Below are 253945 nucleotides of genomic sequence, written 5' to 3' on the forward strand. Positions count from 1 at the left end.
TAGAAAACACCTCATCAGTATACATGACACGCATCAATTTGAATGTTGCCTGAGAATGTCTCTAATCTTAAGCTGTTCTTTCTTCCTTACAGCACAAATTTTAACACTTGGCCCTGCATCTCCATGATCATCATCATTAGAGTCATTGTCACTACATATCCATGAAAGATCTGCATGAGTGTAGACTAATTTGCCATCAGAATTTATATGAATGATATTATACCTCGGTGGTGGACAGACACTAAGGTGGCCCCCATGATCCTCACCTCCTGGTGTTCACATCTTTGTGTAATCTCCCTCTCCAGAGCATTGGCACACCCTGTGATTGCTTCTAACCAATGGGATATGACAAAGATGATGGGGTATACATGATTACATGTATATGATTATACGGTTGCATAGCATCACCTTTCTGGAGTCTCTCCCTCTATTGCTGACTTTGAAGAAACAAGATGCCATGAATCCGATGGCTGTTTAGAAATGAATCTACCATCAACCGAAGTAGCATGGAAATAGATCCTTCCGCAGTCAAGCTCCTTGTGGTAAGAACCTAACCTTACCTAACACTGTGATTGCAGTTATTTGAGACCCTAAACAAAGGACCCAGCCAAGCCATGTTCTGACGCTTAGCCCATAGAATCTGTGGGAGATCATAAATGTGCATTGCTTTAAACCATTAAGTTTGTAATAATTTGTTATGTAGTATAGAAAGACAATCTCCAAGAAGTACATTGTTCAAACCAGATAAGGATATACACACAATTATTCAAACAAAATTAAGTAAGTAGAACTATGGGCTTTTTCACTCTCTGTGCAGGGAAGAAGGCATGAAACTTGATATTTTATTACCAATTAGAGAGGTTAGGCAGAGAAATGTTTGTAAGTTCTCAATGTTAAGGAGCCAAATAAGAGGGGTATCATATTGTGACATCCATCCAGGTCATTTAAGTATTAAGAAAGTCCCTACAGCCCTAATTCTCCTCAATCCAAGAACAGAAATTCATCCTTCTTCATTTTTGCCTATGGCTTTAGGTTCTGGGTGTGTTTATATTCCTAAGAAGGAAGACATTTTAAACTATCATCAATCCTTTTCACATACAGGCATACCTCAGTGATATTGTGGGTGTGGTGCCAGACCACAGCAATAAAACAATACTGTAATAAAGTGACTCAAATGAAAGTTTTGGTTTCTCAATGCATATAAAACTATGTTTGAAGGTCCCTACCTGTCTCAGTCAGTGGAGCGTGTAAATCTTGATCTTGGGTTGTGGGGTTGAGCCCCACATTGGGTGTAGACATTACTTTTGGGGGGAGGGGGACAGTCTTTTTTTTTTTAATTTTTTGATGCTTATTTATTTTTGATAAAGATAGAGACAGAGCATGAGCAGGGGAGGGGCAGAGAGCGGGAGACACAGAATCTGAAGCAGGCTCCAGGCTCCGAACTGTCACCACAAAGCCCAACGCGGGGCTCGAACTCACGAACCATGAGATCATGACCTGAGCCGAAGTCGGACACTTAACTGACTGAGCCACTCAGGTGCCCCAAGATTACTCTTAAAAAAGATAAAATCTCTTTTAAAAAATTATGTTTACACTATACTGTAGTCTATTAAGTGTGCAATAATAGCATTATGCATAAAAACATGTACATACCTTAATTAAAAATACAGTACTTTATTCCCCCCAAATGTTAACCATCATCTAAGCTTTCAGTAAATTGTAATCTTTTTGCTGGCAGAGGGTCTTGCCTGAGTGTTGATGGCTGCTAACTGACCAGGGTGGTGGTTGCCAAAGGCTGGGGTGGCTGTGGCAATTTCTTACAATAAGACAACAATGAAGTTGGCTGGATTGATTGACTCTTCCTTTCACAGATGATTTGTCTGCAGCCTGCAATGATGTTTGATAGCATTTTACCCAGAGCAGAATTTCTTTCCAAATTAAAGTCAGTACTCTCAAACCATGCGGCTGCCTTATCAACAAAGTTTATGTAACATTCTAAATGCTTTATTGTCATTTCAACAATCTTCACAGCGTCTTCACCAGGAGTAGATTCCATCTTAAGAAACCACTTTCTTTGCTCATCTATTAGAAGTAACTCCTCATCCACTGAAACCCTATCATGAGATTGTGGCAATTGAGTCATGTCGTCAGGCTGCACTTGTGGTTCTCTACTTCCTCCACTGAAGTACTGAATCCTCAAAGTCATCCAGGAGGATTGAAATCAACTTCCTGAAAATTCTTGTTAATGTTGACATTTTGACCTCTTCCCATGCATCATAAATGTTCTTAATGGCATCTAGAATAGTGAATCCTTTCCAAAAGATTTTTAATCTACTTTGCCCAGATCTACCAGGGTAGCTATTTAGATATGGTAGCTATAGCTTTAGGAAATATATTTCTTAAATAATAAGACTTAAAAGTAAGAATTACTGGGCACCTGGGTGGCTCAGTCAGTTAAGTGTCCGACTTGGGCTCAGGTCATGATCTCACAGCTTGTGGGTTCAAGCCCTGCCTTGGGCTCTGTGCTGACAGCTCAGAGCCTGGATCCTGTTTTGGATTCTGTGTCTCCCTCTCTCTCTGCCCCTCCCCTGCTCATGCTCTGTCTCTCACTCTCTCTCAAAACTAAACATTAAAAAGTAAAAAAAAAAAAAAAAAAAAAAAAAAAGTAAAAATTACTCCTTGATCCATGGGCTGCAGAGTGGATATTGTTAGCAGGTGTGAATGCAACATGAATCTCATTGTACAAGCCCATCAGAGCTCTTGGATGACCAGATACATTATCAATGAGCGGTAATACTCTAAAAGAAATCCTTTTTTTCTGAGCAGTAGGTCTCAACAGTGGGCTTAAAATATTCAGCAAACCATGTTGTAAACAGATGTGCTGTCATTCAGGCTTTGTCGTTCCATTAATAAGCACAGGCAGAGTAGATTAAGCATAATTCTTTAAGGCCCTAGGATGTCTGGAATGGCAAATGAGCAGTAGCTTCAACTTAAAAGTCACCAGCTGCATTACCTCCTAAAAGGGAGTCAGCTTGCCCTCTGAAACTTTGAAGCCAGGTATTGACTTCTTTCCAGCTGTGAAAGTACTAGATAGCATCTTCTTCCAGTAGAGGGCTGTTTCATCCACACTGAAATGTGTATTATTATACTGTCATTTAGTATAGCTTCCTTCATTAATGATCTTAGCTAGTTATTCTGGGTGAATGCTGCAGGCTTCTACATCAGCACTTGCTGCTTCACCTTGTACTCTTACGTCATGGCAATGGTTTTGTTCCTCAAACCTCAGGAACCAATCTGTTAGTTTCCGACTTTTCTTCTACATCTTCTTCACCTCTTCTAGCCTTCATAGAATTGAAGAGAGTTAGGGCCTTACTGTAAAGTAGGCTTTGCCTTACAGAATTATTGTGGTTTCCCTGGTTTGATCTTCTATCCAGACCACTAAAACTTTCTCCATAGCAGCAGTAAGGCTGTTTTCATGGGTTCACTGGAGCAGTGCCTTTCATTTCCTTCAAGAACATTTCCTTTGCACTCACAACTTAGCTGTGTGGTGCAAGAAGCCTAGCTTTTGGCCTATCTCAGTTTTCTATGTGCCCTTCTCACTAAGCTTAATCATTTCTAGATTTTGATTTAAAGTGAGAGACATGTGACTCTTCTTTTTACTTGAACATTCAGAGGCCATTGTAGGGCTATTAATTGGCCTACTTTCAATATTTTGTGTCTCAGGGAATATGGAAGCCTGAGGAGAGATGGGAATGGCCAGTGAGTGGAGTTGCTAAGAACACGCACTTTTACTAAGTTTGCCATTTTATATGGGGGTGGTTTGCAGTGCCCCCGAAACAATTACAATAGCGACATCAAAGATCACTGACCACGGATCTCCCTAGCAAATATAATAATAATGGCAATGTTTGAAATACAGCAAGAATGATCAATATGTGACACAGAGACACAAAGTGAATAACGCTGTTGGAAAACTGATGCCCACAGACTTGCTTGATTGCTTGATGCAGGGAACCACAAACCTTGAATCTGTAAAAACAAATAAACAAACAAACAAAACAAACAAAAAGCACACACACAATATATGCAAAGTGCAATAAATCGAAGCACAGTAAGATGAGGTATGTCTGTATCAAGAATGAAAATTTATGAGTGGAGAGAAGCATGAGAACTCTGTGAGGCCAGTTCTATCCTTTTAAGTCTCTGCCCTTAATCCAGGCAAACTTTCTAAGACCCTCATAAAAGCAACACCCCCAAGGGTGCTCCAGGTTTTCAGACCTGGATATTGAGCCATCCACTTCAACCTCCTCCCTTCCTCATTGTGTACCACTGGTTAATGTCTCTGCCTTCCAGTTGATGTGTTGATTGACTACTTTGTATTTTCCCCACCTCCAAGCACGACTCCACTGTGACTCTTATCTTTCCTTCAATTGATTCTGATACTCCAAGGATGGATTTCTAGATAACACAACCTAGCACTTTCCCTGGCAACAGTGAACCATTCTTCTAGCCAGCATCTCAACTGGGCAAAGTCCATCCCTACAAACAAGATTGAGACAGGCATCTGAAAAGAGAGGGAAAAGGTGTTCAGAAGAAGGAAAGACCATGAAACCAATTTTACCTAACAGAATTTTGCATAATGCTATTAAGTTATCTACATAAGCTGACATTCAAACTTACTTGAATTTGGTCATACTCCTCTCTACTGTCTAGGACTCAGTAGTGGTATCTGTGGAAATTAATGAGCATAGAAAATTCTCTCTTTCTCCTAATTACTTTCAACATTTATTAAATTATTGTATGTAACTTTTATTAATTATTGTATTCAAGTCACTTTGCAAAGTACTGTTAGTAACCCCAAAATGAATATATATTGTCTCTTTTGCTGAGTTGCAAGAGGGGAGAACATAATTTAAATAAGTACAATGCAAGGCAGAAAAATAATGTTATGATAGAGTCAGAAGGAGACAAAAGGGAAAGATTATATAGACTGGAGTAATCAAGAAAGCATGGAGAAAGGAGTTAAAACAGTAGGTCAGTGAGCCATTCCTTTCTCAAATACCATGGGGGTGATTCCAGAAAAAGGAAGTAGGGAGCGACTCAGCTTAATATCCTTGTAAATATGATAACTAGAATTCTTGGGAAATAGAGTAATGATGCAGCATGTCTCTGGCTTCAGAGTGCTTAGGGTAAACAAGTAAACAAGCCTATACAACCTATGGGTTTATGACGCATAGCTCTGCAGAATGTGACATAAGCCATACAACTCTCTGGAGCATGAGGCAGAGATGTTTCCTAACTTAAATGCTCCCCATTGTGTGAGGCAACCTCCAGTCCTCATTAGAGATCTCATCTATTATTCTGAGACAAAGAGCACATGCACACCAAAAGAAAAAAAAAAAAAAAAAGGATGTGGGAAGTCATCTGGGATGTGCCAGCCTTCTCTCTGCACTGCCTGTACCGTTTGAGTGCTTATATTCTTAAAGTTGGTTGGAAAGCTTGATACCAGGTAAGATATCCGATTTATATGTATCTGATTTGACAATCTGATCGTTAGTGTTAGCTCAGTCTTCAGGAAAAGATAGAATTTGAAATGACCTTATAGAGGTGTTTAGGATTTTAAAAGGCAGAAATGAAGCAGCTGATATTTTAAGCTGAGGAAAAAAAAAAAAAAAAAACAGGCACAGAGGTAAGAAAACAAGAAACCACAGGATATATTCGGATCATAATACATGTCCTAGTTTGGCTATAGAGTATACAACATATCTAAGGGAACAATCATGGATGATAAAGCTTAAAAAGTAAGTTGAGGACTTAGAATTGCAGGCTGAGAACTTACACTTAATTCTGTAGGAAATGAGAAGCCACTAAAGGTTTTTTATGAAGAAAATAACAGAATCACAACATAGCTGCATGTAGCTTCCCAGCAGCTTTATGCAGGTTGCTTTGGAGCAGGACGAAATTACCAGATTGAAGCAGGAAAAGGCTTAGTTAAGTGATTCTCAAATGAGGTCCATGAACTCAGGTGGATCTACAGGTTCAAACTGAAGTTTTTTTAAGGATTTTGTTATTGTTGTTATTTGTTTGCTTTTTTTTTCGTTTTTAACATTAAAAAAATGTGTATTCATTTTGATGATAATTTTGAAATGCAATTCAGGATCAGCTAGATGAGCATATTATAATTGAATATTGCCACAAATTTCAGTGCTTATGCCTTCCTTCTGTTTATCATTGTGTTAGCACTAATTATAATTTAAATTGTCATGGACTAATAAGAAAAAAAAATAAAAGGATCTTCAAATTTAAACATATTCATGCCAAGGAAAGGGCAATTTTTTTTTTTTTTTTTTTACTAATTTGAATGTTTAAAAAAAAAAAAAGAAAGAAAGAAATGGGAGAGCTATGTTATCACAAAGTATCTGGCAGTACATACTGAACTTCAAAGACCTTGAATGAATATTTTCCTTTGCCTCTCCAGACTACTCTACCTTTCTCCACTCTGTTCTTTGCCTATAACCTTCATTCCCAGGCTTCTGTGCCCTCTGCCTTCTGGTTGGGGTCAGCAAATGGGAGTTGATAGCAGGAGGTTGAAGACTGGGAAGAGTAAGGTCAGAGTATTTATTTTGATGGCTTCCTCCCTGCTGGGCTCCTACAAATTGATTGTATCCTTCTAACAAAGAGCATAGCTTCTCTAAGTCATTCTGCTGGTGTAACTGTAGCCACACTCCAGGCTCTGATTATTGCTCCTTCATTTGCCTCTACAGTCTCACCTGTGACAATAGTTCTTCACTATTGCTATACTCAACCCTGTCTTTACCTTGTATATTTCCTTTATTAAACCCTCTTCAAATACTCCTGAAATAAATGCCTTTCATTTTCTGCCATGATCTGTCTGATACAATGAATCTCAATGGTCATTACAATGTTTGTATTGCAAACATCAATTTGGTTTCAGCAAAGCAACATTATCTGTTACATTAAAAGAAATGTGTTACTCTGAATCTTACTGGTTTTATAGTTTCACTTGTATTTAATTTATAAATTTGGTTTTGTTTATAGTTGTATCTGAGCTTTAATCATAAGAAGCACACATCTAATTTATGTTTGTATATATTTAAGTAAATGAATAATTATACTAATAATGTCAATCAACATTAAGGAGGTCCTTGAATTCTATTCTCCTTTAAAAAAAAAAGGCCATATATCATTCGAATTTGAGAATCACTAGCCTAGCTTATTGCTTCCAACATAGCTTCCAAAACATCTCTAAAAAGCACATAAAAGTTGTCAGAGTGTGAAATGGACAATTGATAGTGAATGCATACTGAAAGCCAAGAACTTCATAAAGCCCATTATGACTCCAGAAGCCATGGCTGAAAACAATTGCACGTTCTCCCACCCCCAAAGGGCTCTAAGAAGGCCTGCATGAACCACTATGGCTTTTCATGTATGCTAATCTTTAAACTCCATATTGGAAAACTGTGTTCTGAAAGTCTTCTTACTTAAACTAGTAAGTTTATGCCTCAACATACCTCTCTTTGCCAAACATATAGCAAGTATGGAATGATAGAAAAAAAAAAAAACATACTTTTTAAAAAGCAAGCATCTCTGTAAACCAGAATTCATAGTGGTGGGTGAGTGGGGCTGAATCTCCTGGCTATCTGGGCATCACACCCAGACTGGCAACAGGTAGGTCAGCTGCAGAAGCATAAGGTACTCCAGGTGAAGAACCAGAGTCAGCTACCCTACTTGTAGCCAGAGGTTAGGGGAAACTTCTGATGATTACTGCCTGGGGCTAAAGAAGGCCTAGGGCTGAGGGCGCTGGGAATGTAGAGACCAGCCTTATAATAAGAACTGAAACCTGCCTTCTAGCTTGGTGACTCGTCTTCAATACCTCACATTTCAAAATAGGATAGGAACTTTAAACCATCATTTTATAACCTGGTTCTGGAATACAGGCTGGAGTAGGGGACAGAGGCATGTGGTAGATCAGTTAAGGCTAAATTATGTCGCAGTAACAAATAAACCCAAAATATCAGCAGATTTAGAAAATAAAGTTTTATTTCATGTTCACATCACAGTCTGCTGCAGGTCAGATGGCTCTCCTAGGCAGCTGTCTTTCAACAGTGACTAGGCATCTGGGATGATTCTATCTAGTATCTCTGCCAATCCAGTGTTCTTTATACCCACTGATAAGCTACAAGATATGGCTATTCCACATATGCCCTTAACTTTCTTTTGGACTTAGGAGCAATACATGTTTCTACCATTCATAGTTCATTTGCCAGAACTAGTATCATAACCCCAACGTAAATATAAGGAAGGCATACAATGTAGGGGAGAACAGGAATATGTTCTGAGCAGGATCCACGTAGATGAGTCCTCAAATTTTCTAGAGAAGAAGGGAGTCAGTCAAAAGTGAGAGAGAGAATGAACAAGCTCTCATTCAAAGTAAACTTGTAAACACAGGTTTCCAAAGATATGAAGAAATCTACCTAAGAAAGGAACCATAAAACAACAATCAGAACATGAATTTGCTTCATGGGAAATTAATTTTATAGAAAAGAGAGTTGGACTTCATAATAAGTATATTTTGTATGCTCATGGAGATAAGTGGGTTAATAACTTCTATTTAGAAATTAATTATAAAAAGAAGAAATCATTAATATCAAAAACGACCCATTAGAAATATAGCTGTTACAGGGCACCGGGTGGCTCAGTCAGTTGAGTGTCCAACTTCCGCTCAGATCATGATCTCAAAGATTGTGAGTTTGAGCCCCACTTGGGGCTCTGTGCATATGTGCACACACACTTTCTCGGTCTCTCAAAAATAAATGAACATTAAAAAGTTTTTTAATTGAAAAAATATATATAGCTGTCAAAATAAAAAATACAATGGGTAGATGAAACTAAATTAGATATAATTGAAGAAGGAATTAGCAATAGCAGAAAAAGGAGTAAAGAAGCCACTCAGGATTCCAGAGACAATGACATTTTTTAAACAGGAAGAGCAATTTTGAGACTGTAAGACAAATTGAGAAACTCTCACATTCATCTAATAAAAATCCCAGAAGAATAAAATAGAGGTAATGGAAGGGAAGAAACATTTGAAGAGATATTTTCTGGGAATTTTCCAGAATTGAAGAAAAACATGAAATACAGAATGTACTCCAAATTATAAGAAAAAACTCCCACATCAAAACCTGTGGTAAGCTGTAAAGTATCAAAAAATTTTAAAAGACATCTTAATATCTACTATAGAAAAGATTTTACATAAAAAGGAATGAAACTAGACCAGCAAAGAAATCTCATCTATATCAACAGAAACCAGAAAACTATGGACCAATATCTTTAAAAGTTGAGGGGAAAAAAAGATGTCCACTTGGAATTTTACATCTGCTTAAATTATAACTTCAGAATGAGGGCAAAAAAAAGGGAAAGAAATATATTATCAGACCTAGAGTTTGCCACACAGAGATTTTAAGCATAAATATTAAGGGATGAACTTCAGCAAAAAAGAGAAGTGAACCACAAAGAAACATACATGCTACAAAACGTGTGAGGACAAAAATCAGTAACATTTTAGTTCGGAAATATAACACTAGCCATTGAAAAGTAATGATAACTAATAATTTATGTTTAAAAGGCAAAAATAAAACTCTATAATGCCGTAATAAATAGGAGAGAAGGTTCAAGAGGAGTTGAAGGATACTAAAAGCCTTATTATCACCCTCTATTGCTTGGGATTTCAGTATTAGAAAGTATTAGGTGGGTCAAAAAGGCTCAGGAATGATAGACAGATCATGCCTATCTCCAAGTAGGTAGCTATGATTGGCTTTGATAAAATACAATTTTTTTGTACCTTGGTGTATTCCCTTTGTCCCATTTATTTAAAGTGTTGAAAGAGAATAGTGTCTGATCTGGGTCTTCAACATTAGAATCTTTTATGTTTTCTATTAGTCTAAGTGAGTGAGCATATTTTAACTATTCACAGAAGGTATTAATGTTTTTGAGATTGCAGAGAGGTGTCATATTTCTGAATTCCGATAGGGAGGTGCCCAGTTCTCCCCATGAACCACAAGATTACACACACACACACACACACACACACACACACACAGAATTATAATGGACTTTCACTTATGTTACCAGGTTGCTGTAGTTCAAAAGCATTGTAACAAACTGCATGAAGTATTCCAATTGCTTCAGAATGGCATCTTACTTGAAATTAAATTTGCCATCTGCAAGTGGTAAAAATGCAAAGAATCTGATAGGTTTCCCAGTTAGAATTAGCTTGTGAGAAAAAACAACAACAACAATGTTTTGTGTTCAGGAAAAATAGAAGATGCTATGCTATATCCATCATTTTGAGCATTAGACACTATAATTATTTGGGGTCAGTGACAGTCATATCAAACTTTAGATATTTGGGTCTTTTTCTCTGTCTGAAATGGTTTTGGTAATAACAGAGTAAAAATTTTAGGAACGTTGACATGTAATTTGTGTTTGATGGCAGAACAAAGCAATTGTAATAAATTCATCTATAGCTCATTACTGTAAGCAGCAAATAAGTCTGTTGCTTAGTGATAATGATCATAAGACAGAAACAAGCAGAAGAATTTTATTGCAGAGAAGTGTTCATTACATAAAATTTGTTATAACAAGATCATTCTTTCATAGAGAAACTCACTGAATGGAATAGGCTTTGTTATTCAGAAAACCTTTTGTAATGCAATTTGTACAGTAACTATTTTTACTTTTTAAATCATATTTTAAAGCCAAATCATATGAAATAAATGGTCAGTTTCTTATAGCTCTGGGATCTGTGTCACCAGAAAAATGCAAAAAGTAATAAATTATTGAGTACATCAAAAGAACAGAGAACTCACGCAGTGAAAATGTAAAACATATGAGAAGTATGGTTTCAAAGAAGATCATGACTTACAAAAGCTTGGAATTTCTGAACTGACTTCTTTTTTTTTTTAAGTTTATTTATTTTGAGAGAGAGAGGGAAGAGCAGAGAGGGGGAGAGAGAGAATTCCAAGCAGACTCCATACTGTCACCACAGAGCCCAAAGTGGGGCTCGATCCCACAAACCGTGAGATCATGACCTGAGCTGAAATCAAGAGTTGGTCACTTAACCAACTGAGCCACTCAGACACCCCTAAATTGGCTTCTTGAAGTAACAACAACAACAACAACAACAACAACAACAAGAACAACAAACGTATTTCAGCTGATTTCTTTACTAACATAGATTTGAATTGATTTTCAAGAACCTATGTAATTAACTTTGTTTCAGAGCCATAGAGGTGGCTTCTATTAGTTTTCACTATTTAAATTCAATACTTTCTGAGAACCAAAATTCCTTACCATGTAGGAAGTGAGAAAACTTCATTTTATTTACCATGACTCACTTCAAGCCATTTTGACAAAGTTGAGCTACTTCTAGCCGTCTACCAACTAACTCCCAGTAAAAGGAGCATGCGTGAGACCACCAGTGTTTATCCTTAATGAATAAGCGACCAAGTTGTTACTTGTTACTCTAAGGTATGGGGTAAGTAGCAGAAAACAAGTAAGACTGAAACTAAGAGAGAGGCTGTGTCTGAGTACCAGAAGTTGAGCAAAGTTGGAACTCGATATCACAAGTTTACAGGAAGGAAAAGTCAGGCATTCAATGTTGTACCAAGCTCAATATGCAACAAAAATACGCAGAACAACACGAGGGGAGATGGATCCTGTAGTTTAGGGGGATTGTCTTCCATATTCTTTATCTTTCTATTATGGTATAAAGTAATCACAGGGTAGAAATAGAAAAGAAATAACAAAAAGAAAAGCTTTACATACATGAAAAGTTAAGTAGAAAACGACAGTTTGCAGTTAAATGTTAAATGAATGGTAATAACATGTATAACTGAGCCTAAGCAATTTTTTTTTTAATTTTTTTCTCAACGTTTTTATTTATTTTTGGGACAGAGAGAGACAGAGCATGAACGGGGGAGGGGCAGAGAGAGAGGGAGACACAGAATCGGAAACAGGCTCCAGGCTCTGAGCCATCAGCACAGAGCCCGATGCGGGGCTCGAACCCACGGACCGCGAGATCGTGACCTGGCTGAAGTCGGACGCTTAACCGACTGTGCCACCCAGGCGCCCCGGCAATTTTTAAGAAAGGTGGAATGTCTGTTCACTTGTCCCATTTGAAGTTCGTGTAGGCATCACGTTTAGGCCAAAATTACAGTCAACAGACCTTTCAGCTCTCATCTTTCCAGAGTCAGTTTACCATCGCAGCTGCTATAGATTTACCTGGCGTGTAATTTTTTGATATTTTACTGAATGTATTACATCTGATTATATGTTGTTTTTAAAATAGTCTGGTAAAACTGAACATATAATTCTAAATAAAGAGTCATCATTAGCAGCTTTCACTACAGAATGTAAGAACAATGGGAAAGCATGTTGATAATACACAGCAATTTCACCTCTGAGACATGATTTTCTGTCTTTGTGTGATCAAAAGCAAAACAAGCCTACTGATATTAATATAGGCCATTTTTTCTAACTCTGCCTTCAGCTATTTCAACCTTGAGCTTCCCATTTTCAGAGACACTGGGTCTTAAGGGACATGTTGTATTTTAAACTACTATGTCAAATTGATCAATTTAAAAATACACCTATGATGCACATCTCAAGCAAAATCCATTAAAAAAATGGACAGTGTTTGTTGGAAACTAGACAAACAACCCCACTAGAATAACATTTTGGGTTAAATTTAAAAGCATCCCAAAGACTTAAGATTAGGTGAAACTTTTGTAACTTTTTAAAGTTCATAAAAAAGAAATAAAAGAAAATCTCTCTCTTTCTCTCGCTTGTCTACTATGACTAGTATTTCCATTTTTAACTAGGAAAAAATGTTTGTACCATTGTCTTCTGTACCATTGTCTTCTAATTCAAGTAAATATTCAAAATAATATTATCCACATTATTCAGTGTTAGGCAATACCTGGGCATTTTACTAAGGAAACAGAGGATTTCTGCCCTCAGGCCCTTTAATTGCCTGTGAGTTAATAAGTATTCACAAAGAGATTTGAAAAGGAAACCCAAAATTCCTGCTTATTATAATGTGAGTGATGGTGCTAATCCTGGTAAAAAATACAGAAGTAGTTTGCTTTGGAAGTCGCATCTCTCCCTATTGGCCCCAACATTCCAGGGCTCTTCACATCAACCCTCTTCCTCTACACATAGTAGTGACAATTTTAACCCAGGTAGAAGATGTATGCATGCCAAATATGTTAGAGAGAAAAAGGATTGTCAACATGTTTTTAACAGATACTACTTAGGGGTAATCATTCAAAATAAAACGTCTGTGTGGCTGGGTTGGGATGCTTCAGAGAGGATTTCTACAACATCTTGAATTATTGTCCTGACCCTTTCAAAAAGCATTTAATCATTCAGAAAAAAAAAATATTGATGGCACTAACTGTATTTACTAGTTAGACGGCGTCTAGTTTAGTCCTCTGATTCTACACAATGAACCACGCTCGCACAACCATTTCATGATAATTCTCTGCTTTTAAAGGATGTTCGATGCTGAGTGCCAGAACTGGCATCCAAATACCTCACATTCTACGTTCAAAGAAATGCCAGCTGCATCTTCCCTCTAGGGCTTATAGAAAGACACTCTCTCATTAACAAAAAAGACTACTTCCACATCACCACCACCACTATAAGCACTCTGATTAATATAATAAAAAGACCAGATATGGGAATTAAGGCATGGATTTCCTGGGAAGTGTGAGGGTTATGAAGTTGAAAATCAAGGAAGGAAAGAGATGGAGTCATTCTTGCCCAAGTAGAGAGAAGTCTCTAGGAGAATTATTTTCAGTGACTGTCTGAGCAGTCCTGTCCCCTATTGAGTTGGCAACTACTGATAAGATATTTAAAAGTTTCCAGGATACTAGGCTAGCAGAATGTTTGATGCTGAGTGTGGATGAAGGGCCAGAGGAAGATGGTATTTGAGAAAAGTCAGTGAAACAGCCCACATTCCACTATTAGGTATAGGTAATTCATGATTCCCTATATATCCCTGAATAGAATGGCCATGCTTGAGCTGTCTTCCTGGTATCAACCCATCTCCAAGAACACCGACTACTAACTAAGGGGACTCCAGCAGTAACAAGCTGGATGTCTTATGAGAAGGGTTGAGGCTAGAGTGAAAACATTAAAGCTAACCTGGATCTCCCATTCCAGGAGATTATGGAGGGGGCATTCCTGGGACTTTCAGAAGAACCAAAGGTGGATGATGGACAGTCATCATTAAACAGAGACTAGGTTTGTTGAAGGGAAAAATCAGAAAAGAACCCATGTACATTAGAGCAGAATTCCGTTTGGGCTGCTAGTATAGAATACCATGTCCTGGGTAGCTTAAACAACAACAACAACAACAAATTTATTTCTTATAGTTCTGGAGGCTGGGAAATCTGAGTTCAGTGTGCAATCATGGTTGGACTGTTGAGGGGCCCCTTTCCTGATTTAAAGGTGGCCACCGTCTTTCTCCCTGTACCCTGACATGCAGCGAGAGCTAGCTCTCTGGTCTCTTCTTATCTCAACATGAAGACTCTACCCTCACAACCTCATCTAGACCTAATTACCTCTCAAAGGCTCTACCTCCAAATACCATCATAGTGGAGTTATGGGTTTCGACACATGACTTTTGGTGGAACACAGTATGTGCAGTCCACAGCAAGTCATAAATCTAAGGGAAGCTGGAGGGAGGATGGGAAAGTTTTGAGTGGAATGTGAGATTCAGTTGCAAAACACACACAGGACTGACTTTTTTTTTTTTTTTTTAAATTTTTTTTTCAACATTTATTTATTTTTGGGACAGAGAGAGACAGAGTATGAACAGGGGAGGGGCAGAGAGAGAGGGAGACACAGAATCGGAAACAGGCTCCAGGCTCTGAGCCATCAGCCCAGAGCCCGTCGCGGGGCTCGAACTCACGGACCGCGAGATCGTGACCTGGCTGAAGTCGGACGCTTAACCGACTGCGCCACCCAGGCGCCCCCAGGACTGACTTTTTTAAAAAAACTAGAGAAGCACCTGTAACTCAGTTGGTAGAGTATGTGCCTCTTGATCTCAGAATCATGAGTTCGAGCCCCACACTGGGCACAGATTTTACTCAAAATGAATGAATAAACAAATAAAATTTAAAAACTGGAGAGGGGTACCCAGGTGGCTCATTTGGTTAAGCATCTGACTTCAGCTCAGGTCATGATCTCAGAGCTCTTGAGTTCAAGCCCCCCGTCAGGCTCTGTGCTGACAGCTCAGGACCTGGAGCCTGCTTCGGATTCTGTGTCTCCTCTCTCTCTGCCCCTCCCCTGCTCATGCTCTGTCTCTCTGTCTCTCTCAAAAAAAATTAAATTAAAAAAATTAAAGAAATTAAAATAAATAAATAAATAAATAAATAAATAAATAAATAAAAATAATTTAAATCAAATCAAAACTAGAGAGACTGTTCTGATAACTGAAAGACTGGAAAGTCATAGAATTGGAAGTAGTATCTCAGCAAAACCTGGAATGTTCAGCATAGTACAGAGTTATCAGAGAAAGAAATCTAATTCATGTTTAACCCTAACAAGTTGAGTCTCCTCAATAAACTCATCACAGATTTTTAAAAATTTTTATCCTATTAAAATAAATTTTGGAATAAAAACCAATCCCTGAAAATCATACCATACTAACATATTGCTACTATTTCATAAATTCCTTTTTAGTGTTTACCCATATATATATATATATATATATATATATATACATATATATATATGCATATATATATATATACATATATATATATACATATATATATACACCCATATATATATATATACACCCATATATATATATATATATATATATATATCCATATATATATATATACCTATACCCATATATATATATATATATATAGTTACATATTTTACAGGGCTACATCTATAGTATAATTTAAATTTTGTATTTTTTGTTTCCTGTATTACATTCTAGCACATTTTAATCATCCATTATAAAAAAAAATACATTCCATTTCATTGAATTGCTATTTTATAATTTGTAACTATTTGTGCTTTTTAGAATACTTGCTTCTGGGGCTCCTGTGTGGCTCAATTAGTTAAGTACCTTGGTTTTGGCAGGTCGTGATCTCATGGTTCCTGAATTCGAGCCCCTCATCGGGTTCCGTGATGACAGAATCCCTGCTTGGGATTCTCTCTCTTTCCTGCCCCTCCCCCACTTGCTCTGTCTGTCTCTTTCTCACAAATACATAAAGTTTTAATAATAAAATAAAATATTTGCTTCTAATTTTTGCTATTATAGAAAATACAGCCATTACTTTAGTTCATGTACTTTTTATGATTTTATTGAATCATTTCTCAGCCTCACTGGTCACTTATTAAGGCTTTTGATATAATAAAATAATCAAATTTGTCCCCAGAAGTTTTACAATGCAGCCAACAATAAATACATATACTGGCTTCCCCACAATCTCACCAGCATCATGTAATACTTTTAAAGTTTTACTTAGTTTAAAAGATACCAAATGGGCCTGTATTGTTGTTTTAATATTTAATATTTAAATATTTAATATTTAATATTTGTCTTGGATTCCTCATGAAGGTGTACAGTTTTCTTGTTTACTATAAGGTTCATTTTCTCCTGGATAAGCTGCCTCTTTATAACCTTAGCCCATTTATCTATCTGGGGTCTTGATGTCACTCTATGTATTTAAATGAACTCTTGATAGATTGAAAATATCAACTGTTCCATGTTAAACTAGTTAAACTGCTCAAGCTCTAACTCTCCCTTACAATATATGTGCACAAACATGGGCACAAACATCCTCTAACTCTAAAGAAGGTTCTCTTTTATTGAATTGTTCTTGCCTTCTAAATTATTCAAGAACTCATGCCATTTGGGAGGAGAGGTTCATCATTAAGTATATGATTCCCACTCAAGTAATTACATTCTGCTAATTGGGGCTATTCTTGTGGCATTCCTGAGGGATAGGATTCTCTGACACTGAGAGGCTTATTTTTTTGAACAGCTAGCGACAATGCGCTCCATGTGTGGGCAAAAAAAAAAAAATCCTTTTCTAATATTCCTTGTCCTTTGACAATTATTGAAAGAAGATCCATTCATATTTCTTCTCCACATCCTCATACCCTTTTCCCGTCTGAGAACAGAAAGTTTGAAGCCGCTGTATAGTCTAGCAGAAAGAAAGGCCCCACGAAGCCTTAGAAGGAGGCCTGCATGGGAGATAATAGGATGGGGGTCAATGAGTGTCCTAGAGCAAATAATAGTCGAGATAAAGCCTGTTTAGATGTCTCTTGTACAGATATACCTAGAGCCTAGGTTCTGATTCTCCAAGGGCAAGATTTCCTAGCTATGAGTAAAGAGAGGGTTGTGTCCGTTTCTATGAAACCTTAGAATGAGAGTTTCTGCTCGTACGACTGAGGTGTAAGGGTCTCTCAGAGTCCTGCTTGTAAAATAAAGGAAGTTGTTCTGGCATCAGTAGCTATATTCCCTGAGCCTGGCTCCCATGCAGAAACAACACCGCTTCAACAAGAAGTCAATGACTATTTCCCATAAGGCTTCTTCTCCAAGAATGTTAAGGCTTCAAAGAAGGAAACTATAAGAGCAAGCAGGGTTGTGAGCAGTAAATACATGATAAGGCTGTGTGGTTTGTAGGTGAAAGACAAACTGTTTAAAGATTATAAAGACTTACTGGGTGCACATACAACACATATGAACACTTGGGACAATAGTTTCCATTGTTTTACTCATAAATGACATATTTCATCCTCTCTTTCTAGTTTTCTTAAATTTATAAAGGATCAGCTTACATTTATACCTTTCTACCAAATATCTCCCTATATCTTATTAATAAAAGGTTTGCCTTTTATTGAAAGAATGAAATGAAAAAATATTGAAATGAAAAAAATCATAAATCCAAGAAAGGGCTAAAACTTTATTAAAGATTTTCAAAAAATTTGTAATGTTTTATTATGTATTTTTGAAAGAGAGAGAGAGAGACACAGCATGAGTGGGGGAGGGGCAGAGAGAGAGAGGGAGGCACAGAATCTAAAGCAGGGTCCAGGCTCTGAGCTGTCAGGACAGAGCCCGACACGGAGCTCAAACTCACAAACTGTGAGATCATGACCTGAGCGAAGTCAGATGCTTAACCGACTGAGCCACCCAGAAGCCCCAAAAGATTTTAACATCTCTAATTCCTGACTACTATTAAACTGCTTGTATTTCTATGAACAAAGAACCATGGACTAACATGATTCATATAGGTCATTTGCTAAAGAAATCATTGTCCATTGACACACTGTCAAAGCATTAAAGGGAGGACAATTATTACCACTTTTTTTTTTTTACCACTCTTGGAAAATGAAAACAAGGTCCTATACTTAGATAAGTAAGACAACTGCCCACCTCGGTGACTACATAGCTAAAGGTAAGATTCCTCTGTTCAAAAATGTTTTTCTTGGCCACTCTTTCAGCCCTTTCTGAATAAGAGATGGACCTTTGGGCAAGTATCCCATTAAACTTCAAATAGCCTCCAATATAGAAAGACACTGTCAACCATTCACATTTTGGTATGAATTTCCTTACCATACTCTTCTCCTATTTAAGAAAAATGGTTTTGAAAGGAGAAATAAGGAAAACATTGATCCAGAGAACAGAAGATCCTAAGTTCAGGCAGTACAAAGGCAGTAAGTTTTTTATTCTAAGCCACAAATACAGGATGAAAATCCATCAAGAAATCTTCACCTATTAGTTCAATTATTTATGAATACAAGGTCGAAATTAACTCAATCATGAAAAAAAAAAAAAAAAAAAAACAAATTGTTTTCTCATAGAACTACTCTGGTCTGAACTTATTTTTTAGAAAACTGAGATCAGAGATGCCTTGCTCAGATTTTATGTTCTGACAAACTAATTTCCTAAATTCAGCCCCAGGGCAGACATGGCTAATTGCCACCCAATATCCTTTTTCACTTCTGCTTCTCAATAGGACCCTGACTTCTTGGAGATGTAGCAAACTGTCCAGTTAAAAACATTTGCTTTCCCAACTTCTGTGGCATGCTAATCACGTGGCACAGTCTTGCTCTATGAAACGTAAGCAGACATCTGCTGGGATTGATGAGAAAGCTACTGCTTTCCTGGTAGAATCTCCATCCATTCCTGACTCCCTCTTTACTCCTTTATCTTTCCTTCTTGTTTGGTGAAATATTAGCGTAAGACATGGTAGCAAGCATCTTTCTTCTTTCTTTTCTTTTTTCTTTTTCTTTCTCTTCTTTTTTTTTTTTTTTTTTTTTTTTTTTTTTTTTTTTTTTTTTTTTTTTTTAGAGAGAGAGAGGGTGCAAGTGAGCAAGGGGCAGAGAGAGAGAGAGAGAGAGAGGGAGATAGAGAGGGAGAGAGAGAGAGAATGAAGACTCACCTGAATCGGGGGTCAAGCTCACCCAATGCAGGACTTGAACTCATGAACTGTGAGATCATGACCTGAGCCAAATCAGATGCTTAACCAACTGAGCCACCCCGGCGCCCAAGCAAGCATCTTTCTTAGAATCATAAGATGCCAAGCTTGAGGGCAAATGCCTACAAACTACGTCTGGCAGGACAGAAAAATGGAAAAATATGTTCTTTGGTGGCATTATTGAGTTGCCACACCAATCCTGGATTGCTTACTCCCAAACGTCTTGTCCCAGAAGACAAAGCCCCGCCTGCCAGGGCCACTGTGGCATTTTTCTATTATTTGAATGTAAATACATCCCTAACAGACCTCCTTTGACCATGCTCTGACCATACACGGATATCAGATCAGAATAGATAGCAGTATATCCTTTATTAGAACTTGCTTTAAGTAGAGTCCTCTGGATTTCTGAGCAAACACACATAGAGAAATAAACTCCACTGTGATAAAAATATCATCTTCCCAGAACTGTGTTCTGACATGTCATATGCATTGATTTCTTCCCCCTTTCAATAAATATGTATTGAATGCTTACTACATACAGTCTAGTCACTAACAATACAAGAATGAAAAAATATATAAAATCCATCTGTTAATAGAGTTTATATCTAGTTTCCATAAGAAATATCTTGTTTTAGTTTTTAAGAAACATGCTCATTGACCGGAGTGGCACTAACTGAACATTTCATTTTTCAAATGGTTAGCTTGGTATCCTGTAAAATTCAAAACTTCCCTTCCAAATAGTTTTAAGAATATAGTTTTCTAACATGGAAAATGCCACTAAAGTCATACTGAAAATTAAAAGCAGAGGATTCATGAATGAGTGCTACAATATCCAAATTAAAAAAAAAAAAAAAAAAAAAAACCTTGTCTGAACAAAGAACTTTTAGACCTCTAGGGTTTTACTTTTTTCCCTTTCATTTACCTTAATTCTTATATTTGTCTGAGTAATGTAATAGGGGTCAGTGGAAAACAACCTTCTCTGATGCTCAATAAAGTGTGTTTTTTGTGTTAGACACTGTAGGGAGTTTTTGGAGAAGCAGCAAGCTCACAAAAGATTTAACAGGCCAGGCTGCCCAACTTCATGACAGCTTAAATTATCTATCCAAACTCAGTGACATAGTTCTTGAGATCAGCCATTAGACTTTTCATAGGTGGGGTTTCAGGAACATCTGATGTTTAGAGACCAACACTCTTTATGCATTTAGGTAGGGAGTGATTTTTACTTTGTCTTTTCCCCCATGGACACAGCATTCTTGGACTGGTCCTGAGTACTCCCCTGGCTCCATAATGCATGAGCCTCTTATGGAGATAGCTGATTTGGGAAGAGGCACAATGTATAATAACCTTGTGTAAATTATGTGAAACTAGAGTGGAACCCAGTTATACAGTAAGTAATTCATGAGTGCAGCTCCAAATGCTCAAGGCTGGATGCACTATATTTTCTACCAGATCAGCTCCCTGCTATGATTTAGATCAAATAGGATACACATACTGTTTGTTTGTCTTTGTATTGGCAATGTGCTCATAATGAATTGTATGGCTTCCGTGAGCATACTAAGGATTGAGTGAATTAATTTTCCTGTTTGGTGATACCAGCTTGTCCTATTCCAATGCAAAGTGTCAATAATGTCAGAATTGTGCTTGAGCATAAATATGAATATGTGCACTTGTGCTTGAATACAGGTCTACGGATTCTTTTTTATTAGACTATTAAACATGTGTGTGTATACACACACACATTCTTACATATAAACATAAAGCTTGTTCTCAGAGTGGTCCATTCAAATCCTGCATGCTAACATAGTGGATACCTGCCTCCACATTCCCAGAAGAACACATATTGATTCCAAAGGAAATTGATTTAGAGGCAGACTATGTATTCATTCTCTAAAACTTCTTGTCTGAAAGTCTATAAGTGAAAATCCTACCTTGTATGACTTTGTCAGGGAACCACACATGAATTACCATACCTCACCCATGTTCTTGAGGTAGCATGAGTTCATAAACATTCTTTAGACCACACTGTTCTAGTGTTGAAACAATTATGAAAATGTTTCCATTTTTAAAATTTTTTTTTAAGATTTTTATTTATTTTTGGGAGACAGAGAGAGCATGAGTGGGGGAGAAGCAGAGAGAGAAGGAGACACAGAATCCGAAGCAGGCTCCAGGCTCTGAGCTATCAGCCCAGAGCCCTGACGTGGGGCTCGAAACGACCAACTATAAGATCATGACTTGAGCCAAAGGCAGTCACTTAATCAACTGAGCCACCCAGGCACCCCAAAATTTTTCATTTTTGAATTTTGTTGATCATGTGATTGAAACCTAATATGATGCCTTTTAAGGGATTTTTCAGTAAATCTAAAGGTAGAGAGATGATAAGATCACATGCCACCTTTTCCCACCCTTTACAAACACATACCTGGAGATCCACTCTTACTGATGAGTAAGTATCTTTAAAAATTACAGGCATATGAGGATAGGAAAAGAATTTAAGAATAATTTTAAAAGTCAAAAGTAAAACATTTCTGAAGTCAATTCACCTTGTAATAGATGAATTACATGTGTGGTCTTTTATTGGTTTAAAAGAAAAAAACACTAAATTTTTCTTTATGACATTCAAGTGTTTTGTCAAACTATACCTGGCTATACTTATTACCTTCCCTTCCAACACACCCAAACACACACACACACACACACACACACACACACACACACACACACAGAGTCAGAATAAACTTGAAGAAGACAGGTACATGCATTCATAGCATTCTGATGCAAGTTTTATATGCTTTAACATTGGCTACCCAGTCACAAGTGATGTATAAAAATGGGACAGAGCTAAAACTCCTTTGTGTACTTTGAACAGATAAATAGAATCACAATAATTCTCAACTCAGAAGAGGTCAAAGGGTGGGATGCTTCCCTGACCAATAAACTATCAAATCTTAACTGAGGACCAGATAATGCCACCATGTTGGATAGCATGTTCTTTCTCTAGGGAATATACATTTCTACGATATTATCATGCTGTTGTTGAATCTACTTGTATTATTGCAACCATTCCTGTCATCGATTGACACGAAGTTGTTTGGCATGCTACCTCACATATGAATCTATGTTCAGACTAAATAATTATCTAGTGCTGTCAGTGGGGGCTGATATAGTATAAGCAAACTGAATTTCTAAATACACGCTCTTGGTTCTGATAACAAATTAATATGGTGAGCTCTTAAAGTCAGGTCTGGATTCCCTTTGTTTCTCTTAATGTCAATATGTCTGAACAACAGGTCTGATATAACTCAAGTCACATTCAAGGTTACTGTATACAAATAAACATTATTTTTCAAGTCAAATTCCAGAGAGAGACAATAAGAAGACAAAAAATTGCTGATCAGTAAGAAAAATAGTAGCAACAATAGCAGTTTTTTACATTTGATAAATCATTTATAGATTAACAATTTCACGACTGAGTTCTTTAGTTAGAAAATATCTCTAGTCATTATACAAGTTGATTAATTTTTACATGGAAATGTTTTCAAAAGTCAGTCAGAAGGTGGTCAAAACCAAGCCTTTACTATGGTCTTAAAATCTATCATTTATGCATGACCTTTAAACTTCTATAGAATTACTTCCTTCAGTTTTTCTAATATACCTGTTAAAATATCCTCAAAAACATGACTGTATTATTCTGCTGGGAAAGTGGCAACTCAGGCAGCAGCTCTGACATTAAAGCTGTTGTTGGTGTTTTATCTTCTTTGTATCGCTTACCCCAAACAGGCCTGATAGCTACTTGCCTGGAGCGAGGTCAGGGCAGAGGAGCCCCCTGAGCTGGCTCGCTGAGGAGGCCGCATGCCTGATTCGACCTTCCTCTCCAGCAGTAAGTGGGCTTCCTCTGTGCCATTTCCACACTTGTAAATATTTCAGTCAGTAGGCTCCCACCGGAGTAGAAAAAAATCTGACTCTTGCCCCTTCTTTCTTATATCTTTTTCTCCTCAGAGTTGGTGGGGGGGGCGTGGAGGAGGGGAGGATGTGTTTTTAAGCTTTGATGCTGAGAGAGGCTAGTGAGGCTTTAAAAAACTTGGTACTCTTCAATGAACATTCCTTTCAGAAAGTTTATTCTCAACATTATTAGTGATAATGTCAATGCTAATGATAAAAATAAAAACTATTTATTGGTGGGTGCTCTAGGTCAGTGATTTCTAGACTTCCAAATTTTATGAACCTGAAAATTAATCAACAATAAAAAACAATTGGGAAACTGACATAGAGTTGCCAACTTTTCATTTTCCCAGGAAAGGTAATCTGAATAAACAATTACTATCCTTTATTGCCACCCTATCATGAAAAGGCAATTTGATACCAAAGCAGTAGGAAGAATCCCTGAATAAGACGTAGTTTCTTACCAAATAGAATAATTTGGCTTAATAAAATGTTCACTACTTTTTGTTTTTGCCATCCAATAATGTCATTACCGACTGGCACCAACTGATATATATCCAAGCCATAAGCAGCAAAAGCCCAATGAGGCAGACAAATGTCTTTTTAGTTAGTAATGAGTTTTCCATTATTTCTTCCTTTTTTTTTAATTTTTAAAACTTTATTTATTTTAAGTGAGAGAGAGAGAGAGAGAACATACTCTATTGTGTTTGTTTATTTATTTATTTTGAGAGAGAGCATGAGTGGGGTGGGACAGAGAGCATCCCAAGCAGGCTCCATGCTGACAGCCGAAATCAAGAGTGGGACACTTCACCAACTGAGCCACCCAGGCACCTCACCTATTACTGGCATTGTTAACCCAACAAGAGCAATTAATAAGTAATTTCTGAGCCTCTACTTTAAAGATCTGTGCAGATCTTTAAAGGGGCAGAGAGAAAGAGGAGGAAAGAGAGAGAATCCCAAGCAAGCTCTGTATTGTCAGCAAGGAGCCTGATGAGGGGCTCGAACTAAAAAACTGTGAGATCATGATGACCTGAGCCGAGATCAAGAATCTGACACTTAACTGACTGAGCTACCCAGGTGCTCCAAGCTTTTCATTGTTTCTGTATTCAATATTATATCAGTGCTTTGGGGCCTAGAAAGAATTCATTAATATCTTGCTTCTGAGAAATAAAGACCATTATAATTTCCATGACCTTCCAAATCCACTTGCTCAATGCTTTCATAAGAAAATTGAAGACCAGCAGAATCCAATTTCTAAATACCACACAACTCCCCACTCAGTTCAGATATCAGCTTCCAACTGTCTATACCCATATGGACACTTTTCAATTTATTGTCAATATTTGAGTGTCTAACAGGTATCAGATATGTTTACGTTATTTCAGTTATGCTTGTGGTTTTCTTAACCTTTTGCTGTGGAAGTTAGCTGTCCTATTATACAGATAAGGAAAATAAAAATCAATATATAGCTAACCCAAGCTCATACTGCTAGGCAGTGGTAAAGTGGCCATTTAGTGAGATCTTCTCCAAGTTAAATGTTTTTTATGCTTTACCATGCAATTAGCAGGTATTTATCAAGTGGATCCATGGGTCCAGCACTCTGATTAGTGCTAAACCATTTACCAGCCAGGTTGGGGATACTAGGGTTGTCATGAAAAGGAAGAAGAGATCCCTTGAGCTTCACCTGCTGTCTTCTATTAAGAGGAGAGTGAAAGAAATCTTTTTTAGTAAGAGTAACCCAGGGGCACCTGGGTGGCTCCGTCAGTTAGGCATCCGACTTAGAGTCAGGTCATGATCTCACAGCTCATGAGTTTGAGCCCCGTGTTGGGCTCTGTACTGACAGCTCAGAGCCTGGAGCCTGCTTCTGATTCTGTGTCTCCCTCTCTCTCTGCCCCTCCCCACCTTGTGCTCTGTCTCTCTCTGTCTCCCAAAAATGAATAAATGTGGGGGGAAAAAAAGAGTAATCCAGTGTGGTCCGGGTCAAGGAACACTGGGCAAGTCAGATGGATTCCCCCTCCATATCTCAGTATATTGGCTCTGAACCTCCTGATTCCAGAGGCAATAATGATGGCTCCCTCCCCTAATTTTTGCATCCTTTCCTGTCCCTGGTTAATTTTTTTGGTACTACCTCATGGTATCTACTGTACTGTTAGATAAAATTATGCTTTATTTTATGTTACTACTTATGTTTTCACAGGCTTAGATGAAGTGCCTCCCTCTCTCTCCTCACCAGCTCTGTATGTATGTCTCATGTCCCCTTGAGGACAAAGAACCATATTTTGTATAGCACATATCTTTAAAGTAGAAGTTCAGAAATTATTTATTAATTGCTCTTGTTGGGTTAACAGTGCCAGGAATAGGTGAGGTGTCTGGGTGGCTCGGTTGGTGAAGTGTCCCACTCTTGATTTCAGCTGTCAGCATGGAGCCTGCCTGGGATTCTCTCTCTCTCTCTCTCTCTCTCTCTGTCTCTCTCTTCTCTGTCCCTCCCCCACTCACACTGTCTCTCAAAATAAACAAATAAAAAAGCACCATAGTTTCAAAAAAAGTGCCAGGAATAGGCAAATTATACAGTAGACAATGTCTCTAGCTCTATGTCTCATCTCCTTTCAATACTTTTCTCCTCTTTATATTACTCTCTTCCATGCCTACCCACCCAATCCAAAAGGTACTGGCCCCTTAATACTTCCTAGTAGATAAACTTTTGTTGCTCTTCCTAGAAAATTACTTTCCCTGTAATTAAAACTTGTAGTCCTTCTGTGTGGCCCGAGCTCAGCTACATATCACTGGTCACAGAAGTTGAGCTGATCAGCTAATTAGCACTAAAGTATGATAACTAGAAGTAATTCATTAACAGAAGCATCAGGTATAATGCAGATATTTGGAAACATAGGACTTGAACCCATTCACTCTTTCGCAATTAACACTAGTATTTGTGGTTCTCGATGTTTCCACTAAGGTAGTTTCAGAAACTCAAGGGACTCCGTTTTAGAAAGGATCCATCTCTGCTGTTTTTCTGCCAGGCTCCATTTATTCATGATCCATATTTTGCCTCTGAGTAAGTCATAGAAGCTATGTTCCCATTTCAAAGGGGAAGCAAGAAAGTTAATCAATCTCTGAGTTTTGTCCTAGGCCCCAAACACCTAATAACATCCAAGAAGAGCCAGATCCCAAACAGGTTCCAGGACATTAGTTCAAACAAACCTCAATCAGACTCGGGCATCAATACCCCCTACCTCTGGTAATTTACGGAATAACACCTATTGTTCACCTGACACTCGCCTTTGATCAGACCCTGCCCTGGATTCCCAAAGGAACAGTACCCTAGACCCCTTTCTAATATACATCTGTAATCCAAGCAGCAAGACTCATTCTCCTTTCCTTTCTGAGTCTCCAAGACACTCCATCTGCTGTTCTTTACCTGTCACTTATACTATTCAGGAAACTCTGTTTTCATGTTTTCTGACTTGTGTTTGATTTCCATCCCGCATGAAGCCAAGGACCCTCTCGGTTGGTCCTATAGGATCCTCCCCTGGCTTCTCGGGATCAGCCTGTCTGCATCATCACCATTAAGTAAAGCTTTCACAATTCATTACACTCCACGAACCCTGTGTTTTGAAACATTTTGTTTATCAAACAAAATTCATTTTTAGCCAAATTTGGTTTCCCATTTTATTATACGTATACCTCTGTTAATCAAAGCTTCCGGTCATCATGAAGAAACCAGTATATAATCTTACTAAACTGGTAGAAGCCAACAAACAAGAAATTCATCTTTGTCGATGGATTTATCTATCTACATTGCAGCCTTATCATTGTAGATGGATAATTTCCTTTGACAGTTGAGAATAGTGACTGTAAAACACTCGGATTCTCCAATACTATCAACACTTTCCCGGTAGTCCAGAAACTGATTTAGAATTCCTGGTGAAACACTATACACTGAACATGATGCTCAATGCTCAAAATATGAAATTAAATAAGCCAAGGGCCCTTCCTTGATATGCTCAGGGTCTACTTTCTGATATGGATTACCAGCATTTCTACCTCCTCCATGTTTATTTGGTTTATTTCTTGACCACCTAGGGCTATCCTCAGGACGGAGCACTTAAGTGCTGTTATCTTTTGTTATCTTAAGCACTGTGAATAATTCAAGTACTTCTAGCCTAGCTCCGGACCAGCAGCTGCTACCAGGGTGACAGCAAACAAGGCAGCAGAGTGTAAGGTTAAGATGTCACCTGAAGGTGGGCCATCCTCTGGATTTGAATCTCAGCTCTTCCACTTTTGAGTTCAGGGACTAGGGCAAATTTCTAAACCCTTCTATGCCTCACTTTTCTTATCTGAAAAACACAAATAATAAAAGTGTTTACCTCTTAGAGTTTTATGAGGATTAAATGACCTATGTAAAGCATTTGTCAAAATAATGGCACAAAGAACGTGCTTAATATTATTAAATGATATTAATATCATCTATTATTATTATTACTATTATTAAAGGGGAAAATAAGAGTAAAAAAACACTAGGATTCTGAGACTTAACAAGTGAAAAAGGATGCATTCTTTGGATCTTTAGCCAGAGATTTATCAGGTTTGAGGGGATCATTGTTTTGAGATTTAACAGAGGACAGGTGGAAGTAGATGAAAAAGAAGAACAAAGACAAAGAGAGCAAGGAAGGTGAAGCAACAAGACAGAAAATTTCCATTAAGGTCCATAGAAACTCGTGTCTCTCTTTCCTGGGTAATTTTGGATGACTAGGTTTCTAATTTTAAATATCATAATATGATTAAAATGTTGTTTTAGAGAAGAAAAATGGTAAAGGATTATAGAATGTTAAGTGCAAAGATCTGCCTTGTACATAGTTCAAATGAAAATAAACCTAAGGTTTCTTTTAAGTTTATTTATTTATTTTGAGAGAGAGAGTGCGAGCAGGGAGGTCAGGAGAGAGAGGGAGACAGAATCCAAGCAGGCTTGCTGCTGTCAGCGCAGATCCTGACATGGGGCTCAAACCCACCAACCATGAGATCATGACCTGAGCCAAAACCATGAATCCGATGCTTAACCGACAGAGCCACCCAGGTGCACCTGAAAATGAGTTTAATAATGAAGCTAAGTGAGGCCAAGACTTCCAACTTTTTTAAAAAAATTTTTTAATGTTTATTTTTGAGAGAGAGAGACAGAGACAGAGACCAAGCAGGGGAGGGACAGAAAGAGGGAGACAGAATCTGAAGCCAGTCTCCAGGCCCCACACTGTCAGCACAGAGGCGGACGTGGGGCTCCAACCAACGAAACTTGAGATCATGCCCTGAGTGAAGTTGGACACTCAACCAACTGAGCTACCCAGGCACCCCCCCCAACTTAAAAAAAATTTTTAAAAATATTTATTTATTTTTGAGAGAGAGAGAGACAGAATGCGAGTGGGGGAGGGACAGAGAAAGAGGGAGACACAGGAATCGGAAGCAGGCTCCAGGCTCCCAGCCTGATGGCAGGGTGCTCCTTGAACTCCTGAACCTCGAGATCTTGACCTGAGCCAAAGTCAGATGCTTAATCACTGAGCCACTCAGGTGCCCCCGCTTCCAGCTTTGAACTCGTCCCACTTTTAATCCTTCCAACTTTTAACTGTTGGAAGTTATGTCACTAACCTTCAGTGATGAATTAGTAAGGAATCAAAATTCATTCTGTAATCTTAAAAATTTGAAAACCTTATGTTTCCCGTTTCTGCTGTAACAATGACCACAGACTTAGTGACTTCAAACAACACAAATTTATTATTCTACAGTTTTGAAGGTCAGAAGTCCAAAATGGGTCTCACAGGGTTAAAAGCGAGGCATTGGTAGGGCTCAGGGGAAAGTCCATTTTCTTGCCTTTTCCAGCATCTAGAGACAGTGCACATTCCTTGGTTCGTGGTTCACTTCCATCTTCAAAGCCAGTAACAGCCAGGCAGTGTTTCTCACATTATATCTCTAACAGTGACTCCTGTGCCTCCTTCTTCCATTTGAGCATCCTTGTGATTCTACTGGGCCCACCTGGATAATGCAGGCTAACCTTCTCCCAGATCAACATCAGTTGATTAGCAACCATAATTCCATCTGCAACCTTAATCCTCCTTTGCCATGTAACCTAGCATATTCAGGGGCTCCAGGGATTAGGGTGTAGTCATTTTTGAAGGGCCACTCTTCTGTCTACCGCAATAGTGCATTGACTTCATTATGCTTTAGCTCTTCATGCTGACAGAACTCAAACAGAATAGATCCCAATTTTACATTTTCATGTATAGGCAATTAATACTATTAATGGAGATTACTTCTAAAGTCCAGTTAGAAAGCAGTTCTCCTCATTTATAATTGGGAAAATTGATTAACATTCCTGAGCAACAATCCCCTCACTTTAAATCATAATATCTACCTCATATTGTTGTGAGAATTAAATGAATTAATTTATGCAAAAATTTTAGGATGTCACAAAATGAGCAGTCCGTACAATTAGTTATTATTACTGTATTATAATATTATTATGTTATTATTGTTTAGCTTTATAATCTATATTATCTTTTAAATTCATGTATAGTTTTATATATTCATCAGTCATTATCAAACCATTCATTTATCTAGTCCATCCATTGATCCACCATTATTTACTGGACGTCTATTGCAAAATGGACAGCATACTATACACAACGGAATAACAAAAACACCTTAAAATTTGGATAGCACTTTGCAATTTCACCATTTCAGAGTTTATCTTATCTGACTCTACTTAGAAGAAATGGTTCCTGCCCTTAGGAATTCATAGTCTCTTTGAGAAAACAACAGGTTACATACAAATTCAGCCAAATACCATAGACGGGTGTTGAAGGTTTGCAACATTGACAATTCACTAAAGCCCGACATTCATTAAGAGTAAGCCTGTGGAGTAGGGGGATCACTCCCGGAAATGATAGTATCTACCATCTCAGTCGAGGGTGGGCTGGCTCTTCTCTCATAAGCAGTGAAGACTAGACTCAGCAGGTAAAGCAGGCCCTGACGGTTCAAGAGAAAAAGAACAACAACAACAAATGCAGGCAAAGAGGAAAATAATCTATGGCCTGGTAGCTGTAATACCTCCATAAATTCCTCCATTATACAGTTAAATCCACTCTACAAATGCCCAGGTTTATGCTTCTGCCAAATAAGGGAGTGGTGGAAAAACACTTATTTGCACACAATCTCTCACTCAGTTTGTGACCTGAGAAGAGTCTGTCAGGCAAGCAACTGTGCCTCTGTGCCTCTTCCCCCAGAGTTGTATTTGAGTACATCCACTTGCTGTTTGGTAGGTTAATCATTGATTTGATAATCGTGCCACACCTTAGAGGACAGCACAGGGGGAGAAGGGGTAGCACTCTTCAAGAGAAAGAAAAGACCAGTACAAACTAGATGGACTGGGGAACCCAAAAGGAAAATAGTAAGTGAGGACACAAGACAAGAACTTCAGCTGGACTCTTCTATTCCTTCCACTAATCCCTTCCCTAATCTGGTTGCCTACCCGGAGCTTTGCTCCCAGGTGGATTTCTGGGAAGAGAAAGCCACCATTTGCTCCCTTTACCCTGGGGCCACACAGCTGCCAAGTGTCAGCTGAACAGAGGTGCATCAGAGGCCTGCAGTCAAAAGGCAGCAGGATGGCCAATTGCCATGAATTTCTGCAGCGTGTCTGGCATCTTGGCATCTTGCTGCTCTCCCCCTCCCCCAGGTTAACTGCTGAGAATCTCCGCCTCAAAAGCTGCTTATCCTACCAACCTCAGCTGCTGCCCTCCTTTCCCTATGCCGCCCTAATACCTTACCCCCTCGCACCCTGCAAGTGAGATGAAGTCTGTCATATACCTGGCTCTACTTGTGAGACCACCTAAGCTCTAATGTAAATGTTTCTTTCCCCCCTTACGCACCCCCATGGGTAAAGGCAGAATTGCCGCGTCCCCCTTGGACCTGATTGCTAGGCAACACTCAGCCATGTGAATTTGTCACTTCTGTTTGGCGCAAATTTCAATTTCACCTCCAACTGTAACAACACTGCTCGATATATTTTAGATGCCACTGTGGTTGGATGGCATCCCAGGAAAGATGTGAAGTACTACTGCCAGGAATGAATGATTGGCATTGGGTAAAGCAATTCTCTGAACTCAGCCTTGGCAGACCATTAATTGTTAAGTCTGTTCTGCTACCACCAACCTCTTGTCAGAATCATGTCTATTGTAAGCCTTTGAGACAAGAGTCCAAATGGTAGAGCTCTCTCCCTCTGTAAGACTCGAATTATGTCGATAACGAAGCAGTGGATTTCTCGGCTCACAACATATTACTTCTTTCTACTTTCATCTATTGGCTGCACTTCCATGTGCAAAGAAAAATAGTTCTACGTATGAATATTACTGAGCTAAGAGCTACTATGTGCCAATTCAGATTCGGGCCCTGATAAGAGATTCACCTTCCCTTTGGTTTCTTCATCACAATCTGCTTCCGTTCACGGTAACAATTAGATGCTGCTATGAGGAAACAAGTTATTAATGGAGGAAGATAGAAATTAATGCCAAACATACTCTGCTGACAATAAATATATAATATTTGACATGCGAAATTCACATACCGACGTTAAATCAGAAAACACGCAACATGAAAACAATTATAATTTTTGAATAAACACGGACCATCGCTGGCAAGATATAATGCCATAATTCCCAAAGCCTCCATCTAATGTGGTCTGTCCAATGTTTCCATATACATGTTGAATATTATTTGTCCTTAAAGACACGTTCAATTGCCTAGACACCTACGTCGAATATCCTTAAGTACTACAAAATTGCTCAATCGGCTCTAAAGATGCTACAGTGCGCAATGCTTTCATTTCTGTGCCTGTGCTAAATAACGGTGAAAATAGTAAGTCTGTTTTGATTTCCCCTTCAGCCCTCCATCCACCAACTTTTCAGTCAATTGATTATTTTTTTCCTCAAATCAAAACATCCTCAGAAAGCTTGGAAATATTTTCCTGGAATGAGTCTAATTAAATAGAAGGAGTCAGTCAGCTATGAGTGAGAATAGTGTTTCAGACTGCGTGCATTCCCTGATTCATTGGAAACAAAAGGAGTTTCTGTAACAGTGTGAATGAACCATGAAGTGTGCATGTTCTTTTAAGAAAGGCCAAGGGTGCAGTTCTATTTTCTTAGCTCTGCTTTCATATTTATGTGTCTCATTTCCAGCTCATTGCTGATGCCTCAGCTGCGCTATCCATCACCACTTTTATCCTCCTTGTTCCTCAAAAAGAACATAAAATCCTTTTTTATGTGGTGGTAATATTATTGCAAATAAAAGCAAATACCAAAATCTTTATTAGTCTGCCAAAATAATAAACTATTTAATAAAAGCATGCTGTAAAAATAAGGTCATTTGCATCACTCAAGTTACTTGCAGGAAATACAGAGAATTATTGGTCAAAAAAGTACAAACCGACAGCAATTATTTCCGTCGTTCATCTGACGCATTGTGCAATAGGGTTAAAATTCTGTTGATATTTTGCATATTTCCTGAATTTAAATGCCTTTAATAATGCTCAAAACTGGTTTGGAAATTGGAAAATGGGAAGAAAAAAAAAAGCCCAATTCTCACAAAATACTGATTTCTTGTTTGTAAAAAGATCTTTGGTGAGGGAAAAGGACTAAGTAGACTGGCCTCTTTGCTGATACCTTTTTCACAAATGTAGAACTTGACCCACTGATAACCTTGATATGTTAAGATTTATTGCCTAAATATTTACCATTTTAATATCCAATATTAATTTTATTTGCTTTGGATTTGTGACCATGCTTTGGCTGTATAATTTTTCCCCTCTTTGTATTCACCTTTTGTCATTTCTGCATGCACACCAATATAAGACACTTTATTTGAGAAGGTTAGTTTAACAGTGAAAGTTAACAATACATGTATTATTTCTAAATAAATGCCTCACGTTTGATCTTTTAGCCTATTGTGATATAAACCCACTGATCTTTTTCCCTTGTAATTTCCATCCTCAGCTGGCAGACTTGCAAATACGTTATTGATATGTTCGTAACATAACCAAATCAGTAGGGTGGTAAGGACTGAGGTATCATTTGTGCAGTCCTTGCATTGCCAAGAACAATCTGTATACTGTTTTGTCTACATAAAAAGCCCACACAACAATTAAGACTCTTTTCAAGACTATATATAAAGTATTTACATTATTTGTTTCATGATGACATTTAAAGTCATGAGAAGCTCATCAAACTCCAATTATTTCTATTTTTGCTTTATAAAGCCTTTTGTCTATGGTTGTTTTCTTTGGGCCACAAATTAATGACGCCATTTTTAGTGACATCAGGTTAACCTAAGAAAATGAGGTGCAATTTCTACCTAATGTAAGGAACCCGAGGATAATTTACCTAGGAAAATTTGGACATGTGAAATAATACTTTTAGGAGAAAATAAAGGCAATTAAATTCAGATCCTATGCATTATGGCCTAAATTTGTGTCTCCCCCAAAATTCATATGGTGAGGCCCCAGCACCCCAGTATCTCAGAATATGACTGTATTTGGACATAGGGCCTTTAAAAAAGTCATCAGTGTTAAATGAGATCATATGGCCTAATCCAATCTGACTAGTGTCCTTCGAAGAAGAGAAATTTGGACTCATCAAGAGACAGCAGAGGTGCAAACCTAGAGGGACGGCCAAATGAAACAACAGCAATAATGCAGCCATCTGAAAACCACAGAGAGAGGCCTCAGGGGAAACCAACCCTGCCAGCACCTTAAACTTGGACATCCAGCCTCCAGAACTGTGTGAAAATAAATGTGTGTTGTTTAAACCACCCAGTCTGTGGTATTTCCTTACGCAGCTCTAGCAAGTGAATGCACTATGCAATATAAACAGGAATTGTTTAAAACTCTATTTGCGATATCAAATCATATATAGTATTAATTTTGGCCAACTCTACCATTCGAATGTGTTAAAGACAATCCCAACTGACCGTGAGCAACTCAGTGTCATGATAGAACAAAAATCCAACCTGACCCCCTAAATTCTGTGTTATCACACAGTTGCAATCTGAAAATTTTGCAATATATTTGAAATTCTTTGTGCCTCAGGAGTTCTTTTTTCTTAATTTTTTTTAATGGTTTTATTTATTTTTGAGACAGAGAGAGACAGAGCCTGAGCAGGGGAGGGGCAGAGAGAGAGGGAGACACAGAATCTGAAACAGGCTCCAGGTTCCAAGCTGTCAGCACAGAGCCTGATACGGGGCTCGAACTCACGGACGATGAGACCATGACCTGAGATGAAGTTGGATGCTTAACTGACTGAGCCACCCAGGCACCCCTGTGCCTCAGGAGTTCTTAACCTGGATCTATAGACCACAAAAAAGCCTCTTAATATTTATCATATACCACATTTTGTAGGCTTTGCATGTATTCATTGTAATGGGGAGACTGTGTCATCCCCAAAAGTTACAGCTACTTAAATCTTGGGACACTGTTTCTATTTGATCAATCACTAGGCAATAGAGATTATTCCATAATGGAAATAAAATCTAATGCTAAATATCTTTATTAGTAGGTTTAGATAGGCAATCATTTGTCATCAAATGTATGATCTGGCTAGTCCATAGTGAGATGTTTGACTCAGTGAGAAAGTCATAGGACTTGAAAATTTTGTCAGAAGACGAGATACATCTTTTTTTTTTCTTCCTCAAAATGAAATGTTTTCTGAGACAGTTTACTGGCTTGTAGCTTCCAGGCTCATAAGGATCACATAAGTTCTGAAGATTTGCAATATGTTAAATTCTAAGAAAAACATCTGCAAATTTAATGAATTTTATTCTCTGCAGAGAAGACCCTGAGATTAAATTTTTAATCTGGGCTAAGTGCCGTGTCTTCGTCAATGACACTAGGGTAATTCCTAGAAAGTCACAGTTCTTTCTTGACATCATCTACAAGAGATTAAGAAGCTCTCCTACACAAAGCTGACATCCCCCAATAGTTGTTGGATTTGTCTACAATGTGTTTAAATTCTTGCCACCATCCTTCTGGATTCATCAGATTCAGTACTGGGGATTATCCCAGGGAGCAACAATCATGCATGGGAGAATCAAAACTGCTGAAATGCAAAATCTCCACTATGCTGGTTTGTGGCCCAGTTATCTGTTCTGGAGTATGTCTGAAATATAATACAGAAGATGGGGCACCTGGGTGGCTCAGTCAGTTGAGCGAACGACTTCGGCTCAGGTCATGATCTCACGGTTTGTGAGTTTGAGCCCTGTGTGGGGCTCTGTGCTGCCAGCTCAGAGCCTGGAGCCTGCTTCTGATTTTGTGTCTCCCTCTGTCTCTGACCCTCCCCCACTCATGGTCTGTCTCTCTCCGCCTCAGAAATAAATAAACATTAAAAAAAATAAAAAAAAAAAAACAACATAGAAGAAAGGACATCATTCACCTTTATCTGGCCACTCATCTAAAGAATCCATTCTTGGCATCGTTTTTCCTGGAGATTTAGTGTAGATCTTCTCAGAGGGCACCAGAGTAGATTGCAGCCTGTCTCAGAGAAAGAGCAGGACAGCAGAAGAAACACCAGGTTTTCTAGGACCAGTGGATGCCAAAGTCTTTTAAGGGGCCAACAGTTTTGAAGTCCATCTAAAGGCACCATCTGATTTGCTGCTGTGAGTAGGGACTTAAATTCTCAGAAACATTCTCATGGTTTTGTGAGTTCGAGCCTCGTGTCAGGCTCTGTGCTGGCAGTGCAGAGCTTGCTTGGGATTCTCTCTCTCTCTCTCTCTCTAATAAATAAACTTAAAAAAAATTCTCAGAAACATTTGATGAGAGGAACTTCCAGGAAAAGACTGAAATTCCTTCTACTAAAGGCAATGTGGCCTTGGAACATTGTAATATGTTTACAAATATAAATGAGACCATTTTTTACCATACATGGCACTTTAAAAATTCCTTTTTTACACAGGAGGAAACTATAGCCCAAAGATGATAAAGGTCAAAAAGTTCATAATAGACCCAGATTCAAACCTGGGTTTACCTGGCTCCAAAGCCAGTATTGTCCACCACACCACCACTGCTTGATCCATCCACTTCCTGCTTTGTAAAATGTGGCAGGTCTATAGGACTATATTAAAGCAGCCACCTAAAAAGTAGCATCATACCTGAGATAAGCAAGTTGAAGAGTCCATGTTTGAAGTGGTAACTTAAGCATAGAGAGAAAGCCATAAGGACCTCCCACTAAATGCCCATACCTCTGCCTAAATAGTTGAAATAAAACCAGTGTGGGCACCGGGAGAGAGACAAAAGACTGAAGAAATCTTACCGGTTTGTAAAATTCAAGCAAATAGATCCATGTTTCAGCTGTTTAAACTGGATAACCATACTTTTCCATAACCACTTCACTTCATAATACATGCTTAATGAATGCATTTAATTCATTAAACAAAACATGCTATGACATTATATGAGTCTCCTATGCTGGTGTTAAAAACATCACCCCAAGCTTAGTGCCTTAATGCAAGACAAATGTATTCTTTCTTTTTTCTTTCTTTTTTTTTTTTTTTTTTAACTTTAGAGAGAGTGAGCTTGAGCAGGTGAGAAGGGCAGAGGTAGACAGAGAGAGCGTCTTAAGGAAGCTCCATGCTCAACATGGAGCCAGACACAGGGTTCTATCCCACAACCCTGGGATCATGACCTGAGCCAAAATCAAGAGTCGGATGGATGCTCAACCAACTCAGCCACCCACCGCTCCCCCCAACAAAAATTTATTATTTTACAATTCTAGAGGACAGATGTCCGAAATCAGTTTCACGGGGCTAAAATCAAGATGTCAAGCAGGACCACACTCCCTCTGGAGGCTCTAGGAGAAAATCTCTTTCCTGACTTTTCCAGTGTCAAGAATTGCATTCTTTGACTTGTGGCTCCTTCCCTAATCTTTAATGCAATATAATATCATCTTGCTTTAGTCATCACACTGCCTTCTTCCATATGCAAATCTTCCTCTGCCTCTCTCGTATAAGAATCTTTGTGATTAGGGATGCCCTGGTGGCTCAGTAGGTTAGGCATCAGGTCATGATCTCATGGTTTGTGGGTTTGAGCCCTGCATCAGGCTCTGTGCTGACAGCTCAGAGCCTGGAGCCTGATTCGGATTCTGTGTCTCCCTTCCTCTCTGCCCCTCCCCTGCTCACATTCTGTCTCTCTCTCTCTCTCTCAAAAATAAATAAACATTAAAAAAAAAATTTTTAAATCTTTGTGATTACATTTAAATCCCATCTGGATAATTCGGGAAAATCTTACAATCTCAAGATTCTTAACCACATCTGCAAAGGTCCATTTGCCATATAAAGTAACATTAACAGGTTCCAAAGATTAAAACCCACCTGGGTAACTTTGGAGGATATTATTTAGCCTATTTAGCCTAGACAATCATACAAAACCTCTATCATTATGGTATACTGGAGAATTGAAGCACTTATTCAGATTTTTTAACAGCAGTCTATAATTTTTTTAAGGGACTGGTAATAATATTTATTTAGTGCTTATTTTGTACAGGCACAGCTCAAGATATTTTATATATATTATACAAGTTAGAAGCAGCAAAACGTATTATGAGGTAGGTCCTCTGTCATTCCTATTTTAAGGATGGAGAAAACGGAGGCACAAAAAGTAAGATTATCAAACGTGCCCAGGGTCATAACTACTTCATTAAATTATCCAGATTAAAAGCACAGTAGACTCTTGAACAGCACTGGTATGAACTGCATGAGTCCATTCATACACAGATTTTTTTTGTGATAAATACAGTACAGTGTTATAAATGTATTTTCTCTTTCTTATGATTTCCTTTTCTCTACCTTATTTTATTGTAAGAATAGAGTATATAATACATATACAGCGTATGTGTTAATTGTTCATGCTATCAGTAAGGCTTTCAGTCAATAGTAGGATATTTAGTAGTTTTCAGGGAGTCAAAAATTGTACATGGATTTTCAACTGCATGAAGGGCCAGTGTCTCTAACCCCTGTGTTGCTCAAGAGTCAACTGTATTTGCACATATAAACAAACTCCTTAAAATATCATTTCATATTGCCCATGTAGCTATTCTAGTATGTTATGTAGTTTATTGACCGGCAGCTACAATGTGCTCTTTGTATAAAGTTATTTTTTTACGGACAAACTTTAATTCTTACTTGGAATCGTTTCTAAACAATAAACCCACTAAGTCCTTCATTCTGCTACTGGTAATGATAATCCTATTTCCTGAGCACCTTTCTTTCCTCCAAATGTCACAAAGTTCAAGATAGAGTTACATAGTAAAAGAAAGCAATTTCTCTCACCAAAGAAGCATGAGATAGATAGCAGGCCTTGGCAGGCCTTGGCATATGCTCAATTTCTGTTGTTACTCAATTCATTAATTGCTTGTTTTTATTTGAAAGTCTTCTCTGAATGTGTTCCTTATAACTTTTAAAACTTCTTTTTATACTCTTGTTTTCAATGGTCCCTTACAGGCTTACAGATGGAGATCTGTTTCCCTTATCCTCATAGGTCACCCATGTTCTTGTTTTTCTTTGTGGAAGAGGAGGGGAGAGTGAACAAAAACAGCTCTGTTGTTTAAGATCTTTTACACACATTCCTTAATCTTTGGAGCTTTCTTTAAACCTTAGCTATATGGTGGTGTGTTGGGAATTTCTTTCTGGAGTTTTGAAGAATGTACCTTAAATAATGGAAAAGTTGTAGAATTTGAAGACTCAGTGAAAAGTTAAGTTTGATCCCAAACCCACTGGCAAGGGTTATGGGTTTTATTTTGTTTATAGAGGTTTCAAGTTACCCCAAGCATGCGTAGTTTGTTGTGTTATTAGATTACTTCCCTTGTAACATTATCAGAATACATAATTGTCCTGGCCCCTTCAGCTTAACTAAATGGAGTGCCCCCAATGGTAAGAGTTTTATATACCACACCATGTAGAAAGAAGAATGGTTTTCAGCAGAGTCTGGCCTTGTGGCACCTCTTAACACATGATACTATCAGGGCCTTACTACATTTCTCTCTATCCCAAAGAAATAAATATACCATGGTAATATGCATAAAGTAGTGTCTTAATGAGATGGTGACTAATGGCTGTAGTGACTGGTCAAGTCGTGTTCAGATGAAATCTATAGAAAAAGATTGACTGATTGATTTTTTAACTATGAACAATACTGAGAGCAGATGATACTGAAAGAAGGAACTACATGGTCACAGAGTCAAGAAGTTGAGAAGCTAATTAATACAAGGGTAGAAATCCATGAGATAATTAGAGAACTGAGGCAGACATTGATTGTACTTGTAGCTTTATTTTAGCCTGCACGACAGTACATATCTTAAGAGATCTGGAGAATTACAAATGTACACACACAGGAGGGAAAAAAATCTGAAAGCATTGTTCTTATGACTCTAAGTTTAGGGTGATCTGTAAAGCTTTTAATTAAAAAGTTACTGAAGAAGAAACATCTGAAATAGAACAGCGAACAGGTTCCTCAAGCGACTTAGCAGCTTTCAGTAGCATCAACTGTTACAGCAAAAACAAAGATTTCTAATCTTAGAACTTGGCAGGTGAGTGAGTAACAGATTTCTCAATATAATGTTTTGATTTGGGGAAAATAAATGGATTTGTGATTTTTTTATTTTGCCTGTTTCACAGTCACATATTTTATTACCCACTTGGGAGGTTGATTACAAATATTTTTAATTAAAAGAATTCTTGGCTCTCTGTTAACTGAACAATTTCCTAGACCCTTGGCCTCTTTGGGGATATGTAAGGCAGTTCAAGTCTGTAAAAATGAGTATATCCTTGAATATGCTGATTTTAAGATATATGTAGGCCTGTGCATGCGTGTGTTCAAAATGGAAGAGAGGACCTAATTAAGAAGTTGAGGTTTTTAGTGTTAGAGTTTCTTTTTGAATATTATTGGTTTCTGTCACTTTATTAATTTCTCTCAACTTTTTGATTTTACTGATTGCAAATGTTGGGAAGAAGGTGCAGAGTTGTTTGAGGTATTTTTACACCCCACAGCATACCATCTTAGGTTTCTTTAAGTGCAATGAATGTTGTATTAATGAGGGCTGTTGTCAACGCTGTGCCAGTAAAACTGCCAATTAAGACAAGAAAAGGTACTCCTAGATATTTCTTAAGACATAAACTAGCTCTGTAATTGGGTTATACAAAAATACATTTAAACAAATAATTTTCCACTAATAAAATGTTTTTGAGTCACCTGGAGTCTCCCTTAAATTTTGCTCTTCCTCATCACCTTTACATGGGCCTTGCAAATATTCCCTTATTCACTTGCCCACTGTAAGTAATCATGTGGGCCTAGGGGTAATAAAGACTATGAATTTACTGCTCAAGCATATGTCTCCTGAGGTGAGGGCAGGTAGGAAAAATACTAAGTAAGTCAATTTCTGAAAATTATTTGCAAGGCTGCTATAGCCCACATTACAGAATGAAAACAGATGGTCTTCAGGATGTGCATTGTATTGACGATTAAAACCCAGCACACTAAGATATTTTATACTATAGTGGCAAAGGGATACAAGCCAAGATCTGAGAGAATATGGTACCTTTCCCTCACAAAGTAAGTTGTAAAAATGCCAGACTTCTACAATATTACCTGTTGCAGATGAGGTCACCTAACATAGTAAATCCTCTTAGTTGTCTTTCTTCAAAGGGTCAACGTTCCTTGCTTTTTGTACATTGAAATTTAGAACACAGTATGGTTTGTTGTGAAGTATTTTATGCCTAACACTGTAAATATTTTCAAACATCAGCTTAATGGCCCTTGATTATTAACATAAATTTAAAAATCACTGGTAAAAGTTTTTTAATGACACATATGGCTGGAATAATCTTAACTGCTTAGGAATGGTATAAAAATCACCACACCCTTTGGTTATGGTTACTTCATATTAAGCTAATTCAGTATGCATTTGCCTTCATAAATTTGATAATCCTCTGAAACAATTTCCCTTACAATGCTGAAGACTCGGTGGCTTGATTTAAATAAGTTTCTCTATTAGTTTCTCTTTCTCTGGCAGAATAAAAATTCTTTAAAACTTTTTAAATTGCCATTTCTCTTTAGAGATCACTTAATTCTTTTTTTCCTTATGGTCTCAGATGAAACATACAAGGCCTATTCTGCGTCAGTGAAGAATTTTCATATAATTAAAAATATTTTCTCTTTCCTTTCTTTCATAACACTCAAACTAGGTTCATCTGTCCATCCATCTACTTAATCATCCAACATTGACTAAGTGCCTACCATGTTAAACAGAAGGACTAAAAAAATATCAATATATAATCTCTTCCCTTAAGAGATATGTATCATTCAAGATGCTAGCAGGGAAACACCTGGGTGGCTCAGTCAGTTAAGCGTCTGACTCTTGATTTTGGCTCAGGTTCTGATCTCACAGTTTGTAGGATCAAGCCCTGCACTGGACTCTGTACGGACAACATGGAGCCTACTTAGGATTCTCACTCTCTGCCCCTTCCCCGTTCATGCATGCACTCTCCTTCTCTCTCTCTCAAAAGTAAATAAACATTTTTTTAAATTCAATGGAAAGATCATTTATAGAGGTGTGTGCAGAAGTGAAGAATCAGCAAGGGATACTGAGGTGTCCAGACACTGGCAAATATGGGAAGCCTAAAATGTCCCCAGGCCTAAACCTCCCAAGCAAGGAAATGGTGTTACCAGTATTCAGGGAGGGCTAGAGCCAGGGAAGCAGGGCCATAAGGCAGAAAAGTACAGCCAGACACACAGCATGAAGGCAGAAAGCAGGGAAAGAAATATTCTGACTTCTCTTTCATCTTTTATTCTCCTGCTAGAACTCTCATTGGCAAAACCCAACAGAAAGCCAGAGGGCAAGAACCTGACTGATGCAGTCCAACTAAGATCCAAATAAAGGCAGAGAATGAATTGGGGTTATGAGAAGTAGCATCTAAGGTAGCTCCTAATGATCCCCGCCTTCTGGTATTCATTCCCTTGTGTAATAGCCTCCCCTTGAAAGTGGGATGGACATAGTCACAAACTTCTGATGAAAAGAATATGACAAACGTGTTAGAATGTCACTTCCGTGATATGGTTCCATCCTGGCTCCTAGCTTCAGCTTCCATCTTGGATATTCTCTTGCTCTCTCACTTGCTCATTCTATGGGAAGCCAATTGCCAGGGTACAAACTTCCCTATGGAGAGTCCTACATGGCAAGGAAATGAGATAAGCCTCAAGCCTAGCAAGGAGCTGAGGTCTTCAGCCCAACGATGCCCTGAGGAACTGAATCCTGGCAATATTCATGCGAGTGAGCTTGGAAGTGAATCTCTCACTAGTCAAGTCTTTGCATGAGTCTTCAGCCCTCTGAGAGATCCTGAGCCAGAGGACGTAGCTAAGCTATGTCTAGGTTTCTGCCCCACTGAAACTGTGAGATAATAAAGAATTATTGTTTTAAGGTATCAGATGTGGAAGTAATCTGTTATGCAGCAATAGCTAATTGATACACGGGAAGGAAGAAAAGTCAGAAAGCAACCAGCACAGTTTGCCCTTTGCCTCCCAGCATGTATTTCTGCCCTTTTATGAAGCAACTCTTGCTCTCCACACAAAAGTGATACTAAATCCCATCAACTATTCTGTAATCATGGAATAATTTCAGTTCATTCATGCCCTTTTCTAAAACTTAAATTATAATTTACCTCCCATCAGAACTTTTCATATTCAGTAGCAAAGAGGAAAAAGAAAACATAAATTAACATAAGATACAGCCACTATAATACCAGATTCTATAACTGATCATGAGACCTAAGATGATATCCATCACTTGTTTTACCCTGTATTTTTGCTGATTGGGGTTTCTTCCTTGGTAGGGTGACCCAAACCTTTATTCCCATGATTTAAAATCTTTAGTAGTGCTGTCTTTATTGAATTCCAATTTCCATTGACTACTCTTATAGAATAGGAAGAGGTTCTTCAGTGAAACCTGTTAGTTCTGCCATACTCTTCTTGCCCCTACTGTATCACAGTGACCCAATTTCCCCATGGCAACTGGATCCAATTACCTTATTCAGTAGAGTAAGGTCTTCCTGTCGGTTCTTCAGCATGAGAAGCCCCAAATGGCCAAAGGATAGTCTCAGCTTCTAAGGTAATGAAACAGCAACTATGTTTCCTGGCAGAAATTGTCCTACCTTGGGAATTAGGACTTCTAAAACTTCTGAACCTTTAAGTGAAATATATAATAGTGAAAGAGATAGCTCCCACCTCCACCTTTTGGTTCCTCAACCTCTAGATTCTGGCTATGGAAGGATGGCAATATATGTCTCCCGTTAGTTGAAAGCACTCTACAGCAACCCAAAATCACCAGTGTTTCTAAGCTGGTGCCTCAGCTGAGGAAAAAAAAAAAAAACAAAACTATTTTAAAATAGACTCACAAATTGTGCAAATAACCACAGGGGGTCAGCAGACTTATGGAGCCACTTTCAGGCAGAATGGAGTCAGGCCTTTTTATATCCATTGATCTCCATAAGTCCATACTCTGACTACTGGAACATGATGGTGTTTTACATCCTAAGACCTAGCATTATCTCAGAGGCAGTATCTAAAAATCTCCAGAAGACCTGAAAATTTCTCTCCCCCAGAAAAAGTATCCTGGTAAGTGACTTGGTAGCTTTATTTGGAAAACCCATGGCTCCATTTATGGCCATATTGCAGGCCACGTTCTTCCTCAAAAGAACCTGGCCTGCTCCTTAATTAAAAGGGCTTTAAATCTGTGAGTTGGCTTAAGTCTGGAAGATGGGTATGAGACTAAGAATTCTCACTATGACAACCTAAGTCACTTTTTATTTTGTAACAAGTCAAGAAACACCTTAGAAGGTTGCCCATCTATTCAATTCCCAGTGACCTTATGATCACTTAGTTATGGGCACATGTCCATGTGAGTCAAAACACTCTGATTGCAACTCTGGAAACTATATCCTTTTAGGATAATTGTGCCACATTGACTCACAGTTAAGAACGGACACTTGGCCCTACTACTCTGGGATCCCTTTTTTTTTTCTACTCAAATCAGGGTGTCATTTTCATGGCAACATCACCCATGTCCATCATCAGCTGCTAGGGACAGCCACCACAGAGGTTTTCATGGATGTGGCTGTTACTCTCACCAGTGCATTTTAATATGCTTTGAATGAAAGAAGTTTCCTCAGGGTGTTCTGGGGGTACGGAAGGTAAGAGGATGGTAGAGCAAATTGCACGTTTTAAATCTGTTCTCATTTCTCTAAAGCATCAAACTTCATCTTCTACATTTTGTCAGGGTAGACTTGTAATCTTAACCTCATTGACCATGAGCAACGGTTAAGTCCAGGCTTCCATTAACCAGCTAACCATTAGACTCACTCCCAACTTCCTAGCTAAAATACTAAACCTCAAATCCTAGTAGAGGCCACATATATACATTTAGCATATTCCAGTGGTTCTCAAACTTTAACCTGTAGTAGAATCACCTAGAGGATTTGTTAAAACAGATTTCTGGGTCCCATACCTTAGAGTTTCTGATTCAATAGGTCTAGGGTAAGACTGGGGAATTTGCATTTCTAACAGGTTCTCAGGTGACAACTGATGCTGGCTTGGCCCAATGACCACACTTTGAAAACCACTGTCCTAATTCAGTTTTACAGTTCATTCCCCTTAACTGTAATCTCTTTAGAATTCAACCTAATTCATGCCTGCCAGATTCTTGCTTATACAAATTGGTAAAATGATCTCCTCCCAGAGTCAATCTTGCAGTTTTCCCTCAGGGTTACACTAGTATTTAATTCTCTTTAAAGACCTAAAGGTGGTAAGGGGCGTTGAATGAGGGAGGAGTGTCTTGAGGAGAACAGAAGTTACTGAAAAGTTTATTTGCAAGGAAAAACTGGTTTTTCAGACAATGGAAGAGAGCTGCGTTCACTCTTTAAGCAGGTTCAAGACAATCAGAAATTCTAAATTCTCAGCCTCATCTATGCCTTCCTAAATGTTCCATTCCAAATGTCAGTGTTTCATTTCTTCCCAACAAATGCCCCTACATAAGAAATATAACATAAGAAACATGAATTCTAAATGTGTATCCTAGGTTAGAAAATCTTCCTTAAAACTTCTGTAGAAACTTTCTGATATTGCTTTCATGTTCTGGTTTAAGAGTTCAAGCACTAGGCATGACTTTTTCTTTCTTATAAGCTCTACAACAAAGAGATAGCCAACCTATCTCTGAATCTTTTAATTATCATTGTTGCCATGGTGATCAAATGAAACAACCACATAATTTCCTAATGCCTTGCACCAGCTGACATTCCAGCCAGTATCAATACCAGCGATTACTTGAGTAATTGTGTTGTCACTGCATGCCATGAATTACGTCTTATGACTTACCCTCTTTACTTAATTAACTTCTCAATAAACTTGTTCAAATTGAGCCACTTCATTTTTGCATGCCAATATGATCTCTTTCACAATGCTTCCCCAGTTACTTTACTTCTCGGTGTTCTTCATAGGAGTTCAAAATGCGGTTTATAAGTATTTAATACCAATAACTGAAAGGACCTTATGACAACATTCAATGAGAAAACAACCTGTTGAAGTAAAATAATTCCCTAAAAAAATAAGAAATGCAGCTTGCATCTTAGCATTCAGATTACTTTGCCTTTCATTATTCATTCTCTCATTCATCACATATCTTTAAGCACTTCTTATGTACATGGCAAACAAGCAGGAACTGGAAATGTATCAATAAAGAGGTATGTACATTCTTCTGTTTGCCCTCCCAAGTCCCATCCTTCATCCTTCTCTGCTTTGCTCTCTGTCCGTAAGGAGCTGATCTCTGTGAGCTATATCAACAGCCTTCCTCATCCTCTGACCTTCTGTGAGATTCAGTCAGTGGGAGGCTCCTGGTAGGAGATGGAGAAAGAGACCAGGGTATTTCTTCCCCAGAGATTTCCTTTTTTTGGTGTACTATTGTGGAAGTATGATGTATTATTGTGGCTCCTATTGAGTGACTCCACTTCTATTGTTCTACAATAGAACAATTGTTCTATTGTTGTTCTATTGTTCTATTGTTCTAGTCTACAAAAAAATCTAACTGTACCATTTTCTTTCCTTCAGACATACAGATACTATTTTCTTCCTGATATTACTAGTTCCTGGGTGTCTCAACATCCCTGGGTGATTACTTAATCTTGCCAATAACGTGCAAAAAAAGTCCTTTCATTCAATTTCTTTCAAATTCCAGTTTCCTGCCATTAGCCTGACTGGTACAATAGAACAGGACATTCTTTGCCTTCATGAAACAAAGATTGTAGCAGGGAAAATAGACATTTAATATATTATAACTGGAAAGCACAAGGTGCAATGGCACTGCCTGGAGGGATATCTTACCTAGCCTCCCATATCTGGGAAGGAATGCTGTATGAGATGTTAAATATCACATAGCCAAGAGTAAGTATGTGAGAATTTAAGTTTTGGCAAATACAGTCTTCTGTGTCTTTGCATCAAAGAGGTCTGTAAACTAAACCTATTTGAGAATCATGAAAAGTGACTACAAGTAAAAAAAATTGCTAGTTTTGTAAGTGTTAGGATAAGGTAAATTTTGCCTAATTCAATTTCACAGTTAATTCTCTTTGATCTATCACCTTTAGAAACCATTCCTACACATGCTTGCCAGGTTGCTGCTCATGTAAATTGGCAGGATTACATATTCCTTGAGATAACTCAGTGGCCTCCTAATTTCAGTGATCTTTAAAATCTCAGTGGTTTGCAACAAGAAAGGTTTACTTCTCAATGATGGTAAGTGTCCATCCCTAAACAGCTAAAGGCTCTGTTTCAAGACTTAGGCTTATGGAGCAATGACTGATGATGGCCAGTCTCTTGAAACTGTATGCTGGCTCTTAAGGGTTCTTCCCAGAAGTGAATTCTGTCACCCCTGCTCATTTCATTGGCCAGAACAAATCACATGATCACTGAGCAGCAATGGATGGTCTCTCAGCAAGGGACTCCATAGGGAAGGAAACTAGAAAATTTAGTGAACAGTAACAAAAGCTACTACATCTAGTAGATGCAATTTTGCCAATGGATGGAAATCAGGTAGTCTTGAAAAGTCTTGATAAGCCTTAGGAAACAAGAGTCTTTTCTGTAAGATACAAAATTAATAATGAATATTCAATTAGGTCTAACTTATATGGGCAAAATATTCCCATCTATTCACACACATTAGTATTCTGCAATAATAGCATTAGAATATTTCAACTGAATGACAACACTTCATATGCATTTTAAAAGAGAGCAGAATTAAGGACATATAAATTTCCTTTTGCCTGAGAGAGGCAAAGGAGTCAGTGATAAAGAAAAAGAAAGAAAATCCTATAAATAAATCAGGTAGGTTAATTTATGTGTTCTTTATTAATTTATAACTCCATCTTTTTTCTCTCTATTTTTTTTTAATGTTTATTTATTTTTGAGAGAGAGACAGAGCATGAGGAGGGGGAGGGCAGAGAGAGAGGGAGACACAGAATCTGAAGCAGGCTCCAGGCTCTGAGCTGTCTGCATAAGCCTGATGTGGGGTTCGAACTCACGAATTATGAGATCAACCTGAGCTGAAGTCGGATGCTTAACTGACTGAGCCACCCTGATGCCCACTCCATCTTTTATTTTAAAAATATTTGAGATTTTAGAGAAAGATTCTTCCTAAATATTTTTATTATCAATATTTTGAGATATTGAATCAAATTAATACCCACTACAATTTTCCAAAGAACTTCTTACCTGTAAAAAGCATTCATTTTTCCAAGTCAAAATACAAAATTACATGTACTCAAAATAATTATGTTAAAATTATGTGTATGTGCAAACAAAAATTAAATATGGAAAAATTAAAAGAAATGTTTGTAAGGAGATACAGAAGAATATTCTTTTGTTTAATTTCTAGAATTATAATGCCAATTTCATGATAAATTATTTTAAGTATTCACTGTCTATTCATCATCAAACATCGCTTATTATTTTCATTCCATCAATGTTTATATACTAAATTTTGCTTGCTTAAAAATCTCACCTATTTCATTTGTCATGTTTTTTATTGTAGATAAATTAAATCATACCAACTATATATGTTCTCCTTCCTCATACTTAAATAATTTTCAAATATCACTTATCTTGCAGGTATGTGCAGAGTATGTATCCTGTGTGTATGGGCTGAGATGCACAGATGAGAAATGAAAAACAATATTAGAAATATGTAAGCACATAATCCAATGTACACATTGCTAAACACAATAAAATTTTGGTAACCTACTAAAATTTTCTACAAAAAACAACACCAACATGCAGAAATCTTATTGATGAAATAAAAGCTCAAAGGGAAAAGGACCACAAATAAAACGTTGTTCAATCAAATTCTAATGTATTCTACAATTGCAAAGAAAATGCTCCAACTTTAAATTCTCCTTTCATATGCTAGTTTTTCCAGTTCTTCTTGCAAATTGCTCTACTTCAAAGAAATATCAGGTTTTCCATTAAAATAAACTAGTTTATTTAACTATTCCTGCTGCCATTGAGTCACCTTTTAGAATTTAGTTTGTTGGACTTTTGAATTCATCTAATTACTCAGAATTGCACAGCTGAACAGAGAAAGTTATTCATAAGGCTTTACCTGAGCCATGAGATATTGCTCTGAATGATTGTAGGCTATATATGTTCCATGATGAGAAAGAAATGACAGATGGGCATGATGTTTATGATGCTCCAAATATTTTCAAAGCTGTGGTTGGCCACTTTCAAATGATTGATTTAGAGTCTAGGGCATTTATATGTTTGGACAATATTTTAGGGGAATAAAAATAGGTGTAATATTGAATCTGATGTCATCACATTTTAAGTTCATTTCACAGAGAAGTGCTTAATGAAGAAAATCAGTGGTTGAATATGTATTCTCTACATTTCTTGAGAACTGTTCCTTTCCAGTGAGATTCTCTAAGGAAGATTGTTTTCTTTTTTTAACAAATTATTATTACAGCTCTAGAAATTCAGAATGTGTGAGAGTATACACCATTACTTTTTCAAAATTACAGAGTAGACAGTTTTATGATTCTGAAACACATAATCTGGCTTGAAAGTCAGGAAACCTGGGTTCCAGTCCCAGCTTGGTCACTAACACACTGTGTAGCCAAGCACTAATCACCTGATATATCTGTTTTTGTTCTTTCATTAGTAAATTGAAAAGAAAATATTTTCTTCAACCTATTTCAAAGGGATATTATTAGGATATATGAAACAGAACTTGTTAAAGTACTCGGAGCTTGTCAAAAGAAGACCCATAATACCACACTATAATTATAAAACTGTATATCCCACCAGACCGAAATATCTTCCTAAATAAGAATAGCAATAAATAAAATTATAAAGAAAGAATATGGAAATAAACTTTTTGAATAGGGAATATTAAAAACATCAATTTATCACTTAAGAAACCTCTTAAGTCCTGTGATGCAATTTTATAGACAAAACATCTGGCAATGGAGATTGGAACTGGATGCAGATACTAGTCTTAGTTCCAGTGCATTGAATAGGTAACAATGAACTTCAAGAATTTCATCATCCATCGCCAACTTATTGAGACACCTTGAGAGCACAATCTATAAGACTTGGTTACAGACTGGGGAAACATCAGGGAGAAGGGGAAGTTAAGAATTACCTTGAATACTAAGTAGGTGGAGGATGGTGTCCTCAAAAAGTAACAAACTGGTAGAAATGTGAGTTGGAGTGACTCAGTGGGAGTGTAACATGTCAGGATATTGACTTTAGGTTTGAATATGCTGGAGATGCAGGTGTCCCGAGTTCTTTAAATTAGTTACATCCCAATCATATTTTGGAGGAGTCTCACTTAGCCATGTTAGCTAGAATTTGGAGCACTAGTGTTCTTGATGGAGACCTTCCAAAAAACAGACTTTACCATAGTTTAGTTAATACTTTTCTTCCCCCTATACTTTACCATACAGCAGTTAAAAAGAATGAGATAAATACATATGTAGTGATACAGAATAATGTCCTAGATATATTTGGAAGAACAAAGTAGACGACAGTGAATACAGTATGCTCCCCTTGGTGAAAAATAAAAGTGATATATGCTTATATATTCATAAACTCATTCTGGAAAGATACAGAAAAATGGGTAATGTGTTGCCTCACAGGAAGGGATCTGGGGACTGGAGATCTGAGGAAGCAGAGAGACTAATTTTATTCCTTACTCTGAAATCTACATTTTCTCATATATATGTATATAGCTTTTTTTTGACCAGTGTTTGCATAGTATATATCTTTTTTCCATCCTTTTACTTTTCATTTGTCTATGACTTCATATTTAAACAGTGTTTTTTGTAAACAGGGTAGTTGGGTCTTGCTTTCTTGCTGAATCTTTCAACCTGTATTTTAAGTGTTTGGACATTGACATTTAATGTGATTACTGATATTGTTAGATTTAAATCTACCAGCTTATTGTTTTGTTTCATTTTTCTCTTCTCCTTTTACTCTTTTTTTCTTACCTCCTTTTAGACTAAGTGAGCATTTTTATATGAATTTATCTTCATTCCTTCATGGCTTGTTATAAATATTGTTCTATCATTTGTACTGTTTGCTTAAGAGTTTGCATGTGACAGATATTGTGACCAGTGCATTTATTAAAAAAAATTTTTTTTTAATGTTTATTCATTTTTCTGAGAGAGAGAGAGAGAGACAGAGTGCAAGCAGGGGAGGAACAGAGAGAGGAGACATAGAACCAGAAACAGGCTCCAGGCTCTGAGTTGTCAGCACAGAGCCTGACATGGGGCTTGAACTCACAGACCATGAGATCATGACCTGAGCCAAAGTCAGTTGCTCAACCAACTGACCCACCCAGGCGCCCCATGACTAGTGCATTTATATATATTTAATCTTCATTTCATAAGGTAAGCATAGATATCCCTCTTTTACAGATCAAGGAAAAACATCTTGCTGAAATTACAAACCAATATCTCAGAACCAAAATTCAAATTCAGGTAAGCCGACTCCAAAACATATTGTTAGGAAAATACTGGAATACCTTTTCAACCTTTGATATGGTCAGAAGTCCATAAAAAGGACACAGGATAAACAGTGAGTTGGTACTACATTTAAAATGGTTGAATATACACATGAAGACTTGAAAGGGATAAAGGGTCTAAATGTAAATAATTGTCAGAATTTGGCAATAAAATCAACATATACATTACTGTTATCCTTCTCTATGAAATTGAATCCAGTAAAACTCATCAATGAGAAGAAAAACAGAATAGTGAAGAAATTAACTATCTGCAGAAATAAAGTCTTACCCTTCAGGCAAAGTTTTAATGTATGCTGCTGATAATATTAATGTGTAATGCAAATTTTCTTTCATATATTTTTAACTGACTAGTGCCTGACATCAATACAATACTCAAAAATGTAAGTGCCACTAAAGATGATTTAGGAGGCTTTAGCTCCTCTATAATATCTAACACTAGCCTCAAATAAACTCACAACTTAAATAAGAGTATGCTTACTATACAAACACACTTTTAACTACATAGCCACTCCTAAAACATCTTTGATATAGAATTCCAGAACTCCCCATTATTGGGGGAAAAGAATGAAAGAAAAGGATGTCTCCACCAATGGATGTAGACATTCTAGTCTCCTTCAAAGTTTAATTCCTATAGTACATATACTTATTCATATACAGATACGCATTTTGAGAAAGTGAATTAATGGGATATAATTTATCAGATAATAAAAATGAACTCTATCCTTACCAGTAACTTACCAATAATTTAAGGTATTAATTACATATAAAAATTTTAACCAATTTTAACTGTATAGTTTGATGAATTTTGGTAATTGCATAACTACTGTTACTGGCAATATATAGAACAGCACTTTCACACTAAAATGTCTCCTCAAGGCCTTTTGCCCTTAATGACCTCTCCTCACCACTGACATCAGGCAACACTGATTCCCTTTCTGTCACTGGTAGCTTTGCCTTTTCTAGAATTTCATATCAAGGAAATCATACTTAATGCACTGTAGCTTGTTTTTGAAATTCGTTCATGTTGTGTGTATTGCTGAGCGCTATTCCATGGTATAATTTGTTTCTCCACTTACCGCTTGATGGAGATTGGGTTGCTTTCATTTTCTTATTATAAATAATGCTACGAACATTCACATTGTTTTTGTTTTTGTTTTTGTTTTGTTTTTTGTGCATAGACACGTGTGTTTATTTCTCTGGGGTAAATACCTAGGACTGGAATTGCTGGGTCAAAAGGTAAATTATGCTTAACTTTATACGGTACTGACAAACTGTTTTACAAGGAGGCTGTACCATTTTTGTATTCTTACTAACAGTGTATTAAAGTTTTGGTTTATCCATATCCTTGCCAACACTTAGTAACGTTAGTCTTTATAACTTCAGGTATTCTAGTGGGTATGTAGTGGTATCTCATTGTGGTCTTAATTTATCAAGCAATGTTTTGATGAAAGAATATTTCTAATTTGTGTCTTCCTAGTGGCAAAAGAATCAGCTGACTCATATACATTCTGGTTTATTAATGAGTCCTCCATGAAACTACGTAGCTTCCATCAGTTCCCTACCATCTGGTCTACATTGGATAAATAGTAAAGTTGATTTCTAAAATCTATGGAGCTGAAGATCTATGGATCTACTCTTCATACTTTTCTGTAACTTCACCAGAAAATTGGCTCCCTGTGAGACCAACCCTGAAGCAGTCAGGTATCCCATCTCTCTTCCCGCCCTCCTTCCATTCTACCAATCATCTCTTCTTCCAACTATCATTGACTTTATTTACAAACATTTGCATTAATTTTAGAAAACCAAAACAATACAGAAAGGTATATATATGGAATCAAAAATTCAATTCAATTTTACCACCCAAAGACTGCCACCACCAACACGTTGATGATTTTTTTCCAGATCTCTCTTTATGTAAAATAACAATAGACTATGTAATTATGATGGTCCATTTAACTTAATTCTTACAACAACTAGGTGTGGTAGATCATATTTTAATCCCATTTTACAGATAACAAAACTAAAAGAGAGAAAGAAAGAAAGAAAGAAAGAAAGAAAGAAAGAAAGAAAGAAAGAAAGTTAGTTTCAGTTAAGTGACTCAAAGTAACAAGCTTAGTAAGTAGCAGTTCTGACATTCAAATTGAGGGAGTCTGACTCCAGAGTACAAGTATTTAACTGTGATTCTGCACTGTCTCCCATATATATGCCCATGTGTACTTTTTGTATGTTAATGCAATTACACTACATTTCATGCTTATATTTGCATACTAACAAATATATGTATACATCACTCTTTATAATGACACATGATCTTCTACCGTATGGGTATACTGTGGTATATTTATCATGGTACATTTATTTAACCAGCCTCCTAATTATTGATATTCAATTTGTTTTCCATTTTTTAATACTATAAACAGCATCACGAGGAATATTCTGGTATATACACTTCTGTATTACTGTACAATTATCTTCTTAAGATAAATTCCTAGAGATGGGAATGCTTAGAGCACATGCACATTAAAGACTTAATGTGTAGTCCCCAATTGCCCTCTAGAACAATTGTACTTACTTCTCCAGCAACCAAGCATGAGATTGTTCCTTTCCCCGTATTCTTGCCGACATTGGTATCTTCACCAGCTTTTCTTCTTTGAAATCTTTGCTAACCTGACAGTTAAGAAATGAGATTATATGGTTATTTTATTTCATTTATTTATTAATGGGGCTAAATATTTAGCCTTTGAAAATACACAAGTAACACACATATATTCATCTAAGTCAAACAACATAGATGTATATGAATCAAAGAGTAGAAGTCCTATCTCCCATTTTTTCTCATCAGAAGTATCATTGTTAACAGCTTAGGATGTAACTTTGTAAAGCCTTTAATATCTACTTACATATGTATGCATATATATATGCTTAATTTTCCTTCAGTACAAATGGAACATCTGCAACTTGCTTTTTATGCTGAAAATATGTCTTAAAGAATTCTTCATTTTTCTTTAACTGTTACACAGTATTTCACTGTGCAGAGGGACCATAATTTATCCCATTGTGTTGATGAAATTTAAGGTATGTGTATATGTGTGTGATATATATATATATCACACACATATTTAGTTCCTACTCTAATTCCAGGACTGTTCTAGAAGTGAATAATACAAAGTTCCTGCCCTGATGAGATTTCCATTTTGCAAATAATGCTGCATTGGCACATACTTGTATATTTTTGCACATATGAGTATAAGATACTTCTGTAGGAAAGGACATAAAAATTTTAAATTTTGTAAATAAACATAATGGATTATCAATAAATGCTGGTTGAATAAAGGAATAAAAATTACTCTCTAAAGCTACTCTCTAAATTATAAAATTAATAATAAGCAGATATGCCTTATTTGGTGTGAAAAACAATTAAAATTTTAAAAATTAGTTTTCTGGGCATCTGGGTGGCTCAGTTGGTTAAGCATCAGACTTCAGCCCAGGTCATGATCTCATAGTGCGTGAGTTTGAGCCCCGCATCCAGCCCTGTGCTGACAGCTCAGAGTCTGGAGCCTGCTTCCGATTCTGTGTCTCCTTCTCTCTGCCCCGCCCCAACTCATGCTCTATCTCTCTGTGTCTCAAAAATGAATAAATGTTAAAAAAAATTTTTAATTACTTTTCAACATTAAAACAAAAGGAGTTAACTAAAATGAAGATTTCTGTCATTTCTTGGAAAATCAGAAGGTCTGGTCCTTCTGATTGGGTCCACATTTGCACAGGGCAGCTGAAGCCAAGTGAGGAATGAGTAGTGGTTTGCCAAAGTCCTCACTATCCTGTTGTCTTATACCAGGCCACTTTACTCATTTATGTTACCTGCCTGGCTCCTATAGCTTTTGAATTTCATGTTACCCATTATGAAGCAAAGAAAAAACATATGTAAAGGCAACAGAATGACTCTCAGGCCTGGAATGTTTAACAATGACTTCATACAACATATTAATTCATATAATACAACAATTTGTGTCTTTAAGAAAAAGCATTGGTCAGCTTGGGAGCACAGAAAAAGGAAATTCAGGAGGTGAATGATGATGGCATTGTCCTTCCAAACATATCTTGGAAACAGGATATTTTAGCCAGAAAACCAGCTGACCATTTCAGTGGCAGATAGAGTATAGAGGTTAAAAGCATAGACTTTAAAGTTAGACTGACTGGGTTGGAATCCTGGTTCTGACATTTACTAGCTATAGGACTTTGGGCAGTGCAATGGACTAAATGCTGAAGACCTAAAATCCAATGTGAGGGTGTTTAGAGGCGGGGGCCTTTAGGTGGTAATTAGATCGTGACATTGGACCCTCATGAATGGGAATAGTACTTATAAGAAGAGACTCTCTCCACTCTGTAAGGATACAGTAGTCTGCTAACCAGGAAGAGCGTTCTCACTAGAACGTGACCATGGTGGCATCCTGAGCTTGGACTTCCCAGCCTCCAGAATTGTAAGAAATAAATGCCTGCTGTTTAAGTCACTGGGCTATGATATTTTTTTTAAAGCAGCCCAAACTCACTAAGATAGGCAGATTATTTAGCTTCTTTCTACTCAGCTTCCTCATCTGCAAGTGGGAATGACACTGTATCCTACTTCATAGATTTGCCGTGATATTTAATTGAGTTACCATACATAAAATACTTAGAGGAGTGCCCGGCCCATATAAGCTGCCATTACTAATATAGATGGATCAGATACTCATATAATGATGCCCTTGAGTTTATGCTTCAAATAAGTACTTAATTCTTTTTTTCCTAAGATCTTACCAAGAAACCTTCCGATGGCTTCCTGATACGGCACAATGAAATCCTTAAGGCCTCTGAGAATAACTACCTGCAGAGTTTTTGATTTGATTATCTGAGTCTTTATCAATCAGTACATCACTGAGATGTGCTGCCAGGAAAGCAGAATTCAGTGACAGCTTGCAACTTTTTATTACCAGCAACAGTGTTTGGCTATGGAGAGTTTCTTTTAAGTACCCTGGCAAGGGATTGAAATTATTTTGAGTTTGATTTCCTATTCACCTATTTTGTTGGTTCTACAAATGAATCCATAGTCACTCATATGTAAGAGCTTGAGACTGCAGGAAGTGAGCTCACAATGCCTTTAAAATGCGAATCTTGGACAAGTCATTTCAGTATAATAAAAAGTAATTACTTTATACTGATATAAAATTTATTAACTTGTTGACATTGACTAGGCTGCAATAACCTTTACACTATCCATATAGAACGCTATGGACATAGAGGTCTTGCTAGGCCAACTTTTCTTGACGTTTCAACAAATTATTATAGGCAAATGGATATTACTAATTAAAAATAAGTTTTCCCTATTAACTTATGAGTCTTCTTAAAAACACTTTGTCAGCATTCAATGAGTACACTACTAGGTGTAAGATTAATATATTGTTTTTGATTTAAATTAAAGCATTTCTTTAAAATACTGTTTATTATTTAGATTTTTCACAAATTCAGATGGACTCTCCTTCAAATATAATTCTAAGTGTGAACGAACCCTTCATTCTACATTTCTCCAAAGGGACACGGTGTGAAACAAGTAGTGTAAACATTGCTGCCCCTCATTATGTGACTCTGTGAAAGCCATTTTGCCTCAGTGTGGCAGTCATGGAGGTGACCCACTCAGACATCCTTTCAAAAACACCTGCTGCGTGAAGCATGGATGACAGACACCTTTCAACCGCCACACTTTTGGATCCACTATGGAATTGATCGAAGGCCATGCCTTTCCAGGCTGCTCCCAGACTTGGATTGAACACAAAGAGGATACTAACCTGGCCTTTCTTATCTGCAATGACTCTACTAGCAGTGCTCACTCTATAAGCAAAGAATCCCATCCAGCAGAATATTCATAAAAAAAAAAAAAAAAAAAAAAACCCACTTCACAGAGAATGAGGTACAGAAGTGGGCCCATATCCATGAAATCTAATTGTTGTATCACATACTGGACTATTTACACGAAGCTGGCCTTATAGAGTACTGGAAAGGCCTACTGAAGTAACAGCTAAATCAGCAGCTGAAAGACAATACTCTACAGTGAAGGTGCACCATTCCTCAGGATACAGTATAGGCACTAAGTCAGAGATCTCTGTATGGCAGTGTGTTTCCAATAGGAAAGCTATCTGGATCTGGGAACCAAAGGGCGAAAGGAAGAACAGCTTCATTTACAATCACTCCCAATGACCCACTGGGGAACATTGTGTTTCACCTCGCACAACTCTGGGCTGGGCAGAGTTAGCAGTCCTAGTCTTTAAGGTTTTCTCTCTTGCCAGGGGGTACAACACTGATATATTGAACTAGAAGATATTTAGTAGTAGGGCATTTTTAACCCTTTGCACCCAGGGGCAGGCAACCAAGGATACTTGACTCTGATTAGCAGGAAGAGATGGGACTGCTTTCACACAGTAGAGATGAGGAAGAATACAGGTGGAGCACAGGTGGTCAACTTGGGTGCCTCTTGACATTCCCTTGCCCAATGGTAACTGTGAATGGACACATGCAACAACCCCAGAGTAAGAAGGATATGATGACCAAAGTCTACAACCCCTTAGGAATGAATGTTTAGGTCATATCACATCTATTCCTCAATTCCCTTTCTCTTCTTTTCTGCCGAGTACAGGGAAGTCACCTTCTATGAGGGAGTTTTATCCCTTGTTTTCAGGAATAAAGAGGGTCAGAGTGCCCTTCCCATGTCTGCTATTTCTCAATGCCTTTAATTTAAAATAATCAATACATTGAAGCAACATATTTTGGGGTGACATGCTCTAAACTCCTCCTGTTTTGTTGCCTGTTTGTAAGGTCCAACTGTTCTTCCTGCTCTGTTTTGCCCATCTTTGAAATTCAGTCCTCATTGTAGTATTTACCCTGTGGGTTCAATTCATGGGGCCCTTGCTATAGGCATCACATAACTTGTTACTTTCAAAATATGCCATCTTGTATTGCGAATATCTGTTTAATGTATTTGTCTTATCTCCCCAACTAGACAACAAACGCTTTAAATGTTGACTCATTTGTTAAATACCCACCATCTCATAATTTTAAAAATGCATCATTTTAATAATTTATTTTATTATTTTTATTTTGGGGAGAGAGCACACAGATGAGCAGGGGAGAGGGGCAGAGGGATATATATACACACACACGTACATATATATGTGTGTATATATGTATGTATATATACACACATATGTATGTATACACACACACACACACACACACACACACACACACACACACAGAATTCCAAGCAGCCTCCATGCTCAGTGGAGCCAAATGGGGGGCTTGATCCCAGGACCCTGGGATCATGACCTGAGCTGAAATCAAGAGTCGGCTGCTCAACTGACTGAGCCACCCAGGGGTCCAATAAAAATGCATCATTTTAGATGGTGAAACTGGTATGCAGACTGTCATTGCTGTAGTCACTCATCATACCAAGAGTACTGGAGTTAATGAGAACATTATAGTATAATTAAATTGAATGATTATTTTATGCTGGGCATGATTCTAAATTCCTTACATATATTAATTTAATGCATGACATTAGTATCATCCTTCATGGTTTTCCTTCTTTCATAACTCATATCTAACCCATCCAATTCAATGAACTCTACTTTCAAAATAGACCCAGAATTCTCTTACTTCTGCCCAAATTCACTAGCACCATCCTGGTTCCTGGCTCCACCGTGTCTCTCTTCAATTACTGCAATAGCCTCACCATAGGTAGGTGTATTCTTAAAACAGCACAGTGTAATCTTTTAAAAGTTTTAAGTCAGACTTCTGTCCCAAACCCTACAGTGGCCACTGACTTCACGCAAAATAAGACAATGTTCTTTATGGCTTACAAGACCCTATATATGATCTTCCTCCTCCCTCCATCACTGGAACTTCATCTCGCTGTACTCTCTGCCTCACAGTACTCTCAGAGCTGCTCTGCTCCCACCACATGGGCCAGCCTTGTTCCTCTACAGACACCTAATATACCTGGGGCCTTGGTTCTAGCTTTTCCTTCTACCTGGAGCACATCTCCAGTCATACGCAGCTATCGCTTTTGAGTTGGCTCAAATCTCACCTTCCCAGAAGTCCTATCTTGCCTTTTAATTCTGCAACTTGCCCTTCTGCCTCCTTCCTGATTCCTCTCAATCTCTAATTTTTTTTTTCATACCACTTACCACTTTTTAAGATATTACAGGATTTTTTTAACCTGCATGTTGTCTGCTCTCCTCATCCCTATATAAACTTCAGGAAGGTAATGATCCTTGTTTTATTCATGAATGTATCCCAAAGAGCTTAAAACAGTGTCTGGTACATGAAAGACATTCAATACTTAGTGAATGATTCTGCAAGGCCAAGGCTCTTTCGCGAGGAGCCTTAGCCGGCTTCTACGGTGCTGTATTTACGCAAAGGGCCGAACCCCAGGGAGCTTCGAGCTTCACAGGGGTAGTTTCAGGTTTAAATTTGTAATACAAAGGAGATATTAGGTTAAAAAACACTAAAGGGTGCAGTTAGTTTCTTGCAGGTGGCTGAGGAAGTGAGGACACACTTCCTCTCCCTTTGCATGTTCCAAGTGTTTCCATTTGCAGCCTAAGTGATTTTGAACGTTCTTTTGCCAAAACAAATCCACTGCCACCGCATTTGGGCTTGGCGACGCGGACCCTGCCCTTTCCCTGGCAGCTTCAGTGCCCTCACTTAGGTGGTCAGGCCGCGCCTAAACATCATTTTTTCCTGGGCCAGGAGGGCCCTGTCACAGGGACAAGGCGCCGACGTGCCGCCTCCTCCGTGGCCAGGTGTCCCACAAGGCAGCCGCAGAGGTCGCAACGCCCCGCCGCTGACAGGCGGCGAGGCGAACACCCGCGCCAGGCCCCGCGGCGCGTCACGGCCGGCGGCGGCGGCGACTTCCCAGCTCCCCCCCTCCGCGCCCGTCGCACGCACGCGTACTGCGCCCAGCATGAGGGTCGCCGCTCTGATCAGGTAACGCGGCGCGGGTGCCGCCTTCCTCCTCCCCTGCCGGCCTCTCATCCTTTCCTGCTGGTAAACGGCAGCTACCGCCGCCGCCTTCGGCGGCGCGGAAGAGTGTCTGTGCAGGAACCGCGTGTCCGGGGGCCCAGCGGCTCCTCTCGGCCACAGGAAGAGGCGGGGTTTTCGGGCTATTGCCCGGCCCCTCCCGCGGCCCTGGACCGAGGCTCTTCAGTCTGTCAGCCCCTGCCTCTGATTTTCTGGCCCTCATACGTGAATTCACATTGGGTTCACCAGGGGAACTTGAAAACCCACCCTTGTCTGGGTCTCACTGGCAGAGCGCTGGTTTCATTACTCTGACAAGGTTCTGGGTCGGATTCTTAAAAAGTGTAATGGGCAGTGAAGTTTGAGAGCCAACGGCTTCACTTCCACTTACTCAGTGCTCTTCTGCAGTTCCTTGTCTTTCTGCGCCGATTTCGGTCCGCCTTCCTCCGGGGGCTATTACTAGCTCCGCCCCCTCCCGCTTAAGGCCACTTCTCCCTCGCCTGCAGTCCCACCTGCGACTGGTTTGCTTTTGACCAAGGTGTATTTTACCTTGGGGCTCAAGTACAGAGAAAGGGTCTCTTCCCTCGGGATGAAGATGGAATTGTATCAGTTTTATCCTAAATCCAGTTGCTTTTGATATAGACACCTGCTTTTAGGTTGACGTATGGTAACATACTCTATTACAAAAGAAGTTTGAAATTTATAGTAGCGCAACTTATTTACGTGTCTAAAAAAGTGAGTCCTGTGATAACCAAAGACAGACTAGTCTATACTTTTTATTATTTATTTTTCTTTCTTTTTTTATTTTTTAAAATTTACATCCTAATTAGCATATAGTGCAACAATGATTTCAGGAGTAGATTCCTTAGTGCCCCTTACCCATTTAGCCCATCCCCCCCCCCACAACCCCTCCAGTAACCCTCAGTTCTCCATATTTATGAGTCTCTTCTGTTTTGTCCCCCTCCCTGTTTTATATAAGGGAAGGGAAAGACAGACTAGTTTAAATGTTTCTGTGTGCAATATGTAAACTGAAGCAAAGATAAACATAGTAACATTAAAAAGGGAATTTAGACTACAGTACATGTATATTTGATGAGATTAGGACCTGTATAGAGTGTCTGAGATACAGCACAACCAACTTTTCTTTTGTAAGCCCATTGAAGATTTGATAAACGTTTTTGTTCAATGCCCTAGTTAATTAATACTGCTTACCAATAGTGACCTATTAAGAATGCTTAATGTTACATTCTAATCCTTTCTGCAGTGACTGGAATATTCCAATGCCATTTTTATGACTCTATAACGTCGAAATAATTATTGATATTCAGTAAAGTTTTTCTTTTTTTTTTTTTAATTTTTTGATGTTTATTTTATATTTTTAAGAGAGACAGAGCACAGATGGGGGAGGGGCAGAGAAAGCAGGACACAGAATCCACTAAGCAGGCTCCAGGGTCTGAGTTGTCAGCACAGAGCCCGATTCAGGGCTTGAACCGACAAACCATGAGATCAATGACCTGAGCCAAAGTCGGCCGCCCAACCGACTGAGCCACCCAGGCGCCCTAGTAAATTTTTTCTGTTAAGTGAATGATTAATATCTGACCACTGTGATCTTCATGATCAGATAGATAAGAATAAAAAGTAGTCCAGGAAATGACTAATTTACATCATATGCAATTTGCCAAAAGTTTAACCATTGAAGTAAGACACACCAACTGAAGATTCAGATCCTGGCGACATTGATAAAAGATTACTATAATCCATTACAGTAAATATTCAGTAATGTGTATATATTACTTTTATGGTAAAAAAGCAAATTACTAAAAAACGTCAATGTTGGAAAATTCTTGCTAAATGTAAGATCTGTATAAATGTTAGGAGACATGCTATAAGTATGAATATATAACAATTTATATATAAGAATATGAATGCATACATAAATATACATTTATATGAATATACATTTGAATATATATGAATTTAAACTTAAATACGGTGAATCTATTTGTAATGTATCGTGTGTGTGTGTGTGTACTAAAATGAGAGATGGGATATATTCGTGTGCTTTAAGGGATAAGTGAAACCAAGATTCTCACATATCTTTAGAGCATAAAGAACATTATTCTTCTTATACACAAAAGATTGACTTCTTCAATTTTACAGTTGAATGACACCTTGAGGATTAGCTAAACCATTCTCTGGTTTTATAATGAAGTATGTAAACCCAAGCACATTGAGTAATTTCACTTAGTATACCAGAGGTGGGAATTAAAATTCTAATCTATAGGACTTTTCACCTAACATATGCTTAGGTACTTTGTAATGTTCTAAGAGGCAAGTAAGTTGCTCAGCATTTTCAAAACCTTTTGTTCTTACAGTATTTTTTGGACACTAACATTCCATAGAACACAGTTTAGGAAATGCTATTTTAAAGCCATATTTGAAATTTTAACGTATTTACAAATGAATTATAAAGCTAAGTTCTGATTATAGGTGTAAACTCTTTATTATTTTTTTTAAGTTTATTTATTTTGAGACAGAGAGTGGGAGCAGGGGAGAGGCAGAGAAGCAGAGAGGGAGAATCTCAAGCAGGCTCTACATTGTCATCGTACAGCCCAATGTGGGGCTCTAACCCACAAAACTGTGAGATCATGGCCTGAGGTGAAATTAAGAGTCAGAGCTCAACCCCCTGAACCACCCAGGTGCCCAGGTGTATACTCTTTAATCTTTAATAATCTAAAGAATTAGAATTGTGGTTTTATGCACATAAATCTTTAATATTCTAAATATTCTAAAGAATTGGTGAAATCTTTTTGTCCTGAGAAAATAGAGCAGTGAAGTTCAATAGGGGAAGTTGTGGAAGATTTAGGGGAATATCAGAGTCTGAGGAAAGGGAGCATGATGTATAACTTCACCATGCCCCTTGTGGTCTCACCTTGAGAAGTTCTGGAATGACCGTTGTTATTGATTAGAAGAATGCGGTAGAGGCAGATAAATGTTGGCAACTAAAATACAAGGCAGAAGGTCCAGTTTCTAGGAACAAGCAGTCTCTTTTTAAAAGTTTCTTGGTCTATGAACAGGTCTCAAGTGCCTGGAGGGGCACCTGAAGATCTTAAGCAAAGATTGGACAGAATGGAACAGTAGGGAAAAAAGGGAGGTAATGATAAAGTAAAGGAAGAAACATGTACAATGAAAGGCAGTAGAGTTTTATTTTTTTAATTTTATTTGTTTAATTTAAATCCAAATTAGTTAGCATATAGTGCAACAATGATTTCAGGAGTAGATTCCTTAATGCCCCTTACCCATTTAGCCCATCCCCCCTCTGACAACCCCTCCAGCAACCCTGTTTGTTTTCTGTATTTATATTATTGTAAATAGTATAATTATTTATCCCTGTTTTTATATTATTTTTGCTTCCCTTCCCTCATGTTCATCTGTTTTGTCTCTTAAAGTCCTTATATGAGTGAAGTCATATGATTTTTGTCTTTCTCTGCCTAATTTCACTTAGCATAATACCCTCCAGTTCCATCCACGTAGTTGCAAATGGCAAGATTTCATTCTTTTTGATTGCCAAGTAATACTCCATTGTATATAAATACCACCTCTTCTTTATCCACTCATCCGTTGATGGACATTTGGGCTCTTTCCATACTTTGGCTATTGTCGATAGTGCTGCTATAAACATTGGGGTGCATGTGTCCCTTTGAAACAGGATACCTGTATCCCTTGGATAAATACCAAAGTAGCTGCACCAACTTGCATTCCCACCAGCAATGCAAAAGAGATATTCTTTCTCTGCATCCTCACCAACATCTGTTGTTGCCTGAGTTGTTAATGTTAGCCATTCTGACAGGTGTAAGGTCATATCTCATTGTGGTTTTGATTTGTATTTCCCTGATGATGAGTGATGTTGAGCATTTTTTCATGTGTCATTTGGCCATCTGGATATCTTCTGTGGAGAAGTGTCTATTCATATCTTTCGGAGAGGCAGTAGAGTTTTAAACCAAAATAAAAGTTGCCATTCAACCTTGTTATAGATGAACTTGGCATAGAGGTTGCCATTGGCATAAAGGTTGCCATTCAGCCTTGTTATAAATAAACCACTTGTCTTGACTAAGTGATTTGCCCTTGCCTTAGGTAGATTTGGTATGAGAATTTAGAAGTTCCTTTCAATCTGTTTATTAGATCTAAGGCTCAAGCCTTGTCCTGCCATGATCCATATAGTGATAGCTAAAGTACTTGATGGTATTGATGTTTAACTTCATCAGTGTAATTCAGCATTTTGTTTTCTAGCTCTATAGAATGTGAACCCACCATGGCCATCAAACTGTCCTTAGATTGGGTCTCAGATCTTTAATTTGAGCCTTTAATTGGTGATGGTGGTCAGTTTTTAGATTTCTTATAGTAAAACAGAATAGACTGTTTTCTACTTTTCCATAGAAAATTTCATCTAAGGAATATATGTAATAGCTGTTTAGCTAGAATTTACAATTAAATCATATTTTTAATTTTCAAAGCACTTTGTATATAAAGGAGAGCCACTGTTATAAACCAAAGAGACCAAAGAGTTATCATATTTTGTTTAGAATGGTCTTTGTTATCCTGGCACATAATTTCACAAGCTCTTGGCAGTAGCAACCTTAGGCATTCAGATGCATTTGTTTAGTTTGCTTCTGCTATGGAAATTACATGTGGTCTTTTGTGTTTTAATTCTAAAGCAGTTCCTGAAGTATTCCGAAAAGTCGAATAAGTATATTTTGATATCTAATGATTCTATCTTCAATAATGGTCATTAACCTGATATTTATCTCTTTATTTCTTTTTCAGTGGTGGGAAGGACAGCTGTTATAATATGATGCAGTGCATTGCTGCTGGGCATCAGATCGTTGCTTTAGCAAATCTAAGACCAGCTGAAAACCAAGGTAAGTGTATGATACCCTTACTGGGAAGTTCTCTAAATGACTGAAACTCCCAACTTCATAATTGCATTCTATTGTATGCAGTATGCAAAGACAAAAATGGAACTAATATATATTTAGCACCTAATTAGATGCTAGGTTCTATGCTAAGTGTCTTTAATTGCATATCCTTTATTTCTCTTAAGAACTCCTAGACAGTTTTATTAGACAGAGATACTGAAACTCATAGTTTTATAAATTTCTCCAAGGTACATAACTTGAATAAACTTGCAGACCTGAGGCTTGAACCCTTGAACCTCCTTACTTCAGAGTGTACTGCTCTTCCACCACAGCACATTCCAAGTATTGTAAGCAATGTACAGGTGAATAAGATACACCTTCTAGGAGAGTGGAGAGTAAGACATATAATGATAAATGATCCATCTTACATGTACGCTAAACATGTAAGACTTGAGAGAAGCATAAAGCAGTACATTTCCACTTTTTATTTGCCTGTCATAACAAGGGCATCCACAAATAAGCCACAGACCTCATGTAAGCTGTTTTGTTTTTTTTTCAGTTTTCTTCCCAATGAAATTTCCCTAATTAGAAATATTCCCCCCTGTGACCTTGTCTGTGTCCCAGTTTCCCCTTTTGATAAGGACACAAGTCATATTTGGATTAAGAGACCACCCTAATGATCTTATTTTAACTAATTACATCTGCAGTGGCCCTACTTGCAAATAAAACCACATTTTGAGCTATGGATATTAGGATTTCAGGGAGAGAATTTGAGAGGGACACAATTCAACCTTCGATAATTTCTTTTATTTTTACTGAGATATAACTGCCATATAATATTGTATTAGCTGTAGGTGTACAATGTAATGATTTGGTATATGTATATATTAAGACATGATTACCACAATAAGATTAGTTAACATCTATCACCATGCATAGTTGTACTTTTTGTTGCGATTAGAACTTAAAAAAAAAGGAAAATATTCACCAATTTGCCTTTTATACTCTTCTATTATACCCATATAATTATAGATATTAACTGCTAAGGTATAATAGGGAACGATTTACACTTGTCTGACTTTATTTAATACTACTTCTCCACATGGCTCTTCTAGTAAGAGCTTTTTATCATCCCCTTTACTCAGCTTTTTTTGAAGACCATGCTTTGGCTCTATTGTTATTTTAGAATGAATTAAATGAGTAGTATATGTAAAAACACTAATTAGAGTTCCTGGCATGAAGTAAGCATCCAGTAAATTTAGTTGAATCTGAATCTAGTGCTAAATATGTCCCTTTTTTTCCCTCCCTACCTCCCTCCCTCCTTTCCTTCTTTCCTTCCTTCTCTCCTTCCCTCCCTCCCTCCCTCCCTCCCTCCCTCCCTCCCTCCCTCCCTCCTCAAGGCTACCAGTCTGTTGAATTTTTGTTTTTATATCATTTTACAGTTATTTTCTATTTATTTGGTCTTTGATTTTTATCCCCAAATAGACTGCTTATTCTTGAGAGGAGAGATTATGTCTTCTATGTTTCTTTAGTTGCGCCTTAGTACTTGGGACCGCTCTATGCCTCTATAGTAGGCATTTGCTCAATTATTGGTGGACAGATGAATAATGAACTAACTAGAATTAGGCCTGGAATATCAAGCAGTTATTTCAGTCAGATATCTGAATTTTCTTTATTTCACACTTAAGACCCAAGTAATGCTGGAAGTGAAGTGGGAAGGTAGAGATTTGAAATATTTTATAGGAAGAAATAGAAAACAGGTCTTATAAAGGATCAAGGGTAAACACACAGTCTAGGATTTTGCACTAGGGTTTCAATGATGAATAATATAACAGCATTTAAGGATGTTTGGAAATGACCTCCTTTTTCTGACTTTAAATAATACAGAGAAAACTCTTTGACTAAGCTTGAATGGAAACTGTATTGTAACTTCTATATTATAAAAGAAGAAGCAGACTTTTGTTGCAGCCTTATGTTCTGTTACTAAAGGAAAAAAAACTTCCCTTATTCCTTCTGGCTAAGCAGGCGAGTGGGTTTTTTAAGCTTTCTATCTGAGAGGTCTTGGTATTTAAAAAACAGAAATTTATATAATATATATAATGATACAATTTTTCTACCCGGAGTTTCTATCTTGTTTTAAACTTCTCTACGTGAATTAGTATAGTTCCTTTTTACTGAATCGTTGATGTATAATCTTCCATGTGTTCATGGTTCACTGGCAGGGTGGATAAAATGATAAAGTGTATCTCTAAATTATACTTCAGAATGGTATGGAGACATTTACTTAGAATATTGCTAGAAAAATTCAACAGTAAATGGAATTAAAATATTATGAAGTAAAAGCTGGGGAAAAAAATCAGCTGAAACTGTAGGGGAAGAGAGTAGATGGCTGTGGGTTGGTAAATGGAGAGGATTTAGCTAATCTTGATTTAAAGTCAGCAGGAAATTGGTGATTATTGAATGATTCATTGATTGACTTATTTTTTCCCCAAACATGTTGTAAAAGGAACTGTAATGAGGAAAGACTGGTAGAGATGACTCCAGTATGAAATTGGTTAGAGTGAATTCATGGCACTGGGTTTTCACTGCGTAGTCTGGAAAGGAATTTATTTCCATCAATGGGGATAATGTGAACTTGTCATAAAATTCACAAAACCATCTCTTTAAATTTGTAGTAGGAACTTTGTGGCATGTTAATTGAGGTGCTTCAGGCAACAGTGGAGTCTTTTGGTTTTATTTGATCTCATACCATTGTTGCAATATAGGTTCCATTAATACAAGTTACATTGTGGTTAGGACTAAATGGAGCCTTAAAGGAAAATTGTCTTCTAGGTTTTTTGAAGTCAGTAAAATGTTTTAATTATTGTGCCAACATCAGGAAGTTTCTTGCTGAGAAGCTCAAAGTTCTTTAAATATATTAATTCAATTGTATCAGTGTTCTTTAAAACTAATATATTTAAAGATCCAGGGTAAGTGTGAGATGAGGATAGGCTGAAAGGTTTTTTGGTGACTTTGGCTATATCTCTACTTCCTACTGTTGACTAGGAGTAGACAGGTATGTAGTAATAATGTGAGTACATGCAAGCCAGTGTGGTGTATGGGTTGGGTTCATATCTGGTGGGCCAAAATGTGATGGCATATGGTGATGGTTTTGATTAATGAAGGGGCCCTTAAAATATCATTTTTTCATCCCTTTTATAGGATACTCTTCATACTTAGGTTAATTGGACATTCTTGGCATATATGCATACATACACACATACATACATATATGTCAAATAGTGTTGTAACCTTTTTTTTAAAACTTACTAACACATTGTGAACATATTCCATGTTATTATTATTCCATCACAATATTTCCTAGATATATTCTTTGAATCACAAATACCTGATAAAATGTAAGTCTTTTAAGGGTACATAAATTTGAGATATAGTTCATAATCTCTCCCCTTATTGGAACACGTTGAAGCACATTAGCCTAGGAAGAATTACAGCAAAGACACCTGTTTAACATGGTTATCCCGTTTTTAATAAATTATTTAACCATGGAATCCTTTCTGCATCCAGTATTTATTATCATCACATGGGATTCCTATTCTGCAGAACATACTTTAGAAAACTAAAAGGCAACCGATGGAATGGGAGTAGATATTTGCAAATGACATATTGGAGAAAGGGTTTGTATCCAAAATCTATAAAGAACTTACCAAACTCAACACCCAAAAAACAAATAATCCAGTGAAGAAACGGCAGAAGAAGGGGTGCCTGGGTGGCTCAGTTGGTTAAGTGTCCAACTTCAGCACAGGTCGTGATCTCACGGTTCATGAGTTCGAGCCCCGCATTAGGCTCTTTGCTGATAGCTCAGAGCCTGGAGTCTGCTTCGGATTCTGTGTCTCCTTCTGTCTGTGCCCCTCCCTGACTCACACTCTCTTTCTCTCAAAAATAAATAAACATTAAAACAATTTAAGAAAGAAAGAAGGAAAGAAAGAAAGAAAGAAAGAGAGAAAGAAAGAAAGAAAGGGGCAGAAGACATGAATAGACACTTTTCCAAAGAAGACATCCAGATGGCCAACAGACACATGAAAGGATGCTCAGTATCACTCATCATCAGGGGAATACAAGTCAAAACCACATTGAGATACCACCTCACACTGGTCAGAGTGGCTAAAATTAACAACTCAGGAAACAACAGTTGTTAGTGAGGATGTGGAGATAGAGGATCTCTTTTGTACTGTTGGTGGGAATGCAAACTGGTGCAGCTGCTCTGGAAAATAGTGTGTCGATTCCTCAAAAAATTAAAAATAGAATTACCCTATGATTCAGCAAGTGCACTGCTAGGAATTTATATGGAGAGTACAGGAGTGCTGATTCATAGGGGCACATGTATCCCAATGTTTATAGCAGCGCCGTCAACAATAGCCAAATTATGGAAAGAGTCAAAATGTCCATCAACTGATGGATGAATAAAGATGTGGATTATATATACAATGGAATACTACTTGACAATGAAAAAGAATGAAATCTTGCAATTTGCAACAACGAGGATGGAACTGGAGGGTATTATGCTGAGTGAAAAAAGTCAGTAAGAGAATGACCGATATCATATGTTTTCACTCATATGTGGAATTTGAGAAACTTAACAGAAGACCATGGGGGAAGGGGAGGGCAGAAAATAGTTTCAGAGAGGGAGGCAAACCATAAGAGACTCTTAAATACAGAGAACTAACCGAGGGTTGATGGGGGGAGGGATAAGGAGAGGGAAAAATAGGTGATGGGCATTGAGGAGGACACTTGTTAGGATGAGCACTGGGTGTTGTATATTAGCCATGAATCGCAGGAATCTACTCCTGAAACCAAGAGCACACTGTATACACTGTATGTTAGCTAACTCGACAATAAATTATATTTTAAAAATAAAAATTAAAATTAAAAAATAGAAAAAATAAAAAGAAAATGCTCCTTCTTCATTTGCAACAACATGGATGGGCCTAGAGGGCATTATACTAAGTGAAATAAGTCAGACAGGGAGAGACAAATATTATACGATTTTACTTACATGTGGAATCTAAACCAAACTAATGAACAAACAAAACAGTAGACTCTTAAATACAGAAAACAACTAGTGATTGCTAGAAGGAAAGTGGGTAGGGGAATGGGCGAAAGTGGGTTAAGAGATACAGACTTCTGTTTATAAAATGGGCATGTAGAGTAGCATAGGAAATATAGTCAATAATATTGTAATAATGTTGCATGGTAGCAGATGGTGACTATATTTATTGTGGGAAGCACTGAGCAGTCTATAGAATTGTCACATCAATATGTTGCACACTAATATAACATTGAAACTAATATAACATTGTATGTCAATTATACTTCAACAATAAAGTAAAAAATAGAAAATGCTTTTCCTCAAAATTATATTAATGGTTGCAAAGTATTTCATTATATGAATATACTATAATTTTTAATATAAATAATGCTATGATGAATATCTGCAAATAATATTTTGTACCTTCATGATTCTTTTTTCTCAAAAGTAAATATGACATTAAAAAGCATGATCCAATATATTTGTAAGTTCGTTTGTATCATCAAAATAGTCTGGTGTGACTCATCTATTTTGAATATTTTACCTGTATTGATATTTGTGCAATCTTGTGACAACCAGTGATTGTGTTACTGACTAGCTTAAGCTATGTTTCTGTACACATTTGTAACTGCTCTAACAATATTGAATTTCTTTTTCTTTTTTAGATAAACAGTTTTATTAAAAGTATATTACAAAGCTCATGGGTCCACCTGAGACATGGTTTATTTATTATTTTTTATTAACATAAAATTGGTATATAACATATTAGTTTCAGGTATATAACATAATAATTCAATGTTTGTTTAAACTCCAAAGTGACCACCATGATATATCTCCTTACCATTCATCGCCGTACGATTGACCACCCTCACCCATTTCACACATGCTCCTTCAACCCCCTTTCCCTCTGAAAACCACAAATCTGTTCTCTGTATCTGTAAGTATGATTTTGTTTTTGTCTTTTTTTGTTTGTTCATTTGTTTTGTTTTTTAGATTTCACATGTAAGTGAAATCATTTGATACTTGTCTCTTTCTGATTTATTCCACTTAGTATGATGCCTTTGTATGTGGCAGTATATATGCCACATCCTCTATATTCATCTATCCATTGATGGACACATATTGTTTCCATATCTTGGCTATTGTAAATAATACTGCAGTGAACGTGGGGATGCATATATCTTTTTTGAATTAGCATTTTTGTTTTCTTTGGATGAATCCCCAGAGGCAGAATTGCTGGATCATACGGTAGTTCTAGTTTTAATTTTTTCAGTAACCTCCATACTGTTTCCCATATTGGAAATTTCTTATTAATTTACATTCCCACCAAAAGTGTATGAGAATTCCCTTGTCTCCACATCGTCTACAACACTTGTTGTTTTTTATCTTTTTAATAATTGCCATTCTGACCAGTATGAGATGTCACATTGTGATTTTGATTACATTTCTCTGATAATTAGTAATATTTGACATCTTTCCATGTGCTTGTTGGTGATCTGTGTGTCTTCTTTAGAAAACTGTGTATTTAGATTCTCTGACCATTTTTATTTGGATTGTTTGGGTTTTTTTGTTCTCGAGTTTTTTATTTATATTGGCTATTAATCCCTTATTGGATATATGATTTACAAATATTTTCTTCCATTCAGTAGGTTGCTTTTTTGTTTTGTTGATAGTTTCCTTTGCTGTGTAGAAGCTTTCTAGATTGATCTAGTCCCATTTGTTTATTTTTGGTTTTGGAGTCTGATCCAAAAGCTCAGTGCCAAGACCAATGTCAAAGAGCTTACCACCTATGTTTTCTTCTAGAATTATTATGGTTTCAGGTCTTTCATCTATTTTGAGTTCTAATTTGTTTTAAGTTTTTAACCTATTTTGAGTTCATTTTTGTGTATGGTATAAAATGGTGATGTAGTTTCAGTCTTTGGCCTGTAGCTATCCCATTTCTGAACACCATTTATTGAAAGAGACTATTCTTTCCCCAATGTATATTCTTAGCTCCTTTGTAATAAAGTAATTGACGATATATGTGTGGGTTTATTTGTGAGCTCACTATTCTTTTCCACTGATCTATTTGTCTGTTTTTATGTAAATACCATACTGTTTTGATTACTATAGCTTTATAGGACAGTTTGAAATCAAGGAGTGTGAAACCTCCAACTTTGTTCTTCTTTCTCAAAATTGGTTTGTCCATTCAGGGTTGTTTGTGGCTCTATACAAGTTTTAGAATTATTTGGTCTAGTTCTGTGCAAAGTTCCATTGGAATTCTGATAGAGATTGCATTGAATCTATAGATTGCTTTGGGTAATATGGACATTTTAACAATTAATTTTTTCCAATCAATGAGCATGGAATATCTTCCCATTTATTTGTGTCTTCTTCGATTTCTTTCACCAATATCTTACAGTTTTCCGTGTGCAGGCCTTTAGCCTTCTTGATTAGACTTATACCTAGGTATTTTATTCTGTTTGATGCGATTGTAAATGGAATTGTTTTCTTAATTTCTCTTTCTGGTGGTTTGTTATCAGTGTATAAAAATGTGACGGACTTCTGTATACTGATTTTGTATCCTGCAGCCTTTTTGGATTTATTAGTTCTAATAGTTTTTTGGTGGAGTCTGTAGGGTTACTATATAAAGTATCATGTTATCTGCAAATAGTGGCAGTTTTACTTCTTCCTAATGTGGATGCTTTTTTTTTCTTGCTTCATTGCTGTGACTAGAGCTTCTAGTACTATGTTGAATAAAAGTGACGAGAGTGAATGTCATTGTCTTATTCTGATCTTAGAGGAAAAGCTTTGAACTTCTCACTATGGAATATGATGTTAGCTGTGGGCTTGTCATATATTGCCTTTATTGTGTTGAGGTACTTCCCTTTATGCTCACTTTGTTGAGAATTTTTATTATAAATGGATGCCAAATTTTTCTAATGCTTTTTCTGCATGTATTGAGGTGATCATATGATTTTTATCCTTCATTTGTTAATATGGTGCATCATGTTAATTGATTTGCAGATGTGAACCATCTTATTACCCTGGAGTAAATCCCACTTGATTTGTTCGTTGGAAGGTTTTTGATTACTGATTCAATCTCCTTACTAGTAATCAGTCTATTTAGATTTTCTATTTCTTAATTTTTTTTTTCAACGTTTATTTATTTTTGGGACAGAGAGAGACAGGGCATGAACGGGGGAGGGGCAGAGAGAGAGGGAGACACAGAATCGGAAACAGGCTCCAGGCTCTGAGCCATCAGCCCAGAGCCCGACGCGGGGCTCGAACTCACGGACCGCGAGATCGTGACCTGGCTGAAGTCGGACGCTTAACCGACTGCACCACCCAGGCGCCCCTAGATTTTCTATTTCTTAAGGAGTTAGTCTTGGAAGATTGTATGTTTCTAAAAATGTATGCATTTCTTCTACATTGCCAAATTTGTTGTCATATAATTGCTTTTAGTAACTCTTATGATCCTTTGTGTTTCTGTGGTGTCAGTTGTAGCATGTCCTCTTTCATTTCTGATTTTATTTATTTGAAGTCCTCTTAATTTTTTGCTGGATCTAGTCAAAATCTTTGTCAATTTTGTTTATCATTTCCAAGAACCAGCTCTTAATTTCATTGATCTTCTCTTTTGTCTTTTGAGTCTCTATTTTATTTCTGCTCTACTCTGTTGTTTCCTTATTTCTGCTAATTTTTGGCTTTGTTTATTCTTTCTCTTGTTCTTGAGGTGTTAAAGTAGATTGAGATTTTTCTTGTTTCTTGAGGTAAACCTGCATTGCTTTGAACTACCCTTTAAAACTGCTTTTACTGTATTCCATAGGTGTTGGATTGTTGTATTCCCATTTCCATTTGTCTCAAGGTATTATTTTTTACTTTGCCTTTGATTTCTTTATTGACCCATTAGTTCAATAGCATGCTGTTTAATCTCCACATACTGCTGAATTTTCCAGTTTTCTTCTTGTATTTGATTTCTAGTTTTCATAACATTGTGGTTGGAGAAAATGATTGCTATTATTTCAGTCTTCTTAAATTTATTATTTTTTTGTGGCCTAATATGTGATCTATCCTGGAGAATGGTCACAAACACTTGAGAAGAATGTGTATTCTGCTTTTGGATGGGATATTCTGTATAAATCTACCAAGTCCATCTGGTCTGATGTGTCATTTAAGGCTGATGTTTCTTTGTTGATTTTTCTGTCTGGGTGATCTATTTATTGATGTAAATGGTTCTTACTTACATGATGATTAAGGTTCTCTTCTATTGTATTGCTGTTAATTTCTTCTTTTAGGTCTGGTAATATTTGATCTGGCAATATTTATATATTTAGGTGCTGCTATGTTGGGTACATAAATATTTACAAATTTTATGTCATCTTTTTTGATTGACGCTTTTATCATTATATAATGCCCTTTGTCTTTTGTTATAGTCTTTGTTTTAAAGTTTAACAGTACCACTTTTCTTTTTCCATTTGCATGGAGTATCTTTTCTATTCCTTCACTTTTATTCTGTGTGTGTCCTTGGAGCTAAAGTGAATCTCTTTTAGGCAACATATAGTTGAGTCTTGTGTTTGTTTGTTTGTTTAATCCATTTAGCCACTCTTTGTCTTTTGTTTGGAGAATTTGGTCCATTTACACTGAAATTAATTATTGACAGGTATATTACTTATTGCCATTTGTTAAGTTTCCTATCTTTCTTGTAATTTCTTTCTGTTCCTTTCTTCTTTTCTTGCTGTCTTCCCTTGTGGTTTAATGCCTTTTTTTTTTTTTTTGATGTTGGATTTAGATTCCTTTCTCATTATCTTTTGCGTATCTATTATAGGTTTTTGGTTGTTGGTTGCTGTGAGGTTTATATATACATAACATTTCATATATAGCAGTCTGTTTTAAATAGATAGCAACTTTAATTTGAATGCATTTTAAAAGCTACATTCCCTCCCCCACACTGTATGTGTTAAAAGTTTTTTCTTTTTTTGTTTTTAAGAGAGAGAGGGGGAGAGGGGGAGAGAGAGAGTGAGTGTGAATGGAGGAGGGGCAGAGAGTGAGAATCCCAGACAGGCTTTACATTGTCAGCATGGAGTCAGGGCTCGAACCTATGAACAGAGAGATCATGACCTGAGCCAAAACCAAGTCAGGTTTCAGCTTAAGTTTCAGCTTAATCGACTGAGCCACTAGGCACCTCATTATGTTTTTAATATTATATTATACATTTTTAATTTTGTATATCCCTTAATTATAATTATAGTAAATTTTTCTACTTTTGTCCTTTAACATATAAACTGATTTTATAAGTGGTTAATTCACTACCTTTACTATATATTTCCTTTAACCCATTAGGTTTTTACTTTCATATGTTTTCTAGTTATTAGATATATGCTTTTTTTTTTTTTTTTTTTTTTACAGCCTAGAGAAATCCCTTTGAAATTTCTTGTAAGGCCAGTTTAGTGGTGATAAACTCCCTAAGCTTTTCTTTTCTGAAAAATATTTTATTTCTTTTTCAATTCTGAATGATAATTTTGCTGGGTAGATTTTTCTTGGCTGGAAGTTTTTTTCTTTTCAGCACTTTGAGTATATTATGATACTCCCTCTGGCCCTCAAAGTTTCTGCTGAAAAATCAGCTGATAGTCTTATGGGGCGGGGGGGTTCCCTTGTATGTAACTATTAGTTTTTTTCTTGCTGCTTTTAATATTCTCTATCTTTAGCTTTTGGTATTTTAATTATAATGGGTCTTGCTGTGGATCTCTCTGGATTCATCTTATTTGTAATTCTCTTTGCTTTCTGGACCTGTATGTCTGTTTCCTCAGGTTAGGGACGTTTTTAGCTATTGTTTCGTCAGTAAGTTTTCTACCTCTTTTTCTCTTTCTCTTCTCCTTCCAAGACCCCAATAATGTGAATGCTGTTATTCTTGATCTTGTCTCCTAGGTCACTTTAGCTATCTTCACTTAATTTTTGTTTCTTTTTTGATCTGATCTTTCTGGGTGAGTTCCATTGCTTTGTCTGCCAGCTCACTAATCCTTTTTCTGCTTCATTTAGTCTGCTATTGAATCCTGCAGTGACTTTTTCAATTCAGTTATTGTATTTTTCAGCTGTGTGACTTCTGTTTGTTACTTTCTTATATTTTCTGCCTCATTGTTGAAGTTCTCACTGTGCTCATCCATTCTTCTCTTGAATTCAGTGAACATCTTTGTGAATACTACTTTGAACTCTTTATCAGTTAAATTATTTAACTCTATTTCAGTAAGGTGTTTTCTAAGGTTTTGTCTTATTCTTTCATTTGGAACATATTCCTCTGTTTCCTCATTTTGCTTTACTCTCTGTGTTTGTTTCTAAATATTAAATGAAACAGCTGTCTCTTCCAGTCTTGATGGGAATGGCCTTCTGTAGATGAACCTTGTTGTTCAACCTTGCTTTAGCTCCTGGTTGTCTCTTGAACTTTTGTGATTGCCTAAGTAGACTGATTTATTCTTGTTAGGTCCCCAGTGTCGAAGGTGTTCCAAGACATATCAGTGTTACAAAGGGAGTGATCTCAGTTAAGAACTAGTTTCAGGTGGATTGAAAGCCAGATCCTCAGGCAGCAGTTTTTAAAGAATGCAAATATATACATTTCGGTGGGACCACAAGTGTAAACTCCGCTGTTAGACTTTGAGATTTGATGAAATCAATGTAACTCTGGGCATGAGTTACAAAAACCTGGGCTTCTTTCTGAGAGGTATCAGTGAGCTGTAACCAGGCCAAGGGAGGGCTCAAAGATGTAACTTCTTGCCTGTGGTTCCTGAGGGCACCTCTGTAATCTTTAGGTATGTGACTAACATGAAGCCTGTCCCTCAGGTTGAAGCTCCAGGACAAGCATATGGGCCTTTTGCAAAGCAGATGGGAGGAGTTTCAGTCTGCTGTCTGTTCAGTGCTATAGGTGTGGTAGCCTCCATAGAGCTAGTCCTGTGGGGCTTAGAAACAGAAGCCGCTCTGGCTACTAGGTTCAAGTGATCGAGGAGTGTCTGTTGTGTGGACTGTGCTTGGTGGCCAACTTGAGTGAGGCTGCAGGAGAGCACTGAGGGTGATGTCCATGGTTTTAGTGATGCAGGGGAAGAGTGCTGGGTGCAGAATATACCCATGGCTTTAGCAAGGTATGGGAGGAGCACTGGGGTGGGACATGCCCACAGATTTAGCAATGCAGGAAAAGAGTGCTAGAGGTGGGGCTCACCTGTGGATTTAGCAAGGAAAGAGTGCTGAGGGTAGGGCATGCCTATAACTTTTGCCACGTGGGGGAAAAGTATTGGAGGTGAGGCACCTGCACTTGTCACCAGCGCTAGCAATGTGGAAAGAAGGAGAGGGAAAATGTTGCTTACCAGCACTTCCATCTCCAAAGAAAGTCCCAACTTGCCCCTGCCCCTTCAGCAGACAGTTATATATTAGCAAATAAATCTTCACGTATGACCCAGTCATCTCTCAAACTGCTGTCTTTGTGCTGGGTCCTGGGAGGAGTGAGTCTATGCACAAGCTCCTGAAAAGGAATATCTCAAACCTCCACAGTCCCTTAGACCCCCTGGGTGTGTGCCCCATTGGTTTTCAAAGCCAGATGTTTTAGGGTCCTTGTCTTTCAAGTGCACGTTTTACAGTTTTGGGGTGTCCGGTGTGGGGCACAAACCCCTCCCTCCTCAGGGAGAGGTTTCAGTATTGTGAGATCCCTTTCTGTTGTGGGTCACTGCTGGGGTTTTGGGCAAGATTGAGTCTCTGCTTTTGTCACACATTTTGATGTGGCCCTTTTATTCCTTGTTGTGGAGGGAGCTATTCAGCTAGAATTCAGTGGGAATTTATTGTATGTAGTTTTAAAAATTTATATGTATCTGTAATTAGTAGTAGAGATGACTAGAGCTGATGTGAACTGGATGCAACTGTGGACAAATGTGCCACTCTTCCACTTTATTTCACTTCGTTAATGCAGAGAGATATACTGTAGTAAGTCTCCAAGCAGTAACCCAGATGGACTTTCAAATCCACTTTCTTTTTCACTCTGTTTTACTGATTATTTCCACTTTCAATGTTGCAGTGGGGTCAGATGAACTGGATAGCTACATGTATCAGACAGTGGGTCATCATGCCGTCGATCTGTATGCAGAAGCGATGGCTCTTCCCCTCTACCGCCGTACCATAAGAGGAAGGAGTGTGGATACGGGACGAGTGTATACCGAATGTGAAGGTGATGAGGTTGAAGATCTCTATGAGCTTTTGAAACTTGTTAAGGTATGCACAGGAACCAATTACATTAACTGAATAATGTAGTAATAATTAACAACTGTTAGTAACCCAGCTATTCTTTGACAAGATAGTCTTTTTGGGTAGAAAAGAAAACTTACTATGCCTTTATTTTAAATACTATTTAAAAATAAAACTTTTGGTATAGTTTGGCATTCATGGTTGTCAAGTGTCTTTAATTAAGTTTTTCCTTAGGATTTTGGAGCTGATGACCTTTTAATCTTTTTTTTTTTCTTTTTTTTTTTTTTTTTTTAACAAATACTTATTGAATGCTACTATGTGCACGGTATATAGTTCTAGGCACTGGGGATAGTGCAATGAAGAGATCAGACAAAGCCCTGTTCTGTTGGAGCTTACTCTGCAGTGGGACCAGACAGATAATAAACAAACAAGCAAATCATATGCTTGGTGCTGAAGAGTACTATGAAGACGAAGGAAACAGAGTGGTAAGGAGTGATGAGGGGGTGCTCAAGCAAGACCTTTCTAGTATGGTGAAATTTAAATAGACCTAAAAGACTGAACCTTGCTTAAATCTAGTAAGAGAGATACAAATTAAATTCTTAAGTCCCTGTATATAAGAGTTTGGCAGCCATTTTGCATTCACTGTTAATTTTTCTAAATAGGAAATTTAGGAGAGAAAACGTGGGCCTTATAAATGTAGTAGAAACTTATTCAGTAAGTGTTAATTAATGGAGATTATTTTATACTAAGCCATTATCTTTTCATTCACATTGATAGTTAACTATTTGAATACATTCTGTATTCTTAATATGAATTTTTTTAATCAGCTGTAGTCCATTCATACAAGGCATATCTAATGAAATAGAGTGTAAGCTGATATTTCCTGCTTGTCTTAGCGTATTGTCACAAAAGGAAGGAAGATTTCTGTCCCTTCTATCAAGAAACATGGCATTTCATTTTCTCATTTTTCACAGAACGTTCAGCTTCTGAGAAGTTATATTATGAACCAGTATCATGAAAATTTGCTGCTTCAGTGTTATATTTTAAATTTGATGCTGATCAAAGCTTAATATCAATTAAGGGTTTTGATTCAGAAAAAATACATGAAGCACTTAAATTCTTTTAAAGTTTGCTTGAATTAAGTATTTCTTATTTTGTATGTCAGATATTTTCGTTTGTATTTACCTTTAGAAAAGAAACTGATAAGGAAAACACTTGGAATAATGCCGTAATTTATTGTTTAGTTACGGATAGCGTAAGAAGTAGATATTTTTCAAAGGAAATTACAAGGACCTCATTTCTTTCCTCTGGGAAGATAAATACTAATAACAACTATTTTGATTATCAAACAAGGGGGAAAGACATAAAAGTTCCACTTTTAATTGTCTTTCTGTACAAATAAGATCTTGAAACTGCTCACTTTCAAGTGTGAAATATTGAGTGCAAATTCTGCATTTTTAAAATTTCTTTTTTAAGGTACAGAGAAATTGGGTATTAAGTTTTTAGCATAAACAAGTTTTACAGAATGGTGGGACTCACACCAGAAGTAATTGGATTGCCTAAAAATCACTAATAACTGATAACTTTGGGGAAGCTGTGTGATAATAACAGCCTTCCAAGAAAGGGAAAGATAATAAATTACTGATCAATTTAATTAAAAATGGGCAGATTAGTAGTAATTAAGAAGAAATTTCCCTTTTGATCCATGCTGTCTTTGGAGAAATGGATGCTTTGCCATTATCTTTATAGTAACCGTCAGTTATGACATAAATTAATGCTAATGTTAAATCTTGACAACTGCTTTGGAAGTTCGTACATGATAATTATAACTATAGTTGAAAGAGATGTTATCAAGTTGTCGGGGACGAAATAGTTCCTTCTCTTTCTGTATAGAAATATTAATTTTACTATAGGATATTTTAAGGACATAAATATTAGAAATATATTGCTTTTATGGAAGAGATTGTATAGCTAGGCTTTTATAGTTAAATCCATTTGTGAAACACTGGTGTAAAAATTCCAATAGAGGTCTTACATATTCTAATGAATAATTGAGTAATTATGGGAAAAAAACGGATCTAGAAGAGCTATAATTCTTCAGGTTAGTGTTCACTCATTCTAAGAAAAAGATGGAATTGCATTTCTTAATCCTTTGAATATTAATGGAGCATTGGAAGCATTTAGATTCATTTTCATTTTAAGCATTTATTTATAACAGGTTGCAGTTTTGTGACTTTCCCATGTAAGTCAATCTTTTGTTTTGTAGCTCTTTTTTTACCTCAAAATATTAGAGCTAATTTTTGAGTAGGAGTTGTTTCTTTTTGCAAAGTGCTTAACTAATTGCTGAAAAGAAGTAGCAACGACTTGGGAGAAATGACAGAGTAAGTTTCCTACTTTGTAGAAGTTATGAAAACCAATTTAAATGTAATAAGCTTTTATATCTCATAGATTACTGGGTGATTATGACAGGTAGATACATATGTATATCTCAAGCTGTTTACAAGATAACCTGATTTTCACATAACTAGCCTTTTTTTTATTCTTTAGAATTTCGTTAGTATTAAAACGTCACCTTGGTTTTCACCTGGATTAATTTGGTATATATATTTTTTGGTATATATATATTTTTGGTATATATATTAATTTGGTATATAGATAACCTATATTATTTCCTGGAAATATAGTGATTTTTAAATTTTGTGGGTTTTCTTTGTAAGTCACGTAAGAAATGTAATAGGGGCGCCTAGGTGGCTCAGCCGGTTGAGCGTCCGACTTCGGCTCAGGTCATGATCTCACACTCCATGAGTTTGAGCCCACGGCCAGCTCTGTGCCAACCGCTCAGAGCCTGGAGCCTGTTTTGGATTCTGTGTCTCCCTTTCTCTCTCTGACCCTCCCCTGTTCATGCTCTGTCTCTGTCTCAAAAAAATAAATAAACGTTAACAAAATTAAAAAAAAAAAGAAATGTAATAGTTACTGAAGGATATGTGTAAACACCATATCCCTATAAAGAGTATATTTAAGGATTAACTTATTCTTTCTCTCTCTAGTGGTTTGGAGCCACTTCTTACTGTTTCTGATGTCTTCCTTTGTCTTGGCTATTCCTTCTTTTTAGTCCATCTTTAAGAAACTTCCATAAGGGAGGTACTTTCAAATCCATACATTTTGAAAATGTTCCTATTCTGTCCTCACATTTGATGGATACATTGGATGAATTTAAAATTTTAGACTGAAAAGTAATTTTTCCTCAAACCATTCAAGGCATTGCTCCATGGTTCACTAGCATTTTGCTGATGAAAAATTTGATGCTGATGTGATTTTTGTTCTTTTTAGCTGACTTATTTTTCCTCTCTGTTAACTTTTATGATTGTGTCTTTATAGTTGGTGTACTGAAATGTCACAACAATGCATTGGATATTGAAGGTTGCTTTTCCTGCATCCGTTCTGCAGCTTCCTATTGAGTAGCAGCATATCTCTGTCCTCTTTCTCTTAATGATGGTTCAGGGATGGTATTAATCCAGGTGAAAGCCAGTCACAACATGGCATTCTCCTGACTATAGTGATTGCATCAGGGATGGTTTTGTTAACTTATGTGTACCCAATAGAATGAATGAAGCCTAGGATGATGGATGGTTGGCAGGAGATAAACACTTTCTCCAGTAGAGAAGGGTGTGTGGATGTAAGACCTAGAGTTGCTATGGCTTTTTGTTTTGTATGGAAAAAACATACAAATGTCAGATCTGACACACACACAAAAATAGCAGAGCCAACGGAAGTGTAGCTTGAGGATGGCTCTGAGAAATCCTCTTCCTTTGTTTGATAATTGGCTCCCTTGGTTTTCTCTATTCCCTTTTTGTGGTATTCTCGCTGATCGGACGTTAGACCTCCTAGTTTGAATCTTCGTATCTCTTGTCTTTTCTCACATTACTTTGTATCTTTCTATCTTTTTGTTGTACGTGATGTGAGATTTCCTTTTTAAATGCCCTCCTTTCTTAACAGTTGTATTTTTGGTGATCAATAACTTCACTTGTTGGTTGTTTCTTTTTTATAACAATTTATTTCTCCTTCTATAGATGTAACATTCTTATATCCCTCTTAAAATACAAACTAGTGATTTTAAGCATTGTTTCCTAAAATATTAATGTTTCCTTTAAGGTCTTTTTTCTATTTCCTTCTCTTTCATGTTGTAGTCTTTTCTTAAATGTCTTGGTTGCTTATTCATATCTGAGAATTAGGCAGGAGCAAAGCTGACTGTGAACATTTTTGACTTTAGAGTTTTTCCAGCCCCATATCTCATACTTGTTATACCTGGAGTTCAGGATAATGTAGCCTAATTTGTTCTCTTCCTTGGTTTTCTTCTCTGCTACGCAAATAGTAGGTTACAGCTTCTGCTGCTGACGTATCAGCCGTTGTTCCATCTTCATCTGTTGACTCAGGAAATGTACTGAAATCCTTTGATGTCTACCCCTGCCTGCCCCACATTTTGTTTTCTAGATGTTATATCTTTGTTGTCATTTTAATGGACTCTCTTTAGCCAGAAATCTGTGTTAATTTTTTTTCTAATGGGATTCATTTAATATTCTTCCTTAAGCTGCATATTCAGTCTTCCTCTTCTAATCCTTGCTACTTTTCTTCTCTCATATTTGTTTTCTCAGTTTATCGTGGTGTTGATGACCTTAAGTTCCTTAATGGAAACTTGTATTATAATTTGAATATAATAATAAATGAATAACTTCCATTTGTTTTTTAAACCAAATATTTACTGTTGATAAAGGTTTGTAAATAAGTGGCTGATTTTTTAAACTAGATTTTAACTTTATATTTTTAGAAACATCAATTGCCACTTTACTCTTTGTGTTGGTTAGATTTATTTTGATTATAAGTCATATTCAAACTGTTTTAAAGAAAAAGAATTTTGGGTTTTTTTTACGTATTATATATTCTTGGGGCGCCTGGGTGGCGCAGTCGGTTAAGTGTCCAACTTCAGCCAGGTCACAATCTCGCGGTCCGGGAGTTCGAGCCCCGCGTCGGGCTCTGGGCTGATGGCTCGGAGCCTGGAGCCTGTTTCCGATTCTGTGTCTCCCTCTCTCTCTGCCCCTCTCCCATTCATGCTCTGTCTCTCTCTGTCCCAAAAATAAATAAACATTGAAAAAAAAAATTTATATATTCTTTTCCTTGTTAATTTTTAAAAATTTTTATTTCAGTATAGTTAACTTATAGTGTTGTATTAGTTTTAGGTGTACAGTATAGTGATTCAACAATTCTATACATTGCTCAGTGCTCACCACAATGTGTACTTTTAATTCTCTTCTGTTTTACCCATCCCTCCCCCCCCCCCCCCACTTCCCCTCTGGTAATCACGTTTGTTTTCTGTAGTTGAGAAAACTACAGAAGTTTTATTGTTTTATTGTTTGTCTCTTTTGTGCTTTGCTCATTTGTTTTGGTTTCTTAAATTCCAGATATGAGTGAAACCGTATGGTATTTGTCTTTCTCTGACTTATTTCACTTAGCATTATCCTCTCTAGATCCACCATGTTATTGCAAGTGGCAAGATTTCATTCTTTTTTATGGCTGAATAATATTCCATTATTTATATATAACCTATAGTATATACATATAATTATTAATATATAATAATATATATAAACTATAATCACATTTATATGTGTGTGTGTATATATATATATGTATATATATATATATATATATCACATCTTCTTTATCCATTCATCTATTGATGGACAGTTGAGCTGCTTCCCTAATTTGACTATTGTAAATAATGCTACAATAAACATAGGGGTGCAATACATCTTTTTGAATTAGTGTTTTTGTATTCTCTGTGTAAATACCCTCTAGTGGGATTACTTGATCATATGGTAGTTCTATTTTTAACTTTTTGAGGGACGCCCATACTGTGTTCCACAGTGGCTGTACCAGTGTGCACTTCCACCAACAATGCATGAGAGTTCCTTTAAGAAAAAGAGAATTTATTGACAATAACCTAAAGATAAGTTTGGCTTCAAGTAGACTAAGTACAAGACACAAATTATGTAATCAATATCTTTTCCCCCCTGTTTCCATCTCTTGCCTCTATTTTCTATTGATTCCATTCTTTGACTAGACTCTTATATTCAGAAAATGGCTCCTGGTTACATTTTTTCTGGTTCAAATCTAGTAGGAAAAGCTTCAGTCTTTTTAAATAACTCAAAGGAAAATGTAGGTATCCAGTTATATTTCATTGCCACTCAGTGGCCTGACTTGTATCATCTATGAACCAGTCATTGTTGATGATTTTATTTGACTGGATAGGTCTAGATCATATGCCACTCCTAGAGCAACAGATAGAGTCATGATTACTAGAACCACATTTTACTATGGTTCTGTGGGAAGAACAGAACCCATTGGGGGGAAAAGTGGATCTCCAAATACAAAGCAAGCTGTTGCTGGTAGAAGTGTGAACTGTGTCAGGGAGGTAAAAAGCAGCAGGTTTCCTGAAAATAAATAGGTTTCAATTGCTTACAAACTTAGGAACCATCCTAAATGGCTCTTCTTTCAGTATGTCCCTCCCTCCTCTCCTCCATCTCTTCTTCCCTCCCTCCTTCTGTCTTATCCTTTTTCAAACCTAGTTGACCATTGGAACCACAACAGTGAGTCTATACTCTGGGACTTGCATTCAATTCTCATGATATCTCCACTTGAATATTCTATAGGCACGATAAATTCAACAAGTTCAAAATTTTATTCATTCTCTTCCTGCACAAACTTGCTCCATTTCCTATATTTCTCTCTTAGTTAAAATCATCATCATCTACCCCCATCACCTAAGTCTAACCTGGGACCCACAACTAGATTTCCATTTTCTTTCAGTTCGCTCCCACGCCAACCACCACTATTAGATCTCTCGGAACCTGCTATTACTTCTGTGACTTCTGATATCTGACCCTGTGATTTCATTCTCACTATTACTGAGTTTTCACCTGTACTCTGTGAGAGTCTCCTAACTCGTCAGCTTGTCTTCAATATCACCTTGTGTACCATTCAACCCTTCTACTCTATTGTCCTTGGCTGTTCTGCATAAATACTTAAATAACCCACTACTAAGGCAAACTACAAGCACATTACCTTGTCAGAAAAGACTCTTTTAAGAAGAGATCCTTGCCTTCCCTTCCATTCCTACCTGTCTGATCCTGTCATTTCCATACAAGTTTCTGGGTTCAAGTTATAATGAACTAATAGGTTTTAGGAGATTGCTTTTTATATCTGAATCTTTGCCTGTACTTTTCCATATCCTTATCTCTGTTCTAAAGAACTTCTCACTTCATACACTTCTATGAAATGGGCTCTAATTTATCTGCTTCCTGTATTTTCCTTCTCTGTTTGTCTATACCTCTACTGTTTTCCTCAGGACATTAGTAGGATTATTTATGTGACTGTCTCTTGCTAGATTGTGAGACCCTCAAAGACATACTTGGTACTCTTCATTTTTACATATCTAGTGTACAGCAGTATTTCTGGCATATGGATGCCTTTTAAAGGATGACTGAACAAATTAGTCCAAAGCTTAACAAATTATATTTTGTATCACAATGTATCTAATTCAGGGGAGCCACAACATTGTTATAAAATAGGATGTAATGCCATTGGTAAATTCATTTTGTTTTTGTTTTTCCACTTAGAAGCTTAAATGGAATAGGCATAATTGTGAAACTTTTCAAAATAAGATATCCTATCAGATTTGGCACTATAACCCACTAAGTATACCAAGAATAATTTCCAGCTGCAGAGTACTTTATAAAAATGCTGAGCAGACACTTTTTCAAATTATTTTTGGTGTCTGCATGTTAGAAAACATGCTTATGGTGGAAAATTGTTCTGTGGATCTTTTTTCACTCTGAATATTAGGGAAAAAAAACCCTTGGTGGTTGGGTGGCTTAAGGCAAATCCAAAAGGTTTGTAGTGGGAGGAACATATAAGAGGCCCTTAAGATTTGCAGGGAGGACCCAGACATAATGCTAATTAAACAGGCACATAGCCCTGTACAGATTGCTCCTGGCTCTTCAGCATTGCACAGCTTGCCTCAAGCCCTGTCAGTTCCCAAGATTTTGGACATTAAACCTGGTCCCTTGGCACAAGAAATGCTTTGCTAGTATTGATTCTGGACCCTAAACAGAAGAGTTGGAATCAGCACAGACAAGTGTCATTTTGACTCCCAGGTGCGACTTCATTGAGGCTGTGTTATTGCTGGCCCTTCAGACAGTAAAGTCAAGCATGCATGAGAAAGCACATGATGGAAGATCTGTCTGGAAGTAAAATGTTGGATTATACTTGTCAATTATTACAGTTTGTAAACTTATCGCAGGTCTAGAGTCTTCATCTGTAGATTCCCCCTAAAGCTTAGAAAATGTGACTCCCTCATTTTAGCAAAATGATTATTCTGTCTCCTAACCTTGAACTTTCTCCTCTTGGTATCACTGATTGTGTGTGTATATTAAACATGCACATATATACTCTTTCAATTTATTTTTTACCTGGTTCAGTGCCTCTCTATAAATTTATTAATTGACTTTCCTTATGTTCCTTTCTTCTGCAAAATATAGATTTCTATCTTAACTCTATGTATTTTAAAGTGTGTTGGGTATGTCTGACTTATCTTTCAAGTCTCTGGTGTCTGGGTCCTATTGAATTTTTCGTCTTTTTTCCTGTCTATGCTACCATTTATTTTTTAAGAAACCTTTTGTAGACATCTGCTTAGGAATTGTGTTGTCTAAGACACTAGATGTATGTTTCTGTCCTACAGTCCTTTACTTCAATTCTAGACCTGTATTTTACCTTGTCTTTGTTATATTCTCTATTAAATGACTAAGAACATATTACTAAAATTTACAAGTATAAATTACTTTATTCATTTATTGTTATCCTTCCATTTTTTCGTAGCACAGGACTTTATTGGTAGTGACACATGTTATGATAGATCTTAAACTGATCTTTTTACACTGACTTTCCCTTTTAAATTGGGAACTTGTTCATCCAGATAATTTGTGGTGCTTATATCATAAAATAGCCATAAAAAGCAAAGATGATGTCAATAAATAGAGTTTTTAAATTATTAGTATTGGTAAGAGATGATTCAGTAGAGACTTGTTCTGTGACATGCTGATGTGAGAAAAAAATTGAGTGAATAAAAAGGATGAATTAATCAACCTTGACTTTTCCTGTTATCTTTAACCTGATACTACTGCAGTTTATAGACTCCTCTATGTTTTTCTTTCTGCAAACATTAATTGGATGCTTATAATATACCAGTAGTGTAAAGAGATGTTCAAGACAGTCTCAGCCTTCAGAGAACCTGGAGAGACAAGGTACAGTTGCCATTGGAGTATGCAATTAAAGTGCTATGGGAATTGAGAGGAGAAAAAAAATCTCATGTAGGAGCATCAAGAGGGTCTTATGGGGGAAATTACATTTGATATCCTTGTACGTTGTTTGGGTTTTGACAAAGGCAGGCATGAGCAAATGTCTAAGAGAAAGTTGCAAATTAGGGGCAGAGCTTATCCAAACTCACAGAAGCAGGAAATCATGAGATACATGAGGGAAGTAGCAAGAAGTTCAATTTGGCTAGAGCTCGGAGTTTAAGGAGTAGTGGAAAATAAGTCTACAAAGGTTGATTGAAATAAAAAAGGAGTGTCTTAAATTTTAGGCAGGATTGTGTAGGCAGCCCCTAAGTTGGTATTTTCCAACTGAGTTTAATGTGTCGCAACCTTTTTTTCTTTAAATGAAAGAGACTAGAATAAAATAGAAAATATCAAAATGCATTGTACATAGTAAGGTTAATTATATTTTGTGAAATGTGCATTCACATATGTGAATATAAATGAGTGTTATGTGAGTATAAATGTATGTTATGTATATTCTACACTGTTAAACAAATTGTTGTGGTTAAACAAATTTGAAAGCCACTACCCTGAAGGATTTTGCAAATGGAATGACATAGAATTGTACAGTTGAAGGGAACTTCAAGGACATTAAGTTGAACCACTATAATGATGCGAGAAATGGATTAGAGAAGTGGAATTCTGGAGATGAGGAGCTCAAACTGAAAACTGAGATACTGGGCTAGATGAAAGTTTCTGAGGACCTGAACTGGGGGAATGGCAGTGTGAAAGGGGAAGAACGGACACTGTAGGTGGATTGATAGGGCTTGACGGTGGCTTAAATAAAAACATGTTTAAATAAAAAGTGACAAGGAGTCTACATGAAGTACTTCATAAACTAACAGTTCCGTGTCTAATTAATTCAGCTTTCACTGGGCAGTGTTTCTAAGCAAAGTGAATTACAATAGCTATGTATTACAAATATTGTGACACTAAATTTTACAGCACCCTGTCTTTGTCATCTGTTTAATCTGGTGTAGGATGGTATAGGAGATGCTTCATTCAAGCTGGCTTCATTTAATCAAGATTAACTTTTTTTTTTTTTTTTTTTTATAAATCGAGATTAACTCTTAATAAATCTTAGTCTTACTACAGGTGTTGGTGAGGATGTGGAGAAAAAGGAACTCTCTTGCACTGTTCTTAGGAACAGCCAAGAACACTCTGGAAAGCAGTGTGAAGGTTCCTGAAAAAGTTAAAATAGAAATACCATATGATCCAGCAATTGCACTACTGGGTATTTACCCAAAGAATACAAATACACAAACTCAAAAGGATACATGCATCACTGTGTTTATAGCAACATTATTTACAATAGCCAAGTTGTGGAAGCAACCCAGTTATCTGCTGATTGATGAATGGATAAAGAAGAGGTGGTATATACAATGGCATGTTATTCAGCCATAAAAAAGAATGAAATCTTGCCATTTGCAACAACATGAGTGGACCTAGAAAGTTTAATGCTAAGTGAAATAAGCCAGTCAGAGAAAGACAAATACCGTATGATTTCACTAATATGTGAAATTTAAGAAACAAAACAAATGAGCAAAGAGAAAAAGAGAGAGAGAGAGGGACAAACCAAGAGACTCTTAACCATAGAGAACAAACTGATGGTTACCAGAGGGGATGTGGGGGATGGGTAAAATAGGTGATGGAGATTGAGGAGTGCACTTGTGATGAGCACTGACTGATTAAAATAAAAACTTAAATAAATAAATACATAAATGTTAGTCTCAATGGTGCTTTTAACTGAATGTTTAACATTTTTTTCATATTGTTATATGTGGTACATACCAACTAAAAAATTTGTTTCCCTATTTCTTAACTCTAAATAAAATCACCTAGTGTGAATTCCCAGAAGGAAGCAAAAAGTACTATACTAATGAGCTTAACATAATAATCTGTGTAAGTGGGATTTAATTTTATAGTAATTGAATTAAAAACTTATTGGGGCGCCTGGGTGGCACAGTCGGTTAAGCGTCCGACTTCAGCCAGGTCACGATCTCGCGGTCCGGGAGTTCGAGCCCCGCATCAGGCTCTGGGCTGATGGCTCAGAGCCTGGAGCCTGTTTCCGATTCTGTGTCTCCCTCTCTCTCTGCCCCTCCCCCGTTCATGCTCTGTCTCTCTCTGTCCCAAAAATAAATAAACGTTGAAAAAAAAAATTAAAAAAAAAAACTTATTTACTGGTGATCATGTAAAATATTGTCTTTTCTTCAGCTTTATTCATATAGTTGACATAACATTGTATAAGTTTGAGGTGTACAATGTTTTCGTGTGATACATTTATATATTGCAAAATGATATCACCCTAGCATTAGCTAACACATCCATTCCATCACTTATTTACCGTATTTTGTTTTTTTTTTTTGCAGTGAGAATATTTAAGATCTATTTTTTTAGCAACTTTCAAGTGTAATACAGTATTATTAACTATAATCGCTATGCTGTACCTTAGACCCCCAGAATTTATTCATCTTATAACTGGAAATTTGTACCCTTTGGTCAACATCTTCCCATAGCCCACCCCAGCCCTTGGTGACCACAATTCTACTCCCCATTTCTCTGGGTCTGGAGGTTTTTAGATTCCACATGTGTCTGTCTCTGGCTTATTTCGCTTAGTATATAATGAGATATATGTGTACTACATGTCTTCATCCATTTATCTGTTGATGGGTTGGATTGTTTCCATATCTTGGCTGTTGTGAATAATGCAGCAGTGGACACTGGGGGTGCAGGTTATCTCTTTGAGATCCTGTTTTCATTTCCTTTGAATATATACTCAGAAGTGGGATTGCTGGGTCATAAGGTAGTTCTATTTTCTTTTTCTTTTTCTTTTTTTTTTTTTTTTGAAGAACCTCCATACTGTTTTCCATAGCAGCGGTATCAATTTACATTCCTACCAACAGTGCCCAAGTATTCCCTTTTCTCCACACCCTCACCAGCACTTGTTATCTGTTACCTTTTTGATAACAGCCTTTTTAACAGATGTGAGTGGTATCTCATTGTGGGTTTTGATTTGCATTGCTCTGATGGTTAATGATGTTGTGCACCTTTTCTTGTACTGTTGGCCATTTGGATGTCTTCTTTGGAAAGATACCTATTCAGTTCCACTGCAGATTTTTAAATTGGATTATTTGTGGGGCTTTTGTTATTGTTGCTGTTTTTTGTTTGTTTGTTTGTTTGTTTGCTGTTGAATTGTAGAAATTCTTTATGTATTTTGAGTATTAACCTTTTATCAGATACATGATTTTGCAAATATCTTATTCTGTAGGTTGTCTTTTCCTTTTGTTGATTGTTCCTCTAACTATGCAGAAGCTTTTTAGCTTGATTTAGTCCCACTTACTTACAAAATACAAAGTCTTAATAGATTCTGTAGGCTTTTCGGCATCATGTTAGATTGAACCTGGCTTCAGACCTGTAAATTAATTGACACCTTAGATATTTCACTTATGGTTTTCCTCCAGTCTCTCCTTTTATAATTTATCCTACAAACTCCTGCCGGGTTAGTCTTTCTAAAGTGTAGATCCAATCACATTCCTCTCTTCATCAAAAATACTTGTTGCTCACCATTGATCTGTCAGGTGCTCTGCAATATGGCTTAAGCTTATCTTTCATCATTTCCCAGTATTCCCCCACATGGAACCTATGTTCCATCTAAACTAGTCTATGTCAGAACTCATTTTAACCCACATAGGCCATGTCTTTCGTGTACAGTGCTGTGCTATAGTCATAAATAATCCTTCCTCTCCAGTTGCTTCTTTCACATGGCATCTCCTTTTGATATCTTCCTTCAAATGCTCTCACTGAATATAATATCTTTCTCTCTGGAACCTGCACATAATATTGTATTTCTCTTATAGTACTTTATCTTGATATTCAGAGCTACTAGGTTTTGTTTTGTTTTGTTTTGTTTTGTTTTTTATCTTGTGGGTTTTTGTTTAAAGATGCTAAGTACCTTGAGGAGCCGGGCATTGTATTCCTTTTTTTTTTTTTTTTTTTTTTTTTAATATGGGATTTTTATACAACTCTTGAACTATATAGACATTGTGTTCAACTGTACTCCTCTGGAATTCATTTATTGCATCTGTAAACTACGAATATATCTTTCTGTTTCTGTTTTTTTATTTATCTGTTTTGAGAATAAAGGTGAAATATACGAGAGCCTCTTTAGGTTTCTGGGAAGAAAGATGCTGTATAAATTAGTCTTCTTTTGTTTTTTTGTTGTTGTTTTTCTTAGCCTGCCGACTTCATGTTAGTGCCAGGTTTTCTTTCTACTTTATTCCTTTGCTTCCAAAATAATCCAGTAAAGCTAAATAAAGTCAGTTTTTTTTTTCATTGCAAAGTTCCATTAGTATATTAATATTAAGCAGTAGCTATAAGTTGGCATTGAGATGAGTGTAATTCCTCTTGACTTTATTAGTAAGTTAATACAGAGAAGAAAAAGAATGGTAATTGTTCAAATTGTGAAAGAGGTTTTAATATGGGGAAATTTGTATTTTATATTAGATTGAATTTATCTTTCTACATTGTTGCCTATAATTTTTGGCCCTCCTGAGACTTTTTTATAGACTTTTTCATTCAGATAATTGAACCTATTCTAAGGGACATGTGGAATTAATGTTTTCTAGCTAGTTACCTACATGAATAAACTGATGCATGGGTCATTCAAAAGAAGATAAAGAAGTGAACCTGAATATGACAAAACTTGTTATCTACAGATGCTTTCTTTCCATCAAAACTTATTTTGGCATGTTCTTTTCAGATTTAACTCTATGGTTATCTTTAAAATCTAAGCAGTGTTTTCTCTACTAACTCATTTGTAAAAAGCCTCAAGCAAGGACTTCCATTTGAAAGTTACATGAGCTGACTTTAGAGAATTTAGATTTTTGAAAGAGCATATGAAAAAATAAGATATTTTTAAAAATGGCTCTTAAATGTCCAGTGGCAATAGAAAAGGGCTATTATATACACTCCTGTTTGTGAAAGCTGTTACCTCTCAATGCCAATGGAATTACATCACAGTTACTCATAACATCTCCAGTGCTGGATCATGTGATTATTTTGTGTACTTGCACACATTGAGTGCTCAATGAGCAGTTGTTAAATTAAACTTAGTGAACAAAGTTAAGCGCATCTAACCCTGATAAAGTTCATTGCTCCTTGTAGATTTTTATGAAAATACGTTGACAAATAGGGGTGCCTGTGTGGCTTAGTCGGTTAAGCATCCGCTCTTGATCTCTGCTCAGGTCATGATCTCTCGGTTTGTGGCTCTGCATCAGGCTCTGCACTAACAGCGTGGAACCTGCTTATGATTTTCTCTCTCCTTCTCTCTCTGCCCCTCCCCTGCTCACTCTCTCTCTCTCTCAAAATAAATAAAAAAAATTTTTTTTAATACATTGACAGATCAGAAAAGGCAGAAATTATTTACCAGACATTTGTTTCCCTTCCTTTACAGAATTCTTTTTTACCTACTATATGATTGGTTTCAGAGCCATTGAAATGGCTCAAGGTCTATTTTAAGACCAGTTCCCTTATGGGTTCTTTCCTACATAGTAATTTTGCTGGCAAGTGGGGAAGGCAGAGAGAATCATTATTTAGTAAATAATCCATGGTCTCCCTTTTGAGCTTTTCACAATTTAGCTCCGTTAATAATTTTTACTTGTCTCATAGTCATTTTTGTGGCTTACTTAACCCTCACCGAAGTTCTACTGATTTTGAGTGGTCATATAACCTGAACTTGGTCATAGAAAACTAATAAAAATCAATCCAGTGGAATTCAGTGCAGGTAATGTGATACTGTAAGACAAGATTTCTTAAACCAAGGGGGGAGAGGTGTTTTTGAACTCTGAAATTCTGTGCAAATTTTTTGTATATGTAAATTTTTCTGGGGAGAGATTTTTATCATAGTCTCACATTGGTCTCTTCAGAAGTTTAATAACTACTGCTTTTTAACAAATTTTTAATGTTTATTTATTTTTGAGAGACAGAGAGAGACAGAGAGTGAGCAGGGAAAGGCAGAGAGAGAGGGAGACACAGAATCCAAAGCAGGCTTCAGGCAGCACAGAACGTGCTAGAACTCACAAACTGTAAGATCATGACCTGAGCTGAAGTTGGATGCTTAACTGACTGAGCCACCCAGGTGCCCATGGTAAGTACTGTTTTCATCCTCAGTTTCAGAAAGCCTTATATCCTGGGGGGTATTTATGACTACTCAACTTGGAATCAGTTGTCTTTTGACTGTGTAGCACATACTGTGCTCAGTACTTGGAGGTCAGCGGGGCTCCCTGGGTCTTATGAAGAGTGAAGAGGGAGCACCTGCGAGCAGATGAGGATGACACGTATCTCTCGAGAACGACATTAAAATCTCAAAGAGAACAGAGTGCAAAGTGGCATCTTCAAATTTCAGGCAGGGAGTAATGGGGACCAGATGGGGCAGCAGACTTGTAGACCTATACGTGGTCTGGCTGGCTCATAATAGGCCCTTGGGTTTGATGTTGAAGGAGAGAAGGATAAGGATGTAAAAGATGATTTCCTCAAGTGTAGTTTTTATTTGTTGAATTTTTGTTGTGTTTAGTTTCTTTTGAGGGAAGTTATTATGTTATGCCTTGTTTTACATAATTATTTTCATATACAGTATATCTTGCTTATTAGTTTATACCTCGTGAAGGCAAGGACTATGTGTTTTTCAATTTTGGATACTCTGCAGTGCTCACCATGAGGCCTTGTCCAAGTGAGACGCTCAAAATTTTTGTTGTATATTTGCTCTAAGGATGCTGTTGAGGATTTTTACCATATCACACGTTTAACTTTATGGCACTCCAAGGGTAAAATATTTCTCCAGATTTGGTCTTTGTAATAGTCTTGCCTTAACTGTAACTGTTGGACAGTTTTTATTGTATGAACACTGTAAATCATGCAACTCATTCTAGTTTTCTTTTTATATTGATTATTAGAAAGCCTACACCCATGTGATTTTTTTTCAGTTATTTCTGCATTATAATTTAATTGATGTTGTTTATGTAGCACAATCTGCCAGACACTGTTACACGTTGTATACATTATATTCTAATTTATCTTTATCAACCCTGGTCTATTTTCTTTATTTTGCAGATAAGTAAACTGAGATACAGAGATTTTAAGTAACTTGTCCAAGGTGACACAGGTAGAAAGTAGTAGAATATGTACTTTTAATCGCTGTATTCTTCTGCCTCCCACCATTACATTGTGTTATCAAGAAGATACTACCATATAACAGTACATATATAGTGCATATATAAACAAATAAGGCATGTGTGAATTAACTGTGAGACAGAGGGGTGGGCATGTGGTTTGATAAGGTGAAGTGGGGTTATTGAGTCAAGGATCAAAGTGATCTCTCTGTGTTTGATCTCATTTCAGAGCTCTCAGAATTATTTTAAATCTTTGCTACTCAAAGTGTAGTCTAGGGGCTGGTGCTGTCCATGAAGTGATTGTTATTGGTTCAAGGTCAGCTATTTATAGAAATGGAAAATAAGCATTTGGAAACTTTTATACTTATTTGAGAGTATTTTTATATCTGTTGAATCTAATAACAAAAAAAAATTGGCTTCATATTTTATATGTTTGTAAAATTTCTCTTTTTTTATATTTTATTTTAATTGTGTTTTATAGATGTTTCTGTCTCCAAAGTTTTAGAAATTAAGAGAAAAATACCCTTGTCTTTAACACAGTTTGAGAAACACTGTTCTAGATAATACCTTTAAGCTATGGTTTGTTTGAAAAGGAAAAGACATGATCTATAGCTTGAAATTACATTCTAATCTAAGTCTGTTTCTGAAGATGAAGTAGGAATCAGTATATTTGGCTACTTTGTCAGTTCCTTGGTCCTGTGAGAAAAGGCCCTAAATGAATTGACTTGGAAGAGAGGGCATTTTTCATTTTTTTCTTATCCTTAGTACTTTTCTCAAGAATGACAACATTTTAATTTTTTTTAATGTTTATTTATTTTTGAGAGAGACAGAGACAGAATGCGAGTGGGTTAGGGGCAGAGAGAGAGGGAGACACAGAATCCAAAGCAGGCCCAGGCTCTGAGCTGTCAGCACAGAGCCCGACGTGGGGCTCGAACTCACGAGCTGTGAGATCATGACCTGAACTGAAGTCGGATGCTCAACCAAGTGAGCCATCCAGGCGCCCCAAGAATAACATTTTAATTAAGTCCTTGATCCAAGGTAATAATAGCATGAGGAACTTGTCTATCATCTGTAGTTACAGTTACCTTCCATGATTTATCAAAGTTGCTAATAAGGCAATTCATATTTTTTGTGTGTGTTCAAACTGTTCCCTGGAATAACAGAAAAATAAAAACAAATAAAAACAAGCAAACAAAAAAACAGAACATTGCTGTTAATTCCAGATTAATAGATTAGTATGATTTTTTCATTTATAGAAAATAAAAATCGCTTCAATGAGACAATATTTATACTAGTTCAGCTTTTAATTCTTTTTATTCTTTTTGGGCAGGATAGGAATCCTCCTATAATATAATATGTTGTAAAGGAGTCTCATATAAAGTTACCAACCTTAATTGAGTCTTTGAATGTGTATATAATTACAATATACCTTCAAAATAATCTCTTTTCCGTGATCCTCCAAGGTTGCATTTGAGAAGACTCTCTCACTGTTTTTTTTTTTGTTTTTTTTTTTTTTTTTTTGATGTTTAAAAAGTGGCCTCCAAATAGAGAAATGGGCTAAGGATATGAACAGGCAGTTCATAGAGAAAGAAATCCAAATGACCAAAAAATGTGCAATCTCACTTACTCAAAAATGCTGCTATTATTTTGGCAGGATTAAGAAATGATATTGGTTTTGAAGAAACAAGTGTCTTATGTGCTGCCAGCAGCCCTATAAATTGGTTCAGCCTTTCTGAGGTAATTTGGCAGATCTCATCAGACACAAAAAATAGATTCTCTTTACCAAACATTTCTACCTTGGGAAATTTATTCTGAAGAAATACAGATGTATTCAAAAATTAAGAAATGACTGGCAAACTGAATTATGGTATATATATATATATATATATATATATATATATATATATATATATAATGGAATATATGGCATCAAAAATGAAGTTGCAGAAATACATCTGTACATGTTATTAAGAGAAGCAAATAGATTACCAAATACCCTGTAAGGTATAATTACAGTTTTGTAAAACATATTTGTGAAATGTATGTATAGAAAAATAATTGAAAGATGTATTTAGATCTGCATGTAGCAAGTATTAAGAATGTGTAATTTTTGCACATTTGAACTTTTAAATTTTTTCCCTCTAATGACTACATTGTATTTGAAGCTTCTTTGTTAATGATTTGACCTCCATTTTAAAATGCACAGAATGGTCTAGGAGGAAAGGAAACCTGATAATCAACAGGATGTCGCCATTCCCTAGGTCCTTTTCTGAAGGTTTACAAGGAGGCTGTTTTTCTTTCAGAACTTGTTCTTGAAAGCTGTGTTTGAGTTTTGTGGTTATTGTTGCTGTTTTTCTCCCTGTGACAAATGCCTATCATTTTCTAAACAAGAAAGCCAATGTCCCAGTTAGGTGTGTGGAGTGTTTCTCATTCACTCTCAGCCATGTTGTGTTAATACTGAATAAGCAGAGACAGCCTGACCAGTGGTGAAAGATAGGACGGCAGCCTCAGGGCTTTTTCTGGTCAGCCCTAAACCTCTGATTGCCACGTTTTCCTAATTTCCCATTTCCAGGGCATCGCTAGAGTGACCTTGCCTGCTGAATATGATGCTCTGAATCTCCAAGATTTTCACATGAATTTGGAAGTGGGCAGTCAGGCGATTGTTTACAGGACTCCAAATGAACTGTGCACTCACAGCAAGTTTGATAAACACACATTTCCTCCTTTTATCAGTGAGATTGCAGAATGTGAAGTATGAGTTTCCAGTTTTACTTATTCCCTTCAACCCTTTTCCTGTTTAAAAACTTAGACATACTAATTGGATGCTGATCTGTCCCTGTTTTTTAGTCTGTTTACTGATAGTTGACGGTTTATTCCAATACTTACCTAGGCGAGGTTTGGCAGTTCTTTAAATAATAAACTTCCCATGTATTCAACTTAAAGGAGATTCATCCCAAGGAATGCAATGTGAGCACTAATTAACAGTAATGACTGCTAATCACTTTGCTTTTTATACTCCTTTAGGAGCACTGCTATTACCCAATGTAGTTAAGTAAAATGCTTGTATATGAATCAACAATGCTGCATCCTTTTAGCAGCTATTGCTCACAATCAAGCTTTGCATAAATTAGAGTTAACTAAAATTGATTTTAATATCCTGCATTTCTTTCTGCAATAGTAACTAACATATCCAGTTAAATACACTGGATGTTTAAAAGGCATTCCCTGATTTTTTTTTTTTTTTTTGTAGTCATACTTATGGTAGATGAAAAGCAAGATTGCAAATAAATTTTCTCACAGTTGACGACCTTCCTCTTAGATTTCTACAAAATTGCATGCAGCATACTCTTCATAGGCACACAGGAACACTTGGATTCTGTTGTAAGAATTTTATCACATCAATGAAAATCAATAGGTTTATGTTTAATTTTTCTGAATTTGTGCATTTACTTCCTAGAGGATCTTACAGTTCCTTTAAATTATATAGCCCATTTATATAAACTTGGTTCATAGGATTGTGCATTCAGTGTTCATTAAAAGGGGTTGTTTTATTATGTTTGGTGTATTATTAGACTCTTATAAAAGCTTTCTGTTTATTTACATGCATTCAACATACCTACAAACTGCCTTGCCTCAGGAGGAGATGGAACAAAACTCATAAATTAATAATTTAAGGGAGCAATACCCAAGTAGCATTTTGGTTAACTTAATAAGCTAAAGCCTTAGAGTCAGTGCTGGCCACTTTAACAATGCTTTACTTTTGACTTTTATTGGCTGAAAATAACTTGTTAAACCAAGGCTTTTGTCATAAAGTGAAATCTACATACCATCTGAAGTCCCTTCCCCTCTTTTTTGATTTATGAGTAGGTTGACATATTATTGAAGAATTTTTAACGCTTTCACAGTTCTGCACTTTGATTTCAGAGAAGGTGCTAATCTCTCTGGAAGTTTGAGAGTGACAAAATGAGTTGTATACTGTTTTTCTGGGGAATTTGGGATTCTTTATTAGAGGCCTTAGTTTTATGATGGTACCTATATTAATGTTGATTTATCAAATACGTGATGTGGTGTTGCGATCTGATATGCATTAGCAGAATGTCCTCCTTTCGCATTTTACATGTTATCTGTAGTTGCCTGGTCATGACATTGTAATTCTTATAGCTAATGCTAGTGTTTCTACAGAGGTTTAGCAACTCAAGACATTATTTTTAAGTCACCAAAATAAAATGATTTCCCTTTTATTTTTGTATTGCTTTGTAGTGTCAGAAATCTAAATTTTTGGTGAGTAAACAAGTGGAAAGAATTAAGTGGTAGTGTAATGAAAAGGTTTATATTTTTTATACTAGTCTTATTGTAATACATTGCAAACATATGTATTAAAAAAAAACTTTGGCACTCTACTTAATTGAATTTAGTTTCAAAGAACCGCAAGAGGAACGATGTAGAGAACAGAAAATATATGGAAGCTTAATTGAATGTTATTCATATCTAATTATAATCTTTGTGCGTATTGTTGTAACTTTTAAATTTTGTATCCCAGTACTATTGCACAATAGCATGAAATACGTGTCTGTGAGGAAAAACTTGTTTTTTCTATTTTGCTTTGAGTTTGAGTTCCTGTGTGTAACAAAATTACGTTTAAAACCGGTGAGGATTTCAGTTTTGATCCTTTTTTTGTTTTGTTTTGTTTTGTTTGCAGTGTGTTTACTTTCATGTGAGAGTGATTGATCTGTAGCTGTCATTTTACCCAAAGAGGGGACAAATGGAATTGGCCTTTTACACAAAAGTATGCAAACAGACTGCATTCTTTCTGTTGATAGAATTATGGAAGGATTGCATGAGGTGCCACATTCATTTTCCTATTGATTGTAAAAAGGATTCTGCAATGGGCTGCTGTTTCCATTGGATAAGGAGGTGCTATGATTAGTTACCTTTCTCCTGAAAGCACTACAAAAGGAAATGCAAAATGTGTGCGGTGCAGTGTTCTCAATTTGACAGTTGTTTTTGTTAAGTTTTTTTGCCCTATTGAAGTCCAGTCTATTTTTAAAAAAACATACATTTTGGTTTTGTCCCTTATATTAAGCTTGGTAGATTTCCATGCGTTTGACCCTTTAAAGAAATTATACATTGTAGACAGTTTTTCTAGGCTTCTATTGTAAAGCTTCAAAGCTGATGCAACAGTGCCCTCTGTAGTCTTTCAGTGAACAGTAGATAAATGTAGATGATTTGGAATATTCAGGTAAGAAGCAGGATATTTAAATTTAATTTTTGCTCAGACAAGAGACTCCTTTTTCCTGACTAGACATTCTTGTTTTTCACGAGCGGCTTTACTTTAGACAAAGGGAACAAAGGACCATTCTGAGTTTTCATTTAGAATTATTGGCTACCTCTTGTTGTTACCCAGTGGTAAATCTCAAGTTTTATCAGACATTCATCAGGGTAATTTGAGATAGAAGGAATCTTACAAGCTGTACTGTCTCTTCATGAAATATCTTTTTGAAGTTGAGTTCCAATAGGAGTATTTTTAAAAATAATTTAGTTCCTTTGTGCTCTTTTCTTCTATTTAATTAGAGCCTAAGTGGCTGCCTAGAACTTAACTTTTACTTGTCCCTGAATTGGGTAACACAGGCTTTATACAGGACATTATTTAAATTCAAACCCAGGGAGTTACACAATGTCTGAAGTATTTGTCATTCATTAGCATTGATTTAAATTTTAGATTTCCCTTCCTTTCTTTATTGGTTACCTATTTGATTGTATATATTGATAGCTAAATTTTTCATTGTAAACACAATGAAGTTATTAGATGATAATAAAAGCAGGCATCATATTTAGCTGTGATCAGAAGAGAAAAATTCCATGGGCTAAGTTTGTTTTCCTTCTGAAAGGGTTTTAGTAAAAAGAGCATGGGCCCAATCCAACTTCTCCATGTATTCACTATGTAATATTGAACACATTTCTTAATCTCTGAGCCTGCTTTCTTATCTGCAAAATGGGAGTAAAAAGTGTTTATCTTTTGAGGTTTTTGTGAGGGATTAGAGATAATGTATATTAATTGGCCAAGTTGTTACAAATGCCCAAATGGTTACTTTGTTCTAAAAATCACAGTGTGAAGGTAAATGGCATTGTTTTATACAGGGACATTTCAATAAAAATCTAGAGCACATTTAATGCACTTTAGATTTTTCAAAAATTTCTGTCTCATGACTTGCAATGATTTATGTGAATCTGAAAGCTGACATGGCATCCCTCAGTAATGTGGACTGACACAATGAGATGTGCATTAACTTTCAAGTTTTTACAGACTTCATCGCCAAGCTTCTTAAATAAGCCACGTTTATAAACTCTAATGGACATTTACTAGCAAACCAATGTTTGGCAACTTGTGAAAACTGATAATAAATGAAACTCAAACAAAGAGTCTTTTACTGTTTCAAACCCTGGGGGTATTGGGGGAAAACTTAGGATACTTTTTGTTTACCTGTGTTCTCCGTAGTAGTCTAGAGCCCATATTTTTCTAGGTAAGTGGATTTTGCTTTCTCTACCCAGTTACAGGAAAAGACTGATTTATAAAAATAGATGAAAGTGGAGCTTTTCTGGTTGAAGTGGAGATGGGGGCTCAAGTCTCTTTTTGAAGGAACAAAGTTTAAAAACTATTTTGGTGCTATACCATATATGTATATGTGTGTGTACACATAGATAAATTTTCTCTCTCTGTCTCTCTCTGTCTCTCTCTCTGTCTCTCGTACAAAGGCTTTGTGCTGCTTTGATTTGAATTCAGAGCAGTTAATTCTATACCTGGCACATAAAAGATGCTCAATAGTTAATTCTATACCTGGCACATAAAAGATGCTCAATTAATATGTGCTAAATACAGAATTTTTTGAGTACCAGGCCTCCCATTATTGACACAGAAGATTTGAGATAACATATGTTTTAAAATGCACAGTTTAACGTGGCAACATACTATTACAATAATTGTTTCTATGTGAACCCTTTAAACAAGAACACTTCAAGTGTAATTCACCAGTTTATTTTTTAAAAATCAACTTGTTGTGACCACAAATAGTAATGGGAAGTGAATAAAACTGTTCAGAACTTGTCTTCCAGATGATTAAAAGCTGTTGCATTCCACAGTGATGGATTTAGCAAAAGATTCTGACATTTCAAATGACCTGATGGTAAAAATAATCTTGCACAAAGAACTTGTGAATTAAATTTTCTCAACATTGACTAAAGCATTGTTTTTCTTGTAAAGTTCTTATTTGTGCTTCATATTGATTTTGAGTAATCCTGAATTTAATGTTATAATAAACCACATTTTGTTTTTAGTATATCATTTGGGTTAAAATTGAGAACTATGAAAGTATCTTTAAAAAAAAAAATATAGCGAAGGAACCAGTGTTTGAAACCAATAGAATGAAATGGAAACCAAATATGTTAGGTTTTTTTTTTTTTTTTAATAGTGACCAGTTGCAGTAAGAAACATGTTTAAAATTAAATTCTGGTTCATAAGACTGACAAGATGCTGTCTACAAAAAAAAAAAAAAAAAATGAATAAGGTATTTTTCTTTGCAATGAAAGTACCAAATTAAGAATCTGCTTAATTAAAATAATGATAAATGTAGATTACATTACTGAAGACAGTGAAATACAGCTGCTCTGTCTAGTGAGAGCCTGCATAATTTACCAAGACTGTACAAAGAAGCAATGGAGCAGCCACTGCAGACTGTTAGAGGAAATGTCCTGTTTATTCTACATACATTTCTTTTTTTAATTAAAATGTCAATGATAATTTTATAGCAGTCCTCCAAAGAAATCCCTTAAATTTCTTCAAGGTGGTAGAATATGAAATGAGATCATTGCTGCTGAATGAAACAGATTAAACCCAAGAAAAAAGTAGCATTTTATTATTTTTTTATTAATTCAGCTTTCATTATTAGGAGTTAATACTGAAGTATGTATGTTTTTTGTTTTTTTTTTAATGAGTCTTTCATGAGAGAAATGTGGCAAAATCCTTGAATACGCATTTTATTTCAAAATCTCTTGGAGCCATAAGCAAGATTTGGGTGGAGCCATAAGTAGCATTGCTTACAAATAACAAAATGGGTATGTATACCGTGGAATTCTCTAGGTGAGACAGACACCTCTGGGTGTATCCGGATTGACTGAGTGGTATTTCCTCCTCAGCTCCATCACTGGACTATAATGATGACCAATAATATCTTTATAATTACATATATTTAAGAAAACCAATTTTGTGTATAACAAATGCTTTTTTGTTTTTGGTGTTTTTTTTTGTGTGTGTGTGTTTTTTTTGTTTGTTTGTTTGTTTGTCTGCCTACAAGAGATAAGTGGGATTTCTGGAGTCAGACTTGTCAGTGTTCTAGGCTTTACCACATGCTAGCTATATGACCTTGGTTTAGTTAACTTCTCTACACTGTGGCTTTCACATTTGTAAAGTTGGGGCTGGCGATAGTACCTACATCATAGGATCGTCATGAGCATTTAATGGGATAATCCATGTAAAATAGATCATAAAGGAAGCCTCAGTAAATGTTAACTATCACATTAAGAATAATAATAGTAATAGTAATGTTAACTAATATTAATGTAATGTTAATATTTTTAATAATATACCAACTCACTAGATAAAAAGTTTCTCCTGCACGGGAACAATGGAAGATTGCTCATACTTAACTAGTTTAATAGGATCATTGTTTAATAGGATCAGTTGCTTTGACATTGGTGAATATGTCAAAGCTTGTGCATTTCAATATGTTTGTTTTAGACTTTGCATTAGGTTGATACCGACTGGAATTAATTGAATATTTTCCATGGTTTAGTTTTTCTACAGGGTCTTCCAGGAGTCCATCTGCTAAAAACTTCTTAATGGAAAGGGTTTGTGGGCAGAAAATGGTCACATCACTAAGAATTTGAGACGTTTATATGAGAAAACGGTATGAGGAGAAACTTCTTCAGATGATTTTATTCTATATGCTTTTTTCTTTGAACTTCAATAAAATAAGTGCTAGAAGTGCAAAGATAAGAAGTCACACACTATATAACCATTGTTTGTAATGTTTACACATGCTGTATGAGTTGCAGAAGGTTAATATACATTTACTTTTTTTCTCTTGGTTAGTTGTGGGCTTTTTTCTAGTTGCCAGAAATGTAGATGATTAAGGCACAGTGCCTATCTCAGGGAGGGAGAAAGTTACTGCTATGTATTCATGGAAATTATTTGTAGCGAATTCTTTGCTCTTTTAAAAATATTCCATTTTTCTTGTAGTGTATCTCTTTGTTCCATGACTTGGCATTCATCCTTCATCGTCTAGCCATTGTTGCTGAGTTTCTCCTAAGAATCCTGTGGTCTTTGAGGCTCAGTATTGCTCTATCTGTGCCTGTTTGGGAATTATACTGATGACTTTTGATTTAGCGCATAATTTTGACTAATACCTTGAAATAATTTATCATTTATTCTTAGAGTCTTAGAATCTCCAGGTTTCTTCCCTATCCTGGTCCTCTTCAATAGAGAGCAGGTGACTATACATTAACATAGGTTTTCAGTGCTTCCTCCACAGTACTACTGTAAGATGTTTGCTGAAGTGTGAAGTATGATTTAGCACTGAAATTGAATCAGACTTTCAGTTCAGTGTATCCTGAGGTCATTATTAGACAGTATTTGCTTCCTATTTTAAATTAATTGTTTTTGGAAGGCCAGTAGCTGCCCACCCCCCCATTATTTATAGAAGCATCTTCGCATTTATTTCAGACATTCTTTAGGGCCATCACAGATCAGATTCTGTCAGAGGCTAGGTGATACTATAAACTTTAATTTTAAGTTAATATCAATGGGCCTTGTTTCACATGGAGTTCTTAAACATTTATACTTACATAGAAATTCGGTCTTCATCTTTGAGTAGTTTGTATTGTGCACAGAGTTTCTTCTCAGAATGTTATTTGTGTATATTTTAGACAAAACAATGCTACATGATAGATAAAACTTATCTAGTTTGTGAAGATTTTATATAATTAGAAGCTGCCAAACTTAGGTTGGTGTTTTTTGCTTTATGGTTAATTGATGATTACCAATTCCCTACTGTGTGTAAATCCTTGCATTCACTGAATTCTGTTTTATATAATGGCTTTAGTGTGGCTACTCTTAACCCTATGTTTATGTTGATTTGGAATCAACTGATTAGTCAAGCAATCTGAAATGGAAATGATACAAAGCATTTACAACCAAGAAAAGTTAAGGGAAAATATAGTAAGTTACAACTAACTGTTACTAATAAACTAACTAAAATAATTGTTTCCTAAAAGCCACAGCTTGTGGATTGTACACATTTTTGAGTGTATAATTTTCATTATCTGCACAGTTTAAAGTGTGTTTTAACTATGCTTGTCAAAAGAAAAAAAGTCTTTGTAATTATCAACTTTTAGAAAACAAGATGAAGATCTATAAATTGTGTTTTGATTTATTGGTAACCAGTTTCTTATATTTAACCTAAACGCTGGAATAAGCCTCCTAAAATGGTTATCATTTATTTGCTGCCATTATTTGGTGCTTTTGCGTAGTAAAAATAACACTGGCATTGATGAGATCCCCTTTGCTTTCTTTGTGTAGTTATTAAATTCTAATACATCTGACTTTTCTGCATTCTTTTATTTTACTTTCATTGTTTTTATGCTTAACTATCTGTGTTTGTCCTCTGTCTTCTGCCTCTTAGGTAGTCCAGAAAGCTTCTTTCCTCTGAGACTAGGTTCTTTGTACTCCTCTTGCAGACACACGTACTTTCTCTGTGCAGTGAAAATAGCTTTGTTATAACTTCACAGGGTTCTTACCCTTGTTCTTCACGCCTTAGTTTTTTTTTTTTTAATCTAAATTACTCCTTAATATTCTTTGATACTTAGGATAATTGTTTTCTAAATTAAGGAGAACACATGAAAATAGAAAAAAATGTGAAGATCTTACTCAAAATTCAATCATTTAGATTTAACATTTTGACACATTTCCACGCATACATACTTAACATACTGTCATAGATACACACAGACACACATACATGTATAATCAGTTGTGTGTATAACTTTGTAGACTGCTTTCTTTTAACTTAAAATATCAGGAGCATTTTCCATGCCATTAAAAGCTCCTTATGAACATAATTTAATGGCTACTTAATATTCCATCATGTAGCTGTATAATAATTTCCTTAATGATTCCCTAATTTTGTAAATTAGGCTGAATCTAATTTTTAGTATAAAAAATAGCACTTTGATGTGGGTACATCAATTATTGTCAACATTTAAAAATATTAATTTCTTAGGATAGATTTCTAGATGTATAATTAATGGTTCAAAGTATATGATTATTTCTCAGGCCATTGATACATATTGCCTAGTTGATTTCCATAAATAATATACCTGTTTATGCATGCATTATTTATATTTTGAAATTCTAAGTCTTTGTTTAATGTGTCTGAAACCTCAACTTGGAATTCTATTTTTACAGTTCCTGGCATGTGGTGAATACAAGCTGGGAGTAGCATTCTGCCCATCTTTGACTGCATTTCATTCTTGGAACAAAACCAAAGAGATATGTGTTAGGGCAGCTCAGTCATGTAACGCAAGGCATAGGGTGATGTTTTTCCCCCCATATTGTGAGAAGTCATTTTCCAGTGTTTTAATGGAACTACATTCAATAGATAATCTGCTGCAAAGTGGGCTGAGTTTTAGTATATTGCATACTAATATTGTGCCATGTGGATGAACACAGATGCAGAAATAGATACATATATGTTATTTTTTTTTAAGTTCCAGATGTCATATGAATTAAAACTCATTTTTTTCTGATAAGTTCTATTTTCTGACTAGCCACACTGTAGTCTCTGGATATCAACTGGTTTATTTTCTACTGGCATCATTAAGTTTGGTAGTATTTAGAAATTATTTCCGATTTTCTCATTAAATAAATGCTGATAGACTATTGGATTAATCACAGGAGATTGATCATTTTGGGTATATATATTTAATATCAAGCATAATATTTTAGGTATATTTCACACTGTACAAATTATTACTGTAGGTGTAAGCCATTACTTCATGTTCACTAAATCCCATAGAAAATATCTTATGCTTCCTTTTTTTAAAATGAACTTCTATCATTAATGTTGGCTATTTTTATTATGTTATGAAAAATAAAACAAATAGTGCTACTCTTTTGAATTTAGTGGACTTAGTATAGTAACAATAGTTCTATAATAATGGTCAATTCATTTGTAAGAATAAAACAAGTAATGTTCATTTCATGGTAATTATAACTAAATGGTTATTTAGACCTTGGGAAAAGAGCATTAGATCACCTTTTTGGTATTAGAACTACCTTTTGCTATTGGTCTCTTTGCTTTCCCAGAACTAGTTCTGTGTTTACTTGTATTACACAACTAGTATTAGGGGATGCTGGCTTCTTTGACATACTTACTCTTTTATTTTTTTTTTTTTTTTATTTTATTTTATTTTTTTTTAATGTTTTATTTATTTTTGAGATGGGGAGAGACAGAGCATGAACGGGGGAGGGGCAGAGAGAGAGGGAGACACAGAATCGGAAACAGGCTCCAGGCTCTGAGCCATCAGCCCAGAGCCCGACGCGGGGCTCGAACTCACGGACCGCGAGATCGTGACCTGGCTGAAGTCGGACGCTTAACCGACTGCGCCACCCAGGCGCCCCGACATACTTACTCTTTTAATGCTTATTGCTTGGCAGTTTCTTGTTAGTGATATGAACAGCATTCCAACACACCGGCTTAGGCTGGTATGTGGGAGTGTTGTCCAGAGGGGGTATTGCTGTTTTTTCCCAAGCAGCTGGGTTCTCACTTTACTTCTTCTTCTTTCCAGCTCTACACATATCTGCCTCTACGCACTGTGTACACTTTGTGGTTCCCTTCTCTTCTTTCTCCTGTCACTTTCATTCTGTTTCTCCTGTCTTCCTCTTTCATCTCCCTCATGTATTTGTGCATGCTCATCCGCAACTATACGCAGATTTCAGGTATTAAAAACAAAGATTGCAGGATCTAGATCTAATTTAGTTGCTAAAGTTTTGCGTACATTTTCTCCCTGTTTTCTCTTTCATTATTTAAATTGGGGTCATCTGTAACATTTACACGTTTTTATGAGTACAAGCTCTTCTGTCCTTAAGGCTTTATGTCTCTTAATGATGAATAAACGGTACAACTAGAGAAAAAAAGTTAGACCAGAACTTCCAAAACTTCACTATGTAGACGAGCTATCCGGGAATCTTATTAAACATCCGAGTTCTGATTCAGTTGGTCTGGGTGGAGCCTGAGATTCTAACATGTGCCTCGGTGATGCCAGTTCTGCTGGTCTGAGGCCCCACTTTGCATAGTAAGGTTTTAGACTCTGGTTCCCTGCTGAGAGTGTCATTTATTTAGAACAGGAATATTTGAATTTAAAAGCCAGTTTGTTCATATATTCGCTCTACATATTAGCTATAAGAGTCTAATACCTACAAGGATGAGGGGGTACATTTTCTTTTAAGACATAATTTGCAATGTTTCTACAGTTCTCTAATTTAGGCAGTGGTAAAGCATGGTAATTTAAGTGATCTCTGAGTCTTGGGCATTCTGTGATGGTCCCATGTACAGCTTTCCTGGTTTAGTTGGCTGTTTAGTGTAGACTAATGATGACATGTCTCTAGGTTGATGTGGGTGATTAGATTTTATGGTGTTGAAAAACTTTTCTTGTGGAAGTTTTGGGAATGAGGGTGAGGGGTGGGGAATTGGGACCAGGGATGGAGGCGCTGGTGTAAAGGAGAATTAGATGACAGCAGAAAAATGCTTTGTTCCTTCTCATCCTTATGATGAGCACTAGGAGAAGCATGGACAACTGGATTAAAATGAGTTACCTGTTGAAAGTGAGAAAATCACCCAATACATATGCAGAAGTTATTCCCATTATGCTTTTAAATAAGAGGTGTTTCATGTCTTTTAAATAAAGAGATCCACATAATTTCCTGTATAAAAAATGGACAGCTTCTAGCACTAAGGATGTATCAGAACCTACAACAGATTAGAGATGGGCTGATTTTAGAAAGGAGATGCTGTGACCAGCTTCTGCAGGTTGGCCCATTATTTGCAGTCCATTAGTCAAATGTGACCACCATCAAAACACTTGCATCTTTAAATTGCAAAATATCTTGATCTATAACATTGTTGAGGAAAAATGATCAAATTATCTAACATGGTTGGTTCCTGAAATGACTGAAGCCACGTAGTCTGTTGTAAACTCGAAGAAAGAAATGTGGGAAGCCTTTCCCTTGCCAGTAAGCACCGTGCTTGAAAATAAATTGTATTTTAATTTATGACCCAAAAAATTCATCTAGCTTTTGCTTTTTCAAACCTTTTCAAACATTATTTTAGAACTAGGAACAACATTTTAGTTATATTTCCAATCTTATTTGTCTATGTACTTTCAATGAATATAGATTGCCCTTTTCTTTCGGCAGCCTACATTTAAAAAGCTTATGTTTTGCCATAATACAGTAGAATTATTTGTAGTAATGTTACAAGTCTCTAAACTGCATGAACATTATCCTGCTGTTTTATTGTTTTATAATGTAAAAGTAAATGCAAGCATTAAGAAATGTGCAGTGCTGTCAGGCTCCTTCAGGATTTAAGAAAATTGCCCCAACTATTGAAGAACTGAAAATAATCTTTCAGGTCGCAAAGAGCAGTTGTTATAATATTGCCTAACATTTTGCTTTCTTTTTACTCTAACCATAGTGGTGATTTGAGTCAAATGCTAAAAAAAAAAAAAAAAAAAAAAAAAAGAAAAAAACCCTCAGATTTTATTTAATTTCAGCACTGCTATTTCTTTGTAAGAATTGCGTGTAAAACATCATGGTTAAAAAGTAGGAATAAAATAGAGGACTTATTCTTAACTTTGCATAAACCTAGACCATAAATCTGTTTCTTGTAATAATAGAAATTTTGCAGTCCAACTTCTTGATCCAATCTGTAAACTTGATAAAATAGGCTTAAATAGTATGTGTTAATCACAAAACTGAAATTGTTGCCCTGTGAGCTCTTCATAAAAGTGAAACAAACATACAAACAAAATCTAAAAGCCATACCTTCCAGGAAAGTTCACATGAAGCATTTTGGATTTTTAAAATGTAAGGAAGGAGGTATTCCTTACGGTTTTAGCCTTTTTTCTATCTGTTTTAAAATATTTCCATTTAAATGCAGATTTTGATTTTCCATCTGGGACTAGGTGGAAGCCATTCTATTACACTACTAAAAGAATAATCCACTTTAACACAACATTTCTCCCTAAAGGGATGGTCTTTTCTAGTCATAAGGTATTATTTTTCTCAGAATGATATTAACATTCATGATGTAGCGATTTTATCTTGATTTGAAAGATGTTTTGTTCTGGCAGTAAAAGGGATTAAGAGAATGTCTTTTGTATCCTGTTGCTAATATATATATATATATATATATATATATATATATATATATATATGGCCTTACCTTGCTCAAGATTAGGTATTAGCAATTTTCAAAGAGTTTTGGGTTGGGTTATGAGTTATATTTTTAGAACATTAAAATCTTTAAACCCAGTGAAATGGAAATCACCAGATTCATTTAATCGAATTCTTAAACATTGGGTTGTACAAATATTTTTTTTTAACAGATCAAGTAGCATATTTGAAAATTTCTGAACGAGCTATAACATTTTTTTGGTTTCATTTTCTTTTGCCTTGTAAAGAAGCCTTTTGTGTACATAAGAAAAGTGTTAGAGCAACTAGTTACTGCATTCAGTGTCATAAATGTGTTGATTTTGTCTCACCTTCTAAATTTATTAAAACTTTAAGATAAAGAGGGATTATATTAATTAAATGGAATGTCTCAAAAGAAGAAAAGCTCTATAGGCCTCTCTGCTATTTGTTGGGCAAAGTCTTGGCGTGCAGAATATAGCTATCCAAGGCTTAAAGCACATTGGGACCCTGTGTAGGATGCCAGCGCCATGCCCCTAGGCGCACTGTCATTCAGCCGGCAGATTAATTAACCAGAGGCTGCAGAGGCTCGTGCTTTCAGTCAGCCCATTCTTGAGGCAGATAATGCAAGGTTTTTAAGACTTTGAACATTCAAAAAAGTTCTTTTCTTTACAGAATCATAGTGTATAGTGACACTTTTTCTACGAATCTAGGCATATATATACATATATATATGTATATATATATACACATATATTTTTTATTGTTGTTCTCTTTGCACATGTGATTTTAAAATCCAACCAGAGTATGATATGTATAACCCCTAAAGAGAAAATTTTTCTAGTGTCAGTGTGCACGCTTAAAACTTCCCAATTAATGATTTACTAAATCACACTGAGTAGTGGGCTCTTAATTTTGGTTAAGATTTAGGAGGTTTTAACAGAGTCAACTTAAAAAATACATTTTTGTTTCTGATCATAAACTATGCTCATTCAAATTTTCATTAAGGTCACTTTTTTTATCTTCAGCAAGGACATTTCCATTCATACATACACAAAAATGTTTTGAAATGAATGAAGATTTTTACATTCTAGTGTTTTATTTAAGCAATTTTTAAAAAATAACTTTTAACATACCTATATATTACATTCATCTTTAGAAATGCGTTCATTAAATTTGATTGTTTTTTCTTTTCAATCTGGTGTGTTTTAGAATTATATTAAACATTGTTTAATAGCTTAGGGATAAAATAATAACTGATTATTTTCTAAATATAGTGCAAGGTCTATGTTGATCAGATAGTGTTTTATTTGTGGCTTAAAATTAGGAAAGAACAAGGACATAACTAAATGCAAGAAAAGGCATAATTTCATTTTAATTTTTTTAGCAGTGTCGATACAACTCCCTCCTCCAACCCCCAGCCTTTTTTTCTCTGACACTGTCAATTTGTTAGCGTTCTCACTGGAATTTATTTTGTTGTAGTAAATAAAAGACAAGTCATTATTAAACAGATTTTGCTGTTAATTCAATGTATGATTACCCTTTGCCATAGGTACTTTTAAGGGCTTTTATCCAAAATAAAATTCATTAAAAATGCAATTAAAAAAATCTATTGTTAATGACTGCTTGAGTGACTGGCTCATAATTGGCTCATTACAATAAAAAAGCAACTGTTTAAAAATCCCGACAATGAGATACAGTACAGAGTGAACAATTCATTGTAAGGCCCTATGTGATTACAGGATCCTGAAGGTGAAGCAGAGAAGCGTGCAAATCTGAGACTCCAGCACAACTTTCTCTTTTACACCAGTACAGTGAGTTCAGGTCATGACCTAGCATGGGCTGTCCAAGTAGGAGCCCCTCTTATTTACAGTGTCCCTCACTGAAGAGTAAACTTAGGTAATATATTCCACTTTAATGCTAGCACTCAGACTCCTCTTTGTTTCCCTTCCCCAGAAATCTTTTCAGTTGACTTAGATTACAAAGTTGTAATCAGGAAATCTTTAGTTCTGTTGGGGCTAAACTAACAAAGACAATATTGTCATACAAGCCGTCATTATTACCTGCCCTTTTGTTAATGCAGGGAAGCATGTAAATAGCTCTTTTTCAAGCTCCAGAATTTTTATTTAAGCATTCCTAGAGATTTGTTTTGTTCTAGTATTTTGGTGGTTTGCTAGTTGTATTAAATTATTTTGAATTAATTAATTTTAATTCATTTTATTTTAGGCCATCAATCCTAAGTAAGATAAAAATATAAACTTGGTGATGCAGGAGGAAAAGTAAATTGTGCACGATAAGGTTTTTCTTAACAAATCAAAGTTTTATTTCTCTTTTTGTGTCTTGGATTTGGCATATTATGGTTTTAATAATGAACTTTGCTATGTCAAACATCAGCTGTTCTCTGTAGAGTATAAAATTGTAAAATTCTGACAAGTGTAAGAATGGTCAATAAATTTCTGTTCAGAGTTCCACCTATAAGGCAGAAATCCTAAGTTCCAACAGTAGTTTAAAGGGTGTCTTTAATGAGCCCTGTATTTCCAAAATGCTTTTCCTGTTTAAGGCTAGAAAAACAGTAAAAGTTTAAAGACTGATCACTCCTGCTTTTGTTTAGTCTACAGTGGCAATATTAATGTTGCCTTTGTGTTCTGGTGAGTGACTTAGGTGTAATTTTTCATTATATGTATTAAAAGTTGAATTATTTTGAACTCTGAACTTAGACCAGCCCTTGTGTGAACCTTAGCATATAAGCAACACAGTCACTTTAGGATCAGAATCACTCAATACTATTGACATTATTAAATGCAATAAAAAAATGTTGATGTTAGAATTTAATACAAATTAGGGAAAAAACTGTCAGTGAGATACTCATCAGTTTTTAAAGGAATAAGACATATGTAATGAACTTGATTGTAGCGTAAGTAACAAAACCGCTTGGGTATTTCATCATTACTCTGTGTTACTTTGAATTTCTCTCATCACCTTATTTTGTAATCTTTACTTTTTTTTTCTTAGTAGAATTAAGAGGAAATGCTTGCAGAGGAAATAACTGCTTAAAACATGGTAGAAATCACATTGCTTTCTGGTTGAATTTTTCTTTAAAGATCTACTTTATACACTTTACTTTTATTCGTATAAGCAAAACTTAAGAGCGGTGTGTTTCCCACCCTTGAGGCTCAGTAGACAGCTTCAGTCCACCTCACACTTATATTTAGTTGGGCATGTAAACTGCTGTTTTTGTGATTTATAAATGTAATTTAATAAACCATTTGGTAAATACCATAACTGGGTCATACCAGAGCCCAGATATTTTCTTCATTAAGGAATTAGTGTAGTGGGGAAAACTATTGAGACTTAACACTTCACTGTTTAGTTCATGGGGATGTTTTGTAAAGTTTATAATTTGATGATTGTTCTATGACCAAGTCTTGTGACTTAGAGATAGGCCTAACATTTATGACTTCTGTTTGTTTTAATATATTTTATTATTTACTCAAAGATTGCTTGTGTAGATGGTGGAGTTCTTTGCTCAGTGGCACTTGAAGAAAGAAAGTCTATACTTGTATTAGAATTTAAACAAAAATATCCTCTGCATGTTGCTAAGTTTTTAGGCATTTCATGGGCAAATAATGATTAATTAAGATTATGATGTTTCCTGCGACGTATGAATTTATCTTCCCATGTCCAGGGCACATTGATTTTGAATATTAAAGAAGAGCTACATCTATTCATTCATCATATATGTTCTGAGTGACTGCTCTTGTTCTGGGCACTGAATACAAATATCAATAAGAGAATGTCCCAGTCCTGTAAGAGCTCGTAGTCTAGATTATTAATGACAGTACAATATTATATTGTGATGATAGAGTTATTACTTTTTTTTTAACAAATGTTATGGGGATATAGAAGTAGAAGAGAGATCCTCTTTTATCTGGGAAAGGGGCAGGATGGGCAGCCCCTTTCCCAGGTGATAATACAGGTGAGCAATGATTCATCAAGAGGAGAAGATTAAAAATGACTTCCTAAACCGAGGGAACATTATGCATGGTGCATGGGATGTGACAAAGTATGGCACATACTTCCCAAAGGCTGGTGATTAGAGGATGTATATAAGGAAGGGCAGGAGTAGGAGTAAGAAGGTAATTTGGGGTCAAGGTATGAAGAAACTTGTGTGCTTTACTGAAGAATTTGTAAACCCCATTTTGTAGGTAATGGAGAGCCATTGAAGGTTTATGAGTTAAGAAGAAAAGTAGTTAGAGTTGTACTTTGTGGTAGCGTAGAGGAAGCTTAGGGAGAGGAGCGATTAAGGCTGCGTCTTTCAGATATATTGAGATTAAGGTATCTCAAAATAGAAGGCAGCAAAACTAAATAGAAATCAAGACTAGATAAAGTGATGGTAGCGATCATCAGCATATAATTAATAATCAAAACCATGTGAGTAAATATGGGGATGAAGTATTGCATAGTGGGAAAGAACTTGAACTCATATCTGGTTTCCCAGCTGCCACTTTCTAGCTACATGACTATGGGCAAGTTACTTTACCTCGCTGTGCCGCAGTTTCTTCTTTTATAAAATGGGGATAAAAATTGCCTACCTTATAGAGTTGTTGTGAGGATTGAATGAGTTAACATAGTGTTACTTATTGTTATGCTATTATTTAGGGTTGAGAATAGGCATTTTGTTCTTTCCCCTATGAAGTGTTCTGTTGAGGAGGAAGAAAATGGCTGATCAATAGAGGGCAAGAGTTTTGTAAGATGAGAGAGAATGGGATGTGTTTATAAATTAAGAAAATGCAGCCAATAAAAAAGTTACTGAAGGTACAAGTAGTGGAATAAGTTCCAGGAAGATGCAGAAGTGATTGTGCACAGAGCACAGGTTGGTAGGTCAGTTCTGGACAGAAGGCTATAACTATGTTTAGAAAGGAGAAACAGAATGATAAAGACTGTCCATCCAGCAGCTGCTATTTCGAGGCAAAGCCGTCTCCCTCAAATGGGTGGAGATGATAGAAGTAATTAAGGGATTTGAGGAGAATTTTAAATATTTGGAATGATCTCTAAGGAGAAAGGAAACGGGGTCTGAAGATTGCCTAACTGCCCAGTGCCCATGTGGGGTGGGAAACCAAAAATTTGAAAAGGAGGCAGTCTTTAAAATTTAATGTCAATTAAATTGAAAATAAAACTAAGGATCTTTTATAATAAGATCACTTTTTTTGGATGTTACTTATATTAAAGGCAAGTAATGTATTTTATTATGGAATATATAAATAAAGCATTTCAGAAATTATTATAGAAATAAGTGCTGAGTAAATCTCAATGAGAACAACCCTCTGTACTTCAGAGAGGGGAATGCAGCATTAATATGCATTTAAATGAATACAGCTGCTCAAACACAATATTTTCTGGGCAACAAACAATAGATGATGCAATCATTTTATGATGGTCACTTAATACATCAGTGATGAAAGACCCTCATGCCAGAAAACAATTCACAGAATCAAACGAATAGCCACACCACCCTGGCATTAGTAATGAGATTAAGGAGACCTAGGTGCCTGGACTGCTGACTTAAATGAATTAAAAGCAAAGGGAGGGAGCCAAACCATAAGAGACTCTTAAAAACTGAGAATAAGCTGAGGGTTGATGGGAGTGGGAGGGAGGGGAAAGTGGGTGATGGGCATTGAGGAGGGCACCTGTTGGGATGAGCACTGGGTGTTGTATGGAAACCAATTTGACAATAAATTTCATATTAAAAACAAGCAAACCGAGACATCCACAGATAAGTTAATAGATGTCTGCATAACAACTTGTTGTTGTAGTTTTTCTGTATTATGTAAGTTGCTTCAAGAGTTATTTCAATTAGTTTTTTCAAAAAATCCTTTTTAAATGCTTATCCCATATTTAATAAAAGCGGTTTTCCCATTTTGAGCATGGCGAATAATCTTTAGAATACTTTCACTTCATATACATTAATTTATATTACAAAGGATTATTAAATACACCAATGTTGACTGCTTACAATTTTTTAACTCATGAGAAATTGAGTGTTGATAGTTTGGATTCATAAATAGAAAACAAAACTCTGAATGGGAGATTATTTGTTAATAGACGAACAGTGGTTGGAAATAGGAATGCAGAGATTCTGGTGGTGTTTTGTTTCATTTCCTCTCACTCTGGTAACTACACAAAGTCTCATTTAATGCTTAACTTTTTTTCCTTAACTTTTGATTGACAAAAATTTCAAACATGTATAGAAGTAGAATAGCATTATGAATCCCCACATAGCTGTCTCCAGCTGTAGTAGTTTTCAACATAAAATGCTTCACTTAATGTGTACAGATTCCTATGATGTGTTGGTGCCGATATGATAACTAGTTATATCTTAATTATAAATATAAAAAAGCCCAGAATAGCATCTAAAATTAAACATCAGTTTGCATAAATAGGCTTTGAAGGAGTACGTTTTTCCCTCTGTACCCTAAGGGAGCATTTTAAAGCCATTGTTTTTATTATTTTCCAGTTAGGGCAATTAAAGCATCATAATTCTAGGTTATTTATCAAATGAGAAATTAAAGTCAAGTTAAGAATATCTACTAACTACATGATAAGAATTGAACTTATTTTGGGAATGCTAAACTTAGATAAGTTAAGGTCTGGCTTGAGAGTGTCTTTGAACCACTGAATAGTCCTTCTTACCCTGATTAGGAAAACTCTTGAGAGCTGTTTTAAAATACAGACACCCTTAAAAGTATATGAACAAAATTTAAATAAAAATGACTTTCTACTTTTCCTCCAGAAGATAAATATAAAAATTTGAGTTTTTAAAGTTTTTTAATGAAGGAACAAAAATATGATCAGTATTTTGCTTTGTGGTTAATTTTTCAGGAACACATTTGCTCTATTTACTTGAAAACAAACAGCTGGGTTGACTTTCCAGTACTTAAATCTACTCAGTGGTTCCTAATTGTGTGTGTGTGTGTGTGTGTGTGTGTGTGTGTGTGTGTGTGTGTGTGTGTGTGTAACAGAGACTACACATTTGTTTTTCACCAGGAAGTTGAAGAAAAGTAATGTGCAACTAACTTTTCTATCTTTTTCATCTTATATGTGAAATATGATGAAGGTTCCTAGGAAAAGTTACAGTTGTCAGCAATTGGCCCATGTCAGCAGTTTAGAGAACTAATTGAGGTTTTGACTAATCTAAACATTAATGCTGATAGGAAGGCTCCTTTAGCATTCATGAGCACCACTTTGCTCAAACGTAAAGAAACATGATATTAGTGAGAGGCATAGTTTTCAACAGAAGGTGATGTGAATGTGAGAGGAAGCTCCTAATGTTTTTCCATATCTCAGGTTATTATAACTATTGATAATCATGAAACTAGAAGAAATAATTTTTGAAAAGAGAATGGGCAGTGAGACAGGGATAAAAGAGAAGTACACGGACAACCTACTGAATAGGTAAATTCATACAATGCATACTTAAGCTAAGACCTATTTTGTTTAATATTAAAAGTTAATTATCACAAAAAGGGAGTAAATGTTGCAGTCTGTGTGCTTAGAGTTATTCCTAGTAGAAACAATGCTGGAAGATATCAGGTTTGTGTGGGCATGGTGGCTTGCCCATGTTTGGTACCCCCCTCCCCGCCCTTATTTAAGTGAATAAATAAATGCCAGGGACCAAAGCAGTGGGAGTTTAGCCTTCTAGTGAACAAGCACGTAGTAAAACAATGACTGCTTGCAGGACAATAGGTTGAATTATTATTTAAATCATGACAGGGATCCCCAAGTCAATTTACACTTGTTTGTAAAAATAGCCCTGGCACTCATTCTCCTTGATCACCAGGTTGCATTGCTAGCAGACACAGTTCTGATAAAAGGTAGTGAATATCAAATTAAACTGACTTGGATCATATTGGGCTCCCTGTTAGTATGTTGAAAATATTTGCAAGGTAGAAAATATTGCCATCAATGACCCTTTCAATAGCCATAACATTATGATTCTACTTATGGAAAGTATGAGGTTCAAGACTGAAAATAGGAAGCTTCTGGTCAAGGGAGAGCCCTTCACTGTCTTCCTAGGATAAAATTCATCAGCATCATATGAGGTGATTATGATACTGATTCTGTTGTGATGGACACTGATGTATTCATTATCTTGCAACAATAGCTTACTTACAGGGTAGGACCAACGTGTTTCTCATATTTGTGACAGGAGCGAACCTAGCTTCACCTTTAACTTCTCAACGTCTTGACCTGTTGGCACTATGGAAAGCAAGTCACACCATTGCAGTCTGTGACCTTGCTGACACCCAGAAGACTGAATGGTCCCTTTAGCCAGCTGGTTGTTACGGGCATGTTATTGCCAGGAACCTCGTTTCTGCTTCTGTTGACACTGCTGCAGCTGTTGTCAGGGTACTTACGGAGTTAAATGGGAAGCTCACTGGCATGACACCCCCGCACCTATGACCAACAGGCAAACCTGCCGAACACAATTTCCAGAAAGTAATAAGGCAAGCATCTGCTAGACCCATAAAGCTGTGTTTCCTTTTACTCCTGTAACTGGCATTCCCCTTAATACTTAAATGAGTTCACTTACTGGTACAATAGTGATGTGGCCATGACAACCATGCTATTGATATTAGGGGCTTAGGCTTCTATTCCTATAGCAATAGTCAGGGATCATCTCTCCTAACTCTTCCCTCTTTATCTTCCCTCTCCCAAAACATACCATAGAAAATTCCGATTTCAAACCTAAAACTTTTACCAGATTTTATAGGGGTAGAGTAAGGGACAGAGATATTTCTGTATTCTGTGCCATTAATACAAATTGCACTTGGCCCAAATTTGGTAGATTGGAATAGAGGAAGTATTGACATCAGTCAAATATGCTTTTATAGACAAAAAGATACATTAAATCTCATAATAATCAGAAAAAGAATTGGGCGGGGGGTTGGGTATAGAAGAAAGGAAGGGAGGGGGAAATCCTATCTTTCTATAAGCTCTGAAAGTCCTGCCCTTAGTCTGTTTCATTTGATTCTGGTCATAGCATCTCAAGTGAAACTTTGTCAGGAAAAACGGGAATTGGAAAGGAATATGAGAAGGATGGACAAGTTCATTTATATTTGGTATTCTAGAGCTGGCAAGAGACACATTTAGGAAAATAGAAAAGTATAGAGTGGCTTTCTCAAGGAACAGCATACTACTGGAATTTACTATTCTAAGAGGTATATAACATTGTGGGAATGGCTAAGTAAGTAATCCAATTAAATGGGATATTTTACACAGATTTAAAGTAAGTGCTGAAACCTATATATTAGCACATGAAAGCATATAAAAAGATACCAAATTACACAGTTTCTCAAGCATCTATGTAAAAACAACAATGAATAGAGACTAAAAGGGAATATGACAAAAATGTAATAACTTAGGCTGTGTTAGCAGAGTGGTAAACTGTAATTTGCAAGATTTAGCATTGTGAAAAAAACTATGACATATCAGATCTCTCTGTTTAGAATTCTATAGGAATCATTAAGGATCATATTGTGCCTATCCCACAGAATGACCCATTCTCATCAACAAGGAAGCCATGTACTTCTCACCAGCAGCAGTTTCTTCACTATACATACTTCTTGGGAAGTGGAGAGATGTGGAGGGAGGAAGAGGAATGAGTAGAAGATTCCTGGATAACCTTAATCTTGTGCTTTGATAACGCTGTGACAACCTGTGTAGAAATATGTTTTTTATGATAGTCAAGGAATAAGAGGACTCTCTAATTCTTTCTCTAGAAGTGATTTTATGTTTCAGACTGAGGGTAGGAAGGAGAGGGAGAATGAGGAACAGGAAATAGAGAAACTAGTTCTATCAGTTCAGGACTTTGCTCTTAAAAATGAGGGACCTGAGACTGAGGTTTTAGCATTCTAGGTTTATCTGAGAAAAGCCTTCTGAGAACTTACGATCCAAGAGCATGGTTAGAAAGATATTTGAGATAGTATGAAGGGCATGGGTTTTTGACTTCTGAGTTAAGAGATGTCTCTAAACTCAACAGAGAAAAGGTGCTAACTGTTAAATTTAGTGGTGGTCTTAGCTTTTAGCCCCCTTGCTGGGCTTTATGGTCTTATGTGTGCTCAACCTCTAGAAAGTGAAGAAGATGGTTTACAGAGTGATCAACTAATACCACATACGCTTTCTTCTAGTATTGAAAAAAGAAGATCACAGCTCTCCAGCGGTCAACAATAATACAGCATTTAACCCATGATTCTTTTGGTCTGGAATCTTCAATTCGTGTGGTATTTGGTGTTTGTAGTATTGTTTTTACACTATTGGACAGTGTTATAGAATAGCATGTTTTTTAAATACCTCATACTTTCAATAAATAGTTCTGAAATGATACTAGATAATTTTAACTATGTTTGAATTACTTCAGTTTTGTGATTTGGTTTTATTCCTTTTAACTATGAGTTTGAGTCATCCTTTTCTCTCCATTTTATTGAGGATTGATTGAAATTTTGATATATTGCCAGGGTTAGTAGTTTTTTTCTTTCCTTTCCCGCGTACAATATAGAGACTGATGAAAGTTCTATTCTGTTTTTTCAAGGAATGAATTCACCATGTTATGGAGCTCTTCTTCCTGACTATGTATATGGTTATAAAAATCTTAGGAGTACATTCCTTAGAGCGAGCAAACTTGCTGTATGAAAGAGGAACACATTTTAGAGAACAGAGTCAATTCCAACTTTGTTAGATAGCTTCATATCTTGGTGTCAGTGATGGTTTCTAAAATGTGTGAAGTGTTGGAAATTCACTCTTGAAAACCAGCAAACAAACATTTCACTATAAAGGACAACTCACTAAAACTGTTTCCTGACTACATGATATTATTTTATAGTTTTATTTCATTACATTTATTTTCATTCCTTTACTTAACAAATATTCATGGAATACTTATTGTGTGACAATAAGTGATATATATCACTGCTAGGAGTATAATGGTGCACAGCTGCTTAGAATCTAGTAATTAATGTCTGTGTTAATTACTAATTAATTACATAATCAGTTATTAGGGTTTATAGACATTAATCAAACAAACCATCTAAAACATAAAATTGCATCTATGACAATTGCTACAAAGGAGAGGTGTAAGAGACCATGAGAAGGAATTTAAATTGGTCAAAGCTTTGGAAAGGCTTTCTTGAAGTTAGGCTTGAGTGTTAAGGTTTCTTCAGTTGGACAGTATCTGAGTGAGTGTTGGAAAGGAAGTGCTTCCATCACAGAGGTGGGCATGGCCAAAGGCACCTCTCAGGCCGGAGAGCAGCCTGGTGAGTAGCATTAGGCTGGGAGAGGACAAGTATGGCTACAGTGTGTGCACTGAAAGTTGAGACTTCTGTGTGAAGAGTCTGGAGAGGTAGGTGGATTTGGGTAGCAGTTACCTAGGTTGTTTGTTTATGAGTATCTATCACACTGTCCCCTTTGATACTCTTTTCTATATGTGCATTATACTTCAGTAAAAAAAAAAAAGAATAGTTTACTCAAATATTTTTTTGAACGAACAGTTTAAGGCTCCAAAGTTTTATGCAAAAGAGCATCTTGGAATTCCCTTATATCCACTCCTGGCCATAACTCTCCCTTTACCAGGGGCTTCCATCACCACAAGTTATTTTTGTCTGTTCCTACTGTCACACAGTCAGCATCACAGTGTTTAGGTGTTTACAGCTGGCTCCTTTCGATCCTTTTCTGTCTCTGAGATGCTTCTGTGTTTGCACATAGTGGTAAATGTGCACTTTTATTGTAGCATAATAGTCTGATGTATGGATATACATTATTTTACTTACTTATTTTACTCTTGATGGTCATTTGGGTTATTTCCAGTTTGGGGCACTTACAGAAAGTGCTGCTGTGAATATTTTTGTATATATCTTTCAGTGTGCATACGTATCCATTTCTGTTAGGAATGTGTATAGGAGTCAAATTGCTAAGAAATAGGGTATGCATATGTTCAGCTTTAGTAGGTACTACCATATAGTTTTCCAAAATGGCTGTACCAATTTATACTCCCACCAACAGTGTATAAGAGTTCCAGTTGTTCTACATCCTTGTCAGCTCTTGGTATTGATAGTTTGAAAAATACAAAAGTTAGTCATTCTGGTAGATATAGTATTGGGCGTTATGGCTTTAATTTGCATCTCTCTGCTGATATTAAAAATATTTCATATTTTTTTGCCATTTTGGTATAGTTTGGGGGGTAGTGCCTAGTAAAGTCTGTTGCCCATTTTTCTATTTGATTTTCTCTCTCTCATATTGATTTAGGAGTTCTTTATGTTTTTTTTTTTGATACAAGTCTTTCATCGGGTACATGTACAGTAGTGCCCCCCACCTTATCTGTGGGGAATATATTCCAAGACCCCAGTGGATGCCTGGCACTATGGATAGTACTGAACCCTGTACTTACTGGTTTTTTCCCCATAATACATACCTATGATAATTTTTAATTTATAAATTAGGCACAGTAAGAAATTAATGAAAGTAACTACTAATAAAGTAGAACAATTATAACAATATACTGTAGTGAAAGTTATGTGAACATGGTCTCTCTCTCAAAATATCTTATTTTACTGTATTTACCCTTCTTGTGATGGTGTGAGAAGATGAAATGCTTACGTGATGAGATGAAGTGAGGTGAAGGACGTAGGCATTGCAATGTGGTGTTAGGCTGCTATTGACCTTCTGACGATGTGTCAGGAGGATCATCTGCTTCCACATTGTGGTTGACTGGATGGAACTGAAACTGTGGAAAGCGAAACCCCGATAAAGGGGGACTACCGTACTGCAAAGATCTTTTATTCTGCGGTAGAAAAATATCTTCTTCTTTTTTGATTAAAAAAAATTTAAACTAGCAGCTCTTTTTATTTATGATTAGGTAAGATGGGGGGTTTTGTTTGTTTTTTGTTTTTTTTTAATAAAGTTTATTTAGTTTGGGGCCTTGGAGAGAGAGTGCAAGTGGAAGAGGGGAAAAGAGAGAGAGAGGGAGAGAGAGAGTCTTAGTGTGGAGCCCAACTGTCAGCAAGGAGCCCAAAATGGGGCTCAGTCTCAGGAACTGTGAGGTCATTCCTGAGCTGAACTCAAGAGTCAGATGCTTAACCGACTGAGCCACCCAGGTGCCCCAGATTAGGTAACGTGTTTTTATGCCTTGTTTAAGGAATCTTTCCCCAAACCAAAGTCGTGAAGATATTCTCCTATACTGTCTTTTAGAAGCAATTTTTTACTCACACATTTAGATGTACACTTGAAATTGATTTGTATCTGGTGTGAACTAGGGATAAAGATTCATTTTTTTCCCCCAAATGGGAACTCCTTCGTCCCAGTATTATGTATTGAAAAGACCTCATTATACCACACTGTCATCTTTGTAATAAATCAGGTAACCATATATGTGTCGATCTGTTTCTGAATTCTCTGTTTTCTTCCATGGCTTCATTAGAACACTTTTTAAATTATTGCAGCTTTATAATCAGTCTTGCTATCTGGTAGTGTAATGTCGCCAACTTTGTACTTTAAGAGTGCCATGGCTGTTTTCAGCTATTTTAGAATCAAGTTGCCAGTTTCTACAAAAATAATCTGCTGGATAAGAGACTCTTAAAAACTGAGAACAAACTGAGGGTTGATGGGGGGTGGGAGGGAGGGGAGGGTGGGTGATGGGTATTGAGGAGAGCACCTTTTGGGATGAGCACTGGGTGTTGTATGGAAACCAATTTGACAATAAATTTCATATATTGAAAAAAATAAAAAAAAATAATCTTCTGGGATTCTGATTGGGATTGCACTGAATCTATAGATTAAGTTGAGGAGAATTGGTGTCATGACACTATTGAGTCTTAATACACAAATGCAGTATGTCCCTTGATTTATTTGGATCTTCTTTAATAATAATCTTCCTCTCAATAATATTTTGAAGTTTCTATGTAGAAGTCATGCACATATTTCTTTAGGTTCAGGTCTGGAGCTTTTTTGATGCCACAGCCAATGTTTATTATTTATTAGTTTGCTAGCACTGCTATAACAAAGTACCACAGAGTGGGTGACTTAAACAACAGAAATTTATTTCCTCATCGTTCTGGAAGCTCAAAGTCCAGGATCAAGGTATATGCTGAAGCCTCTCTCCTTGGCTTGTAGATGGGCCTCTTCTCCCTGTATCTTCACATGGTCTTCCTTGTGTCTGTGAGGTTGTCTGTGTTGAAATCTCTTCTTATATGGACACCAGTCATATTGGATTAGGACCTACCCACATGACCTAATTTTATTTAAATAACTCTTTCAAGACCCTGTGTCCAAATACAGTTACATTCTAAGGTACTGAGGGTTAAGGACGTTAACATATGAATTTTGAGGGGTCACGGTTCAGCCCATAATACAATGGTATTGAATTATTTAGTGCTGAAACAGGAAAATACAATTTGGTTTTTTTTTTTTGTTTTTTTTTTTTTCAATATATGAAGTTTATTGTCAAATTGGTTTCCATCCAACACCCAGTGCTCATCCCAAAAGGTGCCCTCTACAATTTGCTTTTGAATATTGGTCTTATATATAGTGATCTAGTTAATTTCACTTAATTCCAAAAGTATTTCTATTAATTATTTTGGATTTTCTACATAAACAATCATATCACCTGTGAATAATGACTTTTATTCCTGACCTCAGAGGAAAAAGCCTTTAGTATTAGACTACTAAGTAAGATACATGCTATGGGAATTTTGTAGATACTTTTCATCTAAGGTAGCTCTCTTTATATTGCTCATTGTTCATTTGTTAGGAGTTTTTTTGTTTGTTTTGTTTTTAATCATGAACTAACTTTGAAGCTCATAGACTATTTAAATGCTCATTGTTGCTATAATGGAGAAAAGTTGATAGGATTTACTAATGGATAATTTTCATATGGAAAATAGGAGAAGATAAATTTTTTGTTCATTGGAAATTGAAGTTTTGGGATGTCTCCTAGTTTCTGTAAAATTTGAAAGGAATTATTTGGAGGAAACTGTGAAAATTAGTTTGAAGTGTGAGTTTCATTGAAAAACTTAAAAACTCAGCTATCTAATATTTCAAAAGCTCTAGATATTTAAAATCAACATTTGAGTATTTTAACATAATTTTTATTTCTTTTGTTTTTGCTACACAGGTATCCAATGTTGTTATATAATTTATTTTCATTTAGTAATGAAAGTAACTGTTCTAGTTTCTTTTATTTTGGAATTTGATGCTCCAAAATAGTGGGAATGTACAAAAGGTTAAACTGTGCATTGTGCAAATTGTTATCATTTGGAGCCATCTGGAAGCCGTCAAAAAGTATGTCACAGACTGTACTTTGGGTCATTAAGATAGATGCATGACAAGGAGTAGTCATAACGGTAGTCATAATAATAGTAGTAAGAGTAGTAATAACCAAAGGTAATATTTTCTGAACAATTAAAAATTGCCTGCTTTTGAGCAGACAGTGTTCGGTGTGATTTACATGAATGAACACAGTCCTTACAATAACTCTCACACTACTATTTTATCTATCTTTTTTACAGATTGAAAGACTGAGGCACAGAAAGATAAGTAATTTACTTAAGGTCACACAGCTAATAAAGGGTAGAGTCATGATTTGACTCCAGAGTGTTGGTTCCAGAGCTTTCTCTAGAAGGCTGCAGTATGTTGTGCTGGGATGGAAATTTTTAGCTTTAGTAGGATCTTAAAATAGATGGATAATAGCACATTTTCATCTCAGACTCAAAAAATCCAGCAGGAGAAAGAAACATGTTATTAAAATTTTCCCACATGATAGGGAATAGTTCTCCACATGAAGACATCATTCTTTGCCCCTGTACATGTGCTGTGTACACCACTTCTCCCTCCTGTCTTTCCGAAACCATCGAGTCTGACCTTCACCCAAACATCTCTTTTCCTACACGAAACCACTTCACATGCTCTCGGTAGCAACAAAGCTGTTCTGCAGTGAAATTAGGTGTAATGAAGAATCTTCCTCAGTGTCCAAATGATAAACCAGAGTGAAATTATTTAATCTCTAAAATTTTAGAATGACTAAATCTAACCTTTCATACTCCTAAAATGCCTGTAATGACCCTTCAGGTATCCCAGAATGTCCCATTCTGTTTCCTCGGCTTTCATTAACAATGCTTTCCTTCAAGCATTACGTGTGTGAGATACAACCTTTTTTGCTGTTGTTTTAAATCCAGTTCTTTTTGTTGCTGCTGTTTCATTACTAAAATTTTAACTATGACTTTCTACTCTTTTTTCATTACACGTATCTATGGGAATGTTATTATTAGGTCAGCAAATTTAGCCTGGGACTCTAACCATTATTTAAATAGGTTTGCAAAACATAATTTTTTGGTGGGTTGAAGTTTGTATACACTCCTTATCCAACACACACACACACACACACACACACACACTTGATATTTGTCACTGTTTCAATCATTTATTTAGAAATAGAGTGAGCCAATTAGCTTTGTTTTGTCTGTGACTCTAGATTAAATTTCTAACCAAAGAGAACTGTCTCAAATATGTTTTATTTTGTTTGCAAATGAGAGACTGTTGGTGGATCAATATGAATCCACTATTCGCAGATAAAGAATTTAAAGTTAGTGTACTTCTTATGATAGGTAATAGAACTATCTTTTTTTTTCTTTTAATGTTAGAGATAGCACTAAAAATCAGATCAAAGTAATTTATATATTTGGATCTATATTTGTAAAGCTCTGTGTAACATTTAGTAAACCAAGATAATGGAATTAATTATTCACTTCTTTCAGTACCTTTGCTCCAGTGTTCTAGTGTAGTGGTTATAAAGCGTGGACTCAGGCCAATTGGCCACCATCCTGGTGTCATATGACCCTAGTTCTTTTTTCTTTTTTTTTTTTTTTAATGTTTATTTATGTTTGAGAGAGACAGAGACAGAGACAGAGTGTGAGCATGGGAGGGACAGAAAGAGAGGGAGACACAGAATCCGAAGCAGATTCCAACACAGAGCCCGATGTGGGCTCAAATCCATGAACAGCGAGATCATGATTTGAGCCAAAGTTGGACACTTAACCAACTGAGCCACCCAGGTGCCTCCATATGGCCCTAGTTCCTGAGCAAGTTACTTAGTCCCTCTGTGCTTCAGTTTTCTTATTTGTAAAATCAAAAATAAAAGAACACACCTTATGAAATTATAGTGAAGATTAAATAAGATAATACATATAAAACTCTTAGCAGAGAGCATGCATTTGATTTAGCAACTCTGATTGTTAGCAGTGCTCTCAAACTTGAAAATCTGTTGGTGGTAGCCAGTGAAAGTATGCTTTGTGAGAGAAAAAATGTTTCTGAATGTTAGAAAGTATTACTCTTGTGTATTGCTATTACTGATAAAGAGGGAGGGAAATTTTATGGATTGCCTTGTAGCACCCGCATGATAAATAATTTTCATTCGTTTGCTGGCGAATATTCTCATGTCTGCATGAAACACTTGAGTAACCTAATAGGTGAATTAATTATCTTCTTTCACTGGCCTCATGTTTGATGTTGCCCATGACAGGTCAGATGATTAATTGACAATGGCCACTGAGGAAGTGATTATAAGAAGGACTTGAAAGAACTAGGTTTAGGACACTAATTTCAGTAACAGTCTACTTTGTAGAAAAATTTTCTGTATCTACAAATCTAGTCATTTCACTTTGAACCAAGTCAGGTAGCCATCTAACCTTAATGGTGCTCTTGTTTACTCTGCGCCAGGAACTGTATGTAGGTGCCTATTAATTTTCTCTTCCCTAGTAGTGTGCAGACTTTTATCTGTCTACATTCTAACATTCTTAAAATATATATGTATATGTGTGTGTGTGTGTGTGTCTTTAAATTCCCAAAGCAAGCTGAAATGGCACAGTGTGTTTAAACAATGTGGATTTCGTCAGACGTCACATTCTTCCAGATATATTTTTCCAAATGGAAAGATGGCTCAACATTTTCTATTATTATTTTAGATGAAATGTTCTGCAATATGTTGTTGACATTGTACTGAAGTAAATACTGTATGCTCAAGTCTCTCAGGGACCCTCATGAAAATGAGATGCATGTCCCAGGAGGCTATCTCAGAAAAGAGAAATTCTAAATAAAATAGCATGAATGAAGTGGCACACAAGAATTTATTATAAGAAAATATTCTTTCGTATAATACCGGACCTAAAGAAGATGAAATGTTGACACAACAGATTGCTGTCCTTATATGGCTCTATGGGGTCACATATACATACTCATTCATATTTTTTTTCCTTTTTCTGTAAAATATATGGAAGGTACTTGTTTTGCAGTGATGGAACATACTTCATTTATTAGCTACATTCCACATTCATTTGATCTACTACACATCTCTCTTTATGACTGGCAATTCGGGCTGTCTTTTTGTTTTTTAGTTTTGTTTCCCGTTAAGAGTACTAAGTGGGGGAGCCACACAAATCTCAGACTTGACTGTTAAGTGAAGTACCTATTAACCCGAGAATTGAGGTGTAATTACAGAGCTGGTGTGTCTGGAATAGATTTAGTCAAAGTAAGGAGATAATTGTTCAGTCTTCTCTTAGCATTGACTGTTTTCTTTAATTTTGGGTGGCCCTTCTGCATGAAGAGTATTCCTTTTGGGCTTATGTATTTGGAACTGTTTTGTCTAGTTGTTTGCCAAAAACAGTTTATATCTTTTTGTACTTTTTAAAAAGTAATCATTATTAGGTTTTTAAATTCAGAAGAATGATTTTTTAAAAATCTTGTAATCCCATAACCCAACTAACCCTTGTGGATGTATTTTAAAAAGATGTATTATTAGACAATAGAAACTGCATGTGAAGGTGTAGGTTTTGTTTTCCATCCTCCCAAAGCAAAACATTTGTTTTTCATATATTGTGCTAGAAAGAAAAATTATTTTCATATTTGATCTTTTAATTTGTAAACAAAAGGATCTTATTCTATGTACACTGTTGAATACCTCAGATTTTTTTCCCCACCCACTTAAAATGTTCCGGAGACCTTTCCAAAGATCTACTCTTGAGTATGTATTTTTGATGACTATTCAGAGAAATTTTTTGATTTATTTGAGAGAGACAGGGCCAGTGCAAATGCGGGAAGGGCAGGGAGAGGGTGAAAAAGAGAGAATCCCAAGCAAGCTCCCTGCTGCCAGTGCAGAGGCTGATGTGGGAATTGAACTCACCAAACCAAGAGTTCGTGACCTGAGCTGAAACCAAGAGTCAGACACTTAACCGAGTATGCCACCCAGGTATCCCAACTATTCAGATAAATTTAAACATGAGAAAGATATAGGCCCTTTCTGCAAGAATTTAGAGAAAAAAATTTGATTGTAATTATGGTTAATATTTATTAATATGCATAATATTTTATGTGTGTAATATATTAGTTGGGTTTCTGGTTACAAGTGACAGAAACCAAGCTAAGCTAAGTTAAGCTAGAAAAAAAAGTGTTTTAAGGACAGAAGGAAATCTCATGAAACTAGGACTGGGGATTGGAGCACTTCAAAAACTTTTATTTCTTATTTCTGTTTCTCTTTGCTTATCCACTTCATTTCCTCTCAGTAGATTGGTTTTCTCAGATCCACAGGTCATGTAGGAGAAAAACATGGCTGCTAATGGTTTCCAAGGTTATAACTCTCTTTTCAAGAGCCCATCTTAGTCTGAGATTGAAATCTCTTAGTTCCAATTTCAAATTTCTGAGAAATCAACTACTGCTGAACTTGGAGTACCCATTATTAAACCAATTAGTTATTGTCATGGGGGCTGAATAATTGTGTAAAAAAATCAGTGTGGTTATCACATAGATGGTAGGTAGGCAGTTTGAAGAAAAGAGATACGGGACAGGCAACTAAGTACATACTTACTACATTCATTGACTGAAATTACAAGTTGCTAAGTGATTTTCTATCTTGCTGTGCACATAGTTGCAGTATCAGTCTTGTATTTTTCGGGAATTTAGTAAAATTCAAATCTCATTTCTGAATTACAGTGCTCAACCAGATTTCTTAATTCCATTTTTTTAATTATATTTTCCTTTCCTCATCATTTTTTTCTTTTTATAGCTCCATAGAACTTTATTTTACGTAATGTGTAATACATTCCTTTTTTTCCCCCCTGATATTTAATTACTTAAGATACCTAGTGATTTGTGGTCTCCTGCTAAACTCCAGAATATCTAGAGAAGGACAGTGGGTACTGGGAAGGCCCCTGGACTAAGAAGCCCAGGAGTCTGGGTGTGAGTTCTGAATTCACCTACTCATCATATCACTATAATCTAAATTTAGCAGTATTATAGCAAACTATCAAATTCATCACAGTCTTATTATGAGAAGGATCAAATAAGATAATATGGATAAAATTACTTCATAAATTCAGAAGTGTTCTACCCAAGCAAGTTATTATTAGACATTTGACTCTGACGCAGAGAGAGCGAAGCATGGGAATAGGAAGTCTTACCTTGCCAACTGATCAGAGACCAATGAAGGTATGTGATCTAATAGAAGAACAAAAGACAGTTGAAAAGAAGAGCTAGGCACGTTACAGTATGTATAAATGTGAAATTAGATTGTGTACTAAATATTGCTTATATCTAAAGATAATCCATGCCGATGTTTTGAGCAGAGGATGAACCATAGAATAAACTTGTCTTTGTAATGACCCGGTCTTGTAATGCAGTTGACAAAGGAGAGTTAAGACTATTTAGCTATTTTGACCTAGTAATTAATGACACATGAATTATATAGTAATGATTTAAACATTAATATGACAACACAAAAAATCTCAGTCCCCTTTACCAAGAATTCCTAATTCTAGGAGCAGCTGAGCGTCTCAGTTGGTTAAGCGTCCAACTCTTGATTTCAGGTAGGGTCATGAACTCACAGTTTGTAAGTTTGAGCCCCACGTCGAACTTTCTTTTTTTTCTCTCTCTGCCTCTCCCCGGCTTGTGCGCACATGCTTTCTCTCTCTCTCAAAAATAAATAAACTTAAAAAAAAAAAAAAAAGAATTCCCTAATTCTACACTTCTGATGTGTTCTCTGTGCCATCCAATCCCCATCCCCCTCTTTACTACCTATGGAACTTTTTGCTTCTACTACTTACTAGCTATGTGACCTTATACAAATTATTTAACCTCTCTGCCTCACTTTTCTCATCTTTAAAGTTGTGATAATAGTAATACCTACTGCAGAGGATTGTTGTGAAAATTAGATTACGTTAATACATGTTAGGTGTTTATAACATTTGTCTGCTATGTGATAAGTGATCAATAAATTTTAAAATAATCGTTTTTTCATTTAATAACATTTTCATTATTTTGCTACTTTGTTGAAACTTTTTAAGTTTTGTTAAACATGAGAAATGCTTCCTTACCTTTAGTTTCAGATAATAGTACTTTCTCTTTGTTTTTGAGCTTTTTGTCGTGGAAAATTTCAAACATATATCAAAGTAGAGTGAATGGTGTAACAAACCCAATTGTCAATCACCTCCTGCGTTTGGCAGCCTCTAAGATGGCCCTCAGTGATCCGTGCTTCCTAGTGTCCCTGGCCTTTGGTAGCCTTCTCCCTTTGCATGTGGGCTGGACCTAGTGACTTCTAACTGAAAAAATACAACAAAAGTGATGGAATGTCACTCCAAGATTAAGTTACAAAAAGGCTTTTTTTTTTTTTTTTTTTTTTTAAATCTTGTGTGTTTTCTTTCCTGTTCTCTTGCTCAATCACTTTAAGGGAGGTCAGCTACCATATTGTGAGCTCCCGCACGAGGCCAGCGTGGCAAGACACTGAGGAAGGTGTCTTGCAATAGTCAGTGAGAAACTGGTACACTTGGTCTAACAGTCCACAAGGAACTGAATTCTGCCAGTAACCACGTAAGTGAGCCTGAAAACAGGTCTTGCCGAAGTTTTGTCTTCATATGAGATCACTGTCTTGGCTGACAGCATGACTGCAACTTCATGAAAGACCTTATATCAGAGATGTCCAGCTAGGCTGCACTCGGATTTCTAAAGCACAAAATTTGCAAAATAATAAATACTTTTTGTTTGAAGCCTATAAGTTTTGAGGTAATTTCTTTTTTTTTTTTTTAACATTTATTTATTATTGAGAGAGAGAGACAGAGCATGAGCATGGGAGGGGCAGAGAGAGGGGGAGACACAGAATCTGAAGAAGCTCCAGGCTCTGAGCTGTCAGCACAGAGCCCGATGTGGGGCTCGAACTCACAAACCGTGAGATCATGACCTGAGCCAAAGTTGGTCGCTTAACCGACTGAGCCACCCAGGCGCCCCATTTTTGGGGCAATTTCTTGTGCAGCAATAGGCAACTAGTACAATAAGCTTTAAAAAAAATTATCAGGATATTACCAAATTTGTTTCATCTCTATCTCCCTACCCCTTATTCCCTGTCGATCATTTGTTTTTATAGCTTTATTGAGGCATAATTTGAAAAATGCTATAAAATTTACCCATCGTGTAATAATTTGAAAAATGCTATAAAATTTACCCATCGTGTAATGTAAAATTACCCATAAGTAAACAGTTTAATGATTTTAGTAAATCTATAGAGTTTGCAGTCAATCTGCTTTTCTGTCTCTATAGATTTGCCTCTTCCAAACATTTCATACAAATGAAGTAGTCTAATATGTAGTCGTCTGTGTCTGGTTTCTTTCATTTAGCATGTTGTTTTTTTAGGTTCATCATGTTGTACAGGTATTATTTCATTCCTTTTTATTATTGAATAGTACCTCTTATATAGATATATGTACACACCTTGCTTATCCATTCAACAATTAATGGAAAATTAATTCTTTCCAGTTTGAAGCTAATATCATATAATGCTGCTGTGAACATTCACATATAAATTTTGTGTACATGTGTTTTCATTTCTCATGCAAAAACACCAGGAATGGAATTGCTGGGTGTAGGGTAAATTTATGCTTCTTTCTAAGAAACTGCCAAATTATTTTCAAACATGGTTGCACCATTTTAAATTCCTACCTGCAATGAATAAGGGTTTCAGTTTCTCCACAATCTGGTCCCTACTTGTTATTGTTTGTCTTTTGGATTGTAGACATTCTAATGGGTATGTACTGGAATCTCATTGTGGTTTTAATTTGCATTTCCCTAATGACTAAAGAGGCTGAGCATCTTTTCATATGCTTATTAGACATTCATATGTCTTCTTTGGTAGAATATTATTGAAATCTCTTGCTCACTTTTTAGATAAGTTGTTTGTATTCTTATCATTCACTTTTAGGAATTCTTTATTCTGTATACAAATCTTTTATCAGATATGTGGTTTGCGAATATTTTCTCTCGGTCTATGGCTTATCTTCTTATCTTTTGAGCATGAAATTTTAAAATATGAGGAAGTCTAATTTGTATTTTTTTTTCTTTTTGAATTTTGCTTTTGACATTGTTTTTGAGCTAAGACCATTCAGATTTCCCGCTGCATTTTCTTCTAAATGTTTTATGGTTTTAGCTCTTACCTTTAAGTTTGCGTATATGTATTTTTTAGTTACTTTTTTGTGTATGGTGAGAGGTAAGGACCCAAATTAATCATTGGGCATATGAATATCCAATGGTCTCAATACCCTTTGTTGAAAAATTATCCTTTTCCCCATTGAATTGCTTGGAAAGTTTGTGAAAAATCAATTGGCCATACGTATAAAGATTTTTTAGATTGTCTTTAAATTCAGGGTTTTTTGTTTTTTGTTTTTTAAGAATACCTCACAAATGGTTTTATGTTCTTCCATCAGGAGATATATAATGTCTAATTATCTCCCTCTTTTTTGTGATGTAAACAGCTGTTGATGAATGTTACTTAGATTTATTTAAAAGGTGATATTAATGATTCTATAATTCCTTCTTTATTTGTTAGTTGGAATATCCTATAAAGAGAGTCTTCCATTTGCTGATTACTTGGTTACCAACAGTTACTCAGTGATAGAGTTCCTATGTGGAAAAATAGGACAAATTCTTAATTCTTTCTTTTTTTTTTTTTTTTTTTAATTTTTTTTTTCAACGTTTATTTATTTTTGGGACAGAGAGAGACAGAGCATGAACAGGGGAGGGTCAGAGAGAGGGAGACACAGAATCGGAAACAGGCTCCAGGCTCCGAGCCATCAGCCCAGAGCCCGACGCGGGGCTCGAACTCACGGACCGCGAGATCGTGACCTGGCCGAAGTCGGACGCCCAACCGACTGCGCCACCCAGGCGCCCCCAAATTCTTAATTCTTAACTTAAAAATATTTTCTTACAGACAATGCCACTCTTAAGTATAAGGTGGCTTAGAGTCTCTTGTTCCATTATTTTAGTGGAATTCTTACGTTAAATATTAGCATGGTATATGTAAAATATGACAGTGCTTGTTTCAGATATTAAACACTTTAAGTGTCAATTAACTACTATAGGTTTTACAGGCATTCTACAAATATAATTGCTATTTATGTAGTTAGTATTAGATAGAAACCTTTAGCCTTTAGATGAAATTGTTGTGGTTATTCATTGGTACCTCATCACTGCAGAATAATTTTAGTTTATTAAATCTCAGGAAGCTTAATATAGGAAGTTTTAATATAAGTCATCATCAGGTCTCTGATGGAGGTCATCCTTACGTAGGATTTCCTGAAAGAATTGTCTATAAGCAAATGTTCTGTGAATCTCTGAGCTTTTATTTTAAAGTGAGAAACAAAATGCCTATATTTGGGACGGCCAATAATGATCTACCTGAGATTAGATTTTTTAAGGTAATGTTGTTATAAGATCTTCTTATTGGCTTGAACCCTCCCTAGGAATGAAATTTGATAATTGCTATAAAATCAGAAAATTATTTAAGATGAACTTTTATTGTTTTCTTCAAAGTTTAATATGATTTACATCAGTTATCACATACCAAAATAAATTTTATCATTAATTTTTTAAAACAGTAACATTTTCACAATTCAGGAAAATACATTGAATACATTATTTTAATAAATGCCATTATTCTCATTTTCCACTCTGTTACTTTTAGAGGATGGACCTAGTATTGTAATTACATAGAGTCTCAACTAAAGCTTTTGGTAATTTTCTTTCAATTAGAATTTTTAATACTTATAAATCATTATGCTTTTTATTTAAACAAGTTGTTAAAACTCTTGCATAGATTTGGGGCATTCAGAGGGACAGTGTGGTGACCATTAATGTGAGACATGCAGAGGTCAAAGGGAGCACACACTAACAAACCCTGTGGTATGGGAAGAGACCAGGGAGCCTTGGGGATTGCTAAGAGCAGATGATTTAAGTCACCTCTTGGCGATCAGTTCAAATTCCATCTTGTGTGTAACCTTAAGGTAATTTTTCAACCACTCTTTGGTGAACTCTGAAATGTGTAGATGTCTTGGAGAAGCATTAACCTGGTTTTAAGCAGTGTTAGTCCTTGCTGGACTCCCATCGTCAAAGTGTTTCCTGAAGGGTGTACATTGCTGCTTGTAACAGTTAGGAAAGCAAAACCACTTCCTCTGCACTTCAGATAATTCTTTTTCTTTTTCTTTTCCATTAAAGTATAGTTGAAATGCAATCTTAGATTAGTTTCAGGTGTACAACATAGTGATTTGACAATTATATACATTACAAAATGCTCACCGCGATAAGTGTAGTTAGCTGCCAATATTGTTGACTATATTCCCTATGCTGTACTTTACATCCCTGTGACTTATTTATTTTTCAATTTTAAGTTTGTACCTCTTAATCCCCTTTCTCTATTTTTCTCCCCTCCTACCTTCTCTCTGGATGAAAGTGATTTCAGAGGGTCTGTGTTAAATGTTTCAATGTATTGAGAATCTAAACTTTTAAGACATAGTGATCTTATATTTTTTTGTGGGTAGTGAGTATGAAATTTTGTGGGATAACTTAAATTCGTATGTGTGTCTGATATTTAGCAGCTTATATTTGTGTAGAATTGGCCCCATTCTCTTGTCATAGGTCTACTTACTGAAAAGCTGCAGTTGATAAAGAAGAATGAGAATCTTGTTGCAGTGGACTACGTTATCTGATTATAGTAGAAGCGAAGAATAAAGATAATGGAGTATTAATTTGAAATTTTCTTTGTTAGAAGGTTTGGGACTACTGCTCTATAAATGGATTTTTCGTAGCTACTGCCCATTGTGTCTTTCAATGATAATTTTCTTTTCTTTTCAGATTTAGTTTCTTTCTTGCAGTTGTTACTGATATATCAGTTTATAAGATAGTGTTCTTCTATAGTTAAAGCAATCTTAATTAGGAATCTGAGAATGCTTTGAAAATCATAATATGCTTTGAAAGTTTAAGGGTTTGCCAGCCTCTCTAATAATTGTAGGAGCTTTTAAATCCTCTTATTAAAATAATCAGGACCTGATAATATGTATTATTTTAATTGGTAATATTGCAAATGACGGTTGGTGCTCGTTGTTACAGGTTAAAAATAATCTGCTTTTTAATTAACTTAGGATCTTGCTATAATTTTAGACTACCTCGGGTTTTTTTTAAAAATGGCAAAATTGCATCATTTAGTCACTAGGTGAGAACTGTGTGGATAAATAATCTTGAATTCACATATGCTAAAAACTATGAAATATTTGGTTTACTTGGTGTAATTTCTGAAGTATCCTAGAAGTAGTATGGGTGTTAAGTTCTTTTTCAGTTCTCCAAGAATCTAGTTTTAAGAATTCCACTTTCCTAATCTGCTGCATAATTTTACTATCTTTATGTGAGTTTATCTGTGTGTGCGTGTGCATGTATGTTTGTGTGTATGAGTAAAGTATTCCTAGCCTTTTCTCTAAACTACATTTTTTCTTTAAAATTTTAGAGGAATTTGAATGTTGAATATAACATTTCTTTCCAGACAGACATTGTTATAGTGGTAAGCAGTTCTGTTTAGTTATAAGCTTATCAGTAACCTTTACACATAATGTGATATTGTCTGAATGTCTTATTTTGTTCAGCTTTCCCTGGCACTGATGAAGCCTAAGGCTGCTGTTTCTTTGAGTTACTGATAATTTTTTATCTGATTAACTGACACATTTAGTTGAAATCAGACACAGCCCTTAGGCTGGGCATGGATTTAATTTAAAAAGTATCAAAGGTTTGCTCTGTGTGCTATTTAATCATCATGTTTATCAGGCAAAGAAAAATTACCGGAAGGACCATAGGGAGAGGGTTATCTTAAGGAGCAGTAGCTTGGGAAATTGATAATAGCTACAAGGTAATTTACTGCTAACTTTTACATTCATTAATATAACATTTCCCGCTAATAATTACAGTGCATGTAATATACTAATTAAATTGAAAGCATTATCACTAATTTTCTTTTTGCTGAACCCTAAGATGGCTAGATAAGAAGTGAGAATGTGAAATTGAAGAAAACCCATGTAAGTCACACTAATTTAAACAATTGGTTGGCCAGTTAAGACATTTTGGAAACAGAAAATGAAACTACTATGAATGTTGAGAAAAACTCATTTTAGACTGTGACAAGGAAATGAAATTTCTAAATGAATGAAATCACTATGTACTGTAGTTTATAAAATATTACAGTGGTCTGACCTGTAAAAGTAATACATCTACCAGGAACCAATACATCACTACTATCCAAGTGTATGATGGCACCACTCTAATGAATGAATATGCTCGGTTGATGAAATACCCTGATGCTATGGGCCTTTGCAGTACCTTTGTTTGTTATATAGCTCTTAACACCTCTTAATATGATTCATTTTTAACTTGGAAAAATATTTTATGCTGTATATCAAAGCACAGTAACTCCATGTTAATATTTAAGAGAAAACCTTCCTCCCCTCCAAAGACCCCTTAACAAAACAACAACAAAAAAAATCTAAAAAAGGATTTATTTAAAATTTTATGTAATTCAGACAATAAATGTTATACTGTGATATATAGTTATTGTATAATTGTACATTTTAATCTAGCAGTAAGCCTCCAGGGTTTTTTCCACTTTCATTAATGATAGGCGTAGGGTATAATAAAAACTAAAATAATATCACTTCAGCTTGTATGAAAAATAAAACCTATAATTAAGAAGTCTTATCTTCGTAGATGTGAGAAAGTATTGTGCCTGCCTCTTAATGTCTTTTGTCATAATCCACAATTGTATTTGTTTTTATTTGGTTTGGTTAGGTTTGGTTTTTGAAAGTCTCATGTTCATTTTTAGAACAGAAAAGCTTAGTGGTTTCCATGGAAAGAAAATATTATAGAAAATAAATTTTATTAACTGGAAATCTGCATAGTCTTTTGCTACCTACATTTCATAGACTATTTTTCTTAACAGTTAGTGTGCTATAATTATTTTATAATGAACGTTCTGAAGGCTAAATCAATACATTGGGATTTCTTCATAATGCACATTATTGCTGGCAAGGGGGATTCAATCTGGTCAGGCTCTATTGTACCTGATTAATCATAGGACATTCTTTTAAAGAAGTTTTACCTCTGAGTAATCCCATAAGATAGATCTTGAAGACTTTGTAATCACAAAGTTTTAGTGTATTTTTTTTTCCTCTGTAAATTGAATGTAAGGTAATGGCAATAAATTAAAATCATCCAATGGAATAAGCAGAATCTTTGTGCTTGTATGTGGACTTTTTAAAAAAAATTAAACAATTTAGATTCTGTTTAAATGAGCATTCTAATCTCAGAATTAAAGATCATTGCTTGCATTTATTTATACTAATTTCTTTGACAATCTTAGGTAGGCTTTAGAAAAAGTGAGCCTGTGTTTCATCGATTTAACACAGCAGGACCGAATCACAGTGTACCTCTTCAGATCATCAGTTACTCCATCATCCTTACTTTGGACATGACTATATTTATCAGTCTCAACAGCTCATATCAGAATAACAGACATGAAAAGAAGTTTAAGCCTCTTATTAACTAGTGAGGGAACCGAGATCCAGAGAAGTTAGGAATTTTGGCCAAAGACCCATAGTTAGTGATTATCAGAAATATACATCCTGTAAGATATCATTTCTGTTATGGGAAGTCAGTCAGGAATATTTCTTGCTTTCACAAATCATCTAATAGTTTTTATAATTGAAAATGGCTTGTGTATTTTAAAGCTTTTTGTTAAAATTAGTAAGCCTTCTCTTGTCCCAAATCTTTCCTTTTTATTTCCTCTGTACTCTTTGTAGCCAATTACAGCAATGTTTCAATGTTTTGCTTTATAAAAATTTATTTTGTTTCTTTTATTTACTATTTTGTATTAATATTATATTTATATAACTTTTTTCTGGAAACAGGTAAACTCTGTGAGGGCAGAGACTGTGACTTATATTGCTATTTAATATTCTTCCCAATTTTTTTCTTTTGGTTTATGTTACTATTGTTATATTTTGCTGTTGTTGTTCTGCCACCCTTACCCCTCTTCTTGACTTTTTTTTTTAAACCAGTCTTTTTTACATTAATTTCAGGTTCCTGTGATGCTTGATGTTCAGAAATTAATGATATTAAAATGTTAATATAATGTAACTTTGGCCGAATACAAAATACTTCAAAGCAACATTAAATTCCCCTCCCCTCCACCCCCGTTTCTTTAGCAACTGTATCAGAGAAGTTTGCTTTTCTGAAATCGACCACAGAATATCAAAGACTTGAGCTAAGAAATACATAATTCAACTTAATCAGTATGTCCCCAATAGCATTGCAGTCCCTTAATTGTAACCGGATGTCGTCTCAGTCAGTGCTTGGTCTGGAAAGACCTTGGCAAGTTTGGAATACTGGCTCCAATTAGGTTCTCCAGTTTTATGATTTTTGAGTGCCTTTGATTGCAGGAAAAGTTTGGAGAAACTAAATGAATATTGATGTCTATAGCTTCTGAAACCATTACTGATCTGGGGTTTATTTCTAGATCTGCCCCACAGCTGGTATGTGACCCTGAACTAGAAAATCACACCAGCCATCTTTTGGATGTATGTGCGGTTTAATACTTGGAAAGAAGACCTATAAGGACCGTCTCCAAGTTTCGTTTAACTCTTGCTCTCCATCCTATCTCTATTCTGTCCAGTGTCTAATGTTTGCCAGCTGGACCCAAGATAACCGTGCATTTAGATTAAATGTACTTTACTGTGTCTGCTTCATATCCAGATGCAGAGGTAAAGCCTGAAGGAGAGATAAAATCAAGAATCATGCTAGCTGTTTAAGCTTTTTTCAGCTCTCCCGATTCTGCTGGTTTGCAGGTAGCATGAGGGGCAGTATTCTCACTACCTCTTTCTGTCCCAAGTTTTGATATCAAAGATCTTCTGAATGAAGACATTTCATGCATTTACTGCTTTTCAGTGCAGTTATAAAGCTGATATTCATTTATTAGATAATGCTGACTAATAATCAACATGAAAAATTCTTTAGTTATTTTAACTTTTTACATTTATATAATATCCCAATGTGGTTTGAGAGAAGCACTATTTGGCTGCTGGTCAGCACTCTTCAGGAATGCTAAGATGAATAAGTAAAAGATGATCCACCAAAAAAATTGGCACATAGATCTGTGTTTATCTTAATTAGCCTAACCCTATACAGGCCATCAGCAGGTTGGCCTTGAAATAATTCTGAAAAGTATAGTCTATGCCTTGAAAGTTTTGATGTTATGGCTGGTGTGTGTGTGTGTGTGTGTGTGTGTGTGTGTGTGTACATGCACGCATCAATGTCTGCGTGTTTGAGTTTATTGAGGGCAAAGAAGAGTTAAGAATGTAACTGGTCCTCAGTATTTGCTTCTCCTTTGTGCAATTCCATATGTTTATGTGACAACATTCTGCTAGACTTTTAAACCTAGTGACTCTATAGTTGTAACAACACTTCAGGCAATAATATGCAGATCAGGGCTAATTAGAATTTTTCCCTTGAATTTTTCTCTCTCTCAGAGAGAGGGGAAAAAATTAACTTGGTTTAGAAATCAGTTTCCTGCCAAATTTGCTAAGGGCAAAGATTTAGAGTAATTTATTGTTGATGTTGCTGTTAATTTTATTTATTTATTTATTGAGGAAGCAGACATTCACCTGGTTCAGAATTCAAAATGTTCCAAATGTTCATGGGCACCTCCAATTTGTAGTCGCGTGCAGAAGTTGTGGATAACCTAAGGACCTACTACTGAGAATTGGCACGTGAAAGGTGGGGGGAGGCAGTCTCAGGGGACTGAGCCATTTCTCTGTGGGATCTCACATTAACTCCAGACAGGTAGTGTCAGACTTGAGTTAAACTGTAGGACACTGGTGTTGCAGAATTGCTTGGTGTGGAGAAAACCCCACACATCTGGTATCAGAAGTGTTGTGGGTGTGGTAGTTGTAGGTGTGAGAGTGAGGGAGAAACACAGGGGCAACTGGGCTTTTTCTTATATAATGGTTATGTTATGTTTAATCTAGGCTTTTATTTTTACTTTTTTAATGAAAGGAACACATAACTCAGTATTAAGCTATTTACCTGATACTGATGCCTCTGATGGATTCGGTGAACTTATGAAAAGCACAGCACTTGCTTCATCTTTCAAGCTGGCACCATGACTTCGTTCTTTTCCAGGATGGTCACTAGCCTTTATGTAAAAATGAGACCACTCCTGTTTGTTTAGCAATCTATGTGGCATTTATTAATTAGCATCTATAAACATAGATACTCTTGCTACCCCTGACTCCTAGCAAAGTATCTCTTAGTCTGAAGCTGAACATCTTAAAGACTGTTCCTCCTTAAATTTCCTTTTTTGGTATAGTCAGTGAAGTTGTTTCTATCATTTTCCAGATTAGCACTTAAGACAATAAGAAGAAAAGAAAATTTCAAAAAGAGGTGGTAACCCTCTATTCTTAACCTTTTCTATGGTGATGCTGGAAACCACCAAATTTTATATTTCTATATCTTATTTAAAAGGTTAGTGTATTCTAGAGGGCCTTTATTAGACAGTAATCTCCTTGAACATACAGGTAATGTCTTCTTGTGTATTAATCTAGAATGCATATAGGAACTCAAATTATTATTGAGTAATTTACTGAGTAAAAACAAAAAATTGTTGGGATTTGTCTGTTGCTGATTTTTAGGCATTTTACTTTGATAAGTACCTTCCCACCACCCTTTCCTTAAGTTTTCGTAAATAATTATATATTGTTAAGGTCATTGTACTTATCCTAGACCTCCTTGCCTGTATCTCTGTTCTTTGCCCCTTCTAGGCACTGCTTGGTACCAAAGGGGCTCATTGGCTTCGATTCTCTTGCTCCTTTTAGCTGGCTTTCCCTTGGATTTGGCCAGTGCAAGCCACTGGGGAGACTGGAGGTCAAAAGGAAGGGAGAAACCCTGACTCCTTCTCTGCCTGGGTGGAATATCTGCTGTGGCTGGCTTGCCTCTTGCTTTAGTTCCTATTGGACACATCCACTGAGGTTCCAGCTTCTGCCAGGCTACTTGGTTGGTTCCTGCACTCTTTATCCTTTGTCCCTTCAACTTAGCAACTGCCTTCTGTTACTGCTGGGCCTGGGTCACTTCACTGTGCTGTCTTTCCCTTCTCAGTCCTGTCATCTGTGTAATCAATTCCCTGTACTTTTCTTTAAACTCTTAGAGTGGTTCCTGTTTTTCTAGTTGAACTTTATTGATACAGTCTTTGAAGTCCTAATCTTGTATAACTCTGATATTGCTAAATAATTAATAAAATAGCCTTCCTTTACATTTATTACTGTAGGATCCCTTAAAAGGACTGAATTTTGCTCAGGCACTTGATGATTGATTATAAGAGTATACTGGGTTTAAATGAGGGAGAGATCACTTCTGATCAGAGGGAACAGGTGTGGCTTCATGGGTTGTGAAGATTGACTAGGATTGCACTTGGTGGTAATTGGGCCAGAGGGTAGAACATTGAAAATGGACAAAGGAAGAACATTGAAAATGGAACAAAGGTTGGGACATAGAAATTATTATATTCAGCCTAAATAGTAGAGATTTGTGTAAAGGATTTATGGAAATAAATGTAGATTAGAGAGAGAAATTTATTTGGCAGATGGGGAATATGAATGGGTTGGGTCAGTTGGAGGGAGAAGAAATTAGTGGAGAAGAGAGCAGTGATGGCTCCATTGATGTTGTTTTAGGGACTGCTGATAGGATCTGAACTGGGAGTACTATAGTGAAATGCCTAATTTGCCCTACCTAGTGACTAGAGATGGGGGACTCTTCGTATCTTATGCTTATCTGGCTCTGAGCAAGCACCCACAGAGAGTGGAGAGTCTAAAGTTACTAGCCTGTTTTGAGCCTGGGTGGTTAGTGACAAAGGTAGAGAAATGGGGCAATAAAGGAGGTTAATTAAGAAACCAGTATTTGTATTGCTTTCTATGAATATTTGAGTACCATCTTGCATGTTACACAAGTTGCCTCACAACCCTATGAACTAGATATTATCATTTGTATTTCATGAAGAAACTATACTTATCAGAGTTAGATTTGTACAAGATTTTATTATTGGCTATGTTGTGAAGTTGAACATTTTAACTCAGGTCTTCCCTTTTCCTGTTTTTCTTTTTTAACTAATTCACTTTATTAGCTTCCTTGGTTACATTTAATGCCACGTGTTCTTTTGACCATAAATTACAATTTCTTCAGTAATTATGGTAAATTGAATTTTGGACATGTTAAAGGAAAGATACAAACTTTTAAAAACCCTTTTCTTCTGAGAGCATAATTTTTGTTTATGACTGAGGTAAAAGGTAAGGGTGTTTCTTTTGTTTTGGTTGCTTTTTGAAGGACACCCATGCTTTAAGAGATTACTAAACTAGATACATATTCTCATGACTGTGTCATTCCTGAACTGGATAATGTTTCTGTATGTTAATGGAAGTGAGGGGGTGCCTGAGTGACTCAGTCATTTGAGGGTCTGACTCTTGATTTCGGCTGAGGTCATGATCCCAGGGTCATGGGAGTGAGCCCCACCTCCAGCTCTGCACTGAGCGTGGGGCCTGCCTAAAATTCTGCCCTCTCTTTTGCTGTCTCTCTCCAAAATAAAAATAAATAAATAAATACGTGGAAGAAAGACTGAACTGGGAAATGGCATACCAGATTCTTTCCATAATGGTGCCACCATCATGTTTCGTAGGCTTTTGGTACTGAACATAATATATTCCCCTCTGATTCTACATCCCTTCTAGCAGTTGTACCCTGTCTTTTTAACAATAGATCTTTTTAGAATATTTATTTTTACTTATTTTCTTTCTCACTGCCATTCTCTTATCCTGCTTCAGTTTGATTTCCATCAGAACCAATTTATTAAAATTTCTCTTGTTAAGGTCGGTAACAACCAAATCAGGTAGACACATTTTATTCTGTTTTTTACCCCTAATCTTTCCTTTCCTTGACCTCTTTGTGGTATTCAGCCCTATGACCTTTCCTTCTTTTTAAAATCTTCTTGACCTTGGCTTCTGTGATCTTCATCCCTCCTAGTTTCCCATCTGTCTCTCTGTCCTTAGTTTTCTTTCAAGATCTTTCTTTCTCTTGTCTACTTGATAAATGGTATGGTTCCTCACAGCTTCATTCTTCATCTTCTTTCAGCCTACACTTCTTGCTGTTTGATTGCATCTCTTCTCATGGCTTCACTTACCACTGATGTACACATTTATACCACCCAATTATACTTATTTTCTTTCCTTTTTTCTTTTATTTCAATTTTTTAAAAATATACATCCAAATTAGTTAGCATATACTGCAACAATGATTTCAGGAGTAGATTCCTTAATGCCCCTTACCCATTTAGCCCATCCCCCCTCCCACGCCCCCTCCAGTAACCCTCTGTTTGTTCTCCATATTTATGAGTCTCTTTTGTTTTGTCCCCCTCCCTGTTTTTATATTATTTTTGTTTCCCTTCCCTTATCTTCATCTGTTTTGTCTCTTAAAGTCCTCATTTGAGTGAAGTCATATGATTTTTGTCTTTCTCTGACTCATTTCACTTAGCATAATACCCTCCAGTTCCATCTACTTGGTTGCAAATGGCAAGATTTCATTCTTTTTGATTGCTGAGTAATACTCCATTGTATATATATACACCACATCTTCTCTATCCATTCATCCATCGATGGACGTTTGGGCTGTTTCCATATTTTGGCTATTGTTGATAGTTTTGCTATAAACGTGGGGGTGCACGTGTCCCTTCGAAACAGCACACCTGTATCCTGTGGATAAATGCCTAGTAGTGCAATTGCTGGATTCTAGGGTAGTTCTGTTTTTAGTTTTTTGAGGAACCTCCATACTGTTTTCCAGAGTGGCTGCACCAGCTTGCATTCTCACAATTATACTTGTTTTCTGAGCTCCATACCCAACTGTCTACTGGACAGCTCTCACTGAATGACTAAACGCACATGCCCAAAATAGTACTTATCATATCCCTTCCCAAAATTTGTGGATTTCTTATGAAATCAAAACCATTGCTCTCCATCAAGTGACCAAGCCAAATATTTGAGATCATTCTAGATTTCTTTCTCAGCCACATGCCAGTAAAATCCATTGGTCTTATGTCACAAATCTGCCATTTCCTTGTTATCGTCATAACCACCCTAGTTTAGGCCTTCATCATATATTTTCTTAGATTTCTTAAGGGTTTCCTAAGTAGATGTTTTGCATCCAACTTTATGCTTTTCTGATAAGCACTCCCACATAATGTTTTAAAAATATAAATCCAATTGTACAATAATGTTAATGTCCTTAACATTCCGTGCTTATCAATTGGAAGAATTACAATTGTTTAAAATGTTCATACTACCCAAAGTGATGTACAGATTCAATGCAATCCTAGCAAAATTCTAATGGCATTTTTCATATATACAGAAAAACAATCCTATAATCTGTATTGAACCACAAAAAGCCTCAAATAGCCACAGCAGTCTTGAGAAACAACTAAGCTGGAGGCATCACTTTTTCTGATTTTAAACTGTATTATAAAAACAGATACGTAGATCAATGAACAAAATAGAGAGCCTCAAAATAAACCCATGCATATAAGATCAGTTAATTTTGACAAAGGAGCCAAGAATAAACAATGAGGAGAAGATAGTGTCTTCTATAAATGGCGTTGGTAAAACTAGTTAGCCATATTCAAAAGAATGAAACTGGACCTCTGTCTCACACCATAAATAAAAATTAACTCAAAATGGGTTAAAGACTTGATGGTAAGATCTGAAACTATAAAACTCTTAGGAGAAAATATAAAGATAAACTTTTTGACATTGTTCTTGTCTTAGCAATGATTTTTTGGATTTGACACAAAAAGCAAAGGCAACAAAAGCAAAAATACACAAATGGGACTATATCAAACTAGAATGTTTCCACACAGCCTCAGAAACCAACAAATGAAAAGGCATCCTGTGAAATGGGAGAGAACTATTTGCAAACCACATTTATGGTTAAGGGATTAATATTCAAAATACATAAGGAATTCATAAAACTCAATAGCTAAAAAACAACCTGATTAAAAAATGGGCAGAGAACCTGAATAGACATTTTTTTAAATAAGACATACAAATGTCCAACAGGTATGTGAAAAGGTGCTTAACATCATTAATTATCAGGGAAATGCAAATCAAAACCATAATAGGATATCACTTAGGATGCCTGTTATCAAAAAGGCAAGAGATAATGAATACCAATAAGGATTTGGAGAAAAGGGAACCTTTGTGCACTATTGGTGGGGATGTAAACTGATACAGCCACTATGGAAAACAGTAGGGAGGTGTCTCAAGAAATTAAAAATAGAAATACCACATGATACAGCAGTCTTGCTTCTGGGTATGTATCCAATGGAAATGAAATTATCTCAAAGAAATACCTCTATTGTCATGTTCATTGCAGTATTATTGGTAGTGGCCAAGGTATGGAAAAAGCCTATGTGTCCGTTGACAGATGAATGAATAAAGAAAATGTGGTATATATGTGTGTGTATACAAACACACATATATACATATACATATGTACAATGGAATATTATTCAGCCTTAAAAGAAAGAGGAAACCTTGCCATTTGCATCAATATTGATGAACTGGGAAGGCATTATACTAGCTGAAAGAAGCCAGACAGAGAAAGATAAATACTGCATGGCATCACTTATATGTGAGACTAAAAAAAAAAAAAAAAAAAAAAAAAAAGAGGTTGAACTCATAGAGTGCAAAGGTGGTTGCCCTTGGAGAGAGGTTGGAGAGGGTATAAACTTACAGATATAAGATGAAGAAGGTCTGAAGATCTAATGTATAACTTGTGACTATTGTTGATAATACTGTATTGTATAATTGAAATTTGCTTTGAGAATAGGATTTAAATGTTCTCACCAAAAGAAAAAAAAGGAAATATGCGAATTGATGGATATGTTCATTAACTTGATAGTGGGAATTTTGAATTCTTTCACAATGTATGTATATATCAAATCACCGCATTGCATGTTTTAAATTGCTAACAATTTTATTTGTCAATTATAACTCAGTAAACCTGGAATAATTTTTAAATCATATAAAAAATAATAATCCTCATTTATATGAGTTGCATTTAAAAAATTATCTCAAACTAATCAAAGGAAGTTTTCTTAGGAGCTTAAAAAATGAGTGCAGAAAGCATCTTCTAAACAGATTAAATGCTTTCTATCAAACTATTTTCTTAGAATTGAAAACTTATTGATTGTTGCTTTATTCTCCCAAAAAGGATTAACAGTTTAATCCTTTGTTTATTTTGTTGTTGTTAAAGAGTTCCACAGAAGTCCTCAAAATATCACCTTATCTTTTTACCAAGAAGAATATTCTTGGGAAACTCAATTGAAAAAGGAACTATAGTTCTAGACTTCTGTTCAGCTTCATTTTTAGGTTGAATTTGGTATCAGATGAATAGCAAACTCTCAGTTTCCACATTAAGATGTAGTAATGGCTAATTTATTCAAAACTGGGATTGTCATACTATGGCAAGTAAAATGGAGACTCAAAAGTAAAATAATACACCAGCTTTAAATAGAAATAAATGACAAATGGTTATGATTTTCTGCAATTTCTGTGTCATTTAATTTTCAGCCTTAACAATTTTTTTCCCTATTAAATTGAGAAAGCTCACAAAGGGAGACAATAATCCCACAAATTAGTGACCTAATACTCTGTCATGAGCTCACTGTTTAATGGAAGAACTCCACATGGTGATCACTTTCCATTTCAGAAATGTTTTATATTGATGATACTAAGAAAAACAAAAGCCTTTCTAACAAGTCAAACAAAACTTTTTGTCAGAATGTATGTCATTTGAAATCACTACCATTTGAAAATTCTCAGTGTCACTTTCAGAATTATTTCATATACAATAGTATTCATTTCTGTGGTTATTTTTATTAACCTGGACTTGTGTAGTTCTACTCAAGTGAAGAATTGGAAGTTTAAGGAAAACTATCTAGTGCTTTCCTGGCCATATAAATTTCTTATTTAGTTATCCAGGCCCTAGAACATCATTGGCATTCACAAATGTTTCTTATTTAATAATGTCATGTTGCCAGAAGTCCAAATATCACCACTCAGAGCTATAATGCAAGTGTGCTTCTTTAATGAATGGTTCATATTAAAAATGTTGGAATGTTTTTCAGATGAAAACCGCTTTAAATTCAGCAGATCATTTTTTTCTCAACAGGCAGGAACTCATTAACAGAATAATACTCGTAACTGGGGCATTTTTCAAAGAAAATAATATCCCCGATAAATGCAAGCTACATATCTTCTTATCTTTAGAATAAGTGGGTCTAGTTTTCATTTGTTAAAAAAAGGACAGCTTGTGTTCAGTTTATCTTGTCGTCTTTGTGAACCAACTTCTTAGTATGGAGACAAGTAAATATTTGTCTGTAATATTGGGTCTAACAAGTAAATCTAATTTGGGTCTGGATTTCTACCTTGAAACCCTCCTTATAAACTTAGAATTATCACTGTTACCATATGGCCAAATGCTTTCACCATCCCAGTGTCTGTATTGGGTGCCTTTCGGCTGTGATATGGTAGAGCTTCACATACAAATGAGAAAAACAGATCAGGTATAAGTCCATTTATCTCCTTGTGTGTCTACGTTCCTGACACTTTAGGGTACTGATATTAAGAGTAGGCGTTAATAACACTTTAGGACTATGGGAAGGTCCATGTTTCTACTTCTTCCAGCGATTAGACTAGGACTAATGGCAGATTAGGCTCTTATTAGTTGGTTGTTTAATACAGAAGGTTCAACCATACAATCAGATACCAAATGGAGATAGGCAATTAGAATTATGTCAGTTTGTTAGCAGATAAGTTATATATAAATTTCTTGTTAGAGTCAGATTTGTTTCTTTGAAGAAAAATATTTAGTGGATTTTTTACATAAATGCTTTATTAAGGAGGATATAGGAAGACAGTAATAGGAGCAGTTATCTGTGTTCTTATAGTCAAGAAGGGCAAAGAATCAATATCTCTGATTGTTCCATACTTGGGGTATAATTTTTTTTAAGTATTTCCTAAAGTCATTCCTCCCCTCCTTCTTTGGGTTCATTATCCTGTATAGGCTTATGTCACATATTTTATTTAAAATTCCCATTCTCCTGCATCCCTCACAGCATTTTAGTTTCTTAAGGTTAGCAACTGTGCTATTTCAAATGTGCTTACCCTCTCCTAATATGGGATTGGCCACACAGTAGGGTTTTATATATTAATGTTTAATAAATACATGAGTAATTTTGCCTGCCAGTTTGTCTACACATGGGATAAGAGATGAATATGTATATATTTTTAATAATAATAATAGATCTATTTTAATAATAGATATATTTTTAATAATATTTCCCCTAATTGAAAAAGTAATACACATGGTATAAAAATATTTGTGGGGTTGGGGCGCCTGGGTGGCGCAGTCGGTTGAGCGTCCGACTTCAACCAGGTCACGATCTCGCGGTCCGTGAGTTCGAGCCCCGCGTCGGGCTCTGGGCTGATGGCTCGGAGCCTGGAGCCTGTTTCCGATTCTGTGTCTCCCTCTCTCTCTGCCCCTCCCCCGTTCATGCTCTGTCTCTCTCTGTCCCAAAAATAAAAATAAAACGTTGAAAAAAAAAATTAAAAAAAAAAAAATATTTGTGGGGTACTTGGGTAGCCCAGTCGATTAAGCATCTGACTTTAGCTTAAGTCATGATCTCAAGGCTTGTTAGTCAAGCCCCATGGCAGGCTCTCTGCTGTCAGCTCAGAGCCCACTTCAGATCCTCTGTCTCCTCTCTCTGTGGCCCTCCCCCAATAGCACATACTCTCTGTCAAAAATTAAATAAACATTAAAAAAGGTATTTGAGAAGGTATAAAGTTGTAAATAAAACAGAAAAATGAAATACTGTTTAGAAATAAGCATTATTGTAATTTGGTCTATTTCTGGTCTTCTTTCCATGCCTTATGGATATTTCAAAAAAAATCCATATATTTTAATACACAATCTGTGGAAATTTTTTTCACTGAATCTTATGTCATAAATATTTCCTCATGTTGGGCATCTTTTGGGATGAGCACTGGGTGTTGTATGGAAACCAATTTGACAATTTCATATATTTAAAAATAATAATAATGTAAAAAAATAAATATTTCCACATGTTATATATCCTTTGAAAATATTTTGTTAATGACTGCTTTGTCTTCTCTCTTCTAAATGTACCATAGATATGCCTGGGTGGCTCAGTCGGTTAAGTATCTGACTCTTGATTTTGGCTTAGGTCATGATCTCACAGTCATGGGATCAAGCCCTGTGTTGGACTCCACCTTGGGCCATGAAGTCTGCTTAAGATATTCTCTCTCCCTGTTCCCCACTTGTTCATAAATGCACGTGTGCATTCTCTCAAAAACAAATTTAAAAAATTAATGTACCATCCTTCTATTATTTGAGATTTTAGGATTTTAAAATTTTTGTTCCAATTACATGAAGAATGTAAATAAGATGAAGATACTTATAAATAAACTTTTGTGTACATTTATAGTTAGTTTTATTGACTACATTTCTGAAAGTAAAATATTAAATTGCTGGGTCTCACTATTGACAATAGCCAAAGTATGGAAAGAGCCCAAAAGTCCATCAATTGATGAGTGGATAAAGATGTGGTATAAATATGCAATGGAATATTACTCCATGATCAAAAAGAATGAAATCTTGCCATTTGCAGCAATGTGGATGGAACTAGAGTGTATTATGCTAAGCGAAATTAGTTCAGTCAGAGAAAGACAAATATCATATGATTTCATTCATGTGGAATTTAAGAAAACAGATGAACATAGGGGAAGGGAAGCAAAAATAAGAAAGAGAGAGAGACAAACCATAAGAGACTCTTAAATACAGAGAACAAACTGAGGGTTAATGGAGGGAGGTGGGTAGGGGGATGGGCTAAATGGGTGATGGGCATTAAGGAGGGCACTTCTTGGGATGAACACTGGATGTCATATCTAAGTAATGAGCCACTAAGTTCTATTCCTGAAATCATTATTACAGTATATGTTAACTAACTTGGACTTAAATTTTTAAAAAATTGTTAAAGAAAAACAAAGAAATTACTGGGTCTAAGAAAATAAACAATAAGGCTTCTTGATACATACCTCAAGGTTGGTTCTCAGAAAGGATGCACTAGCAACAGCTTCATCCATGGTGCACGAGCTTATGCAACTCTCCATATCCTAATCATCTTTAAGTATTAATCAAATTTTAATAAAATTACACACACACACACACACACACATATATATATATATATATATATATATATATATATATATATATATATTTGTTTGACAAAAAGTAATTCTAGTTTTTATTTTCTTTGTTCTTCTGAAGGTTGAAATTAGTCATTGTATTTATTCTCTTAAAAATACCTAGTAATATCTTTTCTCATTTTTACTATTGGGTGTTAATCCGTTCCTTCTATCTTGAAAGACAAAGACATTAACTCTTTCTCATGTATGTTACAAAGTGGTCTTTTTATTTTCATTTATTGACTTAGTTTTGTTTAGGATAATTGCTGAAGTTGTAATTTTATGTAATCATCTTCATTCAATTATAAATATTTATTGAATATTCAATATTGTCCTAGGTGCTTTTCTAGAGCTGAGGATATAGTGAAACAAGACCAAGTACCTGCCCTCATAAAACTAAAGACACATTTTAAAAAATTAAATAAGAGAGAAAAATAAATAAATAAAAATTAAATAAGTAAACATACGATGTAATTTCAGGTAATGCTATGAAGAAAATAAATCCAGGGCAAGGAAGTAGTGACAGGGCTAGGGAGGGGTAGTGAGTGGAGTAGGAGGACTGTTTTAGAAAGAAGGCAGAGAAGGCCTGTCTGAGATATTTGAGGAAGACCCTAAAAAAGTAACCAAATAGATCATGTAAATTTCTACAGGAAGTGTTTCATAGGCATAGGGAAGGAGACCCTAAGATGCAAATGAGCTTAAATGTTTGAGGAACAAGTCCAATGAGGATCATTGGAATAAGCTGACAGGATAGTAGTACATGGTGAGGTCAGAGAAGCTGGAAGGGCCCAGGTCATTTAGAACCTTGTATATTATCCAAAAGGAGATTGTGTATTACTCTTAAGCTTTGTGGGAAGCCATTAGAGGATTTTCAAGCAGGGAGCTGCATGTTCTGGTTTATATTTTGAAAGATCACTGGTTGCTCTGTGGAGATAAACTGTAGTGAGAAAGTGTGGACTTCAGGAGGTGAGTTGGGAAACTATTGCAGTAGTCCAATTGAGAGTGATGGTGGTTAACACTAGTGGTAGTGGTGGAGGAGATGAGAAGTGATTGGCTTCTGGATATTTTTGGAAGATGGAGCTAATAGAACTATTGCTTGGTTGGATGTGGGTCATAAGGGAAAGAAAAATCATGGATGACTCTAAGATTTTTGGCCTGACCAAAAATATATGTGCAATGTCATTTCCTAGGATGAGCAGCCATATATGAAAGCACCTCTAGGTGTGATGAGTGTATGTGCCTGAATCAAGAGTTTTGTTTTGAATCTGTTCAGGTTTGAGATACTTAGTAGACACCCAGATGGGCATTAGAGCAGACATTTGCATCCTGGATCTATAGAAAACATGCAACCAGATGAAATTACCGGGGAATGAATATAGTTAGAGAAGGGAAGAGAGACAAGGACTGAACTCTGGGCACTTTAATTTTTGGAGATAATGAAGAGGGCAAGGAGCCAGTAAGGGAGAGAGAGGAATAGCCATTAAGGTAGGAAGAAGAATTCAAATAAGGTAATGACCGAGAATTGCCCATTGAATTTGGCAAACCTACAGGATAAGAGAAGTTTTAGTATACTGATAGGAACTCAAGGTTGCCTAGTGGGGGTTTAAAAGAGAATGGATGATGAGGAAATGGAGAAAAATATATACGTTCTTTTGAAGTTTTACTTTAATAAGGATAATAATTATCCTTATTAAATAATGATACCTGGAAGAGGACATGAGTTTTTTGGCAGCTATCACAGTATATTATATAATGATGAACATGAACCAGGAGTAAAAATTGATGGTACAAGAAAAAAACAAAAAGCCCTTAAGCCATCTAGATGTATTGGGATACCATGCAAAGGATCACTTAGGAGCAGTTAGGGCTTAGGAGCCCATTTTCATAGGAAGAGGCAGAATCTATAGGTACAGGTGCTGATAGGTTGATAGAGCTGATGATCCTTAGTCAGAAATTTCTGGATTTTATTTTCTTTCTTTTCTAAATGTTTAGAATGGTTCCCAAGAGCAGGAAAAAATCACGTATGTATTCAGGATGATGATGCTTAATTAAAATCAATACAGTTTGCTTCAAAAGGAAAGAGGGTGACTCAGTTAACTGTCTGACTCTTGATTTCGGCTCAGGTCATGATCTCATGGTTGTGAGATCAAGCCCCATGTCAAGCTCTGCACTGAGCGTGGAGCCTGCTTAAGATTCTCTCCTTCCCTCTCCCTCTGCCCTTCCCATGCTTGTTCATGTGTGCACTCTCTCTCTCTCAAAAACTTAAAAAAAAATAATGACAGAGCTAAAAGGGAGGTAGTGAGGGGGTAGGAGAACTATTTGCTGAAGATCAAACCATAATCCTCTGCCTTAAGAGTTCAGTGCAGATTTGTAATATATAATTGCAGAGACGTCTAGGAAGCTCACTAATATTTTCTGACTGAAAAAGACAAGGATTAGACATACACTAACAGGTATTCAGACATATTCTGAAGATGCTGTAATTAAAACAGTGTGGTGCTGACCCAGAAATAGATCAGTGGAACATGTACACAGAAGACCTAAACATGTATAGGAATGTAGCATATGATAAAGTTGACAGTGAAACTGGTGGGGAAAATTCTCTACATAAAAGATGATATTGGGGCGCCTGGGTGGCGCAGTCGGTTAGGCGTCCGACTTCAGCCAGGTCACGATCTCGCGGTCCGTGAGTTCGAGCCCCGCGTCGGGCTCTGGGCTGATGGCTCAGAGCCTGGAGCCTGTTTCTGATTCTGTGTCTCCCTCTCTCTCTGCCCCTCCCCTGTTCATGCTCTGTCTCTCTCTGTCCCAAAAATAAAAATTAAAAACAAACAAACAAACAAAAAAACGTTGAAAAAAAAAAAATAAAAGATGATATTGAACAATTTGCTAACTACTTAGAATGATAGAAATTTCTATCTTTGGTATGTCTTCTACCTTGCTGATTCGTTTTTTGTTGAGGCCTGTCTACCAACCACACCTGTGCTCTTGCTTATCTACATAGTACCACATGCTAGTAATAATGAAGCTGTGTTTGTACCAGTTTGTGAGTATGTTTGCTTCTGCAGATGCCCTCTCTATTGTTATGATTGGCCTTGTTGGTCAGATAGCTGCATGGACTAGCTTCTTAGCAGTCTTACAGGTGTGTCTCACGTTGACAAAGCTTGGGGGAAAGGGCGATCTAAGCAACAAATGACCCCTGTGATGTCTACTTAGCTGATCTGGTCATAGCTGACTTTGTAAATATGTGTTAGCATTTTTTATCTACAAAACAAAGAAGATGATGACAGTCTACCTTGGAGCATTGTTGAGAGTAGTAACTAATACAAATGTTTAATGGTATTCTGCACTGCTGTTTCTCATACTCAGTGATGCCATTGCTGACTATTATTTCCTCAGGAGAACTAACATGTCCATCATTGATAGTGATAATGTTCTAAGCTGAGTAGTGTCCATTTGTGTTTGAGAGCTCCTGTGGCTTAGCAATGTACTCAGCTATTTAGGGTCCAATCTTTGTCTCTAACTTCTCTATCATTGACATTATTATTTTTTATTTTGATTTTCTCTGCCTTTGACAATGTTGATGACAGGAATGTAATTTGATTTGTATTCACTCTCAAAATTCTGTGAACTGTGTTCAATTTAACAATAGATATTCATTGTTTGATTAGTCATTTATTTTACTGAGGCTCTGACATTCATTTTTTGCAGAATTTGGCAATGGTTTTTGTGTCAAGTATTTTGTTCTTGCTTTCATCAAACATGACTGCAACTTTCCCCACAGTAGTCGTAACTAACTAACTTCTTAATTGTAAAATACAGTGGTTCTGTTGAGCTTTCTATAGCATGTGGCACTATGTATATGTATATAAGCAAGAGCACAGGTGTGGTTGGCAGACAGGCCTCAGTGAAAAGGCTGCTTGTTCTACTGACCAGCTGTGTCAACTTGAATGAGATAATCTTATTTTTTCATATATAAAATCAGTTTAATAGTATTCTGGAATGCTATGAGGAATAGCTAAGATAAGATATACACATTACCTAGCACAAGTTTTGGCATATGCTAGGCTCTTGGTAATATTGTTGCTTTATCTTTTTCATCAAAATTCTACTTACGCAACACATTCATTACTCTATCCTTGCTGTGTCTCTTCTTATCATGACCACTCTTTTCCAGTGTCTTCACTGAAGTCTCTTTCTTCTCCTTCTCCTTACATTTAGCTGTACCCTCACTGTCTTACACTGAGGCACCTTCTTGCTCTTTGTCCTGCTCCTTGGGGTTCTTGTTTGCTCCTATGACTTCAAGTTCTTCTATATGCTGATAACACCCACATCTTTCTCTATACTCTTTTGAGCACCAGAGTATTCAATATACCTAATAGTCTTTCTACTTTGGATACCTAACAAACCAACTTAAAAATATACATAAAGCTAAATAAACTCAGTATTTTGTTTTAAGACATGTAGTTCCTTTCTTAGCTAGTGGTCACTTAAAGTGGAATCATTGGTCCCACCTTTTATATGTGCTTCTTGTCTCTGTGCTGATGGTTCCCAAGTTTTATTAATTTTGTCTCTAAGTTGTTTTTGGAATTTAGCTTCTTATCTCCATTCTTCAGTTCTTTCAGACTAAGCTCCTTCTCTCTCTACTCTCTTGTGTACCTTTGACACTGTCAGTCTTATCTTTCTGCTTGTAAATATGATCGTATCTTCTTAAAATCCTTAGCATGACCCAAGAGAAACAAAAACATGTGTTCACACAAAGACATTTAGGAAAATTCATAGCAGCTTTATTCACAAGAATAAACTGGAAACAATGCAAATATCCATCAACAAAAGAATGGATAAACAAATGTGGTATGGCCTGTACAATGGATTAAAATGGAACACAAAGGAATGAGCTATAGATACACACAACATGGATCAATCTCAAAATCATACTGAGTGAAAGAAGCCAGAAACAAAAGGATATGTATTATATGACAAAATACAAAAGGATATGTATCATTCACGTATATGTATATGTGTGTGTATATATATGTATGTATACATGTCCATATATATGTGTATATACACACATATATATAGAAAACATTATAGAAAATGCAAACTAATGTGTAATGACCTAAAGCAGGTTATTAGTTGCCTGAAGCTAGGAGTGAAGGGAGGGTTGGCCTGCAAAGAGACACAAGCTATCTTTTGGGTATAACTAAAATGATTTGTATCTTGATTGTGGTGGCAGTTTCACTGGTATGTACACATTTGTTAAAACTCATTGAATTGTGCACTTTAAATGGATACAGTTTGTTATATGTAAATTGCACCTCAATAGACATAATTAAAAAAAAAATTCCTACGGGGAAGGGCTCTCCATTGCCTTCAGGATGCAAGCCACATTGCTCAACAGTTTGATCCCAGGCTACATTTTGCAGCCTTTTTTCCTTCCACTCCTTGATATGTGCTTTCAACAGCAGCTACTCAATACAGCTGACCATCCCTTCTTATATGTCATGCCCTTATTTTGTTGCTTATACGAACAGTTAAAGAACAATGACAGTTAGCATTATTGTTGGAGAGGGTTAAATGACTGGTTAAGTTTGATAATAGTACTTGGTGAGCAATATGGATATAGCTCTCCAGGATCAGTTTTGACAATGTACCAAGAAGTTATCAGTCTCTCTAGTATAGATTAATATAAACCAAATTCCTTTAAGACTAATGTCTAAGCCAGAATGTCAGTTCATTTATAATGTAGACCATTTGTGTTAAAAGGATGAGAATGCTTGTTTTGATGGATTAGCATAATCTTTCTGGGTTTGAAAGTAACAAGGCAACCTAAATTAGAGTCTAAAGTTTGCTTAGTGGGCACAGAATCAGATCATAGGAAGTTGGTTTGAATGTGGCCAGACTTCAGGGCCCCACATTCTGTGTTAATTATTTTCTGTAGCACATCCATTTTTTATTTCTATTATGGCACAAGGTGATTTATCTGGCTGTATCTTCATGGAGCCTGAGTTCATTTTTGATTCTAGTAGTCATTTTCTTTTTGTTTCTCTGTTGACACTTCCACTGCTATTATTTTGCTGCTATTGTTAATTTATTGACTTTTTCCCCAAATGATACAGGTCATGGGTCAAGGCATGAGCTTATTAGCTTTAAATTTTTTTACAGAGTAAATTGACTCTGTTAGATCTTTATCTTTTAAAGGTCTGTTTTGCCTTCTCCGAAGTTAGTAGTATGTTCTGAATGGTTAAGGATTCAACAGAAGTCTTACTTACCCTTGGATTATTCAGGACTCACTATGTTGAAAGTTTGTTATACCTGGACTGTAGAGTTGAGTGTTAGGGTTATGTATTAGTCATGGCTCTCTAGAGAAACAGGGAACTAGGGATATATAAAGATGTATAGAAAGAGATTTATTATGAGAGATTATCATCTGATTATGGAGGATTATGGAGGGTCTGCCATTTGCAAACTGGAGACCCCAGAGCACTGGTGATATGTTTCCAGTCCAAACCCAAAGGCCTCAGAACCAAGGCAGCCAATGATGTAAATTTCAGTGCAAGTTCTAAGTCTCGAAAACCAGGGGTGGCCATGTCTAAGGACAGGAGAAGATGGATGTCCCTGCTCAAGCAGAATACATTTACTCTTCCTCTGCCTTTTAGTTCTATTCAGGCCCTCATTGGATTGGAGGATGCCCACCTCTTTGGTTAGGGCTGTCTTCTTTACTCAGTTTTAACAATTCAAATTATAATCCCTTTCTGAAGTGTCCTCACAGAAATAACCTTTTATCAGCCCAGTCAAGTTAACAAATAAACTTGACCATCACAGGTTTGTAGGCTTGTGTTGAGGAATGATAATGAGCAAGAAGTTAATGCCCAGGAATGAAGGGTTTTGTCTGTCAAGTTAGGCCTTCATTACATAGTAGTAACAGTAGTAGGTGGTGCTGGTGGTGGCCAGTAGTAGTAATGGAAGTAGTAACAGAAGTAGTTATAGAAGTAGTAGTAATAAGAAAGAAGATTATGATAATGGCACAAAAGATTTACTGAGTGCTTACTGTTATTGATCTGGATTATTTTACTCAGTCTTCACAGTAACCCTAGGAAACAGGAACTATTATTATCCTCACTATGAATAAGGAAACTGAAACACAGAAATTATGTAACTTGTTCAAAATCACCAAGCTAGTAGGTGGTAAGGTTGTATTTTTAATGGGTAGCAATAATCATGATTGTTAAACAAGTCATTAGTTAGGCCTATATTTAGATTATGAACTCCCAGATGGAGAACTTGACTATCCTACCATCAGCTCTGCCTTGCACTCCAGTTGTTAACTTTCTTCAGATCAAAAGTAGGCAGGTACAAATAGTGGGTTCATAGCACTTGATCTCAACTCTTTATTCTGAGTTATTTTGTACGTTTTTCAGCAGCACGGCCAAACTGAGTCTTCAACTTTATCCCTGTTTCCTGCAAGGGAAGAGCCTTTATACAATTGGACATGTTTTTATTTTTCCTCTGTAAGAATTTTAACCCTTGTATTGTTGTTATTATTTCTACAATAATTTGTAAATGTTAATTTTTACTTGCTTTTTTTAAGTTAAAATTTTGTATACGGTATTTATTTGTCAAAATAAAGATTCTCACATAGAAAGACAGTCTCTTCAACAAATGGTGTTGGAAACTGGATATTCACATGCAAAAAAATGAAAATGGACCACTTTTTTACACTGTGTACAAAAACAAACTCAAAATGAATGAAGGACCTAATGCCAGACCTGAAACCATAAAAATCCTACAAGAAAGCACAGGCAGTGATTTCTCTGACATTGGTCACAGCAGCATCTTTCTAGATATGTCCCCTGAGGCAAGGGAAACAAAAGCAGAAATAAACTATTGCAACTACATCAAAATAAAACGCTTCTGGGGTGCCTGACTAGCTCAATCAGTAGAGCATGTGACTCTTGGTCTCAGGGTTGTGTGTTTGAGCCCCATGTTGGGTATAGAGATGACTTAAAAATCAAATCTTAAAAAATAATAATAAATCAAAAGCTTCTGCATAGCAAAGCAGATCACCAATAAAACTAAAAGACAACCTACTGAATGGGAGAAGATATTTGCAAATGACATTATCTGATAAAGCGTTAGTATCCAAAATGCACAAAGAACTTATAAAACTCAACACCAAAAAACAAAAACAAAAACAGTCAAATTAAAAAATGGGCAGAAGGGGCTCCTGGGTGGCTCAGTCGGTTAAGCCTCTGACTTTGGCTCAGGTCATGTTCTCATGGTCCGTGGGTTCAAGATCTACATTGTACTTTGTGCTAGCAGTGCAGAGCCTGCTTGGATTCTTTGTCTCCCTCTCTCTCTGCCCCTCCCCTGCTCATTCTCTCTCCCTCCCTCTCTCTCTCTCTCTCTCTCTAAAATAAACATTTAAAGATTCTATGCTCCTGGATAGGAAGAACAAATATTGTTAAAATGTCGATACTACCCAAAGCAATCTACATATTCAATGCAATCCCTATCAAAATAACACCAGCATTCTTCACAGAGCTAGAACAAATAATCCTAAAATTTGTGTGGAACCAGAAAAGACCCCGAATAGCCAAAGCAATCTTGAAAAAGAAAACCAAAGCAGAAGGCATCATAATCCTGGACTTCAAGCTATACTGCAAAGCTATAATCATCAAGACAGTATGGTACTGGCACAAAAACAGACACTCAGATCAATGGAACAGAATAGAGAACCCAGAAATGGACCCACAAACGTATGGCCAACTAGTCGTTGACAAAGCAGGAAAGCATATCCAATGGAATAAAGACAGTTTCTTCAGCAAGTGGTGCTGGGAAAACTGGACAGCAACATGCAGAAGAATGAACCTGGACCACTTTCTTACACCATACTCAAAAATAAACTCAAAATGGATGAAAGACCTAAATGTAAAACAGGAAGCCATCAAAATCCTCAAGGAGAAAGCAGGCAAAAACCTCTTTGATCTTGGCCTCAGCAACTTCTTACTCAACACGTCTCTGGAGGCAAGGGAAACAAAAGCAAAAATGAACTACTAGAACCTCATCAAAATAAAAAGCTTCTGCACAGCAAAGGAAACAATCCACAGAACTAAAAGGCAACCAACAGAATGGGAGATGACATTTGCAAATGACATATCAACACAAGGGTTAGTATCCAAAATCTATCAAGAACTTATCAAACTCAACAACCAAAAAATAAATAATCCAGTGAAGAAATGGGCAAAAGACATGAATAGACACGTCTCCCCAGAGAAGACATCCAGATGGCCAACCGACACATGAAAAAATACTCAACATCACTCATCATCAGGGAAATATAAATCACAACCACAATGAGATACCACCTTACACCTATCCGAATGGCTAACATTAACAACTCAGGCAACAACAGATGTTGGCGAGGATTCAGAGAAAGAGGATCTCTTTTGCATTGCTGGTGGGAATGCAAGCTGGTGCAGCCACTCTGGAAAACACTATGGAGGTTCCTCAAAAAAGTAAAAATAGAACTACCCCACAACCCAGCAACTGTACTACTAGGTATTTATGCAAGGGATACAGGTATGCTGTTTCGAAGGGGCACAAGCACCCCCATGTTTATAGGAGCACTATCAACAATAGCCAAAGTATGGAAAGAGCCCAAATGTCGGTTGAGGGATGAATGGATAAAGAAGATGTGGTATATATATATATACAATGGAGTATTATTCAGCAATCAAAAAGAATGGAATCTTGCCATTTGCAACTATGTGGATGGAACTAGAGGGTCTTATGCTAAGCAAAATTAGTCAGTCAGAGAAAGACAAATACCATATGACTTCAGTCATGAGGACTTTAAGACACAGAACAGATGAACATAAGGGAAGGGAAGCAAAAATACTATAAAAACAGGGAGGGGGACAAAACATAAGAGACTCATAAATATGGAGAACAAACAGAAGGTGACTGGATGGGTTGTGGGAGGGGGGAGGGGCTAAATGGGTAAGGGGCATTAAGCTATCTACTCCTGAAATTGTTGCACTATATGCTCACTAATTGGTTGTCAATTTAAAAAATAAAAAAATTTAAAAATAAAAATAAACATTTAAAAAATGGGCAGAAGACATGAACAGATGTTTCTCCAGAGAAGATATCCATATGGGCAATGGCCAGACACACAAAAAGATGCTCAACATCACTCATCATCAGGGAAATGTACATCAAAACTATAATGAGATATCACCTCACACCTTGCTTTCTCTCTCTCTCTCTCTCTCTCCCTCTCTCTCAAGATAAATAAACATTAAAAAAATTGTTTTAAATGAGTGATCTATATTTAGGCCTAGTTTGGAAGAATAGTCCAAATTCAGTTTGGTATATGATTCTAGAGCTGATTAATTAGGTATTATCAAATAGAAAATAAAAGAGATGGAAAGAGAAGAGAATTCCAGAAAAAGTATGTAGACTAAGAATGATTAAATAATAATTATTTTAGGGTTATGGTGAACATTAGATGAGAATTATAGAATGATAGCACATTTTAAATGGATAGTCAATGCCAGTTTTTATTTTGACAATGGCGTGACTTAGTTAAAACAGAAAAGTACCAGTACCTCTTATCTTTGTTTCCTTGGTGTATAGAGAAATACACACATGTACATATATAATTTTAGTCCTTTATATTTTCTTATGGCAAAACTTCATGTAAACCACTATATGATATAGGAATAATATAACTGATTTTGATCTTTTGATGACACTGTTTACTACTCTGTGATCTATGACATATTTGCATTTATTTATTTATTTAGTTTAGAAGAGAGACAGAAAGAGAGAGGGAGGGGCGGAGAGAGAGAGAATCCCAAGCAGGCTCTGCACTGCCAGTGCAGAGCCCAGTGCAGGGCTCGATCTCACAAAACTGGAGATCATGACCTGAGTGGAGAGCTGGATGACAGACGTTTAACTGACTGAGCCACACGGGCACCTGCCATGTTTATATTTATTTAGGAACACTATGTCTTGACTTTTTCTAAAGAATACAATGACTTTTATGAAAAGAAAATGGCTAGGAAGTGAAGAGAAAGGTTATAAGCAAATGCTCTAACAATGTTGCTAAACTAGGAAAGTACAGGAAATAGCTTTTGTTCCTATAAACCTTATGTAATAGAATCATATTTGGGGGATGTTTGGGCAGATATTTCTTTCTCATTTTGGAGGAGAAACTCTAAATTGTCTTTATTTCCAAAGACTTGAGAGATTCTTGTTGCGCATTTTGTTTATTTATTATGGCATCCTATTAGGACACACTGGTTATTTCAATATGCCTTGAAGTATTACATATGTTTTTATGTGAAACACTATTGCTTTTCTTTGTAGATTTCCAAGTATGGAAAGAGTATTAGTAATGAAGTCATCTCTCTCAAGTAATTTCCTCTGTACTCCATATACCAGGATGGATTTTCTTTTATGCCTATTCAGAGAATTTCTTTTTAGTTTGTTGTTAGTAATTACCCTCCAGTCACTTTCTTCATATCTGTTTTCTAGATAACAGATTCCTAGTGTATACCTGTATTATGTATTATTCTTCCGTTAGTGTACCATCTTATACTTCTCTACATTAAATCTCATCTTAAACCTGTCCTTCCAAATTCCCAAATTCTCCATATCCATCCATGTACATGTTTGATCTTCGTTTCTTCCTTTTTTTTTTTTATTACCCATCCTTGCTTTGTATCATTTGCAAACTTGATCATATTTGACTTTACATTTCCTCCAACTCATTAATGAGCACACTGGATAGATTATTCCTCTTTCCTGTGAGATTCTGTTAGGTGTAGTGCTGGGTATTCTCAGTTGTAACTCTGCTGATAGCAATCCATTGCTTTCTTCTCATCATAGAATTCTTTATCCACTGTGCTATACCATTATCCAAGTAATGGCTCTATTATCTCTGCTTCCTGGAGATACAGATAAAATCATTGTGTCCCCTTTTCTACTTATGCCATTGCTTACTTTTTTTCAAGTTACTCATTCTGGGGTGCCTGGTTGTCTCAGTCGGTTAAGTGACCGACTTCAGCTCACGTCATGATCTCACGGTTCATGAGTTCGAGCCCCACATCGGGCTCTATGCTGCTGGCACAGAACCTGGAACCTGATTCAGATTCTGTGTCTCCCTCTCTCTCTGCTCCTCCTCTGTTTGTGCTCTGTCTCTGTCTTTCAAAAATAAATAAACATTATAAATAAGTAAATAAAGTTACTCAGTCTGAAAAAATAGAAATTTCTCAAAAAATTTCACTGAACATCATTGAGTCTTTAAAAATGTTTTTAGTGAGGAAACATCTTGAAAGTACCGTCTAAATCTTTGCCTTCTTCACAGAAAATGGTCTCTAGTTATTTGGATTTTAAGGAAAAAGAATAAATACTTTCCACACAGCTGAAAGTATGACTTAAATACATGTATTTATTTTTTCTGAATGTGGATTGCATTTTCGTAAATTATTCTGCTTCAAAATGGCTTTCTAGATGAGACCCAGTTCTTTTATAACTTTCAGAGCATAATGCATAGCCACATGTTTATTTTTAAAGTTATATTTTTTCTTTTATTTTCAGGAAAAAGAAGAAGTAGAGGGGATATCAGTAGGTGCTATACTTTCTGACTATCAGCGTGTTCGAGTAGAAAATGTGTAAGAGAGCATTAATTTCTCCTGTATTTTAAAAATTACATGTATTTTAAGAATGTGAATAAATGAAAATGTAATTGTATCCAAATAATAAATAGAATGTGATATTGTACATATCTCATGGAACTATCTATATTACCTAAGTAACAAAATAAACTACAATAAAAAAATCAAGACAAAGATTTTTAAAATCAAAAGTATTATTTTCAGTGTTTCCTTATTTGAATCAGTATACCTGTTTAATCCCTTTTAACTCATCATCATTTGTAATAAAAATCAGGAGCTAATAAAAGGAATACAGTGATATTTTAAAGAAAAAAAAAGGCTTATTAAGGAATCATTCCTTTTTTGGTCTTTAGAATTCAGTTCTTGGCCAAAAATATTCATGTGATTAAAATACTTATATACAAAGTCATTCAACTTTCAAGGACTTTTTAGATTATTGCTCTCTCCATCTTTCTCACCCTCTAAGGTTGGTAAAATATTGTATCTCCAAATACCAAAACAATCCATTCCATTGATCTCTTCAAAAACCATGAAGTCAAGTGATAATATTGATTATTTAATGTTCACTTGGCAGAAGATCACATGAATTTATTTTTCATTTTTAGTTTCTGGATACATAAAATACTGTATAGAAGAGACTTTACATATAATTAGATTAGCAAAAAGAAAATGTGGACTCCAGTATTAATCTTGCACACAACTTGACCTAGAAATAAGTAATTTTGCCATCCAAAAGGATAAATGCAAATCAGATAAGGACCTTATTTGTGTAATTGTTTCAAATTCTTGACAAAGAAACATTCGTATCAACTATCACATCAAAAACTTGCATATTAATTGACTTGAAAACTTGTTTTATTTTTATTATTGCATTTATTTTGTTTCTAGTTCTACAGTGAATTCAAGGCAGTCAAAAGTCCAAAGTTTTTAGGGTTGCCCAGCTGGCACAGACCGAAGAGCATGTGACTCTTAATCTCAGGGTTGTGAGTTTGAGGCCCGTGTTGGGTGTAGGGGTTACTAAAAAAAAAAAAAAGTAAAGCATTTTTTAAAAATTCAGAAGTTTTAAAGTAAACAGAGGAAATATAGGACAAAGCATAATTAAATGAAGGGGACTATGATGATCTCCTGTTTTGGGGTGTGTATCTCTGGAGAAGGGAGAGTGGAGGTGGAAGTGGAGGAGGTCATATGTGTAATTTGAAAAAGATTTCCTTACATTCTACTTGCCTACATTTGAGAACAACTGATCTACAAATGGAGATGGATTGCATAGCCCTTAAACCATATGTTGGAAATACTATTTTCATCAAGTTTTAGGTCACATTCTCTGAGAATTATTTAGTTTACAAATCTGTGTTTTTTAATAAGTTCAAGCCCACATAGTTTAATGGATAGCCAAACTGTAGATGGGGCTGACATTTATTTATGAAAGTTAAAAGCCAAATGAAAATGTGCTCCTGATTAAGAGGCTGCTTTACATCTATATGGCAGAAAGGTCCATAGCATACCCATAGGTAGAGCAAGATTTTTCTTAAAACAGTCTCAGATATGCTTCAACACATGGTTAAAAACCCAGATTTTATACCATTAGGCATATCTCCAATAATTTTATCCTTAAAAATGTTAAAGCAATGTTACTGGGAATCCGTTGGTTTATAATAAACTCAGTTTTCAATTAGCGTGTCTTACATTTGTAGTTTGTATTGCATCAGTGTATTTTTAATATATAAAGTATTTAATAAGTGTCACAGCTCAACTGCAATAGTGACTTACAGAGGAAGTGTATTTGAGTCATGATATTTTGAACTGTTAAAGAATTTAAATAGGTAAAAACAAAGTTTGACTTAAGTCTAGAAATAATCAAAAGATTATGGTTATCAAAGCAACAATCAAGAATTTTACAATAAAGATAAGGGTGGAATAAGGTTTTTTCAATTAAAAAAAATCTTAGCCTTTTAAAAGAGGTAGAGAGTCCAGTTTCATAGGTAGGCATTAAACACTGGTAAGAGGAAGCTAGAATTATACTTTTGTTACATGGGTAGTTTCAGTTATATTATTTTTGTGTCTATTAACTTCCTCAACCTTTCTATAGATGCTCTGGGATATTTTACAAAGTATGTATAACAGTCTGCAGTAGGACGGTTTTGGTTTCTTTGAAAGGGTATGTATACATGGAAAAACTAGTGATATATATGTTTTTTTAAGTTTATTTATTTTGATAGAGAGAGAGAGGAGGAAGGGCAGAGAGAGAGAGAATCCCAAGCAAGCTCCGCACTGTCAGTGTGGAGACCGACGTGGGGCTTGAACCCACGAACCACAACACCATGACCTGAGCCAAAATCAAGAGTCAGGCGCTCAACCGACTGAGCTACCCTGGCCCTCCTAAAAGCAGTGATATTTTTAAGGCCATGTATGAGTAAATGACCAAACGTGGTATATTTACTAAGTATTGGGATTTTCTGAGAGAAAAAGAGATCATTGTGGCCTAGTCAGCCAGGCAAACTTACAGACACTGGGTTTTAGGGCTATGTTTTTTATTTGAAATCTGATTTCAGCCACTTATGCTGTGACTTGGGCAAGTCACTTGGCTTTGACTACCGTTGTTTGAATATTTATTTTATCTAGGCGTTTGTACTATTTTCTTTATTTATATTACTTTTAATCAATTATAATCCTTCTTGAGGAAGTCACATTTAAACAAAGGCATGAAATAAGTGAAAAAGGTAGGAAGCATGTCTAGTATATTAGACAAGAGTGGGCAGTCCAATGGTGGTAGTTGGAGCGAAGGGAAAGTAGTAGGAGGTGAGGTATGAGAACCAACCAGAGTGAGATCCATGCAGGTCTATTGCAATGACTTTTACAAGGAGTGATGTTGAGATTTGAGCCGAGGAGTCTCTTAATCTGTTTTATGTTTTAAAAGTATGACACTGGCTGCTGCATTGAAAACTGATTTTAAAAGGGTAAGGGTAGAAGCAGGGAAAGAATTTAGGGAGATACTGACCCAAAAGATAATGGTGGCTCAGCCCAGGGTGTTCGCAGTGGTATTGGTGAGGAATGATTCTGTCCTGTATTGGGGTAGATTGGATGACAAATATGAAGGAAAAACAAAACAAAACAAAAGGAATAAAGGATGACTTCAATTTTTAATTTCTTAATCTTCTCAAGAACTTTGAAAGGAAATATTTTTGTTCCTATTTATGAAACAGGAAACTAAAGACCTAGAGTTTCATTGACTTGTCAAAGTCATGTTGCTAGTTAGTGTAGGGATAAGTTTCAAATCCACATTTGTCTTGACTCGAACTTACATTCTTTCTGCTGCACCATAATGTAAAATATGTAACACAATGCCTACAGCATATTTGGTGCTCAATATATTGTACTTTTTGTTCTTTTTTTTCCACTCAGAGTCAAATTCTTTTTAAAAATGTCAAAGTTAGTAGATAAGAATAGTTCATGTAACCATAGGTATTGTAAATTTAATCAATATATGATTATTTTATTAGGATAAGTTGATTTGCCTATTTTGCATATGCTTCACAGTTTTGATACCCAAGGAAGTTCTAAAAACAAGAATAAGCATCCGTTGGCATTTGGAAGCTTTTTAGCATAGATTTCTAAACTTAGAGCCTTACTAAAATTAATATTTCTAATCTGCCTGGAGATTTCATTTTTATCTGTTTATGCATAGCCTGTGGAAATTAAATATGTTTATGTTGTATATATAAACTTCATTATGCAAAACATGTTTTTTTAAAGCATTTTAAATGCTAAAATCCTTGAGAGAAGCATTATGTTTAAAATCAAAGTAATTGCTGTGGATCCAAGTATAGAACATTAAGATATCATCTGATTTTTTTCTTTTTATTTTATAGGTGTAAAAGGCTTAATCTCCAGCCTTTAGCTTACCTTTGGCAGAGAAACCAGGAAGATTTGCTCCGAGAGATGATATCATCTAACATTCAAGCAATCATCATCAAAGTAGCAGCTTTGGGTATGTAGCCAGACTTTCAAGGGAGCTGTCTGTTACCACACAGATAATCTGTATTCACTAATAAGCAGTTACAACAGAAAAGGAGGAATAATTTAAAATGTAAAAGTGTGGAATCACAACTGAAGTAGAGGGAAGTTTAAGATGGGTTTTTGACCATTTACCAAAGTGATTACAAATGAGCCTCATCATATTCTTTTTTAAATGTATAACTGCCTCTAAAATTGTTATAGTATTATGGACCTTTGATTTAAGGTCTTTTTATACTATTGGGAACCCAGGTCACAGGAAACAGGAAAAGTAGGTTTCTTTCTTTCTTTCTTTCTTTCTTTCTTTCTTTCTTTTTCTTTTTAAGCTTCTTAACATCTATATTTGTCACAACATGTGATATTTTTCTTATTTTTTTAAACATATTTTGAATATGCTAAAATAGAATGATTGGCTTTGTAGTGTCCAAAATAAGCAGAGTAGTAGGTTTTTGTTGGGGATGGTAAGAAGATTATAATTGAGAGACTGTCATTTGATCAGTTAGCATAGACACAACGGGCAGGTGGTAATGTGATTCAAATATGGATATTACATACGAACACACTTCATTTGTTGTTTTGAATTTTTATAATAATATTCATTTTCAATGGGTTTAGCTCAATGCATTTATTTCACAAACCTATTACAGTAAATGCCCTGGAGCCTCAGGTTTCTCAAAGACTAAATCATGTACCTCATTTGTGACTTTACATTACTGATCTCTGAAATAACGAGGTCTCAAGCTGTGGAGGATTTTAAAGACAAATTCACATTTTAAACAACATTAAAAGAAAGATCTCATAATATTTCTCCTTGGTAAACACCAATCTACTCTCTCCTTGTTGAAGTTAAAATGTTGTCTTTTATGGAAGGTCCTATAAAGAGAACCTGGAGTTGATCTTCTCAGCTTTTAAAAAGAGAAAGATCAAGGTAGGTGTTCTCATTTTTGAGAAAAGATGGCTCAGCAACCCATGACTGAAATTCTCAGTATAGATATATTTGTCCTTTGAGTTTCTATGTAAATCTATACAGATTATGCTCTCTTGCTTTCTCTTTGTCTCTTGCTCTCTCTTTTGGATTTTCTAATATTGCCTAGTTCTGTAATGAAGTTCATGTGACCACTGGACAGTACATATTCTGTCACTTTGACTGTTGGAGAATAGGATGGATTACAACCCAGAGAGAACCTACCTCATTAGCAAGACAGAGCCATAGGATATAACCTTACTGACACCTCTATTATAGTGTAACTGATATTGTGTGTCTTTTCACTGGTCTGTGTGGATGTGCGTGCGCCTCTAAGTAAGGGTTAGAGATGGTGTTTCACTGTATTAAACTTTTGGATAAAGTGTAACGCTGAGCTAATTTGTCTTTATCATTCCAATGACAAAAGTATAGATCTGATTTTAACATTTACAGCACATAGTTTCTATTGATTACCTAAAGGTGTACAAAGATAAAAGTTATTCTTAAGAACAGTATTAAGAAAGGTTTATTGAGTGGAACATTTTTTCTAAGGACACAAAAATGTGTAAATGATGCGATATAGGTTTCCAAAGTTTTTCCCCACCACCCTGCCCATTTAGTTTTCAGAAAGGGTTTTAATCAAAAAGTGGGACAAAAGGATCTTTATAGGGAGAGGGGTTCAGCAAAGTTTTGTGGCCTATTAGATTATAGAGTGGTCTTAGAAAAGGGTTCTACATAGGTGAATAAAAATGTATTTCTGATAACTGTGTCACATAACCTTGGTGTCTTGTAACCATCAGTGAATTCGTGAAATCTACACATTAACAACTTAGTGTTTTAAGAAGTTTCTGAGTTTTAGACTTACTTGAAGAACGATGTGTACATTGTATTTAAGAAGAATCTTGCCTTTTAGAAATACTTATTTTTAATTATGTGAGTAGTACATGAAAACATTCTAGCCACATAATATTAAATTTTTGTATATAAAGTTTCCATGTGTTTTCTGTTATCTTCTTTCCCTCCAGGCACTCCCTTTCCTGAGGTATATACCAGAGTGATAACTGATCATCTGTCTATGTCACTTCTTTTGTATATGTATTATGTATGAGTCGAAATCCTATGATTGTTTTATGGGGTTCTTAATATATTACATGAACGGTATTATCATCTGGGTATTGGTTGACAACTTGACTTTTTTACTCAACAATGTGTCTTAGGGATTTTTTTCCATGTCAGTAAATATATATCTATGTCAACTACTTGAGGTAAACAGGTATCACCTTAGTAGTCATGAGCCTTAGACTAAGGGCTGCTATGAACCTGATCTAACAAATGACTTAACTCATGCCAAAACAAAATCCTTAACTTTTTTTTTCTTTTTTTTTCTTTTCTTTTTTTCAATTCCAGTACAGTTAACATACAGTGTTATAGTAGTTTCAGGTGGACGATATAGTCAACTATTCTATACATTACTTAGTGCTGATCAAGATAAGTGTATTCTTAATTCCCTTCACCTATTTCACACACACCCCATCTTCCCTCTGGTAACCATTGATTTGTTCTCTATAATTGAGTCTTTTGTTTGTTTGTCTCTTTTTTTGTTGTTTATTTGTTTTATCTCTTGATTTCTACATATGAGTGAGATCATATGGTATTTGTCTTTCTCTGACTTAGTTTGCCTAGAATTATACCCTTTAGGTCCATCCATGTTGTTGCAAATGAAAGATTCCATTCCTTTTTTCTGGCTGAGTTATGTTCCTGTGTGTGTGTGTGTGTAGTTGTGTGTGTGTGTGTGTGTGTGTGTGTGTGTGTATGCCATAACGTCTTTATCCATTCATCTATGGAGGGACACTTGGTTTGCTTCCATGATTTGGCTATTGTAAATAATGCTGCAGTAAGCATAGGGGTGCATATATCTTTTCAGATGAATGTTTTCATATTCTTTGCATAAAGACCCAGCAGTACAGTTACTAGATCAGATGGTAATTCTACAAAATCCTTAACTATTTAAAGGAATACTATAAAATCCAGTACACACTAATTAAAATTCACTGTGCCTTGCATCTAAATTACCCAGCATGCAAAGAAGCAGGAACATTTGATTGATACTGAGCAATCAATCAGAATAGACCCAGATTTGGAATTAGCAGGCAAGGAAGTTAAAACAGCCCTTATAAATATGCTCAGTATGTTCAAAAAAAGTAGAAAAATACAGGATTGTGACAAGGAATATAAAAGATATAAAAAGGCCCAAATACAACTTCAGAAATGCATTATCTGAAATGAACAATGCACAGCAATTAGACATTGCAAAAGAGCTGAATAAACTTGAAGACAAATAGAAAGTGTCAAAAATGAAACAGAGGGCAAAAAAGGGACTGAATATAATTAACACAACATTGGCGAGCTATGAGACTATATCAAGCAGCCTAACTTGAGTGTAGAGTCCCAGAAAAGGGAATGGGAGACTATTTGAAGAAATAATGGCCAAAAGATATTCCTAATTTGATAAAAACTATAAGATTACAGATCCAAAGAGGAAAAACACAACACATTATAATCAAATTGCTGAAAACCAGTGGTAAAGAGAGAATCTTAAATGCAGCCAGTGTGAAAAGATTAATTTTATTCAGAAAACAAAGATAAAAGTGTTAACAGACTTTGCTTCAGAAACTATGCAAACTGGAAGATGATAAAAAGACATCTTTAAAGTATTGAAAATCACTAACAGTCACCAAGAATTTTATACCTAGTAAAATAGATTTCAAAATGAAATTCAGATAAGGACATTTTCAGATAGTACAAAAGTTGAGAGAATTCATCACCTGCAGATCTGCATTACAAGTAATACTTTAAATTGGACAAAAGGAAAAAATTTATGACATTCAGTGTTACAAAAAGATAAAGAGCAGAGTAAATAATTATTTTAGAGTAAATAAATTCTAAATCTATTTTACTTTTTGAATCTCTTTAAAAGATGTATTAGATTATTTAAAGCAAAAATAATAGTATGTTGTGGGGTTGACAGCAAATGAGAAGTAAATATATATACAGTGCCACAAATAACAGAAGGGGGAAATATAGTGAAATGAAAGTACAGTGTGTAAAATTTCTAAATAATACATGATGTATAATATTATTTGAACGTAGACTGTGATAGCTTAAAGATATAAACAATAATGCAACTATTTTTTAAATTGTTTTTAATGTTTATTTATTTTTGAGAAAGACAGAGCGTGAGTGGGGGAGGGGCAGAGAGAGAGGGAGACACAGAATCCAAAGCAGACTCCAAGCTCTGAGCTGTCATCACAGAGCCCCATGCGAAACTCGAACTCAGGAGCCGTGAGATCATGACCTGAGCCAAAGTCGAACACTTAATTGACTGAGCCACCCAAGTATCCCTACAATAATACAACTATTAAAAAAATAAAACAGTATAGGTAATAGTCCAATAATGGAAAGTAAATAAAAAATTATAAGATAATCCAAAAGAAAGCAAGAAAGGGTAAAAAAAAAAAAAAGAAAAAGAACAGATGAGACAAATAGAAAACAAAAATAAGATGGTAGATGCAGACTTTATAATTTTAATAATTACATTAACTATAAATGATCTTTTTTTAAAAATTTTTTTTTCAACGTTTTTATTTATTTTTGGGACAGAGAGAGACAGAGCATGAACAGGGGAGGGGCAGAGAGAGAGGGAGACACAGAATCGGAAACACGCTCCAGGCTCTGAGCCATCAGCCCAGAGCCCGACGCGGGGCTCGAACTCACGGACCGCGAGATCGTGACCTGGCTGAAGTCGGACGCTTAACCGACTGCGCCACCCAGGCGCCCCTAACTATAAATGATCTTAATACCTCAAAACAAAAGGGAGGGATTTTCAGATTTGAAAAAAACAAAAACAAAAAACCAAGGCCCAACTATATGCTCTCTATAAAAAATGTGCTTTAATTATAGAAACATAGGCTAAAACTGAAAGGATGGAAAGAGATGTTGTAACACTAATAAAAGAAAGCTGAAGTGGTTATATTTGCATCAAAGTAGTCCTTAGAACAATGAGTATTATTAGGGATAAAGAGGGACATTTCATCATGATAATGGGGTCAATTTATAAGAAAGCATAACAGTTTAAAGGTTTATATAACAATAACAGGGCTTTAAGATATTACAACACGAAACTGCTGCAAGATGTATTGGACAAATCCACAATTGTACATGGAGCTTTCAATGTCTGTCTTCAGTAATAGCTAAAACAAGTAGACAGAAAATCATTAGGGATGTAGGAAATTTGACAACACTACCAACCAGTTTGACCTAGTTGTCACTTATAAAATACTCCATCCATTAACAGCAAATTACATATTTTTTCCAAATGCACATGGCCATTCACTAAGATAGACCATATTGTGGATCATAAAAGAAATTTCAGTATGTGTAATATACTGAAATCAGGCAAAGTATGTTCTCCGACCACAGAAGAATTAAATTAGAGAAACATATTTACTGCTACAAATGCACAGAAATGGACAAAAAATATTTCATGGACATACTATATTTATTAACAGTCTCAGAGCAGTAGTGTCACTGAAAATGGAATGGGCAATTGATACACTAGCTAATTAAAATGGCTACTTAAAAGAAAGAAAAAAGGGGGCACCTGGGTGGCTCAGTGAGTTGAGCATCCGACTTTTGATGTCTGCTCAGGTCATGATGTCACATTCATGGGACTGAGCCCTGCGTCAGGCTCCATGCTGAGTGTGGAGCCTGCTTAAGATTCTCCCTCTCCCTCTGCCCCTCCCTCTCCCTTGAAAGAGAGAAAGAAAGAAAGAAAGGAAGGAAGGAAGGAAGGAAGGAAGGAAGGAAGGAAGGAAGGAAGGAAGGAAGAAAGAAAGAAAGAAAGAAAGAAAGAAAGAAAGAAAGAAAGAAAGAAAGAAAGAAAGAAAGAAAGAAAGAAAGAAAGAAAGAAAGAAAGAAAGGAAGAAAGAAAGAAAGAAAGAAAAAGGGAAGGAAGGAAGGAAGGAAGGAAGGAAGGAAAGAAAGAAAGAAAGAAAGAAAGAAAGAAAGAAAGAAAGAAAGAAAGAAAGAAAGAAAGAAAAGAAAGAAAGAAAGAAAGAAAGAAAGATTGATTTAAGGGTTAGCTTAACCAGTTAAATGATTTTGTAGCTTAACTAGATAAAAGAAAATAATGCCAAGACTCTACAGGGAAGATTTCTAGAATTGGGAGATAGGAATGAGGTGATAGGACACTATAAGTACACAACTATATATTTTTCCTACTTCACAAAATTTTTCTTTTGTCTTACTTGATCTGGTGGTTCCAGGCCTAAGTTTAAAGTTACCATAGGGAAGGGGCGCCTGGGTGGTGCAGTCGGTTAAGCGTCCGACTTCAGCCAGGTCACGATCTCGCGGTCCGTGAGTTCGAGCCCCGCGTCAGGCTCTGGGCTGATGGCTCAGAGCCTGGAGCCTGTTTCTGATTCTGTGTCTCCCTCTCTCTGCCCCTCCCCCGTTCATGCTCTGTCTCTCTCTGTCCCAAAAATAAATAAACGTTGAAAAAAAAAAATTTAAAGTTACCATAGGGAAGTATTATCAATGCACTAAACAAATATTGATACCACTAAGTTTGACATGCATATTATTTTTATTATTATTTATTTAAATTCAAGCTAGTTAACATACAGTGTAGTATTGGTTTCAGGAGTAGAACCCAGTGATTCATCACTTACACCCAGTACTCATCCCAAGAAGTGCCCTCTTTAATGCCCATCACCCATTTAGACCATTCTTAAAGACTCTTAGGGGTATGTCATAGCTTCATCCATGTAGGCAAGTTAAGGCCTGTCTGTAAACATAGGGCCATGTGTCCTATGATTCTTTATCTTTCAAATTCTATATCAGCCTGGGAGTGAGTCCAAGGAGATGTGTTAACAAAGCTATTGTTTTCAGTGGCCTTGTGGATTTATAATACATCTGCTGAGCCAGAAAGACCAATCACAGGGGATAGGTTATGGGTCAAACAGGTAATAAATGGAAATGAAAGGAATCATAGGAAATAGAAATGTACCTATAAGCAGATTACAATTCTATGGAGGGGTGCAATCATGTGACCTCTGTGCCAGGGCCTCTCAGGTGGAGATTCTTAGGCATCTCTCTCAGATCTGATGCTGACTACTTAACTGTTGTCAAGAGAAAAGTCTGAACCTGTTTTTGCAGGGAAGGGAAATTGCTGATGTATGAGCTCTACCTAAAGATTCCATCTGTATAATTTGGAGCAACTAAATGACACAGTGCTATTTGATGACTCAGTAAAGGGCTAGTTTCTTACAGTTAGCACTCAGTTATTAGTGTAAAGGCAATAGCCTTTACCATTCTGATCATATTTCTGATGACTTGATAATTACTAAAGAATTATATAGGTGTAAGACTCTGAACAGTAGAGCTTTTGCTCTCTTTATGGGCATAAATCAAAACAATATGTTGCTAAGACATATGTATAATGGAAAACAGATTTCTGCTGCCTGCTATAGCTTGGTCTAGTCCTTTGAATACAGAATATGTCAGTGAAAATGGAATTTATTTAAGGAAACACCACCCTCGGGGGAGATAGATTTGGAGGAAATATAATGAATCAATATTACTGATAACTCCTTTGTGAAGTTATGCAAAATACTTTTATGGAATACCCATGATACCCACACAGAGCCATATTTGGGTATAATATACCAATTGACAACGTCATTGGACTTATTTTTGTGTGCAAACCATTTTCCTAAATTGTACAGATATACTAATATACTCTGGTAATAACTTATTTCGTCGTTTGTTGTCTCCTCTGTGCCAGATGTTCTGTAAGGATTTTGGGTACTGGGCTTGGGGAACTACATCAGACCAAAATAATGTTCCTGAAAGCTCATCATGATGAAAAGGACTTGCTAGTCCGAATAGAGACACTAGAGGGAGCTCTCCTCCAGGAGACTGGCTCTATCTAGAAATGGCCCTGGAGGGACAAAGCTTTAAATGACTGGACTAATAGAGTATTTACTTTAATGGAGCATCATTATCAGCTAACAGTGAAGGAAGAGGACTTGTATCCTTACCCAGGAAAGACTATTTAATATTCTAATCATTATGGAAGTTGATGTTTTTAAAGATCAGTGACCAGGAGTAACGGAAGGCAAGCAAAGGATGCCAACTATGGGAATACTATGGTCAACCTAAATTATGATAGGACATTACTGTACAGTGTGACCTTTATGTATGTTTTCTAATGGCCCAGGTACCACAGATTTAAAGGGGTTTTATCTTTCTCATGATACATTGGTTGGGATTGGACAGATAAAGGAACAACACTGTGTTGTCCTGAAAAGAGCATCTTGCATAATGACATCTGGAATCTAATGACTGTTAAAGCCCATACTGTGATATCTGGGATATAGTTATGTTCTCAAACCAGATGGAATCAAGAATTTATTGAATGATAATTCCTGGTCATTACCCCAGTCACTGTGAATGTGTATGAAAAGAGTTGTTTTTGTTGGGGAAGAAATGGAGAATGTTACTATAATTCTAATTGACTTCATATGTTAACCTGGGCCACAGTATATCTACTGTAACAAGCAAGGACCTGGAAAGCTCTTCTCATGGTCCTGGACTGCCTCCTGATTTGCTTTACTTTTTCATTACTTCTATTCTTTAAATGTATCTGCATGGTTAGGGCTTTCTGAGCAAATTTTATAGAAACTTGGGACCTAGGCTAAAAGACAAGCATTAAAATTTAATTTATGACTGAACAGTGAGATTTACTTCTCTGGAAGTATATGTTTATATTTCAAGGGTCGGGGGATGAGACCAGGATCTTGGAGACATCTAGGTTGTAAAACTGAAGACACTAGTTTATTCCCCCCAGAGATTTTTTTTTTTTACACATTCTAAAGTATGAAGACACAAGTCATTCCCTTCACTTTTTCAAGGAAAAACTCTCAGAAGGGGAGAGGGGAACAACTGTCTTCTTTTTCCTAAGTAAACATGCAGATTTGTTTTTGGGGAGATTCCTTACCTTCAAGTTTCAATTACTTGAAAGATTACATCTCATTCTCATCACCTGGCTCCTGTGAGAAGAGCTGGGGCAGAGAAGAGCCAGAATGGTATTATCTACTTATTATATGTAAGTAGTAATAATCATCTGTTCTGCTCCAGGAAACTCATATTAGCATTCAGCATATTAATAAATATAGATATTAAATTTTAGCAATATATGAAACAGTCTGAGAATAACAGTGCTGCTGCTACTACCACCAATATTATCGTTGAGAATCGCAAAAAAGAATTTTTTACATGTTTTTCTGAATTTTTCCTACCAGTTTTTTGAGTTCTCTATTTGGTCCAAGCATAAAGCTATTATATACTGTACACTCTTTTTAACAGTTATTGGAGATACAATTAACATCTGTAATTCACAAATGTAAAGTGTACAGCTCAATGTTTTCTAGTATATTCACATGGTTGTGCAGTCATCACCATAATCAGATTTTAGAACATTTTTGTACCCCCTAAAAGAAACTTGTGTGCATTAGCAATCATTCCCCATTTTCCCCCAACTTTCCCCCTGCATCTCCACTACTAAGCCTCTTGAAGCCACTTTGCATCTTTATGTCTTTATAGATTTGCCTATTCTATGTATTTATACATTTGCATATTTCATATGAATGGAATTTTACAATATGTGATCTTTTGGACTGGCTTCTTTCATTGAAACAATGTTTTCAAGATTCATCTATTTTATATCATAGATTAATATTTATTGCCATATAATATTTTGTGATAAATTTTCTTTTATAGTTATTGCTTCAGTTTGCTATTACTCTGTTTAGGAATTTTGCATGTTCATAAGAGGGACTGATCTATAATTTTTTTTCCTAGTAATTACAGATGTGGGTAATAAAGTTACTGTGGCCTCATAAAGCTTTGTAGTGTTTCTTCTTTTAATATTACCTAAAGGTTTTTCTGTAAGAGTGGTATTAATCTTTTCTTCGGTGTCTTGAAGTACTTATTGTTTAAGCCCTCTGGCCATGGAGATATCTTCAGGGAAAGTTTTCAATTCAAAATTCAATTTCTGTGTTAGAGTGACTGTTTAGATTTTCTACTTCTTATTTCAGTTTGATAAATTGTGTTTTTCCCAGAATTTTTTCTATTTCTTCTATGTTGTGAAAATTATAGGTATAAAGTAATCCCTAATGACTTCTCATTGTCCTGTCATCTGTAGGATCAGTAGTGATGTCATCTTTTACATTTGTCTATTGATGGACTTGGATTGCTTTCATATTTGGCTATAATGAATAATGTGGCAATAAACAGAGAGGTGCATATATCTTTTTGAATTAGTGTTTTCATTTTCTTTGGATAAACACCTAGCAGTGAGATTATGGGATCATACAGTAATTCTATTTTTAATTTTTTGGAGAACCTCTATACTGTTTTCCACAGGGGCCCTACCAATTTGCATTCCCACCAACAGGGCACAAGGGTTTGGTTTGTTTTTTTTTTGTTTTGTTTTTTTTGTTTTGTTTTTTTTTTTTACATCCTCACCAATACTTGTTATTTCTTGTATTTTTAAAATGCCTTATTTTTAATTTAATTGAAATTTAATGCTTGTGTTTTTAATTTTAGCCATTCTTACAGGTCTAAGGTGATATGTCATTGTGGTTTCGATTTGCATTTCCCTGGTGATGAGTGATGTTGAACATCTTTTCATGTGTCTGTTGGCCATCTGTATGTCTATTCAGGTCCTCTGCCCATTTGTTAATTAGACTATTTGGTTTTTTTTCGTGTTGAGCTGTTAGTTTTTTAATATATTTTGTATATAAACCCCTATTGGGGTTGCAAATATCTATCCTATCAACCCCTATCATTTGCAAATATCTTCTCCCATTCAGTAGGTTGGCTTTTTGTTTTGTTGATGGTTTCCTTCACTGTGCAAAAATTTTTTACTGTGGTGTAGTCCCAGTAGTCTGATTTTGTTTTTGTTTCCCTTGACAGAGGAGACATCTAGAAAAATGGTTTTCTATAGCTCATGTCAACAAAATTACTGTCTATGTTTTCTTCTAGAAGTTTTATGATTGCAGATCTCACATTTAGGTCTTTTAATCCACTTTGAGTTTATTTTTATATATGGTGTAAGAAAGTGGTCTAGTTTCATTCTTTTGCATATGACCGTCCAGGTTTCCCAGTACCATTTGTTGAAGCAATTATCTTTTCCCCATTATATATTCTTGCCTCCTTTGTCATAGGTTAATTGACCATAAAAGTGTGGGTTTATTTCTGGACTTTCTATTCTGTGCCGCTGGTCTATGTATCTATTTTTGTGCCAGTATAATATACTGTTTTGATTCCTACAGCTTTGTAGTATATCTGGAAATCTAGAATTGTGATACCTCCAGCTTTGTACTTCTTTTTCAAGATTGCTTGGCAATAATTCAACACTTTTATTGATGTGCCTGTTCCCTCCTTCCCTGAGATACAGGAATGAATGCTTTCCCCTATGATCAGGCCCTTTTTCTCTCTTTCTAGTTGGGCTAATTTCTGGTAGGACTTGTGCATAGTCTGAGAGCTCTGTTATAAATGTGAGTCTGAAAAACCACCCAAGAGAATAGTAAATGATGATAGGAAACTCAACTGCAGCAAACATACCTGGAAGATTGTACCTCTTTCAGGAATATAAATTAGCAATATACCCTTCTATAAGATATTTCCCATTCTTACCCATTTCAAACATGTAGGTTTTTTTCCTTTCTCTTATATTCTTCCAAGTTTCATGTACTGCTTTCCTTGTATTTTGTTCACCCACATGTATAATATTATTATCAGTGGTCCTCAACCATGGCTACACATTAGAATCCTCTGGGGAGATATTGAAAAAAGTACTTCTACATAGGCCCCACTCTAATTTGGTAGTTCTGGGGTGAGGCATAGGTATTGGTATTTGTTAAAAGTTTGCCAAGTGATTGATACGAAGGGGCAGCCAAGATTGAAGATTACTCTCTGCCTATTATGATAATCTATCGTGGGGCGCCTGGGTGGCTCAGTCGGTTGAGCGTCCGACTTTGGCTCAGGTCATGGTCTCGCAATCCGTGAGTTCAAGCCCCACGTCGGGCTCTGTGCTGACAGCTCCCAGCCTGGAGCCTGTTTCAGATTCTGTGTCTCCCTCTCTCTGACCCTCCCCCATTCATGCTCTGTCTCTCTCTGTCTCAAAAATAAATAAACGTTAAAAAAATTTTATAATAATCTATTGTGCCACCTCTTAGGCTTTTCAGTGTATGCCTAATATCAAAATGCTCATCCTCATTATATTTCATTGTTTGGGATATTTATGTCCTTAATTCTCTTAACAAAATTGTTCCAAGAAGGTATGTCATGTTAATATGGGCCGATATAGCCTGTGGCACACTGCTGCCTGTGTACTGGAGTTTAAGGAGCACCTTTTTTATTTTATTATGGTTTAACTTGATCTTTAGGAAAGAGTACTGGACTCAGAATCAAAATATGTCATTTCAATGCCTGATTTTATCATGTGTTAGCCTTGCAATCTAGAGAATTCACTTAGCCCCAGAATCTTCATTTTCACAGCTCCTATTTTCTTATCAGTAAAACAAATATTTTATCATCTGTCCTACTAAACATTTCTAAAGTAGGACTCTATGAAAGTTTTGAACAGCTTAACATGTTACACACATTAGTATTACTTCCAGACTGGTATAGGGATAATTATGAGTGACTTTTGATATGCAATGATGTATTTTAACAAGTACACATAGTGGGTAAGCTTTTCTCATATATTTCATTTGCTCTTTCATTTTTCCACTTGGAAAAAAAAAAGAAGCTTGGGTGTTGTATAACTGTAATGCAACATAAATCCAATACACCACTCTCTCTCTTTGCCCCTATAAAACTCATTGGAAGTTTCCCATGCAAAAGGTGGAATTTAGACAAGAAAATTAAAGCTGGTGGTTTTCAATGGAAATGGAGCTAGGAGATGTATTTTTTTTTTTTTTAACAGGTTCAGAAAAGTCAGTGTCTGAACTAAGATTAAATTTTGGAGCTTTTTGGCTTCTTATGCTGTACTGGTTAATCTCACATTTTTATTTGCTTTTCAAAAGATTTTTAAGATCACTTAAAAGTTATATGTTTTGGGAAAATGGAACAGCATCACAATTTATAAATAACAATGTTTTTAAATGACCCTAAAATGTTTAATTTGAAAGATACAGGAAATGAATTCATAGTTGACATTGATGATGATTTACACTAATTTTTCTAGGAGGAAATGTTTGTATTAAGCAGTTAAAAACATAATTATAATGGTTAATGCACAAAGCCCAGCTTTATAGGGTCTGAAAGAGCAAGTGCTACAAATAGTTTTAGATAGTAATTAGATTGAAAATCACTGATTTTATTTCATTTTATTTTTTATTTTTTGGCTACCAGATAAAGAAGGATCTTATAAGAGTAAATTTCTCACCTGCCTCAGGCAGGAGTAATTAGATGTAAGCAAATTTAATGGAGCCTGTGTGCTCTGGGGCCATTCAGCTGTGCTTCGATAATTGCATTTTTTTTTTTAAGTATGAAGGTTGTTTAACATATCAAGTAGCAAAAAAGTTAAAGTACAGGTTATCTATTTATCTTTTAGGTAAATAACTGTAGTACTTTATAAACCAAGCAGTAATGAATGCATTACCAAATAATAGACTCCAGTGAGGAGAAGCAAATGCAGCCGATAGTATGCAATTATTATATATGTAAGTCCCTAATTCATTAGCAGTAGCATGACTTCAAACTACTTTCATCTTTGTTCCCTTTTTTCTATGTACTTTCACTTAAAAAGTTCAAGGTTTACTTAGACATATATTTGAACAAGTAGATATCATATTTTGATGATTTATTTTTTAATTCAATCTTTACATATTAACGTGGTTAACTTTGTTCTAAGACACAGATCCACATTAACAAATTAATCCCCCCTCTTTTTGCTCACAGACTAGTTTTAGCTCTTATGTCCATAGCCTCCTAGGATCTAGCTCCTATTTAATCGCTGTTTTGATTTTTACCACTCCTAACTCATAAAAACTACACACCAATATACAGTTAAAATAAAACAGCATTACTAAAATATTACTCATATTAGGGATAGATTTTTTTCATTACACAAATCCTTTCAATATTGAATTCTGTTGATATTTAAAATTTGATTTAATTTACTTAGAGTTTTTCAAAGACACCAGATTTTGTATATAGAATGTGTGTATGTAAGTCATGTAAGATAAAACAAATGACTTAATAGTTAATTCATGGGGCGCCTGGGTGGCGCAGTCGGTTAAGCGTCCGACTTCAGCCAGGTCACGATCTCGCGGTCCGTGAGTTCGAGCCCCGTGTCAGGCTCTGGGCTGATGGCTCAGAGCCTGGAGCCTGTTTCCGATTCTGTGTCTCCCTCTCTCTCTGCCCCTCCCCCGTTCATGCTCTGTCTCTCTCTGTCCCAAAAATAAATAAACGTCGAAAAAAAAATTTAAAAAAAATAGTTAATTCATATTTAGTTAAATAAAACTAATACTAAATTTATAGTAAGTCAGTATCACATGTTGGAAGACCTGTATCACTCTTTTTTATCCTACCCTTTTATTCCTTTAAACAGTTATTTGAATGAACCCTTGAATGGCATGCTGATTAAATATATAGATGACACAGAGGTTCTTAGGATCATTAATACTTTGAATGATACATTCAGAATACTGATTCATATTAATTGGCTGGGAGTAGGGACTAAATCTGACCAGGTAAAATGTAGAAAAAGTAAACATAAAGAGTTCTGAATGTTAATTCCTAAAGCCAACTCCACGATACAGGATAGGTAAGATACTCCTTAACACTAGCAGTTGAGAGAAAAATCTTTGAGCTTTTATGACATTACATATGTGTCAGTGGTACCTTGTAGCTACCAAAACAGCTAAACAGATCTGAGGGGTTGCATTAACAGTTAAGGTAGAATATTTTGTCTCATTATGCACCTTAATTTACCAAGATTGCCGCTATAGTAATTTAAGAAAAAGGCAGGATAAGTAATTGGATCTCAAATCTATGCAAAAGGTATTTGTGGGAAAAAAAAAAAAATAAAATGACAGTGGATTAGCAGAAGATATTACTGGAAAGTGTTAACATGAAAAAAAAATTTTTTTTTAACGTTTATTTATTTTTGAGACAGAGAGAGACAGAGCATGAACCGGGGAGGGTCAGAGAGAGGGAGACGCAGAATCTGAAACAGGCTCCAGGCTCTGAGCTGTCAGCCCAGAGCCTGACGTGGGGCTTGAACTCACGGACCGCGAGATCATGACCTGAGCCGAAGTCGGCCGCTTAACCGACTGAGCCACCCAGGCGCCCCTAACATGAAAAATTTTTAATTTTTGCTAATTTTTTTATTTCCTACAATGAGCAGAAATTGGTTTTTTAAGCAGGGGGAAAGATTGCATTAAAACGGGACACAGAAACAGCTATACTGAGTGGAAAGTGACCAGAACAATGAAAGGACACACAATGGTGCCACAGGAGGACTATATAAAGGAGCTATATATTTAGCCTGAAGTGAAGGCAGCAGGTTACTGGGCCAAGGAGAACAGGGATTTTTGTAGCAACTCACAATATTTGAAAGGTTGTGGGTACTTTCTGTGGATTCAGAGGATAATTCTAAGAGCAAGTAGAAGCTATATGGTGAAACATGTCTTGGTTTAGTTATGAGAACATTCTAACATTTGGAGAGCTCTCAAATAATGGCATAGGAGGTTGCCCCAGGCCCTTGTGTGATTTCTTCCAGACTCTATTGCATGGCCCTTGCCTTTTCCCAGATAATATGGCTTCTTTGTACTGTGTGTAACAAAATGGTAATCAGAGGTTATAGAATTGGACTAGCAAAGGTTGCTTTCGGGAGGGAATGCTACCCCTCCCCAATGGCTTCTGGCTGCACTATTGAAGGATGAAGCTTTGCAACCACTGGATGATTTCAGAACAGTATGCCACTGGCTCTGAAGGCAGTTTATCTATAGAGAAAATTTCAGAAATCATTTGAGGATAAATATATAGTACTGTTGGAATAAGCATATAGTGTGCCAAGATGACCACCTTGAAGGTGACAGCCTTCATTTTCATACGTAAAAGTCAGTCTCATTACTCTACTACTTGTTAGTTTTTATTAAAATCTCATTTTGGCACAGAGCACAGTAATGGGAAACTTAAACTCAGTTATGGCTTTCAGATTCCATTGGATAGGTAAAAATTTTGTTACTTGCTTATCTTGCCGTTGTCTTTTGGTCTCTTGTTTCCTTCTTGATTTGGGAGCACATCTTTCTTCCCTACTCTGTTACTGTGTATCTTGTCCATAGTGAAATTATTTTTTTTTCTTTTTTTTTCTTTTTTTTTTTTTTAATTTTTTTTTCAACGTTTATTTATTTTTGGGACAGAGAGAGACAAAGCATGAACGGGGGAGGGGCAGAGAGAGAGGGAGACACAGAATCGGAAACAGGCTCCAGGCTCTGAGCCATCAGCCCAGAGCCTGACGCGGGGCTCGAACTCCCGGACCGTGAGATCATGACCTGGCTGAAGTCGGACGCTTAACCGACTGCGCCACCCAGGCGCCCCTCTTTTTTTAATTTGAATGTGATCTATACTTTTGGAAGAGGTAACTTAGTGTTGGGGAAGAAAAGAGAAATTGTCCCTGAAACTTTGTTTTCAATACTTAGCAAGTTTTACAATTAATGACAGAAGTTTCTCTTGTGGCCTCTCCTCCCAAAGACTGTGCTTATTTATTTTCCCCAATAGTCTCATGTGACCTTGTTAAAGCTTCATGTAATTCCCAAATAAATTACATTTACTGGTTTGCTTCTATCTAGTATTTTATTGACATTTCCAGATAAGTTTAATAGGATGGAGAGAAACAGTGTTCTCTTTATAGACTCAGTAGGTGATTTGACCTTAGCAGGTTAACCTTATCCTGATGTTGAAGGAAGCTATTCTTAATTAGACTCTATCAGTTTCTCCATTATCACCAAGAGAGCCACTGGTCTGTAATTCTATAAATCTTAATTTGATTGTTTTTTTCTTTCCTACAGAAAAGCGACCATATTAGCAAAGTCGCAATATTTGAAAACAGTTGCTGGTTTTCCAGATACATTACATATCCTCATCTGTAGCTCAGCCATTTCACACTTTATTTACTTCAGAAACTCTCAGTTGAATACCATCTGGTCATGGTGATTTATTGCTGTGGAATTTCTCAAGTTGCTCTATTATTTTCTCCTAGGAGATTGCTCTCTGTTACTGCCCCACTGATTTTCTCAGAAAGTGCCCTTGGAATAGTCGTTTCCCTCGTATACTGTACAGACAAGGTCAATGCCAAATAAAACTGAATTAAACTTCTCTGCTGCTTCTTGTCCTCTTACTTGCTGTCTTTGTAGCAAGTCCTCGTCAGTGGAGAGAAAGTCAGCACTTAGTCCAACCATTCATGTTGGCTGTCTAGCCCGCATGTTGCCTTTTGTATTTTTATTTTCTAGATTCTCCCTTTCTTTGACAATATATTTTTGGCATTTAATTCAGAAAAAAAAGTTGCATTAAACAATGTTCTAAATACTTCCAGTGTGTTCGTAAATGTCTGTATGGACTTAGTTCTAGTTTTTTGCTTGTTTGTTTTACCCATCCACAAATTTCTCTTTTGACCTTTCAGATAATGACACGGTACATACACCTCTCATTGCCAGCATCCTTATCTGTCTTCCAAGCAGCCTGGATAGTTTTTAAACTCTTTACTTGCCTCTCTCTTAGAGGGCTGCTCACCTTTTTTTTTTTCTCTTAGATTTTTAACATATACTTCTTATAGTTTACCCCTTTGGGTTAACATTCAGAGATGCCCATACTAATTAGAACACGAGCTTTAATTGTGCAACCCTCCCAATTGCTGAGTTCCACTCCTACGCATACTCACCTGTGGTAATTCCTGTATGTCATATTAATCTATTTCCTCTTTTGTAACTGCCCAAATAAGCCAAGATACGGCATATTAATTATTGCTTCTACGCATTGTGCTTTTCTGTCATTCATTTGGATAATAATGGACATAATTAAAACCATTCATTGCAATAGTCTTCCTAGGAAATAATGGTGAACAGTAAAGGTTAGAAGCAATTTGCATTATTCTTTCATATTCTGTGGTTAACATATCATTTTTTACCTGAACTTTGTTCAAATAATTATTTTGTTTAAAAAGAGTTACTTAATGTGCATTCGAGTGTAGTTTAATTGCTATTAGAAATATATTTCTATCTTTATACAAAATAATTTAGCGCAGAATTTTTAAACTTATAACTTAAGTATTGAAACATCAAAAGTTGAGACTTCTGACATTTCCCAAATGTATTGTAAATCACCTACTATTTTAAATTGAGAGGGAAATAAACGAAGATTTAAATATCAAATTCTGAGTATGTGTGGTAGAATCCTTCCTTAAGACTCAAATACAAATACTGCCAATCCCAAGGTTCATAATCTCTGAATAAAATGCCTTTTGGTCAGTCTCTAAAGGGGAGTAACGGATTATAACAGCAGAGGACATAAATGCTGGTTTTGTTCATTTTATTGCTAACACTTTTTTTTTTTCTGTAGGTGGGGCAGGCTGTTTTAACACTAAGTTACATCCATAACTCTTTGGTGCTGGTATGCATACGTTCTTTGAATTTTTTAATAGATTGAGGTCCTTTCCATCCCAAAGCTACGGTGTGTGTGTTAATATATGTAATATATTGCCTTACAAGAAATATGTACAAGAAATATGTATAATTCCAAAACCGATCTTTCTACCTTCATCTCAACGAGTAGCTCCAATTCCCTCTATTCTACAAAAATCAAAAATACACAGAATGCAATATTTACAAATAAATAAGATCTTACTTAATGCAGTTGTTATAAAAGTGAGCCCTCTAACATTTATATCTGTGTCAGACAGCTTACGCTAAAACAACTTTCATGATAATACGTAACAGTTAACCGAAAACTCCTGGAAAGTAAGTCCACAAATCTTTTTCTTTGTCTATTTAGTCATATGACTATTTAATAATTATATTGTCCAAGCGGATATTTGTGTTTCGTGCCTTAATACCAGTATGATTCTGTATTTGCCATGGTTGGAAAGTGAGATTATCGTACTGTAGCTGAGCGCCCAACATTTATCAATTAAAATTGCGTGGAGCAAGAATATGTTATAAAGGTTGTAGGGCTTGTCCTCTGATGACTTCTCTTTCAGGTAGATACTATTGTATTGGTTGATGTCTCAAATTTGAACAAATGTATATAGGTCACAGTCAGTATAAACTTATATAAGAACCACATGAGGTATCACATCTCAAGATATGGGAGCTGAGGTAACGGCTATTATGATTCTCCGGAGTCCCCTTTACCTATTTTTCTTAACAAGTTATTCTTTCACCAGAGAAGTCTTAGGACATATTTTCTTCTGAATTTGATTCCATCTTCTGTCAAGCAAAATTTAGTTCAAGTTCTGGGTAGTTTCAGTCCTGATGTTTTCTTCCTGATTATTCAGAGATTTTTTTTGTTAGTGGAGTTTGGAATGGAGAAATGTATTAGGAAATGTATTGGTCAGGGTTCTTCAGAGAAACAGAGCCAATAGGATGTAGAAGGTGATGTATTATGAAGAACTGACTTACATGATTATAGAAGCTGAGAAGTCCCACAATCTGCTGCCTGCAAGTTGAAGACCCAAGAAAACTACAGGTATGATTTAATCCAAGTTGGAAGGCCTGAGAACCAAGGGAGCCAGTGATGTAAATCCAAATCCAAAGGCAGAAGATGTGAGATGTCCCAGTTCAAATATTGAGGCAGGAAAAGGGGAGGAGTAGTGTCTTCCTTCCTCTGTGCCTTGTTCTGCCCAGGCCCTTAGTGGTTGGTTGATGCTCACCCACATGGGGGAGGGCAATCTACTTTACTGAGACCACCGTTCAAACACTGACCTCATCCAGAAAACACCCTCACAGATACACCCAGAAACAATGCTTAATCTGGGGACCTCATGACCCAGTCAAGCTGACACATAAAATTAATCATTGCAGGAAAAACATGGAAGAATTAGAAGCTAGTGCTCATCTTGCCCAGAATATGTTTGAAAGATTTTGAAGTGAAGATGACCAGATCAGATTTGGACTTTGGACCACTGACTACAGTGTCAATTAAAGTTTGATATTCCTCAAAGCTCTTTCCTGTGTTTTCTCTTGTCACTTTGCATATTCTCCTTGAGTCATTTCATCTCATAGCATCTATTTCTATATTAGTATTTCTAGCCCAGACCTCTCTGCTAAACTTTAACCCTTTATAATTAATTGCCAATTAGATATCCCTTCTTGGATGATTCACTGGCACCTCAAATACATTTCCAAATTGATTCTACCTTTATTTACCTTCCCAAACATTCTTCTGTTACTGTCCTATATCTGAAGTAAATGGTGCCACCATTTTTAACATTGTCCAGAGTCAGAAACCTGAGAATCATCCTATATAGTTCATTAGCAAGTACTATATATCTTACCTATTTTATGTTGCTCTCAAATCTGTTCTTTTCCTTTTGTACCTACTGCCTTGTCAGTTACATACTCTCTTACTACTGCAGCAGCCCCTTTATGTGCCTTCTTACCTTCAGTCTTATTTCCTTCCAAGGAATTATACTGAAGCTAGAGTGATCTTTCTGAAAGTCAAATTAGATCCTGTCATTCCTCTGCTTATCATTTCTCTGTCTTCTCTGTGACCTTACATTCAGGTGTAAGTTCTTTAAGATGAAACTCGAGGCCCTATAGGATCTGGCTTTTGTCTACTTTTTTAACCTCAACTTTTACTCCTTCAAATACTCCCTACTTATATCAAGCTTTCAGTTTCCAGCACTTACTATGTTAAGTAATACTATGAAAGTTTAGGAAGATATTTCTAAATGAAATATTTCAAATTGCTCCTTTAAAAAAAATCCCTCTGTTTGAAACCCGTATCTTTTACTTTTGATTCATTTTTTACATGCTAAAACTATATAATCTTTTTAAAGGTAAAAAAAAAAAGGACCATTTCAGCTATCACCAGCAAGTATTGATTATCATTAACTGCAGAATTATACTTAATATGATTTATTGGTCATTAATTTTATGGATGTCATGGATCTTAAAAGTGAATCCATAAAGTATCTGAGTTTCCTTTATGTTACTTACACGGAAGTAAAATACCAATTAATAGATTTCAGAAAGAAGTTATGTTGAGATGAGTTCTAATACAACCTCTAAGGTAAGGATTTAGTGGTCTCATAGTAGAAATGGAAAATCTAGAAAGTGAAATAACATCCTTCCCCAAATACTCAACTTTCACAATATGTGAGTTTATCTTTACTTTGAAGATCACATAATTAGTCTTTCTTACCTGTTCATTTTTACACAGGTTTAATCATTTTATTTCTAAAATGCTCAATTATTATGGTGTGCTCAAGTGGAGTCTAGGAATAAAAAAAAAAAAAGAAAAGGAAAAAGTTGCATTTACCAACAAAACTGTAGAGCTTTTTAAATGAGATCTACTTGTTCTGGTGGCTGGTGAATCTGGTAGAAATAAGAAGAGATTATTAAGTGTGTGTGTGTGTTTAGCTTTTGAAGATACATGGGATGCTCCATTCCTGTCTGCACTGAATTTATCAAAAATTATAGGCAGACTAGAAATTGCTTCTCAGAAGGATTATACCTCTTCTAATATCACCTACTGATTTTACAGTAAAAGTCTAGGCTACAAAAGTTGATATGAGAACACAATTCATTTTACTTGACTCTTTTAAAAATAGCATTATCAAACATTTTGTGATGTTTCTTTCATATCGTATATTGGGCTGTCGTGAAGAAATAAACCTCCACTTGCTTTCATGACAGCAGATAATAAATTGACTGATATAATTCAGTTGAGAATTTGAAAAATGCATTGAAAATAATGGGGCATAACAGTGTAGGGTTAACATTTATTCATAGATGATGCAATTAAATAAAACAGGCATTAACTTCAAGGTCAGTCAGTAAAGTAATAAAATTGAATATTTTAATTGAATTGTAATTGCTTCCCATTGATACATGAAAGTAAAGTAAAATAGATGTCAGCTCTGCAAATTACGGTTCTTCCTCCTAATTAATTTCTTAATTCTGCATGGAGTTATCCAGTGCCTAGGTCTTGTTGTGGGTTTATTCATCCACCCAGCTTCCATCAAGGAATGTCTATAAGACATGATTAAATGGTTAGGGGTCAGGATTTTTAGTAAATTTTTTCTGCACTTTGGAGAAAAATGTGTTAGTAACTGTAAGTAACTTACGTATTTGAGTTGAAATTTACTCTAAATATAACAGCATCCTGGGTTCTATGGAATGTAATTATCTTCTTTATTACTATTGATGTTTCTTGATATTGATATATATATTAACATTAATAAATGTAAACATCTCAATCAATAAAAATGTTTTCATATGGTAGATAGATATACTGAGACTTTCATTCTACCACTCACTGATTCAGGAGGTAAATTGAACAGACTATTAAGGTTTGGGGGAAGTGCAGTTTATGTCCATTCATGACCCAGGTTTCACTAGAAAAAACACCTAAATTGAGTGAATCTAAAAAAGAAACATCTTTTTCAAGGACTGGGATAAGTTGAAACTTTTAGATAAAGTTGAATTTCTTTGAAAAAGCCCGTGAGCCATTGTGGCTTTTTCATAGGCTTTTCATAGTCCCTCAAAGAGTTTTAACATGATACAGTTTTATATAAAATAAAATGGGAACAATGACATTACAAAGATTAGGAGAGAGATTTTCAAATTATACTGAAACTGTACTGGGTCTAGATTCTTGGGTTTATTTAAAGAAAGAGAAGATTATGCCTTTTGGACTGGCTGCATATACCAGTTAAATGGCTACTGCTGAAAAATTGAAAATGGAATGAATGCGTGTATAAGATGGCTTTAAAAATTACTGATGTATTGTTATCTATTCTTATGCCTTAAAATGACTTTATGTATGGGGCACCTTGCTAGCTCAATTGGTAGAGCATGTGACTCTAGATCTCAGAGTCATGAATTCAAGCCCCATGTTGGATGTGGAGATTACAAGAAAGAAAGAAAGAAAGGTGGGGGGGAGAGAGAGAGAGAGAGAGAGAGAGAGGGAGAGAGAGGAAGGAAGGAATAGATAAAATGATTCTGTGTAATAGATGTAATATTATATAATACAAATATATTGGTACATTAGCATCTTTAGTTGTACTTAGAAATATGGGTGGATTCTTATTGGTAAAACAAGTAAATTAAACAGAGAAGGTATTAATGTTGTCTAACCTTTGTGTTAAATTTTTACTCAAATATTGACTTCATTATTTAAACTGTTTCTCTCTAAACCATTTAAAGCTTAAAAGTTAAAAAATATGTCCAATGATAAATATATTTTTTGATGCTAATCTGACCCTGACCTTCCATTCTCAATTATGAAGGACTCAATTATGAAAGATATTCAAGAATGTCAGAATTTTCCATGCATATCACCGAGTTAGAAAATACCCAAACCAACAATACACGAGATAAAAGACTGACATCCATGAGCTTCATAATTATAGATACGCTAACAGTTTTTTCATGTTAAAGTGATTTGTTTCTCCAAATCCTTGTTTTAAAATTATTTTAGTAATAATCTTGTTCCATTTAAGAAGAATTAAATATCATAACGACTGTACATACAATGCTACAATGTTTCTAAATGAGGAAACTTGTGAAAAAATATGTGGAAGTGTAAGAAAATTAAATATTCAAACTTTCATTATATTTATAAAAATAAGTTACAACGAGTTTTCATTTGCATGTAGTTTAATATTTATGGAATCATCAGTGTTCTAGGAAGTAAAGATTTCTTGAGAAGAGTTCTATATCTGAATATATTCTGGCATAGGATGAATAATCGTCCTACCACATCCCTGACTAATATCATCCCACGTGCAATAGGCTCAGCTGATTTAGAAGAGATCTCTGAGACCATGGTGGTTCCAGGCCATTAATTTCTTAAAGAGAGTAGCTTGAATTGCTAGTAATCTCTGGATCTTATCCAAGAAAACATTTTATAAAAACAATCTGAAATTTCATATGGGCATGTCATATGAGTAGTGATCATGAGGTCCCCAATGATTTGTCACTTTCTAATGAACAGAAAAATGGAAGCAAAGACAGATTGCACTTGGACAGAGTACCTAGCAAAGCATTAGGAGAAAAGGACTGAAGTAGTCATAATCAAGTACAGTGGAATGGGTTAGCCTGACCCAAATGTGCATGATATACAGTGTTGATTTAAAGTAGTAAGATCCATTCAAGAGAATATGTAGACTATTGTATTGAACCTAGACAAAGAGTTTCATTACAGAATTTAGACATTTTTTGGAAAAGAATGCTAGTCTATTTAAATAACATCGGATCATGAGATAAGAACCTTTAAATCATTGTTCATGCCAAAGAAGCCTACCAAAATCCCCAGACAAAATCTCTGATAAATTTACAATGTGTCTAAGCTATTTATTTCTCAGGTCCTGCCATTCTCTTGCTTTTATATGTCCAGTGAAATCATCTGTTGCTTTGTGTATGTGAAATGTTACTGATTGGTTGTTTTCCCTGTGTGAAATGTCTAAAGCATCAGACCATGAATCATAGAACCTATCATGCTCACTAAACATAACATAAACCCCATTACCATACTATAAAGACTTATACATGCAGCTTATTTCATTATTAACTCTAAGAGAAAAGAAATGTAGCTCTTTTATTTTAGCTATTTTATAGCTTTATAGTAATTTTCTACTGTAGTGAAAAGGTCTATAATGTGCTTCAGGAAAATATTTGAAAATCTTATTTAAGGTTTTAAATTTTGATTTATTTTAATATTTTTAGTGCCATACTCCAGGACTAAATAAATTGAAAATATTTCAATGAATAAGGAAAAACTTTAAATAACTAATTTTTGACAAAATATACTGTGTGATGATCACAGATTCATGTGGAAAAATTATGCCTAGTGTGGCTTATGTTTACAGATTTTACTGACTATTATCTAAAGACAAGCCAAATTACTTTATCCATCATGGAATGCAACAATCTCTGAAATGAGATGTAACAGCTATTTTTATAGGTTAACAGTTTAGAGCTGAGGCCTGGTGATTCTATAATGAATTAAACGACTGGAAGAAAAATGGGAAGATTATCAGTTTGATCTTCCAGTGCCTACCTATGTAAAACCATGTCCTCTTAAATTCCCTTCATGACTTTTAGACAGGCATTTATTTATTCCCAGATCCTTACAGAGAAGCAAAATGTCAATTATTAGATTCAATCATGAGAGACTTTTAAAATGATTTTAATGATGTGTAGCCTAGTGCCCAAGTGCTGAGTGAGATAGGTTATGTTGTAAGACCAATATGTAAGAATCAAGGGTTTGGAAGGAAAGCTAAAAAGTGACTTCCAGTCATCCTGGCCTTGTACATTCATGCTTTAAAATTTCCACATTCCCATTTCAAGCCCACAGTAATAGATAAAGATATGAAGGAAAAGTATGAAAGGCATAGCTGGGCTGGAAAACATAAACATCTCTGTGAAGTAGAAATGAGTACACATACAAAATGGTAAACAAGACTGAACTGTGGGGCTGTAATACAAAAAGTTAGGAAGCAGGCAAAAGCACTTAGGAGATCATAATCTTGGGGGGAAACAGAGACTGAAAGTGCCCTGTATGAAGGAGAACCTCAGAGAGATGAAGAAAAATAAAACATCCATTAAAGAAAAAGCAATCAATTAGAAAAACAAATCACATTGGAATAGCAAGAGACTGATATGAAAAGTAACCAATTACAAATATTGGAGGGGCATCTGGGTGGCTCAGAACCTTCTTGGGATTCTCTCTCTCCCTCTCTCTCTGCCCCTCCCCCATTCATTCTCTCTCTCTCTCTCTCTCTCTCTCTCTCTCTCTCTCTCTCTCTCAAAATAAATAAATAAACATTAAAAAAGAAAAGAAATATTGGAAATGAAGCATACAGTCACTTAAAAAAATCAAAAAAACTGTGTGGATAGAATAAACTCTAGGTGAGTCAAGTCAAAGAGAATGAATGAAGCAGGAAAAATAATTAACCCAAAAGACAACATAGAGGGAGAAAAACAAATTGAAAGAACAATTTAAAAATAGTAAGATAGATTGGGAAAGGGCAATGTTTGTGTAATAGATATTTCAGAAAAAAAATAGACGGCAGAAAAACAGTATTTACAGACATAATGACTGAAAATTTCCTAGACTGGAATAAAAATGTAAATTTTAGAATTGAAAGTGTACATTAGGTGCTATAGGGTATAGATAAAAATAAACTGGGGCACCTAGGTGGCTCAGTCAGTTATGATTCTAACTTCGGCTGAGGTCATAATCTCAGGGCTCCTGAGTTTGAGCACCACATCAGGCTCCACGCTGACAGCCCAGAGCCTGGTTGGGATTCTAACCCTCTCCCCTCCCCCACTTGCACCTTCTCTCTCTCAAAATAAATAAAAATAAACAAACATACATTTACACACATTATGTTAACATTATAGTATATCACAAGTACATTGAAAACTGTACAGTTTAGCACAGAAAAAATAAATATTATATGGGAACCACTATTAAGCTGACAGCATAAATCTTATTAGGAACAACTAATTTCTGAAGAAGGAATATATTATAACTAATCTATTATGTAATGATGAAAGTTAAATAGGATATTATCAGACATCTAAAACCTAAGAGGTTTCACCACTCACAGATCTTCAGTAAAAAAAAAAAAAAAAAATTAGTAATAAAGAATGGATTTCAGTTAGAAATAGATTGAATTCCAGGAGAAGTTAATGAGAAACAATTGTGAACATAGACATGGTAGAATATGTTGGCGGGCTTAATTTTTCTTGTCAGAACTGGTGGAAATAAGAATTAACACAATAATAACAACTGAAATGGTAGGGCTTATTTAGTACCAGTGAAAACATGCTCATTTCTCTTAGTCAAAAGGATGCTAAACAAATTGTTAGATTCATATTCTAAGATTCATACTTCTTAGATAATACATTTATTTTTTTTAATGTTTATTTATTTTTGAGAGAGAGAGATTGGGGTGGGGAGGGGCAGAGAGAGGGAGAGACAGAATCCGAAGAAGGCTCCAGGCTCTGAACTGCCAGCACAGAGCCCAATGCAGGGCTTGAATTCATGAACCATGAGATCATGACCTGAGCCAAAGTCGGACACTTAACCAACTGAGCCACCCAGGTGCGTCCCAGTTTAGATAATACATTTAGACTTTCAAAATATGGTTTTGAATGTTAAAAATTACAAGTATTTACTGAAAGAGTAGAAATTCAGTCTATAGCTTCCTAATCAGTAGAGAAAACAAACAGACAAAAATCCTTTCATTATAGCATGAAGCAGAAAAGAGCAAAGGAACAAATTTGTATAAAGCTTAACAGGAAATCTACAGTAAGATGGTAGAAATCGGTCCAGACATATAACATAAAATGTTAAGAATTTACGATATTTAAACTCCATTCTTTAGAGTTGTATTTATAAGATAGGATAAAATTTTTAAAAATCCAATTATATGTAGCTTATAAATGACATCTAAAACAAAAGCATGTAGAAGATTTGAGAATAAATTATGGAAAAATATATGCCAGTAAAATATTAACAAAATAAAGCTGGTGTCGTAACATTGGTAAATAAGATATAAGATAAAAACCACATATGGAGACATATGGAGATGAATAGGTTGTTACTAATGGATAAAGAAATAATCTTATCAAGAAGTTTTAGAGATTATGAATGTGTATGCACATAACAACATAACTCTCAAATACATAAAGCATAATTTTTTGAGAAACCTCCATAGTGTTCCATAGTAGCTGCACCAATTTGCATTCCCACCAACAGTGCACAAGGGTTTCTTTTCCTCCACATGCTCACAAACACTTATCTCTTATGTTTTTGATTTTAGCCATTCCAACAGGTGTAAATTAATACCTTATTGTGGTTTTGATTTTCATTTCCATGATGACGAGTGATGTTGAGCATCTTTTCATGTGTCTGTTGGCCATCTGTATGTCTTCTTTGAAAAAAATGTCTATTCAGCTAGCCGCTCATTTTAAAAAAATATTTGTTTATTTTGAGAGAGAGTGAACATGTGCAGGCATATGAGCAGGGAAGGGGCAGAGAGAAAGGGATAGAGAGAGAATCCCAAGCAGGCTCTGCAAATTGCAGAGCCTGATGTGGGGCTTGATCTCATGAATCGTAAGATCAGGACCTGAACTGAAATCAAGAGTCAGATGTTAAACCAACTAAGCCACCCAGGCATCCCAGGTTGTCACCTATTTTTAAATCAGATGATTTGGGGAGAGTTTTAATGTTGTGTAAGTTCTTTATATATTTTGTATATTAACCCCTTACTAGTTATATTATTTGCAAGCATCTTTTCCCATTCAGTAGGTTGCCTTTTTGTTTTGTTGATGGTTTCCTTCAGTGTGCAAAAGCTTTTTATTTTGGCATAGTCCCAGTAGTTTGATTTTGCTTTTGTTTTCCTTGCCAGAGGAGACATATCTAGAAATGTGTTTCTATGGCTGATGTCAAAGAAATTACTACCTGTTTTCTTCTAGGAATTTTATGATTTTGGGTCTCACATATAGGTCTTTAATCCATTTTATTTTTAAGAAAATGGTCCGGTTTCATTCTTTTGCATGTAGCTGTCCAGTTTTCCGGGCACCATTTGTTGGACTGTCTTTTCTCCCATTGTATATGCTTGCCCCCTTTGTCATAGATTAATTGACCATGAATGTGTCAGTTTATTTCTGGGCTCTCCATTCTGTTCATTGATCTATGTATCTGTTTTTGTACCAGTACTAAACTCTTTTGATCATTACAGCTTTGTAGTATATCTTAAAATCTGGGATTGTTACACCTCCAGCTTTGTTCTTCTTTCTTGAGACTGCTTTGGCTATTAAGGGGTCTTTTGTGGTTCCATACAAATTTTAGAATTATCTATTCTAGTTCTGTGAAGAATGTTATTGGTATTTTGATAGGGATTGTGTTAAATCTATAAATTGCTTCAGGTAGTGTGTACCTTTTAATAGTATTGTTTCTTCCAATCCATGATCGTGAAATATCTTTCCATTTTTTTTGTCATGTTCAATTTCTTTCATCATTGATTTATATTTTTTTGGAATAGGTCTTTCACTTCCTTTTGTTAGGCTTATTCCCAGATAGTTTATTCCTTTTGGTGCTATTGTAAATGGGATTATTTTTTTAAATTTCTCTTTCTGCTACAGAATTATTAGTATATAGGAATGCAGCAGATTATTTGTGTGTGAATTTTGTATCCTTTACTAAATCCATTTATCAGTTTTAGCAGGTTCTTGGTGGAGTCTGCAGAGTTTTCTATATATATAGCATCATGTCATCTGCAAATAGTGTAAGTTTTACTTCTTCTTTACCAGTCTGGATGTCTTTTATTTCTCTTTCTTACCTGATTGCTGTGTCTAGGACTTCTAGTACTATGTTGAATAAAAGGGAGGAGAGTAAACTTTCTTGTCTTGTCCTAACATTAGAGGAAAAGCTCTGTTTCTTACCATTGAGAATAATGTTAGCTGTGGGGTTTTCATATGTGACTTTTATTTGTTATGTTCCCTCTAAACCTACTTTGTTGAGAGTTTTTATCATAAATGAATCTTATGCTTTGTCAAATGCTTTTTCTGCATCTTTTCAGATGATCATATAGCTGTTACTGTTTCTCTTGTTAATTTGATGTATCGTGTTGATTGATTTGAAAATATTGAACCACCCTTGTATCCTTGGAATAAATCCCACTTGATCATGATGAATGGTTTTCTAATGTATTGTTGGATTCAGTTTGCTAATATTTTGCTGTGGATTTTTGTCTGTGTTCATCGGAGATATTGGCCTGTAGTTTTCTTTTTTTTTTTTTTTTTTTTTTTGGAATAGTTTGAGAAGAGTAGGTTTTAACTCTTCCTTACATATTTGGTAGAATTCACCTGGGAAACCATCTGGTCCTGATATGGTGCTTACTTTTAACAGTAATCAGAAAATGAAAACTAAAATATCTAAAACAATTATGTGTATATTTTATATATTTCAATGTATATTACATATATGTGTATATGTATGTATATGTATGTATATCAGATTAACAAAGATTTAAAATTCTGACACCACTAAATTATTTTCACATTATGTGAAATATGAATTCTATGTCCCTGAAAGTGGAAGTAAAATGGTAATACCTCTTTAGAGAGTAATTTGGCAATATCTAATAGACTTGAAGATTACACACATACACACACACACACACACACACACACACACACACACAAGCATATATACAATAATGTATATAATTATATGTATATATTCTCCTCTGTCATAGTAATTTCACATAAAAGCATATTCACTGCAGCATAAAAAGTACTTGTGGCAAAACAGAAATTAGAAAAAGCCCTTTGCCCAAGTGCCCATCTATCAGAGGTGTATAATTAAATTCTGGTATATCCATATAATGGAATAGAATACAATAGTAAAAATGAATGGACAAGAGCCATAGTAATCAATATAAGTAAATCTCTTTAACAGTGTGAAACAAAAAAATCAAGTTAAAGATGACATCACTTATGTAAAAATTTAATATACATGAACAATAATAAATATTATTTGGATACATACATTTACAGTAAAATTATAAAAATGTAATTTTAGAAGAGTGGTTACATTATAGAAGGAATAGGGATATAGATTAAAAGTAAATATATTGGGACATTCTATTGTGTTGGTAGTGTTTATTTCTTAAAAAAAATGTTGTGGAGGAAATATGACACGATGTTAATGCTTGTTAAATGTGGGTGGTGATTATACAGGTGTTTCTGTCAAAGCATTTCATTTACTTGTTCATTCTAAATACTGAATTGCTAAGTGGTGGTAGACGTGGAGGAAACAGACAAAGTCAGTGATTGGTTCATCTATGCGTTCACCCATCTCCTTGCAGTTTTAATTTTAGTGAATAGACCATCAGAATAAGATTTTTGTGAAGGGAGTTGACTCAGAAAGTCTGCATAGTGCTACTGGTCTGAGTTTTTTTTGCTTTGAGTTTCACCTAAAAATACTCAGTGGCAGGAGAATCCTCAGTCTTTGCCTGACTTCCCTTCTTCTGATGTGTGATAATAAGAAATACCATGTTAGCAAAAAAGGCATCCAACTAGGAGCAGAAAATTATTAATCTGTTTGTGTAATTAATAAGCTAAATAGTTTAATCCCCTAAGAAATAAAAATAACTTATTTAAATGAGGCTAGGCCAATACATATGTTATGGATGTAAATATCTAATTGTATTATGAATGTAATATCTAAAATGAATGATTTCATTCTATAGCAGCCATTTGGCATGTGACTTTTTCTTCACTGGCAAGTGAGTTTTGTTATGTGGGAAGAGTTTATGGCCCATACGTATCTGCCTATACCTTGTCACCTACATAAACTCTACTATATCAGTTGAACATCTCTATCTAAGATTATGCACATGCTGTTGGTACAATAACAATTTTTTCAGAGCTGTCTCTGTCTTTGCTTAGAAAATACATTATTGCACAAGTGGTCATTGAAATGAAATGTCATTTAATTTGATAATGTAACTATTTTTGTCCTTGTTCCTACCCTCCTTTGAGGTGAATTAATTATAAAAGCATAATTGTTTACCACTCTCCTATTTTCTACTCTTACTCTCAAAGTAAGAATTTTAAAGTTTAGATAGAATAGGGACACATAAGAAAATTCTCACTGTTGTCCATCAGTAAAATAATGACAATAATTAAAATACCGAGGACATAAATGACCTTTGAAATGAAACCTGTTTTCCATCCTAATTACAGTTGCTCAAAATGATTGAAACAATGCATCTGGAAGCTGATACAGTGCAATCAAATGATTTGGTATAAAACTTATCTTTCAAGAGCAAGAAAACCAGTTATCCAAGGGGAATAGGAAAATATATTTTACTTTAGGATCAAAGCAATTGGAAATATACACGTACTGGTTTCCTAGGCAAGGAGGGGCAGAGGGTAGGGGAATGCGTCTTTAAACATCCAATCCAATAATTATCTTTATTTTTTTATATTAAATATAACTTATTGTCAAATTGGTTTCCATAGTCCAATAGTTATCTTAAAAAAAAAAAATGTAACCTTTCTTGGCAGGTTTAGATCCAGATAAGCATCTTGGAAAAACCCTGGATCAAATGGAACCTTATCTCTTAGAGGTAAGAATTTATACTATTTCTCAAAATATAGGCCTCTAAAGGAAGAAAAAGTAAGGCCGTCATATGATGATTACAAAATTAATTTTATTTTGGAAAAACTCAGATAACATTCACGATATAGTTTTGTGAAAAAATTAAACTTCTAATGGATATAAAAATGTCTAAAATTAATTATGAAAATCATTACCAGCTTTTGGGTCTGAATAAAACAGTAAGTTATACCAAAAGGAAACTGTCCTGTCAGAAGGTTTCTTTTATTAAAATGGACATTGTATGCTATATAAAAAGTACTATATTCCTAAAGTAGCTGATGGTCTCTGTGATCATATGCTTTTCAATCAGAAATGTGAGTAGGAACTTCCTTCAGATATTATCTAATCTAACCTCTTCTCTTTTACCAATTAGGAAATTAACCTGCAGAGTAGCAAAAAAATTATTTTAAGGTTTCAAGTAACAACTGTTAAACCCATATCGTTGTCAAATCCTAAATGTGTTCTAAACATTAAAGAAAGATTTAGTTATTTTGATTCTTTTCTATTAACTGTGTATTATATTTTATGAGAGTTTGGGGGCAAATGTTATTAGTATGGCAATGATAACTAAAAGATATAATTGTAAGAATATTTTATGTCACAATTATGATGGAAAAAAAGGAAATTACCCTACTTCTATGAAAGAATGGAACTCCTCTAATAAGTTAGCATTTTCTCCTCCACTGCTCTTAATTTATCAACATTATTTCTAGACATTGTTAGTACCATTGCCATGATATGTTAGCAGATACCTTCTTTACTAACTTTGTGGATTTCATATTTTCTTTCAGTTATTTGCGTTTATTTTATGGTTTACCAATATGTACCAAATGCTTAGAAATCCCTGAAACATTAATTCCTTTTTTCATCAAGCGTTAGTAAGCATCTAATATGTGCGAGGCAAATAGTAAATAAAGATCAAAATAAAAATGAAGTGAGCATATATTTGCCACAAATTACATTTGATTTCTAGATTATTTGTTGTCACTTATTTAAGTTGAGCTAAATGGACATGGTTGCTTTTTATACTGCTCTGATGGGACTCTTCTCACAGCGGCTACAGCTTCTCACAACCTGATACCTATGTTCACATCTATTCCCTACCGTCAGACTAAATGTTGCCTCTGAAAAAAGCAATGTAGATAAATAACGAAATTAAATTTAAGGGGGCGAAAGAAAGAGAACTTCAGAAATGAGAGACTGGGGCTTTGGCAAAAAAGCTTTTTGCAAGCTGCTCCATAAATCTAAAGTTACAAGTTCAGGTTTCAAGCATGTAGAGTCTTTGTAGCACAGGCAACTAAAGCTTTGGGATTGCAGACCTTGCAAACACTCATCCCCTCCTGTATCTTCCTCCTCTTTCTCTTTATGGTGTCCTTCACATCATAGTAACACATACCACCATCTCTCCCATTCCAGATTCCACCCCTCCTCCACTCTGTTTATTGCTTTAGCTGCTTCTCTTTTTTTGCTTCTAAACCAGAAATTTCAGAAGTGTTCTTTATATTCATGGTCAGTGCTTCTTCCTGTCCCAGACGCCTCACGTACCTGGAGTCTGGCTTCTCTCAACAGCTCCAAATGGATACGGCTCTGACCAAGATCGCCCACAATCTCTGTTTTACCAAACCCAACCAATGCTTCTTAGCCCTTATCTGACAGCTATAAACACTCCTTAAAACGCCCCCATCAGCATCCGTGATGCCACATTCTCCTAGTTTTTCTCCTTTTGTTCTGGTTACTCTTAGTCTCTTTTGTCAGTTCCTGGTCTAGACTCCATTTTTACTCTATCACCTTTTTCTGGGTTTAATCAGTCACTCACATGGCTTTAATAACTAGCTATATTCTGATGATTCCCAAATCTTGCTTGGCCAAATTTCTCTGCAAAGCTCTGGTGCCCGGAGGCACTGCAAATTAAATCTCCACAAACTTGATGGCGGCCTTTATAGCTATACCTCACTTTTTGCCATTCATTTTGTCTTCACCTTAGTTCAGTGCCTGTCACACGTCAGGCCTACAGTATTATTGACAACCCCAAATTTGCCTCTACCTTCCGTTTCATTTCCCAAAGAATGCATTTTGCTCACTGCCTGAAGATAACTGTTCTAATATATTCTGCTGTAATTGTGTCACTCACTTCAAAACTTTAAGTCCCCATTGCTCACTGGCTAAAATCCAAGTTCTTTAGACTCCCCTTTCCCTTACTTACTCTTGCCAACCCGTTAGCATGATCTTGTCTGTTCCATCTCCGGAATATCTTCTACACCCAAGCACTCCTCACCATCTCTGTTGCTACCACCATAATCCTCTCTTGTCCGGAGTACTTCATCAGCCCTTAACTGGTCTACTTACTTCCACCACTGCCCTGCTACAGATTCATACAGATGCCAAAGTAGTTTTTTAAAAGTGTAAATCAAATCATTTCAGTGCTTTGTTTAATTTAAACAGTTTCTCATTACAATTAGAATAACATCAAATTCCTATGAGACCACAGCCGACAAAACCATATATGATCTGCGTCCACTCAATCTTCTCGGGCTCGTTTTCTGCCAGTCTCCATCTCACTCACTGAGCCAGAGCCACAGATGCCTCCTCATTACTTAAACACACTTGTTTGCCCTTTTTCTTAGAACTCTGCTCTGCCCGAGATGTTTTTTACCTCAGACCTTCACATGGCGACTGCTTTCTCATAATTTAAGCGACAGCTCAAATGCTGCCTCCTCAGAAAAGCTTTCCCAGACTACCTTAGTTTACGTAGATCTCTACAAATTACCATGTTTATCTGTTTACCTGTGTATTATCTGTTGTGCCCTCACCCATCCCACTAGAATGTAAGTTCCAGTAGTCTCACCAAGGTTTTTGGCAAAGACATTAGTTCTTTAGTTCTTTCATGCAGTTGTGTGTTCATCTGTCTGTGCGTCCATTCATTGCTCTCATCCTTAAGTTACTTAGCATTTATTGAGGACCTGCTATGTGGCTGATGCTGTGGTGAGCACTAAGTATACACGATGAATTAAACAAAAAAATTCTTGTTCTTACGGAGTGGACAGTCTGCCACCGTTACTTTCAGACCTGAGAGTGAAGTTTACTGGGGACCTTGTTAAAATGTATGTACTCGTTTCCCACCATAAGAAATCTGAGTTCAGAAAGACCGGGAATCTGATCTTTAAACAAGCACTAAGTACTTCTAACACAGTGATCACATATATCATCTTGTAGTTCTTCAATACCAACAACACACTTCAAGCCCTATATTTCTAGATTTCTCTGAAAGAGTGTAAGCCTTCTTGAAACTGTTGTCATCCATTGGCTTCTACTACTTAAGTCTTGAAGCCTTTCTGAATATTTTCTTAGCTTCCTTTTGAGGCTTACCGTATAAGTCCCACCCCTTATAAGTGGTGGTCCCATCCATAGCCTTCCTCCTGTGGTGATACTAAATACCCCCCCCCCATGACTTCAGCTACCAATTTTATTCTTATGACAATTAAGACTGTTCCTCCACCATCTTTTTATGCTCCAGACATCTGTATTCAGCTGGACACCTTTCTCTCTTACATGACTCAAGCACTTCAATCTCAATTGTGCAGAACTAAACATTTCTTTGGTGACGTATCCGTGCCATTTTTATGTGTCCTGACCATGAAAGGTTCTGTCTTCTACTTAGTTGTCCAAGACCAAGAAAAAGTGAATCATAATAAATGATTTCATAGGCTCCATTATTCATAAATAAGGCCCTGACTTCTTTTAATTTTACCTTCTATCTTATTATCTGCCCCTTTTAATCCTTGTTGTCAGTGCATTGGGGTTATTGCAATCTTCTAGCTCAAGTCTCTCCTCCTCACCTTACCCCTTGTCAATCCATCGTCCACAGGACTGTCATCATCACACATGTGAAGTGTAAATCTGATCATATTACACTTTGCTTGTAAACTTTTGCATTGTCCCCCATTGCCTCAAAGTAAAATTTAACTCCTAGACACAGCCCAATGTGTCCTTGAGGAAACTGAGGCTTGTAAAAATAGGCAGTCTTCTACATCCACCCTATCTATCCTTTATGAGTTTGCTACTATTGATGGTTTCCCTAGAGTGAGTACTCCCTTGTTCCTCCATCTTCTACTCCCCCTCTCTGCATGCTTTCTCTCTCCTTTTTTTTTTCAAACTTTATTTTGAGAGAAAGAGAGTGTACATGTGCACACGAGCAGGGGAGGGGCAGAGAGAAAGGGAGAGAGACAAATAAGAGAGAGAATTCCAAGCAGGTCCCACTCTGCTAGCATGGAGCCCTACACAGTGCTCCACATGGAGCTTGAACCCATGAACCATAAGATCGTGACCTGAGCTGAAACCAAGAGTAGGACAGATGGTCAACTGACTCAGCCACCCAGGTGCCCCATATTCCTTCACTCAAGTAAATCCAAACTGTCCTTAAAGTCTAAACTTCACAGTCGTGCTTAAATAACCCTCCTGTGAGCTGCCATTTTCTTCTTTGACTCCCAGTATGTAGACTTCTCATGCTATATATTTTTTCTATTGTTTATTATAACATTAAACCATGTAATGTATAAAAACTAAATTCAAACACTATTAAAAATGAAAAATCTTCTGATTCCAAGTCCCCAGGTTTTCTACCCCTTCCCACAGCAACCAGTCTTCTCTGTTCTAATGTATCTCTTCAAAAACTTTTTTTGCATATGTAAATACATATGCAAGCGTTTATTCAGTTTTACCTAAATTGGAGCATGCTATGCACATTTTTCTCCATATTCCATTTTAACACATAAAGATACATGTCATTTGTTTCCACAACATCATTATGTGGATAACTATTGAGCCCATTGTTTATTGATGAACTTTATTCCTTACTGATTTCTTTCATGCTTTCATGTCTTTTGCTACTTCAAATAATGCCAGAATGAACATTACTGTACATATATTTTGTGGCATGAATAAGTTTATCTGTAGGATAAAGTCCTGGAATGGAAATACTGCGCCAGAATGTATATATGATTTTAAGGGTAATAGACATTGAAGACATCCATTTTCAGCTGTGGTGGAATAACTTACATCAGACCGACTCTCCCAGTTAAAAAAGTTAGAATAGTTATATGAAATTAAAACAGAAATAATGTTGGAAGGCATTAGAGAATTACAAAAAAAAATGAGAAAATTTGACGGGATTCCAGTGAGAACAGAGCCTCTATTCCCTTCAAGATATTTTCTAATTCAAAAAATGGTACAGGGATAGGAAGAAGTTATGGAAAAAACTCTAGCTGAGTAGGGCTTTCATGGCGCTGGAGAGACCCAAATTGGAATTCACTGCAAACCAAAGTGGAGTGGACCTGGTTAACCCTCCAGGTATTCAGTCGGTCTCCTGAATGGGTTATAGCTTAGGGGTAAAGGCAAACCAGAAATAGAGCAGCCCTTGCAAATACATATATCCCACTTTTGATCATACCGATCCTAGACTGAATTAAATTAACCTGTGCTACTACTCATATTGCTTGTTTCCTCTTAAGAAAGATAACATGATTCACAGCCTCAGACTGTCTCTAAAATATTTCACATACAGTTTTCAGCAGGCAATCAGAAATTACCAAGCATATCAGGAGATCTGATGAGAGAATTGAAACCAGAGAAACTGAGAAAAAAACACACCCTAGAAACAGTCTCAGAGGAGTCATATGATCACATTCCCAGATCTAGACTTTAAAATGACTGTAGCATTGGGTGAGAAGATGAACTATTTTAGGGGAAATTTGGAATCTATACAGAAGAATCAAATAGAATTCTGGAACTTAAAAATACAATATCTGAAATTAAGGATACAACATGGGTTTATCAGTAGGTTTGATACAGTTGTATAGATAATTAAAGACCTGGAAGATAGGGTGATATAAAACATCCAGGCTGAAGCACAAAGAAAAGCAGGATGGAAAGTAAAGAGAAAAATATAAAAGATATAAAGGAGAGAAGTTTGTCATACCCGTAACTGGAGTTGCTGGAGTGAAGGAGAGAGAAAAAGCAACAGAAGCAGTGTTTGAAGGGATTTTACTATAGGATTTACCTGTCATTATTTTTGCTGATGTTGACAAGGAGCTTTTCAAAATGGTAAAAATTGCTCAAAAGAGAAGGATTGAATATTAATGGTTAATTGCACATTTTCGGCAGGAATTATTTTTTCCTGATGGTTACAGAAAATTATGCAAAACAATCTAGTGTGTCTTTTTCTCTGGCTTCTGCATAGTCTAATCTGTGTGTACATGAGCTTTCCATGAAGTAAGTGCTACCTAAATTTTTACACCAATTTGTTATCAATTTATTTCTCACCTCATGCACAACAGTTATCTGACACAACCCAGATCTTAACCCAGATTTTTGGTTTTCTTATTTTTCCTTTCATTTTTACTTATGCTCATAAAAGAGACCTCAATCTGATGTACCCAGAGCACAATGATTCTAATATTAAAGTAGAATGAGTCATTTGTCAAACTCCATCTTCTTTCTGCATTTGTAAGGTATGACTTTTTTTTTTAATTTTTTAAAGACATGTTTTCTAGGACTCTGTCTTCTCTGTCATTGCCTAAGACAAATCAGATTTTAAGGAATGTCCGTATGTCTCTATCTTTATGAATAATGTGATTAACCTCATTAAGTGAGATAAAAATCAACTACATATTCATTTTTCAACTTGTTGGCACAACTCTCCCAAATACTCAAGAAATTCAAAAAGAGAAAAAAAAATGTTTGACCTTGTAGGAATGGGAGAAAAAGGGATTAAATAGAGGAACCCATTTTGTTCACCTGCCTCAGATCTCCTGAAACATCTTTTATGTACCTTTTGTGTAACGTGGGTGGACATGACTTATAAAATGTAATAAGTTAATTGAGCTAATATGTTAATCCTTTAATATATTATTGTATCCAAGAGTTAATATTTTTTAGTTAAGGGAGTTTTTGTGTATTATAATGATTTCCCTTGAAGAAATCACTATCTAATCGTGAGAGTTACAGACAGGTTGGTGGCAGAGGTGGTGGAGAAAAGATGATACCTTTGGGCAAGGGTCCTTTTCCTAGTTCATTCAGATTGCCTGGGGAAGAGGCAGTGTCAGACAGCAGTCAGCAAGCTAACTCTGTACCCAGGAGCTCAGCTGTGAATCCTGACTCTACTGCTTACCTCAAACATTGATCTAGTTAGTTTCCCACGTATAAAATGGAAGTAATAGCAATAGAATGATATATAAGGTGCTTAGCTCAGTATCTGGCACATTCTAAATGCTCAATAAATGTTAGCAATGTTTACTATTATGAGTAAAATTTGCTATTACTGAAGAATAATTCTGAAATTTTTCTGCTTTACAATAAAAAACCCCAGAAAACTGAGTAGACACAATAGTTGGAATAACATTTAAAACTCTCAAGAGATTGTTAACTGACATATATCAACATGTAGATAACAATCCTAACAGAAAACTGGCAAAGGCTGTGGAGAAACGCTGTACAGAAAAGAATATCTCAAAACCAAATACAGATATGAAGAGATGATCAAACAGATTTAGCAATCAGAGAAGTACCAATTGAAGCAATAATAAGATGTTACCTTGTACCAATTTGACAAAAATAAGAAAACTGGATAATGCCATTTGTTGACAGGTGAGGTTTTTACAGAACCTTAGGAATATAGGTTGGTACTACCATTCTGGAAGGCAGTATTGCAATTCCTACATTAAATATCCCCATCCTATCAGTCCACAAGGGGACGTTAGTGAAAATAGTTTTTGCAGGTTTATTTTTGATGGTGTTGGGGTTCTTGGAAGCAGTATGAATGTCCATTGCCAGTTAGTTAAAATTAACCAGTTACTTAAAATGTGTTGAGTGCACATTATGAAATACAGGTCTGCAGTTAGAAAAATATCTTCAATGTGCATATAGCAACAAAGTGTTGAATGCATAAAAGTGACATGGAAATCAATTAAAAATACAGGCACACAAAATAATAATACATTTGCAAGGACATAGACAAAAGATACCCATTAAATATTTCTAAATGTTTGCCTCTGATAAGGAAAAATCTTGAATAAATTATACAAATAAATGGCAATTTAAAAAAAACAATGTAAGTTACTTGCATATTGCTGAAAATTTGAGTATAATAACGTATAGAGAAGTAAATAAAAAGCATAGTTTCTCCACCCTGTGATGCACACTGCTAACATTGTTGGTGCATTCTGAAACTGTTTTTTTTTTTCCTGAGAGTTCACTTTTTATACAAGTTCACATAATTAAATAGTTGTGCATGTTTTATTTACATAATTAGGTTCAACTGTACATATAGTTTGTCTTGGTTTTTTTTCCTAGCATTATGTCATATTTATTTTCCCACATGAATATATCTAATTTGAAAATACATTAATTAATGGCTGTGTGGATTCCATCATATTTGTATCCTACATACAAATGTATTATGACAAATTTAATGAGTTATCTCTTGTTGGAAATATTTGTTATTTCTAAATTATTATAAATAATTTTACTTATTTTAAAATTATTATAAATAATATTATGATTATTATCTTTCCTACTGAATCTTCATGTACATTTCTGATTATTATTTTCTTTAGATAAATTCCTAGGAACGTAATTTTTAGATCAAAAAATACAACTTTAAGGATTGTACATTCGTAACTCTAAATTAACTATAGAACAATTTTAGCTTGCTTCTTAAACTTCTGCAGGTTCCTAAAATTATCATCTGATAAGTGAACAAATGGATTCTAAAATTATTTTCTCCTTCGTGGGTTTTTTCCCCCAGGACTATTTTCTCATTGTTCAAAAAAGTAGATGCATTTTAATATAAAAGTTGCATCAAATTTTAAAGGTTTAGAACTATTCCTTAAATGTTAAAGAGGAGTCTTATTTTTGTGATGTTTTACAGTGTTTGTCAAATGAGTGTTCAACTTTTGGTTCAGAAACAACCTTCTGAGTCTTTCCCTTCTCCCATTTCAACATCTTACTTTCATCCTCTATAGTTGATTATTTTGATATTTACCTCCACATCTCTAAATTACATGTTTGTATTACTACTTCATGACTCTCTTCAATTTTAGCATTATTTATTCACTTATCACTCCAGAATATGCAGTTAGCGGTCTCCCTTTACCTCCACCGCATATGTGAACTTTTTCCCTCTACCATCTTCCCATATGGTTATTTTGCAAGTCTAGTTGACATTATGATAATTGTGAAAACCCAATACACAGCTGAATTAGGTAATAAACTCTGGTCATAAACCTTTCCCGTACAACTTTTTGTTTTTTCCCTTGAAATAATAATTGTCTTGTTCTTTGATTTATTTAGTATTGTGCTCACCACTAATTCAATGCTGTACTCATTACTGGTTTATTAATCTCTTATCTAGATGTTCAGGGGTATTGAGTATTTTGTCAGTTTTCTCCCCAGAAGAAGTTTTCTCCAACGCCTGCTGACATGTAGCCTGGACCGGTTTCCTCCTATGCCTGTTGTAAGGCTGTCATCCTAGCATCTCCCCATAGTCCTGGAGATCCCTTGATCCTCCCTCTGTCTTGGAGCCCTTGTTTCCTGGACACAACATTTTCCTTTTTCTTTGTTTATTCTCACTTTTGTGAAGCATATTCTCTAGAAGATTTTTAGGAAAGGGTCCACAGGAGGTAAAACATTTGAGACACTGTGTATTTCTATAAATGTCTTCATTCTTTCCTCACTTTGGATTGGTTCTTTAGCTGGTCACAGAATACTATTTTCAGAATATTTTTCCTTCTGGATCTTATTTCCTTGCATCTCAGTACTGTTGAGAGCCCAAAATCATTCTGATCCCTAACTATATGTGATCTTATTCATTTCTCTCTCCATCTCCTCTCCAAGAGTATATATTTCTTTTGTTCCTAGAATTATAAAATTTATTTGCTATGTCTTGAGTGAGTGTGTTTTTATCCGTTGTGCTAGGATAGGTAGAATTTTTAGTTTGAAAATTTCAGTTTGGGGAAATTCCCTTGAAGTATTTCACTGGTGTTTATCTTCCTTCTATTTTTGCCTCTTGGAATTCCTATTATTTAGATATTACTTAAATTTCTAACTTTTCTTTCCTTATTTTATCTGATTCATTTTTGCCATTTCTAGAATTTTCAATTTTATCTTCAAACCTTTGAAACTGTGCCCCATAGGGTCAATGAGGTTGAAACTAGCAGAAAGTTTAAAGCTTGTTTTTCAGAGAACTATTCCCCGCCCCCATCAGATACTGTGTCTTTTTAGACACCCCCCCCCAACAAATCCACTAGCTATGTCTGCAGAAGCCTGGACTCAAGGTCAATTGCTATGGTTCCAGCCTAGGTATAAGATATCTCCTAGAGAAAAGGAGTCCCGGACCTCATCTAGTTTCTACCTGCCCTCAGAGCATGCCTGTAGCTCCTTCTCCTTGCCCTCAGGTAATCTCCTGACTCAGGGTCTGAATTGTGCCTCATTCTGGTGTCAGTCTCCACTCCCAGTGAACATGGGATGTATGTTACATACATGTTACATACATGTTTGCTCAGTGTACAGACTCCATCTTCCCTCATGAATACTCATAACTTTTCCCTTCCCTTTTCCTCAATATGTATGTAATCTCAACCTCTATGATTATAAAAAACATATCCTCTCCCCTTGGAGGGTGGCAGATTTGAGGCTTGCCCTCCAGTCTCGTCTCCACGTTTGGCTGCTTCTCAAACCCTTTCCTTGCAGCATACCTGACTTCTGTCTCAGTGATTGGCTTTGCTGCACATCAGGCAGATGGACTTGGATTTGGTTACAATTTCAACTGAGTTTTTCATGGCCTATTTTTAATTTCTGAAAGCTCATTTTTTGCTCTCTGAATTCTCTTTTTTAAAATTATAGCACTCTATCCTTATTAGAGTGTATTCTATTTTTATTGTTGTTCTCTCTTTTTTTCCTCATTTTTCTTCCTTTAGTTTTCTTTTCCCGCACATAGTCTGTTTTCTCCATTGTTTCCGTTGGTCTCTAACTTTAATTTTAGAGATGTTTCTGCTAACCTTGGTGTTCTCCTCATATTTAAGAGTAAGGGCCTAAATTTTTTATTGTAAGCACTAAATGTGTGGATAGGGCTTTATGATCTCGAACTTTACTATAGGAAGGTATGGCTAAGTCATTTAATCTAAGCCATCTAGATTCCAAAGAAAAGGATTCTCCAGTCTCCTCTCTTGAAGTAAAGACATGCTGCAATTTGTTTTGTTTTGTTTTATTTTGTTTTGGTTTGATTTGTTTTGTTTTGTTTTCCTGGGAGTTAGGCAGGAATAAATGACTAGCAGTCTCAGAATCTTATGTGCATACATTAACTGATTCCATTTTATTATAGTTCCTCTTCCCTCAGCTGTGTCTCATTTCTCCTACGCCAGTTCCTCTGTTTTCATCACCGTATGCAGAGAATAAACTTCCAGGGTTCTGCCAGGGTGGAGGAAAGACAGTTGCCAGGCTACAGGGAAGGAATTTAGGGATCTGACTGCTTGTTAAACAGACTGCCAATCAATCTTTATTTTGGGGCACTTTTCACTTCTCCTTCACTTTTCGAGGTACCTGGTGCTGCCAACTCCTTACTCTGTTTAAGAGGAAAGAGCTGTTCTACTGTGTAAATTGGGTTGGTCCTCTACACTCTCCACTGTTGACCTAGGACTCAGTGTTCTTCATTCTGCTAAATTGTTTGATTTTGTCACTTCCTCTCTTCTGTTCCCCATCTTTGTCAGTTTATTCCTTGTTATGAAATACATTCTAGCAAGATTTTAGAAAGGAGTGAGAGTAGATATAGGGATTCAATCTACCATCTTTGCCAGCAACAATTAGTCTTTAATCAAGAAATTTCTTAAGATCATCTAAATAAAAGTTGTCTGCTAGATGGGAGCGTGGAACCATACCAGGTGAAAAAAGTGTGAGTTCATAGGTTTGGTTGCTTCTTCCAGGACTGTTCACATAGAAGTGGGAAATCTGAATTCTTGCCTTGAGTCAAAGGTAAGCAGATATGTATTGACTATTTAAGGATTATACCACTCTGCTAGGTGTTGAACTAAACCAGAATAAGTGTAATGCAAGTTTCAAGCTTAAAACTGTGTTCCAAGCTCTGTTCTGTAGGAGTTAACTTATCTTCCTTCTGGGTTTGACAAAAGTACAGTCTGCAATCCAAGCTACCTATCACTTTTTCAAAAAGAAAAAGAGGGGCACCTGGGTGGCTCAGGCAGTTAAGCATCTGACTTCGGCTCAGGTCATGATCTCACAGTTTGTGAGTTTAAGCCCTATGTCGGGATCTGTGCTGACAGCTCAGAGCCTGGAGCCTGCTTCAGATTCTGTGTCTCCCTCTCTCTCTGCCCCTCCCCTGCTCATGCTCTGTTTCTCTCTCTCAAAAATAAATAATAAAACATTAAAAAGAAAAGAAAAAGAAAAAGAATTTCACCAAAGTTGATTTAAGAGAGACAGAATTTTAAGCCTTGTTCCCTGCAATGCCAACTTTATGGAAAAGAACACCTTTGACTGACCTTGAAAGTAAAAAGTAGGCAGAATATCTTTGACAAGAGATTTTGAATTTTGAACATAATTGAGTTGGAAGGATATGTGAAACTTTATGGTCAAGATGTCCACTATGATCAATAAAAACTACAAGATGTGTTAAAATTTACTCTAAGAAAGTAAAAAATATTTGCCAGAGAATTTCAAAGAAAAAAAAAATTAAATGTTGAGAGTATTGTGAGTAACTTCAGAGATAAACTGACAGTCATACTGGCCTTACAAGAGGGACAGTATTTTTGACTGGCTGGATTATTTAGAGTATATTTTGAGCAGTAGGAGAGGAAGTTGAAAAAGGAGGTTGAAACCAGACAGAAAGAGATTTTGAATCCTGAAATGAGTATTTAATTATCTAAACAATGAGAAATAACTGAAAGTTTTAGGGGAAGGCAGTAAAATCCTTAAAAGTGTACTTTAAGGATTTTGACCAGGCAGTAGGGTCCATTGATTGTTGTATTTAAAGAGAAGAGGTGCAGGCCATCTTCCACAGTTAGTGGCTGTTTCAATATATGACTTTGAACTTACTCCTCACATTTCTCTGAATGTGTTTCGTAGGTGAACTCTTAATTGCCAGTGCCATGTTGTACTAATAGAATTGAATAATAAGTATTTGTAAGGACTTATTATACAACCAGTCTATGCTAATCGCTTTAAAGGGTACAAAATAAGTAAATGATTTGGTATTTTTCATGACATAGAGAGTCTAACAAGTCTAGATACCTGGATAAGATGAAGCAAGATAAATTGGTATTTACTATAAATGTAATTGGAAGCTAAAAAATGGAAGATGGTTGCATGACCTGGAGTAGCTGAAAGTGATATCACTCAAGTATTAGCACTTAAACTGGTTTGAAGGATGGATATATTTACATGGATGGTGGCAGTGAATTGAGTCAATATGAATGAAGATTTCTTGGCAAAAAGCCATGCAGGAACAATGAGGAACTTGGTTTCAATGGAACTAAGAGCTGGTGTTGGTAGATTCATAAGAAACAGATGAGGTGGGAATTTATGACCTCATCAAAAACAGCCTGGAGAGATGGGCCAGGCAATTTGGGGTAAGAACCAACAAGATGTAGAAGGTTTATCAGCAGGGATTTATATTATTAAAAGATATCGTAGGAAATTTGGTCTGGCAACAGTATTTATGGATTTGGGATTAGAGGAAATTAGGAATAAAAAAAGAGTCTAAGATGCTGTTATAGGTAACAGTGTGAAGGGTTGGAGTATGATGCCTGCTGACAGTAAGGATGAAGAGATAGGACAAAATTGAAAGAAAGGTTCTGATGGAAGACATGGAAAAGAAATTGGCATCAAACTGACAGAAGCCAAAAGGACAGAATTAAAGAGTAGTCCACACATAATGACTGCGGAGACTGGAAGCAGTATTTCTGCAGAGGAGAACAGGGTTAAGAAAGAACATGATAAGCTTGGTCTTAAACACACTGAGCTTCTAATTATAACATATAAGCCAAAGGCATATTTTTTAAACTATGAGATTGGAGCCCAATTGAGATGTTCAGGCAAAACACTAAAGTTCATTTATCAGCATATTTTAGAGTCAATATACAGCTTCAAGTTCTGGTTTTATTTAGTTCTAAGTTCCATAACCTTTGCAAATCAAGTTAGTTCTCCCCACTAGAAAAGGGAAAAAATAAAATTTTTTAGCCATTTTATGGAGTATATATTATATGCTGGACAGAACATTAGGCTTTCCTTTCATTTGGTTTTATTTCTGAAAACAGCTCTTCTATGAGATAGGTACCGTCGTCATCTCCACTTTACAGATCAGCAGTCTGAGGTTCAGAGAGCTGGCCTGACCTAAGATTGCACAGCCAGAAAGTGACTGAGCCAGGGTTGAAACCAAGGATTGTGTCTCCAGCACTACTGCTTTTAACCAGTTGTGCAACACTGCTCTCACTGCGCGTGACTACAAATATAAGCCTTACTTACTTTTGTAGCAAAGCTGTGTATTTATTAAATGCTTACTAAGTGCCATACTCTGTGCTAAGCGCTTTTTATGCATTATTTTATTTGATCAACTAATCTATGAGATTGTGACCATTGATATTGACATTTACAGATGAGGTATCATTCAGAGGGTGAGTAATTTTTCCCTTAGTCACACAGCTGGAGAAAGTAGCAGATGTTGAATATGTGCTTAAATCTGTCTGTCTGATTCCAGAATCCATGCTCCTTTTTATTCTTAAAAGTCATTCTGAGGATTAAATAATTATATCATTTTCTTAACTTTAAGGCATAAAACAAATGGTCTTTAATGAATGGTGATAGTGTTGGTTTTAGCAGCAGCAGCAGAATAACATAAAGGTGATGGTCGAAGCCTTGGAGTATATGGGCTATCCAAGGGAATAAATTGAGAAGAATATATTACAGAGAATCATGAGGGATGTTTATAATTTAGGAGGAGCAGGAAGGAGTCAGAGAAGCTTAACAATCGCTTAAGAAACATGGTAACATGAGACCTGAGGAAGATGTTTACAAAGATATGTGACATCATAGTATCATGCCACATAAAATTTGGAAAGGATAAGGTCACTGGAGTCTCCCAGCAAATGCTTCTCCTACTGAGATACCAATAAACACAACCACCATCCACCAGTTTCCCAGTGAAGAAAACTGGCAATTTTCCTTAATTCTTTTTAACTTTCCTCACTCCTCCATTCAATTATGGAGCCTCCTAATGTATGGAGCCTTCACGTATGCAGCCTCCTAACAACATCTGTCAAAATACCTTGCCTCTCCCTTCTGTCCTCACTGCTATTTCCTCAGTTCAGGAAATCTTCACCCCCTGGCTAGATTCCTCCAGCAACTTCTCAGTTCTTTGTGCTTCCTGACTTACTTGCCTCAACCATTCTCCATTGTGTGACCAGTATGTTTCTAAAAGATAAATGTGATCAGTTCAGTTATCTGCTTAAAACCTACCATGGGTTCTCACTGAACTTTGGATAATGTCTTAGCATGACTTTCAAAACCCCATAAGATGTGTCTTCTTTCTAGTCAGCCTCATCTCAGCATTATTCATCTAGTTATGATCCAGCTATGCCATACTTACTTCAGTTTCTAGGACCCATCATGTGCTCTGGTACTTAATATATGCTGTTCCCTTTGGAACAACCTTTCCTTCTCTCTCTCCCTCCACCTCTGCCTCTCTCCCTCCACCTCTGCCTCTCTCCGCTTAGCCTTTCCTGGTTAACTCATCCTTCAGATTTTACCTTAAGTTTTATTTTGAGAAGATTTTGGGTTCCTTCTGGTGAGGTATTATGCTTCATACTCCCACAGCATCTCATGCATCCACAAAAGCAACCACTACCTTTTATTGTAATTGCTTGTTTAACTTTCTGTCTGTATTTCCAGATACAAAGCTGTTCTATGCAGGATTTATATGTCTGCTCCCATCATTATCTGCAGCACCTAAAATGATGCCAAACCTATAGTAGATACTCAATAAATAATTCTTGAGTAAGTTCTATGTTTTAGCGGTTTTTATAAACCTCATGGTTTTCTGTAGGTGGTGAGAGGATGAAATGTGATTTGATTTTACTTTTTTTTTCTTTCCAATTTTAAGATGACCAACAGATAAATGAAGCTGGTTTAAAAGAAGAAAAATCTTGATTTAAAAAGAAATTCTCACAATTATATTTATTATAATCTTTTAAAGGAATAAAAATTAAACAGGGAAGCTAGATGCCCTTAACTTTTTCAGTTCAATAATCAGTAGCATTCAAATGGAATTGTTATGACTATGAATATTCATCTATATATAAGTACACTAGAAAAAAATAGAATCATGTAACTAATTTCCTTTTTATTTACTAAGAATTCACTTCTTAAATGTTCAGACTGTGAGGCATTTTTATAATCCATGAAATGACCCAAGTCAGCCACATCAGTCAGATTGCTGTTTAAAAAACTTATCTTTTTTTTTTTTTTTTAATTTTTTTTTTTTTCAACGTTTATTTATTTTTGGGACAGAGAGAGACAGAGCATGAACGGGGGAGGGGCAGAGAGAGAGGGAGACACAGAATCGGAAACAGGCTCCAGGCTCTGAGCCATCAGCCCAGAGCCTGACGCGGGGCTCGAACTCACGGATCGCGAGATCGTGACCTGGCTGAAGTCGGACGCTTAACCAACTGCGCCACCCAGGCGCCCCTAAAAAACTTATCTTAACAACAGTTAGATGGAAACCCAATGTTCACTTTCCCTAAGAGTTTTATCTAAAAGAGAACATAGGGCTGCCTGGGTGGCCCAGTTGGTTAAGCATCCGACTTGATTTTGGCTCAAGTCATGATCTCACAGTTCGTGAGTTCAAGCCCCGTATTGGTCTCCGCTCTGTCAGGGCAGAGCCTGCATAGGATTCTCTGTCTCCTCCTCTCTGCCCCTCCCCCACTGTCTCTCTTGCTCAAATAAATAAATAAATAAATAAATAAGTACATAAACTTTAAAAAAAAATAGAACATAGCACAATTTAGATATACATGAATCAATGAGTATGCTTTTGTGCGATGAAAATTATATTGTGTAATAAGTAAAGAAATGATCTTGTTTTATTAAAAATAATTCAACTCATTAGAAAACAGCAACATTTCTTTTCAACTGGTTAAGATCCTTTAGAACTTTTAATTTATCTATTGTATTAGCTTTATATCTTTGTATTCATACAAAGGTTGGGACCAAATGGTAGATGTCCGGCAAAATAGCACATGTGTTCATCTTACCCAATAACCAGCTGGTCTGAATCTTTTTCTACATAACATTCCCCAAATGGTTGAAAAGAGTGGGGGAAATGTCACATCACTGATTCAGTGGCTAATGAGATAAGGAAAACATTGACTATCATGTTTGAATTTTATTTACTGTTTCAGATTTCTAAAACTAGAGGATAAATATCCTGTTTCTAAGGGTAAAGAAAAAAGAAGTTAGTAACTTTCTCTGCCCTTTTACTTGGTAATTCTGATTAGGGGTGGCTTTGTTTTAGTTCAAATTAGACCTATCAGTCCATGTCTTTTGGGCTCTTGTCTGGGAGCATGCATGGGTATCTGGGCCATAAGGAGGGCACCCAATTGGGTCACTAAGTACTACGTGCTATACAGTGGGAAGGAGCTAGGAGAGAGTCTAAGGAATTTAGAAACATAGTCTCATGAGAAAAAGTCACACATGAAAAATTTTAAATTCAAGAGGTACATAGTGATGCAGTGCAGAAATATATCACAAGCCAGAAATATATCATAGTGTAGTCCCACAGGCAATAAAAAGGGCAATTCCTTTTAAGTTGAAGAGAAGAAAACTAGATGTTGGGGTTTATCACTTTATATTTCATTTTATAAGATTTAGTGTGTTTTTTTCCTTCAGCCAGTCAAGATCCTTTTGAATTTTTATTTTATTTTACCTACTGTATTACGTTTCAATCTTTATATCCATTCAAAGGATCGGATGAAATGGATGAAGCATTGATTGTCAGTCTACAGAGTTTGCTTTTTACTGAACAGGTAACAGTCAGCCCCCAAAAACTTTTAAGCAAATAGTCATATATTGTTAAGGAGATTTAGTATGGTAATAATATGTAGGGTAGATTGGGAGTTATGAAAACTAAGCAGGAAGACAAGAGATGGTTGTGATTGTTGAAGTGTGAAGTGATCATGAAGGATATTAGACTGGAAGATAGTGTTCACTACCATTCCCCTAGTATATAGACTAGGATCTGGCACTTAGTAAGTACTGAGTGAATCTTTGTTGATTCAATAAATGAATTAATGTGAAAATTTAAAATGTAGGCTCTCTGGCAGAAAGAATGACAGAAGGAAAGAAAGGAGTCAAGTTCTTCAATATTTCAAGTTTTCATTGTGATTGAGCCATTACAGAAATAGGGAATTGAGCAGGGAGAGAAGGTTTTGAGAAAAAATCAAGAACATTGCTTTATTCATGTTAAATTTAGAACAACAAGGCTCCCAAGTAAAACAGTAAGAATTTTGAGGTTTGGGTGGCTCAGTCAGGTAAGCGTCTGACTTTGGCTCAGGTCATGATCTCAAGGTTCGTGAGTCCAAGCGCCATATCAGGCTCTCTACTGCCGCCACTTTAGCCCACCTCTGATCCTCTGTCTCCCTCTCACTCTGCCCCTCCCCCGCTTGTTCGTGTTCTCTCGCTCTCTCTCTCTTTCTACTTCCCTCCCTCCTTCCCTCCCTCCCTTTCAAAAATAAATAAACATTAAAAAAAAGAATTTTGACAGGGGCCTAATATATGGGAAAGAGATCAGTGACTAGGGTTTTTGCTTTGTGAGCCATTTGCATAGAAGTAATAGGATAGTGGTCATGATCCTCAAAAAGGGAGTGTATAGATAAAAGAGCAGAAGGCCCAAGGGAAGGGCAAATTAATCTAGTAGAGAAAAAATAGCATATATTGAGAGTGCTTACTATGCACTTAAGAGCTCTTGTATGTATCATCTGTTTTAGCAGTGACAACACACTTATAAGAGTAGGTATTACTAGGAAAATGGAAATTCAGAGAAGTTACGCAATTCGTCCTAGGTTCTATGCCTAATAAGTGTTGGAGCCAGTATATGAACCTAGATCTGTCTATCCTTGATTTCCATCTTTGGTGAAACTATTCTCTGGTCATGAATTTTGCCTATCTTCTCCACTAAATTCTTTAACATATTTACAATAGTTATGTTATAGTCTTTGCCTACTGAGTCCAGTATGTGGTTAATATTGGGTCTGTTTCCGTTTTTGTTTGTTTGTTTTTCTATTGATTATAAGTCACAGTTTTCACTTTTTGACATCTCAATTTTTTTTTTACATATTTTGTGGTAGATACTGAATAAAAAAGAAGAGTAGAGACTAAAGTAATACCGTCCCTCCCCAAACCACACCCCTTCCTCTGTCTGACAGCTAGTCTGGGGTGTTTATTCTGTTTAATCTCCAATTGAGCTGAGTCTGATCTGAGTTGCATTTTATTTCAGTTTACTACTTTTTTCAAATGCTTCAAGAGTAGGATCAGGGCTCTTCATTTATCAGGGCTTGTGGTCTATGCTCCCAGTGAGTCTAGATTTCTCTCTCTCTCTCTCTCTCTCTCTCTCTCTACCCTTCCCTCCCTCCACTCCCCTCTCCTCCCTCCTTCTCTTCCTTCCTCCCTTCTGTCCTCTCCCCCTGCTTTACTGTCCTGCCACCAGTGTTTCCTGCCTTTTCACAGGCTTAGTGCTCTGAGCCTCTCCTTGACTTCTTCCTGGACTTCCAAGCCTTGGGAAAAAATCTCTTAGTTTTCCTGCTCTCTCCCCAGCCTTTGGTACAGTGAAAGCTCAATAGAAAAGACTTGATGAGTAGATGTTCCCAAAGGAATCTCTCTCTCTCTTCTCTTCTGTCCTGGCCCCAGCCTTCTGCGTGTAGCCACTATGTGCAGTTGGTTAAAGCCTTTGGGAAAGAATTGGCAGGCTATACTGACTCCTGGGTCTCCCCAGGACTCTAATAAGCCATTGCAGAAGTCCACAGATGGTTATGTGTTTGACTGTTTTCTACACACGCTGATTGAAGTCTCTCTATGGAAGTATGCCGTTCTCCCATTAGGAAAGCGGCCATGCATCTTCACTCGCCTAGGAACGGTCCACCCCAACCTGGAATTTAGTTCATCCAGACTTCTTTGCATCCTTAGCTCTCTCTATATAAAACAAAAAAAAACATGATTTTGTAACCTGTCTGACATATTTTTGCTGTTATGGTGAAAACAACTGTCTTTTCCACTTTTTACATACTAACTGAAATTGTTAAATGTAGTTTAATCATTAATAAATATTAGCCCTTAGTGAAGAAATATGAAAAAAAAATTATTTTTTTATTTTTCAATATAGATTGCTATTTTATGTACTTAAATTACAGAAAAAATCATGATAATTTAGTGAGAAACTAAACTTTAAAAAAACTGCTACCTGTTTAGCATTTTCAGTGACAGTAAGATTGATAGAAAAACTTATCAAAGAGAATTGCAAACTGTATTTGGAATGATTAAGTGCTAGCATGCAATAATGGCAATTTTGAGTTGAAACCAGACATGGACTTGAGACATGTTAGACACATATTGCAACTTTATTAAGCTGCAGTTTTCTGTCAACAGTATATTAGTAACACAGACTTAACAGGTTTTAGAAGAGTAAAGTGAATATTGTGTATCACAAAGATGTCTCTGGAATGGGCACATCTGGATTCTCCACTTCCCTAAACTGACCCTTTCTATAACAGGCATACATCATGCTTTGGTGCTGCAAGGATATTGATTTCTAATAGAATGCTGTGTCTTCGCAGGAGATTCATTACAGAGAGTGGTTGACTAGCATAGGCTTTGCTTCTTAAGAAAGTTCTCTGACAACGTCAAAGGGCCTTGGAGCTGGCTAAAAGTAAGCCGATACAGTTGGAGTTTTCTCTGAGGACTCATGTCTATTAGAGCTTGAAGCTAGTAGAGTTTAGAATGGCTGCAAAAGACATCCTAAGCATTCATATTCAAGACTACTTCTTGGTTCATCAGCTATAAAAACCAGTGAGCTCTTTATTCAGACTTCTTGACTTAGAATCTGTGTTCATGCTGATGAATCAATAATAGAAAGGGAGAAGAGATTGTGTATGTTTAGTAATAGAAGAAACATCACTGTTTCATTATCTTGTGGTGTTGAAATATAGGGTGTAGGATATTTGATAAGCTTCAAAACACCAGGGATATTATCTTAATTTACTTTTGGATCTTCCTCATCTAGCATGACCTGCCTAATAATCATTTTTCAATAGATACTAGTTGAAGAAGTGATTACATGAATATTATGGAGATATTGTGTGTAAAATGAAAATATCACTGGATACATCCAAATTTTAGATTTCCTAGTATTGGTAGTCTTTTTATAATGATAATATATTGGTTTCACATAGCAACTTACATTATTTTTACTAGAGACTAATAGAACTACTTCAGTAGGATAACAGCAATGCCAACTTTAATTTAAAAATTCAGCTATTCTTTGCTGGTAGATTATAGAAAGTATGCAAAGCTTGGATAAAGCATTTTCCAATTAAAGGAAGCTAATAATTGGTAATGTATACTCTCACATAAAAAGACTGACCATAAAAGTGAGATTTGAAGGTTCACTTGGTGGAAAGGTGCTGGAATGAGAAGACCATTGAAAGGGAGATAAGCCAAAAAGAGGACAGGCCCTAGCTGGTAGAACGAGGAGACATTGCTGAAACCCATATCCCATTTTTGTTTCTACATTTTTATTGCAAAGCAGATATTAATTTAATTTGACTTAATATGGTAAAGTAAGCTGTTTTTGTTTTCTGCTCCCAAAAGGGCTACTGCCATAATTCTGCCTTGCTGATACTCTAGTTCATGATTCAACATGGTGAAAATTTCTGCTTTGCTCTTGTGAGCTCATATAGCAAATGCCACCCAGTTTTCTTTCCCTCCTTTTCTTACTGTTTGGCTTTACGGTGTCATTCACATTACTGCTGATCCTTGGAGAGAACAGAATTCTCACAAACCCATGCCTTGAATCCCTAAGGGCACATAGTCAAGACTTGAAATGTAATGGATTCAGAATTATAGCACAACCACAAAAATAACCAAAGAAATAAATACATAACTATTCAGATAAAACTGAAGACTTAGGTCATAGTCCCAGCACTGGCAGTAACAGTGACATCAATGGAGTCACTCTTCCTTTGGGCAGTAAAGACTCTGGACTAGGGGAGGCTATAAGCAGGGAAAGCTATGAAATTCAGAACAAAGGGGATGGAATCACAGTCATAAAGCGTCTACACAAGAGCAGGAAGGTTCTCTGACACAGCCAGTGAGCGTGTTCCCCAGCATCAATTCCAGTCATATACCAGCCCAATAGGAGATTAATTTACTGTTGGTATCAGGATTATTTAAATAATACAGCTTATATTTAATGCAAATCACAGGTTGTTTATTTCTTTGCTTGCTTGTTTGATTTTTAATTTCAGAATTAATTAGACAACATGATAAGCTATCTATCCCAACATTTCTTGGAGTTAGACCTTCCTAAGGCTTGTCTACAGCTTTGGAATGTCACTAGTTCTTGGTACCCTTGGAACTTCATGAAAAATAGCCTCAAGCATAATAACCATGTCTGTGACTCCTTTCTGTTCACAGGCCACAGGAAAGGCCTTAGATCGCTTTCTCTGTGTCTCGGAAAAATGGCCTAAACACGACCTATTTTTCCCCATTCACATATAGGTCAAAGGACAAGAAGCAAGCACAGTTTGGCTGCGTATATTCTCATTTACTATCTAATGACTCAGTACCTTTCCTCTTTAGCCTTCTTTGAATCTAAAGCTGGTGTCATTCCTGACATTTATAATGATCTCTAAGTTTTCTCATTATACATAAAATGTTGGTCCTTTACATCTTTTTACAAGGATTCGGGGATTACTAACATTCCTATGCTTTATGATAACATTTTTCAGATGGCTTTAAACATATGTTTTAAGTAGAAATATAAAGTTATTTTCCTGTAGCTTGTGATGTATTTTGGAATTAAAGTTTCTTGCATGTATTTTTTTAGGGAAAAATGCTATTGGTTAAGTGACCATTTTTGCTATCTAATTTTAAGTTTTGTTGTTGTTGTTTTCCTCTTTTTAGCTTTCTAAGAAGTATGGAGTCCATGTTTGTGGAGAAGGTGGAGAGTATGAAACGTTCACTTTGGATTGCCCTCTATTTAAGAAGAAAATAATTGTGTAAGATACCATTTCAGCATTTTCTTCACTTTCCTTAAATTCAAGTGATGGAAGCAACTTAACATTAAGCTCGAGGCAACTTTTGTTGGGAGAAATAGAACATGTCCTCCAAGTTCACAAACACTCAATTTGTTTAATACCAGTGAAATCGTCTGAATACCTAAATCAATACCTGACAAGACGAGGCCTTCATAGAAGGCTATAAACTTTTTAGACATTGCACTTTCGTTTACTTGCTGATTATGCCCTGCAGTAAAACTGGTACCTACACACTGACACTTTTATCCTTTCATGAAGTGTGAATTGCCTGTATTATTTATCTTTCATTACAGCTACATTTGATAAACTGCCACATCAGTAGCCTGTGGGTTCCATTAACTCCATCCTCTTTTTCCTTTTTCTTGGCTTTTAGCAACTTGGAATAGTAATGCTAAACATTTCTCTTTCATTTTGGGGGGTTATTTTTACATAGAAACTTTTTTTAAATGAATTCTATTTATGGTGAGCATAAGATTGTTAAAATTAGTTTAGTGAAAAACAAGAACTTTGTTTTTTTTGTTGTTGTTGTTCAGTTTGTTACATTGTTATCCATACTCTAAATTATGTCACTCTTCTCCTATGCTAAAAGAACACTTTATCTGCTTTTCCTAAGCTCTCATTCTTGGAAAAGATTGGCAGAATTATGCCTGATTTCAGAAGCCTCATCTGATGAAAGATTAGAATCCTGTATTGAGGAACAGCTTCAACATGTTCACCACTAAGGGATGGGTTTTTTTGGTACATATTAATAATGAGCGGAGGAGTGAGCTAAGAAAATTAAGACAACTCTAGGTGAATTTTCTAAACAGATACGTTTATCTAGTGAAACATGGCCAGGACACTTTCATTATCATATATGTAATAATCATCCACTCTTCTTTCATGTTCTTCTAACTTTTTTCCTTTAATAACCATCAACAGAATAATTTATTTGGCAAATATTTATCAAGTACCTATTATGTCTAAAGCATTCTACCGCACATCATTGTTGTTCAGAGATGGCGGGGCACCTGGGTTGCTCAGCAGGTTAAGTGTCCAACTCTTGATTTGGCTCAGGTCATGATCTCACTGTCATAAGATGGAGTCTGATGTCGGGCTCCACACCAGGTGTGGAGCCTGCTTAGGATTCTCTCTCCTCTCTCTGCCCCTCCCTTGCTCATGCTTTGCGCGCGCGCTCTCTCTCTCTCTCTCTCTCAAAATAAATAAATAAACACTAAAATAAAAGATAGGTCCTGCCTTTGAAGATTAGCTGGAGGATACATCTGTACACAATTAAGATACAAGATGATAAAGGATAAAAGTCATAAGTTCATAGGTAGGAGATATTTCTTCATTCAGGTATGATTCCTGAATGAAGTGTACATTAGGTCTTACTCTATACTATCTGGTTTTTCAAGAAGAGTATTTGCATGCTAGGTTGAATTACAGTATAATGGGAAACTTGCAATATATTTGCTTATTAATATGGGTCTAACTAAATTAGTAAAAACAAAACAAAACAAAGCACAGTAAGAGAAAAATGCCAAAGAAGCAAACTTTTCCCGTTTACTTGACAACTTGAGGTCTTAGAAGTCTTTATGAACAACTTAGAATTACACTGCTTTACACTACATAACCAGAAGGTCTGTTTATTATAGTGCTTTAGCCCTAAACACTGAATCTTTTGTAGACATCATTTGTAGGCACAGAAACCTGAGCCTGACCAAGACAATAGCATGAGAGAAATTAGTCATGCTATCGTAGAGAGGGATGTCAGGGGAGGTATGGAACCCCCTAGTTTAAAAAAAGAAAAAAAAAAAAAAAGAACCCTCTAGTGCCGAAATGAGCTGTTCAGTTCAATTGAATAATCATTTATTGAGATGAATTGTGTGAGCAGAGCTCTGCAAGCTACTGCCCTGCCCTGTAGGAGTTCTTCCTGCAACAGGAGAGGTGGGAAAATCACCCATACCAAAGTCCTAACATAACAGGTTAGACAAATTAAAGTTATTTGACTTAGAGATACAATTAAAAGTGTAGTTCTTGTAACTGTCTGTTAACAATTGACCATTAATAATACGGGATCTTGTAGGGGCACCTGGGTGGCTCAGTCAGTTAAGCGTCCAACTTTGACTCAGGTAGTGATCTCATAGTTTGTGAGTTCTAGCCCCATGTCGGGCTCTGCTGACAGCTCAGAGCCCGGAGTCTGCTTCGGATTCTGTGTCTTATTCTCTCTCTGCCCCTCCCCCACTTGTGCTCTGTCTCTCCCTGTCTCTCAAAAATAAATAAATAAATAAATAAATAAATAAATAAATAAATAAATCTGGATCTTGTAACTTTGAATTCATTCCTTGAACAAATTTAACAATTTATCCTGTTCTATTTGATTTAATAGTGGCCTGCCACAGTTGGCATAAAACTAATTGATTATTAGGAAGCTCATTTCAAATGTCTAAATCAATTTATATATATATATATATATATATATATATATATATATATATATATTTTTTTTTATGAGAAGGAGAAGACCACCTCTAAGGGGAGAAAAAATAAACTTTTACTTGCAAAATGATTTGATTATTATTAGGGATTTTTTTTTTCAAAAACACATTGAATCCTCTTTGTATAATGAAGTAATTTAGAGAAATTGAGGTGGTTCTGGAAGTTTATTATAATATACATTTTGCCTCAATTAACATTTTTTAAATCTTACAGGAAAGTCATATAGCAGTCTTTGTCTGGAAGTAATTTTAAAACTTACTAACTAGAACATTTCACAATTCACTTTTCATGTCAATTAGAATGTGATTACTCGCTTCTAGATACAGATTTTTAGTTCAGAAAATAAAGGTGGGTGTTTTGTTTGTTTATTTGTTTCTGGAAAGGCCTTGAGGAAAAGAATTATAGCCTAACCTTTAACAAAGGAGGATAATTGCAAGACAATTGTAGATCTCAAATAAAGAGCCTACTTATTACTTCTTACTTTGAAATATATATCTGTGTGTATCAGACATAAAAACTGAACTCTTAATGTTGTTTTTTTTGTTTTTTTTGTTTTTTAATTTTTTTTTTTCAACGTTTATTTATTTTTGGGACAGAGAGAGACAGAGCATGAACGGGGGAGGGGCAGAGAGAGAGAGGGAGACACAGAATCGGAAACAGGCTCCAGGTTCTGAGCCATCAGCCCAGAGCCCGACGCGGGGCTCGAACTCACGGACCGCGAGATCGTGACCTGGCTGAAGTCGGACACTTAACCAACTGCGCCACCCAGGCGCCCCCTCTTAATGTTGTTTTAATGGAAGTGATTTTCTTCCGTCAATGAACATATTTTTTAAATGTCAGTATTTGATACAACTCCATCTTTCCATTTGAATTATTAGTATTGGTATTACTATACTGCTAATGTAAAGTTGCTACACATGGGATGGATGCATGCATGGATGGATGGATGGGTGAACAGATGGAAGGAAGAATGTGAAGGAAAGAAGGAGGGAGAGAGGGAGAACTAAATTCCATGGCTAAAATACTTTGTACTCATTTTCCCCACCTACTCCTATTTTCTACCCACTCAAGGCATAATTCAGCACAGAGCATCATAATGTGACATTTAGCAATAAGGATGAATCAAGCACTTATCTACCTTCTGACGTCTATCCTGTATACTCTGGGAATTTACTTAAATTTATGAACTATTTTGCTTATATTTAAATTTTTAGACCTATTAAGTATTATCTTTATTATGCTAGAGATCCTATATGCTATTATTGGTGTATACACACACATGTATACATACAGCATGCACATATGAAAAAGTATGTATTCATGTGAAGATAGGTAACTGAAAAATTAGTGTGGGTTTGTGAGAGCTCACTAGTGTGTGTGAAGATACTTAACAAAGTTTCACTATACAGTCATTTATCCAGCAAATGTCTGATAAATACCAGGCAATGTACTCTGTACTGAACCAAGAGAGGTTGGGTGGGGGTAAGTCAGACAAAGGTGATCAAAATCTGTTCCCTCTCTACAAAGGAAGACAAGCATACAAACACATAATTATAATGTAGTAGATGTGCAATGAAAAGTCTGTGAACACATTACTAAAGCACATAAAGGAGAAAACTAGGGAAGGCTTTGCAGAAATGATACTGGACATGTCTATGAGGATAAGTGTGAATCCACAGAGAGTATCTGTTTACAGTTGTCTTTTTAGAAGAAGGGTAGGAACAAAGACCATGGCTGTGTCTCAAGAGATAATGTCAGGGTTTTTTGTTTTGAAGTGAGGGGATAGGGCCTGACCTCACACCTTGGGAGCCTGGCCTGACTCACCTATCCTTTTGAAGTTGTAAATAGGGGTAAGTCTAATGCCACAGTGAAAGGGAACATGGGCTAGCCCCTTGGCTGCAGAGAAGCCCCACTTGTATAAGAGATAGTGCCCAGACTCTTTGTATTAATAGGGAAAGGACAGGAAAGTAGCCAACTGGAAAACATTTTTGCTGTGGCACAGTTGGTCTTAATTTCCTGGGTAACTCTGAGGATATTCCAAAAGGGTAAAGAAGAGCAATGGTAGCATTAAACACTGTTCATTTGAGATCTAGTCTCTTCCAGTTGGCTGGCTTATTGTATAAGTGAATGAATTGATGTTAGTCAATTAGAGATTATGGGTTTAATAGAATCCATAAAAATCATATTCTTCTTTATTTAGCGCTTAGAATATCTGTGTTTTCTCTGAATAACGATCTTTATTCAGAATGCAGTAATTACATGTATTAAATGAGCTATTTGCTGTCAACCTTCTGTCTCTTTTTAAAAAAATTTTTTTTAATGTTTATTTACTTTTGAGAGACACAGAGACAGAGCTTGAGCGGGGGAGGGGCAGAGAGAGAGGGAGACACAGAATTCGAAGGAGGCTCCAGGCTCTGAGCTGTCAGCACAGAGGCCGACGCGGGGCTCGAACCCATGAACCGTGAGATCATGACCTGAGCCAAAGTCAGACGCCCAACCGACTGAGCCACCCAGGCGCCCCTCAATGTTCTGTTTCTAGTGGAGAATACTGGCATGACAAGGGAGTTGCTGACACCCTTTCTGCTGACATAGCATTGGTTCTGGGTTAATTAGAGTTTTGGTGTACTCCATTGTCAAGAATATCAAGACCAAGCTGCCTAGATGAGGCATAATCAAGGCTCAGGGTCCGTATCCACGGCTGAGATCAGGAACAGGGAGGTTGAAATTTAATGTAAGAGTGAGACTGTACATAGGAACTGGAATCGGAATCTGATTGCTGAGCCAAGATAGGATCAGAACAAGCAACTCTGGAGTAAGTAGGAGAAATAGGATTAGGGCTAACAAGCCAGAGGGGCACGTGGGAGAAATCGTGAGGCCCTCTTTACTTTGTCTTGCTCCTCCTCCTCATTATACCTGAGACATCTTTTGGTTGATGTAGCCTGTGAAGGCAGTTATACCTTTCTGTCAAGATCCTGACTCTTTAATAATTCTGTTTCTTTTATACTAGAAGTTGCTTTCCTTGTAATGTCACAGAAGACTTTTTTAATGTTATTTTTCCTAAGCACTAACAAGAGGCATATTTGATATTAAAAGTTCATGAATGGTAGTTGACTTTTTTAATCATCAAACATTTTTTTTCTATCTCTGATCTTTCAAAGGGGAAAGTAAACAGATTTTGTCCATGAAAATTTAATATTTTGGAGCCAAGTATTTTGAGGTTCCTTTTATTGCCATTAAATAACTTTACATTACGAAAGTTGACTCAAAAATAACTTACATTAGTGGCAAAGTCAAATAAAGTAACAATTTATCTTGCTATCCTACAAAGGTTAAAATGCTAACAATGTAGTAATATAAACAATGGAACTAGCTCCCAAGGCATTAAAGAGATATGGGGGAATTTCTATTTTTAAAATTTCGGTTGAAATGCAAAACACTATTGCTTTCTTAATAAACAACAATAAAAAATAATTAGTTATTAGAACTTCACACATCTTAGTTATTCATATGTGCTTTACAGGGTATCTTTGATAAAAGTTGAGTTAATTTACATGTATCCATATGGTGCCAGCAAGCAGTTCATATCATTTTACCTGAATGTGGTAATTACTATGTCAGACAATCAATTTTAATAGCAACGATATTGCAGTGTGAAGAGTTCACCTAGAGCTTAAAACCATCACCAGCACTGCTTTTGTGAAGGATAATTGAGATTTTGTGTGAAACACTGAATGAATTACCTCTTGAAAATGAAAGGAATAATGAAGATAAAGCGCTATTGTTTAATGGTTAGCCCCTACCAAGCAAATTTGTGAAAATGAAATTGAATAGGAATTTTAAGTCTCAAAAGTGCTCAGAGAGCTTTGAGTGAACCTGAAAGTTGAACTGTGTGTCGTTATGAAGACAAAAAGCTTCGTTACTTTTTCCTGGAAATTTCGTTTCCCCGATCCTTTTCCCAATTAAAAATTGGACTATTAATATGTAGTTAATCACTACATATTGTTCACCAGTGGAAATAAATACAAAAGGGGGATTTTTGGTCTCTTCTAGACACTAGCAGAGAACAATTTGCCATAATTTATGTAGTAAGTAAATGCATTATAAAATTTTTGTGTTTTAGGGATGCATCAGAAGTGGTCATGCATTCAGCTGATGCATTTGCACCTGTTGCTTATCTACGCTTTTTGGAATTGCACTTGGAGGACAAGGCAAGTAAATCTAAGATTCAGACTCAACAGTGATATCAATAGAAAGTTGAGATACATGCACTGGCTCTGTATATATAATTCTATAACAATAGCTAAAAGGGTTAAAAAAAAAGCATTAGTGTTTTTTTTTTCATATCCTTAGTGAAGAACTTTGCAAATGTTTATAGTTTTGAGAACTCTATATGATGCAAAATAAATTACATTTCCGAAGAGTTTGCAATTCACTTCAAAAGGGAATCCTATATACATGAAGTAGTGAGAGGACGGGATATTATATAATCAAATATTAAATCATCTAGTAAAATAAAAATTAGTTTATTGTACATATGCCTGAGAGGAAAGGTTTGAGGAAGAATTGGAGCTTCATTACATGAAGTTTAAGATTGGAGGAAAAGAGGGGTGCCTGGGTGGCGCAGTCGGTTAAGCGTCCGACTTCAGCCAGGTCACGATCTTGCGGTCCGTGAGTTCGAGCCCCGCGTCGGGCTCTGGGCTGATGGCTCGGAGCCTGGAGCCTGTTTCCGATTCTGTGTCTCCCTCTCTCTCTGCCCCTCCCCCGTTCATGCTCTGTCTCTCTCTGTCCCAAAAATGAATAAACGTTGAAAAAAAAAATTAAAAAAAAAAAAGATTGGAGGAAAAGGGGGTGCCTGGGTGGCTCAGTCGGTTAAGCGTCTGACTTCGGCTCAGGTCATGATCTCAACAGTCAGTGAGTTCAAGCCCTGCCTCAGGCTGTGTGCTGACAACTCAGAGCCTGGAGCCTGTTTCAGATTCTGTCTCCCTCTCTCTCTGCCCCTCCCCCACTTGTGCTCCCTCGCTCTCTCGTTCTCTCTCTCGAAATAAATAAAACATTAAAAAAAATTTTTTTAAAAAAGAGTGGAGGAAAAAAAGAAACGAGATTTTCCAAAACTATCCATGAGAACAGAAGTATAAGTGAAACATGGAAAGTGAGGCAGAAGTGTGATAAAGGGTTTTATTTTAAATACCTTGATTGTCAAGATACACCAGAATGTCAATTTAAAGATGTATTTGGAATAGGTAAATATCTGGATTGCATCCTTTGACTAAAAGGTCCATTCCTTGAGAGGAGCTTGGTGGCTCAGTCAGCTGAGCGTCCGACTTCGGCTCAGGTCATGATCTCGTGGTTTGTGAGTTCGAGCCCCACGTCGGGCTCTGTGCTGACAGCTCAGAGCCTGGAACCTGCTTCAGATTCTGTGTCCCCCTCTCTCTCCGCCCCACCCCTGTTTGTGCTCTGTCTCTCTCTGTCTTTCAAAAATGAGTAAACATAAAAAAAAAAAATTTTAAGGTCCATTCCTTGAGATGTAAAGGATCAGAAAAAGTTTTCTGCATCTTTCATGTTCTGTCACCAAGTCTTGAGGCACACCCAAATTATATATATGACAGGGAATCTGAAGAATCAAAAGGGTTTAATGAGGATTGGCAAAGGAAGGAAAAGAATGGTAACTCCAGAAATCTTAGAATGAGTTTCCAAAGTGAGAAAATAATTACTAGTGTCCAGAAAAATTGGGGTTGACAGGATTGAAAGTAAGTCACTGAATTAAGCTAGATGATTACTGGTGATCTTTTCCCCAAAAGCTGTTAATCCTCAAGAAAATTAAGTCGTACTATCCAAACCTCCTTCATATCCAATGAAAGGAACCTGTTACCTTCTAGTTCTCTGCTACTATTGCTGCCACGTGCAATGCACAGAAAATAAAAACCACCGAATTCTTGTTTAGACATCACTCATTGTGTGTTCGGCTTTACCTAAATAGCTCCTTATTCACTTGTTGTTTTAGCATTTCATTGGTTTTCACAGTCCATTTGCCCTCTTGAAAAAAAGAATGTGATTTCTTTAAGGTGGGATAAATATGAATAAATATGGTGAGTTTTCCTTCTTCTTTTTTTTAGGTGTCCCCATTGCCTGACAACTACAGAACATCTAATTATATACATAATTCTTAAAAAGCATTTTTGGACATTGCTTACTAAACTGCCATTTATGGAAAAAATTACATAGTATTTTCTCAATTACTATATCCAGCTCTTTCTTTACATTTTTTTATTCTAATAGAAACATTGATTAGTTGGGGAAATGTGAAAGCCTTGTTCATTCTTATTGGCAATTTCTTCAGGATTCACTTTCTATGACTTTTGTTACCATGTCCTGTCCATGACCTCTGTCTGATGTGTGCCCTTTTTCCCCTTTATTTCATCTTCAACTCTCATTTCTGTAACATTTCTTTGCTTTCATCACGCTGGTTTATTTTCCCCTTTCTCTCTTCCCTGCTCTCATCTCCTCCAATTATATAATGATGCAGAGCATTTGAAAATCAGGATGAAAAGGCAATCACTTTATTTAGCCAATCAAGTTTATTCTACTGGGTGTCACCAACATGATTTGTCATTTTTGTTTTGATACAGTATTCATTTTATCAACATTATTGGACAATCAGGAAGAATATCATTAACTCTTACTGGTTATTTTGTAACATTAAAAACACAATTTTTATATCCAAAAGGAAAAAGTCTCTTCAACAAATGGTGTTGGGAAAACCGGACAGCAACTTTCAAAGGAATTAAACTGGACCACTTTCTTACACCATACACGAAAATAAATTCAAAACAGATTAAAGACCTAAATGTGAGACCTGAAACCATAAAAATCCTAGACAAGAAAGCACAGGCAGTAACCTCTTTGACATCGGCTCTAGCAACTTCTTTCTAGATATATCTCCTGAGGCAAGGGAAACAAAAGCAAAAATAAACTACTGGACTTCATCAAAATAAAAAGCTTCTACACAGCAAAGGAAACAACGAACAAAACTAAAAGACAAACTACAGAATGGGAGAAGATATTTGCAGACGACATATGTGATAAAAGGTTAGTATCCAAAATATATAAAGAACTTACAAAACTCAACACCCCGGAAATGAATAATCTAAGTAGAAAATGGGCTGAAGACATGAATAAACATTTTTTCCAAAGAAGACATACAGATAGCCAACAGACACATGAAAAAATGCTCAACATCACTCATCGTCAGGGAAATACAAATCAAAACCACAATGAGATACCACCTCATACTTATCAGAATGACTAAAATTAGCACAAGAAACATCAGGTGTTGGGAAGGATGCAGAGAAAGGGGAACCCGCTTAAACTGTTGATGGGAATGCAAACTGGCATGGCCACTCTGGAAGACACTATGGAGGTTCCTTAAAAACTTAAAGATAGCACCACCCTATGCCTCTACCCTGTGATCCAGCTTGCACTACTAGGCATTTACCCAAAGAATACAAAAATACTAATTCAAAGGGATATATGCACCCTAGTGTTTATAGCAGCATTATCTATAATAGCCAAATTGTTAACGTAATTTTTTGGTATTATCTTTGCTGACATTAGACGAGTTTACTTTGAACAGACTTAATTTTTTACAACAGTTTTTGGTTCACAGCAAAATTGAGTATCTGGAACAGAGTTCCCACTCATGCGCAGCCTTTCCCACTATCAACATCAGGCATCAGAGTGGTACATTCGTTACAGTCAGTGTAACAATGTAACTCACACTGACACATCATTATCACCCAAAGTATATACTTTATATTATGGTTTACTCTTAATGATGTACATTCTATGGATTTGAACAAATGTATAATGACATGTATCCACTATTATAGTATCATACAAAATAGTGTCACTGCCCCAGAAATCCTCAGTGCTCTGCCTGTTCATCCTTGCTTTCCCTTTAACCCCTGGTAACTACTAATCTTGTCACTGTCTCTATAGTTTTATCTTTTCCAGAATGTCATATAGTTGTAGTCATACAATATGTAGTCTTTTCAGTTTGGCTTTTTTCACCTAGGAATATGCATTTAAGCTTCCTCCATGTCTTTTCGTTAGTTTTTAAGTGCTGAGTAACAGTCCGTTGTCTGGATGTACCACAGTTTACTTATCATTCACCTACCAAAGGACATCTTTGTTGCTTCTGAATTTTGGCAATTAGGAGTAAATCTGCTGTAAATGTCTATGTGCCACTTTTTGTTCTCAACTCCCTTGGGTAAATACCAAGGAGTGTGATTGCTGGATCATATGGTTAAGGCTGTGTTTAGTTTTTATAAGAAACTACCAAACTGTCATTCAGTGTGGCTACATGATTTTATATTCCCACCAGCAATGAATGAGAATTCTTGTTGCTCAGCATCCTCATCAGCATTTAGTGTTGTCAATATTTTGGATTTTTGCCATTCTAATAGATGTGTAGTGTTATCACATTGTTTTAGTCACCAGCTTTACTCCTGAACTCATCCAAGTAGTAGAGAAGGGGATTCTAGAGGGAAAACGAAGTATGATTTCCAAAAGGAAGGTAAATAAATGCTAGAGGGCAAAAATATAGATACTTTCTCACATGTTTTATCAAAATCACATTGCTATTACAAATTCAGAGTAAATTAATTAAACCTCCACCCCAAATAATAGATCTAGAATGTAGTACCTTGAATACCACTCTGAAAATCTATATCTGTTCCCTAAATTCTTTTAATTTCCATTCACTCTATAACATTTGCAATCTAGCTTGACCTCAGTTACTTTGATGAAGTGCTCTTGGTCTTTTCTCAATCTTCATAATCTTTAATTAATCCTGTTCCTTGATAATATTGGCCACCACCTCCTTGAAAAATTCCCCTATAATGGTTACATGTCCCTGTACCATTCTGACTTGAACTCACTCAAGATTTCTTCTGTTTCCTTCAGTAGTTTCTCTGCTTCTTACCTTCAACAAGTATATACTCCCAAGTTCCTTTTATGGCTACATTTTTTTTAAATTTTTTCATATTTTCTGTCTCTGGGATTTCATCTTCTCCCACAGTCTACTTTTCAGCTTTATGCAGATGATTCCCAAGTCACTCTTTTTCTGATCTTTCTGCTGATAACTACTCTTTTTCCTTAACTCTAGATCCTTATTTCTGACTGGCTCCTGGATGTGACTGTATTCAGTATTTGTCAAGTTCATTGTGTACAAACCTTGAATTCATTGTCCTCTCCAAATGTACTTTCTCCTTATTTTTATTATTTAACACAACTATTTCCCCCCTAATAACTCAGGAAAAGAACACTGGCATCATTTCTTACAGCTCTCTCTCTTTTACCATGACATTAAGTTGGCTATATAGTTCTTTACCTGCTAGTATAATTTATCTTTTACACCATTCCATCTCCATGCCCATCTCTCTAGTGAAAGTAGTATCTTGCCTAAACTCTTGGAGAACATAAAGCTTCCTTAAGTGGACTCCTCGCTTTCATTATCCCCAAATTCTGTCCCACTGCCATCTTGATTTTTCTTCCTAGATTTTGTTTCTGTGCACAAAAATGTGTAATACAGCTACATTTTTTTCTAAGTAAAAAAGATATTTAGCCATGAATTGAAGACTGTCCAACATGTTAACCATAACGTCCTTTCTCAGTCTTGCTCTCAGGAACCCCCTACGTGTATCCTTTACTCCAGTAGTATGGAGTCATTAGATGGATACTCTCTTACTGTGCCTTATGCTTCTCTCCTCTCTTGCCTTTGCTTTTTCTATCTTATTTGTCTTCCTTTCTTCTTCACTTTCTTTAACTGTTTATATCCTACCCATGATATTCATGGCAGATTGAGCTTGAGCTCAAACATTCATGGCCCCACCTGATGAACTGTCCTAACACTTCGTTTCTTCCTTTCTTGTGACAAATAATCAGCTATATCTTATACTGTTTAAGCACTTGTTATTAACACTAGGTCATAAATTTCTTGAGGACTATTCCCTTTTTATCTTTATACTCTCTATAACAACTATTAGTTCTGGAATAAGATCTTTGAATTTATAATTGTTATTTTCTTCATTTTTTCTTCTTACAGAATTTTATAGACATGTGCTTCCTTTTCCTGTTGCATACCATTTAATGAAAGTCAATTTCTTGTTTATTTTTCTTTTATCTTGTTGTTAGAGAAAAAAAAAATGCTCCAAACAGACTAGAATATAAAAATACAACCTTTAGACAGATTGTCAGTGTAAAATTTAAATTATCACTAAGATTTTCACTTTACATATGATGACCCTTAAACTTCTCTATCAAATAATTAATCTATTTAAATTTTATCTGTAAGTTAAAATTGTGAAGTTATTTATGTGAATATAAAACTTATATCAACTAAACAGGGGATCTTAAACAAAATAACTGAATAATGGAAAGCTCCAGGTTAAAAAATGGGGAAATATATTAAAATTTCTTTGGGGCCCAGGCTTTATTGCTTATGGCAAACTTGATGCTAAAATGTACCATACATCACTACAGTGGCAGCCTTGAGAAAATGAAAAATACAAAGCTTTACATAAATCAGCCAAAAGATCATATTAAAATGCATAACCTTTAACAGAAGAATCAAGACTTTTACTTTTCACCATTACAAGCTTTTTCTTCCTTATATAGTTGTTTTAGATTTTCCAAACAGCTTTATGGGAAATAATATTTCAAATTAATTGTTGGCAAAGCCACTGCATATTTAAAGAAACAGGTTCACAGAAATTTAGCCCCAGTTTTATTAATGGACTCCACTATTACTTAGTACTTAATTTTGATTTTTGAAATAATCTCATGGGACAATTATATATTTTACATAATTGTAAAAGCCCACATTCGTGGAAGTTATAACTTTTAAATATACCATAGTCTCATAGTCCATTCTTGGCTCTTTCACTTTATTTTGCTTTATTTCAAACTATCATCAAATATCTTGAAAAACTTTATAACATTAAGCTATCTCCTTGCTTTTATTTTTTGCTTCAATCTAACAAATACCTATGGACACCTAGTCTGTTTAAAAAATCTCTTAGGCCCCTATGGAATTCACTATAAATAAGGACAAATTACAGAGTAACTTTAATTCTAACTTCAAAATGAAGTTATCCTGGGAATCATGATTACCGTGACAGATTTCTAGTCCATCTAGAGTGATGTGTAGGATTTGATCCTGTTTTTCTGAAAAATATTGGTGGAGGCAAGGAGCTTATATATTTATTTATATTTGAATGAGGAGAATAGAGATGGGCATATAATAACCAGAGTGATAATATTGGTTTCTTTGGGGGAAAGGGGCATGAAGAGAGAAAATAGAAAAGCTTAATACTTACATATCTGTAATTGGTGACATCTTATAATGAGCATATACTTGTACATTTTAAATATTTGATTAAGCAAATTAACTTCAAGGGGCAGGGTGGAGATGGTGTAGTGAGTTTTAGTGCTAAATAAATATTTAAATGTGATTCTGCAACATTTTAGTAGTCTAAGTAGAAAGAGACATATTAGTGCCCTTTAAAACTTTCCATAGAACTCAAGTGAAAATGGTACCCACAATGTGGGTTGAAATCTAGTTGATCCTATACTAAAGTCTACTTAGAGATTGCCGGGGAAAAGTATATGTATAAAAGAGACTGAAAGCATTCAGATGGAAGGCCTCTTGAGTTTGTTATGCATGAAAATTTGCTCTCACCACTCATAGCAACGTGTATAAACTGGAAGACCCTATCCATAGAGGTATGCTGCCACTGTTCTATGCCACCTCAAAAATATTTCCTTACAGAAGGGACAAAAGAAGAAGGAAGATAAATGATGATTTTTATTCACCAACATTTGGTTCAGTACAGTTTTCCTACCCCATCTTTCCTACCTCTGCATCTTTGTTCTCAAGCTAAAGAGGAGGAAAATGATTTGGTAAGGGGAAACAAGGCATTTCAGAAGCTTTAAAACCTAATTCTATAAACTTCAATGACATAACTTGAGATTCAGAGAGATTTTGGCTTTGAGTACCAGTAAGTCACTATTGCTACAAAAGGTCATTGGAGCAGAGTAATCAAGCATCAGATTCACTCAAATTTAGAGAGCTGCTTGACTCATTTCTGTCCCAAATGCATGAATTTCAATACTAGCAATAATATACCACTGTGTCGACAAGTCAAGAATCAAATTGGACAGCGGAAGAGTGTTTTTCATTCCAAAATCCGTGGTGGACCTATCAGTTTGGGGGAAGGTAATATAAAATAACCAATCAATTTTCTTCTCTGCTTTTAAACTCTAGTTGACTATATATATTGACAATATATAGTTGACTATATATTGTTTCCTAGTGTTTAGTTGTTATGCTCTCCTATGTGGCTTGTTGTTGTTATTTTTAAAATAAAGTTTCTGATGTTTTTTATAAAGTTTCACTTTGTTGATTTCTTATAAAAGAGAAGTGGGGAAAGTATTAAAATAAATAAAAGAAAAGTGGAATACTGTTCGTTTGTTTAACACATATTTATTGACTGTTTACATCTATATACCTAGCACTGTTCATATAGTAGGGATGCAATAGTGAACTGACACCCAAAAATCATTTCTTTCCTGAAGCTTTTATCCTATGGATAGCCTATGGATCCTATGGAGTGAGACAAATAAATATATAAACTAAAGAAAATGGTGGGAAAGTTGCCTCACTGCCCAAAGAAATGGGGATTCAATTTTATGGAATAAGCATAGTCTGAGAATCCTGGGCTTCCATGGTGACAGATTTAAACCCAGATTCAGAGTAATAAGACCAGAAGTTTTGGTCATATGGCAGATAGTGGTGGTGAGCTATGACTCTTTGGGTTAAGGTCGGGAAGGGGAGAGGGTCTTGTGAAACATCTGTAGGTATAGCCAAAGAGTAATTCAGTGAATTGGAAAATAGGTGAAAAGAAAATATTAAGAATGAAGCATGTAGAAAAACAAAGATAGAAAGCACACATTAGAGGTTAGGAGAAGTAGAAACAATGAAGTGGTCTAGAATACATATAACTGGTGTCAGAAAGAAAGGAGAGGGATAATGGGAAAGATTCAATATTTCAAAAGATAATGACAGAACTTTCCAAAGTTGATGAAACACACCAAGGTACAGATTCAAGAGGTCTTAATGAAACCCAAGCTGAATAAAATAGAATTCTATAGGCATATGCTGATGAAATTGCTAAAAACAAATGCAAAGAAATTAAAAACAGTTAAAGTGTCTTCAAAACCGGCTACTCTCAGACTATTAGAATAAAATCTAGCTTTTAAACAGAAAAAAAAGAAAAAAAGGAGAAACCCAAACAATGGAATCATATCTTTTGTAATACTAGATGAAAATAACTGTCATCCTAGAATTGTGTACCCAGCAAAAATATCCTTTAGACATAAAAGCAAGGGCACTTCCAGAATGACAGTAATGGCATTTGTCAAAATTCATTGATGGTACATTTATGGTTTGTCCACTTCACTGCAATATGTTTCCTCAAGGAATAGGCAAATATAATTCCAGATAATAACATTCATGTTAACATCCTTTAGCATCCTTTGGTGTGAACCTGCTAATAATAAATTTTCTTAGTTTTTCTTTGAAATTTTCTTAACTTCACTTTTGTTTTATCCCAACATTTTATTAAAGAAAATTTTAAACATTCAGAAAAGTTGAAGGAATGATAAAGACCTTCCCGGATAAACAAAAGCTGAGGGAGTCCATCAACTGCTAAACATGCCTGTCTTATAAGTATTGCTAAAGTGAGTTCTTTATGTTGAAAAGGAAAAAAGAAACAAAAGGACACTAAACAGTAACACTAAAGCATATGAAAATGTAGAGCTTTCTGGCAAAGGTGCATATACATACAGAAACCTGTACTACTATGATGGTGTCGTGTAAACTACTTTTAATTCTGATATAGAATTTTACAAATAAAAATTTAAAAATAAGAATACAAAATATATGAAGATGTAATTTGTGACATTGGTAATATAAAATGGAAGAGGAAGAATGTAAAGGAGTAGTTTTTTATATGACTGATATTAGTTTGAATAGATTATTATAACTGTAAGATATATGTTTCCTGTAATTCCCATAGTAACCACAAAGAAAATACCTATGGAAAATGCAGAAAAGAAAGTAAGAAAGCAATCAAAGCATGCCACTACAAACAAACAAATAAACAAACAGACAAAAAACCTGCAAAACACACCAAGGACAGCTGCAAGAGAGGAATGACAAAATAACTACAGGACATGAAGAAAACAATGAACAAAATGACAGTAGTAAATTCTACTCTATCAGTAATTACTTTAAATGTAAATAAGTTAAACTCCTTCAATCAAAGACAGAGTGGCTGAATGGATAAAAAAAATAAGCTATACTATATGCTATCTATAGGAGACACATTTTAGACATAAGGACGTACATAAACTGGACATGAAAGGATAGAAAAAGATATTCCATGAAAATGGTAATCAAAACAGAGCAAGAGTTGCCATACATATATCAGATAAATAGACTTCAAGTCAAAAATTTTCACAAGAGACAAGGACATTATGATGATAAAAAAAAAAAAGTCAATTCGCAAGGAAGGTATAACAATAAATAAATATGTACCTAACAGCAGAGCACCCAAATATACACAGCAAATATTGACACAATAATACTAAAGATTTTGATATTTCTTCTTCAATAATATATAGATCAACCAATTCAAAGATCAGTAAAGAAACAGAGGACTTGAACAATAGTATAGACTAATTGGACCTAATAGACGTAAAAATAGCACTCCACCCTTCTTCTTAAGCACACAAGAAACATTCTACAGGATAGATCACTTGTGAGGCCACAAAACAAATCTTCACAAATTTAAGATTTAAATCCTATCAAGTATCTTTTCCAATTACAGTGAAATGAAGCTAGAAGTCAATAGCAAAAGGAAAATGGAAAATTTACAAAGCTACTAAAATTTAAAAATACATTCTTGGGGTGCCTGGGTGGCTCAGTTGGTTAAGCAGCCGACTTTGGCTCAGGTCATGATCTCTCCATCCGTGGGTTCAAGCCCCATATCAGACTCTGTGCTGCCACCTCAGAGCCTGGAGCCTGCTTTGGATTCTGTGTGTCCCTCTCTCTTTCCCTGCTCGTACTCTGTCTCTCTCTCTCTCTCAAAAATAAATAAACATTAAAAAAAAAATATGTTCTTGAACAATCAATAGGTCAAAGAAAAAAGTCATAAGAAATTAGAAAATATCTTAAGAAAAAAAATAATAACAAGGGCACCTGGGTGGCTAGTCTGTTGAGCATCCGACTCTTGATTTCAAGTCAGGTCATGATCCCAGGGTCATGGGATCAAGCCCCACACTGAGCTCCATGCTGAGAGTGGAGCCTGCTTAAGATTCTCCCTCTGCCCCTCCCCACCACTCAGCACTATCTCTCTAAAAGAAAAAAAGAAAAAAAAAATACCAAAACTTATGAGATACAGCAAAAGCAGCACCAAAAGGTAAATTTATAGCAGTGAATACATACATTAAAAACAAAAGCAAGGTGTGGGGGCAGGGGGGTGACTCCTGGGTGGCTCAGTCAGTTAAGCAACTAACTTTGGCTCAGGTCAGGATCTCACAGTTTGTGGGTTCAAGCCCTGCATCAGTTTCCACACTGACAGTGCAGAGCCTGCTTGGGATTCTCTCTCTATCACACTCTCTCTGTCCCTCCCCACTTGTGCTTTCTCTCTCTCTCAAAATAAATAAAATTCTTAAAAATTAAAAAAAAAAGCAAAGATCTCAGATCTACAATGTAACTTTACATTTCAGGGAACTAGAAAAAGAACACACTAAATAGAAAGCTAGCAGAGGAAAGGAAATAAAAAAGATTAAAACAGGAATAAAAGAGAATAAACAATAGAAAAAAAATGAAACAGTTTTTTTTTTAAATATCAACAAAATTGACAAACTTTAGCTAGACTAAGAAAAGTAGAAGACTCAACAAAAATAAAATATAAGAGAGGAAACATTGCAATTGGTGTATCAGAAATAAACAGGATAAGAGACTACTACTATAACAATTATATGCCAACAAATTGGATAACCTACAAGAAATGGATAAAGCTCTAGAAATATACAACCTACCAAAACTAAATCATGAAGAATTTTAAATCTGAGAATAACTGTTACTAGTAAGGAGATGAAATTAGTAATCAAAACTTCCCAACAAAGAAAAACCCAGAACCAGATGACTTCACTGAAAAATTCTGTGAAACTTTTAAAGAAGAATTAACAGGAATTCTTAAACTCTTCCAAGAAAGTGAAGAGGAGGGAATACTTTCAAACTCATTTTATGAAGCTGGTATTACCCTGATACCAAATCAGGCAAAGATAATACAAGAAAAGTACAGTCCAATATCCCTGATGAACGTTGACACAAAAATCCTCAACAAAATATAAGCAAACTAAACTCAACAATACATTAAAACTGTTATATACCAAGACCAAGTGAGATTTATTCATTTAATATGAAGATGGCTCAGGATATAAAAATGAAACAATATAATATATCACAGTAAAGGACAGTAACTACCTATCTCAATTGATAGAGCGAAAGCATTTGACACAATTCAACACACTTTCATGATGGAAACACTCAGCAAACTAAAATTATAAGGAAATTACCTCAACAGAATAAAAACCATAAATGAAAGCCCATAGCTATCATTATTCTCAAAGGTAAAAAAAAACAAACTTTCCCTCTAAGATTAGGAACAAGGCAAGGATTCCTTTCTCACCATTTCTATTCAACACAGTACTAAAAGCCCTAAACAGAACAATTAGATAAGAAAAAGAAATAAAAGGCATCCAAATCAAAAAGGAAGAAGTAAAATTTTCTCTGTTGGCAGATGCTATGTTCTTACATGTAGAAAACCTTAAGGAAGGATTTCGTTCAAAAAAAATTGTTAGACGCGTGGCTGGGTGGCTTAGTTGGTTAAGCATCTGACTTCAGCTCAGGTCATGATCTTACGGTTTGTGAGTTCAAGGCCCACATCGGGGCCTGTGCTGATGGCTCAGAGCCTGGAGCCTGCTTTGGATTCTGTGTCTCCCTCTCTCTTTGCCTCTCTCTCTCTTTTTCTCTCTCTCTGTGTATATCTCTCTCTCAAAAATAAACAAACATTCAGAAAATTGTTAGAACTTAATAAGTGAATTCAGCAAAGTTGCACGATACGAAACTAGTTGCAACGCACGAAACCAGTTGCATTTCTATACACTAAAAACAATCTGTAAAGGAAATTAAGAAAATAGTCCTGTTCACAATTGTCTCAAAAATAATAAAATTCTTAGGAATAAACTTAGCCAAGAAGATGAATAGCTTATACAGTAAAAACCACAACAAAAAAATGCTGAAAAAATTAAAGAAGACAAATAAACGGTAAGACGTTCCATGTTTGTAGGTTGGAAGACTTAGTATTGTCAAATTATCCATACTACCCAGAATAATCCAAAAATTTAATGCAATCCCTATCAAAATCCCAATTGCTTTTTTTAATTGTTATTTTACAGAAATAGAAAAGACCAGCCTAAAATTCATATACAGTCTCAAAGGACCCCAAATAGCCCAGTAATCTTGAAAAAATAACAATGCTTTATACTTTCTAATTTTAAAAAATATTACAAAGTTACAGTAGTTAAAACAGTATGGTACCAACATAAAGAATAGAGAACCCAGAAATACACCCTCTTGTATATGGTCAAATGCCTTCAACAAGAGTACCAAGGCTACACAATAGGGAAAGAATGCCATTTTCAACAAATGGTGTTGAGAAAACTGGAAATTCATAAACAAGAGAACAAATTTGGGCTCTTCCCTTGCACTATTTACAAAAATTAATTCAAAATGGATTAATGACCTAAACATAAGACCTGAAACTATAAAACTCCTAAAAAAACATAGGAGAAAATCTTCATGATACTGGATTTGACAGTGATGTCTTGGATATGACTCCAAAAACACAGAACACAAAAGCAAGAATAGACAAATGGACTACATCCAACTTAAAAACTTATGCACAGAAAATAAATCAATCAACAACACAGTGAAAAGGCAACTTATACAATGGAAGAAAACATCTGCAAATCATATTAGTGGGATGCCTGGGTGGCACAATCAGTTGAGCGTCCAACTCTTGATTTCATCCCAGATCTCACCTCAGTGTGGAGCCTGCTTAGGATTCTCTCTCCCCCACTCTCTCTCTGCCTCTCTGCTGCTCATGCTCTCTCTCAAAATGGATACATAAACATTAAACACACACACACACATTATTATACAGGATATAAATACTCTAACTCAATGACAAAAATAATCCAATTAAAAATAGCAAAGGACTTGAATATACTCTCTCCAATGAAGGTAGACAAATGGCCAACAGCTGTATAAAAAAATGTTTAGCATCACTAATTATTAGGGATATGCAAATAAAAACCACAGTCATATATCTCCTCATTCAGTAGGGTTGCACTATCAAAAAAGGAAGAGGGGTGCCTGGGTGGCTCAGTCAGTCGGTTAAGTGTTAGACTTCAGCTCAGGTCATGATCTCGCAGTTTGTGGTTCGAGCCCCACATCAGTCTCTGTGCTGACAGCTCAGAGTTTGGGCTTTGGATTCAGTGTCTCCCTCTCTCTCTGACCACCCCCTGCTTGCACTTTCTCTCTCTGTCTTAAAAATAAATTAACTTTTTAAAAAAATTTTTTAAAGAAAGAAGAGGAGAATAAGGAAAAGGTAGATAAGGAGGAGAAGAATAAGGAGGAGGAGGAGAAGGAGGAGGAGAAATACCAAATGGTAGTGAGGATGTGGAGAAATGGAAACGCTTGTGCACTTTTCGTAAGAATGTGATGGTGCAGCCATTATAGGAAAACAATACAGAGATTACTCAAAAAATTAAAAGTAGAACATGACCCAGAAATCCTTCTGGGTGTTTATCCAAAAGAATTGAAATTAAGGTCTTAAAGAGTACTATCACACTCATTGTAGCATTGTTCACAATAGTTGATATGTGGCAACAACCTAAATATTCACTAAGAAATGAATGGATAATGAAAAGTGGTATATACATACAGTGGACTATTATTCAGTCTTAAAAAAGAAGGAAATCCTGTCATATGCAACATCATGGGCAAACCTTTAGATTATTATGCTATGTAAAATAAGCCCATCATAAAAAAAGACAATTGCTTCATGATTCTACTTATCTGAAATATCTAAAGTACTCAAACTCTTAGAAACAGAAAGTATAATATTGGTTGCCAGGAGCTAGGGGGAGGGAGAACTGAATATTTGTTCAGTGAGTATATACTATCAGTTTTACAAGATGAAAAATTCTAGAGATCTGTCACACAATATGTATCTAGTTAACATGGCTGTACTGTACATTTGAAAATGGTTAAGATGGTAAATTTTATGTTGCAAGTTTTTAAGTATAATTTTAAAAAGATAGATTGAAAATATTCATATATGTGGAAATTAAACAAATTTCTAAGTAATCCATGATACACAGAATGAATCCCAAGGATTCATTCAAGAAATTAATAATTTCTTGAACAAATTGCCAATGAAAAATTTGACATATCAAAATTATAAAATAACATTAAAGCAGTATTTCTAATGTAATCTATAGCCTCAAATATATATCTCAAATATATATCTACATATATAGCCTCAAATATATATCTACATAGGTATCTATATAGATGTAGACATATATTAGATAAGAAGGGTGGCTGAAAATCAATGAGCTAAGCCATCATCATAAGAAGTTAGATAAAAAATAGCAATTTAACCCAAAGAAACAAAAATAATAAAGTTTAAAAAGAAATTAAATAGAATATAAACATACAGTAGAGAGATCACCAAAGCCAACAGTTCATTCTTGGAAATGACTAAACTGAATTCATCCCTGGCAACACTGAGATTGAAGTGAAGGCACAAATAGAGTTGATCCTTGAACAACATAGGTTTGAACTGCGTAGGTCTGCCTGAACATGGATTTTTTTTCCATAAAGACGTTACTGTAAATATATTTTCTCTTCCTTGTGATTTTCTTAACATTTCCTTTACTATTTTACTTCATTGTAAGAATATAGTATATAATACATACAACATCCAAATTATGTGTTACTTGACTGACTGTTGATGTAATCTGTAAGGCTGCTAGTCAACAGTGGGCTATTGGTAGTTACATTTTTAAGGAGTCAAAAGTTATATGTGGATTGTCAACTGCACAAGGGTTTGGTGTCTCTAACCCTCCATGTTGTTCAAGGGTCAACTATGAACATTACCAGAAATCTTAAAAGGAAGACATCCTTATGGTTCTTTCAGATGTTAAAAGGAAAAAAGAAGATACTGCCAACCACTTCATGCTAATAAACTTGAAAACCTAGATGAATTGGAAATGTTCCTTTAAAAAAAAAATGACACCAGAAATAATTCAGCAAATCTGAATAGTCCTTTGTATTAGATAAATTTATTACTAAAGATCTTCACACACTTCCAGGTCTAAATGGCTTCACTTGTAAGTTTTACCAAGAATTTAAGGGCAAAATTACCAATTTTATAGAAACTTTTCAAAAAAAACAGCAGAGGAGACTCATTATTTTGTTACTATAATGTTATTTAGTTATTACAATGTAGATTCTGTTAAGTATAACTGACATTTCTGTTTACAATGCTTTGGAAAGGATGACTGCATATCCTTTCAGTGTTATTCTGGGGTATTATTAAGCCCACTCAAGGAATATTTCATTGTCTAGGAGATGAACTTGTATTTCACTTAAAATTTACTGATTAAGGCCTAGACTCTGTGAAGTTGCTAATTGATATGTAGATTTTTGCTCAGCAGGGATGTGAATGCTTTCTGTGAAGTAGAACAGAGCCCTGCAGGACATTAACCATTTTTGTATATTTATCCCTGTCTTATTCTAGAGTTCTTTCATTAGTGTAACATCTCTGATTTCCTTGGACTAGCTTTACTCAGTGGGTAAAATCAATCTTTACTGATATTTGATATATGTTCAATCTATGTTTGTCTTAGATTCATGATTCTAATTTTTTAAATATACTTGGAAATAACAAAATCTGATAATTAAGGAATTTATTAAGAAATTTAAAAAATAGTAAAGCAATCACAGTCATGAACATAGATTTTTAAATCCTTCAAAAAATAGTATCAAATAGCACCTGTAATTTATAAAATGAATAATCAAGTTAGGTTATTCCAGGAATGCAAGGCTGACTTAACAACTGGAAATCAGTCAATGACTTCACCATATTAACAAAATAACAAAGACAAAAGCATAGGACCATTGCCAATGATGCAGCAAACATCCTACTTTCAGTGTGAGTTGATGAAATCTTTTCATCTGAGTTTAAAGACACGATAAAAATGCTTGAAATCATTACTTCTGTTCAACCAGTAGAGAAGGCAAGAAAAATAAATAAATGTGTAAGTTAGGGAAAGGAAGAAATAAATATTATTATTTGAAGATTATAAGTGCATAAATAGAAAACGTAAAACAAATCTACAAACTTCTTAGAATTAATAGTAAGTTTTGTAAAGTTTCTGGATACAAGGTTAATTTAGAAAAAAGTTTTATTTATGTATTCCCAGAAACAGAAAGGGATCCAGGCTGACTTTCACCTTCATGTTGACCAACCTTGAACAAATTTTCTAACCTCTCTTGTCCCAGTTTGCCCTTTAAATTAGGGATGATAATATTGAATTTTATAGATCATAAACCATGTTTTCCATACTTTAACATCTTTGAAATTATGTGTCTCACAATGGATGTTGTCTTGGATTTGATGAATGTAAGGTAATTTTGAAGATTAAGTGAATAAATAAATATAAGGTATGCCTGGCACTTAACAAATGTTCAATAAACGTTAGCTATAATTATAGTTTTCTTATATTATGTTTTCTAACAAGTTATTGTTTGCATAAAGCTTCTGGTTTTTTATAAATTGACTTTATAGCACTAACTCAAAAAAATTTTATTATTTCTAGTATCTTTTTTGTTAATTCTCTTGGATTTCCCAAGAATATACAAGTGACCCTTGAACAACACAGGTTTGAACTGCATGGGCCTGTTATATACAGATTCATTTTTTAATACAATACTGTAAATGTATTTAGTCTTCCTTATGATTTTCTTAACATTTTCTTTGCTCTAGCTTGCTTTATTGTAATAATTCATTATATAATAAATATAACATTTAAAATGTGTGTTAACTGACTGATTATGTCATCCATAAAGTTTCCAGTAAACAGTGAGCTATTAGTAGGTAAGTTTTTAAGGAGTCAAAAGCTATACACAAAATAAGCCAGTCAGAGAAACACGAATACCATATGATCTCACTTATATGTGGAATTTAAAAAACAAAACAAATGAACATGGTGGGGGGTGGGGGGCGAAGAGAGGCAAACCAAAAAACATACTCTTAACTATAGAGAACAAACTGATGGTTACCAGAGAGGAGGTGGGTAGGGGATGGGTGAAATAGGTGAAGGGGATTAAGGAGGGCACTTGTGATGAGCACTGGGTGTTGTATGTAAGTGATGAATCACTAAATTCTACACCTGAAACTAATATGACACTATATGTTAATGAACTGGAATTTAAATGAAAATTTGGAAAAAGGGAAAGTAAGTTATATGCAGATTTTCAACTGCACAGGGAGGTCAGCATCCTCCTCATTGTTCAAGGGTCAACTGTATATGTATCAACTAATTAGGATATTTTTACATCTCACTTATTCTTCTTAAGTTTTACTTTTTAAGTACCTTAAGAACAATTACAATAACAATAGCAGTGATAGCAATAATAATAATGACAATAATGAAAGCCAACAATAATGCAGAACTTACTGTATATACCAGATACTCTTCTAAGCATTTTAAATATGGACATGCTTGCATTTTTCTTTTTAAGGGCAATAGTTAAATTATAGTACACCAGCTCAATGGAAGACATCCATTGAAAATATTTATTATACAGGGTATACAACATTGATAATTACATATTGCATACCATTAAATGCACAATTTTACTTTATTTTCAATATATGAAGTTTATTGTCAAATTGGTTTCCATACAACACCCAGTGCTCATCCCAAAAGGTGCCCTCTTCAATACCCATCACCCACCCTCTCCTCCCTCCCACCCTCCATCAACCCTCAGTTTGTTCTCAGTTTTTAAGAGTCTCTTATGCTTTGGCTCTCTTCCACTCTAACCTCTTTTTTTTTCCTTCCCCTCCCCCATGGGTTTCTGTTAAGTTTCTCAGGATCCACATAAGAGTGAAACCATATGGTATCTGTCTTTCTCTGTATGGCTTATTTCACTTAGCATCACACTCTCCAGTTCCATCCACGTTGCTACAAAGGGCCATATTGCATTCTTTCTCATTGCCACGTAGTACTCCATTGTGTCTATAAACCACAATTTCTTTATCCATTCATCAGTTGATGGACATTTAGGCTCTTTCCATAATTTGGCTATTGTTGAGAGTGCTGCTATAAACATTGGGGTACAAGTGCCCCTATGCATCAGTACTCCTGTATTCCTTGGGTAAATTCCTAGCAGTGCTATTGCTGGGTCATAGGGTAGGTCTATTTTTAATTTTTTGAGGAACCTCCATACTGTTTTCCAGAGCGGCTGCACCAGTTTGTATTCCCACCAACAGTGCAAGAGGGTTCCTGTTTCTCCACATCCTCACCAGCATCTATAGTCTCCTGATTTGTTCATTTTGGCCACTCTGACTGGCGTGAGGTGATATCTGTGTGTGGTTTTGATTTGTATTTCCCTGATGAGGAGCGATGTTGAGCATCTTTTCATGTGCCTGTTGGCCATCTGGCTGTCTTCTTTAGAGAAGTGTCTATTCATGTTTTCTGCCCATTTCTTCACTGGATTATTTGTTTTTCGGGTGTGGAGTTTGGTGAGCTCTTTATAGATTTTGGATACTAGCCCTTTGTCCAATATGTCATTTGCTAATATCTTTTCCCATTCCGTTGGTTGCCTTTTAGTTTTGTTGGTTGTTTCCTTTGCTGTAAATGCACAATTTTAAAGACACAATTATGCCTATGGTATGATTATAGATGTTTAAAATTTATGCGCCTGAAAAAAGGACAGAAAGAAACATGGAGAATGATTTGTTAGGAAAGAATTCTAGATTTTTCGCTTATTTTTTAAATTGTTTTTTAATGTTTATTTATATTTTGAGAGAGAGAGAGAGAGGGACAGAGACAGAGACAGAATTTGAAGCAGGCTCCAGGCTCTGAGCTGTCAGTAGAGAGCCCGTCACCAGGCTTGAACTCACGAGCCATGAGTTCATGACCTGACCTTAAGTCAGATGCTTAACCAATTGAGCCACCCAGGTGCCCCTAGATTTTTTGCTTCTAAATTTATCTTTTTTTGTGTGATAAAAGTAGGCAATAATATTTTATAATTTCTTAATGGTTTATAATCTAAGGATACAATCTATACTTAACATGGTAAAGATTGGGAAGAACTTCCCAATTTGCTGCAAATACAAAATTTCTCTGAGAAAACAGTGTAATGCTCTTATTGTTACATTTGACCTTTTTAATATATTAAAGGTGGAATTATGAATTGAAGTTCTTGGAAGCAGTAAAATAGTTGTGGACAGAATAGAAAAAGAAAGTCTCAAGAAGAATTAATGATAATGCAACACCTCCCCAAAATAGGTCAGTCTCAAATATTATAAATGAGCTAATATCTAATAGTGCTAATATTATTAAATAATATTAGTATTTAATAATATCTATTAATGGGGCGCCTGGGTGGCACAGTCGGTTAGGCATCCGACTTCAGCCAGGTCACGATCTTGCGGTCCGTGAGTTCGAGCCCCGCGTCGGGCTCTGGGCTGATGGCTCAGAGCCTGGAGCCTGTTTCCGATTCTGTGTCTCCCTCTCTCTCTACCCCTCCCCCGTTCATGCTCTGTCTCTCTCTGTCCCAAAAAAAAATAAATAAAAACGTTGAAAAAAAAAATTAAAAAAAAATAATAATATCTATTAATTAGAAAATGGCTACTGTAATCATAGAAAATGCTCACATTGTTATGTTATTTGAGTGGTAGTACTTTCACAATGAATGTTAGCGGTATATTGGGTGCCACATTACATCAATATTGAGCATTCAACTTTATTGAGCAAATACTATCTACTATGATACTTTGCAGCTACATATTTGAGTCTCTGTTGATCTTTTTATATATGTGTATAAGTTCATGGATTGTTGATCCAATTCAAACACATAAAACCTTTTATTGAGAAATATTTGATATATATCACAGTATAAGTTTAAGGTGTACCGCATGATGGTTTCATTCACATATATAGTAAAATAATCACCACAATAAATTGATCAATAACATCCATCTTCTCATAGATACAATAAAAGAAAAGAAAAAAGAAAGGGAAAACTTTTTCTCCTTATGATGAGAACTCTTAGGACTTACTTTTTTTTTTTTTAATGTTTATTTATTATTGAGAGACAGAGAGAGAGAGACAGAGCATGAGCATGGGAGGGGCAGAGACAGGAGGAGACACAGAATCCCAAGTAGGCTCCAGGCTCTGAGCTGTCAGCACAGAGCCCAACACGGGGCTCGAACTCACAAACTGCAAGATCATGACCTGAGCCAAAGTAGGACACTTAACCAACTGAGCCACCCAGGTGCTCCAGGATTTACTTCTTAACAACTTTCCTATATAACGTACAGCAGTGTTCACTGTAATCATATTGTACATTACATCTCTACTATCTTTTTTCTAATAGTGTAACCAAGGGGTAAGGATTCACGTCCCTTTAAAAATAAGATCCTCCACTGCTTTAAAAGTGATTTCCCTGGATTAGGTTCAAAAGTAGTTCAAGTTCAGTTTGAAATAAGATAGAAACTGCTATCTGCTTATATTTTTGTACATTCTTTAACTGTAACATAATACATAAATAGTGAATTTTCTATATTTTTTATAACTAAAGTTCAGAACAAAATGATGGGCTTTGGTAACCTATTTTTTATTTTGTTTATAATGTAGACCATGGTGCACATGTAGGAAAGTATTTTACACAATATTATATCATATATTATTTAATTGCTTCTTTTTATTGATTCAGTTTGATATCTATCACTTGGTCATTCACTTCCTTAAATAAGTGAATATTTA

The 253945-nt window shown here is 35.8% G+C and overlaps 1 protein-coding gene across 2 annotated transcripts; it reads left to right on the plus strand.

Moving 5' to 3' along the window:
* Positions 1-60327: 60327 nt before the first annotated feature.
* Positions 60328-233922, plus strand: DPH6 (diphthamine biosynthesis 6). Of its 2 annotated transcripts, XM_045450106.1 has the most exons (9): positions 60338-60622; positions 65477-65571; positions 78687-78880; positions 165318-165391; positions 169264-169382; positions 201755-201816; positions 225075-225169; positions 231810-231897; positions 233803-233922. In XM_045450106.1, the coding sequence occupies exons 1-9, from the start codon at positions 60600-60602 to the stop codon at positions 233854-233856; spliced, it is 804 nt and encodes a 267-aa protein (XP_045306062.1). In that variant the 5' UTR covers positions 60338-60599; the 3' UTR covers positions 233857-233922. The 2 variants fall into 2 exon arrangements, with proteins under 2 accessions (XP_045306063.1, XP_045306062.1); XM_045450107.1 differs by lacking the exons at positions 165318-165391; positions 169264-169382; positions 201755-201816; ... (1 more) ...; positions 231810-231897; positions 233803-233922 and adding an exon at positions 98020-99957 and having other exon boundaries at positions 60328-60622.
* The last annotated feature ends 20023 nt before the right edge of the window (positions 233923-253945 follow it).

Source organism: Leopardus geoffroyi, chromosome B3, assembly GCF_018350155.1.
Source record: "Leopardus geoffroyi isolate Oge1 chromosome B3, O.geoffroyi_Oge1_pat1.0, whole genome shotgun sequence".
Taxonomy (NCBI): domain Eukaryota; kingdom Metazoa; phylum Chordata; class Mammalia; order Carnivora; family Felidae; genus Leopardus; species Leopardus geoffroyi.

Bases quoted from the DNA above. Each gene is read 5' to 3' on its own strand.
- DPH6 (XM_045450106.1), top strand. From the start codon at position 60,600: ATGAGGGTCGCCGCTCTGATCAG. The intron at 165,392-169,263 runs GTAAGAGAGCAT...TTTATTTTATAG, and splicing joins CGTGTTCGAGTAGAAAATGT to GTGTAAAAGGCTTAATCTCC. The intron at 225,170-231,809 runs GTAAGATACCAT...TTTGTGTTTTAG, and splicing joins TTTAAGAAGAAAATAATTGT to GGATGCATCAGAAGTGGTCA.